This window comes from Xyrauchen texanus, chromosome 37 (assembly GCF_025860055.1).
Source record: "Xyrauchen texanus isolate HMW12.3.18 chromosome 37, RBS_HiC_50CHRs, whole genome shotgun sequence".
Lineage (NCBI taxonomy): Eukaryota > Metazoa > Chordata > Actinopteri > Cypriniformes > Catostomidae > Xyrauchen > Xyrauchen texanus.
The window spans coordinates 23,686,582-23,974,939 of record NC_068312.1 but is presented as its reverse complement, the minus strand read 5'-3'; the positions used below and the strand labels follow the sequence as shown (position 1 = coordinate 23,974,939).

General features: G+C 39.3%; 8 protein-coding genes, 1 long non-coding RNA gene and 1 pseudogene across 20 annotated transcripts; 4 read left to right on the top strand and 6 right to left on the bottom strand.

Annotated features, from left to right (window-relative positions):
* Positions 1-25,828: 25,828 nt before the first annotated feature.
* LOC127631086 (sodium-dependent neutral amino acid transporter SLC6A17-like) lies at positions 25,829-60,704 on the top strand. The gene is made up of 12 exons (XM_052109061.1): positions 25,829-25,981; positions 30,139-30,556; positions 37,700-37,857; positions 44,447-44,573; positions 45,579-45,760; positions 48,034-48,144; positions 48,568-48,809; positions 49,402-49,594; positions 49,780-49,972; positions 50,205-50,364; positions 50,524-50,686; positions 53,815-60,704. The coding sequence occupies exons 2-12, from the start codon at positions 30,262-30,264 to the stop codon at positions 54,181-54,183; spliced, it is 2,193 nt and encodes a 730-aa protein (XP_051965021.1). The 5' UTR covers positions 25,829-25,981; positions 30,139-30,261; the 3' UTR covers positions 54,184-60,704.
* Positions 60,705-101,236: 40,532 nt separating this feature from the next.
* Positions 101,237-143,188, bottom strand: LOC127630567 (potassium voltage-gated channel subfamily C member 1-like). Its single transcript, XM_052108195.1, has 5 exons — positions 142,001-143,188; positions 110,193-111,129; positions 109,375-109,416; positions 109,052-109,249; positions 101,237-101,448 (listed from the first exon to the last, which is right to left on the bottom strand). The coding sequence occupies exons 1-5, from the start codon at positions 142,595-142,597 to the stop codon at positions 101,237-101,239; spliced, it is 1,986 nt and encodes a 661-aa protein (XP_051964155.1). The 5' UTR covers positions 142,598-143,188.
* A 1,693-nt stretch (positions 143,189-144,881) lies between these two features.
* Positions 144,882-146,287, bottom strand: LOC127630566 (heat shock 70 kDa protein-like; annotated as a pseudogene).
* Positions 146,288-148,686: 2,399 nt separating this feature from the next.
* Positions 148,687-184,674, bottom strand: LOC127630519 (S-adenosylhomocysteine hydrolase-like protein 1). 5 transcript variants are annotated; one of them, XM_052108104.1, is made up of 17 exons: positions 184,598-184,674; positions 161,231-161,345; positions 159,471-159,614; positions 158,543-158,643; positions 156,998-157,100; positions 156,783-156,877; positions 156,568-156,674; positions 156,267-156,383; positions 156,077-156,140; positions 155,814-155,902; positions 155,077-155,147; positions 152,991-153,085; positions 150,709-150,807; positions 150,519-150,587; positions 150,287-150,365; positions 150,069-150,189; positions 148,687-149,779 (listed from the first exon to the last, which is right to left on the bottom strand). In XM_052108104.1, exons 1-17 carry the CDS (start codon positions 184,601-184,603, stop codon positions 149,773-149,775), a joined length of 1,482 nt encoding a protein of 493 aa, XP_051964064.1. In that variant the 5' UTR covers positions 184,604-184,674; the 3' UTR covers positions 148,687-149,772. The 5 variants fall into 5 exon arrangements, with proteins under 5 accessions (XP_051964064.1, XP_051964060.1, XP_051964059.1 ...); XM_052108100.1 differs by lacking the exon at positions 184,598-184,674 and adding an exon at positions 183,961-184,448; XM_052108099.1 differs by lacking the exon at positions 184,598-184,674 and adding an exon at positions 183,961-184,447 and having other exon boundaries at positions 161,231-161,348.
* A 1,338-nt stretch (positions 184,675-186,012) lies between these two features.
* LOC127631098 (uncharacterized) lies at positions 186,013-193,956 on the bottom strand. The gene is made up of 4 exons (XR_007968913.1): positions 193,701-193,956; positions 189,024-189,167; positions 187,051-187,215; positions 186,013-186,967 (listed from the first exon to the last, which is right to left on the bottom strand). It is a non-coding gene; the product is annotated as an uncharacterized LOC127631098 (long non-coding RNA).
* Positions 193,957-196,960: 3,004 nt separating this feature from the next.
* Positions 196,961-200,826, top strand: LOC127630846 (neugrin-like). 4 transcript variants are annotated; one of them, XM_052108667.1, is made up of 4 exons: positions 196,961-197,022; positions 197,201-197,407; positions 197,480-197,590; positions 200,219-200,826. In XM_052108667.1, the coding sequence occupies exons 2-4, from the start codon at positions 197,202-197,204 to the stop codon at positions 200,811-200,813; spliced, it is 912 nt and encodes a 303-aa protein (XP_051964627.1). In that variant the 5' UTR covers positions 196,961-197,022; position 197,201; the 3' UTR covers positions 200,814-200,826. The 4 variants fall into 4 exon arrangements, with proteins under 4 accessions (XP_051964627.1, XP_051964628.1, XP_051964626.1 ...); XM_052108668.1 differs by having other exon boundaries at positions 196,970-197,052; XM_052108669.1 differs by having other exon boundaries at positions 197,000-197,018.
* Positions 200,827-202,953: 2,127 nt separating this feature from the next.
* LOC127630845 (sortilin-like) lies at positions 202,954-227,879 on the bottom strand. The gene is made up of 20 exons (XM_052108665.1): positions 227,300-227,879; positions 225,168-225,227; positions 224,471-224,544; positions 224,247-224,349; positions 223,404-223,565; positions 222,818-222,891; positions 220,328-220,374; positions 219,233-219,381; positions 218,750-218,894; positions 216,841-216,996; positions 216,588-216,694; positions 216,349-216,451; positions 214,400-214,571; positions 210,846-211,033; positions 210,542-210,731; positions 209,919-210,035; positions 206,865-206,973; positions 205,490-205,602; positions 205,281-205,401; positions 202,954-203,101 (listed from the first exon to the last, which is right to left on the bottom strand). The coding sequence occupies exons 1-20, from the start codon at positions 227,555-227,557 to the stop codon at positions 203,087-203,089; spliced, it is 2,463 nt and encodes an 820-aa protein (XP_051964625.1). The 5' UTR covers positions 227,558-227,879; the 3' UTR covers positions 202,954-203,086.
* Positions 227,880-231,892: 4,013 nt separating this feature from the next.
* Positions 231,893-237,837, top strand: LOC127630892 (synaptophysin-like protein 2). Its single transcript, XM_052108741.1, is given in 7 exon segments — positions 231,893-232,002; positions 232,289-232,363; positions 233,186-233,304; positions 233,475-233,679; positions 234,329-234,523; positions 237,024-237,098; positions 237,101-237,837. Coding segments are annotated over 6 exon segments (753 nt in total). The 5' UTR covers positions 231,893-232,002; positions 232,289-232,291; the 3' UTR covers positions 237,188-237,837.
* A 501-nt stretch (positions 237,838-238,338) lies between these two features.
* LOC127630844 (ataxin-7-like protein 2) lies at positions 238,339-246,583 on the top strand. 4 transcript variants are annotated; one of them, XM_052108661.1, is made up of 10 exons: positions 238,339-238,473; positions 240,622-240,690; positions 241,121-241,430; positions 241,709-241,851; positions 242,166-242,248; positions 242,350-242,558; positions 243,596-243,779; positions 244,206-244,327; positions 244,945-245,692; positions 246,301-246,583. In XM_052108661.1, exons 1-10 carry the CDS (start codon positions 238,347-238,349, stop codon positions 246,316-246,318), a joined length of 2,013 nt encoding a protein of 670 aa, XP_051964621.1. In that variant the 5' UTR covers positions 238,339-238,346; the 3' UTR covers positions 246,319-246,583. The 4 variants fall into 4 exon arrangements, with proteins under 4 accessions (XP_051964621.1, XP_051964620.1, XP_051964624.1 ...); XM_052108660.1 differs by having other exon boundaries at positions 241,643-241,851; XM_052108664.1 differs by lacking the exon at positions 246,301-246,583 and having other exon boundaries at positions 241,643-241,851; positions 244,945-245,374; positions 245,457-245,628.
* A 4,494-nt stretch (positions 246,584-251,077) lies between these two features.
* On the bottom strand, positions 251,078-254,951 carry LOC127631101 (amphoterin-induced protein 1-like). Of its 2 annotated transcripts, none has more exons than XM_052109076.1 (2): positions 254,762-254,951; positions 251,078-254,049 (listed from the first exon to the last, which is right to left on the bottom strand). In XM_052109076.1, the coding sequence occupies exon 2, from the start codon at positions 253,934-253,936 to the stop codon at positions 252,446-252,448; it is 1,491 nt and encodes a 496-aa protein (XP_051965036.1). In that variant the 5' UTR covers positions 253,937-254,049; positions 254,762-254,951; the 3' UTR covers positions 251,078-252,445. The 2 variants fall into 2 exon arrangements, with proteins under 2 accessions (XP_051965036.1, XP_051965038.1); XM_052109078.1 differs by lacking the exon at positions 254,762-254,951 and adding an exon at positions 254,471-254,601.
* Between the last annotated feature and the right edge of the window lie 33,407 nt (positions 254,952-288,358).

Genomic DNA, 288,358 nt, shown 5'->3' with positions numbered 1-288,358 from the left:
GTAGAATTAAAACACTTTATACACAAATGTCAAAAAAAATGACTTGAATCAATGACCAGTACTAATAAAGCCCCATGCTTACAGATCATTAACTAAAAAAAGTTGGTTTAGGGTTTAGTTACCCTTTAAGGACAAAAACAAATGTGAATTCTTACCCACTGACTTCTTTCTGAAAAATCCCCAAAGCCTCATTTGCTTCATTTTTGCTGTCTTTCCTGCTAACTGCTGTTAACTCGCCACTAAGTAACGTTAGATGATGTGAACTCCTCCCCTACCTGCTGCATATTCAACAGAGAGGAAGAAACGGAGTCGCCCATAGGCTACCGACAGCAAAGAAACTTATTCTATAGGCTAGATTATGCCTATGTATATTTTTACAGGCTGTATGCAGTATGTGCAAAGCCAAAACACAATGAAATAAGGCAACTTATGATTTCGGGGGTTTACATAGGCTATTGTCCGGTTTCATATTTTTCAGTCAATTTTTCAAAATACATTCGGGGCTACACTCAAAACATTCGGGGCTGAAGCCCCGGCCTCTGGTTAAAAACAACTCATTTGACAACCTAAAAACTCAAAGATTTGCACACAACTATATTAGCCATATGGCTTTGTTTTTCTGGTATTTTTTAGGGTGGCATATTTTTTTATATATTTTTATAAATGGAAACACAAATTTAGTGCAGTGAATTTTTATTGAAATAAACTTTTTTTTTAACTGCTTTCACTTCCACAATAAACTCCAAATTGTCTTTTTTAAAAAGTTTAGGTCTGTACTACCAAGCATTCATGAATTATAATCATTTAAATTTTACTATATATAATTTTTTGGCCTATGCTTAAAAAGGAGAGGGACAGTTAACAGGTTAAACTGAGTCCATGCCATCATGATGAGCTGTATGTAGTTTATCTTTATTTACTTATAAAATACCCTGTGTTTGTTTGCACAATTATCTGTACTGTCAATAATAAGCATTTTGTTGCCCAGTGAACACTGTGCAAACTGTTCAAATGACAGATAAACAAATTTGACTTCACTTGACTTGAAGTGTTCGCCCCTGGCTGACCAGTTTCAGTTGTAATGGAGTGCAGATGGCCATTGCTTCCTTGACTTATTTACTCACTGCCTTATTCTGTTTATACCTGGATGCTTTTTAGGATAGCTTTTAACATTTCTGTGAATGTCATTCTTAGAGGTTACAAATTTTGCACAAAAACAAGCTCATTCAAAACATTGAAACACACTAAAATGTTCACTAGCAGGTCTCAGAAACCTTTACAACCAGGTTTCATTTTGGCAAACCTGATATATAACTTGTCTTCCAGCACGATTTCTTAAGAGCCAGGAAAATCTCACAAAACACACTGCCAGGCAAATTTATGATATATGGCTGGACTGCCATTCTGTAATCATGCGTTTATTTTTTTTTTATCCGCTGGCCAAAGCTCAGAACTCACCTTAATATGCAACTTCAAACAGCCTGACAAGAGCACTGGACCTGAGAAATACAGCCGTAATCATTCCCTGTAATGACCATACTGCTTGATGTTTGTGACCTGACCGAGAGTTTAAGAAGCACAAAACTGTATATCAACCGCATAGACCATGGAGTTCTTTACAGCCCCTTCCAGCCCATTTTCACTGAAGCAAGGGTTGTTTATGAGAATAATAGTGTGATATTGCTTTATTTTCAGAAATACAGCAGCTGGCAAGGTCTGATGTAAAAAAGATGACCACAATCTCCATTTATCCCATGCTTTTTAAATTCCTCAATCAAAACATTCACTTAATTAAATTCCACTTTTTAGAGGTTCATTTTGCAACTAAATGCACTGATAAGCACAGTTTATAGGTCCTTGAAACATTTAGAGGCCTAACTGTGTTGTAAATTAATCTGTAGCTTGAAGGACTGAGCCTATATTAACATAGATCATTAGGGGTCGCATGAAATGTTAAGTTCTTTTGTTTCATCTTATAATGAAAAAGATCTTGGCCGAGTAGGTGGTAGCTTGTTCATGTGGACAGTAGTCATGCTTTTATCAGATAGCGAGGAGCAGAGAATCAATAAAGCAATGGAGCATGAAGACAGGCTGGCAGAGAAAGAAGACATATTACTGCCCACACCGCTATGGCTGAGGAATACTCATTTGTCACTCATTTGTGTGAGTGTGTGTGGAAACAGAAACAAATGACACAGTAGGGACAATAAGGTTGCAAAAGAGTACAATAACTCCTGTTAAACTGTTGTCTTTACATTTACAGACAAGTGGGTGAAACATCTCAATAAATCATATTTTATTGTGGCAGGTTTGACAAAAACTGAGGGATGGTGTGTTTCATTATTCTGCGGTGTGTGTTCTCCTGTGTGTTCTCCTCAATGGTTGTGCAGTCTTCCTGTGCACAATCACACAGGTCTCAACAGCACACAAACTGTATGTGTGATGCCTAGGGTAAAAAAATATTACTTTTTGAACACAGTACTCAGTTAAAATCACTTATTTATGCACAGAATAATATACAAGCACATTATCATATACAATCAAATACAAGTACAGATGCATCATACATGTGGCAAGAAAAAAAAATCATACAAGAAAAAGAAAATAAGGCTGATTTTGACTAAATTCTAGCCACAAGGAATGAGCTCTGTTGCAAGATGGGCAGATTCATCCAAGAGTCAAAACTACAAGCTTATGAATCCAGTCTTTCCTGTTCAGACTGGGGGCACAGTCTGTTTTCCTGGGAATGCTAACTTTTGAAGGCTGAAAAGTGTGTCTAAATAATGGCTAGATTCAGTTGGTGTGTTGGGTGTGCTTCATCACATCAGCATTGTTTTAATATTGTAATAATAATCCTCAGTAATGATAGTGGATGTTTAAATTGCTGAGGAATATTAGTTCTGCTTACTAGCATAACACATCATTGCAAGTCACTTGCAATTGCATCACTCTAGTGTTGGACTCAAACTGATCAGGTTGAATGGGCACAGTAGCGTTACAATATAGTTAACGTTTAAGTTCGTAAGGAGGATTTGAGACAGCAATTTCACTACAGCTTGTGAAATAACAAAAAATTGTACTGTGTTGGTACCAGTTCAATATTTGTAAACATACAAATCCATAAAACTAAAAAAATACAATCAGGCCTGTCAAGTATGATTAATGAAATAAATGGTTCCCGAAACACAGTTCAGAAAGTATTTTCCATTGTGTTGTCACTTTTTTTTTTTTTTTACTTCCAGGAAAGAAATATTGAAGAAAAAAAAAAATAGAAGCAGAGGTAGTCACGTGACAGAAGAAAGATTTACTACCCGTGTAGTTTTAAACTCAATTTCACTCAAAGTATCCGAAGTATATGGTGTGTGATATTCTCTTATCTGTTTGATGACAGATTAAGGATACTGAGCTCGCTCCAGAAGAAGACGTGTTGTGACATCAACTAGACACTGTTGGCTCGCCGTACACTCGTCCATGATCAACTCAAGGAGTACACATCAACAGGAAACAAAAACCTGCATAATGCAGCTACTTGTCTCTCATTCACATTTACTTCATCTGAATTGACAACAGATATAAATCGCATGAAATTTCAGATCTTTCTCTTTTCTTTCTTCAACTGCATATTAACTCATTAACTTGTTTAACAAAGAAAATCCTGGGAGAATATACTAAACAGTCTGACATATTATTATTGTATGACTCAAACACTAAATGAAACTACTGAATGTCATACATACATATTCATCAAATGACTCCGTTTACACGAACCAATGCACATTAATTCGTATGTGACGCAGATTTTAACATCACATTGGATTTAAACTCCGATTGGTTTAATAACAAAACTATCCTTTATCTCTTCGTTACAACATACATATTTAAATATTTACCCAGTTAGTTATCAATCATATGTCTTAGCGTAAAACATTAATTGAAGACTGATTACAAAGCATCAACGGAGCTTCCCCCGGATTTCACTAGAAAATAATTTAAAACTTTTTTCCCTCACACTCTATTACTCTCTTTTAAAATATTTACACTGAATCGTCTTTCTCCGCTCTTTCTCTCGGTCTTCCCCCCCATTACTTCACTCGTCACGGTGAAAAACACCCCCTAGTGGAGAATAGTAGTTACTACTTTTTTCCTTCAAAGGGGTCACACAAGCAATCCTACACCAAGCCATTTGCAATCTTTATGCAAATGAGATGCCTGGAGTCTCATATGGAGCATATGTCTTGTCTAAAATAACACCAGTTATTCTGTAGGAAAGTCTTTTGGAACTCTATGACAAAGTTTGTTAGTCCAGTAGATCAAATGTGGTCAAGCTTTTTCAGACCAAGGACCCAGTGGATAAAAAATGGAGCAGGAATCTCCAGTTACATATTGTATAAAATGTATTGTTTTATTTGAAGCATGGCATATAATAACATGAGCACTGTGTCATATTAATGTATTTAGATATTTTGCCATGAAGCCATTAAAGGGATAGTTCACCCTGAAAATTCTCCCGTAATTTCCTCACCATCATGCCATCCCAGATTTGTATGACTTACTTTTTTTTGCTAAATTTTGCTATGTAGCTCCATACACTAGAGTGGTTAAATCCATATCTTCTGAAGTGACATGATGGGTGTGGTTGAGAAACAGATCAATATTTTAGTCCTTTTTTACAATAAATTTCCACATTTGACCTTCCCCAACCAGTAGATGGCTGAATGTGAAAGTGAGAGTCACTTCTTTTTTCACTAGAAGTGAAAGTATATAGATTTACAGTCACAAATTTTTACTTAAATAATGATCTCTTTCTCACCCACACCTATCATATCACTTCATGGCCTGGAGTTTGCAGGTCGAAAAAGGAACATTCACTTGCATTGTGGCCCAACAAAGCCTAATTAATATTTTTAAAATCTTCATTTCTGTTCTGCAGAAGAAAGTCATAAACATCTGGGATAGCATGTGAGAGAATTTTCATTTTTGGGCTAACTATCCCTTTAAGGATCAATATTTATGCACAGAATTATATACAAGTACATTGATCTTTATTGCAAGAGGATCAGTGAAATATTTAGCTGAACTTTAGTTAACTTTAGGTTTGGTATAAGTTAACTACTATGCATATTTTTTCAACATATATTTTATTTTCATTTTTCACCAAAATTAGTTTGAGATCAAACAATAATTGGCGGACCTCCTGTAGCACCATTGCAGACCCCCTATGGTTTGAGGACTCCCTGTGAAGACCCCAGCTGTCGCTCATTATAGCCTACTGTAACTGATCAAAACCATTCAATATTCTTTACTTGGCAATTTCAGATGCATCATACATGTGGCTGACTGCTGCTGTATTTCTGTTTTGTCCTGATGTTCATGTTCAGCTCAACAAATAGAGGTGCTTGTAGGTTTAACAAGTCTTGATGCTTGTTATCTTCATGCAGAATTATTCCAGAGATCTATTTTCAAAACAATGCGTCACTAATTTGCTGAATATCAAACAGAAGCCAAACAAAAACACAATGGCTTCATTTTTTTTCCATACAACTTTCTTTCCTCTGTGTTCCACAGGTGATGTTAGGCAGAATGTTAGCCTAAGACACCATTTACTTTCATAGTATGGAAAAAAAAGATGCAATGAACGTGAATGGTGACTGAAACTATCATTCTGCCACATGTTTCCTTTGTGTTCCACAGAAGAATTAAGTCATACAAGTTTGGAACAACATGAGGATGAATCATTGATGACAGCATTGATACTTTAAAGGGATAGTTCACAGAAAAATGAAATTCTCTCATCATTTACTTAACCACATGCCATCCCAGATGTGTTTGAATTTCTTCTGTAGAACAAAGTCCTTTTTTACTATAAATTCTCCAACTTGCCAAGTAGGTGGCGATATGCACAAAAAATTGTGAGGACCTACAGAGCTGAGATATTCTTCGCAAAATATCCGTCTGTGTTCAGTTGAAGAAAGAAAGTCATACACATCTGGGGTGGCATGAGTGTGAGTAAATTACATTTGTTTGTTTGCTGTTTCAAATGTGAAGTCAAAATAGTTTACATGTGTGACATGGTCTCTGTCTGAGCAGAAAGACTAGTATAACACCCAAGAGGTTGCAGCTTCCTGACAAATTTTGTGTTCTTCCATCAAACATGCTCTCCATGTTTAAAGACCTCCTAGTCATTAAGCTGATGGATGACCATGTTGGGCTGTAGGTTGCAGATTATGAGTGAACCGTGTTGAAGTGTATTGCCACTAATGGAAATTGCAGTCATGATCTGCACTTATATGGACAGAGTTTAAATAGATACACTCTTGCTCTGGGTCTTGTTTAGGTTTTAGTGGCATCAAGATAACTTATGTGGACAAAGCAAAAATGTTATAGCAATTTGACATGCTAAACTCTATTTAAAACTTATTTGAATGCAGCTTTAATAACCTAATATTATTTGACTAATATATAGGACTAAATAGAATATTTGTACTTATACAGTTTTTCTCTATCGCTTTGGCTCAATTCTTGAATGAGAATATTATTATTATATTTTTTTACAAGCTTCAAAACAATAAGTTCAAATCTCTAAACAATAAGATTCTTGTTCACACCAAATTGGAATTTCTTATTCATTTAAGCAAATTACATGTGTTTTGGTATATGTGTGCAAAAGAGTATGTACAATTGCCTACAATTTGCACAATAACTAAATGCACATGGCTTGCTGATGAAAACTGAGTTGATTCTCAGTGAAATTGGCATACTCTTCACAACTTCTAAACATTCTTTCATCGTGTGAGTCATCACATACAAAATGATCCATTCAATTATAAAACATACATGTACATTCCATAAATATCTATGACATGGAATGTTTGTGATGTTTGCTAAATCTCTGGCCAGACCAGCAAGAGCAACAGGATGTCCACCAAGAAGATGAGAACTTGTAGTGTTACGTACTGAAGAGGCACAATTTGTATTTCATTTTTTTACAGAACTACCACAGGTAGTTTTTGCATGGATGTCATTTTGAGGCAATTTTCTGTTCACTATCTATGACTTTACATGTAAGAACTGTGTAAAAATGGAAATTATTTTCCAGCACTGCTTTAACCCTCTTGGGTATGGAGTTCACCAGAGCTTCACAGGTTGCCACTGGAGTCCTCTTCCACTCCTCCATGACGACATCAAGTAGCTGGTGGATGTTAGAGACCTTGTGCTCCTCCACCTTCCATTTGAGGATGCCTCACAGGTGCTCAATAGGGTCTAGGTCTCGAGACATGCTTGGTCCGAAGTCCTTCACCTTCACCATCAGCTTCTTTAGCAAGGCAGTGGTCGTCTTGAAGGTGTGTTTGGGGTCGTTATCATGCTGGAATACTGCCCTGCGGCCCAGTCTCTGAAGGGAGGGGATCATGCTCTGCTTCAGTATGTCACAGTACATGTTGGCATTCATGGTTCCCTCAATGAACTGTAGCTCCCCAGTGCTGGAAGCCCCAGACCATGAAACTCTCACGACCATGCTTGACTTGTAGGCAAGACACACTTGTCTTTGTACTCCTCACCTGGTTTCCACCACACACGCTTGACACCATCTGAACCAAATAAGTTTATCTTGGTCTCATCAGACTACAGGACATGGTTCCAGTAATCCATGTCCTTAGTCTGCTTGTCTTCAGCAAACAGTTTGCGGGCTTTCTTGTGCAACATTTTTAGAAGAGGCTTCCTTCTGGGCCGACAGCCATGCAGACCAATTTGATACAGTATGCGGCGTATGGTCTGAGCACTGACAGGCTGACCCCCACCCCTTTAACCTCTGCAGCAATGCCGGCTACACTCATATGTTTATTTCCCAAAGACAACCTCTGGATATGATGCTGAACTTCTTTGGTAGACCATGGCGATGCATGTTCTGAGTGGAACATGTCCTGTTAAACCGCTGTATGGTCTTGCTGCAGCTCAGTGTCAGGGTCTTGGTAATCTTCTTATAGCCTAGGCCATCTTTATGTAGAGCAACAATTATTTTCTTCAGATCCTCAGAGAGTTCTTTGCCATGAGGTGCCATGTTGAACTTCCAGTGACCAGTATGAGGGAGTGTGAGAGCGATGACACCAAATTTAACACACCTGAGACCTTGTAACACTAATGAGTCACATGACACAGGGGAGGGAAAATGGCAAATTGGGCCCAATTTCGACATTTTCACTTAGGGTGTACTCACTTTTGTTGCCAGTGGCAGACATTAATGGCTTTGTGTTTAGTTATTTTGAGGGGACAGCAAATTTACACTGTTATACAAGCTGTACACTCACTACTTTACATGTAGCAAAGTGTTATTTCTTCAGTGTTGTCACATGAAAATATATAATCAAATATTTACAAAAATGTGAGGGGTGTACAAAATTTTGTGAGATACTGTACATGCAAATGTGCATATCATCTGTGTAAACATTATAACTTATACAGTGTTGACTTTTCCCAGTAAACGTTTACCTACTGTTGAAATCGGTATCTAAAAAGCTCAGTGTGATACATTATAGCATTCAGCTATCAAAACTGACATTCTTGTATAGTACAGTAAGCAGTCAGTGTCAACAAAAAGTAGAACAAAAATTACAATTTTATATAACAAACATTTCCAGGGTTGACTGCCATGGTGAAAAAACATCTAAACATTTTGCATTACATTTTGGTGGCATTGGGAAATTTACTGATGCAATAACTAGGTTTTCAAGCATAAATTAAATGTTTTGGGTGAGTTACTACATTTTGCAGACATGCAATAGAGTTGTAATGTCCCATTAAACAGTTGTGACAATTGCACTTACAATTTAAAGAATGCTAAGACTGTTTCAAAAAATGAGACAAAGTGATTGAGAAAAACAGTAAAATGGCATTTGTCACACATGCCATTGGAATTTTAATTTAAAATGAAATAAACAGTGCAAAAAGGTGATTAAAAAATGGGAAAAACCTAATGGGTAACCATTAAAAGCACTTAAGATATACTTTCTCTGCCTATTTCAGCTAAAATCTTGATGCTGAAGAAAAAAAAAGTTATATTATGCGGCAATTAACCAAATGCAAAGATAGAAATGGGATGTTTTAATGTGCATCTAGAATGTGCATCTGATTAATTGTTGTAGGTTGAAACAGAGCTTCAGTGTGTGTTGCAGGTTGGATGAGTCAGCTAACACAATTGTTATAAAATCTGAGCTTCTGACTCATCGAGATGTTCTGCTCCAAAACACATTCAAAGCATCATGAATTATTCCCTAATAAACACAAAGTGTTTGTCAGATTCAAACAAACAGTTGTCAAACTATCTCTATATCACACGCTTCATTTTGTTGAATTTTTTTTAAATAAAAGGGATCTAATTGAACAAATCAGCATAAAGACAGTATTGCATCTATTAGATTGGAGATTTACAAAAGCATGTCACACTCGTGACACAGAGAGGCATATCCCAGACTCTAGAGGGCCATCTGTTGAGTCCTCACACCTCTTTCTATCTCTGTAATAATGAGGGCTTAGCAGAAGCTTAACCCTCTCCAATCACTGGCCATAGTGCCTTACATAACAGGGAGACATATTAAAAATGACTAAAGCAGTAATGTCTGGGTGAACATTAATGTGTGTTAGGATTATTATGGGTGCTTATACTGCACACTTTACACTGCAAGGACACAAGTGGGTTCGGGACAGGATTTGATACACAAAAGCATTAATCAAATCAGCGGTTTCACAACAGCCTAGTACTATTATTATCACAGTATTACTGTAAGAATAACTTTGGACATTCCACAATCATGTGAACACAATAAAATGTTGCCATTAGGTTAGTTGCTATTTAACCAGATGCCTTTCATCAAACTATCAAAAATAGCATATTTTTAAAGGTGTCTTACCGGAATTGAGTTAGAGCCATAGCACACGAAGCCATTCTGTTAAAAATCTAAATGTCATGTTTTTCTGGAATCTGTGTTCATGGATAAAGCAGTGCTGACGATTGGCAACAGTAAGCTCAGAGTGTTTCTTTTAACAGTGTGGAAGAAATGTCTATATCCTGCAGCCTTCTAGAGTGAAAACGAAAGATTTATTTAGAGTTTTAACTTTATCTCTTTTTATCTTGCTTAATTTCATGATAATTTCATGTTATATCTCAGATTCAATATGCACACACTGTTAGATTAATAAAGGAGTGTGTGGGATTTGCACTGAAAAGGATTGCATTGAAATTAAATCATCAGGCAAATCCACCATCAGTCTATCATCTTCAATGTCAACATTTGATATATTTTAACTCAGCAAAACTATTTATAGTATTTATAATACAAATGCACAAAGCATTAGATAAGATGAATGTATAGACAAACTCCAGCAAATATAATACAATTGAAATAGTATTTAATGGAGTATTTTTTTTCTTTATTGACAGACAGACAGACAGACAGACAGACAGACAGACAGACAGACAGACAGACAGACAGACAGACAGACAGACAGATAGATAGATAGATAGATAGATAGATAGATAGATAGATAGATAGATAGATAGATAGATAGATAGATAGATAGATAGATAGATAGATAGATAGATAGATAGATAGATAGATAGATTGATTGATTAAATATGTTAGCCTGGATAAATTCAAGCCTAAATAAAAAGTGTCCCTATAAATTCACCTTTGCCACAAACAAAATCTGTGTCCTCATCCTGTTTATGATACGTAATGCTGCAGCAGGAGATTATGACGTAAACTGCCCCTTAACAGCAGGCTGCATAGTGCTCAAATCAGATTCAGCATGAAATATTTCCTGTACTTTATTTCCTGTCAGTGCACATACACCCGATTCATGACATCTGAGTTACAGCTGTAACTCACTCATGTTCCTTATTCTCATTTCAGCTGTGATTAAGGTCATTAGCTGTCAGTTTTGCAGATTGGTCTGTTTTATCTCCTGAAGGGAATGTGCCTATTAATCAGTCAATCCCATGAGTTTGACTTTACTACAGGAGAAGGATGGGGTGCGAATACACGATAAGGCAATTACCTTTCCAAGCCTCTGACTCTCTGACAACCCCGCATCAGAGGTGCTGGTTCCTTCTGTCTGGTACAAGGCTGAGAAAATACAGTCTATGTCAAAGGCAGTTAAGAGGAACTAGACACAATGGGCCAATAAATCTGAGTCCAATAGGAGTATTCAATTCAATTCAGAATACCAAAGTGTTTTTAATGTTTTTTATTATTTTTTATAAATAACAGATAAAGCATGCTGGATTATGTGCTGTATCTTGCCTATAATAGCACAGTAACCAGGATTATATTAAACCATAAACTGTTTTTTTTTCCATTCTCTTTTCATTCTTCAACTTGTAATGTTTACAGCTGATGCACGTGAGCACAGGCACAGTGACAAAAGAGACACAGCACTTCTTTGGCTCACAATAGTACAGCAGATTGGAAGTGTTGCAAAATCTCACAGAGCTTGGCTGGTGTTGTTGGAAGATTCTATTTGCCATTGTGGGGGTTAGTTTACGAGCGAAGCTTGTAGCTCCTTTCAGAAAAATTGGATGTAGTTTTATGGATCGAGTACATCAATGTGCCCAAAACACATTATGGTTTAATGGTTTAAATCGTTATGGTTCTGTCAGCGATTGTAGCTCTTCTGCTAACTTAGGCCATTTTGCTTTCTTCAACCATACACCCCGACTCAAAAACCCCACCCTAAAAATACATTTCAGCAATCTTTAATGTGTCAAATAAGTGTTTCTGATATTTGATATTATTATTATTGGCAAAAAAGCACTTACCGTTACCTTACTATTTTTGTAGTAGGCTGTCACAGAGACATATGTTATTTCTCAGGAAACTTATTTCAGTGGTAACTGGTAGTAGGGATATTGTATGTGTGCTACTAAAAACAAAACAAAAAAGTTCAATTTTACAATGTTGCCTAATTTTTTCCAACTGTATGCATTTTCCATTTCCTTTTTTGATTTGTAACTATTAACACCTAATATTCATGCAAAAAATGTTTATTACTTTACATACTTTTTGAAGAGCAAATAGTTTTCCTAAAAATGTATGTTCTGATGTGGGAACAGTGGGACTGTGTTGTGAAATTTTAAATAACACAAAGCTATAGACATTTTTAAACTGTTTATTATGTTTCCAGGAGTGTTGGTTATTCCTGTTTTTGAGACGTTACATACATTACACCTGATTTTCTGTAAAGCTGCTTTGGAACAATGTGTTTTGGGAAAAGCACAAATAAAAACCTATACAAATAAAAATTATTTGACTTGATTTTAATTTTATGTTTCAATGTTTATTTTTTCTACTCTGGCAACAAAATCTCAATGTTCTCTCTTTGCACAGTCAAACAAACAAGTGATAGCCACTGCTGAAGCATTTTACCAAGCATAAATGAGCATAATTGATTCTTATTCAAAGTAATGGTCAGCATCATCCAATCACTGCCAACCATGTTAAAATAAAATGTAGCATTATAAATTCTGAATCTAAGTAGAGACGGATTACCGACCGGGCCAATGGGGCCAGTGCCCAGGGCCTTTGACTACCAAGGGGCCCTTGACTGCTGAGGGGTACCCTGGGCTTTAAGGCTGTGCGATTTAGTAATCTTAATGAAGACTCATGCACATTTATGTAAACTACACTTACAATGTGTGTTTAAAAGAAGGGTTGTCCTTTGTTTATCTTCAGCAGAGCATTTCACGTTATACTGCCAATAAAGAATGATATGCCGATAAATAACTCAAGTCTGTTCCTTATCTCTAGATTATTAATTTAGATCAACATCAGTGCCGATAAATAACATGGATGAATGAGCATTGTTGAAAGCAACTTTGTAGAAATGAACGAAGCCACATTGATTAAACTGTCTGACTGACGGTCTATTACGTAAGGGTTGTTTCGGCTCATGAAACTCACCTGTGACTGGCTGGATGGTCTCTCAGTCAGCCCAAATTATAAAAATTCTAAGAATACTGTGTACAAATCCACCATTTGGACTCAGTATGGGTTTAGCTTGGAAAAGTGTGGGGGACAAAAACCTCCTTTTTAAAGTGCGTGGGATGTGTCGCCCTTGAGCACAGACATACATTAGTCTATAGAGGAGTAATGAAGATGGGTTAGTTCAGGCAAAGAAATTGACCATTTAGTTCAAGCTCAGCTTATAATGGTGCTTAGGATGTGGGGTTGTACATGTGTGTGTGGCTGCAAATAAATATAAAACAATAATAATGTTATGTGCAAGGTAAATAAAGCATTAATAAAGCTGAACATAATGCCTGGCTCAATATGACAATGTAAACAAATATTATATGTGCAATAAAACAGCATTCAACTCAACACAACATCAACATTTATTGACCAAATGACTGCATATTTACCAGTAATTTTACAATGGATAGCATTTAAATAGAACAGGTTTGCATTAAATAATGTCCTTAATCACTTCAGAATGCTACATTAATATTAACAAGGAGCGATACAGCCTCTGTAGGAGCTTCTTTACCTGGCCCTGCTAGAGCCTCAGGCCACATGTCAGGGGGTCCTAAAAGGAAAGATTGGACATTATTTGGTCACACCAATTCCACCAATGTCTTGCTTCTGGTCAGATCATCTGCTGGGTGAGTTCACATACCCCCAAGCCTGGAGATCGGTGAGTTCTTGGATTTTGTCTATCCTGGTTCCTACAAAGACCTTGAAGTGACATGAATCTGACTTGAGCCAGATGAGGACTGTGGGAGAGACTGACCACAAGATGGTATGCCTGATAGGTAGAGTGAGCTTGCTGACTATCAACTTCGTGAGCTGAGCTCCTGCAACTGCAGCACAGAGTCTCTTCGGTGGATTGCTGTCTCTTCGGTGTGACTCGAGATCTGGCTAATAGAAAAGCCAGTTGAATGTTGGCACAACAAGGACAACATGTAGTCCCAAAAGGCAGAACCTGCCACTTGTAGACTATGGGGTCTCATCACTGCAGAGGTCTTGCCACACAAACCGAAGAAGGGGCTTGTCCTCAGGTAGACAGCATACATGGTGGAACATTGCCTTTATATTTCCGCTGATCTCAATGGCATGCGAAGCAGAACACCCTGCAGTGATGGACCAAGAGTAGGCCCAGAAAAGAGAGATTCATTGAGGTTATGCCCCTTGAACTGGTATGAGCAATTGAAGCCCAAGTGGTTCTTTCCATTGTGCCACACCAGGTGATGGGGAATGAACCATTCCCACTCATTCTTAACTAAAAGTTATTAATTATCATACTTTTATTAATATACACAACAAAGGCACAGCTGCATCAGGAACACTCTTCATTTGCCGTTATTGTTTCTGGCATGTGTATAGCTCATGCAAAATTCTTTAGAGTGCATCCAGCAGTTACCCCTAGATGACACATTTGCGCTGCTTTTGTTTGCCAGTTGGGTTGCCTTTACTGGTAAATGTTTCACATGTGCTGTTCACACATATCATCAGGATGGAAATTTATAGGCAAGGATACAACTTCTAACTAAGGGAAATTGCCAGAGCAAAATTGACCCATATTTAAAAAAATACGATCATCTGATTCAGCACCGGCTGTGTACACTTATGGCCCACACTCCTCTCCTGCCCGATTCAGGCCAGTGTGTCACCGGTCTGACTTACTCTCAACCCCATCTCTGGAGGGGAGACTCTGCCCTTCCGACCATTCTGTCAGCCGGTGGTCAACTGGGGACCTGAGGGAGAGATGAGGGGAGGCGTGAGGAGAGGAAATATGTGAGCGGGAGACACACAGAGAGAGAAAGGAGAGAGAAAGAGAAAAACTTGCTTGCCGTTTCCCAGACACGAGGTCGCCCGTTCCTCATCCACTCCTCCGCCCTCTGGTGGATGACAGTGGACGTCAGTGAGCCCTCCGACCCCTAGCGGACAGAACCAATCCTCCCCTTCTCTGCGGATGGCAGCATTTCCTCCAAATCTCTGCGGCTGGCAGCGACCCCTCCATCTCCAGGCAGACAGCGTGGCTGGTCTCCTGGCAGATGGCAGTGGCGAGGACTCCGCGACAGCCAATCCCTCCTCCCTCCTGGGTTTTGGCACCACTGTTGCAGTTAAAGGATGGGCAAGGATAAAGTCTGAATCTGAACTTTTGGTCAGATGTTAGGAGTGAATGCACTTAGCTGGATAAGAAAGCTATATGAAGCTCCCTTGTTCTCTTTCTCCCTATTTAGTGAATTAATTAACCTCCAATGTGCTGTCTGCCTGCACTTTTCTCAGAACAGTTCGAAATGCACCTTATTTTCATCGAAACTCCATATAAAACCTCTGAAAGAAAATTTGTTAAGATTTTGGATTAACCTATTGATTCTCAATGTAATAATGCACAGTAATTAATGTATTTCTAATGGAAAAATAGCCTTATAGTCCACCTCTGTGGTCTATGTTTAACAAGGTGCCATTTTGCAATAAATCACTCAAATTTAAAAAATGGCATATTGGATGAAACTAGAGAATGCAATCTTTATCCTCAAACAGCTTTCAATGTAAAAACTTAATTAGGTTTCTTCCCAGATTTAGTTTTGTTGTCTCAGAGCTCAAGCCCAATCCCGTGGTCAATCCACTAAATTATGGACTGCACGCCTGCAATCTGTTTTTCTCAATGCGCTTCAGGACTACAGTATATGAACCAATAAGCTCCTGAAACCATTTTAAATAACAAACTAGAACAACTACAAGTGTCTGGCATGCTTATTCCTGCAGCCCCAGGCTGACAATTGAAGTCTTTAATTGATACACCAGACATGTTTAAGATTTTACTTTTTACTTACAAGGCTCTTCCTAATTTAGCCCCTTCATATCTATGTGATCTTCTTCATGATTACTCACCAAACCGATCCCTTAGATCTTCTACTTCCCTTACTCTTACTGTACCATCTAAACATTTGACTACTTTGGGGTTTAGAGCTTTTAGTTATACTGCTCCTTGTCTTTGGAATTCTCTACCACAAGATGTACGAAATAGCCCCACTCTGCTAACTTTTAAATCACGTCTCAAAACCCATTATTTTAGATTATCTTATTTCTGATTTTTAAGGATGCCATTTGTTGTTCTTAGTATATTTGTTTCTTTTATCATGTTAGATAATGTAATGCAATTATTGTTTGTGTATTTTAATGTACATGTAAGGTGTCCTTGAGTGTCCTGAAAGGTGCCCACAAATAAAATGTATTATTATTACATATTATGAGGTACCCACATCCTTAACTTTGGATTTATTTCATAACTGCATTTCCCCTCTTTCTCTCTCTCTCTCTCTCTCTCTCTCTCTCTCTCTCTCTCTCTCTCTCTCTCTCTCAATCTATGCTGTGTCATAATTTCCCCAGATAAAATGCCCCATGTGGCCATGTTGTAAATTCAGGCCTTGTGGCATGCCCCATTAGGCCTGTGATAAATATCCACCTCCGCCAGTTTTACTGAAGCCTGTGCATGCAAATGAGCCTGTGAACACAGTGTGCTGTCTTATCAACTCAGATTCAGGACATGGAGTTCATAAACATTCAAGTGACAGTTTGTAGAAGACTTAAAAAACAAAAAGACTAATAACGTAATTACTAGCGTATTGTTTCTATAAGAATTGTCCGGTCTCAGTTTGTTTAAAGAATCGAATGTCACAGTATGGTTTCTTCTGCACTGCCATTAGAGGGCCTCTCTATGGGACAACTTTTGCAGCCTCACGGTATGCTAAGAACAGCATAAGAGTGGTATATTTAAAAATGTGTAGATTCAAAGATTTAGGATGCAGAAATACAGAGGTAAGACATTTAAAGATGAAGTATATAACTGAATTAATTGCATGTTATTATTTGGATGACAACAACCACATTTAAAAATAGCATGCTTATATATTTCTGTAATGCCGCTTATATGCTCATACACTATAAGCTCTGAGTTCACATGCTGTAGGGGAATGAAATTAGGGATAGTAGCTTGTACGTTGTGGTTATGTATACTGGGCTAGCAGGGATTCAATGTTTAAGGGTTAGTTGAACACTGGTGCTGTAGTTAATGATTCAAAAAGTGTTTGTCTAAACTGTTTATGTTAGATAATGCATTGAACAAACCTGTGTGCATTGTGTGATTTCAGATGCCACTATTTCACCATAATCTGTAGTGTGATCCATGCAGCATGTGTGTGCCACCATGGCCCATTTATGCCACCAGAACATAATCTGAAACACACACACACACACACACACACACACACACATGCACACACACACACACACACACACACACACACACACACACACACACACACGCACACACACACACACACACACAGTATGAGTCAGAATCATGTGATCTGCTGTTGCCATAGCAACAGATCCCAGTAGTGGGCTCTGGTGAGGTGAGTCACATGAGAAGGGAGAGGAGCTCTCAGAGTGCTTCATCAGAGAGAGCCAGGGCCTTGCAATTCACACACACACACACACACACACACACATATATATATATATATATATATATATATATATATATATATATATATATATATATACACAAACACACACACAAAGAAGCTGCAGGGCTGAGGATGCTCCAGCGTGCCCAGGGCTACAGGCTTCAAAAAAGGGCAGAAATTGCGGGATACTTTAGACCTCTTTTTGGCAGTGTCTTGGAAATCCGTGGGTAGGGAGATGTTCAAAATCTCATTGTGCCTTAGCAGTGTTTAACTTTAGAGCAGATATATATGTCTGAAGTTAGCAGTTTAGGCCATAACCTTTACATTTTTTATATATGTTGTGCTCTCTGACATGGCAGTTATCTTGGACTTAAATTGACAATAACAGAGTGGATGCAGCATTATGCAAAAGCTAAAGATTTAAGTTACTGTAGCGATTGTAGAAATACCCCATTCTCCATCAGCCATGGTTAATTTATTCTTTACAAGTATTTATTATAAGTACATTTATGAAAATGTTTTAATGCTGAAAAAATACTGTACATTTCACACAATGAAAGCAGAGAAGTGAGGTGGCAGATGCAAACCAATCCCTAAAAATGGCTGTCTTCTAGTGTTTAACATCCACATCTCTGGGCCACATCTGCTGAAGTGAGCCAAGCACACACACACATACAAACACACACACACAAACAAGCAAACACATATCCGGCTTATACGTAACTACCTGTTTGTTGTTCTAGGCTCAGAACAGTAGCCACAGATTAACAGTTTTGTGTGGGCACTGGTCTCTCATCCAGGGGACAAAACATTCAGAGTTTACTCTCTGCAAACACACACTCCTACAAAAACACATCACCAGAATATACCTAAATGACAGACAACATGCTGACTGAGCAGGCCCAGACAGATTCTGCAAACCTTTATTGCATTTTCTGTGCTGGGGAAAATGTGTTGTGTTCTGAAAGATTTAAACATGGTAAAAATCTATTAAACAGAGCTGAGAGTCCTAAACTGTTATTGATAGCCAATAATGTTTCATAAATGAACATACAAGGGGCAGAAAATATGTAGTATTTCTTGAATGATGATATCGAAATTCTGCAAAAATATGTGTGTGTGCAGATTCCCTTTAGGAATCTCTCGTGATTGATTTGTGATCAGCTGATCGAACCTTCCATTATGCTGCTAAATGTCAGTCATTGTATTATGCCACTGTGGATCACTAGCATATATTGCATTTGACACTAAAGGAATATCCATTTAAGCTCAATTTACAGGATTTGTGGCATTATGTTGATTATTACAAAAATAAATTTCAACGTGTCCTTCCTTTTCTTTAAAAAAAGCAAAAATCTGGGTTACCGTGAGGCGCTGTCAATGGAAGTGAATGGGGCCAATCTATAAACGTAAAAACTCTGTTCCCTATCGAGAGGTCTCTCCTATTGCGTAAGTAGCTTACGCTATGGGAAAACTCCGTTTCTCGAGAAATATTGAAGTCTTTATGTAAAACGCATTGCAGCTGCACAGCAGACAGTGATGAGCGAGGCAGCTCGGTCATTGGCTGTGCTGCGGCAACTGCTCGAACCAGTGACGGGGCGACTTAGAACGCGCGACCAATGGGGGCGCGTCCCACATTCGCGCGCTCAGAGCCTGCTGAAATTAGCATATGAGGGCTATATAATGAACGTCCCGTCATGCCAGTTCTTTTAGATTTAATCTCCTTCAGCGAAGACCTTCTCTTCGCTGGATCCTCTGGATTTTTGGAGTCTTTCGCCGCCGTGGACAAGCTTACAGCGGGACTGCTGAGAGGACGCCGGCATCTTCAGCCGCCTTCGAAGCCTTCTGCTACGCCATCCGGCACGCATCGCATATCCTTTACTGAACAAGCGTTCGCCCCCGCGCCATCGGCATCAGCGGACATGAGCGCGGGCACCAGCATGGACTCGGAGATCGTCCGTATCCTGTCTAAGGCCGTGGAAGACCTCGGGCTCGACTGGTCTTCTCCGGAAGAACCCGCCCGCAGCCGGCTAGATGAGTGGTTCCTTCAGGGGCGCCGGCAGGCCCCCCCGACAGAGACCCTCTCCTTTATTCCCTGAGGTGCACGACGAGCTCACAAAGTCGTGGAAAGCCCCGCACTCGGCTCGCCTAAAGCCTTCTTTCTCTTCTTCGCTCTCCTCAGTGGACGGCGCGAGAGAAAGAGGCTACGAGGCAACTCCGCCCCTAGAGGAGACTGTGGCCAACCATCTATGCCCACCCTCCACCGCTGGATGGAAGGCCAGAGCTTCTCACCCATCGAAGCCGTGCAGAACCACATCAGCTCTCACCGGTCGCGCATACGCCGCCGCCGGTCAAGCTGCGTCAGCGCTGCATTCGATGGCGGTTCTACAAGTGTTTCAGGCCAAACTTCTCCGCTCTATGGACGAGTCTGGACCTGAACCCGACGCTTTTAAGGACCTGCGCAGTGCTACGGATGTAGCTCTGCGAGCCACAAAGGCCACCGCCCAATCCATTGGCCGGGCCATGGCTAATTTGATCGTCCTTGAGCGCCATCTTTGGCTAATGCTAACGGAGATGAAGGACGCGGATAAGGCACCCTTCCTTGACGCACCTGTCACTCCGAGTGGCCTGTTCGGACCTACGGTGAGAGATTTCACGGAGCGCTTCACTGAGGCACGGAAGGATTCGCAAGCTATGCATCACTTCCTGCCTAAGCGCTCCAGCTCATCTCAAAAACCGCCCCAGCAGCAGCAGCGAGCCAGGGCAGAGCCGCCCGTCTCCCAGCCAAAGAGCAGACCTGAAAAGGACGCTCGACGCCGCTCGCGTTCCGCTGGCCAAAGAAAGCCGCAGGAGCAACGAGGCCCTTGACCCAGAATCACCCTGAACACAGAGCCTCGTAAGTCTTCCTAGCAGTAGGAAGAAAGAGAGGGAGTACGCGTCTCGGAAATGCCGGACCGCTCCCTCGCAAACATTTAAAACATTACCCAGTCCCCTTACAGGCGGCTGGAAATGTCTATACAGCAGTCAATGGGCCAGTCATAAAACTCGCTCACCTGCAATCAAACGCTGTTTTCACGGCGACACACAGAAATCACCAAAAGAGTCATTTTCTGCCTGTGTCACTAAGGGTTCACATGTCCACACTAAAGTGCGCATTCCCACATATCAATACTGTCCAAACAGTGCCAAACACCTCTCCAGCTCAGGCTGGATGTCTCAAAAATGTAGTTCGTGTGCCTATTGTCATGTATGCACCACTACACACAAGCACTGTTCCCACAGGTATAAACACTTCCCCAGTAAAAACGGGAAGTGCTATAAGTGTAGCACGTGTGCCCATAATGATGAATGCACCCCACTTCAAAACACTGTTCATACAGTTTCAAGCACCTCTCCGACTCATGCTGTGAGCATTTCGGAAATAGCGCATGTGCCTGTACTCTCACACGCACCTCTGCACTCGGCACTCAATACGGCTGCTCAGCGCGCACCTGCGCCTCTGAGAGCCGTAGATTCTGTGTTAGCACAAAGCGATTTGCCGGCGGGGCCCAGTCACTGCGACACGCCCCCAGCCGGCATTCAGCCCATATCTGTGCGAGCAGAAGCCTGGGAAAAAATCCCTGACATGCCGAAATGGGTTTTGAACATAATAAAACACAGATACTCACTTCAATTCGCTCGCAGACCACCCCGCTTTTCAGTGGTGGTCGAGACGAAAGTGAGGAAAGATGTGTCACATGTTCTACGCACCGAGGTGCTCAAACTGATAGAGAAGGGCGCTATAGAAACTGTTCCTCCCTCTTTGAGCAAGGCGGGTTTTTACAGCCGCTATTTTCTTGTCCCGAAAAAGGACGGTGGCCTTTGCCCCATCCTGGATCTCAGACATCTGAACAAAGCATTAATGATTCGCTCGTTCAGAATGTTAACAACCAAACATATCCTCACGCAAGTTCGCCCCGGGGATTGGTTTCTATCAGTGGATTTGAAAGACGCTTACTTTCACATCCCGATAGCGCCTCACCACAGGCCCTTTCTGAGATTCGCTTTCGAGGGACAGTCATACCAGTACACAGTACTACCATTCGGCCTATCATTGGCCCCCGTACATTCACGAAATGTATGGACGTGGCACTTTCCCCTGAGACAGCGGGAGTGCGGATACTGAATTACCTCGACGATTGGCTAATCATAGCACAATCAGAGGTTCAGTTAATGACACACAGATCTTGGACTATCAGCCATTTACAATGCCTGGGTCTGAGAATAAATTTTGCAAAGAGCGTGCTATCCCCCAGCCAGAATATTTCTTTTCTGGGAATAGTGCTAGACTCAGTGCAGATGACAGCGCGCCTCTCATCAGAGCGCGTGCTCTCTATTCGACGCCTTGCAACATCGTTCAGAACGGGCGCGCACGCCCCCGTCAAACGATTTCAGAGAATGCTTGGTCTCATGGCCTCGGCATCAGCTGTACTCCAGCTAGGATTGTTGCACATGCGTCCTCTCCAGCGCTGGCTCAAGAGCCGTGTCCCCACTCACGCGTGGCGCTCGGGCCACTTTTTGATCAGAGTGAATCACGGCTGTATAAAAGCCCTGACGCCCTGGAAAGCCATAAACTGGTATCAACCCGGCGTGAGTCTGGGCGTGAATACGCGGAGGAAAATGATCACGACAGATGCCTCCAAAATAAGATGGGGTCCCTTTACGAGGGCAGGCCTGTTTCCGGCTTTTGGTCAAACCCGGAAAAGCGCCTACACATAAACTGTCTGGAAATGAAAGCGGTCGCCTTGGCACTCAGAGCCCTGCTTCCGTACCTGCAAAACGAACACGTCCTGGTCCGAACGGACAACACGACGGTAGTTTCGTATATAAATCACCAAGGTGGACTCATGTCGAGCTCCCTGCACTCTATGGCCAGGGAGCTCATCCTATGGTCACAACACCACCTGCGCTCGCTAAGGGCAGCGACGCGTGCCAGGCGCCCTGAACCAAGGAGCGGACATGCTATCCAGAGACAAAGTTCTCCCAGGAGAATGGTCTCTCCACCCTCTGACGGTTCAGTGGTTATGGCAAACCTTTGGCGAGGCAGAGGTCGACCTCTTCGCCTCCAAGGAAAACGCCAGACTGCCCTCTCTTCTTCTCAAAAGCACGGACGCTGCCGCCCAAGTTTGGCCGAGCCGCCTCTTGTATGCTTTTCCCCGATCGCGATGCTGCCTCAGGTCATCAGTCGGATCAGGGAGGTGAAATGTGCAGTGCTCCTGGTAGCCCCACTCTGGAAAAACCAGACGTGGTTTCCAGAGCTGGTACAGATGATGCAATCTGCCCCATGGCCGATTCCGCTGAGGCAAGACCTCCTCGGACAGGCCAGCGGGATGATTCTTCATCCCCGCCCCGATCTGTGGGCCCTCCATGCATGGCCCCTCAACGGGTTCCCGAGAACCTCCCCAGTGGAGTTCTGAAAACCATTACTGAGGCGCGAGCCCCCTCTACAAGGCGCTTGTATGCCCAAAAGTGGAAAGTGTTCAGTGACTGGTGTGATACCAAGAGCTTGAACCCCAAAACGTGCGAGATACCAAGTGTACTCGCCTTTTTGCAGGAGCTGCTGGAGGCGGGCCGCACACCCTCCACGCTCAAAGTCTATGTGGCTGCCATAGCGGCGTCACACAATTCATTACATTCATTAGGACATTCATTAGGAAAAAATGATCTGATCGTTCGTTTCCTAAGAGGCGCTAGGAGGATGAACCCTCCTCGCCCACCTTCGGTGCCGATCTGGGACCTGGCCACGGTCCTGGACGCACTCAAATGTGCCCCGTTCGAACCTCTCCGAACCGTGCACCTCAAGCAGCTCTCGCTCAAAACCACGCTCTTGCTGGCACTCGCTTCAGTTAAAAGAGTGGGCGGACCTGCACGCGCTGTCATCAAGCCTGCTTGCCTGGAATTTGGACCTAACCACTGCAGAGTTGTCCTTAGGCCAAAGCACGGGTATATTCCTAAGGTGCTCTCTACACCGCTTCAGAGCACAGGTGATATCTCTGGCAGCTTATCGCCCTCAGCAGACGAAGGTGATGCAAATTTACTCTGCCCGGTCAGGGCGCTCAGAGTATATTTGGAACGTTCTGCCCTGTTCAGACAGACGGAACAATTATTTGTATGCTTTGGCGGCCGAACTAAGGGTCTCGCTGTCTCAAAGCAACGAATATCGTGCTGGATAGTGGATGCTATAGCGCTAGCTTATGGAGCCAAGGGCCTTCAATGCCCCTTAGGTGTCAGAGCTCACTCTACGAGGAGCATGGCCTCCTCGTGGGCATGGTCGAGTGGGATACCCATTGAAGATATTTGTGCGGCGGCAGGCTGGGCCTCGCCTTCGACATTTATCAGGTTTTATAACCTACAGGTCCCCTCACTGCATTCCAACATTCTATCAGTCTGACTGTGGAATGAACTGGAGTATGTATATGCTGGGCATCATCTCCTCCCTTATAAGGTCCGTCTCTGACCGACTTAGAGGGTTTATTATGCGTACCAGTACACAAAAGCTCAGTACATGAGATATGTGCTTGTGTTTGTACAAGGAGCGCCCCACCTTGAAGGCAAGGGCGCCCTGTCATACCCCACTATATAGCTCGCTGCTGGCCGGCTCATGGAATATCACTTTGCTTTAAGGCTCAGGCACCTGCCTCTGGCTTTATAGAGCGAAGTCAGCACGCACGGCGTTTTACATGGTGTTCCCATTGCGTAAGCTATTACATGGTGGTCCCATTGCGTAAGCTATTACGCAATAGGAGAGACCTCTCGATAGGGAACGACTCGGTTACTAACGTAACCTCGGTTCCCTGAGAGGAGGGAACGACTATTGCGTAAGCTGCCGTATCTGTGCTTGGTCAGTTCGCTTCAGTCGATTGAACCTAAAAGAACTTGCATGACGGGACGTTCATTATATAGCCCTCATATGCTAATTTCAGCAGGCTCTGAGCGCGCCCATTGGTGCTAATTTCAGCAGGCTCTGAGCGCCCCCATTGGTCGCGCGTTCTAAGTCGCCCCGTCACTGGTTCGAGCAGTTGCCGCAGCACAGCCAATGACCGAGCTGCCTCGTTCATCACTGTCTGCTGTGCAGCTGCAATGCGTTTTACATAAAGACTTCAATATTTCTCGAGAAACGGAGTTTTCCCATAGCGTAAGCTACTTACGCAATAGTCGTTCCCTCCTCTCAGGGAACCGAGGTTACGTTAGTAACCGAGTCGTTTTTACATTATAGCCACAAGACATAAACAGCTATTAATGTGTGATTAAATTTTAGTGTGAGTAAATTGTGTACTAACATTTCTGTGTAAAGATATATCTAATTTTACAACTTCGTTCCCATGATGACATGATGCCATAAACCCTAAAATAACTGTACAAAATATGGTTACAACTATTTTACAGCTCAAATAATACATTAGTTTTAACAGAAGAATTCATTTCAAAATTGGTCCCCATTCACTCCCACTGTAAATCTCACTGTAACATAATATGTTACCCATTATAAATGACTCTTTACTGTATCTTTACTGGAGTGCAGACATGTGAGTAATGGGATGGCTTCAAAAAACATCTGCTAAGAGACATTAATCAGCTATCTGTGATATCCATCTCAATTCACACAGCAAAATTGAAAAGAAACTCAATTGAGCCAGACCAGCTAGAACCAAGCACAGTATAAATCCCCTTATGTCAGGAAGAAGAATGAGCTAGACACAATCAGACCCTCTGCAGGTGAAGAAATAGCCCTCCTGATGCAGACACAGTCTATTCTTGGATTTAAAAAAACATCAATAGACTCATATAGAGCTCAAGATTTTAGGCAGTCATCTCTCACTGCTTGACGGCTTGATGATAGAATTTATTGATTTAGATTGCGGAAAACAGTCTTATAAAGTGGAAAGCAACATTATAAATAAGACACAGCTGTATACCCACTGAGAGATCTTGACAGTAAATGGTACATTTCAGAGGTATAAGCACATGAATCGGAATTGTACAATCCCAAAATGGTATTTCATCAGAAATTGGATGGGACGGGTTGTGTTGCGTACATTACGCGTATCTGCTGACGTATGAGCGTGTTCGTGACTCACACGTACACCTTTAGTAGGCTAATTTGCTCTCTACCAATCGTGTCGAGAGACATAAGTTGTTCTTTGAATTTTAACCGCTGGAGGACAAATCAAGGAGTAGGTTGGTTAGAAGTCTCGTAGCGGACAACGCCCACAGATGTGTCACTGTGACCCCAAAGTTACTATTTTGGGCCGATAAAGAATACACATTGCGCACGGTGGGCTTTGCGTCAGGCAGCGCGCTCTCTCACTCTGCGCATTTCTGGACAGGTTCAGTCGTGCTCGCGGAAACGGCACATCAAGTGCCTCAACGAGAAAACACATAGGAGCCTTTAGATTCATGCTCCAAGGTTCATATCACTCCTTGAGATCTATATGAGCCACATTTGCATCTTATCCTATCTCTTCGACATCCAATAAGGTAGGTGGTCTGCGCCTTATTACCTGCTGTTGTAAAACGATTGATTTCACACTGAGAGCGTTTTGGTTGTAGATTTGAATATTGATTGGTTTTATCTAAAGATCCTTGATCTTTAAAGGAATTATGTATGCTGTGTTTATACTGTTTCCTTTTCCTTTACCAGTCACTCACGATTAAAGGTGCACGATATTATGATAACTTATTTTGTATTCTAATAATCATGCATAGGGAATTTTATCACTCTAAATACAGCTCGTGTTGGTAATTCGCAACAGTTATAAAAGGTGAATTGCCGATTATTTGCGGGTTGTCTCGTTTAATCTGATGCGCGTCAGTTTTAGGGCACCAGTGACACACATGTTTGACCTTGAGGAAGCTGCACGACGCGTGGTACCCTTAACATGCGTGACGATTAAGATCCGTTGTGTCCACGTGCTTGTGTTTTTAAACTAACGTGAACATACTGCTCATATTGATTAGTGTTTTTGAAAGTAAGTAAATGTGAGAGGGTGAATTGTATCATTATCCATGATTGCAGTCATACGCATCTTCAGATGAAACTGACGCCTGAACTGCCGATTGGTTACTAGCCTAAACGTGACAAAGATGCATATGATTTAATTACATTACATTTAATTACAGCCTATAAAATGAATTAACTATGTTGAAGTAACATGAAAAATAAACAAAAAACTGGAATTTTTCATCAAGAAATGCTATAAACCTTAATATTTTCATTACTGGAAGAATCAAGGTGTCTTCGTTAAACATAGCTTGAAATGTCAAGGCTTAGGCTCACAACCCCTTGTAAAATCCCTTGTATTTGAATTATTTAACTATGTGTCCTTTGTAAAATGGAACTATTGAGGGCATTTAAATCGTTTTTTTTTTTTTTTAATTCCTTGCGGTTTTAGCTCTTTTGCAGTATTATTTATGTTGGTTGGTAGCAAATTTCGTGTTATGTCACCATTAGGATGATCTGTGTCCCCTTTGGTCATGTTGGACCCTGTTTACTAAAATTTTATTTTGCCATGTGTATGTGAAAACCTTTATTTAATGATTGACCTAGAATTGGTTAGAATCTTCTTTATTTGAGCTGTTATTGTATGATCTTAATTTGAGTAAATTCAACAAACATTATTAAGAAGAAACAACAATATTTAAATAGCAAATCTGAGTTAAATCTACTTGCATCTAGTTACCATAACTTAAATGGTTATGTTCATTCTATATAAACACCAAGTTAAGTTGACTTAATTACACAAGTTTTGGAGACACCATTACTCAATTCAATTGAGTAAATTCAACTTATCAGGGTTTTCAGTGGCTGACATGACATGCCTTGTGGTGTACTATTGTATGGTGGACTGTAGTCCATCTAAAATGAATGGAATTTTCATTTTAAGTTTTAAGTTTTTTAGGAAAAAAATTCTCAACATTTGTTCACATTTATTTTAATCTATGCAGCATTTATGGCCTCATATTAATCGATAGATGGTATGCAACATTTTTACTTTACAAATTAATTTGTCACACCACATGATCGTTTTAAGGCAGAAATTTGATTTAAAAAAATGCTAAGAAAAAAGTAGGCCACAAAGAAATGGTTACCCATTAAAGGACTATAAGAAACACATTCCATTATACTTTCATGTAAATATCACCTAAAATAAAATCTAAAATCATGATGTTGATAAACACAAAGTCCAATGCGTCAACTCCCCAAATACAGGTCTTTATAACCTCTGCCTTCAATTTTCTTCCTGAGCAAAAACAGGTAATTACAATTGCTTTATGAGATTCTTGGATAGACATTGGAGATAGAAATATGAATTTCCTCAGAATTCCCATCTGCAGTCACAACAAGCTGATACACCATGTATCAAAGCAGTCTGGGATTTTTCCCCCTTTTTTAACATGATATATTGCTTGCTTAATATTAAATCAACTTCTTGTATATATTTCAAGAATTTTACAAAATTTGATTCACTGATGGATGTGTCTCTTCTTAAATTGGCTTTTGCTTCAGGAGATATGGGCTGTCACTCACTGTGCTCATATAGAGAGCATCCAGGTTTACAGAAGCAGAGATGTGAGAATTTCATCCAGCTCCATTGCCTAGCAACCGGTTCAGATTAAATACATGCATTTCCCATTATAATTTGTTGTTGAATCAACAGGATATTTAGCTTTCGAGACAGTTATTGCTAGGAGAAGCCATAAGTAGGCTCTGATCAGCACCACATTTTGTTTTCTTGGGGAAAATGGTGAAGCATGTAATCATTAGCTGGGAGTCTTAGATTTGTGGGTGTTTGTAGTTCTGGTTGCTCACAATTCCTCACCATCAGCTGACTAAGCCTGTTAATTTTGATTGATTAGCATCCATTTTTTTCAATACATAGCAAAATGAGACCGACTAAGAACCCAGAGCAGCACTCTTTAGATCAGTTTGCTCCCCACTGAAATATAATCCCTTCCAATAATGACGACATAGATGTGACTGGCCTGCTGCCTGCACAGGCTGTTTTGCACATGAACACTCTGCAAAATTTCAGAGTGGGTGCAAAAGTTCAAAGCCAGTGTGTGATTGTTCTTTGATGGTCTGTCATCATGAAATCCTTGACCATGTAACAAAAGCAATGCACATGTTAGCAATTTCATATAGACCATTTCAAGGATGCAAACAACAACAAAGGAATTAGAATGCTACTGGCAATGGAGCACTTCCGGGATCATTACTGGATCCTTTGAATGAGGCTCTGAGTTAACATATTTAAAAAAAAAAACATCAATAGTTCACCTGAAGCGACTTATCCAGACATGTTGTTGATACTGAGCGTCTACACGATAGAGGCAAAGAAACTGTGTCGTAATTTAGATGCTCACAATTATTTTCTAAGCGGAGTGTTCAGAAATATTTAATCGCTCCTATAATCAATGAAACTGTGGACATGGTAAGGATTTCTTTTTTGAGTTTGAGTTGAGAAAAAAGTATTTGCTAAATGTAATAGTAAATGATGTGCGCAAATTCATTCAATATAGTGAGAGTGATCTATAGTCACTTTTAGAGCTCTAACTCTCAAACGTACAATTATTTGGAATACATTTTGTTCACCTACCAGAGATAAGATGTGTGCTACAGTTGTTATTACTGCATGCATCCAGCTGGCTCGCTTCATTGGAGCATTTAATTTGTCCGTATATGGTTGTTTTTCTAAGATCTAATCATTTTAATTTCCGGTAGTTCAAGGCATCCAGGGAGCATTCAGCCACCAAACATCATGGTCCACATTTTAATAATAATATTTTATGACAATCGTGTTAACATTAGTAGCGTTAATCATGCTAAAATCTCTGTTGTTTTGATTATGACAACTAGTAGGAAATGTTCATGGAACGAAGACGTCACTTCTTTACACACACGAATAGTCTTTGAAATGTTCAATAGTGAAAAAGTCTGGTTTTAAAAGTTCTTCCCATATGGTCTTCCATGCTGATTTAAGGCATTCTGGTATGCGGTGTGTAGGTTGTCTTGGTCGGTGGGTGGACTCACCTAGCAACACAGCAACATCCTATTGTATTTGAGATAAGCTGTATAGATTTTTTTTCAGTACCTAAGGCTGCTTTTTATTATCAAAGATAAACAGGTGGGAAGAGCAAAGATGATGCCATTGTCTTTACATTCTCTAGTCTTTCAGGTGATAAAAATCTCATCTTATTCATCACCTCTTCCAGATTTATTATAAAAAGTGTTTTAATAGTTTGTAGGGCACTAAAGTGGCTTCCTTTTTTTTTTGCAGGTAGTATTTTGCACATATAGAGCTGTTTAGGTTGTAGTTCAAGAAATTTCCTTTGGGTTTCTTATAACTGCAGTTGTAGATTTATGTGTAAAATAAGGCCTGTGGTTAAAATGACTTAAAGAGATTTTTATGTTTTGTTCTAGAACATGAATAGCGCATGTTAATTTTGAAGCAGCTCTGTTTTTTTTTAAATGCATGTTGCTATCACGTGCATTTTTAAAAGACACATAAGCTTAAAAATCCACAACTGAGGTGGGAAATTATTATTTTGTCACATGTAACAGAAATAGTCATGAATTGGGATGTATATTATGGCCTCCATGGTGATAATTTCATCTCTGTGCTTTTTTTTACCAGAGTACAAACCTATATTCTCCACACCTGTCTCCCTCAAGCCAAAGGGGCAACTATTGTCCTCTATTCTGCCCTGTTCTTCTATCACACCTTTAATTGTCGGGATCACCACGACACGGCAGAACCATGCCCAAGAGCAGTAAAGTGACTCAGCGCGAGCACAGTAATGAGCATGTCACAGAGTCTGTGGCCGACCTCCTGGCACTGGAGGCTCCCATGGACTACAAGAGCAGCCAGATGAGCATGAACATGGCAGGAGGCGGCGCACCACCCATAGGCAAGCCAGACATCTCCCCCGACCTCGAAGACGGTCGCCCTGCCTGGAACAGTAAGCTGCAGTACATTCTGGCCCAGGTGGGCTTCTCGGTGGGCCTGGGCAACGTGTGGCGTTTCCCTTACCTTTGCCAGAAGAACGGAGGAGGTGAGTAACTGGCTGGACATCTGGTGTCTAGAGTTGTTTAAAGAAATAGTTTACCCAAGAATGAAAATTCTGTCATAATTTACTCTCTGTCCCTGAATATGTTAGTAATTAGAAGTTATATTATGACACCCAAGCCACATTTCATCTTTTTAAAGATTTAAAGTGAGGCACTATCCTCTGCCTTTGTATTGAAAAGAAAGTCTGTTGTGTTCATTAAAACATCTGCTTTTGTGTTCCACAAAGGAAGTCATACAGGTTTGGAATAACATGGGTGAGTAAGTTATGACGGAATTTTTACTATTGCAATATAATTGTCTTGCAAAGTTAATCACTGCTTGTGTTCATTAGTAGCATTTGTAACCATTTGAGAGTCAACTTATTCCATTTTCACTGTTATTTATTACTCTATTTATAGAGATGCTGTAAAAAATGTTGGGGTCAGTTGAGTGCCTTGAGCTCTGTGGTCCCTCTATATTTATTGAGCTGATGGTATCAGTGTTATATAGGGCAGCAGATGTTATGAGCTGTTTATAAAAAGGAAAGTCAAGGCCTGGCCTTGATTTATGATTTCACATTGTCTGATAATTTAAGTTACGCTTCTTGGCTGTTTGGACTATTCTTCATGTGCCCTTAATCTGAAATGTACTGTGCTGTATCACTGTCTCTGGTCAGGGTGTTTTGTCAGTATTGTAACATACTGTTAATATCTTTTAGAATTATTTTAGGTTAAAAATAAAAAATTGTCCCAGATTGTTTTTGTTAGAACAATGTCTCACTAGCACATGGCTCAAGTACATCTCATTTTAATTTTCAATTGTTTTAGTGGACATTAACACTGATTAGTTTGTGTCTTTGCAAATTCATACTTTTAATTTACTTAATTTCATTTTATATTTTTTACTCAAATATTAAACAAGCCTAGGTTTTTTTTATCATGGAAAAAAAATCTATGCATTATTGAAGCAAGCTTCTAAAAATGATATGTGGACATTAATGTTTTCTGAAAGTAAACCTAACACATTAATTAGATTGTCATATCTTGTCCCCGCTTGTCTAGCAACAATGCACGTATCCCAGAGGGCCTTGTTTCCGTTATGCACCCTCACTTTCTCCATCTTCTCTCTTCCATCTGTCTGTACTTTCTCTTTCCTCATGTCTCCTCTCCTCTGTGCAAGACCTGCTATTTCCTTTTCATTAGTCACATGCATTAATAAACCTCAGATAAAAAGCCTTTACAAAGCAACATCAAACACAAAAGAAATTTTGCAATCAATCCGATAACAAGCAGTCCTTCGTCACAACCCGTATCTATGCAAAGGCCGAGGGAGGGCTGTGCTGTGATCCTGCCTGGCTCTAATTATACTTATAAACTCTCAAGAGGATGGATTTGTGGTCATTCGTCAGTACTTTGAGCTCCTTGTCTATAGAAGCAGTTATTTCCGTATTGTTCTCTGACTGGCAAATAGGAAGATGAGTGTGTAGCTGCTCTGCTCAGACCAAACTCTTCATCACCATGGAGCTTGCTTGACGTAAAGGGTCAGCAGCACCATGGCTTTTATTGTGTTGTTCAAGGCTTCTGTTCGTTCATTCATGCCAACTAAATCTCATGCTGTCATTGGACTGTTGCTGAAAATATCTGCCGCTGACATTTAGTGTTAAAAATTTAGGAGAAACTAGACATGACTCTCACACAATATATGAAAATAATGTAGTTTTCTTTCACATACTCTATATATGATAATTGTTTTTTAATCCAATTTGTTTCACATAGGTTAGAAGCATTACAATTCAACACTGTGACCAAAACTATCCCTAATTACAACCTGTAATGAAGATGCTTTTGATTGATGGGTACATCATTTTTTAACCTAGCCCTTTTTTTACTGTTAAACATATATTTAACAAATTATTTTGAATGCCATACTATCTGATTTTACATAACAACATGGGATATTAATAACTGAGTGAAACAAATCTATTATAAATGTTAGAATTTATTATAAAATTATTACAAAAAAAAAAATATACCCAAATTATTTTAAGCTGTTATCAAAAAAAGAAACAAAAAAGAAAGCAGTGATCAAGAAACATTTCAGTTGCAAATATAAATTATAAGTCCATTCAGCTGCAGTACTCTTGCAATATTTTCACCTGAATTAATATATTTTTTTTACATTCCCTTTGTCACGATGCAGGAGGAGACAGACAATGGGTTGGATCCAAATGCAGTGTACTTTATTGTAAATCAAAGTGAGACAAAACAAACAGGAACAAAGGAAATGACCACGATGGGTAAAACGACACTAAAACCTGGAAACACGGAAAACATGAAAGGTAGAACAGGCAGGATAAACATCAGGGGGAGCACGGAGACAGGCATCCACAAACATCAAAGACCGACAGGGGAATGGTGAAACAAACCGGGTTAAATACACAAACACAATGACGACTAAACGAGACACAGGTGAGACCAATGAAGAGTGCAGGCAGTGAGAGAGGCTAGGAATTGTGGGAATTGTAGTTTTATACACAGACAGTGAAACACGGGGCGGACAACAAGGAAAACGTGACATGGAATTTGACGTGCTGAGTGAAACAGAAAACACGGACAGGACCACAAGGAATGTGACAGGTGAAACGGAGAACATAGGCCACAACACAGGAATGTGACATAGCCCCCCGTCAAAAGGACCGGATTCCAGACGGTCCTAAGAAACAACAGAATAGGAAAAATAAACAGAGGTTAAAGGAGAGGGGGGCTGGACAAGGGTGAAAACAGACAGACCAGAGGGGCACAAGGGACACAAAGACAGACTAAGGAGGCACAAAGGAACACAGAGACAGACTAAGGAGGCACAAAGGAACACAGAGACAGACCAAGGAGGCACAAGGGACACAGAGATAGACCAAGGAGGCACAAGGGACACGGAGACAGACCAAGGGGGCACAAGGGGCAATTAGGCAGTCCACGGTGGCACAAGGGCAAGAGGGCAGTCCAAGGGGCAGGGACAGATCCAGGAGGCCTGGGAGGTGGCCACAGGACAGGGACAGGTCTAGGAGGCCTGGGAGGCCTCGACAGGACAGGTCAGGCCCAGGAGCCACAGGACAGGGACAGGTCTAGAGGCCGGGAGGGCCTGGGAGGCAGGCCTCGAAGGCAGCTAGACGGGACAGGTCCAGGAGGCGGCCTCAAGACAGGGGCAGGTCTAGGAGGCCTGGGAGGCTCTGGAGTCCCTGGGGGCAGAGCTGTAGGAGGCTCGGGAGGCGGTGCCGTAGGAGGCTCAGGAGGCAGAGCCCTAGAAGGCTCTGGAGTCTCTGGGAGTAGAGCTGTAGGAGGCGGAGCCGAGGAAGGCCTAGGAGGCGGAGCCGAGGGAGGCTCGGGAGGCTCTGGAGTCTTGGGGTGCAGAGCTGTAGGAGGCTCGGAGGCGGAGCCGTAGGAGGCTTGGGAGGCGGAGCTCTAGAAGGTTCTGGAGTCTCTGGGAGAAGAGCCATAGGAGGCTCTGGAGACGGAGCCATAGGAGGCTCGGGGAGTAGAGCCCTAGGAGGCTCGGGAGGCGGAGCCGTGGAAGGCTCAGGAGGCTCTGGAGGCAGAGCCGTAGGAGGCGGAGCCGAGGAAGGCCTAGGAGGCGGAGCCGAGGGAGGCTCGGGAGGCTCTGGAGTCTCAGGGTGCAGAGCTGTAGGAGGCTCGGGAGGCGGAGCCGTAGGAGGCTCGGGAGGCGGAGCTCTAGAAGGTTCTGGAGTCTCTGGGAGCAGAGCCATAGGAGGCTCTGGAGACGGAGCCATAGGAGGCTCGGGGAGTAGAGCCATAGGAGGCGGAGCCGAGGAAGGCCTAGAGGGCAGAGCCGAGGGAGGCTCTGGAGTCTCTTGGGGCAGAGCTGTAGGAGGCTTGGGAGGCGGAGCTCTAGAAGGTTCTGGAGTCTCTGGGAGCAGAGCCATAGGAGGCTCTGGAGACGGAGCCATAGGAGGCTCGGGGAGTAGAGCCGTAGGAGGCAGAGCCGAGGAAGGCCTAGGAGGCGGAGCCGAGGGAGGCTCTGGAGTCTCTTGGGGCAGAGCTGTAGGAGGCTCGGGAGGCGGAGCTCTAGAAGGTTCTGGAGTCTCTGGGAGCAGAGCCATAGGAGGCTCTGGAGGCGGAGCCGTAGGGCTCTTCTCCCCGAGCCTCCTAGGAGGCTCGGGAGGCGGAGCCGTGGAAGGCTCAGGAGGCTCTTGAGGCAGAGCCGTAGGAGGCTCGAGGGGCGGAGCCCTGGAAGACTTGAGAGACTTGAGGGGTGGAGCCTGGGGAGGCTCGAGAGACTTGAGGGGCGGAGCCCTAGAAAGCTCGAGAGGCTTGAGAGGCGGAGCCCTGGAAGGCTGGAGAGGCTTGAGGGGCGGAGCCTTGGGAGGCTCGAGAGGAGCCCTGGGAGGCTCGAGAGACTTGAGAGGCGGAGCTCTGGGAGGTTCGGGAGGAGGAGCCCTGGAAGATTCGAGAGGCTGGAGAGGTGGAGCCCTGGGAGGCTCGGGAAGCTCGAGAGGCGGAGCCCTGGACGGCTCGAGAGACTTGGGAGACGGAGACCTGGGAGGCTCGAGAGACTTGGGAGACGGAGCCCTGGGAGGCTCGGGGGAAGGAGCCCTGGAAGACTCGAGAGACTGAGCTCTGGAAAGCTCGGGAGGCGGAGCTCTGGAAAGCCCGGAGGGCGGAGCTCTGGAAAGCCCGGAGGGCGGAGCTCTGGAAAGCCCGGAGGGCGGAGCTCTGGAAAGCTCGGGAGGCTCGGAAGGCGGAGCTCTGGAAAGCTCGGGTACTGGCACTGGCTCTTGGACAGACACGGCTACTGGCGCTGGCTCTTGGACGGTCACGGCTACTGGCGCTGGCTCTTGGACGGTCACGGCTACTGGCGCTGGCTCTTGGACGGTCACGGCTACTGGCGCTGGCTCTTGGACGGTCACGGCTACTGGCGCTGGCTCTTGGACGGTCGAGGCTACAGGCGCTGGCTCTTGGACGGTCGAGGCTACAGGCGCTGGCTCAGGGACGGTCGAGGCTACAGGCGCTGGCTCAGGGACGGTCGAGGCTACAGGCGCTGGCTCAGGGACGGTCGAGGCTACAGGCGCTGGCTCGCTGACGTCGGAGGCTACAGGCACTGGCTCGCTGACGTCGGAGGCTACAGGTGCTGGCTCGCTGACGTCGGGGGCTACTGGCGCTGGCTCGCTGACATCGGGGGCTAACGGTTCGCTGGCCGGGGCAGGCGTGGGCTCTGGCTCGCTGGCCGGGGCAGGCGTGGGCTCTGGCTCGCTGGCCGGGCAGGCGTGGGCTCTGGCTCGCTGGCCGGGCAGGCGGGCTCTGGCTCGAAAACCGGATCTTGAGGGGTGGTTCGCCGGGCGCGAAGTTTCTTTAGGACGAGACTCACGCACTTCCTCCACGCGTGGTCTCCGGTTCTGGCGCTTCCCACCACTGGGCTGATGGTAACCCGATCCAGTAGATGGTCTTCAGGGAAGCGCCGTCGAACCCGAGTAGATGGCGACCGTGGAGAAGAGACGTGAGTACCGCAAACGGTCAGATCAGCCTGGGCCAGTTCGGTGAAAACCGCTGCTGGATCCATTATTGGGTCGGTCTTTTGTCACGATGCAGGAGGAGGCAGACAATGGGTTGGATCCAAATGCAGTGTACTTTATTGTAAATCAAAGTAAGACAAAACAAACAGGAACAAAGGAAATGACCACGATGGGTAAAACGACACTAAAACCTGGAAACACGGAAAACATGAAAGGTAGAACAGGCAGGATAAACATCAGGGGAAGCACGGAGACAGGCATCCACAAACATCAAAGACCAACAGGGGAATGGTGAAACAAACCGGGATAAATACACAAACACAATGACGACTAAACGAGACACAGGTGAGACCAATGAAGAGTGCAGGCAGTGAGAGAGGCCAGGAATTGTGGGAATTGTAGTTTTATACACAGACAGTGAAACACGGGGCGGACAACAAGGAAAACGTGACATGGAATTTGACGTGCTGAGTGAAACAGAAAACACGGACCGGACCACAAGGAATGTGACATGGAATGTGACAGGTGAAACGGAGAACATAGGCCAGACAACACAGGAACGTGACACCCTTTGGTTGACATTGTTTCTATCCCTGTATTTAACATCTTTAAAATATTTGTCTTCTACTGAAAAGATGTTGAATAGAAAATTTCTTTAAAATCCTGAGAGATGTTGGGAATACTCTGTAATTGAGGGAATGTTAGTGTTAATTGTGTGGGTAGCTGGAGTTCTTGAACTAATGCAGATATTATTTAAATATATTTCTTAAAGACATACATATTAATTGTGACTTATTTATCATGCTGTGCTATCTGCAAAACAATGTCTCACCATATGATATAATATCACACCATATTATGTTTCAAACAATTAGGTCAAACTGTGACCCATTTGAAATAATATAGCATCCTTGTAGCATATCTTCCTGCATATTGGAACAATTATTGTAATGTCACAATTACAGAAAAACAGTAGTTATGCAAATGGAAATGTTTGAATTTAAAAACTGTCACCAAAATATTGACCAAGATTGGCAAAAAATTGCCATGGCACAAAATCCATACAAGGCAAATCTGGGCTGTTGACCTTCCAAGATGTCCTTTAGAGCTGTTATCTATTTTTTCTGATAGATCAAGGTTGTTCAAGTACTTTCCTGTTCAAAATGTATACAATACAGAATGTCATACCACCACAGATTATTCATCTCTTGGACAAAATGTGTGCAACTACAGTTTATAAGCCATGAACATTTTAATTGGATTTTCTTTTTTGCTATATTGTACTTAAAATATCACGTTTTTGAATTTGTGAAATATGAGAATAGCATATCCCAGTCACTGCATGTGAATTAAATTCTAAATAGAAATCTTTTTGCGTTGATTGAAATTCCTATATACTTCACTAATGTATCATTTGAATAACAATATTAAGATATTTTAAGATAATTTTCCACATTTGATCTATATACACTGTACAGCTTGGAGGCAATAATCTAAATGAAAAACAAGTGAGGTCTCTTTGTGCAGTAACGTGGTTGATCTTGGGCTATTGATTGGTCATTAAAAAACTACTGTAAGGAGGATAATACTCTGTGTTTACAAGTGTTGCTGTCCCTTCTACAGGTGCCTACCTTGTTCCATACTTCATCCTGCTTATCCTTATTGGCATTCCACTCTTCTTCTTGGAACTGGCAGTTGGCCAGAGGATCCGTCGAGGAAGCATTGGAGTGTGGAATTATGTTTGTCCACGACTCGGTGGGATTGGAGTGTCCAGCCTGATGGTGAGTGAATAACATTCTGGTTGGAGTCGTGGACTGAAACCTTGGTAAAAACAGAGGAACAACTGTGGAATCACTCAAAGGCTGTTTTCTTCTTGATTGATCTAAAGTTACTCATTGTGTGGGCCCATCTGTATAAAATAATACAATTACAGTGTTTACAGGCTCAGTTGGCATGAGTAGCCACCAGTTGTTTGTTTAAAAATAATTTGTCAGACAATTTGATAGTTATGGCCCAAACTAATGCCATTGGTTGAACCAATGTTGCGGTGTCAGGCTGGCCGAAGATGTTCAAACAGAGCCACAGTGTTTACATTCTTCACTGTAAAGTGGGTAAGGAGGAAGTATTTTAACATCAAAATGATACAATTCAGCTTTAAGTTTTAGAAATGATGGTGGAACCGAATGAGCTGTATGGCCAAGGCTAAATTGAATCATTATTCATGGCTTGCAAACTCTAGACATCAAAATTGTCAATGTCTGGTGCATGTCAGCTCAGACTGGATGATTGATGGAGTTTTGATACTTTGAACTACTCCTATAGTTCAGATGCTGATACATTATTGAGAAAAGGGTCACAACACAATGAGGAGCCAGTCATTATTATTAGTTGTGATGCCCCTTACCATTTTCTCACTTTCTATATAAAGGGACGAATAAAACCATTCAGTTTTGATGAGTCATTGGCCTTAAAGTGTTATTCACCAGATATTCTGTGCCGAGTCATCAATTACCCGAAGCTGTTCTTATATCAGCTTAAAATGTGCACAGTCATACAGCCCATTACATGGGTTTCGATCTGAGAATACCAGCCTAGCTGAGTATTATAGATATATTTATTTTCAATTCCAGCTGCACCTGAACTTTTACGTTTAATTTCCCTGGTATAAGCAGCTGGAAATCAGACATACTTAAGCAAGTCAACAAGAATATAAGGGCTTTTAAGAGATGATGGTTGAATACCAGCGGCAGGCCGTGCGTTTAATATCTAGGCCTTCAGTTTGATTCATGCCATTATGAAAAATGTTTCACAGTGAATAAGACACCCTATGACTATGGGCATCATACATTATTTCGCAGCTAACTAGTCAATGGAAAGGAGGAGGCGAGAACCGGCTTGGCAATATAAATAATATTTTAATGAATAACTTAAACCAAAAGACAAACACACACATCACGGACATGTCCGTAAACTATCTCTCTCTCGTTGCACCACCTTCTGCCATCGGCCTTTATCCCTCTCGGAGGCTTAATTAGCCTGATAAGGGACCAGGTGTGTATAATCACGACCCGGCCCTGCCCTCCGCCCTGCCACACTAGTAATAACAATTTACATTTTAAAAACATGTCCACGCACGAAAGCCAGAACTTGAAACAACACTTAATGCTCAAGCAAGCATAATTTTGATTGCAGTATGATTGTTTCGTGAAATTAATACATTTCGTTTCATCAGGGTACACGGTTATGCTGCATTCCATTCAAGATGGATGTGGGATATTCCTACTTGATATCTCCGGCCATAAATGCATTCCATTCCCCGATATTCTGAACTGGAACGCTCCCGTTAGCTTAGCAGGGGATTGACTCTCAAAAGAGATGTCTCCTAGCAACCCAACTGATTACAATGCTGCAGCACTAGCATTTGTGCTTCAGGTGTTCAATTATCAAAAGAGATTAACAAATGTCTGCAGAAACTGGTGTATAAAACATTATAAACAAGCTTTAATATCATGTAATGTGGAAACAAACTCATTTATTGATATTACATAATAAAGTGAATGTTTATCACTTACTTTGTATCTCTCCCTGAGTGTCGACATGTTTGTGTGACATCATGCCCCTGCATCTCGGCAAAATCGGAGTTGAGAATTTCTGCATGAGGCTACAAGTTGTAATTCTGACTTGGATGCATTCCATTGCACTTTTCCTAGTAGGAAGTTGTAAAATCCGACTTTCCGAGTTGAATGGAACGCAGCACTACTTTTCATAACTTGATCCAACACTGAATGCTCCAGCAGCCTAATTTACACTTAGAAAACTCCTGATGTTGCTATAACAATGCAAAAACACTTACCAGTTTACTTGAGGTGAAAATCAGTCCTCCTTTCCCATTGAATAAATAAAGCAATCAAACGGTCATGCAGAACATCTAGTGTTTTTAAATCCATAAGGATCTCTTTCTCAATGGTGATGACAGCCGACTCATCAGACAGCTTGATCTTTCGCTCTTGAATTACGTACATCACTTAAAGCATGATGGCGTCACTCAAGGCCAGCTAGAAGGCCTCGACTGGGACATATCCTAAAGATCACACCCACCAAGAATGAATAAATCAATCTGATTGGCTGATAAATATGACAATCTGACTTTAGATGCCTATTCACTTGCACTGTTGAGAGATTCTGAAGAAATTCTGAAGGCCTGAGGGAGTGGAGCTCAGACTCACACGCTGCTTCAGTTAACGAGCTCGGCTTTGGGAAAAAGCGATTTGTGAAACAGTTGGGGGGTATTTGAACTCTGGTCAAGCATCAAGCCCTTCACCCAGGACAGCAAGCCACACACGTTTACACTATCCTCTAAGCAGGATTACATTAACTTGCGAACTACTGAACTGGCATGGACACATGGTCTCCCAGCATGAGTTGAGAATGTTCCAAAGAGCTTCTTGTGTGCTTCAGTAGAAGCAAGAATATCTGACCTTTTGTAACATGGTCAATGTCACTTCATTTTGTCATAACTTGTACTTGCATCCCAATAGTCTGATGTAACTGGAAATTTATGACTAAGTGCAGCACAAAGTGTTTATGCTCTTTTTGTGCAAGTTATCAGTGTTCTAATCCGCTATCCTGTTTCTGGTCTCCATCCTTAACATTTCTTTAATACTACTTTATTATCTAAATAAAAATAAAGGTTGGTTTCCTTGCAGTGATTTCACAGTTAAGGTCGGGGAGTTCAGATAAGGATCCAGGTGTGTTGATCACACACGTCCCCTTCCTGGTAAAGGGGGTGATGTTTTTTTCTTGTGTTTCAGCATTAGTTGCCACTAGATACTATCTCTCCTTTTGCTAAAGTCTTGGCAGACTAACCTTTACGAAAACTAACCATGGTTTTATTATAGCAATCTTGTAGTTTAGAATGTTCATGTCGACGCAGCGTATACTACCTCAAGCTGTTGCATCAAGCCATGTCAGCACCCGGTGTAGACAGGATGTTAGACTTTTGTACCACACTGTATATATTACAAATAGTCTGCATGAGACTCATAAATTCAAAGGCAGCAATTCTGGTTAGTGATGGGAAGTCCGATTAATTTCTGCGAACCTGTTCTTTCGGATGATAATTTCAGTGAACCAGTTAAAAAAAACAATTCAGCAGTGCTTTTACATCATTGTGGAATGACTTCACTAGTACATAATTCTATCATCCCGGTGTCATGATATTCACGCTGAAACATTCAAATAAAGACATATATGAATGCATATTTTTGATTAATACCTTTTTGTAATGACGTATCCCAAGAACTTGGGTTTTGATCTATGTGTGGTTTATTAGGAAAGGTGCAAAACGTAAACAGACAGGCAGGGTAAATCTCCAGCAATAGAACAGACAGATGAGAGACCTGATCATAAACGGGCAAGGTTCAGGGCAGGTAGCAAACAATCAAAGGATAATCCAGGTGAACATGACGTAATCAAAAGGCGGGCAGCAGAGAATGAAACGGTGGGTAAACAGGCCGAAGTCAAAAACAGGCAGGAATATCAATTGTATAACCACTCAGAAATGTTAGCAATGTCAAAACAAGACTTCACATTGACTCTAGTTCGAGCTGTGCTTATATAGTCCTTGAAATTGGGAATAAGTGTGAGTGTAATCAGTCCAGGTAGGCATGCTGTGAATTGTAGTTCACAAGCTCTTAGAATTCGGGTGAGGGAGACCGCTGGTGGTGAGCAGGAGAAGTTATTGAGTTTGTGACACTTGTATTCAATTTAGTTAAAATAATGCATATTTATTGTCATCATTGTTTCATTCTCTGACCCTGCATGTCAAATAGCCTATGACAGACAAATATTGATTTCATCTTGGATATGAGTTTTGCACCTAAATCACCCAATAAAGACATTGGTGCACAAACGCACCAATGTGTTCAACATGTCTAAAGGATATAAAGAGAATAAATTAGTATTGATCAACACACCAGAAACCATAATTCATCTTATAGCAAATTAAAATAGAATCTGCATGCACAATAAATAAAAGGTTTTTGCATGTTTTAATAAAAAATGTATTTCATAAAACTAGTCATAAGCATATTTCCAGAACATTTGTTTGTTATTAAAGTAACATACATTTTACCCCACGCTCGTTCAAGTCCTCATTACACACATGGTCCTCAGCTCGATGGGGCCGTATTGTGTATATATAAAAAAAATAAAAACTAATGAAATATGGGAATTAAATAAGATGAAACTCTGAAATACAATAAATGTAATATAGTAGAGGCTAATGTCAAAACAAAATACAAACAGGGCATTAGATTAACCATATATTTCAGCTCAGTGTTGTTGCTAATACATTTCTTCATGAGATTTTCAATAACCAAGCGATTTATGTTAAACAAACAAACATCAAAATACTTTTTTTGTCAGCTGAGGTTTTAGCGCCTTACGCAGGGTGACGAATCACGAGAACACTAAATCTCTAACCTGTACTTTTTTTGTGTGTGTGTAAATTATAATAATTTCAAATGGGATGCCATTTTTATTAACATAAATGATATACTGTAAGCGAAAAATGCAATATATAAATATATATATTGCATAAATACAACAAAATATATAAAATTTAGTTATACAGTTTTCCAGTCTTGCTCACTAGGGGATGCGTCAGCACTCTCAGCACCCCCCTTCCCACGCCATTGCACAGTCATCACATGTGTGCCAAAATGTGGTCAAACTCCACACATGCAATCCATATGCATCCTTCAAAAATTATCCATAACAAACACTCAATTTTAACATATGCCTCTTTGTGAACACATATTTAATGCAATTTATAATCATTTTGTGTGAAATTTTATATATACCTAAATAATTCTCAACCAATGCACAAAACCAGGAGCTCTCTTGCACAATGAATGTTCTTATGCTACTAACTGGAGAGAGTGCTGGAAAGCAGGTGCTGCAAAACTCGGGTTCTTAAAGGGGCCACGTCCAATTTATGACTAGAATTAAATTACACAAAACTTCTCCACTTATCTACATAAACTATATATTATTAATAATTTGTATTATTATTATGTAAAAATGCCTACATAAATCTCCAAACCTTAATTTGCAAATATTTATTTTTAATAATTCCATTGCGTAGCCAGTACAAGTCTTGTGTCATCAACTCGAAACTAAAGTTAGATTCGTTGCAATTTTGGGAACCGGGACAACCAGTTGTTGAGAATAGACTCAAAAGAACGATTCATTCAAGAATCAAACATCACTACATCTGGTTCCTTTATTTTAGAATGTGAACACACTGTGATTATTTGTGGCTGTTCTGCTGCAGCTGTTAATACCCATGATGCTAGAGCAGCCTAGGTCGCAGAAAGAACGTGTTTCAATTATTCACTAACTTAATGTGTTGTGGACCTGTGACATAGCCAAGAACCATTACTGCCCTGTTACACAGACTGCAGGGATAAATCGAAGGATAGATTTGCTGTTAACATGCACAAGTTGCTAAAACCTGTGCATGCAAAGGTATTTCTGCTGATTGCACACAACACTCATTAATTGCTGTTCTATTTATGGAGAGTATAAATCTAGTGAAGCTATTGGATTTTAAGTGTTTAAGTCTTGAGATCATAGCCACTAAGACAGTGATTACGCCAACCATATATTAGATGATACTTAGTCATTCAGCCAGACTTTTGACCATCAGCATAATGTGTAATGCACATTGTAGCTTATTCTAAAATTACCTTCTTAGCCAGGAAGGGTCAGTCTGGCTATTTTTTCCATGACATGGACCCTAATTCTGAAATTGATGATACCACATTAATAGAGTGGCACGCAACAACATAGTAGCTCATTCAGACAATCCATAAATAGTGGAACATTTGTGTAGACTTTGTGTATAGAATCGCAGTTCATCCTAAAAATACCAACTAATTCAACAGCAAAACTCTGAAAACAAAGCAGAACACACAGTAGTGCGTAAAGAAATCATGTTTACTTGCTATAAACTGCTAAACTCTTGAACATCTCTCAAATATTTAATGCCATGAACCTCAAAAATTTCAAGAAATCCATTGACTAGTTCCTATATAGAAGTGCTCATTGTAGAAGCCTGATAACTTACAAGTTTTTAACCCAGCGGACTGATAAAAATGCCCATATATTGCATAGCTGCCAGGAAATCGGATTGCAACGGGCAGATTTTGGCACCTCTTGCCATGTTAGTGCACAATATGCATCAGATTGTCAGTCAACATGTTTTTTGTCAGTATTCTCCCCTTAACAACTTCATAGTTTTTAATCAACACCATTTGTTCTTTATCCTTCATTTTTCCTTATATTTTCTCTTTTTTTTCCATGCAGGTGTGTGGCTTTGTGGGTCTGTACTACAATGTGATCATCGGCTGGAGCATCTTCTACTTTTTTCAGTCTTTTCAGTATCCTCTGCCCTGGAGCGACTGTCCCATCCGAAGGAACGGCAGCCAAGCCAGTGAGTATTCTGCAATTTCTCACTTAATTGGCATAAAGATTGGAATCATGTCATCATTCACGAGACATTTCATTTGGTCAAGTTTTTTTCCTAAACAAATAAAATCCAGTTTGATACTGCAAGAAGTTTCCTTAGACCCTAGAGATTTCTATTAATCATCCATCAAATGCATGAAACCCTCAAAGAGTTCTGTTTTTATGCCCATTCAGATTATTCCTATTGCTCTTGACCTCAACAAAAGTCGACCTCAATAAGGTGATAGTCTATTGGAAACACCATTTGTGCCTGTTGATAACTTGCAACACTGCAGTCTTTCTGAAATAATATCCAACCTTAGTCACTTTAGCCACCTTGTCACATTTCCTATAATGCTATTCATGAGCTTTGTTGTCAAGGGCATGTTGTGTGTTTGAGGCTTCCCTGATTGCATCACGGCAGTGTCCTCTGGTGAATGACCAGAGCCTGAATGTAGGTTATGTGAGCCTACCCAGTCACAAGATATAAAAAAATGTGACTGCAAATCAGTTGACACGGACGATAAATAAAACTTTGCTTAAATTGTATAGCAGTTCACAACAATTACTTATTTTCCTATATGGAAAACTTTTATGCTTTTAGATTTAGTTCAAACTTAAAAGAATTGCTATATTTATTGCTATGCAGTTGGCAGACAATTTTTATACAAAGCAATTTACATCCATTCTTCCCCTGGGAATTGAACCCGCAGCCTTGGCATTGCTAGTGCCATTCTCTACCAGTTAAATTCAGGATCACCCTGTAAATATGCATATACAGGACTAACAGTATTTAATAAAACCCTGTATACAGTACAGAAGTATAGATGCAATGATCCAGTTTTACTTGCTCTTACCCCAGATACACTACTTTGCTGTCAGAAGCAACACTCTGGCAGTGGAATCAAAATATAGACAATGGTATAAAGGAATATACACTAAATATAGACATGGACCTGATTTTGTCTTTTCTTTTCTTCTGTTTGGGTAGTTGTGGAACCAGAGTGTGAGAAGAGCTCCGCAACCACGTACTTCTGGTACCGCGAGACCCTGAACATCACCAGCACAATTGCTGACAGCGGGGGTCTGAACTGGAAGATGACTCTGTCCCTGCTGGCTGCCTGGATAATTGTCTGTCTGGCTGTAATAAGGGGCATTCAGTCTTCTGGGAAGGTGAGGCAGACTTGCTACTTCATGAGATAATGTAATGAGAATCAATTGAGCTGAGAAATACATACATTTTTAGAATAGCTTGAAGGCACAATTTTAAGAGGCTGCAATGCTAACTGCTTTTGAACTTGAATTACACAATTACTATGCTAATTATAATAATTTTTTTCCCCTCAGAATAGATAGTTTTTTTTCTCCATGAAGCTACTGTTCTGATGTAGATAACATGGATTTTACTCAGAAATAACCATTTACTATTTCTCAGATTATCATAATGTCTGAACAGCAGGGACACAAATGCTCTGTTTCTAAACCTAATGAGCTGTCTTCAGAAGTTTTGTAATGCATCATAGGTGTACTCCCAATTTTAAGTTTGTTCAATAAGGCGGTCATCTTTTTAAACCTTATTTTGGCCAAATTCAAATGCAGCATCGAATGTATCTCAGAATACATTGCAAGTGAAAGCATAAATCCAATATGGCGGACAAGGCATGAAAAATATTTGTTATAAGTAAATGTATATTTAATTAAATATAGAAAAGTATGGATTAAAAAGGTCTATTTGTAATTGTCTAATTACAATTCATTATATTACACAATATTTGTGTGTGTTATGTATTTTGCTAATTGGAGTATTGTACTGTTAGCTTCGCTACATGCTAACATCAAACTCAATAGAGTGCAACAGTCTGGTTGCACTCTCCATATTTGAGTTGATTTAACTATAATTTACAAAGCTTTAAAGACAGAACCACTATGATCTTTGAGATTGTTAATCGATGGCATATGCTTCTGTTTAAGCCATCAGAAATAATGTTAATTAGCCGAATTCCTGGTGAAGTACTACACTACCCATGATTCTAAAGAGAAAAGTTCCACCAATCAGAGAATCATGGCCAACCGCCTACTGGCATGACACAGTGTGAATTGCACAATCGGGTCAGCCTCCCTACACTCTCAAACGAATTATATATTTGCATACATTTGAATATTTAGCTATAAAATTTCAATATATTGTTTCTGTATGTGTAATTAGCAACTTGAAATTAATTAGCTTTGTATTTTTTATTTTTTTAGAGCTGTAAGAATAAACGCGTTAACGCATGCGATTAATTAGAAAAAGTTGAATGCGTTAATTTTTCTTAATCGCAATTAACGCATTTACCGTTAATACAGGATAAACACTGGTGTGATTGGCAGAACATTTGTAATGTGTCCGCCCGGAGTCATTACACTGACGGATGGGACTTGTGATAGAAATCAAGTGTTTTTCAGCCTATGTAAGGCTGTTTTATTTACCACAGAAGCATGTCAAGTCTTAAATGGTCTGCACTTAACTATCACCAAAACGCAGAATAAGACGTTTTTGTTTGCAAGCGCTTTTCAAGATTAAAGTGGCAGTCGAAGCTGGCGTTGACACCCTGATGTGAATCATGAACCCAGCTTCATCATGGCTTTAACAAAGTGGGTAGCCACTAGTGAGGGGTCGTTCACGAACGAGTCGGCTCTTGTAGGTGATCGTTGGGAGCCGGCTTACATATCAGAAGAGCCGAATCTATTTCTAAAAATATGTACAAAATTTATTTCATTTATTAATTAATTAGCTTCAAATCATGGTTTGTCACGAAATCCACCTCGAAGCTGGTTGGTTTGGTTCATCGCTTAAAACTCTTTTGGAAGTATTTTATTAAATCTCTATGGAAGAAATGAATGGGAAAAATACTTCGGATCCAACACAGCTGAAAAAGTGGGTGGGAAATGATGTGCTCTATTGCAATCAATTACATGACGAGTCTCCTGTGTGAAGTGCTATTTGTGAGTCATATTTTTCTGTGCTGATTTTGGGGGAATCTGCAGAATTCTGTGAAAGGGATTTAAATATAGTAGAATATTTTTAAGGGAGCTGAAAGGACTACACTCTTATAGATAGCTGAAAGTATCATAAAATTATCCAAAGTATTTAAGAAACAAACATGCAAGGGATTTGGGATGTGCAGAACTTTTGTGAATGACTGATGTTGCAATTCTTCAGAAATCTGCAGATTTTTGAGGTTCCATGACAGTTAAGCGATGTAGGCAGTAAGTAGCGAGGCAGTTCACAAGGTTTTTTGGAACAGAACTATGCAGTTTTCAGTAAAGCAAAACATTTTGTTGAATCTTTTTGTTATCATGCCAGTAAACACTTCACCACCTGTTCAGGTTGTGTAACTTGAAAACAAAATAACCTCTTTTAAACATGAGGCAAGCTCTATAAAGCCTGTTCTGTGTTTCTGTAGGTGATGTACTTCAGCTCTCTTTTTCCCTATGTGGTGCTCTTCTGCTTCCTGGTGAGGGGGCTGTTTCTTAAAGGAGCAGTAGATGGTATCGCTCACATGTTCACACCCAAGGTAAGGTGAATGTACTCTCTTAAACAAGCACAAACTTTATAACTTTAAAAAAAATACATTATATTTTTGCTATTCAAATTACTTTAGATGTATTTTATAAGAGTCTAGGGGACCCATTTCTTGCAGTGCAAGCAAAGCTTTTACATAGAGTCAGCACTGTTTAAAAAAAGAAATAATTTCAATCTAAATGCAGCTCGCCTTTATCTTTGTCACATGGTTTGAAGACTCTCTCTGGTGGTGTGGTTGAGATGTTTATTTAGATTTCATACAAAAATGATTATATTAATCACACATTATTATAAATGATGAAAAGCCACAAGTTGACATTTATGACATTAGCATTGAAGTAATTTTCGTAAAAGTTGAAAAATATATGTTTTTTAATCAAATAAATATATAAAATTTTTGATAATGTAATTTTAGCTGGAGATCATGCTGGAGCCACAAGTGTGGCGTGAGGCTGCCACTCAGGTCTTCTTTGCTCTGGGTCTGGGTTTCGGAGGAGTCATTGCATTTTCCAGCTACAACAAGAGAGATAACAACTGCCATTTTGATGCCGTGCTGGTCTCCTTCATCAACTTCCTGACCTCTATACTGGCCACACTAGTGGTGTTTGCTGTGCTGGGCTTTAAAGCCAATATCATGAATGAGAAATGTGTGGTGGAGTACGTATGACCTCTCCCATTGTATTTTATTTCTGTAATGAAAGGAAATATATTAGCTATGAATGGCCTAATCCAAATGTGATTAGATTAAAGGAATAGTTTACCCAAAAATGAAAACTCAGTCATCATTTACTCACCCTCCCCTGCTGAAAATATGTTCTGTCTTGAATGCTGGTCCACAACATGGGTTTCTGATGTGGCTGACCATGGGAACGGCATGCTGGTTAAGTTGGTCTTTTTAGCAGGGTCCTGTTATTTTCAGTCCCTATGACTTTCTTTCTTCCGTGGAACACAAGAGGAGAAATCTTTAACATTGTTAGCCCTGTTTATTCCATACAATGAAATTCGATGTTGACAGTGGCTTACATGCCCAGTATCTCCTTTTGTGTTCCATAGAAGAAAGTCAGTCATAGGCTACATGATTTAAGTGACATATGAGTGTGTAAATTATAACTTTGTTATACATTATAATACACTCTTAATTGTTTTGTTGTTTTGTTTTTGTTGCTGTTGTCTAAAATAATTGGGTCCTGTATAACGCTGCCTTTAGAAAGTCATCAAACAGCTTCATGTCTCTGTTTTTTCTCTTTAGGAATGCTGAAAAGATTCTGGGCTATTTGAACTCAAATGTGCTAAGTCAGGATCTTATTCCCCCTCATGTCAACTTCTCCCACCTTACCTCGTCTGACTATGCTGAGTTGTACGGTGTGATAAAAATTGTGAAAGAAGACAGCTTTGAACAGCTGGGGCTGGAGCAGTGTTTGCTGGAGGATGAACTCAATAAGGCAGGTGTTCAGAACTTACTTATGAGATCTACTTTAGAGCCATTAATATATTGTATTCCCTTTTTCAGATCCCAAACTTTGAAACCCAGCATCTCAATTTAAACATCAACTGATGGTTTGTGAAATAAAGAAATGAAAATGTATTCCAATCTATTGTTCACATTCTCTCCTCTCTCACACATCAGTCTGTTCAAGGCACTGGTTTGGCTTTTATTGCCTTCACAGAGGCCATGACCCATTTTCCAGCTTCTCCATTCTGGTCTGTCATGTTTTTCTTCATGTTAATTAACCTGGGACTGGGCAGCATGATTGGCACCATGACTGGCATCACCACACCAATTCTGGATACCTTCAAAATCCGCAAGGAGGTTCTCACAGGTGAGAGCTAGTTTTGAGGCTCTGCAGAAATGTCTTATAAATTCCTCACTTGCGTTCTGTCTTATGGGGTCATCTCTTTGTCTGTAAATGAAGTTTACGCTTATGCATTTTTCCAAACCAGTTCTGTTGTGATTATTCACCAGATATATCTCTTGACAATCTGAGAAAGTGATACTGCTTAACTCACTTTTAGGAGGCACTTAATATTCTGTTTGATCTTGTGTTTTTCCAGTGGGCTGCTGCATCATTGCCTTTTTTTGCGGCCTGTTGTTCGTCCAGCGTTCAGGGAACTACTTTGTCACCATGTTTGATGACTACTCTGCTGGTCTGCCACTTACCATTGTGGTGATTCTAGAGAATGTATCTGTAGCCTGGATTTATGGCACCAAGAGGTGGGCAGGAAGACTTTTAGCACTTGTGAAGTTCTCTGGAATTTGTTCAGAGAATTAGTAAAATAGGATGGCATGTCTGAAATCATACTTCTTCCTTGTCTGTGCTTAATAACCCCCTATAAATTCCCTAAAAAGCTTCTTTTTTTTTTGGTTGAGCAGGTTCATGCAGGATCTGGAGGACATGCTGGGTTTCAGGCCTTACACTGTATACTTCTACCTGTGGAAGTACGTGTCTCCAGTGTGCCTGATCGTACTGATTTCTGCATCTGTTGTAGATATGGCCATCAGCCCTCCAGGGTACAATGCATGGGTGCAGGAACTGGTCAGTTGAACACACACTACTTTTCTCTCTCTTCTCCTCTCTCCCTTTTCTCACTATACCCTGCTCAAATCAAGCTTTGCCAAAAATGTTTAATCAAAAAGGGTTTACATATAAGAGTGTTAATGGAATATGAAATAGAAAGGGAATATAAAATGCAAAAACATATTGAACTGAAAAAGGAAAGGGAATTTTGGGTATGTTGGCTTGACAAAGACCTGTCTTAAAGTTGAAGTCTGAAGACTGTAATTTAGGCCTGATGTAATTTGTGTAGTTAGCTTCAGCAGTTTGTGCAGTGTAAAGAGAGATTTGAAGCTTAAAGTTTTTGTCTATGTAGTTTAAAAAAAGCATTTGAAGTTTGAAGAGAGAATTGAAGGTTGTAAAAATGTGGTAACTAAGGTACTCAGGGTGGTTGCAAAGGTGTATATAAAAACATTTGTATGTACAGTATATGTACAGTATATATGATGTATATAAAAACAACCCTAGGGGCCGTTCAGACAGAATGTATTCTTGTTGACATTCTTTTGAAACTGTCACTATGCAGCGCTCCTGCACAAGATGTAGAAAATACAGCGAAATGCAGCACAATGATTAAAGACATAAATTTAGTGCATATTTACATAGAAAAACAATGGAAAAAAGGCGCAGACCGACACAATAGTGTTCAGTGTGAATGACAACCCAAGTTTGTACAGTATGTTGGCTTTGTCAAGTTTTAAGGATATGCTAATTTAAATGATATTCTTTGTTCAGTAAAAGTTAAGCTCAATTGACAGCATGTGTGTTGGTTACCAAAAAACAAAAATGTTGTCTATTATTTTTGGAGGGGTTAAAGTCAGAAATGTGTAGCTTATAATTTTATAAAAGCACTTACATTAATTCTTCTGTTAAAACTTATTACTTGAGCCTTTAAGTTGTTTAGATCGTCGTTTTAGGGTTTATGCTGCCACTTTGGCAACAAAAATTGTATATTAATTTAAACAGAAAAGGTGAGTGTGTAATTTTTTCACACTAAAATTATGTTAACACGCATATTGTTTACGTCTTTTGGCGATACTTTTGAAACAGTGAGTATTTTAACATTTATGTATTGGCCCCATTCACTTCCATTGTAAGGCGGTGGCTGAATTGGAAGCCGTGACCGCAACGCTGCCGTGGTCATGTTCTCGCAGTGAGTACATGAACGATCCACAAACGCTGCCTCAGTGTGATCGCTACCCAGGCACATGAGGCATCGCCTATGACCATCAGTTTTGGAGAGATATCGACCGCATCCAGGAACTACACAGAGGCGGAAAGGCATCTTTAAAAAGACGCGTCCTGAAATGGACGTTCAACGCCTGCGGTGTATTGCTCTTTTGTGAGTGAAAATGAACCTCTTTTAGCGAAAACAAACTCTTTTAGGATGAAACACTCTTTTTGACAGAAGCGCTGTCGAAGCGCCCTGGGGCGTGGACTGCACAGCATGCAGAGGAGGAGAAAGCCGCTGGTAATGCGCTGTAGATCCAACAGCAGTGCTTCGCCTGCTGAGTGAACAGGTGAGTGGAACAGTAGTGAATTTCAGCTTGCTGCTGCACAACCATTCGTCTCCGAAGAAAAATCTGACAGACGCACGCCACTTCCCTTTATACCCGAATGTCCAGGGGTGGGACAAGTCAAGTTTTTGTTGAGTACCACATTCTGAAATCTTATTGAGTGCAAAAGATAAGGTAATGTTGTTATTTATTCATAATATTTTCTTACAATCATAATATTTTATTGTTATTGATAAATTTCATTAAATTTCATATTTAAGTTACTGAAATAATTTGTGAAAATTCTTTACAATTATTGTAATAATTGACATGTGTGTCTAACAAAGCAATGCTATATGATAATAACACTGAATTGACATATGTCTCTAACAAAGAAACGCTGTGTGATATTTTGCATCACATAGGATTTTTCACATCATGGTGAAACATATGAGCAGCTAAATGTGAATTAAAACAATGTCTGCCTTCATTGCTGTAATATTATGTTGTTATACTATTATCAATAAAACTGCAATTCTACCGTAACTTTAGCTGAAAAATATATCCTATTAAAAAATACTAAAACACAATAACTTTTCATCAAAGAGTTGAGGGAAGAGAGAGACAAGAGTTGAAAATTAGCATTAGCTATAAACTCTATATGCTGCGCATCAGTTACAGGCTTTGTATTGTAACTATGTTTGACTGTATGGTCCCTGTTAAATAAATAAATAAATAAATAAATAAAGTGAGCATGAGTGAACGCATCAAAATATTCAGTTAATAAATGCTGCTATGTGCTGAGCAGAGCATTGCCAAATAGATGAAGGCAGTGAAAGAGCATGATGGCATTGTACAGTATGAGGTTTGGAGGTTTTGAAGTGGAAATGAAGCTTAATGTTTACTCTGCAATGTTTAGCTCTCCCATGTGCGTCGGCTGTAAAACTCCATGAACCAGCAAAATGTAAGGCTCAAGGAAAGTGAAAATAATGGTAACATAAACTGTTGGTTAATATATTTGTTATAGCTTATAGGTATTTTACATTTTTAGAGGTTTTGAAATGAAAATCATGCTAAATGTGTCCTACTTTACTCACCAACACTGTCCTCCTGGCGCGCCAGCTGGAAGTGTCACGTGACTACAAAATGCCTTGTTGTGATTGGCTTGTTGCATCAGAATGGAACTTAGATGGTTACATATTGTTACTTTCTTAACAACAGTGAATTGGTGCATTCTTTCACACTTTCAGAAATCAGAATTTATGAATTTTTTAAAGCTTTTTAATAAATATAAATTTGAAGTCAAAGAATGATCTCTAATATTCTGGGTGGCCTGGGTCTAATTTGGGTGGTCCTAGGCCGACACCAGCCCACCCTTAGCTATGACACTGAGAGGGACAATTCAGAATAATTTTTGTGGTAATAAACATGTGGTTAGGCCACAAATGCTGTCAATTGAGTTTAACTTGTATTGAACTTGCATTCCTTGAAACATTTTTTTTATCTATCTGGCTTCCCTTTTTCTCTCTCTCAAATGTGACTTTTTCCTTCTGTCTCTCTCTCTCTCTCTCTCTCTCTCTCTCTCTCTCTCTCTCTCTCTCTCTCTCGACTTAGGCCATGGAGAGGTTTCAGAGTTATCCTCCTTGGGCTCTAGTGATGTGTTTCGCTCTCATTATTGTAGCCATGCTTCCTCTTCCACTGGTCTTCCTTGCTCGTCACTTTAACTGGCTCCCTGATGGCTCCAACAAGCTATCCGTCTCTTATCGCAAGAGTCTGGCAAAGGAGGCTTCCACACTGGAAGACGAGACAAGGTTTATACTTGGGAAGAACCCCAGCGAAGCTCCATCTCCAATGCCCAGTCACCGTGCTTATCTGGGCCCAGGCAGCAGCTCTCCTGTTGAACTCATCACCAACTCTACCTCTATCAGTGGATATGGCAGCAGTTATCAGACCAACCCTGCTCCCCCCAAATCTGAGTCATGATCCTTCAACCCAACAACCAGAGACTGAGGAAGAGAAGAGAAGAGAAGATGGAAACATGCTGAACAGATAAGAAGGTCCTAGTGTTAGTTACACCTTAACCCAAGCCATGCAGAGGAGCAGGATAACAAGAAAATGGAAAGAAATCAGCGATCCTTCACTATATCACACGTACAGTTCAACCTACAGTAAGCAAGGAACATGCCATTATACAGACAACCTCCTCTGTGCCCTTTTATTCATTCAGTCTAGAGATCCTGTTCTTAAGGTGAGAGACCCCAGGGCTTCCAGATCAGTCACATAACTGAATGCAAGGTTGCTTGGTGAGTTATTTGACTGTAAATCTGATATTCATACACAGATCAATTAAATCAACCCTTAGAAGGTTATAAGGATAGTTCACCCGAAAATGAAAACAAATTGTTTATTCACCCTCATTTTGTTCCAACCCGATCTGACTTACTTATATTGAATGCAAAATGAGGTGTTAGGCAGTGTTAGTAACCATTCAATTTTATTGTATGAAATGAAGATTCAGTGAAAGTGAATGATGATTAAGGAAAAAAACCTATTTTTGTATTCCATAGAAGAAAGAAAGTCTACGGGGAACAACTTGAGGATGAGTAATGATTAAGTGAACTATCCCTTAATATATTAATGACTAAATTGAAGAAAACATAATCAACAGATTAACACCAAGAGAAAAGCTATTTTTTTTTCCTAACCAGTCATGGCCGCGACATGTCATTGTGAGAAGTTTGGTCTCTGTGACTGATCTGGGGCCCAGTAAATGCCATAGGGGTGGTCACACCCCTTTCTGTGTGTGTTTTGTGATCGTTCTCGCTCAGGTTAAGGTGTTCCCAATGCTGCTGAACTCTAGACATCTTACAGTATGCAGAAGATGCCATACAAGAGCCTCATTATCCTACAGGATTTTTATTTAAACCCAGAGCTCTATAAAATTGAGACAACACAGAGGGTCTTCAGAGAAACCTAAACTTTCACTTAATGATAATGAACCCTCTAATAGATATTTAAGTATCACTGTTAAGTACAGGCCACCTGACAGTAGAGCAAATTGATAGCTGTTAAAAAAAGAAAGCACATGTTCCTTTTTTCCAAGTGTTCTTGGTTATGGAGTTTACAGATTTGCACAACGACAGTTTGTCATATTCACATTGTACCACTGGATGGCAACATACAGTATACTATGTATTCGTAAACAACACATAGTCTCAGTGCAGTATATCAAATATATATAGTGTCAATGTCAAGTGCAGGCTGTTTTTGCCACTGGATTAAGCTTCTTTTCTAAGTTTCATTTTTGGAAAGTTTTATCTAGAGGTTTTTTTTTAATTTTTTTTTATAAAGAAATCAAGAAATGTGACTGCCTGATGATAGGTGATATTTACAGTGCACAGCACAAGAAATGAAGTGTAGTTTCAGAATGCAATAAGAGGTACAGTTTTAGCCAAGTTAGCTACACCAATTACAATAGCTCTAACACTAATAACGCATTAATTTAACAGCAACATTTGCATATCTGCAATGGCAATAAAGGGGATTTTGTTGAATGGCATTTACTGGCATTCATTCTCTCAGCTTTACTTTGCAACCCAGTTCTGTACCAGTTTTTGTTTTCTATTGACAGTTGCCATTTCTTGGCAGGTTTTTGGTCTCAATCCAGTGATTCCCAAGTTGCTTATTTGTCTTTAGTTCTTTTTTCGCTTAGTGGAGACTAGTCTATATCGCAGAATATATGTAATAATACTGTAATTCCAAATGACTCCTAATAGGGGATGGTACTTAAAACTACTCGTTACTTAGTAACTTATATTTATGCCACAAAACATTTAAATGGTTAAGAAGTGCTGTTTGCTTATTATTATTTCCACACATGACCTCATTAATGTGCACATTCAAGAGATTGAAAAAAATATGTATATTTGTCTGCAATTTCTCAATTTGTTTTTAGAAATTGTCTCACACATTCTATGAAAAATATTAATGGAAAAATGTGATCAATCAACCTGAAGTGAAAAAGCAGTTGCTTGTCTCTATAAGGTAAAGTCAAGGAAAATAATTGAGCTGGAAGAATAGGACCAGTTTCCTTAAGGAACCAAAGGTTAGTCCATCTTGATTTTGTGTCATGTATAGTTGATTTATGTGTAGCTTAGAATGCAAACAGTTAAGACTGCCTAATGTGAACGAGAATTGTTGCCCTTTAATGCTCACTGCCTAATAATCTGTAAATTTAAGCATCCTCTTCATTTTAGTTTGGCTTTTGTGCTCTTAAAGGGAAAGTTCTGACAAAAATTCTAATTCTGTCATTTACTCACCCATGTGTTGTTCCAAATCTGTCTGACTTTCTTTTGTGGTAAACGAAGAGAGATATTTGGCAGAAAAGGTTCATAGGTGTTTGGAACAACAGGAGGGAGAGTAATTGTTCAAATTGTAATTTTTGGGTGAACTTTCCCTTATAAAGATGATCTGCTCACAATGATCTAGTAAGACTATATTCAGGGAGCAGCAGAGGGGTGAAATAGGAGAGAAAACTGTAAAGAATAGAGGTGGAGAGTGGGAGACAAGTTGTCGGCTATTTTGATGTGTAAAACAGCAAACCGTTTGATCATCCAGCTGCATGTAGCTTTCGTGCCTGTCACAAAGACTGTTGAGGTAAAAATAGACTAGGCTATTTACCCAGAGGAACCTGTGTCAGAGACGGCATGGCTACATGTTAATGAGTCCTCCTTGAGTGTGTGTGTGGGGTGGGAGGGTTAGATGTTCTTATAGCAACATAGCAACAACTGCATATTCACAACAACAAGGGTGAAATAATTAAACAGCTACAGCCCCTTTGGCATGCTCTTGCTCCAAGATTGATAGTCATTGCCATTCGCTAAAGAGATTTAGTATGTTAGAAATATTTGAAACCATCCCACTAGATAAGAAATTATTTAGAAGGACAGACTACACAAAAATGAAAAATCTGTCTTCAATTAATCACCATAATGTTGTTCCAAAACCTTAAGACATTCTTTCAGAGGAAAGTCATATAGGTTTTTAACAACACAAGGGGGAGTAAATGATGACAGAATTTTCATTTTTGTGTGATTTATTTATTTTACTTAAAATGCTTGATCACATTTGTCACAAAATGCCAATTGCATTTTCTGATGTGGAATTCAGTATGCCTTCATCAAGCAGTCAGATGAGATTATGGAAAAGAGCACAATGATTTAGAACTCAGCGCAGAATAATTTCATCAAGGTCAGGATTTTAAATGCACAATTTGCTGTAGTGTGTCGTTGTTCAGTAAGCAGTAAAGTCAAAACATATTATTGTCACTCCTTCAATAGCACAGGATTGTCCACAGGATGTCACTGTTTACTTTTGATAAGTAGGTTGAAGGAGCCTCTCAGTATGCCTGGCCTCTGCACTACCGCTTTCTAAGATTAACATTCCCTTAAGCACAGCTGGTGCCTCTCATTATCACTTAGACTATTCTAAAGATGAGTGTGAAAGATGTATTGTTTGTTTTGCTGTTTACAAGTGGCAATTTTGGATTGTGCACTTTACCTTTTCTTGTCAAGAGGCCCCAGAATTTCACCTCATGAGCACAGTACAACACTGGTATTGTTTCAAACATAGGCGATTCTAGACCCTATATACCCCCTAAAAGTCTGTAATTTTGTGATCTCTCTCTCTCTCTCTCTTCTCAGCTTACTCCTTAAAGTTGACAATATTAAGCTTTTTGCAGGTATACACATTTATGTTTTACAGTTCTCTCCCAGGGAAAAAGACAAAGGAGTATTAATGACTCACCTTGCACAGCTCATTTTGTCCACTTAAATGCTCTATAGAATGTGTATGTCCCTCCCCATTTTAAACTTACTTCTGACTTTCAAAAGAAAGTAGCAAATCATGTTCATGGCTGTGACAGAAACTAAAAGCTATTCTGCCCAGTGAAATCATAATTTAATGTACAACAAAATTTGAATTGGTTTATTTTTTTTAAATGTCAGTTGGTCAGAATTTGAACTCTTAACCTTTTGCACTGAAACCATGAAATGTTACTCTGACCCACAACATCTCATATAAGGCTGAAACCCTAGAATTGCCTCTGGTTTCAACAGCAACCAAGAAGAAATGGGTAGAGAAGAGGATAGTACAGCAGCTCACACATTCAATTCTACATCAACAGATATTGGGAAAGACTGTGACAAAGAAAAGGAGTTTAAACAGCACTAATAACTGATAGGCACACACACACCCACAAAACATCAGCAGGAGCAAACACAAGCTTAAAGGTGCACCCTGTAATTTTTTGTTTATGTTGCACTGGACAGTGCAAAAGTAGTCTTGGACTTTATACTGACACCAATCGGTGTGGGTGCACCATGACGCAAAAGTAAATGTTTTTGATTGCATATGTCATCTTAGTATCTTATTCACAGCCATACAGTATTGTATGTCACCAATGCTGGTTATGTGATCTCAACATGGCGGTTCACATGTGGCGACTCATCCTATGTAGAATAAAACAGTGTTTTTAGAGCACTAATAAGACTATAAATTCAACATCTCAAGTCAGATAATCATTATAATCATATTAGTCAAAAGTACTCTTCACTTCTTTGTGTGTAGATCTAACTTTTTAATGAGAAAGAAATTACTGAGTGCACCGTTAATGGACTGCATTAGCTCAAAACCAAGCACAACTTTCAACAGCAGATTTTACATTGCATATTATGAACATGCATTAGGGAGCATATAGAGGCAGTTTAAAATGCTTACTATGACATTTTGTTTGGAAGCAATAATCAGATCACTCACTTGACATTCCAATGCGATCATAAGCACATGCCTCTTTTTATAATGGTCACAGGTAGTGATAGTGGACTAAAGCATTTACAATCATACATATCCTGCTGTGATGTTAGGCAGTGGTAACTCATTAATACATAATTGCAAATGTTCACTGGTAGAATTACATGTAGTCACCACAACCTTTACAGATATTGATCAGACTTACTCACTCTGAGGCTAATTCACTAAGCGTTGTAGACAATCTGGAATCATTTGGCACAATGCGGCTCATTTTCATCTTTCTATGGGCCTTTTTGTTAACAACGTAGGAAGCACAGACCTGATTGTGAGAGAGCACCATGATTCCTGAGCTAAAGCACTTTTAATTTGCCCTGAAAACATGAGTATAACATGATTTTGAGTTCATTCTAGTGTAAACGCTGAGCCATATTTTAGTTGAATGCAAATTATGAAATGTATAACAAGCATCTCTTCCTTTTCAAGAATGTTGAATAATGTTTGTGAGCAAAGTGTTATACTGTATAATTCTGTACATTGTTATTCTAAATATTATCTGTAAATATCAGTGTACATTTTGTTAAATGAATGGAAAGAAATCTATGAAAGGCAAACTGAAATCTTGTAACACTGATGTGTATGATATTGTTGTACAGTTAAGACGTTAAATATTTTGTACATTGTGTATTAGTGTGTACATGTTGTGTATGGGGATAGTGTCTGTTGTATCTATTGTGTGAGTGTGTGTGTGTGTGCGTGTTTGTGAAACAAAAGCAGTTTTATTTTTGCTATTTATGTTGTGAGTCCCTTACTTTCCTCTGATTAACCCCCAGCCGTGAGTTGCTGTTCCTTGGTGAAATTCACGCACACATTTGTCTTGTTGATCAACTGTGTACACACCACAAAGATTGTTTGTTAATGCACTTGAACTGAATTTTTAATTTAAATTATTTTAATGTATATGTTGGTTTAAATTTGATTAGACATCATCATTAGTATCACAAATATTATTGTTTGCTGCTTATTGGTTTCGTCAAAAGTCAAAAATGCTCACTCTCTTTTAAGTTTAGTGTGACTATATTCAGCGCATTCATTGTTAGTAGTGTTAGGTCACTGTAACACACACTTAGCTGGGGCATTCAACTCTTTGTACCTTGAATGTATACAAGTGCAAAGGAGGAAAGGTAAAAATAGAGTACTTTTGCACTCTGGAAGTGGTATTTTAATCATTAGAAATATACTTGATGTGAATGTAAACTTATTTTTAATTCCCCAAAGTACTGTACCAATAATTTGCAAGTAATTTAGTAAAAAGGACACTGAGGAAATGTGTACTATTACTCTTCATCAATGTGAAGTCTACACTTGTGTGCTGTACTAGTCTTAGATTTATAAGCAATATTTCTGCAGGCTTTTACTTTGGTTGGATGTTGGTTTCACAGTCTATGAGGCTAAAGGCCGCATCAGAGCGTTTCACTGCAGAAGAAGAGCAATGCTCTTAAATCTTTTGTCAGACCCTATTCTGTTGGGTGACAGCACATTCAGATTACTAGTCACAGTATACTATACAAGGACTGTTTTACTGTCTCTTAGTTAATGTCGTTAATACGGTACAGTATTTCTGATTCACTTGGGGAAAAGCTGAGTTATAAATATTGAATATGGACCATCACAAAAACAAACAATAAAAAGTTGAAATGGGTGTCTGAATTGTTTTTTGCAGTTGGGTTGAGATCAACTTACATGACAATGATAGTCCTATAGAAAAGATAGGAGCCAGCGATTAAGTTCTTCTCTCTCTCTCTCTCTCTGTGTCTCCGCTCACCCTTTCCCTCTCTGCCCAGTCCTGATATTTCGGCTCCCCCGCTCTCACTACCCTCGATGGCAGAGCAGCCAGGGGTTACTCGGCGATGCCCACAGTGGATAAGGTGCTCACGGTGAACCTATGCCCTCAGAGTGCGCCACCTGGTGTCCGAAGCTACAGTCCATGGCCTGTAGGCTTGTGTCATCCCTGACGGCCATGGCCTACGGTGCAGCTGGGCAAGCCGCCTCCTTCCCTGCCTGCCATGGCTCTCCTGCAGGTGCACCAAGCCAAGGCTCTGAAAGAGATACACGAGGGTAGTTACGTCCCAGGATTGATGGACTGGCTCTGGACTCGAGTCCAGATATAGGCATGGCACCGCGGGACACATCTGTCGCCGCCTTTTCAGCCCTTGAAATGACCTCGCATTTTTACGGGCAGGTGTTCCCCTAGAACAGGTCTTCAGGCACGTTGTAGTTACGACCGACGCCTCCAACATGGGCTGGGGTGTTGTAGGCAACGGGGACAAAGTCGCCAGCTCCTAGATAGGCCCACGGGTGCATTGGCACATCAACTGCCTGGAGTTGTTGGCAATACTGCTCGCCCTGCGGAGGTGCGAGCCACTCACATCCCGGGCGACTTCAACACCACAGCGGACGTGCTGTCATGGCAGGTCACCTGCAAAGGAGAGTGGAGAATCCATCCTCTGGCGGTCCAGCTGATCTGGAGTCGATACAGGCATGCACAGGTAGACCTGTTCGCCTCCCCAGACACCTCCCATTGCCTGCTCTGCTACGCCCTGACCAAGGTACCCCTCGATATACACTCACTTAAAGGATTATTAGGAACACCATACTAATACTGTGTTTGACCCCCGTTCGCCTTCAGAACTGCCTTAATTCTACGTGACATTGATTCAACAAGGTGCTGAAAGCATTCTTTAGAAATGTTGGCCCATATTGATAGGATAGCATCTTGCAGTTGATGGAGATTTGTGGGATGCACATCCAGGTCAGGAAGCTCCCGTTCCACCACATCCCAAAGATGCTCTATTGGGTTGAGATCTGGTGACTGTGGGGGCCATTTTAGTACAGTGAACTCATTGTCATGTTCAAGAAACCAATTTGAAATGATTCGAGCTTTGTGACATGGTGCATTATCCTGCTGGAAGTAGCCATCAGAGGATGGGTACATGGTGGCCATAAAGGGATGGACATGGTCAGAAACAATGCTCAGGTAGGCTGTGGCATTTAAACGATGCCCAATTGGCACTAAGGGGCCTAATGTGTGCCAAGAAAACATCCCCCACACCATTACACCACCACCACCACCACCAGCCTGCACAGTGGTAACAAGGCATGATGGATTCATGTTCTCATTCTGTTTACGCCAAATTCTGACTCTACCATCTGAATGTCTCAACAGAAATCGAGACTCATCAGACCAGGCAACATTTTTCCAGTCTTCAACTGTCCAATTTTGGTGAGCTCTTGCAAATTGTAGCCTCTTTTTCCTATTTGTAGTGGAGATGAGTGGTACCGGTGGGGTCTTCTGCTGTTGTAGCCCATCCGCCTCAAGGTTGTGCGTGTTGTGGCTTCACAAATGCTTTGCTGCATACCTCGGTTGTAACGAGTGGTTATTTCAGGCAAAGTTGCTCTTCTATCAGCTTGAATCAGTCGGCCCATTCTCCTCTGACCTCTAGCATCAACAAGGCATTTTCGCCCACAGGACTGCCGCATACTGGATGTTTTTCCCTTTTCACACCATTCTATGTAAACCCTAGAAATGGTTGTGCATGAAAATCCCAGTAACTGAGCAGATTGTGAAATACTCAGACCGGCCCGTCTGCCACCAACAACCATGCCATGCTCAAAATTGCTTAAATCACCTTTCTTTCCCATTCTGACATTCAGTTTGGAGTTCAGGAGATTGTCTTGACCAGGACCACACCCCTAAATGCATTGAAGCAACTGCCATGTGATTGGTTGATTAGATAATTGCATTAATGAGAAATTGAACAGGTGTTCCTAATAATCCTATACGTGAGTGTAGATGCGCTGGCACACAGCTGGCCGCCTGAACTATGCAAGTATGCATTCCCCCAGTGAGCCTGCTTGCACAGACCCAAGCAGGTCATCCTAGTAGCACCATGCTGGCCGACCCAGACTTGGTTCTCGGACCTCACGCTCCTTGCGTCAGCCTTTCCCTGGCAAATTCCCCCGAGGAAGGACCTTCTTTCTCAGGGATGAGATTTCATTGTACCTTTTCTTTGCATACAATTAAAGTGAATGTGACAGAGACCAACAAACTGCCTAACTTTTGCTTTTATGTTTCATGGTGGTTAAAAATTAACATAATGATAATGTGATAATTAATGATCACAATTAGTTTTTTTTTATTATTTTTTTTTTTTTATGAACTATACTTTAAGATTTTTACAAGAAATGGGCAAACCGCTTCAGTCCTGTTTACCTTCTACTTGCGATTATTTTGATTATTTACTAAGAATTGTCGGGGTCAGGGTCAGTTGTAACATTTCACTTGACTTTATTTCAAATATTTTCAAATATAAACATGGTAGAAATTGTTGGTTGGTTTAAGCACTAAACATATAAATGTACCTAAATGTGTCAAAAATTGGTGGTGTACAGTAGCTTATTTGATTCCTGAGATTTAGGCTACCCAAAAACTAACTCTGGTCTCCCCTAGAAAATCTGTGTAAAAATACATAAAACATCTTAATTATATAATTGTAAAATATTCAAAAATAGAATAAATAAAAAAGTGATACTGCTTTCAGGAGCAATGTTAATATATATTAGTTCACCCCAAAATACAAATTCTGTAATTTATAATCAAGTTGATCCAAGCCTGTAATTTTCATCCATTGAACACAAGGATGCGGGATGAGAGAATCATTGTGACTCTCGGGCTTCAAAAGCACATAAACCCACATAAGTTCATTGGTTCTTGTGTGTATTGTCACTGCAGCGAGAAAGTGTGAAAGTGAGCAAGATTTAGAGGGTCACGGCCCACACTTTGAGAACCACTGATGTAAACATTTTGGAGCTCTAATTTTGATTTTACTGTTTGAACGAGTTACATATTTTTTGCACCTGGTGACCAACATCACTGTGTATCAAAGGACACATATTCGAGAACGCAGCGTGATCTTCCGCTATGTGAAGAAGACACTCAGGATGTAGAATACGAGTACGTGTTTCTGTTTTAGGGTGGAGAGGGAACTCTCACGCTCTCCACTTTGCGATATCTATCTCTCTCTCTCTCTCTCTCTCTCTCTCTCTCTCTCTTTTGATATCCTGTAAACAGACTTTACCGTGTGACAGGCCTGACACTCAATGTCTGTGGATTAAAAGCCGAAGTCTGTACATGTTTTCCATCACATTGCACCTGAATAGTATCAAACCCTCTATTGCACAAGTAAAATAAATATAAATGTATATAAGCTATGAAATTCAATTCCACAAATCTTCTTTCACTTTCTCTGGTTCCAACTTCCAGAGCAGTAATTGGGTGTAAAGCTAAAATACTTTCTCCCATGTCCTTTCCCAGCTTTATATGCAGCGACATCTATTGGTAAGTATTAGTTGAATTCCCCTAAATGTAAAACACTTTGTCTGTGTAAAGTTATCTAACCCGTGTTCTATTTGTTTTAGCACCCCAACCAGCCCAACTTAGCAACCAAAGGTGTGAGTTTGAGTTTGTCCAACCATGGCAGACTCAGGGAAAGTTTGGGAAATTTTTGCAATTCGTTTTGGCTCAGAAATAAAACAAACAAATCTGTAAATAAACACGTCAGCATCGATTAAACATTTTTTCAAACAGGAAAACAATTGCCCATCTTTCATGCTTTAAAAGCGTACTGTCTATAAAACCATTCTCAGCCTTATCTGAAAGAATAAACCAAAATGAATTAAGAGGGGCAACAGGTACAGCTGAAAGAATGGAAATGCTTTTTCCTTTTTGTCTATTTTGGAGAATGCTGCGTGACTTTTCCCATGTAAGAGAGCTGGAAGAGAAGTGAGGTGACTGCCAGGCCATTGTTTTCTACAGCCCTGGGGAGTGAAGGTCTTGGGTTGTGTTGATGTAGGAAAAGAAACCTGAGCCAAGAATGTGTGCTAATTAAATGTTCCAACACCTGCACACTTATAGTACACCTCACACTCCTCCATAACTCTTCACACTCTCACAGAGAGAGAAAGAGACAGAGACACAGAGAGAGACTACCTGGTGGTAGCAGTGATAAATTAACAAAAAAGTACAAAATAAGAACACCATTTGTCATACTGTATGCCCTCTGGGTCACTGTCAATGTTACAAGTGATCTCCTGTGATAAGTAAAGCCTTAGCTCATCTTTTGGTATAGCAATACTGTGGAATACTATTTTATAGAGCTCTGTTTGAAGTTTCTCAGAGCATTCACATAGTCAGCTCACTAAACCAAGACAACTTTAAAATTAGATGGTAATACAACAATAAGGGTACTTGAATAATCATGAATACCTGAATTAATACTTACTTAATCATGAATTAATGATGAGTTAATGCATGGACTAATCAAGAACTAATGAAGAGCTAACCTTAAGTATGACTGAAGTCATATGGATTCATGCATGAATAACGGCCACCTTAATTACATGTTAGTACATGTTTGTGTACATAGTTAATGCATTAATTAACACTTGGTAGTAAACTCCAAAAATTTCACATCAAATGTTTTTTACATTACATGTTATATCAATCAGGCTTTATTAGAAAGAATACAAAGTACTTCAGCATTGAATTTAACATGCATAATTTAATAATGTCATAATTTTATACTAACTTTTGCTGTCTGCAGTTTCACCACAAACACCATTAAATGACACAGGATTATTCTGCCATTATTGCGAAGGATCATCCTTATCAAACTTTGAAAACGTATTAATTGCCACCAATAATTTAATTTCAACCCATTTTGTGTGATTCTCCGTCCCTTTCTCTTAATACTCAGCCTACCACTGTGGGTCCTACAACTCAGTTTACTCATCATACAAACACATGCCATGACCACATCTCACTCTTTCACTTCATGATAACCCACCAAATGATGATAAATGATACGCAATTTAACTGATATGAATACTAAATGTAGTACATGTGTAGTTAATAATGAGTTAATAATGATTTGCCCCTCTAAGTAAAGTCATGACATGATGCTAAATTAACAAATCATAGGTTCGTTACAATTTTAGTAGTTAACAATTAGTTAATAAAGATGTGCCCCTCTAAGCAGTCATGATGTTATGCTACATTAACAAATAATTTAATACACATGCATTAAGAATCTAATCATTGTCCTTTTACACCAGGTAAATCACAAAAGACAAAGAATATTTGAATTTGTGCTGATTTGAAAATACAAATCTATAAGACATATAAGTGAGGATAAAACTCCTTTAATAATGAAAGACAAGAGTTCATCTTTCATCAAGATGAGTTTAAAAATGCTTTACAAGTTATTATTTTTGTCATACCATTCAAAACATGAATTCATACTTTCTTGCTTCTGTGGAACACAAAAGGAGATATTTACTGAAAAATGTACCTGTCATTGTTTCCATGTAAATTATGGTGCCAGGAAGTGTAGTAGTTATAAACTCCAGTTGTTTTTGACAGAACGTTAATGATGAATGTATGAAAGATACCAGGAATTGATATATATTCTTTAATATTCCCAGGAAAAATTATGTGAAGACATATGAGGAAATATAAGGCAAGTTGAATGACACTATGTGCATTAGCCATGATTTTCTATAATAAAAAAAATTTTCATCTTTCCCCATCTCACTGGATGTCAGTGCTAATATGCTAATGTTAGTACACACATTCAAATAACAAAATACATTTAAATATTGCACATTGATGTGTGTGACCTTGAATTTAATCAATAATCCAGTCTAAAAAAGAACAACCAATATCTTTGGATTAAGAATGTCAGCATTACACAGAAGTGTGGCAAAAAAACCTACATTATAAGTGCCCTGCTAGAAACAATATTTCCACATATAGTTTTAGGCACTCTGTTTGCACTCACATTTGAAAAGGTTCAACACGATTTGCATTCATAAATGTCCTCCTCATCATCATCATAAACAACATAATTTAAAATTTTGATGAAACTTAACATAATAACGAAAACAAAATTACACATAATTGTGGCAGCGGGGGCGTGGTCAAGCGCCCGTCCGGGAGAGAAAAGCGCTAAGGGCGCTCACACCTGAGCTAAATGATAACTAACACCTGTGTCTAATTTCAGTAACGTGAGGAGAGTGGCATAAAAGGGCAGGAGCGACGGAGCATGGGGGAGAACCAAGGAAGACTGTCTCTGTTGTGTTATAAAAAACTTAAGAATTAAAAACTTACCCCTTAAGTTGACGTTTGTTTCCGTCCCGTCCTTGAGCTATTTCACAGTGGTGCTGAAACCCGGGACTATTTTTTTTTTTTGGTTACGTAATGGAACCAAGTCGCCCCATAGAGTCCTCCCAGCTGGCGGAAATCCTCCAGTCCCTCGCTAATCTCCATCAGGGCCACCAACAAACCCTGCTTGAGCTCCGGCAGGATCAAGATCGGCGGTTCTTCGAGGTCATGCGGGCTCAGGCAGAGGACCGACTCGCTATCCGGAGCCTCCTCAGCCAGGAGGCTGCGTCAGCCCCAGCCGCGACCCCGGACACCACGCTACGCTGCCCCGCCCATGTTACAGAAGATGGGGGTGGCAGATGATCCTGAGGCCTTCCTCGACCTCTTTGAGAGGACGGCTGAAATCTGGGGCTGGCCGCCTGAACAATGGGCAGCCCGGCTAATTCCTCTCCTGTCCGGGAAGCACAGCTCGCGGCACAACAACTGCCAGCGACGAGCCTCCTGGCTTATTCTGACCTGAAGAGGGCCATTCTGCAGCGGGTTGGTCGGAGCCCGAAGAGAATCGCCAGCTCTTCCGAGCATGAAGCTGGAAAAATCCGACCGCCCGTTTGCGTTTGTTCAACGGCTCGGGACGCTTGTCGGTGGTGGCTGCTCGCTGGGGACCGCGACGTCAAGGGAGTTATCGATCAGGTGGTACTGGAGCAATTTACGCAAAGACTGCCCAGGAGAACGGCGGAATGGGTCCAGTGCCACTGCCCGGCGTCGCTGGAGGCAGCTGTGCAGCTCATGGAGGACCACCTGGCGGCGATCCCGAGGGCAGATGAGCCCTCCCCCTCTCTCTCTCCCCTTCCCTGTGTCTTCCCCTGTTTCCCCCGTTCCCTCTCGCTCTGCTCTCTCCCCAGGACCCGTTCCTGCCCCCATGAGGCGTGGAGGATACAGTCGACCAGCTTCCCGGTCGTGGGAGAACCCGCCCAACCCTTCCCCGTCTTTCAGTCGCTCTCCTCCTCAGGTGGTGGCGCCCGCCAGCACGGGTGCGGCCGTGGCGCCTGGGCCGGTCTGCTGGAGGTGCGGGGACCCGGACCACTTCCGGGATCAGTGTCCGCTGATGGAGGTGGGGACGGTGGTGCGGGTCTCCGATGTCCCGCAGGCTGCCCCGGTCGGGCTGGAGCGTACGGATCCCGGTAAGGATCCAGGGGGTACATACCAAGCTTTGATGGATACCGGCTGTAATCAGACCACCATCCACCAACGCTTGGTTCAACCCGGGCTTTGGGCACAGCTAAACGGGTGAGGGTGAGGTGTGTGCATGGGGATATTCACAAGTATCCCATGGTGACTCTGGCAATTAAATTCGGGGAGAAAAGCATTGTGTGGAGGCAGCGGTTAGTTCCGCCTCACCCATCCGCTAATCTTGGGTACTGATTGGCCAAATTTTAGAAATGTATTAGAGGGAGTCTGTGCGGATGGGTCCTGCATGAAAGTAAAGAGATGTGTGATGTGCGATGCTTTGGCGGGAGGCGGAGCCGGGGCCGTCCTCGGCTGCTCCAGGTGACGAGGGAAGGGGCTGAGGGGACACCCCTCCTCTCAGGGAGTTCCTTGAGGGGATTTTCCCTTGGAGCAGTCGCGGGATGAAACCCTTAAGCACGCCTTTGACCAAGTGAGAGTAATCGATGGTCAACAACTCCGGCCGGTGTCGCCGTTTCATATCCGTATTTTTCAGTTATTAAAGATCGGTTGTATAGAGTGACGCAGGACGCTCAAACAAAGGAGGAGGTGACACAATTGTTGATTCCACGGAGCCGCCGGAAATGGTTTTCCAGGCGGCTCACTATAATCCTATGGCCGGTCACCTGGGGAACGGAAAACACTTTTCCGTCTAATAGCCCGCTTCTATTGGCGGGCATTGGCGGCGACGTCCGCAGGTGGTGTGCGGCGTGCGCGAATGTCAGCTGGTAAACCCACCGGCCACCCCAAAAGCGCTTTGCGCCCTTCCATTGATCGAGGTTCCTTCGAGAGAATTGGAATGGACCTCGTCGGGCCATTAGAACGGACGCCACGCGGACATCGCTTTGTGTTAGTCCTGGTGGATTACGCAACGCGGTATCCGGAAGCAGTGCCTCTGAGCAACATCTCAGCACGCAGTGTTGCAGGGGCACTCTTCAAGATAATCTCCGGGTGGGGGTTCGAAGAAAATCCTCACCGACCAAGGCACTACTTTTATGTCACGAACACTTCGCGAACTTTACGAATTATTGGGCATTAAATCGATTCAAGCACTAGCGTGTACCACCCTCAGACGGATGGACTGGTGGAACGATTTAATAAAACACTCAAAAATATGATTCAGTAAATTCGTGCACGAAGACGCTAGGAATTGGGATAAGTGGCTGGACCCCTGTTGTTCGCGAGTACGAGAGGTTCCGCAAGCCTCCATAGGGTTTTCCCCATTTGAGCTACTGTACGGACGACGCCCACGCTGGGTCCTCGACGTCATCCGTGAAACTTGGGAGGAGGGACCTTCTAGTGCCAAAATGAAATTCAATACGTTCTTGATCTTCGAGCAAAACTCCACACGCTGGGGCAATTAACACAGGAGAATTTGCTCCAGGCTCAAGAACGCCAACGCCGGCTGTATGACAGGGGTGCTCAGCTACGGAATTTGCACCGGAGATAAAGTGCTTGTATTACTCCCAACATCAAGCTCAAAATTACTCGCCAAGTGGCAAGGACCGTTTGAGGTCACACGACGCAGTAGGGGACCTCGATTATGAAGTCAAACGTACCGATAGAGGGGCGCCGTCAAATATATCACCTCAACCTCCTGAAATTGTGGAGGGAAGAGGCGGCCTCTGTGACGTTGGCAACGGTAGTTCCGAGAAGGCGGAGCTCGGACCGGAGGTAAACAAAGCCTGCGATCCTAACACCCGGTTCTGTGTGGAGACCACCTCTCACCACGCCAACTCGCAGAGGTTTCCGAACTGCAAAAGGAGTTTGCGGACGTGTTCTCTCCTCTACCGGGCCGTACAGACCTCATACAACACCACATCGAGACCGAACCGGGCGTAGTGGTACGCTGTCGCCCTTATCGCTTGCCCGAACATAAAAAAAAATAGTTCGGAAGAATTGGACGCGATGCTGGACATGGGAGTAATAGAAGAATCTCACAGCGATTGGTCCAGTCCGGTCGTCCTTGTTCCCAAGAGCGACGGGTCTGTCCGCTTCTGTGTGGATTATAGAAAAGTCAATCGCGGTGTCTAAATTTGACGCGTACCCAATGCCCCGTGTTGATGAACTGCTCGATCGGTTAGGTTCTGCTCGGTTTTATTCGACCTTGGATCTAACGAAGGGTTATTGGCAGATCCCTTGACACCAATATCCCGTGAAAAACGGCCTTCACCACGTCGTTCGGATTACACCAATTCGTGACGCTTCCTTTCGGTTTGTTCGGGGCACCAGCCACGTTTCAGCGCCTCATGGATAGGATCCTCAGACCGCATACTGCTTACGCCGCTGCGTATCTAGATGATATCATCATTTATAGCAATGATTGGCAGCGGCACTTACAACATCTGAGGGCCGTCCTGAGATCGCTGAGACGGGCGGGCTCACGGCAAACCCGAAAAAGTCGCGCGGTTGGGCGTGTGGAGGTACGGTATCTGGGGTTCCACTTGGGTCATGGCCAGGTGCGACCCCAAATTGACAAGACCACGGCGATTGCGACTTGCCCTAGACCCAAGACCAAAAAGGGGTGAGGCAGTTCCTGGGGCTGGCTGGCTATTATAGACGGTTTGTTCCTAATTATTCGGATGTCACCAGCCCGCTGACTGACCTTACTAAAAGGGAGCTCCGGATCCGGTCCAGTGGTCGGAGCAGTGCCAACAGGCGTTTACAGACATTAAAGCTGCACTTTGTGGGGGCCGCTTTTGCATGCACCTGACTTCTCTCTCCCTTTTGTTTTGCAGACGGACGCTTCAGACAGAGGGCTGGGGGCGTACTCTCGCAGGTGGTGGAGGGAGAGGAGCCCGGTGCTGTACATTAGCCGGAAGCTCTCCTTGAGGGAGACTAAGTACAGCACCGTGGAGAAGGAGTGTCTGGCCATCAAGTGGGCGGTTCTCACCCTCCGATACTATCTGCTGGGGCGGGCCTTCACCCTCTGCTCGGATCATGCCCCACTGCAGTGGCTCCACCGCATGAAAGACACTAACGCCCGGATCACCCGTTGGTATCTGGCCCTCCAGCCTTTTAAGTTCAAGGTGGTCCACAGACCGGGGGTGCAGATGGCTGCCGCTGACTTCCTCTCCAGGAATGGGGGGGGAGTGGTAGGCAGGCCGGATGACGCCCCGGCCTGAGTCGGGAGAAATGCGGTAAGGGCGCTCACACCTGAGCTAAATGATAACTAACACCTGTGTCTAATTTCAGTAACGTGAGGAGAGCGGCATAAAAGGGCAGGAGCAACGGAGCATGGGGGAGAACCAAGGAAGACTGTCTCTGTTGTGTTATAAAAAACTTAAGAATTAAAAACTTACCCCTTAAGTTGACGTTTGTTTCCGTCCCGTCCTTGAGCTATTTCACAATAATAAAACAAAATATTGATCCAGCAACACAAGGGCATTCTCTCCAATATGGTCTGGATGAGTGAACTAAGTAGAAAATATGGTAATATGAAATAAGGGAAATATGAAGGAAAAGGGTGAATGAGGGAGAATCATGCAAAACAGGTTGAGATCAAATTATCGGCAATTATAAAAGTTTGTTCTATGTTTGATAAGGACAATGTATGCAAATAATGGATCAATAAAATAATAATCATTTGTCATCAGGGCTCCAGACTAAAAAAATTACTTGGGAGACATTGGCTGCTAAACAGAAACATTAAATCACAGAACTGCTCGATTTAGATTGCTGTTCGGAAACAAGAATAGCAGCTGATAACCCATTCATTGAAGGTTTAATAAACAGTATAGTGAGAAGATAAATTTGCATTCCCTTTTGTCTCATAAATGTTCACACCGCTTTCATAATTTATATGAATATTAAAGATAAAAAAAAATAAATATATATATCATGAAACATGAAAAATCACATCAATATATATTATTCCAAGGTTGTCCTGTTGCCAGATCTTGTATGAAACGCATCCTTCTCACATAATCGACTCATCACACAAATTTCAACCCATTTGTGAACTCAACCTGGCAACCTAGTTGCCCTGTTGCGCAGGTAGACACGGAAAGTTGAATCAGGCGTCAGTGGTAGATGGGCAGATCATGAAGACTCAGGTGGTGTGTTGTCTTGAGCATCAATGAATGTTTGCACCTTGTGCAATAGTTGTGTATGAGTCCCTCAATAGACCTTTTTCACACTCCGGGTTTTGGAACGCGGAAGTTATCGTTTGCAGGGTAAACTTTCACCTCAGTGAAGTTGGCACCCCATAGGCCTATAATTAAATAATCACCAAAACTATTTCATTCGTTTATGCTGTGTTTGTGCTGATTTGTGCCTCAAAATTAACGTTTGTGCTGGTTTGGTGTTTGGATAAAGACAGATCAGATTTTTACTGAGAAAATGTACTCTCTCAGCAGCTGTCACAGAAACCCCCTTGCATCTTTGGTAATTCATTTTTTAAAACGAATTCCAGGGTAATATAACTGTAAACATTATATTATAAACTTACACTCAATATTAAAACATTATCATATAAAAAAGTTTGCTAGATTACGCTGCTAAAGGTGGAAACGGATCATCGTAATCTTTTATTTTATTTAAATACTGCCTTAGTCTTCCTTTACTGTTACTGGATGGCCAAGACACAGAGACTAAGTGCTACTTTATAGTTTATAGTGCTACTCCAATACCAATCAATAATTACTACTAGAAGAAAAAAAGTATATACAATACAGGACTTTTAATTATAAAGAAGAACAAAATACACTTGGGACTCTTATTTTGAAATGTCTGCACTCCTAGTGTTCAAACCCTCATTTCTTTTCGGATGATTCATGAAAAATACTCGGTTCAAAAGAGTCTTTTGTTCATGACTCTCGCCCGCTGTGTTTGTTCAGAAACAGAACGGGTGAAATCGGTGTGAAAAACACTGTTTGTGTGCGCTCTAAAAATGTAGGCTATTCTATAACTCACAAGATGATATCTGACGAGACCGTATATGAATGCACACAACCCAACTGTCGCCAGTGGCGACTAGATTTAAAATTATTGTCACAATCAATTATTTTTGGTTGCAATTGCGACCATTTCAGTTGCAGTCTGGAGCCCTGCATCTAATGATGTTTGTGGCGAAATTGCAGACAGCAAAAGTTAGTATAAAATTATGACATGTTTATTTCAAGGTTGAAGTATTTCAGTTTATTTCTAATAAAGCCTGTTTGATTTAACATGTAATGTAACAAATATTTTATGTATAATTTTGGGAGTTTACAAAAAGATGTCAATTAATGCATCATATGAAACATGTACTAACATGTAGTTAAAGCCATTATTCATACATGAATCCACATGACATCAGTCGAAGTAAATGTTAGCTCTTGATTAGTCCATGCCTTAACTCATCATTAATTCATGCTTAAGTAAGTATTAATTCAGGTATTAATTCATGATTATTCATGTACCCTTGTAAGGCGGGTGCCAGTGAGTCTGGGCTACTCCTCGAGAAAACAAAAGGCTTTCATGAGAATTAACATCTGAACTCTCTCTCGCAGATGTAACAGCAACATCCGAGATGCAACATACTGTGCAGCTAACACCTCCCTTCTAAAGTATCTTCATCTTACTCCTCCTCCTCACTTAAAGCTCACTAAAAACCTATGCAATGTGAAGTGTGTACAAAAAGTAACTATAACATGTTTGGTATCATTTAAAGTCTCTCAGTGCGCCTGGTAAACTGGTCTCATCCTCCCAGCCATAATGAAAAGCTAAAAGAAGTTATAAAATATGTGAAATGTGGTGTGCCCCTTAAAGGTGTGCCCTCCCCAGATCCTCCATACCTCCTGTATGTTAATCTACAGGAACCCCCTCAACAGGGGACCAAAATCTAATTATAATGACAGACACCACCATTTGGTAAGCATGTTGAATTATCTGGGTATTTAAGGAGAGGCGACACATTGCTCAGGGCTCTCTGTAATCAGACGATCCCAAACAGTTTACTGTTTGTAGTTTATTTCAGGTGATTGCAATTCGTATTTCTTATGTTTTCATAAAATGTCTAACTTTGACTTATCAATGTCTAATTGGAATTGATGAATTGATTATGTTACCTGGTCAATAAATTGTCAACATTTGATTTTATTCTGACTGACTCTGACATTGTGTTTCCCAAACAGATTAAACGATTCGTATGTTACCGCAAGTCTGCGTCAGATTAGTGACGACTAATAATTGGCATCGATTCAAGTGTACTTGGTTTGCAAAGACAAAAGGGAATTTCCGTTTAGAACAGCAAACGCTGCTTGACCAATCTAAATCTGGGTGTCTTACCTCTGTTTTAATTTGATGTTTCTCCAGATAAGTGTACGTGGGAAACCACGCATGGCCAATCCAAAGCTATTATAAGAGAAGTTATGTTGGTCAACTTACATCTGTAATAGTGGCCGTGACCTCTACTGAAGAAAACGTTAAGTTACATTCAAGTGTATGCAATTCCATGGGGCTATACTGAAGTATCTTGGATTGTGTATACGTGAACGTGACCGATCTCAGGTATATAGCAATTACCTCTGTTTGATGATCCAATACTGGCCGCTTGTGATCGTGAGACCCGCGGTGTAGAGAAAACACGCGAGGACCTCAAAGCGACATAGTTTCTTAATCGAAACGGGTAAGTACAATTAAAGCGTTAAAGGAATAATCAAACATTCGCTCACTTTTAATGATACTCAGATATCATTAAAAACCTTTTTCATTTATGGAGTCAGATGAAATAACGAGATAATACATAAGAGAAAATGTATTTCATTTAATATTGTTGTGTTGCGTACAAGAAAGACTGTAACGCGCAGAGACCTTCACCCGTATTATTGGAGACCGGCATTGGACCGATAAACGGGCTTACACCCTTATAGTAAAGTGTTACAAATTAGCCTTTATTCATGTGGAGCAATACTCAACCAAGAAGCATCAAAACTGACTCTACTACACTCCTTTATTAACACAGGACACACTGTCTTCCAGTCAAAAGTTTGGCCACACTCAACTGCATTTCAAAATCTTGTGCTCTATAGGCTTATGCCTAACTGCTTGAAATTAATTTAGCAGACAGATATGAATTATCTACATATGAATGATGTGATGTCTACTTTTAAATGAATAATTTACATTGGCGTGTGCAAGAAAAGCTGCTAACAAGTTCCCAGCATCCCAGGAGGATACACGTTAAAGTTATCAGAGTTGTAATGCAGGATAAGGGTGGTTATTTAGAAAAAGAAAAGTTGATTAAAGCTCAAATATATACAGTATATAATTATATAATGATATAACTGTGCATCATTAAGCAGTCTTTGCAAACAACAGTTTCAAAAGTTATTTCTAGTTTTAACAGATGTGTTATTTTAAGAGATTCAACTATTCTAGCTCTAACAGTTTAACCACATATCCTATATTTGCAATGCGTTTTGCAGAAGAGTATATCATGTTGTTGTCAGTTAAAGGGATAGTTCACCCAAAACTGAAAATTCTTTCATCATTTACTCACCCTCATGCCAACCCAGATGTGTATGACTTTCTTTCTTCAGCAGAACACAAACAAAGGTTTTTAGAAGAATATCTCAGCTCTGTAGGTCCTCACAATGCAAGTGAATGGTGACCAGACCTTTGCTCCAAAAAAGGAAGCATAAGTGATCCATAAGGCTCCAGTGGTTAAATCCAGATCTTCAGAGGCGATATAATAGGTGTAGGCGAGAAACAGATTAAAATGTAACTCCATTTTTACTTGAACTAAACTAAACACATGAGAACATTGGCCAGTATATGTATACTTTAAGAAATAAGGAACACAAATTCCAAAATCGGCTTCATGTGATCTATTGAAGCCATTGAAATACACGGTGAACGCTGACAGTAAAACCTGAAACACAATTGGAGTGCCTCAAGGGTGCTACTTTGGTAACAGACTCTTTATTGTTTGGCTTCACACATTTGCTCATGTAACTGCATCTAGGCATTTAATTAACAGTGGTGAGACTGTGGGCCACCTCATTCCAGCTCCCTGAACTGATGAATGAGCTTGGCTGAATGCTTATAGTAGAAAGATTTACCCCTGGTGGAGTGGTCTACTGTATGTATCCAATAAACTCTGTTTTAAAGTCACAAATCAAAAGTAATAATGGGAGGGTGATTTCCAGCAAATAATCATGGTCTCTGAACTCACTGTAAAAGGGGAATATGCACCTACATTTTAAGTGAGTTGAGCATAACAGGTGACCTAGTGAAAACAATGCATACAGGGATTTTTATCAGAGGGAGGGTTCAGCCATTTTCGAGGGAAGCATATTTTCATGTTCTTCTCAATCCATTTTGTTTTGTAGATTTCCAGAGCTGGATCTGGTCCCAGTGTATGGATACTGATCCACAATAGTAAGGAGAAAATATAAAGTTACAAATTACAAAAATTGCATTTTTGGCAAACTACATTAATGCAGAACATTAACTTCATTAATTCACTGAGTGAATTTTTGATTCTGATAAAATCTAATTAAAATAAATAAACTTGCAGTTGTGAGATATAAACAGAGAAACGTTTTCCAATTGTGGGATAGGCCTAAAGTCAAAATTACTTTTTTTTGTTTTGTAATTCCAAGATGGGATCAAGGCACCATAACACAACCTTCTTCTAGTCAAGAACCATTTTTGATTTAGATATATGATCCATTGGATATTAAAATAAGTACTTATATTAAGTAAATGGTTCTTCAAATCAGCAAATTGATTGGTTAGTTCTTTGAAGAACCAGTACATATGTTTTTTTATATATATAACCATAGATTAAAAGTTATTTGTTGAATTTAAAAAGTTTCTCCTATATGGACCCTTTTTGGTTCTAAATGTACATTTTTAAGAGTGTATACAGTATGCTTCATGTGTCTAGCCTATATACACAAGACAGACATCTGACAAACAGCAAACTATTAAGTTAATAAAAAAGCAAACAGAAACTTCTGGATCATTAATACTGTCTGCTACTGTGATAGTAAAGAAAATGCCTGCAGGAGGTCATGTGGTCTCCTTTGATACCAGTTCCAACATGTAAATGAAAAAAAAAAACCCTCTATCTGCTATGATCTCACTTAGCAAAGATTCAATATGACCTTTTATTTTCCTAAATGTTTCTAAATGGCCACTGCAAACAACATGTATGCTTGTAACACAAACAATTACAAACACAATCAGAGTTTCCAGCATCTCTTTCAGTGTCCACACAAACAAAAGACAAGAATCAATAAGGGATGGGCAGAGAAGAGGAATGGGACATTTGAGAAAATAGCAGGAGCTTTCCATAGACAGCATATCTCTTAAGGATAATGACTCGAAACCTGTCTCACCATTTCCAGAGTTGAGAAGATGATGAACGGGGAGGGAGAAAAAAAGACACACAAGAGCGCTGTAACCATGACAACCAGTTCATGGCACCTCTTTTATCAACAGAGCTGGAGGTAAAGGCTGAACATCTAGGTGAATGTTTATTGGTAATATCAAGAAAATAATGGAATAAGATGAAACAGGCATATTTAAAAAAAAAAAAAAAAATAGATATGCAACCATTTCCATTTTCTCTTCAATGACAAATGTTATTGATTGTATTCACTGGTATTAAGAGTTTGCCTCTTCCTTAAATGAATCATTCCCAAAATGAACATAATTTATTTTTGTCATAATTTACTCATGACATTCCAGCCCACTATTCTTTTATGATATACTTTCATGAAACACGAAAGGGATGCAAAATGTCTGAGTATCCCTGCAGCTCTTTTTTTCATACAATGAAAATGGATGGTCATTTTCCAAGCTCCAAAAGAGTTTTATAAGAGTAGTGTTTATGACTGGTGCACTATATTCAAACTCTTCTGAAGCCACACAGTAGTTCAGTGTGAGGAACCAATTGAAACTTAAGTCATTATGATAAGTTTCCCCCTTTCTTTATCGTTGCTCTAAAATGTGATTTGTGTTTGTGTTCCGTTAAAAAATGGTGCCTTTGGCGCTTCACCATTGGCCATTGGTTTTCGCGTGTGTCATATGACCAACCACGACGGGAATAATAAACATGCCAGCAGTGTCGTTGGTAAAACTGTAGACATGTCATCAAAGAAAATGGCACACACATTTATGTGAACTCATTTTAAAGGAAGGAGGTGAAGAAATATGTGTACGTATTTTCAGAATGTGCCCATTATAGCTGTCTCAGATGGAAGAGCACATGGGAAAAGTTGAAGATATTTTTGTATGTCAGTTTTGTAATGTTCATGGCAGATAAAATTGTTTATGCCAAAGCAAATTAACCTGAAGCTAAAAGTTTATCGTATATGTTGGTATCATGCCAACAAAACAAAAAAAAATCATGTAAATTATCTTAAAAGTAACCATGTAACGTAGTTCAAGGGAAAGGAAGAGGCGAGAACCGGCTTGACAATGTAAATAATATTTTAATTAACAATTTAAACATAAGACAAACACATACATACGACGGACATGTCCGTAAACAATCTCTCTCTCCCGCACGATCCTCTGCAGTCGACCTTTATCCCTCTCGGAGGCTTGATTAGCCTAATACGGGACCGGGTGTGTAGGATCACGACCCGGCCCCGCCCTCTGCCCTGCCACATTCCTCCCTTGTTCTCTCAGGCTAGGGAGCCCCCAGCATGACGTACACCCCCCTTTCCCTGGGGGAGGGCGTGCCCTAAGCCCAGACTGCCGGCAGGTCATCCCCGTCTACCTGGACGAGGGAGGGGACAAGGGGAGGGAAACAGAAATAATTAAACTGGGGGGGCGGAACACCCCGCCGCGTTCTCGGGGAACAGAAGGGGTCTCCCCCGCCCCTGGCAGCGGTTCTCCCGCTCCAGGCAGTCGACAGCGAACCCCTACCCGGTCGCGGTCGGCGGTCTCAAACCCCGCCACGTTTCGGAGGCTGGTAGGTGACTCCTCCGCCCCTGGCAGCGGTCCTGACCGCTCTAGGCGGTTGGTTAGGAGCCCCTTCTCCCCTCGCGGTCAGCGGCCGTCGTCCTCTTCCAGGTGGACAGGCTCCTCGTCCCCCGGCAGATGGCCGCGGCTGCTCCGTTGGGGTGGACGGTAGTGGTAAGAACTCTACTACGGCGCATCCCTCCTCCTTCCCGGGTTTTCACCACCAGTGTAACGTAGTTCAAGAGAAAGGAGCAGGCGAGAACCGGCTTGACAATGTAAATAATATTTTAATTAACAACTTAAACAAAAGACACAAACACATATGACGGACATGTCCGTAAACAATCTCTCTCTCCCGCACGGTCCTCTGCAGTCGACCTTTATCCTTCTCGGAGGCTTCATTAGCCTAATATGGGACCGGGTGTGCTTTTGGGGCAAGTTCTTTTAATCCTCTGTCATATCCAATTGCATTTTAATATAGGTTAATTTCATTTTTTCATGATCCCAAAACAGAAGATAGATCAACCTCACAAAGGGGGACTTAATATTTCCCTAGGTTCCAGGGTGAAATATAGGTTGCTCAAGGGAAAGTAAATATACATTTTTATCAATAAATATGAAGTTTTTATTTCATAAAATCTAAAAACATTGCTTCCATAGTTGGGTCACAAGCCCTCAGAACAGAAAGTTTATGACAGCTGCTAGCCTCAACAACAAACATCTGTTACCAGGGAACCCAAAAGCTCAATCAGGCCTAGTCAAAAGACTTGGTTTTCCAAAGTCAAAAACCAACTGGCCACTTCTGCATTTTCCCTTTCTTTATTTTTCCAACTGGCCACTTCTTTGACCTGGCTGAAGACGTGGATGAGAAGCTCTCCATGGTAACTCCGCTCAACATTGCCATGACAACCCATTTTATGGGGTAAAAAAAGATAACAAAGGAAAAGTAAATGCAATAGAATTAATTGAAGTGAGAATGGATGACAGAAAGCGTGAAATGTGTTACTACCACCCATTCTTTTGACTGTTTATGAATGTTATTCACTCAAAACCTCAGAGACAGTGAGTTAATTTTGTGCATGGTAGACTATTAAATCCATCAGTCACCGCAGGACATCTCCTTTCAGCTGATGGATTCTGCAAAAGAAGGGGAAATATCGCAGTATTCTGAAAATGTGAATTTGAGAGCTGGGTCTGAATAAAGATTTTCAGATTTAGGTTATATTTAGGTATAAATCAATAACAAGTTCTAATAACAAGAAATCACAGTGATGAGAGAGTATACTCACTTCTTGTACTTAAAGTTTATGAGGCAATTGTGTAAGAGATCTTTATGGCCTTGGAGTGAAGAATTTTAATACAGAGTACATGTCTTAAAGTAATAACATGTCACATGTAGTTATTGTAACATTTTACTATGAAACCATGGTTACTAGATAGTGTCTAAATTACACTGACTTTCAGGGGCATTAAAAATCTATTCTATAGGCAATTATTTAGACGTAATCACTTGAGGGTTGTAATTTGGTGGCAATACTATAGGCTAAACGTCAATTCTTCAAAAAAATAAATAAATACATGTAAACAAATCACTCATGTGTTGGTGATTTATTTGTGATATTTACCATAATTGTTTTTTAGACTTTCTAAATCTATTAAACATACAAGCCTTCCACCTCACCACTATTTGCACCCTGAAAAATGTTGTTGAATGTTGCATGGTACCCATAACATATAAATTATTTGTCATGCAATCTTTGCTTTAAATGTTATGTATTTTGCCAAATAAATGTTATTTATTTAGCTTATTAGTTAGATTTAGACCAGATATCATTGCTCCAAAAATGCCCCAAAGCAAAGTCATTACAAGTTAAAATCATGACTGGTTTATATGTTAGGAGCGTAGTATGTTTGTGTTATAGTATGAAGAAATATTTTGAGAATATAGCAGAAGAAAAAGAGTAAGTGAGAGAGAGAGAGAGAGAGAGAGAGAGAGAGAGAGAGAGAGAGAGAGAGAGACTTGACTTTCAAAATCATGTTATTATAAACAGTAAAACCAGTTAGCAAAAACAAAGAAAATGACAAGAAAAAAAAATTGCCAGTCAAAAACCAATTCTACAAACTCCTTCACCAACACAAGAGCCCCTTTGCACCTCACCTCATTTAAAAAATACAAATATTATTAGTTAACTTAATATTTATATTCTTCTAAAACGTGAGATTCCACAGAGCCAGGGGTTCTCAACAGCGGTGTTCAAAGGATACCAGGGGCACTGAGAGGGGTTGTTAGGTTACAAATGGGGAAGTTTAACACTCACAATAATAAGATATATCGTCAAGTTCCTCTTTGCTTTCAAATATTTATCTAGACTTGGAGTATGTCAGTTGGTTGGAGTATGTGTATCGCAGTTCATCCGATTTTGAAGGCTTGATGCACATCTGAAGTATCTGGTTTAGCAGCATCAAACCATTTGAATTCGGCACAGAATTCCACATCACCACCCTTGAATTTAAATTAGTAACACTAACTGTACTTTTGGCAGAAATAGATTGAAAATAAATATCATCATATCACTACTTCAGCTTTATTAAATTTGTCATAGGATACATTAGGGAAGTGAGGGAACACTGACATGCACAGAAGGGGTGCAGCAGGGGCGCAAGCCCTTGCCCCTCTCATCACAAATCTAAAGGGTACCTTTTGGTCGTCCAGAAAAAGGGGAGACATATTAAGAATACAATTAAAATAGTTAAATCAAACAAAATTTAAATCTTGTCATAATAATTATGTGTCATTATGATATTTATTTATTAATTGTGGCCATATTAAAATAAAAATTAAGCAGAGCGCTGTAGGAAATTTGGTAGTATAACTGTACACAGTATGAATTAAATTGGCCAAGTACTTCCATCATTATGTAGGGAACAGTATGTTGGGAATTAAATAAAACTGTCCGCATGTCTATGTCATTATGTAAGGAATTTCATAATGGAATTAGTCGCATTCGACAACCATTATAAGTGTGTAAACACTTCCTTGAAGTGTCCTTCAAGGAAGCAAAACATTCAGTTTTTAATTTGCCACGGAACATCAAAGTGCTGTTAACTCAAACGAGCAACAGGTCAGATACATGTAGACCATTACATGTATTGCTTAGTAAGTTCATCAAATGAATAATACTCGATTGCTTCCGCATTTCCAACATTGCGCATCTGCAGTGTAGACAGATTATAATGGGATTATAAATGCTTTGATTTCAGTTATATAAATTCAATTAATATTTTATAGAATATTGACATAAACTGAAGGAGATGTCTGGTTAAGCCAGAGCCAGTTTGGTTTTGTTGAAACTAATAAGCCATTAGACTAATCACTTTCAGAAAAATACCATTAAGTTTCCACAGTAGCGCCACTCCCTATACACATATTAGGCAGTATGTGTAGGGCACCAACTCCCTAGGGGGGCACCATCATAGGGGGGCACCAGAAACTCCACCGGCTTGCTACTCACAAGTTATACGTTTTTCAAGGACCCTGTAGCATTCGTGGAACACAGTCGATCGCCTCGCGCTCGCAGTTTCTCATCGCGCCTTTGCATCATGCACCACGTTACCAGGGTAATGCCATAGTACTGAATGATTGATCATGTTCATATTTCCTGATACTGTCATGGTACTCCAAGGTACTTTAAAAAATACCATGGTTTTACTCTGACACATGTCAAAAACATTGGGTTATCACAGACTATGTCTGAAAATAACAGAACAGGCTATTAAAGTATTTGTGATAAAGAAAAAAAAGAAAAAAGTAAAATATACAAGAAAATGGTTGGTATTTACTCATTCAAACTCATAAAAAAACACACAAAAAAAAACAATCAGTACCCTTTTTATCTTACCACGTCACTGTGAGGGAATATAATACATTTTTGTTACAACTTGTAAATATTTATATTTTGTATTTGTTGTTTTTACATGTGTTTAGAGTATCTACTGTATATAGTAAAAAAAAAAAATGCTACAGTTTGTTTTATAGAAATCATGTTACACATAACCATGGTAGTTGTCACGATCCCCGGTTGTCTGCCCTGTGTTTCTCTTGTCACGTCACAAACTACAATTCCCATGATTCCCGGCCCTCATCACTGCCAGCACTTTGTTATTGTTCTCACCTGCTTGTCGTTTTGTCATCATCATGTCTCTGTACTTAAACCCTGGTTGTTTGTTCAGTCTCGGTCGTTCGTTGTTTGTGGATATTGATGTTTTGCCTTGTCTACCCAGTTCATGTACCCTTGATGTTTTCATGTTTTGGTTTCATTTTTCCATCGTGGACGTTTCCTTTGTTCCAGTTTTGTTTGTTTTCACTTTGATTAATAAAGAACCCGCGTTTAGATCCTCACTCCTCGTCTGCCTCCTCCTGCTAAACGTAACAGTAGTGAAGAAGATCCATGCTTCCATGTGCTTGCTTACTATGGTCTTGTTACTATAACTATAGTCCTTTGTTAAATCTATATAAAATAATAATAATAATTAATTAATTAATGTTTTCAAAAGGCCAAATGCAAAATACCTTTTTTAAAAGATGAAATAGAAATGTGTAAATCCTAAAAAATAGGCAAAAATATTTTTGCTTGAGTTTAAGAAAAAAAAACTGGTTTACTTTTCATAGAATTAATAGATAACCTTACTGTTGTTGATATGAGTATTTGCATCTGCATCCAACACACAACCAATGCTGTAATGTAGAATGAGCATTTCAGTGGGACAAAATATGCAATATTATTGTTATAATATTCTAATACTTATTTTTATGAAATATATGAACTAATACACTTTTTGTATTAGTTTCTGTTTTCACATTTTCATTTTATAGACCCCATATATAGCCCTACATCTGCTTGAATTCAAGAAACGCAATGTTTGGTCTGACATCTATGTCATGTAAGCCTGTTTAGTTTTATGTTATTGGTACAAAAAAAGTCTCCACTTTCAAATTATGTCACATGATTTGAGGGGTTGGGGGTTAATCAAATAAAGATTGAAAACCACTGCATTAAGAACTTAAACAATCCAACCATATTAATATCTATTTTTAAAATTGCTAACTTGCCCCAACAAGAAATTTGCAAATGTTCTCTCCATTCCCGCTTAAGCTTACAATCTAAAATAAACAACGTTTTTGGAAACAAAACCAAGTTTAGTAAATATAATATAAAGGGAGAAATCAGATTAAACTATTCCATTAAATTTGGACACTAAACTATTTGTTGCCACAATACTATGAATTATTCCCCACTGAAGATCTCTAGATCTCTTTGGAATAGGTAGCTTATAAAAATCTCCATGATGGTGTTATTTCTGCAGGAATAGAGAGATGCGCTCTCCATTTAGTGTCAACTCATCTTCTTAGTTACATATGATATTCAGACTTTACACAAATATTACAAAATAACTTTTCCCAATTATATGACATAAAAGCAAGGTCATTTCCACATTATTATTAGTTTCTAAATACTTTGGTACAACCTCAAGACAAGGAAACTCCAAATGTCTTAATGTCTATAAAGGACATTAAAGTTTAGGAAAAGATGTATAAAGATGTCCAATTAAGCCATCAACATGTCTTAATGATCTAACTTCAAGTTGATCAACAATTGACTTAACAAAAGGTGAATTGCGGACAACTACGTATGTCAGTCAAATCCAATATTTTATATACAGTTGAAGTCAGAAGTTTACATACACTTCGCTTGAAGTCATTAAAAAAATTGTTTTACCACCTGTGTATGTATTTTAAGGCCTACCTTCAAACTCAGTGCCACTTTTATTGATATCATGGGCAAATCATAAGAAATCAGCCAAGACCTCCACAAGTCTGGTTCATTCTTGGGAGCAATTTCCAAATGCCTGAAGGTACCATGTTCATCTGTACAAACAATAGTATGCAAGTATAAAGACCATGGGACCAGGCAGCCATCATACTGCTCAGGAAGGAGACACATTCTGTCTCCTAGAGATGAACATATTTGGTGCAAAAAGTGTGAATCAATCCCAGAACAATAGCAAAGGACCTTGTGAAGGTGCTGGAGGAAACAGATATACAAGTATCTATATCACAGTAAAACGAGTCCTATATCGACATAACCTGAAAAGCTGCCCAGCAAGGAAGATGCCAATGCTCCATAATCAACATAAAAAAGCCAGACTACAGTTTGCAAGTGCACATGGGGACAAAGATCTTAATTTTTGGAGAAATTTCCTCTGGTCTGATTAAACAAATATGGAACTTAATATATTTGTTTTAGCAATAAATGTGTAATCCACTGAATAAACTTCAGTGCATTCATGTCTGTATCTGTAATGAGAAAGCATTGAGGCTGCCAAATTATTGCCAACAAGGCATTTCACCTATAAGAATCCTGTGGGAGAATCAATCACCACCTCTCAAATTTTATCAGCTTAACCATCTCAGTTATTTCTCATAAACTCATTACCCATATAAATCCCAAGAACCTTAATACCATTCACTGTAAAAAATAAATAAATAAATAAAAGTTTTTTAATTGTTGTACTGTTGTACTGACTGGAGTCCCCCTACAGCAGGTGTCCAGATGTGTCGTAGTCACCACAGACGCCTCTCAACTGGGTTGGGGCACCATGTGCAATGGGCACACAGCCGCTGGCTCCTGGACAGGGACCCAACTGCGTTGGCACATCAACTGCCTAGAGTTGCTGGCTGTATTCTTTGCCCTGCAGAGGTTTCACCCGCTGATTCGGGCAAGCACGTCTTAATCAGTTCAGACCACACCGCGTGTGTTAAGCGTACATAAATCGCCAAGGCAGCATGCGCTCTCGTCATATGTCACATCTTGCCCGCCATCTCCTTTGGAGTCAGCAGCAACTCAGGTCGCTGCACGACATTCATATCCTGGGCGTGGCTGTCCCAAGAGGAGCTCCTGTCAGGGAGTACCAGATCGGGCAGTGGGAGTTGTCTTGGGAGGCAAAGAGATCTATCTGTGCCTTGCCGAATTGGTCCCAAATCAGCTGGACCACCTGGGGGTGGAGCCTCCACTCTCCACTGGGCGAAACAGGGAACACCTTCTTTCCCAGGGATGGGGCACCCTCTGGCATCCGCGCCCAGACCTCTGGAACCTCCATGTCTGGCCCCTGGATGGGACGTGGAAGATCTGAGTGACCTACCACCTGCGGTCGTAGACACGATCAACCAAGCCAGAGCTCCCTCTACCAGGCAGCTTTACACCCTAAAGTGGCGCTTGTTCGCAAATCGGTGTTCTTCCTGGTCTGAAGACACGCAGAGATGTGCAGTTCCATCAGTGCTTTCATTCCTGCAAGAGAGGTTGGAGGGAAGTCTCTCCCCCTCCACCTTGAAGGTGTATGTAGCCATTATCGCGGCTCACCATGACACAGTGACGCAGTGGGTAAGCACGACTTGATTATCAGGTTCCTTAGAGCTGCCCGGAGGCTGAATCCTCCCAGGCCAAGCCTGTTCCCCACCTGGGATCTCTCAGTGGTCCTCTCCTCTCTGGCCTTTAGAGACCCCCTACAAGCCACTTGACTCAGTTGAGTTCATGGCCCTCTCCTTGAAGAAGGCCCTCCCGATAGCGCTAGCTTCCATCAAGAGGGTTGGGGACCTGCAAGCAATCTCTGTCAGCGACACGTACCTGTAGTTCGGTACGGCAGATACTCACGTCATCCTACGGCCGTGACCAGGCTACATGCCTGTGACAGGACTGAGGGCGGGCCGGGTTGTGATTATACACACCCGGTCCCTTTATCCCTCTCAGATACTTAATTAGCCTGATAAGGGACCGGGTGTGTAAAATCATGGTCCGGCCCACCCTCCGACCTGTCACAGTGCCCAGGTTCCTACCACCCCCTTCAGGGACCAGGTCATGAACCTGCAAGTGCTGCCCTGGGAGGAGGCAGACCCAGCCTTTTTGTTGCTGTGTCCGGTACGTGCTTTGCGTATCTATTTGGACCGTATGCAGAGCTCTAGAGGTTCTGAGTGGCTCTTGTCTGCTTTGGTGGACAGCGGAAAGGCAACGGCATCTCCAAACTGAGGTTAGCTCACTGGGTCGTTGACGCCATTTCCTTGGCCTTCCAAACCCAGGCCGTGCCCGCCCCCTTGACAAGAATTGTGGCATCCTCGTGGGCACTGGTCAACAGCACCTCCCTAGCAGACATCTGCAGAGCAGCGGGCTGGGCAACACCCAATACCCTTGCGAGATTCTACAATCTCAGGGTTGAGTCGGTCTTGTCCCGTGTTTTGTCAGGTCCGAGCCAGTAGAACTCGGTAATACGGAACAGCTGACCAGGTGTTCCGCTTGCACCTAGTGCCCTTCACCAAAGTGATCCAGTGCGCTCTCTCTCTCCCAGGTTAGCCACTAAGCTCTCACTTCCTGGATGTTCTTCCTCCCTACCCTTCTGGCCTGCGAATTCAGCAGATGAATTTGAGGCCAGACCCACTACGAGCCTCAAGTGCTCTGTACTGGGGTAGGGCTCCACAGGCCTAATTCCCTCTTCAAGCAAATCCCTGTGATGTATTTTCCAAGGTACGGTCCCCCTGTCGGCAGACCCACGTCTCCCTGTGGCAGTCCCTCTGCCCCCGGTCAGTGTTTTTGTAGAGCTCCTCCCTTACCAGGTAGGACCTACCACCGCGGCACTTCCACGTGTGGCTTGATAACCCATGTGACGTACTGGCCACATGTTATCTCCCCCCAGTCTGGGCAGGATGTGGTCTCCGCAGGGTCTTTTCCCCCTGAAAGAATAGGAAAGGAAAAGATCACCTTCCCCGATGCATTTCATAGCGATAAGATAGCCCCAGACGCTTTATGCTCTATGACGAGAAATATTGAGAGAAAAGGCCGCAGATGGCCGGCTTGCTCCCAAGATAGTCATGTCGCCTGTTCCCCCCTTAGGGGTGCTGGGAACCTAAGGTCTGTATATGACACCTTTTTCTGGGGGCGTTGGGGAGGGTTACATGCGGCCGATACAGTTGCTTCTAGCACGCAGTAGCTTGCTTGCACCTGTGTCAGCAGTTCACGTAACACAGTCTAGTGCATGGCTTTTTTGAATGGGACACCTTGTGTCACTACATTCGACACAATGTCGAGTGAGTGACAGAAGGGGAACGTCATGGCTACTGTTGTAACCTCCGTTCCCTAATGGAGGCAATGTTGTGTCCCCATTGCCACGACACTAGACCTCCCACTGTAAACGGCCATACCTTATTCTCGGCTCCTCAGTGCAAAAACCTGACTGACAGACGCACGCCCGCTTCCCTTTATACCTGTATGTCCGGGGGCCAATTTCTCATTGGCCTTTTCTCAAGTTCAGAGATACGCAAGGATCTCAAGAAAGACCCCTTGTTTCACTACATTCGACACAATGTCTCATTCCCTCCATCAGTGAACTGAGGTTACAACAGTAACCATGATGTTACTACACTTTGGCAATTTAAAGCTTTTCTTTTACCAAGTCAATAAAGCTATTTGTATCTGAGAGAGAGAGAGAGAGAGAGAGAGAGAGAGAGAGAGAGAGAGAGAGAGAGAGAGAGAGAGAGAGAGAGAGAGAGAGAGAGAGAGAGAAAGAGAGAGAGAGATGCATATAGACAATGACATATAGAGCTAAACAGTAATGAATGGGGCTTATCTCTCACTGTCGCCATGGAGATGGATCTGTTTAAATTTGTACAAGTGGAGGCAAGCTCAAAGCTCAAGTCTGCAATCAGACTGAAGGCTTTGCTGTCATTTAAAAAAACATTTTTTTAACAAATACAAAAACACAACTGTGTTCCAAAATATACAGCTGAACCCTTCTTTGCTGATGGGGCACCACTTGAAATGAGGCACTGAGATAAAGCAGTGTAAACCTCTGTTGAATTTTTAGATTTTATTTGTATTCCTGCAGAAATATATAGACACAGATGCCTACATAATACAAGATACTATGAGCTGCTTTTTCTTTAGACATTTAACATTACATATTATCATCCAAAAGAGTTACAGTGCTGTACCATATAATATAGTATAAAGAGCCTCTCCATGTTACATCATCCTCAAATCACACAAATATACTCACGGTTACTGGCTAAAGGCAGATACTGTAGAACCATTATGAAAACAATCTGCATAACTATACATTGAATGCATAATTTTGCAAGATATTCTGCTACATGCAGTAGTTCTTTACGGTAATTTACATGATGATGTTGTCCGTGCTAAATAAGATGTTGCACTTGAACTTTGTTGTTATGAAACATAAGGCAACTATGGCAGACAAACTAAAGAAAACAGACAATATTGTTTTGTCCATGTTTGCAAACATGATTGACATTTCAACAATATGGGCCTCCCTATAAAAAACAAAGTATTCCACTGTTTTTATTTATAAATAGAATTAGTATATTATTAGTATTACAGGACATTAGGCAAAACTTGGACAGATTATACAGCGTGTACACACACACAAAAGGTTAGTACAGTGAACTAACATTGCAGAACATAAAGATTTCTTAGTTTGGTCCCATCTCAACCAGCTAAGTAATAATTATTGATGACTGATGATTTCAATTGCAATAGGACTTCATGTAAATTGGATTACAGAAAATGATAGTTCAAGGAGCATGCAGCTGCCACTGTGTTCTTTAATAAAGTAGATTTTTGAAATATTTGATTCCTACACAATGATGACTCTAAGACATTATAGATATTACAGTTTAATTTTCTGTTAATGCATGATCTTCTGTGAAACTATGTGTGTTGTGAAAGGCACTATACAAATAAAAACGACGACTTGACTTCTAAGAAAAATCTCTTTAGCCTGTTTCTTTGACATATCAAATTAAAATGCTTTTGGGAAAGTGTTCCTGGCTCAGGGGCTCTTTCTGAAACGACAAATAGGCTTTCTTACAGTTTTTGGTCTGTGATGGCTGAAGTGATACTGCACAGACACAGCACACATGTTTCTGTTTTTGTCCAAATAAGGCCAAGCTCCCAATTTGTATCGTGAAGATAGAAATATTTTATAAATCTTCACCTACATAGCACAAGAACTGAATTACACTAAAAGCCAATAGCCTTTAGTTTACATCATAGAAATGAAACATAATTTGCTACTTGCTATTGCTAGTCAGTGGCAGGTGGTAGTAGGTGAAAGGGCCATTTTCATTCTAGAGGGTATTTTATTAGATAAATAAATTGGATATGCATTGGTATGCAAGTTTATCAGTATTTTTGGTCTATTTATCTAGAAAAGAATGACTGAAAATGTTTAACCAATATATGTGCTAAAGGGTAATTTTGTTCACTTTTAAGAGTACATAATGGCCACAAAGTAAACAGACATGGACTAAAAGTCACAAAACTCCCATTTTAATTTCTGGGTCTTTAAAGGGATAGTTCACTCAAAAATTTAAATTCTCAGATCATTTACCCACCCTCATGCCATCCCAGATGTGTATGACTTTCTTTCTTCTACAAAACATAGACAAAGATTTTTAGAAAAATATCTCAGCTCTGTAGGTCCTTACAATGCAGTTGAATGGTGATAAAGCTCCAAAAATCAAATAAAGTAAGCATAAAAGTAATTTATATGACTCCAGTGGTAAAATATATCCTGAAACGATATAATAGGAGTGGGTGAGAAGCAGAACATTAAGTAATAGTTAGCTCTAAATCTCAAGTTTAGCTTTAACTTTCAGATGTGAAAGTGAAACTAAACAGGCACCATATGTAACTTTCATGTGAAAGTGAAAGCAGAGATTTTGAGTAAAAAGAAAAAATATTTTTAACCTGTTTCTCATCCACACCTATTATATCGCTTCTGAAGATATGGATTTAACCACTGGAGTCGTATGGATTACTTATATGTTTCCTTTATGTGATTTTTGGAGCTACAAATGTCTGATCAACATTCACTTGCATTGTATGGACCTATAAAGCGGAGATATTTTTCTAAAAATCTTTGTTTGTGTTCTGCTGAAGAACATCTAGGTTACTGTCATAACCCTCCGTTCCCTGATGGAGGGAATGAGACGTTGTGTTGACGTAGTGACACCAGGGGTCTCTCTTGAGAGCCTCAATTTCCTCTGAACTTTTGCACTGAGGAACGGAGAATAAGGTTTGGCCGATACAGCGGTTGGTACAGTGTTGTGGCAAGAGGGACATAACGTTTCGTTCCCTCCATCAGGGAACGGGGATTACGACAGTAACCTAGAAATTCCCCTTCTGTCACTCACTCGACATGTGTAGATGTAGTAACACTAGGGGTCCCTATCCAATAATGACACGACACTGAACCATGTTATGTGAACTGCTGATGCAGGTGCAAGTAAGCTGTTATGTGCCAAAGGAGCAGACCACATCAGGCTACTCATAACCTTCCCCAACGCCCCATAAGACGTTGTGTATATTTTAGGTTCCCGACATCCCTGAACGGGGGAACAAGTGACGGGACAAGCATGGGAGCAGGCCTTTTCTCTCTTTATGTTTTTTCTCCTTAGCGTGTTAGATGCGGCTGGAGCCATCTAACGCTATAACACGCATTGGGGAAGGTGTTCTTTTCCAATCCTTTTCTTTCAGGGGGAAAAGACCCCGCAGAGACCACATCCTGCCCAGGCTGGGGAGGACAACATGTGTCAAATACATCACACATGGAAGTGGCATGGTGGTAGATCCTGCCCGACCAGGGAGGAGCTCTACAAACACAGCGACTGGGGGTAGAGGAAGCTGCCCAAGGGAGACGCGGGTCTGCCAAAAGACCATAATGTACAGGGGGTTACCGTGATAAACGACACCTGTGGATCACCTATTCCAGTAAAGAGTAATTAGTACCCGTAGTGGGTCTGGTCGGGAATTCCTCCGCCGAATTCGTGAGCCAAAGGGCTTGGGAGGAAAGACATCCAGGGAGCGTGAGTTTGTGGGCTTGCCTGAGAGTAGGAGCACACGTGTTCGCCCAGTGGAGGGTACAGGCGCTATGCATAAGTGATACACTGTATTACCAAATTCTACGTGCTCAGAACTGACAAAACAGGGGATTAGACCAACTCAACCCAGAGATTATAGAATCTCGCAAAGGTATTGGTGTTGCCCAGCCCACCGCTCTGCAGATGTCTGCTAGAGAGGTGCCATTGGCCAGTACCCACGAGGATGCCACAATCCTCGTAGAATGTGCTAGAACCCGCAAGGGGGTGGGCACGGACTGGGTCTGATCCAATGCAATGACGTCGACAACCCAGTGGGCAAGCCTCTGTTTGGAGACAGTGTTCCCTTTCTGCTTTCCACCAAAGCAAACAAAGAGCTGCTCTGAACGTCTAAAGCTCCATGTGCAATGTGAAACCCTTCTTTATCTCAGCTGGAGGGACAGGCTCTATCGTGTCCTTGTGAAAAAGGGTTGCGATTTCCGCCCGCAGGGTGTTGGCGTTCTCGCCGTGCACTGAAGTGAAGCGGATGCCACTGAAACGGGGCGGGTGCCTGTGAACATAATCGCCGAGTCAGATGGTCCTGACCAGCCAGCGCGAAAGGTTGGAGAGCGAAAGCCATACATCCAAGCTCCGCACAAGCGGCACTAAGGGGACGCCACATTTGACGTACCTGTTGGGGCTTCGCAGCGGGGGGAGGCAGATAGTATTGCGTCGGGAGGCAAGGTTGCGTACTGAGGCATTTATGCTGAGGAAAGACTCAAAGCACTTACCTCGCTCCGTGTACATGGCAGGGGTGTGTTGGTGCCTGAGGAGGAGGTCCTGTGGAGGCGTCCTCTGGACTCGTCAGAACCCAGAGAAAGCGGGCTTTGTCGATGTCCAGTATATCGACAAGGTTCAGCCACAGATGTCATTCAAGGACCACGAGGGTGGCCATCGCCTGTCCAAGTGCCTTCGTGGCCCAGAGGGCGAGGTCAGTTGCAGAGCGCAGTTCCTGCAGCACATCAGGATCAGGACTACCCAAGTGCAGATCTTTTAGTGCCTTGGCCTGGTGGACTTGCAGGAGGGCCATAGCATGCAGGGCAGATACGGCCTGTCTGGTGACACCATAGGGTTTTGCCATCAGGGACGATGTTGTCCTAAAGGCCTTGGAGGGGAGTGAGAGGTGATCCAGCCAGTTGGCTGCGTTTTGTGGGCATAGGTGCCCCGCAACCACTTTGTCTACCTGGGGGACCTCCGTGTGAGTGGAAAAGTAGTGGAAACATCAGACACACAACCGCTCGGATCCAAAGAAAAAATCTGACTAAACAGATGCACGATTCTCTCCTTTTATACCCATATGTCTGGGGGAGGGACATACTAATTTTGTTCGCCAATTTCTCATTGGCCTTTTCTCAAAGTTCAGAGGCAAATGAGGCTCTCAAGAGAGACCCCTAGTGTCACTACATCGATACAACGTCGAGTGAGTGACAGAAGGGGAAAGAAAGTTAACCACATCTGGGATGTCATGATGGTGAGTAAATGATTAAAGAATAAAATATTTGGGTGAACTAACCCTTTAACAAAGAAAATTATATTTTTGTTGCTTCAAGTTAGATTTTATATACTTTATGTGCCATAGATATAAAATACATTACACTTCCATTTTGAATAATGGACAGCTGTATGTGATGATGAGACTAGAAGCATTTCAAATTCAACTTGTCAACAGGTGTGTCACCCCCTTGACTGAGATGTAGGATGCATGATTGATGAATGAGACAAGATGAGCGATTAGTTGATGACCACCTCAGGACCACACCCACCCTCAGGTCAAAGTGGTGACTTCTGTTTGAGTGTAGTTTGCCGGAGACTTGATTGTGTCTTTACAGCTCTCTGAAACAAAGACACAGAGCAAGAAAACAGTTGAACCAAAACATACATAGAGTATCCGTTTACACATGCCAGAATCAGAAAAAAAAAAAAAAAAAAAAATACCAACATTTAATTTAAACAGGGGCAAACAATGAAAAATTAATTGTAATATTATTAATTGACATGATTGAACAGAAATCTAAGCAAAAATTCCCATGAAAATCTTTAAATAAAATGCTTTAAATAAAAACAGGGCAGATATATTTAAGATAGTCCATTAAAAACCTGCCTGGTTAAAAACAGAAGCCCTCTGGTCTTCAGAGGGGCTGCAATGAACACGGGAAACTGTGTGGGTCTGCCCATGTTGCTAATGGAAACCTATTAGAAGCAATTAGGTTGAGTTGTCATTCGGGTATAGAGGCAGATCCATAATTCACATCAGGGCCACTTTTGCCGATGCATTTCAGTCGTGAATGAATGGTTTGTCAAATAATTACACGGAAATCAAGAAGCTGTAGAAGGGAAGACAGTAGAAACCAGGCACTAAACCAGTCAAAGGAAAGAAAATGTAAAAAAATTTTTGCAGAACATAAACGAAAATGGGAACAAAGTGATTTTCAATTGTTCCGGAATCAAAACATAATGGAATTCATTAACAGAGGTTCGGGAGGAGCATGTTAATTTTAATCTCACAAATCACGGCCCACGAGTAGGAGTATAAGCCGCTGCGTACCTGCTTACCATGCTGACAATTCTACTAACATGACAGTCTTTCCGGAATTGGCCCCCGTCCATCCACAACAGAACCATATGTTGTCTTATTACTCCACTTGAAGCATTTGACATCCTCATCAAACCATAAACCATTTTTTATCACAATCATTACGTTATTCAATGAAAGCTGCCGCAGCAGCTCACTATTTTCAGGCATCATAATATGGCGGCTGCCACTTCAATGCAGAAGGTGTTTTTTCTACTCTGCCTTTCTTCCTTTCCAACCATTACTCACCGATCCAATTGCGTCGCAGCTGCTTCCGCAAGTCCGGCCAGTGCCTCACTGTATACCAGTGCTACCGCTTCATAAGTCCTTTCATCTTAACTGTTCCATATTCATTTCAACAAGCCTGTTTTATTCCTGTTCTAACGCACAGGTGGCTCCTCTTAACTAAATTGCAGCACTTCAGCTGTTTCTCCTCTGACTCTCTTGCAACTCCTGAGAAAACTCCTCACGCACTGGAGCCCAGCGTGAAAGCTGGAGGAGCTGAAGATGCAGTGCCAGCTAAATCCTGGACTCTGATTCACAGGGATCGAGCGCAGTACTTCCTCCTAACAAAACTATCACCATGCAATGCATAACCTATGCAAAAAGTATATTGTACGGCAGGTGGAAGTCATACTCCTAAGGAGTGAATCCTTTAATAACATTTGCAAGTAAATTTCTCCTGCATTTCAGTATGCAGCGCAGAGCCAAAGCTCTTTATTTCTCAGATCGTTTTATGCTGTTTTTTCACATTGCTTATTAAGATGTATTTCCCAGCATATTTCTCCTACATTTCTGTATACACTGCACAGCTGCAACTCTTTATTACTAGATAATTCATGCTGTTGGTCACATTATTGTTTCTAAATGTTACTAATATTTATTTTATTTTCTCTCTAGACTCATGTCCCTGAAACGTCGACTGCATGCTTTCCCCTCTAATAAGCATTAGCAGTCCACATGTTTTCCCCTCAAATAAGCATTAGAAGTCTGAGGTTACCCCTCTACTGGTGCAAGTGCAGCCCACACTCCAGTGGCCATGGATCTAACTTTCACAGATTTCTTAGGGTTGTGAAATGTGTGTTTCACCTAAATATTAATATTTAGTTGTTTCTATACAAACACCTGCAATTTCGCCATCCGCAAGGGTTTCACCAATATTACTTCCAGCAGGTCTCTATGAGAGCCCATCTAAAATTCCTTCCATGGGATTGTTAACAGGTTTTCCTCCTGCTTTTCCTATCTAGGTATCATTCCAAGACGTCACCGTTATGGTGAAACATTCAATTTGCTTGAAAGCACAACTGTGGTGCTCCTAGCATTGGCTCAAAACATCCCTAAGCAGCACAAACATGCTGTACAGGTGCCACAACTGTGCTGCTATTCCTGCAAATGACACAAATACACTGTCCAAGCACCACAGTCATGGGCTTGTTTTCCTCTTATCGAAGTATAGGGGTGTAGTTCATAAATATATATATATACACACACACACACACTTCGCAAACCACAACTCTGCAAAGTTCTCTACAAGTCGCTACTTGCCATTCAAATGCTGTGTGAGCTCTCCGTACAAACGCAGTTGTGGTGCAGTAATCTTAAGAGCCTTTTAGCTTTACCGTTAACCGTCGCATTGACAGTTCCTTTGCTCATGGTTGAAATGAGCCCAACACACAATAAGGTGTGCTTAAACTAAATAATGTAATAATACATGTGTCCTACTTGATATTGCAGCTGTAGCGCCCGCCCACGCTCGATACTGCCGCAGCATCACCCGCATACTCTCGATAATGCCACAGCAGCACACCTTTCGCATTTTTATACCGCCGCAGTAGTACCATGACAAACGTAATAAAGTTGTATTCTTAACTAACTTTTGCTTTCCTTAAAGCTGCATATAAACGCAATTGACATGTTTTCCATAACTAAACTTTTGCTTCCCTTACTGACGTGCATAAAGATAATACATTTATGTATTCCTAACTAACCATTTGCTTCCCCTACAGGCAAGTACAAACTAACCTTTGCTTTCCTTACAGGTGTTGATAAATATAAAAAAGTAATTTGTAAGCTACTTTATACCACAGCAACAGTGCCCCAACTGACACTGCCGCAGCAGTGCCCCACCCATGTCAAATGTAATTAAGTTATGTATATCTAACCACTTCACCTACAGGCATGTACAAATGTAGTTGTCATGTTTATCTTAACTAACCTTTGGCTTCCCTTGCACATGTATATAAATATAATGGTTAGGTTTTCCTAAAAACCTTTTTGCTTCCCTTACAAGTGTGTACACATGACAAGAGTTATTTCACAGGCACTTTCAATTCCTAAATTCCATCAATTTATAGATGTGCATCTACAGCCATTGAAACACAGCAGCGCTCTCACAGTTGCCCCATGCTCCCAAACAGTCCATACACCACGGTGATATTCATTTAAACTCCACTCCCGCAAGAGGCCCACTTACCCTACAGCTGCAGCAGTGTTTTACCATGCTTCCACTGAAGCCTTTTGTCTTTGCTTCTCAGCAGTTGCAATGAGCATAACAGCAGATAGTGGTCTCCATCTCCTCCTGTTCTTTTTAAAGCACCATATTCCCCGTCTCTGTGTAGACTACTGAGTGAGGCTACCTCCGCAAGCCAGCCGATCTGACAGTATACAAATGGTACAACTCCACAGTGGTACACTGGTCCTTTATTCTAAACCTTCCACCTGGATAGGGCCCTTAGGTGAGGCTGCCCACGTAAGATGACTTATTAGATTCTAAATATCAATGGAACAGCCCCCTATAGCCACTTAAAGGTCCTTCGTCCAAACATTCCACCCAGAGCAGGCCCTTGCGCCAGGCTTTCCTTAACCCATTTGTAGGATTATATGTATATATTGCACTAAATAATGGTTCAACTACAGCATATTATCAATTTCACCAACCATTCTATTCCTAAACCAATTCAAAGACATTTAACCAGATACCAACAAAGGCTATCTGAGAAGTGTCTTTTTTCCATAAATCAATATTTTGCAAGTCCGCATCAGCATTCAATAACCCTCAAATTTCTCTGCTCGTTAAATGCTCAGACACCAGAATGCCTCTAACCATCGATATCTTAACAAATGCCTAACAGCCCTCTGCCTTGGTTACATTCAGTAAACACAGCTTGCACGCTCTAAGCTATGTTTATCCTAGCCTTCTCCGCTTTCTGTGTTGCTTAGAAATCACTGTCAATACACTGTTTGATCCCAACATTCATCCCACCTTCTCATACCTGCAAATTATAGACAAACAAAACAATCAGACTGTTCATTAAACAAAGCAAACAAATCAAGTTTAAAGGGGTATTCGATTTACGTTTTCAACTTGTCCACCCCATCCAACCTTACCAATTTAAGTCCCCTGTTGATCCGCTATTCACCGATGAAAATAACCATGCAGCTTCAAGATTCTGGTTCCAAAAGCACCTTAAATCATTCCTCCTCCAGTCTTGCATCCCAACAAAATGTCATTCTTATCATTCATTTTGTATCAGCACACCAACCACAGCTGCTCAAAAAAGGTTTATCAGAACAACAAAACAAAAAACAAAAAGACATTGGTCCTCAGAGGCATATCACATCTACATCAGATCTAATCGTTCCACATCAGGAAAGCTCATCGATCACTACTCAGCTAATCCTCTTATCAGTACCACCTGTCTCTATCACTCACACCACCTGCCACCCTCTCGCTACATCCTACGTGCACACGTGCATATGTGTACGCATACATACGTGTATGTATTTCTTTGTGCGGGTATGCGTGCAGATATGTTCATGCGTTTATGCATATGTGAGCATGCCTGTACATATATATATATATATATATATATATATATATATATATATACAGTATATATACAGTATATATACAGTATATATATTTAAACCAGGGTCCTCCAGTTCAAATCACAGTAAGAGCCCTCCCGTCCCAATGCAGAGTTGAGCCCACCCAAGTTCACACTTATAGTGGGCTCCCCCTTTCGAAGTGCTGAGTAGGGTTTTCCATTCGGATGCAGAGTAGACCCGCATTAGGATGCATGCTTACCAATTCGAATGCAGCAAGCTAAGCCACTCTCTCTTTAGAGCAGTCTCCCATTCTAATCGCAGTGTAAGTACCTCCCTTCCAGTATACGAACAGCAAGTCAAATAAATAAGTAAATAAATAAATATGTTTACCTCTTCTATCCAAGATTACATTAACATACTACTGACATTTTTAAATGCTGGTAACCGGTTATAAACAGTTAATTAAGTTCCGATAATTTTTCTTGAAACCACAGGGCAAAGGGCTTATCACAGTACATTTTTGGAACAACACCACTTCATTTTGCCTAAAAAAAATGAAACATGTGCTTTGATCCTGAAGGAAACTGCTGCATCACACATTAATTTGCCTAATTGCCCATTGTGGTTGTCACATTCTGTGAATGAAGACTTTTTAACAACTACAATGTCGGTCAAAAGTTTGGATTAATGTACAGATTTTGCCGTTTTGGAAGGAAAAGTCTTGGTTACAGATGTAAACTCCGCTCCCTGATGGAGGGAATGAGAAGTTGTGTCAATGTAGTGGCACTAGGGATTCGCTCTTGAGAGCCCCAATCAATTTAGCTTTATTCAGAAAAGGTCAATGAAAATTGGCTAGTGGAATTTGCATGCCGCTCTCTGCCCCAAACATACGGGTATAAAAGGAGATGGCGTGCACCACTCATTCAGAATTGTGTTGAGGAGACACAGGCAAGCTGCTACGTGCCTCGCAGCGAGCGCTCGACCATGTCGTAACCTTCCAGCAAGTTAGGTAAGGCATCTGGTCCCGTTAAGGGTGGGAGGAGGCTACAGGCGGTTGCCTTTCCTGATTTTTGTATTAAGCAATTTCCTGCAGAGCACTTGCTAGAATAGTGCTGGGGAAGTGCTATTCCCTCTCCAGGAGGCAGAGCACTATGGAGACCACATCGAAATTGAGGCATCTGCTATGACCGTGACATGCCTCGAGACCTGCTCTAAGGGAACCCCTGCCCATAGAAATGCCAGATCTGACCAAGGGCTGAAAGTATGGCTGCATCGTGGTGTGATAGTCACAGGCTGGGTGCCGAGGCACCATGTCCATCTCGGGACTTGAGTCTGTAGCCAGTGCTGAGGGGGAGAACCACCACCGAGGATGGCATATACCCTGAAATTCTGATATTGTTTCAATGGCACCGCTACCCTTCATCTGAAGGTTTTCAGGCAGGACAGCACTGCCTGTGCATGCTCGTTCGTAAGGCGTGACATCATGGTGATGGAGTCCAACTCCATACTGAGAAAAGAGAAGCAGGGGAGTGCTTGCTCTTTTCCCAGATCTGACCTGAAGCCCCAGTCGGTCGAGGTGATGAAGCACATCGCCCCTGTGCACATACAATAGATCTCGCGAGTGAGCTAGTATCAGCCAGTCATCCAAATAATTGAGGATGTGAATGCCCTTCTCCCTTAGCGGGGCTAGGGCAACCTCTGCTACTTTGGTAAAGATGCGAGGAAACAGGGACAGACCGAAAGGGAGGACCTTGTACTGGTATGCTCATCCATCGAAGGCAAACCAGAAAAAAGGTCTGTGTCAAGGAAGGATCGATACGTGAAAGTAAGTGTCCTTCAGGTCGATTGCCACGAACCAATCCTGATGTCGTACTCGCATCCCGCTTGTTGACCAGAAAGACTTTCAGTGCCTGACCATCGCAACCATGAGGGTCGGAAGGGCTGAGCATAGGGGAATAACCCAAACTGCTCTTTTATTGACAAATTGGCTGCCAGGGCCCAGACGGCACCCAGCGATGTTGCGAGGGTACTCACCTCTTGCTTGCCCAGGGGCAGGAGTGGGGCCCGTACACTTACCTGGGTCAGAAGCCAGAAGCCAGTCAGAAGCCTCATCCCTGAATCGCCTGTCTCAGGGCCGCTTCGAAGCCCGTCCGGGGTTCTCGTTGGCTGGCTGACGGGCAGGTGGTGCTGCATTCTTGCGGGAGGATCTTGTTCTCAGAGGCCGGCGGGCGGGCTCCGATGATGGGGAAGCCGAGGCCGACACCGCAGGATGATGGCCCTGGCGAGAGGCAGAGTGGGCTTGGGATTTTGGAGGCCTGTAGGCGGCCGAGTCATGCCATGGCAGGATGTGTTTGATAGCCTCCGTCTGCTTCCTCACCGTTGAGAACAGATGGGCGAAGTCCACGACAGTGTCGCCAAAGAGCCCCCCTTGGGAGATGGGTGCATTGAGAAAGCGGACCTTCTTGGCCTCACGCATCTCTGCGTGGTTAAGCCACATGTGTCACTCTTGGTCCACCATGGTGGACAACGTCCAGCCCAGGGTGCTCTCCGTGACTTTCGTCACCCGTAGAGCGAGGTCAATCGCGGTTTGCAGTTGCTGCATGAGCCCTGGTTCAGTCCTACCCTCGTGCAGGTCTTTAAACACCTTGGCCTGGTGGACCTTCAGGATAGCTATGGCGTGCAGGATGAAGGCGGCATTACAAGCCTTCGCCACTAATGATGAAGTAAACTTACACGCCTTGGAAATGAAAAGAAGATATTTTGAAGAATCTTTACACAGATCTTTTCCATACAAACAACTGTTCGTAATGACCACATTACTATAAAATCACTATAAAAGTAGTCCATTCGACTTGTGCACTATATTTGAAGTCTTACAAAGTCATACCCTTTCTTGTGTGTTTGGCAGGTACAACATCATATGCTTCACACAGCAAATAAATAAACTACAGCTAATAAATAGACACTCTGGCCTATGGATCTTTATTTTTAACATCAGCGATGACATTTCCAAGGATGGAGCATCTTTGCACTGTCTGGTGAGGGACTTATGTCCATAATCACTGTTCATTTTGTGACAGGACCGCAGCTGTTGCATCACTGTCGCTCTGTACCTCATTGATTTCCAGAGTGCACCTGTCCCCACATCAGCAAGGAAAATTGCACAGCTTTCCACACAAATGCAAAATCAGCCATCACAGAATGTCTAAAGGGATTAGACAACCTCTGTTTGAATCCTCCAACAATGGAGGATAATCAAAACAAACATGCACACTGAATATTTTGTGTCATTAAAATTAATTATTCCTTTGATAGCCCTTTTTCATGTAAACAAAGCAGTTTTTGCAACATCAACTGATCAATGATGATATCACTGGACTTTCATTTAGTAATGCAATTATTATTTCTAGTAAATATTAATGAATTTACAGATAAGTGAACATAAATTAACTCAGACTTAAAAGACTATGTAAAGTAATGAGGCATAATAGAACCAGATTTGCTTGAGGAAATTCAATGTAGTACTGCCAGTTGTAGCTTAACATGGGTTTGATTCCCATGACCGTGGGACACAACAACACACAAACTGATAAATGTATAACTTGAATGTGTTTTTTCAGTGTTATGTTTAGTCAAGGATTTCAGGTGATGATTCCCACCTATCAGCTGTCTCGCTTCACCAGCAGGTGCTACTAAGCTCCTGTTTTACAGCAGTGTTCAAATCTGCCGGATTGATCAAGAGGCACCTATTGCCTTCTGTATCTGCAGATGGGTGCATCAAGAATGTTAATGTTTCATCAAGCAGCTCTTGATCAAGCGATTATCTCCAGAAATAGATTGTCTGCAACCTGTCAGAGCTTTGGGGACTTTGGGGGTTGAGGCGCAAGTCAGTCAGGCTGGGAGGAAGTCTGACTTGACAGCAGCCAGTAATGAAGGATGTCGAGTTTGTTGAATGCTTTGTCTAATGTGATGCTCTGCTTGACTTGTGTGATGTTATCATCCTATTTTTCCCAGTTTTGAAATGTCAGCTACATAAAAATGTGTTATTGACAAAAACATCTTATTTCAAAGGATGTAGAAAACATTAGTCTGATTGGTCAATAGACCTTTTCACAGACTGTTTCAATTTCAGTGTAAATGTATGACGTTTATTGTTTACACTGCTGTGATGGGTTTCTAATACAGCTGCTGCACCATGCACCTATTAATTAATTAATTTTTTCCCCACTGAAAATATGGAACCTGCAGATACTGCCTTTCATTCCTTAAAGTTTTTTATAATGATTGAAAAGGAAAGGATTCACAGTGAAATGAATAATAAACAATTGCTTTCTTTAAACATGTAGAAAAGAGAGTGTAAAGACAACACAAAACTTGTCAAAAGCGTTTCAGCACCAAAGTAAATGAACAGTGACTGATCAAACAAAAACAGAAATAAACTGTATGTAAGGAATAATTGATGATGGACCATTGAATTATTGAAAAATAATGCACACCCGAGGTGGTATTGTGGAAACGACACCTCGGGCGTGCATTATATTTCAATAATTCAATGGGCCGGAGTCAATTATTCCGCTTATACAATGCATGGTTACCACACATAATTCAGGGTTTTATCTCAAGACATTTTCAGTTTTTTTGTATAACGCTCTTGTGAGTGACAGGTAATCAGGTGTGGGATTACCTTTATTTGTTGCAGCTCTGGCCAGAAATAACATCACTTCAAAATCACCAAGATGTAAGTATAAGCACTTCTCAGCAGCAGTGAGTGTCACCATTTCTGTGTATAGCTTTTTTTGTTGTCTTGTTTTTCCAGACCAGAATGATTGCTTCTCACTCTTGACATCCTGTTGCTGCCAGCATGCTGCATGAGTGTTTGTAGCTTGCTAGCCTGCTTAGCATTGTGTATTCTTATTATTATATGTTCATCATTTTAGCCTTAGCCATTTTACCATGTGTTTCGGTTTTTTCCTCTTTTCTACTGTTTCAACTGTGTGTATTTTACTACGCACCCATTTTCTCATGTAGACTTGAGATGTCTACATCTCAAGTCTTGACTATGTGCATTAATTTCTCCACTGTGTTTTACACAGATTATTGCATCAATCTCTGTGGTTCACTGCAAGTTCACCAAGCCAAGGCACTCAAAGGTCTGCACCTGGGTAGTTCCGACCGAGACGTGCTGCAGGAACTGCGTTCTGCCACTGACCTCGCTCTCAGAGCCACGAAGGTCACAGTGCAGGTACTCGGGCGGGCGATGGCCACCCTCGTGGTCCAGGAGCAACACCTCTGGCTGAATATCATCGAGATGCACGACGTTGACAAGGTACGCTTTCTCAACGCCCCCTTCTCCTAGCTTGGCCTCTTCGGCGACACCATTGAAAACTTCGCCCAGCAGTTATCGGTGGTGAAGAAGCACATTCTCACATTATCCTGAGGCCGCGATCGGGCTACATGCCAAATGTTCCTACGACCCCGTTCAGGGACCAGGTCGTGAGCCTGCAAGCAAGCTGCCCCGGGAGGAGGCAGACCCAGCCTTCTCATTGCTGTGTCCGGTACGTGCTTTGCGTATCTATTTGGACCACACGCAGAGCTCTAGATGTTCTGAGCAGCTCTTTGTCTGCTTCGGCGGATGGCGGAAAGGGAACGCTGTCTCCAAACAGAGGTTAGCTCACTGTTGTTGATGCTATTTCCTTAGCTTATCACACCCAGGCCGTGCCCGCCCCCCTTGCGGGTTTGAGCACACTCTACGAGAAGTGTGGCATCCTCGTGGGCAATGGCCCATGGCACCTCTTTAGCAGACATCTGCAGAGAAGCGGGCTGGGCAACACCCAATACCTTTGCCAGATTTTACAATCTCAGGGTTGAGTCGGTCTCGTCCCGTGTTTTGTCAGGTCCGAGCCGGTTGAACTCGGAAACACAGCACAACCGACCAGGTGTTCCGCTTGCACACAACGCCCTTCACCAAGTTGATCAGGTGCGCCTTCTATCCCAGGTTAGCCACTAAGCATCGCTCCCTGGATGTCTCTCTTACCTAGCCTTCTGGCCGGTGAATTCAGCGGAGTAATCGTGGCCAGACCCACTACGAATCACAGGTGCTCTGTACTGGGGTCGGACTCCACGGGCTTAGTTCCCTTTTCAGGCAAACTCCCTGTGATGTATTTCCTGCGGTATGGTCCCCCTGTCGGCAGACCAGCGTTTCTCTTGGGCAGCCCCGCTGCCCCGGTCGCCGTGCTTGTAGAGTCCCCCCTCATTAGGCTGGACCTATCACTGTGCCATTTCCCATGTACAGCTTCACAAACCTCGGGGTGTATTTGCCACATGATACCTCCCCCTAGACTGGGCAGGATGTGGCCTCCGCAGGGTCTATCCCCTGAAAGAATAGGACCGGGAAAGACCGCCTTCCCCGACGCATTTTATAGCGTTAAGCCCCAGCCGCTTCACGTCCTATGCGAGAGACATAGTGAGAGAAAACGTGCGGCTGCCGGGCTTGCTCTCATTCTAGTCATATAGCGCCTGTTCCCCCCCTCAGGGGTGCGGGGAACCTAAGGTCTGTATGTGATACCTCTTTGGGTGCGTTGGGGAGGGCTACGTGCAGCTGACACAGTTGCCTCTAGCACGCAGTAGCCTGCTTGCACCTGTCTCGGCAGTTCACGTAACATGGTCAGTGCATGGCGTTTTTATATGTGACCCCTTGTGTCACTACATTCAACACAACGTCGAGTGAGTGATAGAAGGGAAACGTCATGGTTACTGTTGTAACCTCCGTTCCCCGAGGGAAGGAAGGAGACGTTGTGTCCCTCCTGTAACAGCACTAGACCTACCACTGTAAACGGCCGTACCTTATTTTCGGCTCCTCAGTGCAAAATCCTGACTGGCACTCACTTCCCCGCTTCCCTTTATACCCGCATGCAAATTCTGTCTGCCAACTTGACATTGGCCTTTTCTCAGGTTCAGAGGTACGTTTGGCATCCCAGGAAGACCCCTTGTGTCACTTCATTCGACACAACGCTTCGTTCCTTCCCTCGGGGAACGGAGGTTACAACAGTAACCATGACATTACATTTTTTATTAATTCATGATTTTCTGTAAACCTGCTTTAAAATGATGTGTTGTGAAAAGCGCAATACAAATAAAAATGATTTCACTTGACTTGTTGTAAACCTTAACAACTGTTTTGAACCCCACTGAGATGCACATGTGCACTGTAATGACAGCTCTGTTTTCTCTCAGGAATAAGTGTGTGCGTAATGCGTCTATGTACTGTATGTTTGTCCAAGTGTGTGGGAGTGTGTGTGAGAGCGAAAGAGAGGATTTTTCCTTTAGCTGATTGCGCAAACAGGTAAACAAAAATTATATTTGCTGTGGTCTCCCATTAACCGCTTTAGAAGTTTAGATTGCAATCATTTACTTCTGCATTTTAAAACCTAGAAGAATGAAAAAGGTTCTATCGTGGCATTCTGTGGTAAAAAAAATTATTGGGTAATGATGCTTGGCCCAGACAACTGATTTCCTACATGGTTTTGCATGATTCATGACCCTCTCATCACTTCACTTATCTTTCTTGTCAAATAGTAAAATTATTTATTTCAAATTACTAGGGGTGTAAAGTAACGAATTCCAAATATTCACGTTACTGTAATTAAGTAGTTTTTCCCAGGAATTGTACTTTTTTAAGTAGTTTAAAAATTGTATACTTTTACTGTTCGCTACTTTGCTTTCCTGATTTTATTGTTATCCATCAATGTGATTGGTTAGAGAGAGTCTCATGACTCCCGTCAAATCAAATCACACACTTGAACAGCAGCTGTAGATTTGGTGCCTCAACCACAGTTCAACACCTGAAAAGTCTTTTTGCAGTGAAAAAGGCCAATTGCATGATTGTGTCATGTGAGTTTAACTTGCTCAAGCCAGATATCAGCATTAATCCTGCCTCTAATTTGAAGAAACATATCGAGGTCAATTTTATATTTCTACTAGATTATGTGTCTATAACATAGCATGTAAATTAGCTTTCTGTCACTGAGATTATTGGGTTGATGTGAGAGATTAAAGCAATGTTATCAATAGGGCTGGGCAGTAAAAAAATCTTAATGTTTATCTGAAAAGGACAAAGAGAGTTTATATATATATATATAGAGAGAGAGAGAGAGAGAGAGAGAGAGAGAGAGAGAGAGAGAGAGATGTCCTCAATATTCTGAGTAATTTTCTACACTTAGCCTATGTTCTACATCTAGACCAGGGGTGTTCATTACATCAATCATGATAACAAGACAACCACTGGTTGGTTGATTTAGATAAAATATAAAATATTGACTTTTTATTTCCTGAAGTCTGTATCTGCGTGCTGTTTGATTGACATTAATCGTATTTGCATCAAAATGTTGGACTTGAAGTGTACATGTAACCGAATTGAGCACTGTCTAATAGACTGTCATGTAAAGGCAAATCAAACCAGAAGGAAACGAGAAAATCGCTCACTGCTTTTGGCTGAATAACTTGAGTAGCTTAAAAATAATTTATGTAATAGAATAAAACAGTGATATTTTTTAATAATATTGTTAGTTTTTTTTAATAATACCGACCCCTGGTGTAGAGATTGTGTTAATTTGTACAATAAATTGCCAGGAAACTAGAGATGATAAAATAATTTATAATTATGCTTAGCCTTTATCATGTTTTTTCTAATGCCTGATAGAAAAGTGTCAACCTTTGTAGAGCATTATTTCAGGCAGAACATTCCACCAGTCACAAACTTCAGAAAATTGTACATCATGCATTAGAATGAGAACACAACTATTGCTGGGCTTAAAAGATACAAGAAATAAATCAATGTTGAACATTGTATCTTAAAAGGAATACAATGCTACTTAAAGAAATAGTTAATTCAAAAATTAAAACTGTCTTATCATTTACTCACCCTCATGCCATCCCAGATGTGTATGACTTTCTTCTGCAGAACACAAATGAAGATTTTTAGAAGAATATTTCAGCTCTGTAGGTCCATACAATACAAGTGAATGGATGCCAAAACTTGGATGCTCCAAAAAGCACATAAATGCAGCATAAAAGTAATCCATAAGACTCCAGTGGTTACATTTATGTCTTCAGAAGTGATATGATAGGTGTGGGTGAGAGAGGGATCAATATTTAAGTAAATTTTTGCTAGAAATTCTTCACCCTGCCCAGTAGATGATGATATGCATGAAAAAATGTGAATAACCAAAAACAAAAAAAAGAAGAAAGTGAAAGTTAAAGTGGAGATTGACTGAGCAGGGTGGAGAATTATAGTAAAATTTACTTAAATATTGATCTGATTTCTCACCCAACCTATTATATCTCTATGGCTATTTGCACTAAATAGTTTTGGTGGAAACACTGAAATTGAAGACAAACTGCACCTCCAAGTGTTTCTTTAATGGTGTGCTGTGTGTAAAGACACTGTCGAAGTGCTTTACCCACACAGACAACCCAGGTTTATTTGCCCCTTTTGCCACTGTTTTCCCCATCCTGTTTCTGGTCTCCACTGTTAAAACTTCCTTTAATACTTTTTATAATAATAAAATGTATAATATCCATCCATCCATCCATCGTCAACCGCTTATCCTGTGTACAGGGTCGCGGGGGGCTGGAGCCTATCCCAGCTAACATTGGGCGAAAGGCGGGGGACACCCTGGACAGGTCGCCAGTCCATCGCAGGGAAAATGTATAATGTAAATATTATAAATAAATATTCCTCACAGTGAGTCAGTCACTGTGAAGGTCGGGGAGTTTAGAGTAATGTTTGATCCAGGTAAAATTAACCATGGTTTTACTATGGCAATATTCAAGTAACCATGTTTTGTGGCAGAACTCAATAGTTTTAATGCAATTAACTATGGTTTTACTACAATAATATAGTGGTAATATAGTAACCATGTTTAATTTTGTGGTTACTATGATTTTACTACAAAATACAATGGTGATACAAAGGTATCTAGAAAAAACATGGTTAATTTTTGTAAGGAAAGGTTAGGTTTAGGGGTAGGGGTTGGAGTAGGGTGTCTGTGGGACTATAAATAAACACAATAAACACACTGCGGTGATGCCCATATACTGTATGTTAGAATTTAATTAGAGGAGCAAATAGCATCTAAAACTTTTAGCACTTAGTGCAAAGAATATGCTTTTGGTTGTTACTTACACCTAGTGTAAATAGCATCTATCGCTATTTGCAATTAGTTCAAATAGCTTCTGCCTTTAGCCAAATCTTTTACATTTATAAGTGTTGCCTAAAAGGACATGACAACTTCTATAGCCATCAGTTCATATTTACCTGTGTGGATGGTGGATTCTGGTCTGCAAGAAAAGTCCCCTGAAGTCAACAGAAAGCAAGTTGCTTCTGTCAAGTTGGTCTTATTTCTTTTGAGTGAGCAACGCAATGTCCACCTCTCGTTCTGAGAAAGCGGCTGAGTCAGACTGCAGGCCTCCTCTTCTAAAAGGATGACATTAGCATCGCCATTCTGCTTTGAATCTGACAATAAGTTGAAAAAGACAAAGACATGGGTGTCAGTGGACATGACAATGCTACAAAATAGCCCTGCCCCAATTGCCACAATGTTTACCCTTTTTAGGGGAATCAAGCTATAAATGGCTTACTTATAGTTGACTCTGCACATAAAGCTGGGATAGTAGAAGTATCTAAAAAAAAAAAAAAAGATATTTTTAAATTAAACACTTCACCTTTAATTATTACACTACTTGCAGTGAAAACATTTAGGTTGGTACAGCTTTGTCTAGTCCCATAATTTCCTTCATCCCATTACTGGCAAACAATAGTGTCAGAAAACACTTTCTTAAAGGAAATCCATTATTACCACAAAACTGAAGTGCAAAAAACAAAAACAAAAACAAAAACAAAAACAAAAAACAAAACACATTTATCTTTTCAAAAACCTTTCAGAATACGCCCCTGTCTGCTGTTGATTAAGAAACAGACAGTCCTACCAACTCACGGCATTGGTTGAGTTAATGCTGTTGCATACGGGTTGCTTAAAGCAAACACAGGAATTTTTATAGAGCCACATATAGAGACAGTTTTATTTTTTTAGAAAATTGAATGGCTTACGTACAGTTGTCTCTGCATATTAAGCTGGGACAGGTATAAGTATTTTAACACTGAAAAAGTGACACTTTAGCTTTGATGCACAATGAACAGTATCTTTTTACAACATGTATTAATCTGGGTTAATATGAGTTTATACATTTACAATTATTCATTGTTAGTTTACAATGCATCAACTAAAGTTAATGTAAACAACTATTATTGTTAAAATATTATTATATGTAAAAATTAAACATAACATAAATAACATTAACCTAGAGTAATATGTGAGGTAAAATTATTGTTCATGTTAACTAATGTTAACAAATACAACCTTTATTTTAAATTGTTACTGCAAATTCTGATGTCTTACCGGAGCGGTTTCTTCCGGTGTTTTCTTCGGCAGCAAGAGGGCGTGTATCACTTTGTGTGCTGTTCCTTGGCGAGTTGCTTTCAGACTTTACAAATGAGGCTGAGTCCATCACCATGTCTGGGTTTGGATTGTGCTTATTTTTCTTCTTGGGCAGCTTCTGCTTGGCCATAGCCAGCGAGTAGTACATCCCAAAATTGTTAACAATAACGGGAACTGGCATGGCAATGGTGAGCACGCCTGCTAACGCACATAAAGCACCAACCATCATGCCTAGCCATGTCTTAGGGTACATGTCACCATAACCCAGTGTTGTCATTGTGACCACTGCCCACCAGAAGCTGATGGGAATGTTCTTGAAATGTGTGTGTCTGCTGCCACTAGGGTCGTTAGGATCTGCGCTGATACGTTCGGCGTAGTAGATCATAGTGGCAAAGATGAGAACCCCGAGGGCAAGAAAGATAATGAGAAGGCAAAACTCATTGATGCTTGCCCGCAAGGTGTGGCCAAGAACCCTGAGACCCACAAAATGTCGGGTTAGCTTAAAGATCCGTAGAATGCGCACAAAACGGACAACACGCAGAAAGCCCAGGACGTCCTTGGCAGCTTTAGACGTGAGGCCACTTAAACTCATCTCTATATAGAAGGGCAGAATTGCAACAAAGTCAATGATGTTTAGCGTGTTCTTGACAAATAGATGCTTGTCTGGGCAACATATGATGCGGACTAGAAACTCAAAGGTAAACCACACCACGCAGATTCCCTCCACTAATGTGAGGACTGGTTTGGTCTCCACCTCCGGGTTGCTTATGATCACAGTGGAGTTTCCATCCAAAACTGATTCATTACGATAATGAATCTCATTAAAGGCCTCATGGGTCTCCAGGCAAAAGTTAGTGATGGACACCAAGATGAAAAAGAGGGAGACAAAGGCAATTATCTGAAAGAGACAAATGTAAAAGTAAGAAGATGAGACCAGACACTAAACATTTAATCTTAGTTACTGTCGTAACCTCCGTTCCCTGATGGAGGGAACGAGGCGTTGTGTCGATGTAGTGACACTAGGGGTCGCTCTTGAGAGCCCTGATACACCTCAATCTTTGAGAAAAGGCCAATGGGAATTGGCGAGTGGAATTTGCATACCACTCCCACTGACAATTGGGTATAAAAGGAGAAGGAATGCCCACTCTCATTCAGGTTTTGTGCAGAGTAGCCGAGACAAGGTCCCGGTCATTTCAGCAGCTAGAACAGCATTGTGGCATGAGGGACACAACGTCTCATTCCCTCTATCAGGGAACGGAGGTTACGACAGTAACCAAGATGTTCCCCTTCTGTCACTCACTCGATGTTGTGTTGCTGTAGTGACACTAGCAGTCCCTATTGAAAAATGCCACAACAGCTGAACCGTGTTACATGAACTGCCGATGCAGGTGCAAGTAAGCTGCTGCGTGCAAGTGCATCAGACTGCAAGTAACCTCCCCCAACACCCCAAAAGACGTCATGTAGTTCCCCACATCCCTGAGTGGGGGGAGCAACGTAACAAGCATGGGAGCAGGCCGCGCCAGTATTAGATTCGGCTGGGGCCATCTAACGCTATTATACACATCGGGGAAGGTATTCTTTTCCTTTCCTATTCTTTCAGGGGGAAAAGACCCCGCGGATACCACATCCTGCCCAAAACGGGAGGTCAACATGTGGCAATACGACACATGGGCTCACCAGCCACAAATGGAAGAGGCGTGGTGGTGGGTCCTACCACGAAGGGGAGGAGCTCTACAAACACAGTGACTGGGGGCAGAGAGAGCTCTGCCCAAGGGAGATGGGGGTCTGCCATCAGGGAGACCGCACCATGGAAAACACATCACAGGGGGTTACCGGAGTAATCTGCACCTTTGGAACACCTATCCCAGTACAGGGCATATTAGTACCCATAGTGGGTCTGGCTGTGAACTCCACCGAATTCGCGAGCCACAGAGGTAGGACATCAAGGGTCCACGACTTTGTGAACTCGACTGGAAGTAAAAGTGCACATTTTCGCCTCAGGGAAGGGGAAAAGCAATCCATGGACGCTATCTCAATGTGATCGTGGCCAAGACACGTGAGGCAGCGCCCATGGCTGTCGGAGGTGGAGAGATAACGACCGCATCCTGGCCAGCCACCACAATGGGTTGGAAAGCTCAATGGTGTCGCCATATTGGCCGATCTGGGAGATGGGCGCGTTGAGAAAGCGAACTTTGTTGGCATTCCTCATCTCAACCAGATTCAGCCAGAGGTGGTGGTCCTGGACCACCAAGGTGGACATCGCCTGCCCGAGTGCTCACACCATAACCTTTGTTGCCCAGAGGGCGAGGGCGGTCGCCGAGTGCAGCTCCTATAGCACATTGGGATCAGGACTACCCACATGCAGCTCTTTCAGTGCCTAGGCCTGGTGTAATTGCAGGAGGGCTATGGCATGCAGGGTGGGGGCAGCCTGGCCAGCAGCACTGTAGGCTTTGGTCGCCAGAGACAACATAGTCCTACAGGCCCTGGAGGGGAGCGCCGGACGATCCCACCAGGTGGCGCCGTTTTGTGGGTATAGGTGCACCGCGACCGTCGAGGGGAGTGAGAGCGGACAAACCTGGAAGTCTGTTTCGGTTGGCAAAATGTGCTCTCCACGACTTCGTCAGTTTGTCGTGCACTTCAGGGAAGACAGGGACCAGGGGAGCATGGACATGAGCGGCGCCCTGAACCCAGGAATCTAGAGGTGAAGGCTCAGGGGAGGATGGAGTGTTCCATTCCAACCCGATACTCGCGACGGCCCGGGCAAGCATAGAGGTCAGCTCTGCGTCAGACTCAGACTGGGCAGGCAGACCTGACGGTGGCAGCCCAGTCGAGCCCTCCCCATCCGACATCGCCAGTGCGCTCTCCGATCCAGCGATCGAGAACTCATCCTGCTCGCGAGCCCTGAAAGAGACGTTAAGCTGGCCATATGGTGAGCTGGTCTCATCTCGGAACTCAAAGGGGGCAATCGAGCGTGCTGGGGAACAGGAGGTCCGCGGGGATTTACCAGGTAAAACCTCACCCATTGAACTCCCCAAATCACCTACAGCGCTAGCCAGGCCACCCTCGAACCCATGGGTAGAAGGCGCAGCGTGGGGGTCGGCTGAAGTGTCTTTCCCTTGGAAGAAGGAAAGACGTGCAACATTGGCATGGTCATGTCCTCGTAATGAGAACACAAACGATCCATGAACGCTGTCTCAATGTGATCGTGGCCAAGACACGTGAGGCAGCGCCCATGGCTATCGGAGGTGGAGAGATAACGACCGCATCAAGGAATCACAGATGGAATCACAAAGACGGAAAGGCATCTTTAAAAAGATGTTCACGTCAATGTGTTGCTCTAATAGAGGAAAATATACTCTTTTCAGAAATATATACTCTTTTTGTAGAGCTGTCGAATCACCCAGGGGCGTAATCTGCACTAATCATGCAGATGGAGAGAAAGCCGCTGGAATGCACCGTATATCCAACTTCTTTCAGAGGTGAATGGAACAGCAGTGGGATTCAGCTCGCTGACACACAACCGCTTGACTCCGAAGAAAAAATCTGAATGAGAGTGGGCATTCCTTTTATACTCGTATGTCTGGGGGAGTGGCATTCAAATTCCACTCGCCAATTCCCATTGGCCTTTTCTCAAAGACTGAGGTGTTTCGGGGCTCTCAAGAGCGACTCCTTGTGTCACTACATCGACACAACATCGAGTGAGTGACAGAAGGGGAACTCTTTAAACTGTGTTATTATAAAAGCAATCCCGTAACAAGTTATAATATTATTTTTAATTAATATTTGCAAAGCAAGTTTTTCTTGCATTTTATGTTGACAGTCAGAAAGATGATATGCTTCACAAAGCATACAATATCTCAATCCTGGGCCCTTTGTTTCTATTATGTAAATGTAATTTAATTTAAGTCCCCCCACATTTCTAAAATATGTGTTGCAATTTACTAAAATTGTAATTAGCCCTCTTTCATTACCTTGCATGTGACAGTCATACTGTCTAAAATAATTACAGAACATGCAGTTTGATTGTAAAGCATTTATATTCAAATATATTTAGCAATTACAATCAACTATAAAACTGCTTTGGAATCAGAGAAATTTGTATTGTAAAAAGTGTTATACAAATAAAATTTTATTTAATTGCAAATATTGTCCAAAAAAGAGGGGGACTTGAGGTACAAGACTTGACTCAAGTCTGACTCGAGTCGCAAATTAAAGACTTGTGACTTGCTTGAATAAATTAAGAAAATGACATGACCTGACTTTGACTTGAGAACCAGTGACTCGAGACTTAAATTGACTTGAATTGCATGACTCGACAATGACTTGAATGTTTTTTATTATTATTATTTTCAATAACTTAAAATAAACAGTAATGAAATGTGTTTATAAAAGTTTGCAACATCAATTAAATCATATGCAAAATGTAAACCCGCCAGCACCACCGATCTGCATCTGCGTAGTAAACATTGCACTCACAATGCGGCAAAATGACAGATGATTGTTGAGTCCCTAATCTCCTTTTGATATAAAGTTTCAGACCATGTGAATAAAAAAATATTTGCCAGATGCAAAATATGCAACACAAAAATATCTGATACAACTGCCACAACCTCGAAATTCATCAGCCATTTAAAAAATCACAAGGAAAGGTAAGTAAATCATTTTGTTATCATTTCATTATCCCGACAGATTCATATGTAAAATTACTATTAAAATGTTTGAGGGTTGCAATTTTTTAAATGATGTTTTGTAGCACGACAAGTTTGAAATGACTATTACCATTATCATTTTCATTCAGCCCATCTGCCATTTTTGTTTGATCAATGTGAAAATCTGACTGCATTTTTACACAGAATACATGCAGTGTTATACATTTATACTTATACATACATATACTGGTTAATTCTAAAAATCTAAACAATTCAGATAATAAGGTATCTACAAATATTCACAATATATTTAAGTGCCCACGATAAAAGATACTGTGCATGTTCATTAACGTAATTTACTATATATATATATATATATATATATATATATATATATATATATATATATATATATATACACATATTATAACACATTACTATTATACAATTCATATAAAAAATTAAAGATATGTATATAAGTTCATCTTTTCAGAGCAAAAATAAATATTTATTTAAAAAATAAACCTCTATTTATTTTAATACTGTGGCTTGACTCGACTTGAAACTTATCAGAACTTGACTTGACTTGCTTGAGGCGAGTCACTGACTTGACTTGACTTGCTTGATTTGTCTACACTGCACTTGAGACTTGCTTGTGACTTGAACATGTGTGACTTGCTCTAGAACTTCTAGCAATCCACTGATCTATTACTACAGGCTAAATCAAGCTTGCAAAGGCTCCATGAAATTGCTTAACAAAAATATATTTTTTTCTGCTTGCCATATTTACTATTAAAATAGGAAGTTGGGGCGAGATAAATAGAAAGCTAATTCTTTAATTAGTCGATTGGAGGTGGTATTAGGGGAGGTGACAATCATGAGAGTGTTTGAATTGATAGATATCTGTGTAGTGCAAGATGAATCATCCATATTTTCCACCACCATTTCTGCTAAGGAAAGACTATGCTTTTTAAATGTGTACATCTGATAAAGGTTAATGTAGTCAATGTTTAGTAGTAGAATACCGATGGCATAAAAGCTAATAGGACTAAAAGGAACTAAATTGACTTAATGTGGTCTTTCAGGTCACAATAAATCATGTCATTGATTAGACCTCACATAAAACAGATAGTCTGTCTTTGCTTTTAAAAAACATTCTTCCTCTGTTGATGAGCTGAACATATTGACCCTATACATTCTCCCTCAATGGCTGTTTAAATATTAAATCATTTTTCAACCTTTATCCATCATGTACAGTGCACTGGCAGGTTAATGTCGTGGTGGGCAGGTGTGTTTGTGTGAAGAGCGACAGTTGTCTTGTGACAAGGATGGACCCAGCTCAGATCCAATATGTAGTACTTCCCGTCCCATTACCATTGTGTTCAGGATCAAAACAATCTAAATGATATACTCAATAGGATATCTACCCATAGACTGTTCCCATGTAACAGTAGGGCTATGCAAAGACAACAATTCCTTCAAAACACACCTGTGTAAATTGAGAACAAAATTATATTTTTTTTTTTTTTTTACGTATAAGACTTTTAAAAAAACTTGTAAAACTATTAACATATAAAAAGGTAATTGTACTATAAAGACACACTGTAAGTTTTAGAACTCAAAATGTCCTCCTTAAAGAGATAGTAATCCAAAAACAAAAATTATCATCATTAACTCCACCAAAGATGTGTATGAATTTTATGAAAGTGTATGAAAGCAGATTACAAATTAAGATTTTTAGAAGAATATTTCAGCTCTGTAGGTCCATACAATGTGAATGAGTGCCAAAAAATGTATGGTCCAAAAATTACATAAAGTAGGAGTGCGACGTTTCGCTCTGACAACGATTCGATTAAGATTCTCTACCTAACAATTACGATGCATTGTGATGCATCATGAAATCTGAAACCAGTAATTACAGATGAAATGTCATGTGCAGGCAGATACAATCCAGGTTTCAATTGAGCAGGGTCATAAAATGAAAAACTGTCTATTAGTCCTTATATGGTTATCTATTGATCACCATCAATGGAGCACCGGTTGAGAGAGTCAGCAGCTTCAAATTCCTCGGTGTCCACATCACTGGACATCCTTCTCTTAATAACACATTGGCAACTGACTATCAACCGACAGCTGAATGTCAAAACAACACTTCATATTTATTTTCACTGATTACATGGGGGGAGGGAGGGCAGTGTATTTTTATTGTATACAGTCTTCTTATTAAATGTATACTGTATACTGTATATTATTAGGTGTATATTGTATATTGTGTTGTGCAACAAGATGTGTAAACTGTGTTATGTGTAATTCAGATATGTCATGTAATTGTCATACTGCTATGTTACTTGGAACTGCACCCAAATCTTTTCCCCACTGTTGCACTTGTGTATATGGTTGAGTGACAATAAAGGGATTTGATTTGATTTTGAAATAGCTTGGATCTATAACTGCAGCCTCTACTTCATTCCTCCCTTGATTAAGGTACTGTATTAAGTCCTTAAATCAACTTCAATCAATGGCAACGTGGTCACAGCCTTTTACAGTGAAGTACTCTGATTCAATACAGTAACCATTTTGTTTTTATTCTGGACAAGAATGTATTTAATATGGTAATATGTTGACCAGTTTTGCATTTCCTGAAGGTTTATAAGCACAATAAAATACAATTCAGTTAAGCTTAGGTTTTATGCATTGATTCTGCATAGATAAAAAGTGAGAGACAATTTGCTGTTGTCATACCAATCAAAATGCATCTTGTTTTCTGCCGGCTACTCACAAGAATCAACTCATAACTACTCTACAGTGTGAAAGCGACTATAAACAGTTCAATATATGCAAGAAAGACAAGACCAATCGCCATTCACTATGCAAATGTATGTTAGAAAGATTACCAATTGCAATTCAGTACACAAATATAACTGTTGTCACATTCCCTGTTGTCTTTTTTTTTTTTGTGCTTTTATGTTGAAGTTCTTGTTTAGTTCCTTTTTCCTGTTAGGTTTTTGTAGTTCCTTGTAGTTTCATTTTATGATTGGTTTTCCCCTGATTATTTCTCATTCCCTGATTGTTTCCCCAGGTGTTCCTCGTTCCCTTTTTTAAGCCCTTGTTTTCCCCAGATATTTTGTCAGTTCTTGCATGTTTTGTTATGCTCTGTGCTAGGTTTCCTGTGTTTTTCTTTACACTGAGTTTTCTTGTTTATTCTAATAAAGCTGAACTTAGATCCTCATTCTTTGCCTGCCTCGTCACAATTGTATCATTACTGTCAGTTACATACACACTGCGAGTCAAACTTTCATGCTTTACACTGAAGTTCTTTTAAAAGTATGATGTACACAAATATACAGAACAAAATCTGATGTACTTTAAGTGGAATATGTCCGTAAACCAGAATGCTAATTTCAGTTTGTGTTGAAAGCCTCAGGTTCTCTTTCTTTCAATAACAAGCCTGTACCAAATTATTTTAAGTTTAACAGCACTCATTATTAATTGATGTTGACCATAACATTACTTAAATGCTTCTATGATTTAATATCCAGGAACAATATTAGGCCTATATTACAGAAAATGCCTATTGAATTATGAATATTTTCCTTCCATGATATTGAAGCCAAAATTTATATTTGTTTTGAATAATCCAAGGGCCAGAATTTCAATTTCGAATTTTGTTTTGTAATGATATCTAAAACAAAAAAAAAACTTCACACCTCTGAACTTTAATTTTTCTGTCCTTTCCTTTTCTGTTATATCTTTTTAATATAATTTTACTTCAGGGAATGTTTTTCTTCTGTTAATTAAATGTTTTTGTAGGATTTTATTAAAACAATAATATGCAAAAATAAATGTAAATAAGAGCACTTATATTTTATTGAAAAAGCTCTGATGGAGAGACTCTGATTGAAAGAAATGTATAATAATTATTTTGAGGGTGTAGAAAGAGATGAGTTAGTTTGAAATCAAGTGGGAATACAGGCTAACTGGATGTCTAACAACACAACATGACCTGACTTTTTGTTGTTGTTGTTGTTTTTTTATAAGTGGTAATTTTAAAATACTTTAGTATTTAACAGTTTTCTTGTGTGTGTGTGTGTGTGTGTGTGTGTATATATATATATATATATATATATATATATATATATATATATATATTTACACATACATACATAATGTTTCCCATTTTTCCTTTATCACAAATAATAGCCTATATACTTTTATATTTCTCACAAAAAGCACCATGATATTACACTTGTTTATTTGTTTATTTCCAAACATGGTCTGTAATAACCCAATGTTTTTGACATGTGTCATAGTAGTGCCATGGTATTTTTTAAAGTAACTTGGAGTACTTTGAAATTATCATTAAATATTAACATGATCAATCATTCAGAATCTTGGCATTACCCTGGTTGCATGGTGCAAAGGCACGATGAGAAAGTGCGAGCACGAGGCGATCGACTATGTTCCACGAATGCTACAGGATCCTTGAATAACGTGAAACATGCAAGGAAGGGCAGCCGGTGGAGTTTCTAGTGCCCCCCTAGGGAGTTGGTGCCCTACGCAGACTGTGTAAAATGTGTATAGGGAGTGGCGGTACTGTGGAAGCCAAATTTTTTCTGAAAGTGATTAGTCTAATGCCTTATAGTTTCAACAAAACCAAACTGGCTTTGAATGAACATGACAGCTGCTTCAATTTATGGCAATATTCTATAAAACACGAATTTAATGTATATCACTAAAAGAGATGCAACCATTTATAATCCCATTATAATTAATAAATCAGGTGCACGATGTCAGAAATGCTGTAGCAATCGAGTATTATTCTTTAGGTGAACTTACAACACAATACATGGATTAGACTTTTTATCTGACCTATTAATTGTCTGAAGTAACGGCACTTCGATGGCAAATTCAAAACTGCATTTTTTGCTTCCTTGAAGGACACTGCTGCGGGAGGGGATGCCACTCGAAAGCTCACTCAAAATGAAAGTGAGAAAATGCACCTTTTCTTGGAGGGCCCTTCCACAAGACTGCTAGCGAAGTGTACATTAATTCAGAAATGTCATGTTTCTTTCAGAGTTCCCACTTCAAGGGCTCTGCATTTCAGAGTGAGTATAGTGCTCAATCGGTGCTTAGTGCTTAAAGGCACATCCGCATATTTTTCTTTAATACGCCTGCGATTTACAAAGAAATCTCATAATAACACATAATTACTGTTATTGTGAGATTATTAGGAGATTTTAATTTAGTTTTATGTAAATATTAATTATTAACTTTATTATAAAATGTCTCCCATTTTTCTGTATGACCAAAAGGGCAAGTTAGATTAGCTTGGGGATATAATTGAGTCAAGCTGCTCTTGCACCTCATAGAGTGACATTGTTACAACATTACCAAAAAACCTACCATAAATGCAGTTGTAAATTCTTGGACAGATGGGTGAGGGTCATTATGAACATTTATTTATCTGTGACAGTGGCAAGAGTTAATTAAAAACAAAGGCTGTTCATATGATTCCAGTCCAGCTGTTCAGCATTGTTTTGACATTTAGATTTTGTATTCTTTATGTAGAATAATATAATTTTGTCAATACAAATTAGTCATAAAAAGCAACTATAATTACTCTACAACCTAATAGCTTGTGTTTGAGCAGTAACCGTAGAAAGAATAGGCAGGTTCTTGTTTGTTTTGTGCAGCTACACTGTGCTAAAATTAATAAAAATGGAGGCCAGATGGCTCTTAGCATAGTAATAATTACCAAAATAAACACTGATTGTTATGTAGGATGTACTCACTTTTTTGAGTGACTCATCTAAATAGATCTGACAGCGTAACACTTGATTTTCTTTTCTTACTATAATTGCCTTGCTCTTATACCACATAAAATAAGTTGAAAGTTTACATGAATTCTAATGCCTACAGGCATATATATTTTACAAAGGAACCCATTCTCTCTCTATCTCTCTCACTCACTCACTCTCTGACACACACACACACACACACACACACACACACACATGTTGGTGCAGTTATCATTATGAGGACTCTCCATAGACATAATGATTTTTATACTGTACAAACTACAGATTCTATCCCCTAAACCCAACCCATATTCATATATATATATATATATATATATATATATATATATATATATATATATATATATATATATATATATATACAGTATATATATGAATTGCATATATAGGCCTATGTGTGTCAGAAAGAAAAGGATGTGAACAGTGGGTAAGTACGAAAGAGAGATGCTTATACTGTCTCTTATACCAGCTGTTGACTGCAACAGCCTCTAGCTCATTTAGCATTTAGTCATTCCTCACAAAGATGTTTACCCATAGTGCAGCTGTTGCATTCCAGTCCACCTGTATGAACAAACCCTATTGTTTCAAAAATAGGTTTCCATGGAACATTCATGCCTTTTCTAACCGTCACGCAACACATGTAATGTATAGCAGAGAGACACAATATATGGGGGGGAAAAAATCTAATTTTTCTGACATTTCCATCCACTGGAAAATGTCAAACTGAACTGTTGTTAGCTTAAGGAGCTATTCAGTCATATCAAATAAAATGATTGATGTAACTACCAGTTAATTCTGATGTTATCACATGAAAATTTTTTAGGTTACCTTCAAAAATAATTTTTACAGTGCACATCACAGAAAGTGAGCTAATGCTAATTCCTTAACCACACAGACAATAGATTATCGTCATGTTTAGGAGTTGAGGAATATTCTGGGTTCAATTTAAAATAAATTAATTGACAGCCTTTGAACCTTTGAGCACAATGTGGATTACCAGAAAACGTAATTAAACCTTGATTATTGAAAAAAATACAAATGTAAAAATCGTGGTTACAGTAAGGCACTTACAATGGAAGTAAATAGGGTCAGTACATTAACATTAAAATGCACACCATTTCAAAAGTATATCCACAGGATGAAGGATGTTATTATTTAAACATTATACATGCAAATTATGATACTCAAAATCACAACATTATGTCACAAATGATGTTGATTGGACTTAAACTTGCAACATCCCTTTAACTTTGCCCAAGACTGGGCAATAAAGTGAAAAGATATAGTGTTCTGTTAAATCCTTGTGGAAATTTTTGGTGAAACTGCCACAAATTTATATAGAGCTATTTAGATAGCATTTTAACTGTTAGTTTGTTGCAAGGCTAGAACAAAAGTATTGTAGGAATAGTTTATGCAAAAAAAAAATAAAAAATCTGTCAAAAAGGACAAAGATTTGCTATCTGCAAAGGGACATATTTAAAAGGATAGTTCACCCAAAAATGAAAATTCTCTCATTATTTACTCACCCTCATTATATCCCAGGTGAATATGACTTCACCAAAACACATTTGAAGAAAAATAGAAAAATATCTTAGCTCAGTAGGTCCTTAAAATGCAAGTGAATGGAGTTTTCTCTTTTGAAGCTCCAAACATCACAGACAGTCAGCATAAACATCATTGATACGACTCCATCGGTAAAAATAAATGTCTCCTAATGCGACACAATTCCTTTTGGCGAGAAAAAATTATAATCCAACGCTTCACATGAGTGTGGAGTCCAAGCGGTCTCTCATGTGATGTATTTGTGTTGCCATGGATACAGAAGTAATCTGATGTTCTTCACTCAGTTGAGACATCCAGGATGAGCTCACAAATGTACATTGTGAGTAATGAAACAGATCAATATATATCTAAACCAAAACCAACCAACTGACTGTACAGCATTCCTCCTTATCACTAGTAAACAGCACTACTCTTCTGGCTGTAATGCACATGCCTTACATTTTAAGGACCTAGTGAGCTAAGATATTTTTCTATTTTTCTTTAAATGTGTTCTGGTGAATAAATAAAGTCATACACACCTGGGATATCATGAGGGTGAGTAAATAATGAGAGAATTTTCATTTTTGAGTGAACTGTCCCTTTAAAATTTGAGCTGTTCCTCATACAAAGCTATTTCATGGCTTCAGATGACTTTGAATATAGTGAATATTCACTTTCACTGTATGGAAGAACTGGGGCATTGCTAGGATCTTGATACATTGGGGGCTTAGCCCAGTCAACCCCCCCCCCCCGCCCGCTTGCTTTTGGTAACTACTTCTTCTACTCATAGGCACATAATAATAAGCAATAATAATATAAATGGGGGGTCTGGGGGACATCCCCCAGGAAATGTTGGCCATTAAACACTTCATTTCCTGCATTCAGGTGCATTTTTTTAGCATTTTAAATGATAGGTAAAAAGATAGAATGCTTTATTTGTAGATTCACAGAAACTGTTTATTTGTATTCACAGAAACACAAATAAATAATACATGAATATTAAATAATTAATAATGTATCCTGAATTTTACTTGTAACATTGGATAATGGGAAAAGGTAGAGGTGACTTGTTGAGTCAGTGACATGAATCTAATTATCTATTAATCTAACCAAATTAACCTCAAAAACATGAAGTTTAGTACTGTTTTCCGAGCTCACTCACTTTGGGATTGTAGCCGAGGCCATTTGCTGGCCTCAGGAGGTGGAGGACTGCCGTCTTGACGGCGCTTAAAAAATTGCCAGACGTTTGGGCTACTGAGTGACGGATGAATCTTGATGCAGTCTGCTGCTTCCTGCTGATTGGTCAACAAGACAGAACGTTGTATATAGCTGGTAGTAGTCAATATCGATGCACGCGCATGGAGTGCATTATGAAAGACTTCGTCTTAGGTTTAAACAACCTATGAAACTATTAATGAACAATATGAAACTAAAACGACATAAGCTTAATTTAAAATGGCTTAGGAACTATCTATTTAGAGGTGGATAAACGCAATTTAGAGGTGGATAAACCCACTTTGGAGGTGGGTAAACGCTATTTCCGAATTTTGGGAGGTGTGTAAACGGCGTTTATGTGCGTTTAGCCTCCACTACATCCCTGAATAACGTTAATTTACACATCGTGTTTCAATCGCCAAATGAGATGTATAGGCTACTTCATCTACATTCCTCACGAGAAACGGATTATGGCTCACAAAATGGAATAGCTATAGGCGAAATAGTAAGGTCCCACGTACTTTATATATACAGTACATGTTCTGCATTAATACCACAGTGAGTAACTTACAGGGCTAGTAAGTTAGACCAGGGTTTGCTTAAGAGCCTTCACCGACCTGAGCTTAATGATGAGGAACGCGCCAGTAGATAACTCTTCTTGCCTCCCTCGTATCGTTCATGACTCCTTATTTTACTTTTTAAAAGTGTCTAATGTCCATAATAGCTACCACCAGAAGCCACAAACAACAATGACAGTCAAGCCCTAAACTAAAGCTGTAAGTTAACCGATGACTCTTTCAGGCTCTCTCCTCTGAGTGCGCACTCTAAATACAAGCATTCTGTAACCATAGTAACTTTGATCTGCTTGAACACATTTTAATCGTCTTTAATACATGATTCCGAAGGATAGATTAAAAGACCCGGTACATTTTTTAAAATAAATACAAAATTATTAAAAAATAATAATAATTATCAATAAATTCAATTTTTTGAGATCCGGGGCTATAAAAAAAACATCCGGGGCTGAAGCCCCGGATGCCCATGTCTAACAACGCGCCTGTGGAAGAACATAAACATTCTTCCAAATTTCTCCTTTTGTGTTCCATAGAAGATAGTAAGCCATACAGGCAGGGGTCGAGTTGAGGGGTATGAGAGGGGATGCCGTCTCCCTTTTTGCAAGAAATACCAAAAAGCATCCCCTTAGTAAAACCACCATCCCCTCTTACTATCCCCTTTCAAATTAATTGTGTAATGTATTACTTAGAGCTAATCATGCACGTCAAATATTTAATTCTCTACATTTGATAAATAACAGACTTTAAATAACTGCGATTTACCGGTCAAAATTTGATTTCGACCTGTGTGAGGTTGCCAGATTTCTATAGGTGAAATCCTCTAACCAAATCTTGACACTTGTACAGTTTGTATACGTTCTGTCAAGGTGACACTTTAGTTACACAATCTGGCAACATTGAGCACGCAAGCTTTCTCTCCATGGTGAGAAGACGGCGGTTTTCTGAAAACACTGGCAAAAAGGTATGTCAGAGTTTAGCGAACAAAAGAAGAGTGAGTTCATCTGCACGTACTGTATTAGGTAAGTAGATGTAACTGTACATGGAATGGGGCCCTCCATTCATTTAAAAAATGTTGTATTGTATTGCCTACACTGTAACTGGTGCTGTGTTATTTGTTCCATTAGTTTGTTGTATTGACAAGTGTTGAGTTGGTGATCGGAAATATTACAACACAACAGTAGTTATTTTAAGATATCAGGGAGAGGGACTTCATCTGTGTACGGGTATTACCAGCAAAAACAAAACAAAACAACATATTATAAAACATAATATTTAGACCCACTGCAATCTTTCATTGGTTTGATCTTTCAATACTGATTAATATATTTGCCTCCCTGGAAAATTCCTACACAGCCAGTCACTGGTAACCATAGTTTTACTATAGTAATATTGTAGTAACCATGACTGTAATAACCATGTTTCATTTTGTGGTAACTGTGGTTTTACAACAAATACCATGGTTAAACTATGGTTACTGTAGAACTTTCATTGAAACATAATAACCCGCACTGCCTCTAAAAGGACTTTCCTATTTCTCTGACATCACCCAACCTTCTTTTTTCCATCCCTCCCCTCTAACAACCTTATGTGACTAGTATTCAAATTTCAATAAATTACAGATAGCAACTCCATCACATTTAGAAGCAAAATGGGTCGTGAATGCCGTTTCATGTTGCCTTAAACATTTTGACTTTTCTCTTGAAAATTAAATAAAAATGTATGATATTTAAAGTCATGGGAGTCATCGCAGTGTACTGTAGGTCTGTGAGTTGAGCCAGTGCACTATATCCATAGTTTGGCCTAATTTGTTTATGCCTCTTCTAAACAGATTGGGGCAGCCTGTTCAAACTCTGTTCCACAGAACTATGGAAAGGACATGGGTCTGTTATTTAGGAACCGTAACTGCTCTCATTAAAGGTTCAGACTGGAGACTTACAATTTCACAATACATACCTGGCCCAGTACCCAGGTGTAAATTTTGTATGCGTTTTATTAGAAAGAGATGAACAGTCATGGATGTGTGCTTTAGACTTCTGTTTAGCTTTTCATATGCATACCCTCATGACTTGATTTATTATATCAAACAGAAAGTTTACATAGTTACTATTAAGTAGCAGGCTTTGCCAAAGCATTAACTTTCCATTGTGTATTTAAATGAGAAATCACAATGAAAGTCTAATCTCTTTTATTGTACACACACATTGCAAAGCAACTGTAAAACGCTTCTAATTCCCTTTGTCTATCTAGTCTTGGTGTTGACTCTCTACATCCATCGTCCAATGGATGATTGTTCTGTGTTTTGTGTACCAATTAAATAAATTATTTCCACACAGTTCCTTATCTTGACAAATGTCATTAAAAAAAATCTCAATGAGTTCTATCAAAATGCAATATTAATAACCTTGGGAGAAACCAGGCTCACTGTGGGGGCCAGCTCCCCTCTGGCTAAACAACATGAATATAATGCCAATATTAGTGTAATGCTGTGCTGGCACTGGCAATGACAAAGATGTGAAGAAGAAGAACTCAAGTGCAGTTTATTTACATACATGAAATCTAAAACCCTAACTACAGACATGAATTAAACTAAACATGAATGATTAACATGAACATAAACAAGGTTACATTAACAATACATGACAAGAGACAAAGGCAAACATGAGGGCTTAAATACACAGACATTGGGTAAAAAATAACAAAACCAATACACAGACAGAACTATAAACAAGATAACAAGACTAATAACCTTAAACCAATGACAAACTAGAACTGATAAGACAATAAACCAATGAAAACAAGACACATGAACATGGAGGGAAACATGAAATCACATGACAAGGGAACCACATGACATGAAACAGGAACTAGAATTTCAAAATAAAAAACATGAAAACAAAACATGAACAAAAACAAATCTAGACATGACAATTATTTATTTGTGTGCAGTGCAAGTCATGCTTTTATACTTTAAGATTAATGACCAATGTCTTTGAAGTCCATCCTGGATTAACTGCAGAAATGTACATATATGCATTGTCCTGTTGGCTGATGAAGGCTTTTAATCAAGTTTGACGTAATCAGATTTTTTCTAAATTATTTAGTGAGAGTTTTGTGTTTGGTAGTTCGAGGAACAGACACAGTCTCAATATGATATCTACGTGATACAGTATCTATGTGTTATAGTCTATGTGACCTATGTGATGTCTCAAGACAGCTAACAGATGTTTGGATTAACCAGTTTCCCTGCTTCCTGACCTGGGTCCCAGTTAGTCAAATACTATCATTATTAAGACTATGAGCCAAATTACTAGAGAGGAGAGTGGCACCTTCTCTGGAGGGATGAAGTCCATATCTCTTTAGCAGGTCAGGTCTATCCCAAAAACTCTTCCAATTGTCTATTAATCCTAAACTTTTCTCCAGACACCACTCAGACAGCCAGCCGTTCAGTGACACTAATCTACTTTAAACCTCGTCACCATGATGAGTAGGGAGGGGGCCCGAGCAAATTATAGTGTCTGAAATCATTTTTGCAAGTTCACACAACTCTTTAACATTATCTCTAGTGATCTCTGACTGGCGAAGCCAGACATCATTAGTGCCAACATGAATCACAATTTTAGAAAATCTACATTAAGTATTAGCCATCACTTGTAAATTTGATCTGATATCAGACATCCAAGCCCCCGAAATGCATTTAACAATGTTGGCTGGAGTCTCTATTTCCAGTTCCTTAAAATATAATCACTAATTATTAGGGCTCTTTCAACATGATTCTGGGAGAAACGGAAGAATGGTGTCACTTTGCTGAGTGAGAATGCTGCTGAGACGTCACCCAATCGCCCTGCTGCGGGGGCTCTAGTGCCAGAACCAAAGTGTGTGTGTCGTTTGCTGTTTTACCCGCATCCGAAACAGTATCTGTGGGCTTCTCTTTCTTACTGACCTCCACTAGTGTTCAGATGCATGTCTCTAGCTCATTAACCTTCTCCGTCAGCCTGACTATTTCCTTACATTTACACATGTGAATCCCTCACTGCTGACAGAAGAAGCTAGAGTAAACATGTGGCATGTAATGCAGGAAGAAATAACATTAGCATATGTCATGACTTACCACAATTTTTTATTGTTGTTGTTATGGTTGTTCTTGAGCAGTGAGGGTTTGAGGTCGATGTGGTTCCTAATATGCAGTTGTTTGAGATTGATGCAATAATCCATGTATAACACATTGGAGAAAACAAATGCATGCAGTCAAGACCTGAGAGGTAGACAAGCTTAAAAAAGATAAAAAAGAGAGAAAAGGGTGTGTGCGGTATAATATACACAGATGAAACAGTAGAAAAGTGTAAAAACCCAAAGCACATGGTAAAATGGCAAAGGATAAAATGTGCAAGAACAAGCAATGCTAAGCAAGTTAGCAAGCTACAAACACTCATGCAGCATGCCATCAGCTACAGGAACAGGAACAAGAAATGGACATTAGTCCATCCAGCTCCGTGAAAGAGCATCTGCAATTACATTCTCAGAGCCCTTCTTATGTTTGATCTCTAAGTCATAGTTTTGTACAATAAGAGACCACCACATTAACTGTTGGTTATGATTACACATCTGAGTCAAAAAGGTTTACGGATTGTGGTCAGTGTAAACAGTAATGGGAAAATTACTAGACCCAAGGTAAACTTCAAGATGTTGGAGAGAGAGTACCATTTTCTTTCTCTATTTTCAAATAGTTTAACTGGTGTTTGTTACACTTTCGGGAAAAGTAGCAGATAGGACGGTCAACCCCATCTTCACCTTCCTGAAAAAAGACAGTCCCTGCACCAACTGCACTAGCGTCCACTTCCAACTTAAAAGGCAAGTTCAAAATGGGAGCACTAAGTACAGAAGAACTACACAACAAAGATTTGATACTCTCAAAAGCATGTTGACAAGAAGCAGACCACACAAACGGTTTCGAAAGACTAAGCAAACTGGTCAGGTAATGGACCCCAGTGGAAAAATTATTACAAAAGTTTCTGTAGTATCAAGCCATCCCTAAAAAATGACGTAATTCCCATCTTGTGGTAGGGACTGGGAACTCATCAATAGCTGACACTTAGCCTCCAAAGGTTTTACTTGTCCCTGGCCCACATGCTTACCCAGATAGATAATTGTAGCCTACCCGAAATCACATTTTATTAGGTTGAGCATAAGTGAGGCATTCTTGAGTTGTGTAAAAACAATTATAAGCAGATGTTCAGACCAATCTGATGAATACACCACCATGTCATCTAAATACGCACTACAGTTAGGTACATCAGCCAGCACTACATTTATCAACTGTTGAAAGGTGTCAGGTGCATTACGAAGCCCAAAATCCATGACAGTATTCTGTGCAAACCTGTCAGGAATTACAAAAGCAGAAACATCTGATGCTTCTGGAGTTAACGGAACATGCTAGTAAACTTTTAGCAAGTCAAGTTTATGGATAAATCGAGCTGTACCAACATTATCTATGCAGACCTCCATTTGAGGTAATGGGTAACAATCTGGGACAGTGACTGCATTCACTTTCCTATAATCAGTACAGAATCTGAATGTTCCTTCCAGCTTTGGAACATGAAAACATTGAGTACTCCAGGAGCTATCCTGTGTTTCACAAGACCATTATTAAACAAATACCAAACATCTTCTTGCATTATTTTCTCTACACAAGGTTGTTGCGGTATGCATTCTGTCTAAATGGTTTAAGAACTGTGTTTTAGAGAAGGAAAACCATGAATCAAGTCAGTAATGTCCTGTTCTTGTTCAACAGTTAAATGATTTAAACAAGGTAACAAATCTTTCAACATTTCAGAGTTTAACAACTTAGCACACTGTTGTGGAGTATTACGAGAAACTACTTACAACCACCATGGATGGAACAATGGCCCTGTAGATTCAACCATTCAGTGGCAGCAATCTCCATCATTTGTCAAGAATTTTTAATGGTCCTCGAACAGAGGGTCCAAAAAACAGTTCAGCAGGACTGAATCCAAGGGACTCAATAACATTAATGGAAAACCCTCATCCCATTCTTTACTTGTCTCAAAGCAATACTTACAAAGCATTGATTTTAAGGTTTGGTTAAACCTTTCCAATGCTCCCTGACTTTCAGGATGATAAGCAGAGGAAACGCAGTGGGATATAGCTAAGGGCTGCAGAACCTGTTTAAAAAGTTTGGACATGAAGTTACTACCTCGATCTGTCTGTATGACGTTCAGATATCCAAAAGTAGAAAACAACTTTTTCAGTGCTTTAACAATGACAGGAGCGTTCACCTTCCTTAATGGAACTGCTTCTGGGAAGCGTGTTGCCACACACTGTGGGCAACACATAATTGTGAGCAAAAATTGGTTTCCTGCTTTTGACTTAGGCAAATGTCCCACACAATCTACAATTACATGCTCCTGTCAGGTCACAACCAGACTAGGTGAGCTTGGTCTGGAGGTGCCTGTTATGGTGCCCCATCTTACTCTGCGGAGGAAGACTCAGCGAAACATAGAGGCGTAACTGTTGGGGTTGGGTGTCGCTGATGGTGGGGGGTCTATGTCGGGGAGGTCTGTTGGTTGTGCTCACCGGCAGCGGTAGAATGGCTCCCAGGCCTAGAGAATAGTGTATATTCACAATAATTTTATTTACTGATCTATATGTATTATTATAATTACTATTATTATTATAATAAATACAGTGCTACCACTACTCCTACTACTCCTATTATTATCATGAATGCTGTTTGTTGCCACTGCTACCGTTACTATCGCTACTATTTTTATCTTTGTTATAATTATTATTATTAGTATGAATACTGCCTCTACTTCTACTACAATTCTATTACAATTACTATGAATATCTCAATATTGCTAATCTAAATCTCTAAAATATCCCATTGCTTAAACTTACCAATGTACCTGCATACATCACTAGATCAATCTATTTATATTTAGCTCTTTTTTTTTTGTTGTGTTTTTTGTTTTTGTTTTGTTTTGTTTTTTTTTGCTGGTTTTTGTTTTGTTTACTTTGTGTGTGCTCCATGTATGTCTTTCTTTCTTTTGTATGTGTATATAATTCACTGATTTCTTATCTTGTATAAACTACAATGTTTTGTTAACTTGCAATAAAAAAATTTAAAAAAATAAAAAATAAATAAAAAAAAATACAATTACATGCTCAAACGAGAGTGGAACAGGGGGAATTTTCTGGTTTGGCATACTGGCAAATATGACACATATGACAATACTGAGACACGTCTTTCCATAAGCCAGACTAGAAGAAGGGATGAAGAATGAGATTATACGTTTTTGTAATGCCTAAATGTCCCAAACACATGGTTATGAGCTAAAAACAAGACATGTTGTCTGTACTTACAAGGGACTACAATCTGAAATACCTCAGCCCAGTCTAAGTCAGCATCTGTAGATGAACGCCATCTTCGCATCAGCAACCGCTTATCAAAGAAAAATGCTACATGGCTTGTGTGTTTACATCAACACGGAATGGTGCAAGAACTCTATGCTTGTCTCTAGCTACTGCTCATCACTGATGGAGCTTGTGACTGTTAGATACAGACCTTTTTATTTACCACAGGAATTCACCACTGTCATAATAACCAGAGTTTTCATTCCCTCCAGCGCTAATGCAAAAGAAGCCCTCGGTGAACTATATGGGGCTATTAGCGAATTGCCGAATGCTCACCCTGATGGACTATTTATTGTCGCTGGAGATTTCAACCATGCGAATCTCAAGACAGTGCTCCCTAAATTCAATCAGTATGTGGACTTTGCAATGAGAGGGGCGAACACACTTGATCTTGTTTACACAAACATCCCATGCGTGTACCAGACGGAGCCCCGCCCTCACCCCGGCTACTCAGACCACATCTCTGTTTTGCTAATTCCAGCAGACAGACTGCTCGTCAGGCGCACAAAACCGCTTCAGAAGCAGGTGAAAACCTGGCCAGCAGGAGCCATCTCTGCTCTTCAGGACTTTTTTGAGTATAATGACTGGCACATGTTCAGGGATGCTGCAACATACGGCGACTCTACCAACTTGAAAGAATACACAGCATCAGTGATCAGCTACATCAACAAGTGCACTGATGAAGTCACTTTCTCCAAGATCATCACCACACGCTCCAACCAGAAGCCGTGGATGACTGTGGAGGTGCGTGCGCTGCTGAGGACCAGAGACTCCGCCTTCAGAGCAGGTGACAAGGCAGCCCTAAGAACATCGAGGGCCAAACTCTCCCGGGCCGTCAGAGAGGCAAAGCGCACACACGCACAGAGAATCCACAGTCATTTCCAGTACAGCAGCGAAAAGCAGTGCATGTGGCAGGGCAACCAGGCCATCACCAACTACAAGACAACATCAGTTGCCTGTGACAAAGATGTCTCCCTTCCAGATGCGCCAAACGAATTCTACGCTCAGTTTGAGGTGCAGAACGACGTGGTGGCGAGGAAGACCACCCCTCCTCCCAACGGCCGTTGTGAGGAAATCTCTACGTAGAGTCAACCCACGGAAGGCTGCTGGACTAGACAACATTCCTGGCAGAGTACTCAGAGGATGTGCAGACCAGCTGGCAGATGTTCTTACTGACATCTTCAACATCTCTCTGAGCAGCGCCACTGTTCCATCGTCCTTCAAGGCCACCACCATCGTCCCCATGCCAAAGACGTCTTCAGTGTCCTGCCTCAACGACTACCGTCCCGTCGCACTCACACCCATCATCATGAAGTGCTTCGAGAGACTCGTCATGAGGCACATTAAGACCCAGCTGCCCCCCTCACTAGACCCACTGCAGTTTGTGTATCGTCCCAACCGTTCAACAGATGACGCCATCGCCGCCACCCTCCATCTGGCCCTCACCTACCTAGATAAAAGGACTCATACGTTCGAATGCTGTTCATAGACTTCAGCTCAGTATTTAACACAATCATTCCTCAGCACCTGATTGGAAAGCTGAACCTGCTGGACCTGGACACCTCCCTCTGCAACTGGATCCTGGACTTCCTGACTGGGAGAGCTCAGTCAGTCCGGATCGGGAACAGCTTCTCCACCACCACCACATTGAGCACTGGGGCCCCGCAGGGCTGTGTGCTCAGTCGACTGCTGTTCACTCTGCTGATCTTCTGTTATGTGAGGCAAGGAGTAAAGGAATGCTTTCTTGGAAGAACCACAACATTTTCTTTTTCCCAGACTTTTCAAATTCGACAAGAACGAAATGTGATCGATTCAAGGAATACAAGAAACTCTTACATCAATGGAAAGTTGCTTTTGCACTGATGTTCAAGGCCAAACTGAGAATAGATACTAAACATGGCCGCAAAATATTTGCATGCCCACAGCAAGCGATGTCCTTCATAAAGTCAATGGAATGAGTAAGTCATTGTGTTATTCTCTCGATGCATCCGAGTGGACCTGAATCACTGAACATTCACTTGACCATCCGAGGAAACTGGGCACCTACTTTGCTTCTTTTTTTGTTGGGTTCGCCTAGCGGCTGGAGTTTGTTCTGTGGAGGAACACACCTTCGGGACAGTTATGTGGATGAATCTACATGCTCTTGGTGCTTATGCCTCATATTGGCTGGAGTTTGTTTTATAGATTATTTTCTGTTGTGTAATTCTGTCTAACAAAATTTGTATAGAAACACCGACTTGAGCAGTCCAAAGGCTGCACGAGCTAAATCTCCGCGGTAACATGCACAACATGCCACATGTTAAGATGCGGATTGAAGGTCTCAGACATTGAGGCAACTGAGATTTGTCCTCCGTCACCCGGATTGAGGTGAGTCACTACGCCACCATGAGGACTTAGAGCGCATTGGGAATGGGCATTCCGAAAAGGGGAGAAAAGAAAAAAGAATGGCTTGTAACTGTCATCAGGATTTGATCCGAGAGTTCTCAACTAACAGCTTTGACAAAACCCAACACCTTTCATTGACTGTTGCTGTTGGGATTTACACTTCAGAACTAAACATTCAGCAATGATATGGTCAGGTTTATGGCTGTAAAAACACTCTCTTGACAGCCTGCCTGGAGTTTGCCAAAAGGCACCTGAAGGACTCTCAGATCATGACAAACAAAATTTTCTGGTCTGATGAAACAAAGATTGAACTCTCTGGCCTGAATGGCAAGCGTCATGTCTGGAGGAAACCAGGCACTGCTCATCACCTGGCCAATACCATCCTTACAGTGAAGCATGTGGGGATGTTTTTCAGAGGCAGGGGCTGGGAGACTAGTCAGGATCAGGGGAAAGATGAATGCAGCAATGTACAGAGACATCCTTGATGAAAACCTGCTCCAGAGCACTCTGGACCTCAGACTGCGGCGAAGGTTCATCTTCCAACAGGACAACAACCCTAAGCACACAGCCAAGATAACAAAGGAGTGGCTACAGGACAACTCTGTGAATGTCCTTGAATGGCCCAGCCAGAGCCCAGACTTGAACCCAATTGAACATCTCTGGAGAGATCTGAAAATGTCTGTGCACTGACGCTCCCCATCTAACCTGATGGAGCTTGAGAGGTCCAGCAAAGAAGAATGGGAGAAACTGCCCAAAAATAGGTGTGCCAACTTGTAGCATCATATTCCAAAAGACTTGAGGCTGTAATTGTTGCCAAATTGGTGCTTCAACAAAGTATTGCCCAAAGGCTGTGAATACTTATGTACATGTGTTTTATTACATTTTTTCATTTTTAATAAATTTGCAAAGATTTCAAACAAACTTCTTTCACGTTGTCATTATGGGATATTGTTTGTAGAATGTTGAGGAAAATAATGCATTTCATCCATTTTGGAATAAGGCTGTAACATAACAAAATGTGGAAAAAGTGAAGCGCTGTGAATACTTTCCGGATGCACTGTATTGACTTACATCAAAGGTAAGAGATGAATCATCAACTAGTGAATCGTTAGTAGAGGTGACTGGATGTCTCAACAGCACAGCTGAACTAGCCGTTGATTTCTTAGCCTCCAACTCAATCTGTCACAGTTTCACTTGTTTATCAGCCTCTATTTCTAATTTACATTACTGTGAAAACGTTTTAGGCACTTTAGGCAAAATGTTGCATAGTGAGGATGTCTTCAAAATTAATTACATTAATAGTTTTCATTTATAACTTAATGTCATACAAAGTCCAGTAAACTTGGTGTGACCACCTTTGCCTTTAAAACATCACCAATTCTCCTAGGTACACCATGACACTGTTTTTCTTGGTTGTTGGCAGAGAGGATGTTATAAGCTTCTTGGACAATTCACCATAGTTCTTCTATCTATTTAGTCTGTCTCAATTGCTTCTGTCTCTTTATGTAATCTCAGATTGACACGAAGTTCAGTGGGGGGCGTTTTGGTGGCCATGACATCTGTTGCAGGGCTCCCTGTTCTTCTATTTTAATCTTTTCTATTTGCAAAAGTAATGTTTGGGAGTCTAACATTTATATTTCCTATTGACACACTAAAGCTGAAGATATAAATAACCATCTTAAGATAAATGCTTTTGTGATACATCTTATGTGCCTAAGACTTTTGCACAGTAATGTCCGCACTGCAATTTTCAAATCATACTCAGCCTGACGTGCCGCTGCTCTTTTCTGTGCTTCCATGTCTACACATGCCAAATGGACCTGCCATTAGCCTCGTCTCTGGACAGAGAAGATAACGGAGAAAGAGGATCAAAGTGAGGTAAAGTAGCCTTAGCTTCGGACTCCCTTTCAGCTTCTGTCACTTCCAACACTACTCTGTGTTCCCCAAAGCCTTGTGGCTGAGCGTCAGCACCAGAGTAATCAACCTCTTCCATATCTGACTCAAGCAGAACTAAAACTTGCAAAGTCACTAGTCTTTCCATCAATACACTCATTATCTGTCTCTTCAATGATTGCTTGAACACCTGAACATTAAAATGTTCCGCAATCTGTAACAAATCATCCTTTCGACATTTATTAAATTGCTCAAATGTCGGACAATGAATAAAAGCTTGTAAGTCGAACATGCTTAACACTATGACCACTACCAGAGCAAAAACAACAAACAACTTACCTACTCCTAGTCTTGCAATTAGCTGCAATTATCCAACAACACACCTGGCATAAGCAAAAATGTAATCAAAAGAACAAAAAATTATTATCTCCCCAAAAATACGGTAGTATCCCAGATGTGCCCCCATAAAATGTTACGACCCAGGGAGTGGGTTAGTAACACTTTGATAAAGTGATTATTTTTATTCCTTTTGAGTGAAATCTATTACTGTACGGCAGGTAAGAAACCTCAAATGCCACTATTCCGAACACCACCAACAGCTTTAATTATAAAACCTACAACAAGAAAAGTGACATGCTTTATGTTTAACAAACTCTGCCACCACATGCCCAGTCATGGAAAGCATATTTTCCCATCTATGATCTCCTGATTGTGTGTATGTAAACACGTTCTGCGGGAGAAGTTGATGTAAACACAGAGAGTGTGTGCATCGTCCATGTAGCGCATGATCAGAGTGAAAACATTCCGCTCTATCTAAATGAAATTAACATGCAGTCTCATAATAGAAATATATGATATATGTTCACTAGCCCAGCCAGTGACCTCAATCCCAATCTCTCTGTAAACTCTCGCTTTGGCTTTGTAAAGAAATGCAGTTTATATGTCTACAAAATATTTTCAAGCATTTAATTCATATGCTTTCAGATCAAAAGGATTTTGCAATCAAGAGGCACATAAATTCAGTCAAGTCTGTCCAAACTTTTAAATAGTACAGTGTAAATACATCAAAATAATGAACAGCAACCGAAGTAAAATTACATTAATATGATAAATTGAACAACTGTTTATTATACATCAGAATTTTTTTTCTGTCATTCAGAGCGATTATGAAAAACAGATACTTTCCCGCTCTGCGTTTCTCTCTCTCAACCATTACTCTATACCATTTGGATCCTGGGATTAATAAAAGCTCAAGATGGATTCTCCTCCTTTCTAACTATGTTAGCTGTCCTTAGTAGCCGTCAGTAAGGTAACATGAGCCCTGCGGTCCATAATGCTCTCAGGAGTTAAAAGGCAGAGGTAACTGAGAGAGCTGAAGAGAGTAATGCAGTCCCAGAAATCAAACCATTTTCTTCTTGTAATTTCTGAATGATGGGGATATAATGGTGTTTTGTTTGCTTGTTCTGTTCCCACTCTCCCTCTGATCACTTGTTTTCTAAGGGTCTTGACCCCAGTCTAGTCCGTCAGGCCTGCTTGCTGCATGTTATCTAAATTAACTAGGGAAAGACAAACAGCTATAGCTTTAAGGTGGCATGATTGACCTCAAGGCAATACCTTAGCTGTGATGATACATGCACATCAACAAAACATGATGTCTGTTTTGTAGCCTGAAGTTGTTTGGAACAACATCAGGTAAGTAAATTTATGTTTTAAGGTGAACTGTCCCTTTAAACATTTGCTACAGTAAATATTACTTTGTATTTTACTTACAGACCTTCATCACATTCTAATAATTATAATGCATTATCATAATCATTTAATTTGTGGTAAAGCAAATATAGCAGAAAAGATGAAGTACTGACTGCATTGAAAGTGTGAGCTTGAAAATATTAAGTAAATTCTACATTTGTCTATAATTCAAACATGTAAAAATGAGCGCTATATATAAAACGCTAAAAAAAATTGGCATTGAAATGCAAGGATACTTTGAAATTTTTCACAATCCCTGTTCACACACAGTGGACTAATTTCATATAAATTGTCTAATTTTACAGATTTCCCCCTATATTTTAAGAAATTATTGCAATATTTAATAAATAACATTGTATATGTTTACAATTTTATGATAAACATATATTTTTTAAAGCTACACTATGTAACTTTTGGCCCTCTAGCGATTAAAAAATAAAACTGCATGTGTCTTGCGGAAGAACATTGTTTTGGAAATGATGCAAGTTGTGCTTTGGCTCTGCTCCTCAGCATGGATGAATGTGGTTTGAGGCACCGATACAGAACATTCTGGATACAGAACATCTTATTAGAGCACATGGACAAATAAATAACGAAAGAAAGGTAAAGACGGACATCCGAAAACATGTCTTCCGAGCAGGTAATTGCCATATCTTATGCTGACATTTTGACTTATTGGAAACCTTGATGTTTTTAAATAAATTACGTTAGATCATAGAGGGCAGTGGTGGCTCAGCGGTTAAGGCTCTGGGTTACTGACCAGAAGGTCAGGGATTCAAGCCCCAACACCACCAAGAAACCACTGTTGGGCCCTTGAGCAAGGCCCTTGAACCTATCTGCTCCAGGGGCGCCATATCATGGCTGACCCTGCACTCTGACCCCAGCTGGGATATGTGAAAAAGAAATAATTTTACCATGTATATGCAGAAATGTATGTATAATGTGTGACAATTGATCAATTTATTTATAATAAGTAGGCAACGTTTGTTAACATTAGACACAATGATTGCTAGTCTGATAAGGTAAAACGTTGTAACGTTTTTATAACTGCAGGATATTCTAGCCAAATAAGCCACAGAAGTAAATAATTTATAGATTGTCATAGTTACTAACCAGTGGTCAAGACTCACATGTGCTTGGCAAGCCTAGGACTAAAGGATATATTTATATAAATGATTGCTGTTTTAAAGAAAAATACACACGTGTGCTAGCAAGTGAAATTTCTGCACCGATTACAGTATAATTATTGTATTTCACTTCACACACACACAGACGTGTGTGCAGAGGTGGGTAGAGTAGCCAAAAACTGTACTCAAGTAAAAGTGCAATTACTTCAAAACAAAAATTCTGATTTTTGAAATAATATTTTATCTCTGTAGGCCAAAATGTTGATGCTCCAAAAAGCACATAAAAGCAGTATAAAAGTAATCCATATGACTCCAGTGGTTTAATCAATGTCTTCAGAAGTGATATGATAGGTATGGGTGAGAAACAGATCAATATTTGTAATTTTTTGCAAGATAGCAGGGGGCGATATGCAGAGAAGAATGTGAATCACCAAAAACACAAGAAGAAGAATGTGAAAGTGATCTGTTTCTCTGTTTGTCATCCACACCTATCACATCACTTCTGAAGATACTGATTTAACCACTAGTCTTATGGATTATGTTTATAATGACTTATGTTTGTTTGTTTAGCTTTAAAATGTTGCCACCCATTCACTTGCATTGTATGGACCAAAAGAGCTGAGAAATTCATCTAAAAATCTTGGGCAGAAGAAAGTCATACACATCTGGGGTTGCATGAGTGTGAGTAAATAATGAGAATTGTAATTTTTGGGTGAACTAACCCTTTAAGGGCTCTTGTCAGATCTGGATGTATTTGTCAATAAGAGAGGTTTGGAAACATTTCTAGTAATTATTACAGTGAAAACATGAAAATGTCCCACAAGGACATTATATATAATGTTGAAATATTAACCAAAGCAAGATCATGCTTTATTAATGCCTTCTTTCGCTATTTCATAGCTTTTAAAATCCTGTCTGGATACTTATTTCAGTGTAGTTACAGTTTTCAGTGTCGTAAGTATTTAGATCATTAGTTCTGTACAACAGTACCGCCTCTCTCTAAATGCAGAGTACACAACCTGCGTAGGGCACCAAACCTGATCGTGGAACACTTGCAGTGTCTGAAACCGCCCCCTGTCCACTATATAGTGCCCTGTTTCCACTATTTTGTAGGAGTGTCTGAATTCTGAGTGAGCCACTCATTCCCTACTTTTGTTCACTCATTCTTACCCACAATGTAATCTAATTTCAAGTGTAGGCCTACATTTCAAGTACACTCGATGACGGTTAATTTCCCACAATCCACCACAGGGAAGACGTATGAGCAAGGAGTTTACTGCTTCCTTCACTCCTGCAATATTTTATTTCATGCTGAAAGTAGAAAATTACTTTTTGACAAATCATTCCTTGATTAAAATATAATAACATATAGAGAGACAAAACATTCAGATACATTTTAAAATGTACTCTTTATTTGATCAAATGTGTTTTCTCTATATTAACACACAGTATATATAATAAATGACAAAAAATGGCAAACAGAATGAAGATTTATTGTATTAATATATTATTTAATAAGAATAACAAATAAGGAACAAGTATTTTATATTTTCATAAGTGACGTTGTTTCTGCACCAGCCCCAGAGCTCTGACACTCTCATCCGAATTCACTCATTTCGTTCAGTTACTGCTGAGATATAGTGCACTAACTGCCATTCACTATATAGGAAATAGTGACTGAGTGAACGATTGCGGACACAGCTACTCTCTTCACCATACGATCGACTCGTGCCCACACATCTCACGTGCATGTGCCACACACCTCGTAATTCACGCGCAGAAATGCTGTCTCCAGTTGTTGATCACGCGTGTCATTGATTTACACTTAACTTGGATGTTTACATGGATTTATACAGTTAATCCCCCTGAAGTAGCTGCAAGAATTTCCAGTACCCCTACATGGGTGCGGAGTAAATGCATAAATACTGCTCATGATATGCGGGACACGGGACAAAGCGCACAGATATATTGCTGCACTGATTTAAAAATGTACACAAATGTACACAACCCAGTTACATTATCACCCTGAAAATGACCATCTCATTACACAGACAAGCCTGCATTAGAATAAGAGCCAAAATTTACCTCAGCGTGCTGCCTGAAGTTGGAGCTGTGACTTTAATCTTGAAATATCATCTTGTCTTGGTGTTAAATGAAGGCATTGCATGATGAAATTAAAATTTTTTCACTGTGTGGAGCGCAGAAAGTCTTTCACTTTGAAGAGTTTGATGCTACTCCACTGATGAATTGAGTGACAGTCTCATCACTCAAGTGGGAGCGTCTCATCGCACTCAGCTGTGAACTTCCGCTCTCGGAAATGTCCCATTCAATAATATCTCAATAAATTACACATTCATTCAAATTAAACCCAGTAATTTAACGACAGTAATGCCACACATTGTAAAGAAGTCAAAGTAAAATAAATTAATTAGAAATTTACTTGAGTGAGAGTATAAAGTACCCACTTTTAGACCTACTCTAAAAGTACATTTTCCCCCAAAAAGTTACTCAAGTAAATGTAATGGAGTAAATGTAACGTGTTACTACCCACCTCTGCGAGCGTGTGTGTGTGTGTGTGTGTGTGTGTGTGTTTGTGATTACACAACTACATGTAAACCATATCAATGAAATATCTTACCTTTTGAGTAAGAAATATTTCAGCTTCAGCTACTCCAACATGCGCGCTACAGTAGCCGGAGAGTATTTTCTCTGTGTACAGATATGAAGTGACACAAACCGGCGAATGACATGTATGCAATTTCCTGAGGAAACCATCCCAACAGCTCTAAAATATGAATCATTATTAAAGGTTTATCAAAGTGTATTTGGGTAAAGACGTGGTTTGGAAGATGGCACTCTCTCATTAATACAATTATTTAGTTTTTTAAGAAAAAAGTTACATAGTGTAGCTATAAATAAATATGTATTATGTCTTAAGTTTAAAATCATGCAATTTCAGTTCTGTGTCCTCTATTTTCAAGCAAAAAGTCTTATTTTATTTTATTTAAGAGGTCAAAAGCATGGCTTAATTCAGTGCTCCATGGCTTGAGTAAAATATCCAAAAATAGAGCTGGTAAAATTTACTTGAAACAAAGTATTGCAAAATAAATTTTACTTGAGAATTTCAAATTAAAGCTACCAAGAATTGTGTAGCCTTTACTTGAAAATACGGTCCGTAAAATGTATTATCAATTTCTGCGTGTAAATTGTTTCCAAAGGTTTTTTAAAGTAAACCCCATTCCAAATGTTTCAGTGTAATTTATCAGTACACTGCATTAACTGTTGGCATGTATCACTTAGAGGTGTGTGACAGAGAATTGCAAAGAATTGTATAAATACTTTCTAATTTACAGTTTTATGCACATTGTCTTAGTAGTGTCTTACCCGGGCGGCACGGGAAGAATATGGATCTTCAAAGAGTGCCCATATCTTTGGTTGCCAAACTTCACAGCATCCCCTGGAGCGGTCAGGGCTGTCCTCGCGTCTGGGTAGCTCCTGGTCGTCCTCAGCATCCTCCGGATCGGGTGGTTCGAATATATCAAGCGCCTCTTCTGCGTCTCTATGCTGGCGATAGGTCATCCAGCAACAGGGCTCCACGTCCGTCTCATCGATGCCCCAAAATGCCAACTCCTCCTCAAACAGAGGGCCGCAGACATCAGCCGGGCAGTGGAGCTTGCCAGTCCTGTAGTAATTCAGCACATAGGCGAATATTCCAGGATGTCGGTCAAAAAATAACTCGTTGGTGGATGTCTTTCCCGTGTCTGCGTCCGGATTGTCCGTGTCGGCGAGCCAGGCGAGTCGTGTGCCCGGTAAGGTCATGAGGGTGCTCCTGTAGGTTTCGTGGCGCGTGCCACCTACGTTGATAATGATCTTGTCCAAGTATTTGCCTCTGGCCATCTCTTCCTTCAGACATGATTTGGAAGGAGTTTTGTTGCCTGACTTGCGCCCGCGATAAGTCGAAACACACACCGAGCTGATCATAGGTTTGGATGGAGAGGCTTTAAGCTATGACACTCTTGGCTTTCTGACCCTGCGCTTCCACAAGTCCAGCCGTCACCTGTTAAATATATCAAACGAGTGTATAGAGTTTCTGTTGTCGACATATTTCCAAGAGCGGCATCCTTGGAGATATGAGGAACCACCTGTGGGTGGAACTTACGTCTTTCCTCCGCGGCGTTTATTTCGCAAACACTTTGTCTCGATCAACACGAAAAGATGTGCAAAATGGGTTCGTATCACGAGAATGTGTAAGCGACCTCAAAGACCCATGTCAAAAGTGCGAAAGTTCACGCATTTCATTTTTAAAAAATATCTTAGTGAGCCGCAATTTGAAAAAAAAAAAAAAAAAAATTACCTTTTGAGTTTGTAAATTCCATGTAGCTCTGCGCGCGCACTACTCCTCAATAACAATGAGCATGATAGGTTAAAATACAACAGGAACCTTGTCGAAATAACGTCCTCGATATTGAACTTGTTAGTATCCATCAGTATTAGGCCTGGGTTGGTGGTCTAATTCGTGTGTTGTCGAACGATGAGATGGTATATGTTTGTTGGAAAATATCTGTTGCTTCTTGGTAAGTTCCCTCCCTCTCCAGAGTCAGGCAACACAACTCAGAGGATGATAATGATTATGCTTCAGCGTTTTAGTAACCACAGCGCAGTATACGTGTGAATGCGGCGGGCTTAATTTGATTAGAGTGTAGGGAAAAGCTTCATCAGTTTCTTAGTTAATTTATTGCAACCGAATTGGGGAAAGTCAATTTAGGCAGTAAATGACTGAGGATGGAAAAGAAAGAAAGAAAGAAAGAAAGAAAGAAAGAAAGAAAGAAAGAAAGAAAGAAAGAAATTAGGCTAACTGAAACATTAAACATAAATTTAACCACATACAGGTAGAGTTGAAAATCCAAAACCCACAAATTTGACATAAAGGATTTGGGATATATTAGGTCCAAGTTTGAACATGTTTAATTGCTACTATGGATGCTTACAGTAATGTTTAGCGTTGGACGATGTCCAATTTATCATACAACGACATCTAGTGTACAAAGCATGGGAGAGGGAGAGCAGCTTTAAAAATATTTTATTTCGGAAACACAACATTTAATCTATATTTAACCCTATTTTCTCTTCTTCTTCTTCTTTTTTTTAGACAAAAATATTAATTAAAGGAATATCCCGTGTTCAACCAACAGCTTTTGTGGCATAACGTTAATTATCACAAAACTAATGCCTTCATTTGTTTAAAAAAAGAAAATGAAAAAAATTCACAAAACCAACAACATTACTAACTTTCTCCAAACTTTTGTATTTGTAATCTTTCTCTATGTCTCAAGGGGCTGGGTGCTCTAACATCACAAATCGCCTTCTCCCATGCATGAACATTGCATGACTGTGGCAATGCTTTTGAAAAATGATCTGGTTCATTACATGTCTCAGGGCAGTTGCAAAGTGAATTGTCCACTGTGTGGCTCTTAAAGCGAGTGAAATGTGCTCCTGAAGATTTAATTCAACAAAACCTACCTTAAACCTAAACCTAAACGATAGTGTCATAAAAAGCAAATGAGTGATCAAAAACAAAATAAAAAAAAAAAAACACATCATTGTGTAGTGCTTCTATGACACTTTTGGCTCACATGTCGACTCTTACCCCGGTCCTTTGTATTGCATATGCAACACTCTATAAATTGAACCACCACACAATTAGATCACACTTAAACAAGCTTGTAAATGTAGTTGATTATGAAATACAAATGTTAAAATTATTAATGCACTACAGTAAAATGTATATGTCATAAGATTGCATTATGCGAAGAACAGAGCGAAAAGTGTTTATGAACTGATAATCTGCCGTTTTACACGTGATTTGAGTGAAAGGGGGTAAAAATCTTTGTTTTTGTGCCTCTAGTGTTCATTCCACCAGGAAATTGCTCTGTTACATACAACATACTACATAAAAAATAATTTAGCAAAATGTATTTATTGTAACACGATTCATTGGCCAGGTGTCCAATGCCACTGGGGGATAAATATGACAGTCTTAGGAGACAGTAAAAAGGCGACTTTCAAACCAATCGAATTTAACAACATCCTCTCTCCTCTCTTGATTTATTTCTAGCTAGGAAAAAAATACTTTTTACTTTTTTAACACTTAAGTACAATACAATGTGAATTCTTTTTTAATTTTACTCAAGTATATTTTTGGCAAGATACTTGGACTTTTAATTGAGTAAAAATTTCACTCAATATCCATAATTTCACTGAAGGATCATTTCTGAGTACTTTTACACCCCTGCTCGTACTCTTCCTTTTCTGCTAGCTGATTATTCTGCAACCAATTGATAACCTCCATACACTTATCAAAAACCCTCTTCTTCTCAGCTTCACAAATCTTTTTTTCAGGTGCATTCTGGACCATCAGCTTAATCTCCTCTTGGCTCAGTCTCTCTTTGTCGTTTGTGATGATGATTTTGTTCTCTTTTCCTGTGCTCTTGTCACAGCGGATACATTTATTATCATTGTCAAAGGTCACCTCCATTTGGGGTATCCCTCATGGTGCTGGGGGATACCCTTAAGCTCAAAGTTGCCAAGCATATTGTCTTTGGTTATGGCCCTCTCACCTTCAAACACATGGATCAGAACACCTGGCTACTTGTCAGAATATGTGGAGAAGATCTGTGTCTGCTTGGTGGGGATTGTGGTGTTGCATTTGATAAGAGCGGTCATGACTCCACCTGCGATCTCATTACCCAGTGACAAAGGAGCATGTCCTGAACATTTTTGGATTCATTGCCCATCAGGATAGTCGCTTTCACTGCTGCTCCATATGCCACTGCCTCGTCTGGGTTGATGCTGTTGTTGAGTTCCCTGCCACTGAAGAAGTCTTGCAAAAGCTTCTGGATCTTGGGGATCTTCGTGGAGCCACCAACCAGAAAAATATTGTGGATTTGGGACATGTCAATTTTATCATCTCTCAAAGCCTTCTTGACTGGATCCAGCATGCCTCTAAAGAGCTCGGACTTAAGCTCTTCATAGCGAGCCCTTGTGATCGAAGTATAGAAATTGATGCTGTCAAACAGGGAATCGATCTCAATGCTAGCCTGAGTGCTAGATGAGAGGGTTCTTTTAGGTCTTTCACAGGCTGTGCGAATCCTCCTATCTGCTCTCTTATTCTGAATGATGTACTTCTTGTGCTTCCTCTTAAACTCCTCAACAAAGTGGTTTACCAGTCAGTTGTCCAAGTCCTCCCCACAAAGGTGAGTGTCCCGTTGTGGCCTTCAGTTCAAAGATTCCATCCTTAATCGTAAGAACATACACACCAAAGGTACCCCCCCCCAGGTTGAATATCAGAATGGTGGGCTCATTGATAATTCGGAGCACATTCAAACCAGCAATTTCCTCAGCGTCTTTGGTAGCTTGCCTCTGTGAATCATTGGAATATTCTGGCACTGTGATGACAGCGTTGTTAACTCTCTGACCTATGTAGGCTTCGACACGGACCCCTCGCCTCCGCACCCAAGTCCAGAAGACACCTACCTACACGGACCTCCTCCTCAGTCACTAACCTGCCCCCTGCTGGGTGTGTGGAGTAAGGTAAGTGCTTCGAGTCTTTCCTCATCACCAAAACCTCGGGACACGCTTTTGCCTCCTGATGCCACACTACCTGCTCCGCATCGCTGTGAATCCTCTCCTGGTATGTCAAAAACGTTCGTCCCCTTAGTGCCCCTCACATGGAGCTTGGACGCATGGCTCTCACTTCCCAACCTGTCGCGCTGGTTGGCCAGGACCATCCGACTTGGCTACGCGATTCAGTTTGCCAGGCCCCCGGTATGTCGGGGCCTGGCAAAGTCCTCCCCTTCGGTATGTCGAAGGGGGCATATGGCACCCTCTGCGGCAGTCGCACCACTGGGGTTGATGCATATGAGACCACTTCAGACTCCAGTCCCGAGATGGGCATGGCATGCAAACATGTATTTACCAAACAGTTTTATTAAGGATTCGCAGTTTGGTACCCCCTTCAACAGAATAATTCCAGTAGTTCCATTTACAACATTTAATATTTAAAAGTCTGGTTTTCCACCATTGAAAGTTTCCCCTGAACTTGTATAGCTGAATGTGGTGTGACACCTCTGCCGCTTATCTCTTGACTCAGCAGGTGTAAATGCTTCTTGTTTTACAACATGCCCCTAATTGACTGGCAGTATTAAAATAGTCATCATTTGACTGATACTAAACAGTACTATTGATATTTATTTAGCTATTTATTTTATTTGTATTTATTCTTTATTTAAATGGTAACTGACTGATACTGAACATACAGTACAGATTTTTATTTAGCTATCATTTTAATTTATTCTTTATTTAAATGGTCAGGAACTGACTGATACTGAACATACAGTACTGATTATTATTTAGCTATAATTTTTATTAATTCTTTATTTAAATGGTCAGCCATTGACTGATACTAAACATACAATACTGTTGTTTTTTTAGCTATCATTTTAATGTATTCTTTATTTAAATGGTCAGCAACTGACTGATACTGAACATACAGTACTAATGTATTTATAGTATTTTTATTTATTCTTTATTTTCTCAGTGTTCATTTCTAGAATTTGTTGACAATGTATAATAATAATGTAAAATATTCTTTGATAAATATATTTGTTTAAGAAATCAGCCTTCTGAGTACCTTTGCATAGTCATATCAGTGCACAATCCACAAAGAAAAGGTCTGTTTTCATTCCAGCTCAGAAATTAGCTATATCGGCCTCCATATTGGTAATCTGTGAATTTCCCCCCTCTAAAATCATCATCGATCTCAAATATCCTATAACGGTCGGGCTCTATTATTAGGATAACATCATCAGCACACATTTTCCATGAAATTTTAAAGACATCTCACACCATTTAAAAAGCAAGAATATAACTGCATGACACGCAAGCAAACAGTGACCGGCTACACACAAAATGCCAACCAGTCGCACTTCTGCTAGTCAAATAGTCTGAAATTCTGGCCACCTTCCAAAATACAGAGGACTAGCTTAGAAGATAATGGATACTTCCTCGTACCACTCACTTTGGCAATTCTGCTTTTTGAGCCCTCAAGAGTTAGTTAATGTCTTAACTGTTTTATTTTCTCCAACTCTATGCCAGGGGTTAAACGTTTTGATGTCAAGGATATGATATATATATATATATATATGATGATTGCCTTGCGAGGGACTTTCTTCCTAAAATATAATAAGTATAAAGACTACTTTAAACTGTGATACAATTATTTCAATTATTGGCTTTTATGTTGTTATTGTAGGGCACAATGGGGTTAAAGGCCCCCCTGGGTAAAAGGCAACTTTGATTTTATTTTCTCCCAAAACATTAAATAGCGTCATAAACTACCACAGGACTTTCCTTAACACCTGTTTGTCACTATGATCTGCAAAAATGTTCCTGTTCCATGAGATCATTTGTGTGTAATGTCTAAAGTTTGATTTTGATGTAATTTGATCTCATATTTAATATTTTTTTAAATGTTGCACATTTATGTAGATTATGAATACCCTGTAAATGATCACCTTTATTTTGAGACAAAATACTTATTTGTCATTTTCAATTCTTTAAAAAAAAAAAAAGGTTCAATAAGTGAAGGATAGTATTTGGGGCAAAAGGACCCTGTTAAATGTTTTTTCTTAAGTGGGGGGAATAGACTTACTATGAAGAATGTTCTAAGTAGGAAAACCCTTTTTTCTAATGAAAAACCTGAAATGAAACATTTTGATTAAACTGAAATGAAAATTGTTAAATTTGGTAAATAGAATTACCCTTTTCACATTTATGAACACTTTTACATTTATGAACACTTTTACATCGACCCCCTAGCACCCCCTTGGGGGTCCTGGATCCCTTCTATATAGGCTACTGTAAACTTTTTATTGTTATTTTCCCCCCAGTTTCCCTTTACTTCAGACAACCTCTTGTCTTACACCCAACCTCCTATCGCAGACAGAAACCAAATGTAAATTTGTTTAAATGATGTTATTGTTACAGATTAATAAACTTCACAATAATGCAAGTGGTTGTGATATAATTTAATAGCATAATTATTTTTCAAAGTGCAGACTTTGTGACAGCAAGATCTTTAATGCAGCTTGTACAGGGATTGTATGACATCAAAGCAGAGGGAACACACTTGACAAAGGATGCAAGGTATATCACAAACAAAGTGCAGATGAGGCAAATACTGAAATGTCAGTATTCACAGTGATATTTTCTTAAGACATTTGAAGTCTTTTAGAGATGGTAATCAAGATATGAGTATTCATTTTGAGTCAAGCTGTCTATGTGTGGGTTTGTTTGGTTCCAGGGGATCATCATTTTAAATAAATATCTCACAAAATCTGACTTCAATCATATAACTATCGTTGCATTTATATTCATCTAAGATTGGCCTATAAAGCATTTATTACTAAATGTGTTATTTAATTTGTTAAAAGGCCACAGAGAGATGTTCAAAGTATGTGAGAGTGTAACAGAGAAAATAATCCCTGTTGGTTACACGATTCATAAAATCCCCCAAGTGGGATATATTTTGCAGCACACAGTGGTGTGTATCATATTGCTAAAAACTCTAGCTTTTAGCAGTAATAGATAGTACATTCATTCAAAAAGCTGTTTGATTTTCTAATGCAAGAGCAATTAATCAGGAAAATTATACCAAGACTAACGTTTTTATATTAAAAAGCCACAAAGACAACTTTTCTGTATCTAATAAATGAGTTTAGTGTTACCTTGAGTGAATCGAATAACCATGTAAAAACAAAACATTAACAATTATCAACTGTCCTATATGATCAGTAACTACAGTATAACCAATATTTGGCACACTTTAAGAGCAATAAACAGCGGTCCTTTTGTATGTAGGTTAAAAGATGATTTACAACAAATGTAATAATATATAAATTCTTACAATATCCATAATACTAAAAGTGACATGAGCATACTTTGTCACTGTACGTTAGTAACACTATTAAATAAGAATAACATTCAATAAAATCAAGTTTTGCTTTAAGAAATGTAGATTAATAGAAAATAAATCTCTAGCTTCACTTGTTGATACAGGTTTCTCCATCTTTGATGAAGGCTGAATTGATCCCATCACACTAATATCTGTATATAAGAAAAATAGAAGAAATAAATTGCTTTATATCATAAATGCTTAGTATTTAATGTTCAATATCTTAATTTCTCACAATTATTATTTTATGATTATTTTGTAATTACTTGAATAACACTTTTTTTTGTCAAAAAATACCGATGGCAATTTTAATGTTGCTGTACATGAGAATTTCATTTGGTCCAGCAGAGTGCAGGAAATGACCAAACATTTTATTGTTCATGAGTGAATGTGAAATCAAATTAATTCATAATATATGTTGTTTTCAGAGCTCGCTTGTACCTGTAGTAATTTGGTTTAAAGGGTCCGTTCTTGTTGAGGCCCATATATTTGGCCTGTTCGTCTGACAGTTCTGTAAGGTGAGCGTCAAAGTTGGGCAAATGCAAGCTGGCCACATATTCATCTGGAACACATACACATGTACACAAACACATTTGTGATTAATCACAAATGCTCTCCATCACTGCTTTGAGTTGGTGACTGGTTGAGATATTGCTTACCCATTTTCTTTGGCAGCAGGTACACATCTTGTTTGTAGCGACCTTCTGGTGCATTATACAATTCTATTAGGGCTAAAGCCTAACATTAAATCAAACAACAAAACAGCCTGTGATTAGAGATGTTCAGTCAGGCATAACAATCATACAGCTTTTCAGAGTCACTCAGAACATGAACACGAATATGGTACAAGCCCACTAAAACTAAAATCCAACTTGTGGCAGATTAAATTACCTGAGTTGTGGCAGTGATTGATAGCACAAATGATGGTACTGTTGAGCAGCTCAGGTTCAAGAGCCGGCCCTAGAAATTTGCATATGAAAGGGCAAAGATGTACTGAGGTGCATAAAAGCACATAAAGGACAGAGATTTATCATAGAGAGATGCAGGGTTTCATTAAAGAAGAAAGAGAGTAAGGAAAGACCTCAGCCAGTAAAATCACTCGTTTCCCGTCAGGCCAGATGATGTGGTCGACCTGTGAGCGCACCCTCTCCCAGGTAAGCTCTGGAGTTCGCAGACTCGCCTGCAACAGAGAAACAACAGTTTATTGGCAGAGTACACAAAAACACTTTCACTTCAGCAAAGGCCAATGAAGTTCATATGCTATAAGGAATACTCTTAGGGCATTTACTGAACACACAGGAAGGGTATTTCTCTTTATTGTCAGAAAAATGCAGCTAAGAGGTTTTCAGGTTGATAAAGTAACTGTGTTGCTCCTACATTCTCCTTTCTAGATCATTTACAGCTGTTTATGTAGAAATATCTTCCCTAGACTATGGACAATCACCAATAAAATAAAGTACAGTAAACTACAACGTAGTCTTGAACTTTAAATGAGAGTGTTGAGCTTTGTTTTATACAACCCCTTGCAAAAATGATGGAATCACCACACTTAGAGGATGTTCACCCAAATTTTTAACTTCGTAGCAAATAAACAAATCACAGATATGACACAAAAACATTTTTGTTAATAGCTGAACATCCCTAAAACATAAAAATTATTTTAATTAATGGCATTTATTTTTTTCAGATCAAGAAGAGGAAAAGATTATGGAATCACTCAATGTTGAAGAAATAATTATGGAATCATCAACAAAAAAAAAAATCAACAATTAGCTCTTCCTCTGGCTTTTATGATGGCCTGAATTCTTTGAGGCATGGACTTCACTAATAAAAAAAACAATATTCTCCATCAAGCAGGTTCCAACTTTCTCGAATAGTGGTTGACAGATCAGCTTTGTGGGATGGAGCCTTGTCAAGGACCAATTTTTTCAATATCCACAATACATTTTCAATCGAATTGCTGTTTGCTGGACATGTCATCGAGTTGATATGCCTTTGCTGAAGAAAAGCTTTAACACTTTGCTCTTTTGCCAGATGCATTATCATCCTGAAAAATTACTTCATCACCAAACCTATTTTCTATCGATGGATTGAGAAAAATGTCAATGTACACCTGTGCTTTGACTGTTGAGGTAATGACTGCCATCTCCCCTGGTCCTTTAACTGGCATGCAACCCAATATCATAAATGACTGGGGAAATTTGATTGTTTTATTCAGGCAATCATCTTTATGTTTCATTAGAATGGCAGCAGACAAAAGTTCCAGCATCATTGCCTTGGCCAGTGCATATTCGTGATTATCACAGAATATCACTTTCATCCAATCATTCACACTCCATGATTGCTTCTCTTTACCCCCCTGTAGCCTTGTTTTCTTCTGTTTAGGTGTTTGCTCTGGTTGTCGTTTGGCAAGTCCCATTTCATTCAGCTAATTTCTTACAGTTCTTTCACAAACATTGACTCCTGTTTCCACCCGTTTGTTTTTCATTTGCTTTGTGGTGAATTTTCTATTTTCAAGGCATATTGCTTTGAGATTTCTATCCTGATGCTTTGACGTCTTCCTTGGTCTACCCGTATTTTTTCCTTTTATAACCTTCCCGTTTTGTTTATACTTGCACCAAATTTTAGACACAGCTGACTTGGAACAACCAACTTCTTTTGCCACACTCTGTGTTGGATTTTATTGGAGTTTTATAATCCTTTCCATTGTTTCAATGGACAAATCTCAAGTTGGGGCCATGTTTCCTTTCAATTAGCCAAGTCCAACAGCTCCATTATTTTCTCCTCTACTTGATCTGGAAATAATGAAATTTAATTTGTTTGAGGGATGTTTCCCAGAATTTTCAGATATTAAACAAAAATAGTTTTGTGTCATATCTGTGATTTGTTTGGGCGGCTGTGGCTCAGTTGGTAGAGTGGGTCGGCCACAAATCGCAGGGTTGGTGGTTTGAATCCCAACCCACATGACTCCACATGCCGAAGTGTCCTTGGGCAAGACACTCAACCCCAAGTTGTTCCCAATGGCAGGCTAGCACCTTACATAGCAGCTCTGCCGCCATTGGTGTATGAATGTGTGAGTGAATGGGTGAATGAGTCACAGTGTAAAGTGCTTTGAATACTGTTAAGGCTTAAAAATGCGCTATATAAGTGCAGACCATTTACCATTTTGTTAATTTTCTACGAAGTAAAAAAGCTGGGTGAACATCCTCTAAGTGTGGTGTATAACGGTTTAATATAAATATATCCAGTATATATACATTTTGATGTACAACAATTAAAGGTCACCTTTGGAGGGGGATTAAAACAAGAGAGGTTTTTACAGCTGAAAAAAAAAGTCTGATAAAATGGCTGCTAATAACTCACCACATCAATCTCAGTGTTGGAATGGCCCATGTTACAGACAATACAGCCATTCTTCATTCGATCCAAGTGCTCTCTGGTCACAACATTTTTGTTCCCTGTAAAAACAGGAATTGCTTTAGATTTCTTGCTTCTAGAAACTTTTTTTTACTTTATTTTATTATTATATATTTTTTTATTTTAATTTTATTTTTGTCTACTAACAATGTCCAACAGTACATGTGTATATACATGCATCACAGGTTATTTGTGTAATTTTTTGTATTTTTTAATTCCCACCATAATGTCATTTCCAGCACATCTCAAATTCTGAATTGTTTTTAATACACTTCCATAGTGGAAATGACAGTGATGGAAATGTAAAATATTTTGAAATAAAATGCCCGACACCTTTGTCTTGCAAAGTAAAATTTTATAGCTAACGTTTTATGGATCCGAAATTCACACAATTTAATAATATTTTCACATTTTTTAAATAAAAGCATTCTGCTCATTTACCAGGACTTTTCTTTTGTATTCTTCAAACATAACTTTTCATTTCATGCATGCTCTTCACTGACTTGGTTAACAAATACACCAATATATATTGGTGTATATATATATTTTTTTTTAATCTTAGAAAGCCTTTTATATAATTTTTTTTTTAAATGATTTATGTTTATTTCACTCTTTGCTTAGATTAAACATGTAATAATTGTATTTTTTATCATGAATTTTCATAGTTACATTTAAAGTCTGGGATAGGGCTAAAACAATAAAAGTCTATACATAAAAGGAATTTATAAAGTATTAAAAATAATTGATGAGGGCATGGCAAAAAGTTTCTAACTTTAATGTGACCAGTCAAATGTTTTGAAACACTTACTCATTCTTTATTTACATTTTTTTCTTCTTCACATTTTAGAATAATATTAAATTCATCAAAACTATGGAATAACATAAATGGAACTATGGGAATTATGTTGTGACTTAACAAAATCCAAAATAATTAAAAACTGTGTTTTATTTTAGCACCTTCAAGGTTAGCATTCTCCTTTGCCTAGAATTTGAAGAAACATAATAAAGACAATTTCTCAACCAGCTTCTTCAGGTATCACCCTGGGATGCTTTTTTTTTATGTTGGGCAATTATCGGCTGCTTTTCTTTATTATTTGGTCCAAATCATCCATTTCTAAATCTTTTTTTTTATTATTACATTTTAGTTTTAGAATGAAATAAATTAATATGGTGGCACAATTATATTTTTGTCTACAAAACTAATTTAAATAATTTAAGCATACACCTTCAGATCGTGAGAAAGATCATGAGAAACATTTCCCTCAAGTGTCAAGTGTTTCAAAACTTTTGACCAGTAGTGTATACAAAATAAAGAAAAAAGAATCTGATTAAATCTGTTAGTTTTAATAAACATCAACCACTGGGACATGCAATGCCCTGAAGTTGAGGAAACACCCATATAAGCTAAACATTTAGGAGATATATAAGCTTTAACATGTACAGTCTTTCTCCTACAGACCAAATATATTAATAACACATTTTGCACTACACAGATTTTTGTCCATTCAAAAATCTAGAAGGAAATTGTCCCTCCACACAATAGCACCTGCAAAGTAGCAAAAAAGTGGTTCATGACTGTCACGTAATCTAAAGGCTGCTGGCTATTAAAAAAAGGGAATAGCACTTCGGTACGTCCTGCCCAAACTAGGAAATACATTAAAACAGGAATGGGAAAAAATGCACTTGAAATGTGATTTCATAGGGTCTTTAAAATTACAAATCTATCCTTATTGAAACAGATTTAATACAGGCGTGCCTTTGACTAGCAGAAAATACACAGAGCTCTTCTCAGTATGAACAATTAACCCCAAAAACTCTATGTTTTACAGATATTTGATCACATGCTGAGCAAATATTGGTTTTTCCAAACTACTTTAGAGTTCCCCAGCACTCAGCAGCAGCTGTCAAGTGGCAAACCAAGAGGTTTCACAGTGGCTAAATGTAAGGGCATCTGAGAGGATGTATTTGTGCTGATAAGAGCTACATGCAACAGAAGAAATAGATTTTTAAAGTGGAAGCCAGCTAGACCTACCTGTGCAGGTGATAACCATGTCTATTTGGCGTACCACCTCATTAAGCTTCACCACTTTGAAGCCGTCCATACTATGAGGAAACAGAAATTACAAGATATTAACCTCAAGCTTACATTCAGCTTGTGTCTGAGGTCTTTATACAGGCAGTGGGATAATATGTGTCTAAATGAAAACATACATGTGCACTTTGTCTTGTGCACAGACTTCCTGTGGCCATATGTTCGGCAAAATATGGAGAGCTCTAATATTATTTGTGGATGTCTCTGAGAGTCTAGTTTACTCAAGCTGTTTGGTGCAAATCTGCTCTATGAATATTATGTACTAAGGCAGTATAAATGTTCTGTTGTTGATATTTGAAGTTACACATTTTTCTTGAGTACTAGAGTCAAAAGAAAAAATCTAAAATGCCACCATGTACATTTCTAATGCATGTTCCTCTTCTTGTGCACAATATTCCAAATAAAAACAGTTTTCTTAATATTTCATCAAAAAAAACTTTTTTCAACCCCCCCTTGCTCCTTTCTGTTATGTAACGCCCAGTTTTAACATTCCAATCAATTCCAGATGGATAAAAGATCCACTCTACATTTTGTCTCATTGAATATTCTGCTTCACTCTGAAATACGTCACATTACAAAATGTAAAATGGGTTGTGAATGCTATTTTACACTGACTTTAAGGTTTTGGATGAACACAGAATGTTTTTGTGAACACAGAGTGTGTTTGTTTGTTTTACCAAGCCTGAAGGGCACAAATAGGGTCAATCTCTGTCACACACACGATGGCTCCAAGGGCTTTTAGAGCTGAGCAACAACCCTTTCCAACCTACAACACGAAAATAAAACATAGAGAAATATTCTCAATTTTGATTTAACAAATCATTGTACATGCAGCATATGTCCTCAGCCTTTAAGGTCAGACAGTTAAGAGAAATTAAGAGATTATTTTTACATGATGCAGATTATCTAGATTATATTTATAGAGTGCATTTTGACTGACCTCTCCAGAACCACAAACCACCACCTGCTTCCCTCCAAACATCACATCTGTTGTTCTCTTCAGACTATGAAGAAAGAGGGAGTCAACTGTGATTATACTCTTCCTCAGTATAATGATAAAGGCATCAGAGCAAGGTGTGATTTGCTAAACTAATCATAAAAACACATCTCGGCACTGAAGGTGGTCTTACCCATCCAGGATGGACTCCCTGCAGCAGTACAGATTATCAAACTTCTGTTTGGTGACGGAGTCATTGACATTCATAGCAGGGACGCAAAGCTTCCCAGCTTTGGAGAGTTGGTACAGCCTAACAGCATGAAACAAAAGAGAGAGTTTCAGATTAAGTATCAGGGAGGGTCACGTCTTTTGTATTTTGTTATGTAGTATATAGTTGATGCTGTTCATGATAAATAAGTCTCTTTAAACACATAAAAATGTAACTGTTTTTTAAAAGGTTACTATAGTGCACATTTTCCACAGTTCATCCTTACCTGTGTACACCTGTAACGCTCTCCTCCACAATCCCTCGCACTTTCTTGAAGACGCTGGGGTATTTCTTATACACCCAGTGGGTCAGATCACCCCCATCATCCAGGATCTGTGAGAAACAAAGTAAACACAAAGGGATCCTGACAATTGTTTTAAAGATTAAATACAGTTTCAGTTCTTATAATATCATTTGGACAGTAAGACCAGGGCTCAATACCATGTTTGCCTGGCAGCCTTCCATGTTGACACAGCGATCAATGCACCACCAGAAGTCGTCTTCTGATTCTCCTTTCCAGGCAAAAACGGATACGCCTTTAAAAGAAAACACATGATAAACGAGGAGTGAGTTTAGACTGTCAGGCCAAATGAAATAGTTGAGCCAGGTTGGAATTGGGAGTCAAGTCAACAGTGGATGTTTAAAGGAATGTTTACCACTCTCTGCCAAAGCTGCTGCCACTTCATTCTGAGTGGAGTAAATGTTACAGGCAGTCCAGCGACACTGAGCACCCAGAGCCACAAGTGTCTCAATCAAGACCTGAAAAAACCAGCACAGCATATCAAAACCCAAAGCATGCTTTAGCCTTAAGGGTAACTTAAGGTGTTTAATAAGCATGTTATTTCAGTTTATTCAGCATTCAACTGCTTGACAAAAAATATCTAAATTAGCAGTCAATATGGGTAGCAGGGTAGTAAATTATATATATATATATATACAGTATTATACAACTTCAAAAATTAATTGGTTAAAAAAAAGGTCAACTTATTTGGCGTGCTGTCTATAATGGAGGAGCTCGAGCACAGGACAGGGCCTGAGCTTTTAGCACCTACCCGAACTTAATTTAATGATAGCAAATACGATGTACACAACATTATTGGAATTAAATAACCACTTACTGTACACAATTTGTACACACACACAAAAAAAGAACTTATTTTTACTAAAAAGTTTTTTAATCACTAATTTCAATATACCAAATTCAGGCCCTAAAAATTATGTTCGTACACTCAAATAATTGCACTTTCACTATTGTCAGTTTTACGTAATCCTCCCATGTTAATAGTACTCAACAAATTCATGTATCAAGGGAACTTAATTAACACTGTAAGTTGATTCAACTAAAAAAAGTGTCTTGTCAGTTTTACTTAATCCATTTGCATTAGGACAACATTAATATTTTTTGTATAGTTAACTAAAACTGAGCAGAGGGTTTCTATTTCCAAAGCTTTGCATGGGACTTGACAGAGAGAGTAAATTTGTAAATTAAAAGTGCTGTAAGCTATTTTGATTCAAAGGCTCAGTCACATGAAAGCTTCAGAACGATAAAATCGCTTACAGCACATTTAAGTGCTATTTTACATGTCTTTGTGCAAGATGAATATATAGGGGATACTTGTTAGTGTTTAATGATTTGTTATAATGAGATTTAGAAGAATTTTGGTTTTGTTGTAGCTTGGGGGTTACCATCATGAGTGGAGTTTGAGCCAAGGTTAAGGACCAATTAACTTTTAGTAACCTGTATGTTGCTTTATCCATTGAGCAATTACTGTGCTAACCATAGCATAGTGACAAAGTTACACTCAGTAGTGCTTCCCACCACTATGTATTTAGTATGATAGCATTTACTGTCACTAACTAGCATTTCACTAAAAGTGTATCATTTAAGTGATTTTGACATGTCACATTTTTGTTGGGTTTACTTGATTCAGTTTGGTTCCCTCTACTTCAGGTATTTAAATGGATTAAAGTTATAGTAATTTTAATTAAAGACAACTTATTTCAAACACTTGGAACCACTGTTCATGACTGAATCATATTCAACCAAAGAGTTGTTTTTTTGAGTCCGGCAACAGCACCCTATTTACTTTTTATCTAAAAATAAATAAACATAATAGGTTTAAAATCAAACACTATTGTTTTAGGTTGAGAGAAGGTTGAATATACGTGTGGCCCTGCAGAGCTAGTAGAAATGAACCTACTGCAGTCTGTGCAGTGATGTGGGTGCAGCCAACCACTTTAGCCCCAGCGAGGGGTTTCTCGCCCTGGGCTCGCTTCCGCAGGGAAATTAGTGCAGACATATCTGTGGATTGAGAGGGTACATTGTTATTAAAGGTATGAGGGCAAAAATGTCATTATTATCATTATCATTATCATATATATCATTATTAGGTTTAAACACTTTCAAAAGGACAGTGGGAAAGACTTTAAATGTGAATTGATTGTGGTGGATACATTGAGCTCGTGACCCAAAAAAGACAAAACCAGGCCACTGAATGGAGACCATTGATTGTTCCTGACAGCAGCAGCTGTTACCGAACCATGTCAGCTTGACAGCACTTATTCAACACCTGTGTTTGTGCACAACAGGTACAACAGATGTCTTGAGACAACAATACTTGAATAAACTGTTAACATTAATTTACAGAACTTGACTATGACACAAAAGATGACAGAATATCAGCCGAGCTCTGGTTTTGCCAATGTGTTTACATTAAAGGGATAGTTCACCCAAAAATTAAACTTATGTCATAATTTACTCACCCTCATGTTGTTCCAACCCTGTATTATTTTCTGTCTTCCATGGAACACAAAAGGAGTCTAGGAAGAATGACATCCTCAGTCACCATTCACTTTCATTGTTTGGAAAAACGATGCAATGATAGAGAATGGTGACTGATGCTAACATACTGCCCGACATCTCCTTTTGTGTTTCACAGGAAAAAGAAAGTCATGAGTTTGGAACAACATGAGCGTGAGTAAATGATGACTATCCCTGTCAAATAGATCTGCATACAGTAATGGTTATACAAGTGCAGCATCTTATTGCAATCACATGAAACCAACATGTTCCTACAAAGGACAGGTCAGAAATCCTAACACTTAATATAAAGGAGTGAATCTCCTTACCTTGTTCTGCAATCTCAATCTCCCGCCGACCAAACTCAGATTGTTTGATGTTCTTGACGCAGAAGTCACTGCTGCCCTTTGAGTTGACCTGGCTTTTCTCACGAGGAGACGTCTCGTCATCTGAACTGTCAGTGTACGAGGCCGCTACAATAATTTACATTGGAGAAAAACAACAATGCATTCAACTATGATTATGGCATATCAACTTCACACTAATCATATCAAATCAAGCAATTACATTTTTTAATTTTATATGAAAACAATTTCACAAAATGAATTTTTACTTTTGGAAAGTTGACAGGTCCTGTGGTGTGACATGCTATACTCCCATCTATTTTAAAAAGCAATTAGCAATTCTTTTGTAATTATTATACATGCCGTTTTTATGACAACATTTTTACAGAGAGACTAAATAGAATATTAGTGAAGGCAAAATGTGAAAAACTTTAAGCAAAATCTTTTAAAGTTATGGTGCCAAGGACCTAAAATATAAATTTTCCCATTTACATTTAAATGCATTGTAATAACAGTTTTTGAAGTTGATAAAAATACAATCCATGGACATTTTCTTCTGATCTTGCAAACTAATTTTGTAATGTCTGTTTGTGAGCAGTCTGCTGTTTTTGAAGCAGGGGGTCCATCTGTCACAAACATAGGAATGTTTATCCCTCACTTTTTGTATTTCTTTGGAACTATTTAGGAATGTGAATTTGTCTTATCCAGGGCCAATGCTACAAAAGGTCTGTAGTGCTCTATTTATACTGGCCTGGGATTATTTCACACAATAAACAACGAGCATGGACAAGAAATAAACAGTTTTAGTCACAATTATTTTTTAGCTGATGAAAAGTTTTTGCTATAAACTTAATACAAATCACTTTACATACTAAATATGTTTTTTGACCTACAATGTACAGTATACATTAAACTGGTAACACTTTACAATGAGGTTCCATTTGTTAACATTAGTAAATGCATAAGGTATCATGAACAAACAATTATCAATATACAACTATAATAATAATAATACAACTTTTGATTTAAAAAAAATATTAGTATATGTTAAAATTAACATTAAACAAAATGAATAAATGCTGTAAAATAATTGTCCATTTTTAGTTTATGTAAACTAATTGTGTTAACTAATTTTAACAAATGTGACCTGATTTTAAAGTGTCACCATTTATTATAGATTTATTTAACAACTTACACCACATTAATTGACTTTTGCAGTTTATGTCACTTTTCCAATGAACTGCATATGATCATGCTTCTTTTTTTTTTTGGACACTTAAGCCACATAAAATATGTGAATTAAAATGTATGAATGTCATTGCATTAGATAAAATATCAAACCAAGGGCCATCTGCAAAAAAATACAAATCTTTTCTCATAATTAACTTGACTTTAATTTTTTTTAATTATCTAACTAACTATGAGGTAATTTTGGGGGGATGTAGAAGCCAGTTCCCTGGTATCAGACTAGCCACAGGTGTAGTTCATCACAGAGTGTCCAAATCTTTGACTTTTTCACTTTTATTTAAATATTTAGTTTGAAAAGGGTACTTGTGCTATCCTTTAAAATAAATGCCAATTAGTTTGACATTTTGTTTTATAATGTAAATACTTTCCGTGCCACTGTACATTGATATGTGCATGTGGGTGTGCATGTGTGTGTGTGTGTGTGTGTGTGTGTGTGTGTGTGTGTGTGTGTATCAGCTCTATGCCTGGCCTGTGGTGAGGGTCGCTGTGGCACAGACCTGAGCTGTAGCTGTCCGTGGAGGACTGAGAGATGGAGCGAGACAAGGAGCGACGCCCGGTCTTTGTAGGGAACTTGCTGAACTCCTGTTTGTCCTCTTGGTTAGCAAACTGAATCTGCTGCAGTAAGATGTAGGTATGGAAAAGGAGAGGATGGGGGAAGAGATCAAAACATGAACATGTGTTTTTGTTGTACATAACTTTAAAGCAGTGCAGAATAAAAACATTTGCAAAATTCAGCATCCAAAGAATTAAACCGCCTTTTTACACACCAAAGTAGCTGATAATTAAAGCAAGACTGCAGTTACTTTATGGTAATACGATATAAAGTATTACACCATAATGGAGTACATTTACATTGTTAAGCAAGAATTTAATCTAACCAGTGTTCATTGCCTTTTTTATTTTAGCCCATAATTTTAAAAATCCCTTTGTTTGTTGGTATAAATTTGAAATAAAACTACAGAAAATTAAATACATTACAATACTCTAGAGAACAGCATGGCTTGTACATGGTCTAAATAAAGCCAAAAGGCAGCTATAAAACAGTATCCGCTCACTGCTGTATTAAAATACTTGACAATTACATAACAGATGTGGGGAACAGATATCTCATCAGGGGATTTCAGTGTCATTTCAGATATTTTAATAATGCAAAACTTTAAATATTCATGGGATGTGTGGTTATTTACTGATTTAAAGCTGGTGGATTTGTGTGCATTCTTGTTTTGTGAAGGATGCAGGTAAAACTGACTGATGGTAGAGCAACGACTTTCAAATAAGCTGCTATATTTGCTGTACCTCAAAAAATCATCAGAATTTGTTCTAGTAGTGTAAGTCATACAAAGTCATATGTGCTGAAATCACAGCCCATATAACACCATAAGACAGATTAATAATTGTTTTACATAACATGGTAAAAACCTGATGTATGAACGATCTATCTGTCTGAAATGGAAGAGAGGATAGTGAGGGCTGGTGTAACTGGGTCTGGGTTTGAAGGCAGACTATTCGATATTACCACTAATGTGCAGCTAAACCACTGAAGCAGAGCTCTATTTTTGACTGCACTCCTTCTGTAGACCAGATTTATCATTCCTTCATACACAGAAGTCTATTCCACTGACATGGATCGTCAGACACTCTGCATCAAAGCATATGAAGACCCATATTTACAGTGAAAAAATGTACAGCAAATCATCCTAAATCATTTGGATTTATATGTAACCAAACATAGACTGTCACTGTTGCTTCACTTTCCTGGCAGCCAGAGTGGCTGAAAAAAAAAAAACAGATGAAAAAACAGCTGTGTTCTGTTCACCAACATTAACTGAGGTATCCTCCATCCTGTGACCTTAACATCTGAACATCATTTGAGTGTGTATGAATTCCAGACAGGAAAAAATGCATTTATGTGTGTGCTTGTTGGTTATAAGCTGTCAAAAATCAGAGCATCTATTACACTGTTTATGGTTCAAGTGCAGACATGAGAAAAATACAGAGCTCTTCTGTCTGTGTGGTATATGATAACATGAGATTTCATCCAGGGGATAATGTCTCAAGGATCTGATCAAAGACTACCACGTCCCTGCAAAAATTGCTGGACAATTCAGCAGTACCCATGAATTTGAAACTTTTCCAAAGCAAAACAGCAGCTGCCATCACAATTCATACTGTGAAATCTAAGCAATATGGAGACCCAATGGGAAATTGTTTTGCTCAGAGCTTGCTCTTTCTTAGCTCAGGAGACATCATGAAGTTCTAAGTTATGTTTGATTTAAATAAATGTTCTGGGTCACATATGAGTTAAGCTCAATTGACAGCATCATGTTGAATACCACGAAAAATAATTTAGACTCATTACTTGTTTATTAAAAAAGCAAAAATTGTTGAAAACTGTTTTTCATGTCTCTTATTTTAGAAAGTTCAGTTTTAGTTTATTGTCTTGTTATCTTGTTTAGAGTTCTGTTTGTTCATTGGCTTATGTTTCCCCATGTCCATGTATTTAAGCCCTCATGTTTGCCATTGTCTCTTGTCTAGTATTGATGTATGTATATGTAGCCATGTTTAAGTCTAGTCATGTTTATGTTTAGTTTAGTTCATGTGTTGAGTTAGGGTTTTCACGATTGTACTTGGGTTCTTCAATTCACGTCATCGTCTTCGTCTTCGTCATTGCCAATGCGACTGCCAGCTACAAGGTTACAGAATACTAGACCGCCCATTATGGACCCAGCAGTTCGACTCTTGCATCTTCGTCAGGGGAATCAACCCCTGGAGGATTACGTGGAGTATTTTTGTGCTCTGGCATGCCAGGTGAACTTCAATGAGGTTACCCTCAAAGCCAATTTTTGTTTTGGAAAAATTGAGCCAACCTCTCCCTTAATGCCTAGCAGTCGCAGTCCAATTAACCTGGCTCAATATATCGACCTCACCCTACAGATCACTGGTTCCACGTTCACTGTGGGGGAGGCGGACGGCGAGCCAGAGTTCCACGTCATGGCCGCCACCGAGCCAGAGTTTTACGTCATGGCTGCCAAGCCAGCATCCCGTCATTACCAATGAGCCCATGCGTGCCATGGCCAACAAGTCAACGGCATGTCTGCGGTGGCCAACGAGCCAACGTTGCCAGCCTCGTCTGTCCCAGAGCCTTGCACTGCCAACTTCGTCCTCACGGAGGAGGAGGAGGAGGAGAAGGGATTTCATCTCTGAGTCTCAGTCCATGCCCACTCTACCCACGACCACAGGGACCATCTCCGAGTATCTGCCCATGTACACGACCACGGAGGTCATTTCCCAGTTATCCACGTCTCCACCTTCCACGACCTTGCCCCACGTCATGGTAGCCAAGACAGAGTCAGCTCTAGGCCATGTCACAGCCGAGCCAGAGTCAGCTCCAGGCCATGTCGCAGCCGAGCCAGAGTCAGCCTGCCCCATGCCACGTCACAGCCATGCCTCAGCCTGCTCCATGCCACGTCACAGCCACGCCTCAGCCTGCTCCATGCCACGTCACAGCCGAGCCTCAGCCTGCTCCATGCCACGTCTCAGCCGAACCTCAGCCTGCTTCAGGCCACATCGCAGCCGAGCCAGAGTCAGCTCCAGGCCACATCGCAGCCGAGCCAGAGTCAGCTCCAGGCTACGTCGCAGTCGAGCCAGAGTCAGCTCCAGGCCACGTCACAGTCGAGCCAGAGTCAGCTCCAGGCCACATCGCAGCCGAGCCAGAGTCAGCTCCAGGTCACGTCACAGCCGAGCCAGAGTCAGCTCCAGGCCACGTCGCAGCCGAGCCAGAGTCAGCTCCGTGCCACGTCGCAGCTGAGCCAGAGTCAGCTCCGTGCCACATTGCAGCCACGCCTCAGTCTGCTCCGTGCCACGTCAAATCCAAGCCTCAGCCTGCTCCGTGCCACGTTGCAGCCGAGCCTCAACCAGTTCCGTGCCACGTCACAGCCGAACCTCAGCCTGCTCGTACCATGTCACAGTCAAACCTCAGTCTGCTCCGCGGTCCAGGCCCACCTCTGCTCCACGGTCCATGCCTGCCTCTGCTCCACGGTCCAATTCGTCATTGCCAATGCCATTGCCAGCTACAAGCGTTACAACAGTAAGGCACTTACTATGGAAGTGAATGGGCGAGTCCATAAAAATTAAAAGACACACTGTTTCCAAGGTATAGCAACAAGATGTAAACATTATACGTGTTTACGTGATTTTAGAGTGATTAAATCAGGGATTTTCTGACATTACAGCGTTTACCAGATTACACGTTTTCCGGTGTTACATCATGACACTGAAGTTGTAATATTTGACATTTAAATTTTTATGCATTTACCAGATGCTTTTATCCAAAGAGACATACAGTGCATTCAAGGTATACAATTATCAGTTTGTGTGTTCCTGGGAATCACATAAATGTGTAACATTTGATCTCCATGGCCGTTAGTGCTGACAGTGACTGGGGAACGACCTCCTTGGCCGTGAGCGCTGGCAGCGACTGGGGAGCAGGAGCCCTTCTCCTCCTCTTCCGGATGGCCATGAGCACTGCTGTGGGAATGGCGTCTGTGGTCAAGGACACTGGCACTGGGACAGACAAAGCTTCAGGCGTTGGCTCTGGGATGGACACGGCTTCAGGCGCTGGCTCGGGGACGGACAAGGCACTGGCTTGTTGGCCATGGCAGGCGTGGGCGCTGGCTCATTGACCGTGGCAGGTGTGGGCACTGGCTTGTTGACCGTGGCAGGCGTGGCCTCTGGCTCGTTCACCCACACCTATCAAATCACTTCTGAAGATATTGATTTAACCAATGGAGTCTTGTGGATTACCTTTATGCTGATTTATGCATTGCATTATGTGAACCAAAAGAGCTGAGAAATTCTTCTAAAACAATTCATTTGAGTTCAGCAGATGAAAGAAAGTCACACACAGGATGATATGAGGGTGGGAAAATGATGAGAAAATGTTCATTTTTGGGTGAACAATTCCTTTAAAATCCTTAGAAAATATAAAAATAGACACAACTGAGACCAGTATTGACATAAACAAGTACAGAGCTATAAAATTAATGGAAGGCATAGAGAAATATTTGAGTTCATATTGAAATCTCTGACATTTGACAGCAGATTTTGGTATCTTGGTAAATCTGATCACAGTGTGTGACAGTTAAGATCTGAAACTCTAGAAATACATGTGAGATTCTCAGGGAAAAAATATGAGAAACAGGAGATAATATTTAGATAATATTTTAATCTCATCTCACTCTAGGAGAAGCATTTCTGATATTGACAAGATCTCATTTGTGATTTTCCTTTCCAATGGGGAGATTTTCCTGAAACTGTTCCACACACTGCACATGACTTCAGATACCAGTCTGATTTAATGTGACCCACAGCTGTGCCTAACTCAAAACAGTCAACAATCTAAGATTCAATATAAGATTATCAGTTCCATTATTTATTAATTGATTTATCTGTTATCTAACATATGATTTGCCAGACAGCACACAAGTCCTAAGTTTATGCATGTTTGGACACAAAACTGCAGGGACATGCTGGTGAAGTTGACATAACACACAGCTGATGTTTCAAGGAAATTGAAGAGATAAAAAAAATGCCTTTGTGAGGCGGGAGTGTGACCCTGAGGCAGAGCTTTGAACTGAAATAATTGGACAGTGATGAGAGAATAGTGGAATAAAATTCTGCAGGTGAAAGACTCAGACAGAAAGGTCTCTTGGGTCTCTGGACCATGATGAAAGTTTCAGCTCATTTCATTGCACTGTCCATTTAATGATTGAATTGTACATTACTGAATTAATTTTTAACAGGCTGACAATGCAGTCATAATCCGGAGAGGCTGTGGATTATGTTAAATCTTTGACAATAAAGTGAATCTTCATGCACCAAAAGTTGACTTCATGAAGGACGGTGTCAAAAGACAGTTTACTAATAACTCATGACTGTGGCTGGTTGTGATTCTGACATTTAGGTTTAGTAAACAGTCACTATTCCCTGAATATCTCTGTTCTGACACATATCAGCCAGACTCTATTCCCCACCATACTCTGAGCAGTGATTGCTCATTGCAGATCTATTTTAGTCTAGGCTTAGAAACTAGGCTTAATCAGTCTTTGAGAAACCAGCACGATGCCTCAAACCTTCCACGCAAGGAAAGAGGAACTGAGAACTTATACATTCGAAATTAATACAATATTTCCTTTTGACTATGTGACAATGATTTAGCTTAATATCATCCAAAAAAGGGTATTTAGGTAGATGTAAGTGCTAAATTTAATCTCAATACATTACAGGGGCTAGTTTGAGGCTGCTGATTTTAATGTGTGATTTTTAATAAATCAATAATCAATTGACAAATTCAAAGGATATTTTAAAGGTCAATTTAACTGGATTGCATCTTAAGTATAAAAAACATTAGACATAGACTGAATTAGTGTTCTAGTGAAATGAAAAATTGATTGAATAGTGTGTCTACTATTTTATTTCTAACTCTTAAAATTGATCATGTTCTTCACAAAGTATAAAGAACACAAAACAAAGTGAAACTTTTTTTTTTATTCCCAAATCACTGACTGTCAAATTTAATTCCCAAAATATCTAGTAATATAAGTAATATAAGCTTTTATTGTTATGTCCTGCTGTAGAGGGTGGAAGAAAGGATAATGAGGCACTTACCCTGGGAAAGTCATAGCCATAGTTCATGGTCCCTGTCTGTGGCGGCTGCCTCTGGCCTGTGTCTGCCTGTGTGTATTGTTAAAACTGGTGTTTCACCGATGCACTTCTACACAAAAGAGGGTGGAGGAGGGAGGATTCTGCAGAGTTCTTACAGCGGACATGAGAGTATGGGAGGTGACAAGGGAACCAATAAATCAACCACTCACAAACCTGACCAGCCTCTGTTTACTTTCACTCCCTATCTTTCTGTTGTCCACCATTCCCTCTAACCACTAGGTATAACCACTATTATGATTATAAACTTTGAAACCTTTACAACCTGACTTCATTAAATATGAAAATACCACTAGATAGTGATAATTCTAGATGGCCCTGAGAAATTAGAAGTTAACAATATTTACAGTTTTTCTCAATCGCTTTGTCTAATATTTTTGAAACAGTCTTAGCATTCTCTAAACTGTAAGTGCAATTGTAACAACTGTTTTATGGAATATCACAACTCTATTGCATATCTGCAAAATGTAGTAAATCACCCAAACATTTACAGTTTTTCTGAATTGCTAAAACACAAAACCCCATTCACTGAACCAAATGCTAAGTGGCCTAAACCCATTTGTCGAATCAATCACTCTTTTTGCAAAACTCTAAACACATTCTCACTCACTAAAACACATTTCACACTGTGATGCACTTGTGTTGCAAAATGGTAAATAAGGCCTGCAAAAGTTAAACCCAACTACAACAGTTGTCATCGTTTACACACAACGACTCAAAATTGTTCTCACTTGTTTCTAATGATGCGAAAATGTGATGCTGAGGCAGAATTAAATGTGTTTTTCATTTAGTGTTCTTTGGAGTTTTGCAGTTGGACTACTGATTTTTACGGTATGCAAGTACTGAAAATACAGACATTCAATACTGTATTACTTGTAGTACTTACAGTATACAGTCTATTCACTGTACTACTGTAAGTTGTGATTTTTTTTAAAGTAACTGCAAAATGTGCTTACTATATACAATAAAAATTCTGAAACTACATGCCCTAGATGCTGTGTTCTCCATTTTCTGATGAAGTGTCTAATGGATCCTCTGTAGTGTTTATATATTGACTTGTTTGATTTTGATCACAGATTAAATGGTTTTGAGGTGATTGTTTGATTTTGCCAGAAGAGTCAGAGGTTTTGTGAATGTAGTTTACCGTTTTTCTCAAATGCTAAAACACAAAAGCCAATCCTCTAAACCAAATGACCAGTTGTCTAAACACATTTACTAAATCTAGCCATCATTTTCCAATATCATAAACACATTTCACATGAAGACACAATTCACAAAACACAATCCTCCGTTCTCATAAATCTTAACACATTTTTCCTTGCTAAAACACAAGTTGCAAAAGAACTCTGCTCATATTCTCAAATGAAAGCTCATGTGATGCAAAATGCTTGCCACAGTCAGCAATATTTGAACACAATGAACACACCTGGCATCATTCATTACACACAATGACTCAAAATTGAAGACACTTGTTGCTAATGCTGTGACCACATGTATAAAAGCAAGTTCAGAGTGCACAGTTTGCTGAAGATTCCAAACAAACACAATGGATGATGGCAGCGTCAGGGGAAGAGGAATTCGAGTCAGAGGAGGGAGAAGAGCTGGCCATGGAAGAAGAGGAGCAGGCCAACGAGGAAGAGGAGGAGCAGGCCAACGAGGAAGAGGAGGAGGCCAACAAGGGAGAGGAGGAGGCCAACAAGGGAGAGGAGAAGGTCCAGGAAGGAGAGCAAGACAACCTCGCACCATCATTACGGACGAGATGCGAGCAACAGTCATTGACCATGTCATTGTCCATGGCATGACAATGGCTGAAGCAGGACTAAGAGTCCGTCCAAACCGGAGTAGGTTCACCGTGGCCACCATTATCAGGGCATTCAGACAACACAACAGGTATTAACATAGCATAACAGCTATGTCTGTTTGTGGGGTTACTTTGTGGAATAATCTGGGGCTTGAATTAAAGCAGTGTCAAGGCATTCACAATTTCAAACGTCTTTACAAACGAAAGGTCTGGTTCCATTACAATGACATTGTGGTTTGATTGTATTCATGTTGTGTGGATTGTTGGATTAGTTATTATTTAGTTACCCTTGTGGTATTCCGTCTACCATTGTTGGTAGTTGTTCGATCATTATGTACTCTTGTGGTATTCCATCTACCATTGTTGGTATTTGATTATCATTGTTACCTGTGGAAATATCTGTATATTATTAATATGTATGGTATGAATGTGTGGTTTTGACTTGTGCAACCACTGTTTCTAAATGAGGTATTATTATTACTATTATTATTATTCTTTTTTTTATTTTTTTTATTATTATTATTTTCTCTTTGAGATTATTGATGAAGGAAGCAGCTATTTTTTGTTTGTATAAATTCTTTGATAGACTGGGGTGGGGTTTAATAAGTTTTACTTCTTCCCACTCCATTTTCAAGCATAAGTGTATAAGTTATTATTATTGTGTATCTTTTCTGTTGTCACACTATTTTTGCTTGAAAATAAATAAATAAATAAATTGTACTCTATTGCTTTCTTTGTCACAATACAATTTTACAAGCCTGTGAAAGTAGTCTATTGGTTTCAAATCAGTTGTTACTGTATTGTAAAACATGTCAATTGACAACACATGTTTCTTTCTTTAGAGTTGAAAGAATGCCACATAGAGGTGGGAGGGTTGCCATATTTACAGCGGCACAAGAAACCCTCATTGTGGATATGGTTCGTGAGAACAACCTCATCAGACTCCGGAGATCAGAGACAAAGTCATTGCCGATAATGTCAACTTTGAGAGCATTGATGATTTCAGCTTGGCCACAATAGACCGAGTTCTCCGGCCAAAAGATGCGGATGAAACAGGTCTATAGGGTTCCCTTTGAGCGCTAACTCTGCGCGACACAAAGACCTACGTTACGAGTATGTGCAAGTAAGTATACATCCATGTTCACAGTACAGTTAGTGGACATACTGTGTTGCTCAGTGGCCTACATTACTTCTGGACAATACTGTGCTACCTGATTGACTGTTGTTCTGAACACCTGTGCACTTTCACATTTTCACAGAAGATATTACAGTTGGGCCGATGGCCAGACCTCATGAGTACCTCTTCCTGGATGAGGCTGGCTTCAACCTGCAGAAACGTAGGCAAAGAGGCCGTAACATCATTGGCCAAAGAGCCATCACTGAGGTTCCTGGCCAACGGGGGGGTAATATTACTCTTTGTGCGGCCATGTGTTTGGAGGGGCTTGTCCACCGGCATGCTGTCCTTGGGTCTTACAACACCCAACGTCTCCTCACCTTCCTAGAGGAACTAAAAGACATCCTCCAGGACCGCCAACAACACCATCCTGGGCCCGCACATAACATTTATGTGATCATTTGGGACAATGTACGCTTCCACAGAACAAACCAAATCAGAGAGTGGTTCACCACTGTAACATATTCAATGGAAAGTATGGGCAAGGAGGAGGCAAGAACCGGCTTGACAATATAAATCATAGTTTAATGGTAAACTTAAAGACAACAAAAACACACATGACGGACATGTCCGCTAACGATCTCTCTCTCCCGCACGGCCCTCTGCAGTCAGCCTTTAAACCTCACGGAGGCATAATTAGCCTAATACAAGACCGGGTGTGTAGTATCACGACCTGGCCCCGCCCTCTGCCCTGCCACAACCACCAACAGTAACCACTTTTTAAACGTCTGTCTGCCACCCTACTCCCCTTTCCTGAACCCTATAGAGGAGTTCTTCTCATCGTGGAGATGGAAGGTTTATGACAGACAACCATACACTAGAGAGAACCTCCTAAGGACAATGGAGCTGGCCTGTGTTGACATCCCAGTGGAGGCCTTCCAAGGATGGATTAAGCCATTCCAGGGCGTTTTCCCGCGGTGCCTGGCAAGAGACAATATAGCCTGCGATGTGGATGAGGTGATGTGGCCCGATGCAGCTCAGCGACATGATGCCGCACAGTGATTGTGGTGTGTGTGTGGTGTGAATAAAGTAAATAAAAAAACTTCACACCCTGATCATGTTTTCAAGAGTACTGTTGTGTGCAATAGATTCTGTTTTTGCATTGAGTTGTGTTACAGTAGTGTACATGCAGAATTTACTATAGATTTATACTCTTCATATGAAACTCACAAATCTAAATGCCTAATCCTCTGCAGAGATCTAAGAAGATCCATTACTCTAAAGTTTCTAAAAATATGCATTGGCAGTTATGAAACAAAGAACCTTCTCACAAATTGAGCATTGTGTTTTCAATTGTTTTGCTGTAGTGTGTAATGATGTGTATAGTGTTTACATTTTTGAAAGCTTCGAGCTGCTCTTTTGGTGTGAAAGTTTGAGTTTTGAAGTGAGAAGGTGTGGTTGTGTTTATGTAGCTTTAGAAAATGGTGTTGTGTTTAGACATTGGGGAACATGGAGGAAACATTTGTGAAATGTGTTTTAGCATTTGAGAAAAACTGTAAAGATTTGTTTTGTGTTTAAAGCTGTGAGAAAATGGGTGAAGATTTTAAGAAATGTGTTTTAGCAATTCAGAAAAACAGTAATTCATGCTTCAAAACCTAGTTATTGCATCAGTAAATTGGCCAAAGTTTTTTGTCATTGTGTGAGCCGTACTGATCAAAATGTTTAGATGTTTTTTCACCATGGCAGTCAACCCTGGAAAAGTTTGTTATATACATATTTCATTTTTGTTCTAATTTTTTTGTTGACACTGACTGCTTACTCTATACAAGAATGTCAGTTTTGTCTAGCTGAATGCTATTGTGTATCACACTGAGCTTTTTAGATACCGATTTCAACAGTAGGTAAAAGTTTACTGGGAAAAGTCAATACTGAATTCAGTAATAATGTAGTACACTAAAAAATGATCTGTACATTTGCATGTATACAATAAATGTATTTTTGTAGCAATGTGTTACATGTAAACAGGAAATTCACATTCACATGTCCATTTTTACACATTTCTTACATGTAAAGTCATATATAGTGAACAGAAAATTGCCATAAAATGTCATCCGTGCAAACATAATATTATAAAAAACAAACACCTTCAAGTCAACACGCCCAGTCTGAGGATGACGCCCAGATGGCCGACGTGTTTGCCCGGGCCTCTGTCAGCATGGGTTGGACTGGAACCCTCTGTCCTCCCCAGAGCCTTCACGGCTAGATGATGGGTTCCTCGGGTCCAGGCGCCGCTCACAGCCACCCCGGTTCCTTTCTTACCGGAGGTGCATGATGAGCTGAAGAGGTCATGGAGGGCACCATTCACTGCCCGGAACCGACCTCCTCGCTCATCCGATCTCACTACCCTCGCCAGTGGGGTGGCCCACGGGTACTTGGAGGTCCCCCAGGACAGTGTGGTTGCAATCCACCTGTGTCCCGAGAACGCCGCCACCTGACGGGATCGCCCGGTGCTCCCCTCCAAGGATGAAGGATGATGTCATCATTGACTACCAAAGCATACAGCGCCACTGGACAGGCCGCCTCCACTCTGCATGCCATGGCCCTCCTGCAAGTTCACCAGGCCAAGGCACTCAAAGATCTGCACTTGGGTAGTCCTGAATCTGGTCGAGATGTGGGAGGTAGACAAAGCTCGCTTTCTCAACACACCCATCTCCCAGCTCGGTCTATTCAGCGACACTGTTGACGACTTCACCCAGCAGTTCTCAGCGGTGAAGAAACAGGGCAAGCTCACCCCGGTTCAGAGCATCTCTTTTCTTGGCATGGAGTTAGACTCAGTCTCAATGACAGCACGCCTCACCAACAAGCGTGTGCAGTCGGTGCTTAAATGCCTCACCTTATTCAAGCCAGGCACAGTGGTTCCTCTAAAATAATTCCAGAGGCTCCTGGGGCATATGGCATCTTCCGCAGCGGTTGCGCCACTGGGGTTGATGCATATAAGACCGCTTCAGCACTGGCTTCAGACTCGAGTCCCAAGATGGGCATGGCACTGCGGCACGCCTCTGTTTTCTGAGGACATGAGTCCCCCTAGAGCAGGTGTTCTGATGCATTCTGGTCATCACAGACACCTCCACACAGGGTTGGGGTGCCGTGAGCAACGGGCACGCATCCGCCGGCTCCTGGACGGGGCCCGGCTGGGTTGGCATATCAACTGCCTAGAGTTGCTGTAATCCTTGCCCTGCGGATGTTTCTTCCGTTAATACGGGGCAAGCACGTCTTGATTCACTCAGACAGCACCGATACGATAGCGTACATAAATCGACATGGTGCCGTGCGCTATCGTTATATGTCAACTCGCCCGCCATCTCCTCCTTTGGATCCAGCAGTGACTCAGGTCGTTGTGTGCCACTCACATCCCGGGCAACCTCAACACGGCGGCGGACGCGCAATCTAAGTGGCCTACCACCTGCTGTCATAGACACGATCAATCAAGCCAGAGCTCCCTCTACCAGGCAACTTTACACCCTAAAGTGGCACTTGTTTGCAAATTGGTGTTCTTCCCGATCTGAAGAACCACAGAGATGCACAGTCGGGTCAGTTCTCTCGTTTCTGCAAGACAGGCTGGAGGGGAGGCTGTCCCCCTCCACCTTGAATGTTTATATAGCTGCCATATTGGCTCACCACGACGCAGTGGACGGTAAGTCCCTAGGGAAGCACTATCTGATTATCAGGTACCTTAGAGGCGCCCGTAGGCTGAACCCTACCAGGCTATGCCTGTTCCCCTGATGGGATATCTCTGTGGTCCTTTCAGGCCTTCAGCGACCCCCCTTCGAGCCACTAGAATCAGTTGAGCTCAAAGCCCTCTCCTTGAAGACGGCCCTCCTGATTGCGCTCGCTTCCATCAAGAGGGTTGGGGACCTGCAAGTGTTCTCTGTCAGCGACTCTTGCCTGGAGTTCGGTCCGGCAGACACCCATGTTGTCCTAAGACCGTGACCGGGCTACATCCCCAAGGTTCCTACGACCCCCTTCAGGGACCAGGTAGTGAATCTGCAAGCCCTGCCCCGGGAGAAGGCAGACCCAGCCTTTTCGTTGCTGTGTCCGGTGCATGCTTTGCGTACCTATTAGTGTTGTCAAAAATATCGATATTTCGATAAATATCGATACTGAAATATCTGAACGGTACCAATACTAATTTCCCTAAGTATCGATACTAGCCGAGCTGTCACTTTCACTTCTCTCCAAAGGCGCGTTGACAAACACCACACACACTCGCACTCCTCTCATTCGCTCTGGTTAAATAGCAAAAGTGAAGTGAATGTAAAGATGGCGAGTGCATCGCGGCTCCCGTGACCAGTTTTGTTTGATAAAGAACACAGCAGGAGTGCTATCTGGAAATATTTTTAATATGAAGCCAGACATCCCAAGTCTCCCGGAAGTCCCCCTTGACGTTTAAGTATCTTTTGTTGACATTGAGATTGGATTTGATTTGACTTGGAAATACAAAAGATTGCACTTTTTATTTACTTGCACTTTATTGGTTTTTGAATGTATGGCAATCTGAGAGGCTTTTGAACAAGTGCAATACCTCAGGACATTTTGTTCATGTAAAATATACCTCATTGTCATGTTCTAGACAGTTCTACCCTCTTAATATTGTGGCAGTTTTTTTCTCTGTGGTATCGAAAATGGTATCGAATATCGATATTTTTCAAGGTATCGTATCGAAGTTAGAAATTCTAGTATCGTGACAACACTAGTACCTATATGGACCTTTGTTTGCTTTGGTGGATAGCGGAAAGGGAATGCTGTCTCCAAACAGAGGCTTTCCCACTGGGTTGTTGACGCCATCGCTTTGGCCTATCACACCCAGGCAGTGCCCGCCCCCTTGCGGGTTTAAGCACACTCATCGAGAAGTGTGGCTTCCTCATGGGCACTGGACAATGGTACTTCCCTAGCAGAGCAGCGGGCTTTGCACCAATACCTTTACGAGATTTTACAATCTCAGGGTTGAGTCGGTCTCGTTCTGTGTTCTCTCAGGTCCGAGCACGTAGAACTCGGGAATGCGGAACTTCTGACTGGCAGTTCCGCTTGCACATAGGGTACTAAAATTACCCTGTACTGGAATAGGTGCTCCACAGGATAGGCCCTTGTGGGCTTAGGCAGTCCCCGCTGCCCCCAGTCGCCATGTTTGTAGCAACTCCTCCATCTCAGCAGGTAGGATCTACCACCGTGCCATTTCCACATGTGGCCTGAAAACCCATGTGACATATTTCGCCACTCTTTACCTCCCCCCAGACTGGGCAGGTGGTGCTCACCGCAGGGTCTTTTCCAACCTGAAAAAATAGGAGTTGGAATAGAACGCCTTCCCTTATGTGTGTGATAGCGTTAAGATGGCCCCAGCCACTTTAATTCTATGCGAGAAACATAGAGAGATAAAAGGGTACGTGCAGTCTGACGCAGCCTGTTGCTTTGGCACGTAACTGCCTGACCGCACCTGCATTAGCATAAATACAAGATTCAGCGCATGGCCTGACTGAATAGGGACCCCCTAGTGTCACTTCACTCGACACATCGTCGAAGTAAGTGACAGACGGGGAACGTCTAGGTTACTATTGTAGCCATCAGGGAACGAGACATTGTGCCCACCTGGCCACGACGCTGAACCGAGCCACTACAATGGCCGAACCTTATTCTCGGCTCCTCAGTGCAAAACCTGAATGAGCAGAGGCATGATTCCCTCCCTTTATACCAATATGTCCACGGGAGGGACAAATTCTCTCTGCCAAATTCCCATTAGCCTTTTCTCAAGTTCAGAGGTAACCGAGGCCTTCAAGAAAGTCCCCTAGTGTCGCTTCACTCAACAAAACATCTCATTCCCTCCATCAGGGAATGGAGGTTACAACAGTAACCTAGACGGTATGTTTGAGAATTGAATAGATAATTTTGCATGTGATGGCTCACACGATGAAAGAATGTTTGTAGAGTATGCCAATTTCACTGAGAATCAACACAGTTTTGATCAGCAAGCCATGCGCATTTTGTTATTGTGCAAATTGTAGACAATCGTACTTACTCTTTTGCACACATGTACCAAAACATGTGTAATTTGCTTAAATGAATATGAAATTAAAATCTGGTGTGAGCAAGAAACTACTTGTTCAGAGATTTGAAATTGTTGTTTTGAAAAAAATATTTCTGAGAATTGAGCCTAAGTGATTGAGAAAAACTGTAAAATTATTTTACTAATGCAATAACTTTGGCAGTCCCAAAATACTAAAACTAAATATACTGTAACTACAACCAATGATGCACTGATGATAAATTTGTGTACCAGTCTTGAATACCAATATCCAATTATTTAGAACATCTGCCTTTACCGATAGTGACAGTTTGGTGTTTCACATTTTTTTGGTTAATTTCCTCCAAAACAATAAACGTGGTCATTTTGCTGAAAAACGTATAGTTACACAGTAAATACATAGTCTTGTATGTATTAAATGTTAGTACATAATAGTTAATGCCACCAAATATAAAGTGTGACCAAATCATTTAATTCCCTATGTTTTTCTATGTGTCTTCTAATTCACATTACCAATATTCTTAACTCATCTGAGCTGAATTCCCCCTGTTAAATTCAAATTAAGTTTTTTTAACACATGAACTTTTCAGAATAATCTGAAGCAGTCTCTGCTTTAGCAAACTTGTTATATTTCTTCCTGTGTCAAGCTTTAAGGTCTGTAATCAAATCGGTCTTACAAATTACAACTCAGCTCTCAATTTCACCCAACTCAAAGCATTTCCACACAAGGGACATTTTCTTGAATTATATGCTAATAGTCAGATTCTTTGACTTTCAATTTTGATCGTTTTTAAACGATTAGCCGATTTACGATAGCACAGCTAATTGCTTTAATCTGCCAATCATTGATTGCATCACTAGTGATTGGTTGATAAAACCAAAATTGAATGGACAAATTGAAAATAAAATAGAAATAAAGAACTAACTGAAAAATTCAAAACTTCAGACATGACAGTTTGTGGTGACTGAATGCCATATGAAACCTAAAGGAAGAGTGTATTTGTTGCCCCAGAGTGTTTTAATCCAACTGGTTCCCTCAGAGCCATCAGTCTTTGCAGAGTTGATTCAGGAAACCGGGATCTGCAATGAATTAAACCTTGTTTCTATAAACCCCTAAAGCATCCACTAGGTCATGTCAGTCAGCTCTATTACAAGACAAGTCTAATAATATTCCACAACAAACAGCCACACCAAAGAAACCCACCCAGATGCAGCTCTGCTTTTGAACCTCACACTGACCCTACCAGGAAAGAAAAATCTGCCAGGACTAGGCCAGTCGACGCTCTGGCATTAAAAAGACACCATTGAGCCATTTACCTTGACTCTGCCAATGCCTGCTGTAGTCCTAATATTACCATCCTGGCCTATAGCCACAGTCTCTAATCCCAGGCTGGGGTCACAGAGTGTACACTACACTCAATATGATTGTCAACAAAAACAAAGATCTCGACAACATTTGTCATATCATTCCGTTTTTGACCAATGTTGGCATGTCTTTTTTTCCTCAGAATATAGACATTCAATAGGTCATTTTTGTCTTGTGCCAACCAAATGTCAATTATCTTGAATACTTTTTAAACAAAACATACCCTTTTAAAACAGGGATATACAGTATTTGTGAAATTTGAATCTGTGATATTAACTTAACTAAATGTTTTGTTGGTGTACCACCAGATACTGATCATAATGCAAAGCTCATGTTTTATCATACCTCCTTAAAGGAAATAGTTCACCCAGAAATGAATATTCTCTCATCATTCACTCACCCTCATGTCATCCCAGATGTGTATGACTTAGAAAAACATCTCAGCTCTGTAGGTCCTTACAATGCAAGTGAATGGTGGCCAGAACTCCGAAGGTCCAAAAGGCACATAAAGGCCACAAAAAAGTAATCCACATGACTTCAGTGGTTAAGTTCATGTCTTCAGAATCGATGTGATAGGTGTGGGGGGGCAGACAAATATTTAAGTCTATAAATCTTTCACTTACACATTCTTCTTCTATTGTTTTTTGGTGATTTGCATTCTTTGTGCATATCACCACCTACTGGTCAGAGCTGGTCAAAGATAGAGATTTATAGTACAAAATTACTTAAATATTGCTTTTTCTCACCCATACCTATCATATTTCTTCTGAAGACATGGATTAAACCACTGGAGTCATGTGGATTACTTTTATGCTGCCTTTATGTGCATTTCAGACCTTCTGAGATCTGGCCACCATTTACTTGCATTGAATGGGCCAACAGAGCCTAAATATTCTTATAGAACTCTTTGTTTGTGCTCTGCAGAAGAATTTGGCTGAATTTGGGTCCCTTGAAGGCTAAGGTATACTTTGTTTTTCTGCATCCTGTTCAATCTTGTCATAACTCAGCTTTTCAAAGTACACTCTTTTGACCAAGAGCCTATAAAGACATGTTCAACTACTTTGTGATGTACTTTTAGCACATTTAACGTGTGCTAAAAGACAACAGTGCATGTGCATGTGCACAACTCGTATCTTTCTATCAAGTTGCTGTGTCCAAAATAATTTTACAAAGCCTCAAAGCCTAGTGTGACTGCCCCTTAAAGGCCAAATTATACTTCTTTGTCTGTGTGGACTGTCCCTGTCCACGCAGAAAAAGTAGAATACTTTGGCATTTGAAGGCCGGTCACACTAAGCTTTGAGCATGTAAAATTATTTCAGACACAGCAATAGAAAGTATATGATGTCACGCTCAAGGGTTTCTGGTTTTCATCAATAATTATATCTAAAATAACAAAAAATATTGTATTCAAAATATTAAAGTATATAATATGCAAATTTTCCTGCAAGGATAAAAAATATGGCGCTTCATTGTTCATTCTTTGTGTTGAGCCCAGCGTTCAGTGTGTAATGTTTAGATCTTCTATTGGTCGCATTTATTATCATCATCTAGATTATGTGTGTAGCGGAATGCAAAATTTATTTGCATGAGTTTGAGCTTCCTGTCACAAGCATTCTGATGCATTTGAATGAAAGTGAATAGAGTGTGAAGTATCGTGTGACCACAGCTTTAGCTGAACACAATTTCTGTTTGCAAGCGTTTATTTAGCTTCAGGAGAAAATATGCACTCTGACAAACTTGAAATCAAAGTTTGTGGTTACTGAAAGGTTTCAAAGCATTGTTGAAACATTCGTAATTCAGTGCCTGCTTTGACCCAAACTATGCCTGAGGATCAAACCATGTGATTTCAATAAGATTTGGAAGCTACGTGACAGCATGTAGGACATTTTTTATTCTATTTGACCCAACCGAAAAAGCCATTTATTAAGTCCTAATTACAAAGGGTTCTCAAGGGTCACTTTATAATGATGAGCAGACTGTGACAGAGTTTGAGCATTAACAAAGTTTAGTATAAACCAGACTTCTCACCATTGTGCTGACTGAGCGGTTTAGTTTTCTATCCAAGTGGTGTTTTTTTAGAGAGAGTCGTGTTGACGTACTTAAATCAAATGATCTTAACAGGATTTGGTTGGGAACATAAAACTTATGAAACTCTGTATAAGGACACACCAGCATTTGCAAAAAAAAAAGCAATACTCTCTGCAGAAACCACTTTATGAATTATTAATATGATATTAATTATTATTTAAGGGTTATTAATTAATTAATTGGGCTCTGAAGTGCAGATGCACTAGCATGAATAACTTAAATGAGATGAGATCTAAGCTCTCTCAGATGACTACTCTGTGCAAAAAGACCCTAATGGCAGAGAAAAGATCAGGCAATGAAGCAGCAACATCAGTCTAAACCCTAATCCATTCAGCAGAACTGGACGTTCAACCAGTGGATTTCAGAAACTTTCCTGTAATTTGATCTAATCTTCAAAACTATGTGCATTATACCATTAAGTGTAATAAGCAAGGAGAAAGAAAGGAAACAAAAAGTGCCACCAAAAGTTTTAATTTCATTTGAAAGAATTTACCAAAAAAAAGCTTTGAGAGTCAAAGGCAAGGCAAAACACTGAGAACAATAACTATGAGGAGAGCCCAAGCTCAGTGGAAGGCTCTCAGCAGGTAGGGCCGGACCGCTGCCCCATGCCAAAATTCCATCCACGAAACACAGGATAGAATGTTCCTGGGCAACCGAGTAGACGTGTCTCATATTTCTCAGCTCAATGCAACTTTCTTCCGCAATGTTATCAGAGCCTCGCGCTCACAGGGAGACAAAGCAGAGGTACTGAGAAAGAAACAGAGAGAGCAACTTTCTCACACCCTCAAACTGTGTAGCGAAAAGGATACAATTGCACAAAAAAACTGTGATTACTTAGGGAAGGCCTGCCAGAATATACAAAAGAGGGAATAAACAGGATCAAAGGGGAAAATACTACAATATGCTTCAAACAACAGAATGAGTTTTGATCATTTTTCAATGAATTACAAAAGAGACTTTAGATGGTGAAAGTGAAAAAACTGAGTACACAATCTTAAGGTCATTTATCAAGCAAATAATAAAAAATAAATGTAAAAACATTTGCTGCTGTCCGAACTGGACAAAGAAGGGAAATCTGTCATTGATTTGCTCTGCTGGTGTAGAAAGGGTTTTAAAATCTATAAAAGTCCAAAAGTGTATGTGCAAAATATTTTTGTTGAAAGATATACACTGATTAGCCACAACATTAAACCCACCAGCCTAATATTGTGTAGGTCCCCCTCGTGCCACCAAAACAGCGCCAACCCGCATCTCAGAATAGCGTTCTGGGATGATATTCTTCTCACCACAACTGTAAAGAGCGTTGTTAGTTGACTGTTGTGTGTGAAAATCTCAGGAGATCAGCAGTTACAGAAATACTCAAACCAGCCCATCTGACACCAACAATAATCCATGCAATCATCTAATCAGCCAATTGTGTGGCAGGAATGCAGTGCATAAAATCATGCAGAAATAGGTCAGGAGCTTCAGTTAATGTTCACATCAACCAGCAGAATGGGGGAAAAATGTATCTCAATGATTTGGACCGTGACATGATTGTTGGTGCCAGACGGGCATGTTTGAGTATTTCTGTAACTGCTGATCTCCTGGGATTTCACGCATAACAGTCTCTAGATTTTACTCAGAATTTACACAGAAAAAACATCCAGTGAGGGGCAGTGCTGTGCACGGAAACGCCTTGTTGATGAGAGAGGTCAACAGTTAATGGCCAGACTGGTTTGAACTGACAAAGTCTATGGTAACTCAGATAACCGCTCTGTACAATTGTGGTGAGAAGAATATCATCTCAGAATGATATTCTGAGATGCAGGTTGGCGCTGATTTGGCAGCACGATGAGAAGCTACACAATATTAGGCAGGTGGTTTTAATGTTGTGACTGATCGGTGTAGATGTGCTATCTTCCGAATACTCATATATAATAAATACACTGTAATGTAAAAAAGTTACTTATAAATGTAAATTAATTAATTTAGCACTGACAAATGTATAATCGTCAACCGCACTGCAACAGAGATTATATACTGGGTTGTCAATTCATTTCCATGATTTAGCTGTCGTTTGTGATTAGCGCACAACAGGGCTAAAGGCCCCCATGTGCAAAAGGCACTTTTGATTGAATTTCTTCCCAAAACACAAGATAGCAACAAAAACTACCACAGCACATTCCTAAATGTATCACTATGCACTGCAAAATGTTCCTGATCTATGAGGTCATCGTGTGCAATGTCTAAAAGTTGATTCTGAGTTCAATTTTAATCTAACATTAAATAATTTTTAAAATGTTGTAAATTCAGGTAGCTATGAAAATCCTCGAAATGATCACATTTATTCTGAGACTTAATACTTATTTGTCATTTGTCATTCAGTATTGTTCCAGGTGATTAAATAAAAAGTTGTTTTTATTTTTACAATATCTGTGCAAGAAGTGAAAGGAATGTGCTTTTGCAGGGGCTAAAGGCCACCATAAAACACATAGTTTTTCCTAAGTAGATACAAAAGATCTGTTATGAAGAAGGTTCAAAGTGGCTCACATTGACAGATCAATCATAAGATTCATTTGTTTATAAAATAGAGTTGAGATGTTATGAAATGGCATGAAATTAAAGTAACAGGCAATGGTGCATGTTTTTTAAAGTGGTTATTTTGAATAAGCATTATCTTCATTTATTACTCAAAAAACATCTTGCTGTCTCAAATGTATTTGCATAAGTTTACATACTTTTGCTTCTAACTATATCACTATATCTACATTATATCACTATAAGCCCCCTCGCAACCTTTTAATTTAAATACATTTTATTTAAAACAACCTACCGTTATTATTTCTTTTACACACAAATTATGTTGCTCCACCAATATTCAATAAAAAGATGTGTATTTTTCTAAACATTCCTTAAGGGGTGCAACTATCCTCATTGTACCCTACTGAGGATTTTTCAAACAAATACCCTTCACACACCTGACTGGCCGTGGGCAGCTGCGCTAGATACACTTGATGTAACAGAAAAATAAAACAGAAAACATCCTGCACAATGTCAGCCAGCTTGCAAATCTTTATTAAATCACACAACATTTTGGTCAGAGACCTTTGTCACTCATTCAATTCTGTTCTTCCGATGATAAGGATTTTAAAAAATAATTTCAAAGAGAAAAATTTATATTTACAATAAGACTTTACGTAACTTTTCCATGACCTTTCCAGCCTTGGAAATCACCATTATACAGTTCCCTGATATTTTCATGTTTTTCATGACTATGTGAACCACAAACATCAGCGGTATACATATATATATATATAAAGACAAAATTTCAACTTCGGCACTGAATTTTATTTAGCACTGGGTATAATGTAGAAGAGAAGCCGCAGAACAGCCCTTGGCTCTGTTGTATAACCAGCTGACAACTCATTAAGAGAGAGGGCAGAGTAGTGTAGCTCCTTCACCACCCACTCACCCACATACAAGCACAATACATCCATCCATCCATTCAACTATCCATCTATATATATATCTATCTAATATACCTATCTATCTAGCTATCTATCTATCTATCTATCTATCTGTCTATCTATCTTGCACCTTCACACTTTGATATTGTTCTGATTTCAGCTTCATGTACACCCTGCAACATAATTTAAATGTAAAGCTTTCTAGATATTAGTAGAATAATCTATGGGAATCTATTTGTGTACATGAAAATTATATTTTCTCCCCATTTCATTTAGCTTGGATGTTTAAAAAAACGGAGAATCTGGCCTTTTTACTATGTGAAAGCTGCAGTATAGGTCAGTGGCTCAAACAGATATGTGACAGTCTAACCAGAGCAGGGAAATTACTTGTTGCAGATGAAATACTATAAGAAATATAAGTCACCTGTTTCTAACAACGGGCTACAGTACACCTCTAGTTCAACTCTTGCCAGGTATAATCTTTCCTAATTATCCCAGTAGAATGAGCGACATGTCCCAAACTCAAGTGCGGCACTATGCGATGTTTTGTATACACACACGATGCGTGTTCATTCCATAACAGCTAACCCAAGAAAAGCCACGTCCCTCTTACCTTCTTAATAGATTTGTGGGTCGGGACCGCAGTGAATGCGGCGGAAAGCTCTCCGACGTTCATGTTCACGTCGCTGTTCTTGGTGCTTGTCATCGCGGAGTATTTCTCGGCAACGTTTTCACTCTCTTTAAACTCTTTGCTGGCCTGTTTCACCTCCAGCTTTGCATCCCCGCCAGATTCTGACATGGCAATCTAAATCGACGTTATTTGTGATCCGTTGCCGACGGTTTTGCGCGATAGACCTTCAGCTCCGTAACCTTTCGATTCGTTCGTATGTTGCTGGATCGTTTCTAAAGCTCCGAGTGTCTCAAAAGCGGAAGGATTGAGAGTGATTGCGCAAAATGCCTGTTAGATAGCAACAAACTGTCTAGTGCGGATGTAAAACGGATGCGATTGGCTAGAATGTATAACAATGTAATTTCACTCCAAGCCGCAGCGGATCACAGATTATTACATTTAACTGTCCGGCTGACGGCCAGCAGCAGCGTCATCAGCGGTGGGCGGGGCGTAGTGTAGAGAACATGTTTTAACGGTGCATCATGTGCCGTAATGTATGTTTACTGTAGAGCACTCTTGATGACCTTATATTAAAGAAATAGTTCACCCAAAACTGACTATTCTATCGTTATTTACTCACCCTCATGCCATCCCTGATGTTTACGACTTTCTTCTGTTGAACACAAACAAAGATTTTTGTAAAATAGTTCAGCACTAGGCTATACAAGCGAATGGTGGCCAAAATTTTGAAGCTGTGTGCATAAAAAAAAAATTATAATTTTTTTTTTTCAAATTAAAATCAGAGAAATTAAATGAATTACTACTAGTAATATATACTTTCCAATTTAAGTAATATATATTTTTCCATGTTGCAAGAAGGATAATATGCTGTCCAGCTTATTTTTATTTTATTTATTTTTTTATTATAATGAGAATTAGGAGTAAAATGTGCACAACCGTCCTGTAAACAATCTCACAGTGTAAAAGATCTTAATGGGCCCCAAAAATAGGATTACATTTTTATATGCAAAATTAATTTCTTATTTGGTTTTGGAGTAAAACAGGAAAGGGGCATTTTCTTGACAGGGTTCGTGAGAAACACCCAATAGGGGGCTTAAAATATCTGTTTTCATTCGGCAGCTAAGTAGATTAAAGGACACAACTCCACTTTCTTGAATTAGGATCTATAGAGCAACACAAAGAAAGTAAGAAAAATGCCTGCATGAGGGAGAGTAAGACGAGCACCAGGACAAGGAAGAGGAGTGGGACAAGGGCAAGAGAGAGGGAGAGGAGTTACAATGCATAATGGCGCTCAAAGAAGGGCCAGAGCTAGGGTAACTGATGAAATATGATCTGCTATCATAGTCTATGTCATAAACCATGGGCTATCATACAGACAGGCTGGTCCAAAAAATGTCCAAAATGACTTGCCAAAACTATCATTGCTCATATTAAATCTGTTAATGAGTTTTAATGACTTCAACCTAAGTGTATGTAAACTTCTGACTTCAACTGTAAAGTTAACATAAGAGAAATCCATATCTTCAAGCGATATGATAGGTGTGGGTAAAAACCGATCCTTTTTTAAAAAGTCATTTTTTTACTATAAATCTCCACCTTTGACCAGCCCCAAACAGTAGGTGGCAGAATGTGAAAATGAAAGTCACTTCAGAATTTTGGAAGTAAAAGTGTAGGTTTTCAATAATTTCAATTTCTCACACACCTATCATATCACTTCTGAAGACATTGATTTAACCATTGGTGTCTTTTGGATTACTGTCATACTGCCTGAAAGTCCTTTTTGAGCCTTCAAAGTTCTGGTCACCATTCACTTGTAATGTGAGGATCAACAGCGCTGAAATATTATTTTAAAAATCTTTGTTGGTGTTTTGCAGAAGGAACAAATACATTTGGGATGGGATTCATTTTTGGGTAAACTATCCCTTTAACAGACATTATAGCATTATAATCTTGAAGTAATTTTAAACAAAAAAAGCTGTTAGACCTCACAACCAGAACCAAGTTAAAATACACAGTAAAAAAAATCTTTGGTTGTAAATTTTGTTTTAATACAGTCTTGTTTGAGTCAGAATATTTATTCAGCATAAAAATTACAGCATGTGACAAGAATAAACAAAAGACAATGATGCCACTGCATAGGTATGAAAGCCAGGCAAAAGTATTACAAATAAAAAAAGCAACAGCCTTTCTCACAAGAAATTAAATTAGAAGTGAAAATAAAGGGAAACATAAGCATAAACAACGAACATATTTCTCTTAAGTTTGTCAAAAAATATTTTTCATATTTACATGGTGATTTCACAATTGACATGTTAATGAGAGGGTGTTCATGCATTCTTTAATGTGCTTTGTTTATTCTGTTAATTTTAACTGTGCTTCGATTGTAACAGACAAATCAGACATGGAGAACATCAGGCAAGCCATGAGAAGAACAGATGTTAAAGTATAACTGACAGTACTAACATTTCTGACCATTTAAATGATGTGAGGTCATGATCTTTTTCTTCTTAATTATTGAAGAATTGGAGATAAAAGTTCAGATAATAGACAGGTTATAAAAATAATACAGCACATTAGACTTTTGCATGCACTCTGATAAGGTAACTGCTTTGATATGAATAATGGCTTAGCAATTAGACAACGGACAGTCTCAGGCAGCCAACAAGCACAGAGAAAAGCAGCTAAGCAGGAGGTGATGCATGCAAGAGCATCAAATGACAGCATGTCAGGAAGGAGTGAGAAGGGATCTGCTAAAGAGTTCAAGGAGAGCAGAGATGAACATCTATGCAAGGGACATGGTGTATTCGAGCAGCCAGTGGGAGTTCATGAGTTCGGTGGTATTGTGAAGGTCTTCCTGCTTGATGCGGCCCTGTGCTCTCACCTGCATGGACTAGGCCATTTCTTCTTTCTCTTCAGGCAAGAAGAACCATCCCCCATCACCGCGTTTCCTCTGCATAGCATGTCAGTGACCTGACTCATGAAGGTATTTCTGAAGGATAGAGCTAGGAATCAGTGTGGACATGGACCATGATTGAGAGCAAGAAGTCTATTATGATATTCAAAAAGACACACCATTCTCTCTTTAGGGATCTTGCCCTCAGCCTCCAGCTTGGCACGGGCTGGTCGTCGCTTTAAGGTACGATGATTGCTTGGCATCAACATACAGTGGCTCCTCTTCAAGCATCTCAGCCCCTGGCAAATGGATTCACTGTATAGCTGGAACAGCACCACCACCACCTGCCACCATCGTCCAGAGTTTGTAAGAGGGGGGCAAATAGAATTAATTCAGTCTGCTATCTCAAAAGGAGCAAACGTAATGTGCTTGCAAATGTAATGAATTCTATCAATCATCGGCAGGCGCTGCCTGTATTTGTTTTACTCAATCAGGCATGAGCTAATGTATTATGGCCAAAAATCTTGATGACAAACTAGCGTGAGTAAAGGACACAGAACTGCTGAGTTGATCATTTGCGATGAGACAGCTGGCAGATATCAACCATACACTTTAATCAGTGCTAAAGATTAACACACAAAGTAAAGGGAGGTTGCACATTTCCACATGCTTCTGAGTAAATCATCAAATTCTAGGAAGATTTCTGAAAGTAGAAATTTTCCAAATTTGATGAAACCAAATTCTTTTACATCAGGAAAAAATATTGATACAGATCTTAATACTTTCAGCAGGTTGGATCTGTATGTGAAAAGGCAGTCCTGAAAGAAAGATTCGTTTTTAAGGGTAGTTCATCCAGAATTTAAATGTATTTACCTGCATGGATATCTTTTCTTCTGTGAAACACAAAGGAGACATTAAGGCCCTAGCACACTTATGGAGAAGTGAGTCTTCGTTCTTCGTTCAAAGCCCAAAATATGTTTGAAACAGCTGAGCAACAACATACTGTTTGTGAACCATCAGACACAGGCTACACTGCTGTAGGAGCCATTTAGAGACCATACGACTTAAGACTACATGTACAACATAAATAATATGACATATTATCCATGACTTTGTGCCCCTTTCAATTCACATGAGATCAGTAAAAGAAGCTTTTTAAGCTACTGGATGATGATTTAAAGTAATATATATGCAGTAGATAATGTGTAAATTTGTTTTGAGTTGATTTGATTCCTTTTGTAGACTAATTAACCAAACAAACAAAAAATCGTATGACAAATGTCTCTACGTGAACGATCATAAAGATGTAGGTAAATTTGCACCAGCTTGCTAATAACCATGCACACTGACGTGTTTACGTTGACTAGTGATGGATCATTCACGAACGAGTCGGCTCTAAGAGTCGGCTCTTGTAGGTGATCGTTGGGAGCCGGCTCACATATCAGAAGATACAAATCTATTTATAAAAATATTTCATCAAAAGATTGAAATGAATATAATTAACTAATTTAAATAACGAAAAAATAAATAAAATAACATAGGCCTAAATGCTCAAGCGCACACACATGCGTTGGGACTGTCTGCTCAGACTAACAGACTCACCTGTTGTTTCTGTCAATCAGACACGCAGTGTCAACCAATGAACCAAAGATGAGTGATGGAGGGCGGAGCTAACTTATTATGTTGTTCAGATTGTATTCGTTTTGAATTGTTACATTTAAATGCACTTTGTTTATATACATTAAAAAAGTTATACTATAAATGCACATGTGTTATAGCATGCTTTGGGTTTATATTTATTTCAATGTGTGGGATGCTGCAGTTTTGCAAATTGTCATTTATTTTTCTTTGATATGGTGCAATATTCTATTATCAGTACGGCCGCTCGCTACACGCATACTATGCAGTCTGCGTAGGGCACCAACTCCCTAGAGGGGCACCATCTTACCCTAAGAGGGCACCAGAAAAGCCACCGGCTGCCCTTACTCGCACGTTATACATTATTCAATGACTCGAAAGCAGTTGCGGAACACAGACGATTGCTTCACGCTCATATCACACATTTTTATCACAGCATGCACACTGCCACACCTGTGATGATTAATGAAAGGGACGATATTAGCTTGTTAGGTACCTCATCAGGAGTTCTTACCATGACCGGTTCACCATGTTGCCAGATATTGGCAGAATAACAGTGTCTGTGTACTGTCCGCTGTTCGTTGTTGAAGTGTTAGTGGGCCTGCTGCCTGGATGTTCTGAATTCCTGCCAGAGTGCCTGCTGGGATGGTGATCATGCCTATGGAAGAGGGAGAACAACAAGTTCCAACCTGAATAACCTTGAATGCAGGTCATCTTGTTTGTGCAGGGTTTTGTGTATTTATGTTTCAAAGGGAATGTAGTTACTGTATGTTAAATGTCATTTTAAAAACATACTGCTACTTGTTCTAAAAGGTTATAGCTAATGGGATAGTTCGCCCCAAAATGAAAGTCTGTCATAAGTTACACACCCTTTTGTTCCAAGTCTGCATATTTTTTCTTCTTCAGTGGAACACAAAAGGAGATTTTAGGCAGTATGTTAGCCTCAGTCACCTTTTATTTTCATTCCATCTATTTTTCCATACAATGAAAGTGAATGGTGACAGAAGCACCAGTCATTCGGCCTAACATCTCTGTTTGAGTTCAACACAAAGTCATACAGGTTTTAAAAACATCAAGAGGGTAATTAAAGGTTTTATGGATGAACTATTTAAAAATGATAACTCTGTCTGATAACTCTGAACATGTCTGATAGATAATCCAGGTGTAATTAGGCTGTGGATGCACCGATACCACTTTTTCTCTGCTGATCTGATTCTGATACCTAAACTCTAAGTATTGGCTGATCCAATGCAAGTTTAGTTTTTGTTCTTAATTAGTTTATAATATCTATACCTCACTGTGTGGAACTAGTTGTGGGTACTTTTTCATATGTAAAGAAACACAAACCTCTAACTGCATATTATTCAATATAAATCTAAAGTCTATTAAGAAAAACTTTATTGTTGACTTGTCTACTGGATAATGTAGCAGCACATTTAACAATAAGTACAGTGAAACAATAATTTGTAAACAAATAATAATAATAAAAATAATTATTAATAACTTTAAGAATTTTGTAATTCAATAGTATACTTGTAGTATATATGTAATATACATGTAGTAAAGTCTATAATGTACTTTAAAACCCTCAGGGTTTTATTTTGACCATCAGATTATTCCAGGAAGACCTGTAAGTTACTGTATGTTGGCTAGTTCACAGTAGTTTAATTCCCTTATTATTTAAAAAATGCTGAAATGCTCCTCATGTGCCATTGTAAAATGCATGTTAAAAGATAACCGAACTATTGAGCATCTACGGTTGAAGTCAGAAGTTTACATACACTTAGGTTGAGTCATTAAAACTAATTAAACCACTCCACAGATTTCATATGAGCAAACTGTAGTTTTGGCAAGTTGGTGAGGACATCTACCTTGTGCATAACATGAGTAATTTTTCCAACAATTGTTTACAGACAGATTGTTTCACTTTTAATTGACTATATCACAATTCCAGTGGGTAAAGTTAACTGTGCCTTTAAGCACCTTGGAAAATTTGAGAAGCCTTTAGGCAATTAGCTTCTAATAGGCTAATTGGAGTCAACTGGAGGTGTTTTAAGGCCTACCTTCAAACTCAGTGCCTCTTTGCTTGACATCATGTAAAAATCAAAAGAAATCAGCCAAGACTTCAGAAAAGAAATTGTGGACCTCCACAAGTCTGGTTCATCACTGGGAGCAATTTCCATGAATTACATTCATCTGTACAAAAAATTGTACACAAGTATATACACCATCGGACCACGAAGCCATCATACCACTCAGGAAGGCGATGCATTCGGTCTCATAGACATTAACGTAGTTTGGTGCGATAAATGCAAATCAGAAGATGCTGTGAAGATGCTGGAGAAAGATCTTAATTTTTGGTGAAATGTTCTCTGGTCTGATGAAACAAAAATGTAACTGTTTAGCCATAGTGACCATCGTTAAGTTTGGAAGAAAAAAGTTGAAGCTTGCAAGCCGAAGAACACCATGCCAACTGTGAAGCATGGGGATGGCAGCATCATGTTATGAGGTGCTTTGCTGCAGAAGGGACTGGTGCATTTCATAAAATAGATGGCATCACGAGGAAGGAAAATGATGTGGATATATTTAAGTAAAATCTCAAGACATCAGCCAGAGAGCTAAAGCTTGGTCGCAAATGTGTCTTACAAATGGACAAATACACAAAGCATACCTCCAAAGTTGTGGAAAATGGCTTAAGGACAACAAAGTCAAGGTATTGGAGTGGCCATCACAAAGCCCTGACCTCAATCTGATTTGTGGGCAGAACTGAAAAAGCATGTGAAAGCAAGTAGGCCTAGAAACCTGACTCAGTTACACCAGTTCTGTCTGGAGGAATCGGCAAAAATTCCCACAACTTATTGTGAGAAGCTTGTGAAAGGCTACCCAAAACGTTTGACCCAAGTTAAACAATTTAAAGTCAATGCTACCAAATACTAAGAAAATATATGTAAACTTCTGACCCACTGGGAATGTGATGAAAGAAATAAAAGCTGAAAGAAATAATTTTCTATACTATTATTCTGACATTTCACATTCTTAAAATAAAGTAGTGATCCTAACTGACCTAATACAGGGAATGTTTTCTACAATCAAATGTCAGGAATTGTGAAAAACTTGGTTTAAATGTCTTTGGCTGAGGTGTATGTAAACTTCTGACTTCAACTTTACATCTGATATCTTGTGGAGCACACATATATAGTGCACTTCTCTTAGGGCTAAAAATAGCAGTGCATCACGACCTTCACGTGCTATGTTTGTGTCAAAAAAGAAGAGCCATTCACTAAAACGCGCTGCACATGCACTCTATACGTTTACTTATTAAATGCAGCCTTTTGCAATTCACAAAGCTTTTGCATGTCTTTAAGAGACTTTAAATTAAATGCCTGAGTCATATGTACTAGGAGCACAAGTCTCTACCATCCACCAGCTCCGTGATGTCGTCATGGAGTGGAAGAGGACTCCAGTGGCAACCTGTGAAGCTCTGGTGAACTCCACGCCCAGGGTTAAAGAAGTGCTGGAAAATAATGGTTGCCACACAAAATATTGACACTTTGGGCCCAATTTGGACATTTTCACTTAGGGGTGTACTCACTTTTGTTGCCAGCGGTTTAGACATGAATGGCTGTGTGTGGAGTTATTTTGAGGGGACAGCAAATTTACACTGTTATACAAGCTGTACACTCACTACTTTACATTGTAGCAAAGGGTCATTTCTTCAGTGTTGTCACATGAAAAGGTATAATCAAATATTTACAAAAATGTGAGCGGTGTACTCACTTATGTGAGATACTGTAAATATATGTCCTATTTATATTTGCACATGTATTTTGCTATGAGTATTCCCAAAGCCAGCTACAATTTTTATAATGTTTGGATTCATGCCTGGATAATATAACACAAGGTACTGTGATACAAATACACGTGGAATAGTCCACATTGCAAATAACACGTTTAGTGCAGTATACAATATGATGCATACAATTTTAAAAAATATATAAGAAAACACTGGCTCACTGTCTTTTCTTTATTGAAATTATTGCAATATTGTGTTATATTATCCTTAAGAACAATAACACTAGGCTATTAATGCTAATAGGTCTAATAATTGAATCTGCAATTGAGGAAAAGTGTAGGGAAATATGGTACAAGTTTTTTTGATTTCACAGCACAACATGGCAGAAAAAGTCATACATGCAGTGTATTCATTCCCTGTCTTTTACTATTTTTTTATTTTTCTTTGCCATCTAAAAAGGTAAATTCACTTACTGTAGAGAGAGAGAGCCTTAAGAAATGTTTCAGTGTTTACTGGTAAGTTGTATTTTAGATTCCATCAGCTATTGCCTTCCGAGCAGATCTTTCGAACTCACGTTTGTCAAATGCTCCGTTGGAATGAAGGCTATACAATGCTTGAAATAGCCAATCAACTGAAGATTTCATAAAAAGGTGTAAACTACAGTCTTCAAAACAAAGGACAACTGGCTCTAACGAGGACAGAAAGAGATGTGGAAGGCCCAGATGTACAACAGAGACTCGTTTGAAAAATGGACACCTCACATGTCCTCAGCTGACTGTCTGCAGCTGTACTGTTGTCATGGTGCCCTGAGCCTGTGGATTGTCCCTCACCATACCTTGTACTGCATTATCTGTTACAGCTGTTAGATATGTACTGTATTTTTACACTTCTAAGTACAGATAAGCACCTACTAATATTATACTTTCTAGTTTATAATCCAGACTGTCTATCTCAGAGAGCTATTCTGTGAAATTCTAGTGTGCCCATAAATGCAATCAAAGACGAATGAAAAGATGCAAGGCAAAATAGACTTCATATGCATTTGCCACATAAACTATAGGATGTTTTTATCTTAGCTGAGAAAAAGGCATGTCATTTCACCAGGAGAGCATGCTGGAGTTGGAAACCACTTCCTGAATTAATTTACTCTAATGCTATTTTAAAACAGAAGTGCACCTGATACAGATCTGCATAGAGTTACATTTCTGGTTTCGATAATTATTAAAAAATTCAGGGGAAAATTTAAATCACACACACTTGTGATGGTTTTTTTTTTTCAAGAAATTCACTAAAGGGAAACCTGTTAGTTGGCATGTTATTAGTTCTTATTTTGCAAGTCGCTTGGATAGAAATATCTGCTAAAGCTAAATGATTAATATAAATGTAGTTGGATTTTACCTGCTGCTGGATCTGTCCATTGGCAGACTGAACCACTATTTGGTCTCCACTGGTTGACGTAGCTGTATACTGCTCCATCTTTCCTTCCTCACTTCATCTGTCATTTAACAAAAAATAAATAATACTAGATTCTTCAATGAGATGCAAGGCATTTTCAAAACCATCCAGCTACTTATCATTAAGTGTATACACAGCTGGTGGACTTCTATGAAATCAAATGATGTTTTGAAGGGCAGGTTGAGGGCCAGTTCACACACAAAAGCCCTTGACTGCAGGTTTGGGCATGAGTCCAGGTGTATTTTTAGACTTAATGTTTCCTTGTTGAGGGCTGATAGCAAGACTTACTATAAACTGCATGAAACATGTTCCCTGCATTTTATATTACCCAATGTATATTATAAAGGTGCTTCTGATGTTTTAGTTACATACACATAGTCTGCGATACACATATAACAACACTGGCTAAGTTAATTAATAATTGAGCAGATATATCTTATTAGGCTCGTTTGAGATTAGCAAATTCTGCACAGAACCAATCACAGGTAATCAGCGGCAGGTGCATGCCGGTTAGAAATCTGTCCCGTCTTGCGGTGATGTCATGGTGACATATGCCAAACAAAAGGTCTCGTGAGAGCGTGACGCGCGCAGTTGTAGTCAAGCGGCGCAGTTAGATTTTTCCAGCTGCGCAAACTGCAAGCATGATGGGAAACGACTTGGTGACGACGCATCTTAATGCTTATTGGATTAAACAACTGTGATATTTCGTTCTCTTCCAAATAGGCTTGTGTGAGATGCCTAACTCCTCGGCTGCAGTCAGAGGAGTGAAATACGAGCTGTCAAGTCTGACAGGTCTCACGTCTCGTAATGCAGTGGTCGGCAACCTTTTATTATTTAAACTTAATTTTCCAGGTAAATGGCTGAGCCGACAAACCCCCGCAAATGTATGCGATTTTCACCTAGTGGAAATGTTTCACTTTTTTTTTCTAATTTAATCGTTTATTTTTCATTACAAATGGTAGCTATTAAACAGTTTGAGCGAATTTTTTTTACAAAACCCATGATCCTATATAATCATGATCCTGCATGTTAATTTTCAGAGCATCTAAAATGCTTTAATGAAAGAAACCTTGTCCTTTTGTGTTATGAGTTAACATAATGCCACAAACATACTTATTTGATGACTGATCACGAAATTGAGTGGAATCTTAAATATTTCATATATTATGTAATTGTAATTATGTAATCACTAGCAAGCTAGCAAGCAACAGCGTGAGAGAAGCTGGCTATTTTATTTATATGACGTTTTTCCACACCTGCATTCCAATCTACACCTTGATGTAATCCTCCCTCATGATCAAGCAGCGTGTTTTCATGAGCTGAATGGGAGGATAAACACTAAAAGCGTGACGAGACTCGCGCTGCGCGTGCAAGCCATTCGCATCACAAGCGAAAACAAAAACGATTATTTCCAGGTTTATTTAATATTTTAATAATTCTTTTTAACCCCACGATGTTTTCTCTTTTAATCGTTTAATTCGGATTAGGTTGTCATCCGCGCAGTCTGACCGAAGCATTGCGGGCGCGTTTACTCGTGCGAAACTGAAGCCCAACCTGCTCGTGATGCGTGAATGTCTTGCACGTGCTGCACGAATCCGTTGGGTAAACTGAAGTCTCGTGACATTTTAACTTTTTGAATAGCCTCACATTCAGCTAATGAAAACACGCTGCGTGATCATGAGGAAGGATTACGTCAAATGTTGATTGGAACACAGGTGCAAATTTATATGATTAAAATAGTCTACTGCTCTCACCCCAGTTGCTGGCGTGCCAGTGATTACCCATCCACGTGCCATTGCTGGCACGCGTGCCATAAGTTGCCGAACCCTGTTGTAGTGGATCAGACGCCTTCGAGATTAAAGGCAGATATCGTTCATGCCCTTGCTGATAAAGTGAATATAATTTAAATGATGTTGCTTTAAATTGAAATAAATATGATGAAAAAAGACACTCAATATACCTGTCCTTTAATTTAGCCAAGACGTGTCTTTCAATCCATTTTAAGTTTAATGAAGACACATATTTAAGATATTTCATAAATATAAAAAAAATCCCATATCCCATTCAAATATCGCACTGTCAGAGTGTTGGGAATATTCACAGATAATATACACATAAAACATAAAATTAACATGATACATTTTTGGCATTTCAAACGAGCATAGTGTTGCGGACAAAATGAAATGAGCCACACAGAAAAGAAAGGGGGCTGGCTCGGCGCATGTGATCGGCGAACGGAACCGAGTGCATCCGGGAAAAAAAAAAACTTTTTTTAATTAAGCAAAAATCTAAAATATAAAAAAAATGGCATTCAAATTACAATCAATCAATAGCCGTGAAGGGACGAAAGGCTTAATGGGGGGTTCATGGAAATTAAGCTGCTGATGAGTTAGCGAAGAAGGCTTTAAAAATAAATGAAGAGGATATTGTACCACTAGGTAAGAGGGAAATAAAATCTATTATTAAGAAAAATATTAAGAAAGAGTGGCAAGAAATATGGGATAATGACAAGAAGGGAAGACTTTTATATAAGCAAAAATAAACTGGTAGAAATGAATAAATGTATATGTGACAGAAACATGAGGTAACTAGGCTAGATTAAGACTTGGTCATTGGCTTTAACAGGAATCCAAGGAAATGATTTATGCGGAAAAAAAAAACTGTAGAGAATGTCATATTTGATTGTAGAAGGAATATACAGGAGAGAAGGGAATTAATACATTATATATATAAAAAAAAAATAATAATGGACATAAAGATAGGGATTAGGAGTATCTATTAGGAATAGAGGTTAATAGAGATAGGTTAGGATATAGGGTTTTAATACAATACATGTATAGGACAGGTTTGAGTGAAAGAATTTAAATATGTCAAAGAACAGATTTGTGTTGTAATGCGTCAGTCTGTATCCAGAGGGACTCATTGTGGAAGCTGGAGCAGCTGAACAAGCAGCGCCAGCTGACACCTGGGTCATGATGGATGTAGCCTTGGTGTAAACGAATATATTATATATATATATATATATATATATATATATATATATATATATATATATATATATATATATATATATATATATATATATATATATATATATATATATATAAAAAGCGAAAAGCATGGAATACGATCCATTAAACTGAACAGTAGGTGGCGGCATGAGCTCATGATACCAGTCCGGCAATAAAAGAAGAAGTCTTATGGGGCGTGGTTAAACCCAATGCTTTCGGAGGCGAAATGTCACAGTGAAGAGCACGAGGTGTACGTGAGTCTGTTCGCACTGTTCACAAAATGTGTAAATAACATATTTCACATTATTATTATTTTTAATATACTTAAAGTTGTTGGGTTACGACAAGCTGCGATCAGGTTTTTGTGGCTGTGACATTTAAGTGATTTATGTTTTGTAATAAGGCAGTTAGACTTTATTTTTCTAACAACAGAATGGTCACACCTTGGAGAATGGCCCATATGCTGGCCACTCTCCTATCACCTGCTACTTGCCAGGTTTGTCGCCATGTTAGCCGAAATACGCTTGGGCGGGTGTCTCAGAGGTATTCTGATTCCCATCCAAAACAGAGACAACAGGATGATATGTTTGAACAAGATGATACGGATGCAGTGGAAGCCAAATTGAAGTCTGTTGTGAAGTGAGTCCCTCAGTACACAAGCACAAAGGCAAACAATTCTGTCCTCGTGCATTAATGTTGTTTTCAATGCAGTGAAGAGAAGAGAAGGCAAAAAGCAGCCAAGTTCCACAAGATCAAGAGGCAAATGAACAAACCTGGAGCGGCAGAGAGAATACTCAGCTGGAAAGCCATTGAGCAGATAAGGTATCCGTGTAATTCAGTTCATTAATATGCCTGAATTCATAGATTTTCAATGTTGCCCATTTATGCATACATTTGTGGTGTACCGTTGTTGACTTAAACAGTACAAATAATTGAAATCCATAAACAAAACTATGCAAGATATAAAACAAAATGTGACACAGGCTAGATAATAAGGTATGGGTAGCCTAAAAATTATTTGCTCACCCTCATGCCACCCCATATGTGTATGACTGACTTCAGCAGAACACAAACACAGATTTTTAGAAGATCTCAGCTCTGAAGGTCCAAAAAGCACATAAAGGCAGCATAAAAGTATCAGTTTGACTCCAGTGGTTAAATCCATATCTTCAGAAGCATTTTGATAAGTGTGGGTGAGAAACAGATAAATATTTAAGTCCCATTTTACTATAAATCTCCATCTGTGACCAGCCGCAACCAGTAGGTGGTGATATGCACAAATAATGTGAATTCCCACAGCTGTGCCACCTACCCTGTACTATTTTTGGGAGTAGCATACACCCCCACTAAAGCAGCAGACACTCTGGGAATGATGATCCTGCTATTGGAAAAGGTAATGAGGCATCAGCGAATACATTGTTAATTCAGAGTCAGGGGGACAGAGCTTCAACATCTCTAAGTGATTGTGAGATTTCAACTTGGTATTGGAGGGGGGAGTGTGGGCTAGGATTCTAAAAAATGTCAAGTCTATATCTAGAGATGCAAGGGTGCGTCTGATACCATTTAAGATTTTGCATCAATTCTTTTGGACCCCCTCTAGATTGTATAGGCTTGGTCTTAAAGACACACCCACCTGCTGGTGATGCCAATCAGAAGATGGGGACACAACCCATGTTTTTTGGTAGTGTGTTAAGATCCAATAATTTTGGTTAAGGTTCAGAGTTTTGTGTGATGTATTGGGCACTCAAATCAAAATTTTCCCCAGACTCTGTATTCTAGGCGATGGGACGTTTATTAATATAGGGCGTGGGTACATAAAGAATTGGGTCCTGGCTGGCGTTATGATCTGAAGACATGTCATCCTTAGGGGATGGAAGTCATCTGGAGCGCCCTCGTTTCGGGAGTGGTGCACAGAGTTTGGCAGTGTTCCAACAGGAGAGCTGCGTTTTGTTCGTTGTATCTTTTCTCCACTTTCACTCTCCCTGCTGTCACAACCAGGTCTTGCGATTGGTCGATTATCACTTCAATCATCATCAGTCAACTTTACGTCAGATCACGTCTATCGTATAAAGACCGGGAAATGGCGAAAGTAGAGCGAGCTGTTGTTTATTCCGCTTGTGCTCAATCTTTGATTATTTTTGCTAATAACTTGAGATTTACCACGTTTGTGTCCTTTTAATGAATGTTAGAACTTCTCGATTGTTCTCTCGCTACGTTTAGTCGGGAGGGAAGGGTATCAAGTTCATATAATTTGATTCCATGTTTATTTAATCTGTGACTGGAATCAGTACAATTTGTTAATAACAAAAGATTGTGAATTTACAAAAAAGAAAATGTGAAAGTGGAGATTTTTAGTAAAAAAAGACTTTAATATTGATCTGTTTCTCACCCGCTCATATCGCTTCTGAAGATATGGATTAAACCACCTGAGTTTTGGATTACTTTTATGCTGCCTTTGTGTTTTTGGACCTTCAGAGTTCTGGCCGCCAATCACTTGCATTGTTTGGACCTGCAGAGCTACATGTTCTTCTAACAGTCTTTGTGTTCTGCTGAGGAAAGACATACACATCTGGGAAGACATGAGGTTAAGTTAATGGTAGTTAATTTTCCTTTTTGTGTGAACTATCCCTTTAAATACAGGTTAGGTTATTTTACTGTGTTGGGTAGCAACTTTGTGCCCAATGTAAAATATGGGTCCCGAAGCATAACAAGTTGAGACCCACTGTGGTATTCGGTAGTTTTGATAGTTGTTGTGTATGTTCTGTTAAATAGGTGATCTAATTGTATTTATGATTAATAAAAATGGTGCTAGTAATATTCTGCGTTTAGGCATTTTAATTATTTGACAGTTAAAACTACAGCTATCTGGGATTCTGCAGTCCTCCAAGTGTCAAAAGCTCCCAGGTAAATAAACGCACACATGACAAGGCAAACATGAATAACCCATCTATAATGATACTAAGATCGTTTTAAGCTTTACCTCCACCAATTCACGTTAATACGGGCCTGGTGTTGCGTGCTCATGGACGTGCGCACAACAGCACCACTGCTAAAAAAAAAAATCCTAGGGGAAACACTGGATTTAAATAATTGTTATTATTAGTGCCCAAATGTCTCCAATCAGACAAAATAACATCCAGAGATTTTAATACAGGGTTCAAAAGGGGAATTGCACAATGATGAATTTCTCATCAATGAAATATTTAATAGCATAGCTTAACTAGAAAAAAATATATTCAAGACCGATATTTCAACAACTTTTAAGATTTGTATTAATTTCCATATCTTTCCAGACCTTAAATTCATAATTGTTTTGATTTCCACAAATGTTGAAACCATGTAAGTGTCTCTGAAATTTTTCTGTGTGCACGTTTTCTGATATATTTCTTGTGCCATTTAAAATTATCTGCTGCCATTCCAAACACTGACATTGTATGTCTCTTTACACAGATATTTAAAGCAGGAGTCCCCAGACGAATGGACTATACAGAAGTTAGCGGAGGGTTTCTCTGTAAGTCCTGACATCATCTCCAGAGTCCTCCGCAGCAAATTCGCCCCAACAACGGAGCGAAAGCTCCAGCAAGACTCTAAATTATTGCCCAGTATTGGGCAGCTGTCTTTCAGAGATGACAAAGCTGGACACTCCAGGCTACCACTGCCAAAAAATGCTACACCAGCCATACTTGCATCGGGAAACACAGGTGCACTAACAACACTGAGCAATGGAGTTCTTTCAGTGAAGGAGGGTGAGACAGGACTGATGCCCTCTGGTGGTAATGTCCCATCAGTGTCAAGAGTAACATCTCAACTATCGGCCACGCAGAAAGTGACACCTATTTTACAAGAGAAGCCTGACTATGTGCAAAAGACTACTGAAATGTACGTGGGAGATGCTATTGAGTTGGAAGATGAATGGGATGGAGTGATTCTGACAGAAGAAGAACTGGAGCAGATCGTGCAAACACTGCAGGAAAAGCCCAGTCCAGTGGAACAGAAGGGACAAGAGTTTTTTGACAGTGATGGAAACTTCCTATACAGAATATGAGTGATTAAAAGTCACGTTTATCAACTGCTGTCACTCTGGTCTAGAATGTTCTTTTGAATATTGATTACGAACATGAAAAATCAGCAGCTCATTTATTAAGAATGATAAAAAGGCAAACTCAGTGGGACAAATCAATGTATTTCTCAAATAGTTCTGTTACAAATATACAAAGCAAAAAATAACAGATACAATGTTGGGAATAGCTGACTGTATATATGTACAGAGCTTCACAATTAGCAAGGACACTGATTTTGCACAGCAAGAAAAATGTTACACCTCTCATAAATAAAAATGCTGTCACAAGTGAAATTGTTTTGCTCTATGCTTCAGTTGCATTGTGAACATTATTTCTATTACTACCCAAAGCATGGAGGGCAAACCAAACAAAATGAAACTTAATTTATCTGATATTAGTCTGTGCGTTAAGTAAAGGCAATATTGCCTAAATCTCAATTACAGGCATGCTTTGTTACTTCTGATTTATTGCCAACTGATAGATGAACTGTTTGTCTAAGCTCATGTCACCAACACTGGTCATTCTTTCAGAAATTAGATCTTGACCTTGAATTATTGAAGATGAGCTTGACATTTCATTAGAAGGCACAAACTGCCTCCATGCATGAATCAAAACGTACACTAGTCTTACATTTTTTTACAACTTAAGAAACTATTAAAAAAAAAAAAAAAAACTTTATAATGCTTTATAATAAACTTTTAAATGAGTCTTTGTAAATGAGATTTCTTTCTCTGAGAAAATAAGAGATTTTTTAATTAGGCATGTGTAACTAAACAATTAAACTACCAGAGAATTGGAAAAATGGCTTTTCACTGTGGAGCTGATATTTAAATACACACTTCCTAGAAAACACGCATTGCATCAGACTTGAAACAATTATCCATACAGAAATTACCAATTGAAAGTTGCTAAATCCTTCTATTGCATATGAATATTCAAAATGAAATTATATGATCAAAGAGTTCAGGCCACTGCATCTGTTCTCAGCTGTCGCTTGCTGCACACAAATGAAAATGATTGCAACTAATTGTGTGGCTACTCGGTCTCCATACAAATGCTGATACAAGAAATCAGAAACACGAAAATGTTGCAAGCTAAGTGAACCATTTTGTGAACTACAGAACTTGGGAAAATGTGAAAGATTTTACACAAATTATAACTATTTATTTTACATGCATCTGCGTCATCGCTTTCATGATGTTATGTTAATAAAAATTAGATTTTTTATCAAATTTAATTCACCTCATGTATTAAATCACTTCAAATTGTACAGTAGCTTATTTACAAAACTGTCAAAATTATCTCCACATTCTAGTTATTTCTCTAAATAAGTCAACAGCCTAAAATACAATATTTCTGCAGTTTCAGGTAAATTATGTTTAAAAATCTTAAATTATAATATTCTCCCTTTGTTGTGAAGTCAAATCTTAAAAAATATGCATGCAATTAGCTGTTTCTCTCCATTTTATTGCTATATTCATTAAAGCACCTGATGGCTTACAGGAAAGTGAGCATTGTCCTAATGTTTGGACAGCAGACCTTACTATTATGATAGTAATGAACACAGCTAGTAATAAGTAGCACAGTATTTAAAATCATACATCTCTGATACTCAGGAGTTTATTTGCTTGAATGACATGTAAATGTGATATGATTCATTTGCATTGACTCCTGATGCTATTGATAGAACAACCTCTTCTGCAGAACTAAACCATTTCAAAATCTGACATCGCTGTGGGAATGACCTGTATGTATAGCTCATCTGATGTAAGAGAATTTGTACATAAAAAGTAAACAAATAACAAGTACCCAATTGAGTCACATCAAACATAAATTTGAACATCAATCCCAAAAGCCCATATTGCCAAAGAAAATAGAGACTTTGATGTGCATGCCCCCCCTTTATACAGATGTGGTACTACTACCACTTTGTAGTAAATGTGAACTCATTTAAGCAAAGTAAAGTCAGGCCCATGGGTGGGGTCAATGAGCATCAACACTGCTTCAGATAATTTACCAGTATAATAAGAGGAACATTGATAAGACACTTATTTCATAAGAATAGCATCCTTACAATCCCCACCTTTTGGAGGAAAAGCAATAAGGTTCCCTCCCATTGGTCGAGAAGCAGGAAGTGCGTGACGTTAGCTGGTAGATTTGGAAGTTTGAAAAAGGAGACAGCTGGTTGGTGCATTAGTAGAAGGACGAGACAGCAGCAGTAATGCCTGAAGGACAGGAAGAGTAGCTCCTCTCCACTTTACTCCAGAATGTCCTACAAAAAATCATTTAACAAGATCATTAAAATCTCATAAAATTCTTGCCAAAAAAATAATAATAATTCAATAAAGTGGTAACCTGCAACTGTTACCACAAAGATCTGTTCTACTTGATCAACTGTAAGCCATAAAAATGACTTTTTGGTGTAACCTAATTTGTCAGGGTGATTTAGTCAGAAAAAATAAATTTCACCAGTTGATTTATAAGTTGCCACATGAAGCACAATTTTTTTGTGTTACCTGGCAATTTGTTTTTAACAGTATACAGTGGGTTCAAACAGTCTGAGATCACTGGTGAAAATGTTAATGTTTTGCAATCTTTTCTAATAAAATTTTCTTCATTACAAATTGTATTATCAGTTTAAGTCAAGTAAAAAAACTGAAATATTTAAAAACTTATTTTTAGAATTTTGCAAAGTTCCCTTTTTGCTGTAATGTCAGTATGTCAGCTCTTTGTACTAGCAAGGCCAATATCACAAATTTGCTTACATTTGATAAGTAACCTTAAAATAGTGCAAAATCTTTGTCAAACTCGGTTGTTGACATGGTGACAGTGTGCAACCGTAAAAGGTGTCCGCGTAGTGCTTGTTCAATGCACAGCATTTCCAAGTCTCTTTTATAGGTCTGTAGACATACAAATTTTAAAGGATTAAATCCTTTTGATCGTTGTTGATTCAGTGTCTAATTTCACACAAGACACTCATTTGTCACCACCTTCTGGCATCACCAGAAATGGTCACTGAATCATAAAATGAATCTGAACAAATTTAGTGAACGTAGTCAAAACACTTGAGATTTGGATACGTTTAAATCCCACAATGCACAAGCACAGAGTAAAAATACATTTGTGCACATGCACAATTGTCATTATTGCAGTTGATTCAATAATGTAATGAGGACCAGCTTGTGCCCAGTCTTTTATTGTCAAATTTTACAATAATTTTGCAATACTTAAATATTTAAAACACTACAAAAATTAAAAGTAAATAATATGTATACATTAATATAATACTTATACTTATATATTAATATATACTGTAAAATGTCAATACTGCACTGTAAGTTTTGGGTCTGTGCGAGCCACCTACTGACATCTGTGTCCTCCTCACTTTTAAAATACCTGCTACGCCCCTGGTATAGCTAATGCACATGTGCGTTCTCGAGTTGCTTGAAAGATGACATCTGTATCTAAAAGGTGATTGGCTCCTGTAAGGCGGGATTTGCTTTCTACACCCATTGATCGCTGGGCATTCCAATTTCACAATTGATTTTTATAGAAGTGACCCGTCTCTGCTAAATAAGCCTGTAGCAGGGCGGAGGGCAGGGCCGGGTTGTGATTATACACACCCGGTCCCTTATCAGGCTAATTAAGCCTCCGAGAGGGATAAAGGCCGATGGCAGACGGTGGTGCGAGGAGAGAGAGATAGTTTACAGACATATCCGTCATGTGTGTGTTTGTCTTTTAAGTTTCTCATTAAAACTATTATTTATATTGCCAAGCCAGTTCTCGCCTCCTCCTTTCCATTGAACACCTTTACAAAGCCGTTCAATAAAGCTGTGTCAGTCTGCGTGACCCGCGGACAAGGTAAGGATTCATTTTTTTAATGATTAAAATACTTTTATTTGTACTGGACAAAAAGCATCTGCTAAATGACTAAATGTCAAAGTAAATGACTTGTGGAGCTTAGCAATCGTGTTAAAGTCACTATGAAGCAATCTTATAGCATGACTATTATGATTGTTCCTCCTTCAAATTGCCCTTTGGAGGGTGATTAATGCTGTTTGGAGCTCACAACTAGCAGGAACTTTTCAAGGAACAAAAAAACATCACTTCCTTTAACCATCTTCAAATGGTCTTGTGGCAAGGCGGGGCTGGGTCCTGATTATACACAGGCTAATTAAGCCTCCGAGAGGAATAAAGGCAGACTGCGGAGGATTATGCGGGAGAGAGAGATAGTTTCCTTCATGTGTGTTTGTGTCTTCTGTTTAAGTTTTATATTAAACTATTATTTATATTGAAAAGCCGGTTCTCGCCTCCTCCTTTCCATTGACTTCTTTACAGGTCTATATCCATTTCAATTTGATTAAAGCATATTATATCTAAAGAGTATAATAAGCCAGAAGTTTAGGTGTAGTTTTTAGTGTGAGATGTTAGTTTGCTAACATAATCTGTACCTCATCTGAATCGTCATGGAAATCATTCTTAGGTGCTCCAGTCACATCTGTTTCCAGTGGCTCATCTACACCATTGGCTTCCACATTATGCTGTAAAACTGAGTATCTGTGTACCAGGACCCTGCAAAATAAAGGACACAGAACATAGAATATTTACTTTAGCACAGAACACATGCGTACCACTTAAAAGGTTTGTAGAACAAACTTACCTTCCACCACAAACATATTTCCTTACAAAGAGAACTCCAAACACTACACTGATAAGCAGGACGGCTGTGACGATTGCAATGACAGGGGCAATATGTGAGGTAGGTTTATCTGTCTGGATTACAGGGGAAAACAGAGGTGCATGAGTGTTAGAAGAGAAGGTTTAATGCTTCCATACAAATACATGCATATTATTAACCAAAGTTAAACATATATAAACCCGTCTTATCTTGAATTCAATATATTATTAATCCAACTGATTGTAAAATGTGCTGTAGGTTAGTTAGTCCCAACCAGGGGTGTGCATACACTAGAGAGTACTTGAAAGATTTTGCTTTGTTAAATATATTAAACAGATATTATTATAACTTAATAGTCTTTCTAGAGAATTAAGGTTACTGATTGTGTGATTGTCTGCTTTTTTTAGTTTTTTGCTGTATACACAACCTAGGGCTGTCACAGAGACAGGTGTTATTTCTCAGGTCACCAGTTTCAGTGAGATTTGTCATTTGAGTATAAGGGCTGATTCACATATACTCTTGTTAGCAGGGTGTTAGTGGACCATGAGCAGCTCAATTTAGTTTCGGCAGCAATATTAACAAATAACAGCCTTCACATTGCGAGCACAAGCCGCGACGTGAAGCATCCCAGAAGCGTCCCAGACGCAGCAGTGAGCGGAGATTTTCGCCGTTGAGCCTATTTTTACCACGCCTCTAACGCTGAACTCAACGGCTCTTGGTGCAGAAAAAACACACACACAAAACAGGAGATTATAGTAAAGACAAAAAAGCTAATAAAAAAGATTTAAACAGAACCAACAATACACTACAATATAGGTCTGCATAGAATCAAACACAAAACAACTAAATAAAGGAAAGAATAAATAAACTGCAGTACTTTTGCCCGTGTTATGTATATATAAAGTGGGTGCACAGATTAGGCTTTACAACATTAACCAATCACGATCAAGTATGCTGATAAACAAGTGGACATTACTGCCCACTGATTTCTTTGAAGCAACAATTTACCTCATTTGGCTTTGCAAGGCCACAACAAAGGATGATACCCGACTGATTGTGGAGGTATAGATTACCTCCTTCCCCGTTTCAAAAATTATAACTTATGGCCTTATGAAAGAAAATATTTGCCATAGGAACCTAGAGATAACGTTTTTCTGCACACAGCTGCAGCTCTGTCTTGCAGAAGACACAGACACCAAAGCGACTGCACTGCTCACGCCCCTTTTCACAGAGTATGTATGAATCAGGCATTATTCCACACAAAGAACACTTACAGTAACTTTAAATAAATCATTCACACATTCAGTAGGGCAGTAAATCATTCAAGTTAAACAGCACAGGTTTAGTGTGGCCTCACCATCTGTTGAGTGTCCAGCAGATTGCTGACGCATTTCTTCCTCAGGTCAATCACTTTTCTTTCTGGTTGTTGCCCTCCTTCACATTTATCACCCGGAATCTTTCGGTACCTGTTAACAGACAGACACAGATTTACTGTGATAATCTTAACTACAAACATCAAGGAAACAACTGCCACATTGTATCCTCATGCATTGCTGGCCGTCTGCATCCAAATAAAGTCATGTGATGTTTTCTGTATCCACACAGAGCGCTATATCGCGAAAGAAGTTTACACTTAAAACGTCCCCGTATACATAGGTCAGGCATATGAGCAGTGGCGATTTCTCAGAGCCAGCAAAGCCTTCTCTGCTGGCCCAACATGCCAAATAAATAAATATTTTTCATCCTTTCATTCTCAATACACCTTTTTGCCTATGTGTTTATAATCACATACCACTCTTAATTAATCTACAAACAAATAGAGAAAAAAGTTTATGCAATCAGAATTGATTCCTTAATGCTTACAACAAAGTGTGACAACTGTTTCACAAATCGCATGCCCGAGGCCGAAGCAGATAGTGAGACTGAGCGCCACCCTCTCAGGCCTTCAGAATTTCCACAGAATCCCTCAATAGTGCAAATGAATGAGCAACTAAAGTCAGATTGTCAGATTTATCAGCCAATCAGATTGATTTATTTGTTCTCGGTGGGTGTGATCTTTAGGATATGTCCCAGTCGAGGTCTTCTAGCTGGCCTTTAATGACACAATCACGCTTTAAATGATGTACGTAATTCAAGAGTGAAAAGTGTAAGATCAAGCTGTCTGACGAGTCGGCTGTCATCACTGCTGGTATTGCTGTTGAGAAAGAGATCCTTATGGATTTAAAGATGTTCTGCATGATTGTGCAATTGATTTATTAAACAGGAAAGGAGGACTGATTTTCACCTCAAGTAAATTGGTAAGTGTTTTTGCATTGTTAAAGCAACATCAGGAGTTTTCTAAGTGTAAATTAGGCTGCTGGAGCATTCAGTGTCGGATCAAGTTATGAAAAGTAGTGCTGCGTTCCATTCAACTCAAAGTCGGATTTTACAACTTCCTACTACGAAAAGTGCAATGGAATGCATCTTTAAGTCAGAATTCCAACTTGTAGCCTCGTGCAGAAATTCTCAACTCTGATTTTGCCGAGATGCAGGGGCATGATGTCACACAAACATGTCGACACTCAGGGAGAGATACAAAGTAAGTGATAAACATTCACTTTAATATGTAATATCAATAAATGAGTTTGTTTCCACATTACATGATATTAAAGCTTGTTTTACAAATGCCTGCAGAAACCGGTGTATAAAACATTATAATCTCTTTTGATAATAGAACACCTGAAACACAAATGCTAGTGCTGCAGCATTGTTTATCAGTCTCTAATGAGAGTCAAACCCCTGCTAAGCTAACGGGAGCGTTGCAGTTCTGAATATCGGGGAATGGAATGCATTTATGGTTAGAGATATCAATTAGGAATATCCCACATCCAACTTGACTGGAACAGAGCATGACCGTGTACACTGACGAAACTTCATTTATTGCAAGCAACATTTAAATCACAAATATTATTAGATAGATTTTCCCAGGTATTATAGACCTCATTGGTAGATTCGTATGAAAATTATGATTATTGAATGTCTGTTTGGGAGACGAGCATTAAGTGTTATTTCAAGTTCTGGCTTTAGTGCATGGACATGTTTTTAAAATGTCAATTGGTATTATTACTGTGAGCTGCAACATAATGTATGATGCCCAAAGGCATAGTGTGTCTTATTCACTGTGAAACTGTGTTTTCTTAATGGCATGAATCACATTGAAGGCCTAGACTTTAAATGCACTGCATATGAGGTATCGTTTGAAAGCTTAGAATCTGAACTTTTCAGAGATTACCATAACTTTTGCATTTATGTTACACAAAATAACAAAATAAAGCCTGCATTTGCGACGCAAATTAGTGCCCCCTAGAGGTAATGGGGTAGCAATATTAACATGAATACAAAAGTCTTTCACATGGCACTTAAATTGACAAGTCATATATCAAATGAAAGCTCTCATTCTTAGTAATATGACTGTGACAGTTTATTTTGTTGACCTAATACCACAGTTGGAAAGATTTTCAAAAGAATCACAAAATTAAATATGATTTCAAGTCATCAAATACACACGTCTCTTGTATGCATATAAAGTATATAGATCATCGCTGCTATAGGCCCCAAATAGCTAAAAACTTCACATCTGCTTTTACCTTAGGCAGTTGTCTAAAAAATATGCCATTTTTTCTTTTCTGTGAGCTTGCTTGGCTGAATAATGTTTTAACTTAATGTCCAGAACAAAAAAAGCCATCCAACTGGAAAAGCATGCTAAACAAATTTTCATAAAAATATGTTTTCTTTTGTATATGTATGTATATGTAAATGTATATATCTTCAAAGATGAGGATCTCAGGTTTCTAATGACTTGAGCTTCTAGTCCACTCAGAGGCCGAGATATTTGATGAAACAATGAGGGTGGTGCATAAACTGAAAATTAGACTGAATGTCTATGGATGAGCATATATGTGAGGGCTAAAATGTGTCATAGTGTCAATTACATTAAAGATCAGTATATTGTTGTGGAATGTGATAGAGAAAAAAAAGTGTTTGCTGCCATCTCGTAGAACTAAATAAGACTTCAGAGTGAGATAGCATGAACAGAAGCAAAATTACATGGTTGCAAATTTGGGGGGAAATTCAATTTAAAATTGATTCATAAGATTATAAACCCATACATTACAATTTTATTTATGAATAATTGGGGTCTTTTTTTGTATTATTTGGGGGGAGAAAATTAGACCAGTTAGTTGCAATTAGTCCACAGTGGGTGAATGGTATACATATACATTTGAGTGTGAAAAATAGCAGGTGGCAGCGCAAAATCAGAGTTTAAATCTTTTTTATATATTCAACACTAACAAAATATTCTGATTGGCAGTCATTTTGTCACTTTGCCCAGCACTCAACAATAGTAACAATAGTTAAAATAGGGCATTACCCGCTGGTCTGTAGCTGTTCCTTTTCGCCATTGATGCAGATATCCAAATCATGGCCTTTGAGATCAGCCTGTTCAATACATTTTGAGCTGTTCTCTGTACGGTAGTATCCAAAGTCACTACAAGTAATAGCAAACAAGAGAAACAACATGAAGTGTGCAAAACCTTTTTGACATCAAACTCAAAAAGCTGTCTTTCTATACTTTGAAAATCCTGAGGCCACATTGAAAATCTAATAATTTTTCTAATTTTATTAACTTGTATAGTCCGTCTCAGCTCAAGTGCAAGCTGTCATCAAAGCAGAAGAAGGATATTCCAAATACTAATAAATTCTGATATTCATGTAAAATTTTCACTCAAATTGCAATGCTTTTAATACAATTTGTGATGCAAAATTGTGTAGTGTTAAACTAGAAATTATATATATATATTTAAAAATAAAAATTAAAATTTTCACTAGTTTTCACAGAATTTTGGACTGACTGTAAGTTTATATTCATTGTATTTAACAAAATGTAAACAAAAGTTAGTGTGTCCATAAAATAAATACTAACAGTCCAAAACTAAATTAAACTCAAATTAAATATAGTATAAAAAAAAAGGAATAACTTTGGTTCACACTCACCACAGGAAGTCATCCAGCGTGCAGCGGCATGGCGTGTGCTGCTTGGTGACTACATAATCCCTGCCAATCCAGCAAACTGAGTCCTTTCTCACACGAAGGAAGCGCTCCTTATAACCCAGCATGCAGCCATCTTCCGGGTCGCTGATATCATCAGAGTGAGCCAGCCACTGGACATAATCATTTGCGGTGCCTGGAAAACAACCAGAAAAAGGCAGTGAGGGAAGATTATGTTTAAGGTAACTGAATTATGTAAAGTGTAACATGCCTTTAATTTTGTGTGGTCCAAACAAAACTGGTCACTCACAGTTATGAGTCAGCAGGTCTCTAAAGTCAATGGTGTAAGTTACCCAGTGGCTGATCAAAGCATCTTCATAACCCCAGAGACTGACGTTCACTGAGCGGGCGCCAGGCTCTGAGGCCAACCCTGTGAAGTACATCGGCGTCTGGGTGAACTTATAAACATGCCAACATTGCCCCTCATCGGTAGAAAACCTGAAGAGACACAAAAACATATTCAAACATTTTTAAACTGGTAATCTTTAATGGATGAAGTCGGTTTCACTGAAGTTCCCACAAGTGTCCATGAGTAACCACATTAAATATGGCCATGTTCCAGTTTAACAAAAAGAGAGAATACAAATACATTGTCTTAATTTTGAACAATATACACCAATCAGCCACAACATTAAAACCACCTGCCTAATATTGTGTAGGTCCCCCTCGTGCCACCAAAACAGTGCCAAATCTCAGAATAGTATTCTATTCCCAGAATAGTATTCTGAGATTTTATTCTTCTGAGCACAATTGTACAGAGCGTTTATCTGAGTTACCGTAGACTTTGAAGGTTTGAACCAGTCTGACCATTCTCTGTTGACCTCTTTACAGAACTGCCCCTCACTTGATGTTTTTTGTTTTAGGCACCATTCTGAGTAAATTCTAGAGCAGGGGTCAGCAACCTATGGTACGCGTGCCAGCATTGGCATGTGGAGGGGTAATCACTGGCACACCAGCAACGACAAGAGGAGTTGACTATTTTATTCATATGAAATTCCGCACCTGCATTCCAATATACATCTTGATGTAATCATTCCTCATGATCACACAGCATGTTTTCATAAGCTGAATGGGAGGCTAAACAAAAAGTTTAAATGTGACAAGACTTCAGTTTACCCAACAGACTCGTACAGCATGTGCAAACAATTCACGCATCACGAACTGGCAGCGCTTCATGTTCTGTTAATCGTGTCAGTAAACGCGCCCGCGTTGCTTTATTCAGGCTGCGCGGATGACACTGGGTGATACTTATCTCTGTGTTAGTAACAGATTGTAACAGTAATTTTTAAGATTTCATAGTTAAGTCTCAAGTGATCTAAAGATACCTTGATTATGTGTGTAGTCAGAGGGACTCATAAGCAGTAAACCTTTTATTTTGGGTATGCTATTTACCACATTCCTCACCAAAAGTGGGGGTGCAAGGTAACAACCATGGTCACACTCAAAATTACATTAAATGATTGAAAGAGAAACAAACCCACATCATGGGGTTCAAAACTCTTTTCAAGTCTATTCAAAATATTAATTAAACCTGGAAATAAAATTTTAGATTTTGCAGGTGCGATTAACCAAAAAGGGCTAAATAGTTTATTGGCTTGTGATGCGCAAATGGCTAGCAAGCGCAACGTGAGTCTCGTCACACTTTAATAGTGTTTACCCTCCCATTCAGCTCATGAAAATACACTGCGTGATCATGAGGAAGAATTACATCAAGATGTATATTCGAATGCAGTTCAGGTGCAAAAAAACGTCATAAAAATTAAATAGACTGCTCCTCTCTGCTTGCGTGCTATAGTGATTACCACTCTGCAACACTGTAACCATGTCTTGATCAATGGCAGGGGAAAAAACATTTTGGGGGTGGGGGGTCGTGGGTATTGTGGTCACAAATATAATTGTCCTCTTTGGTCCTTTAAAATAGTAAAGACTCTGAATGCAATCATTTTCTGAATAAAGGATTTAAATGCGATAAAGGCCCAACATTTTTATAATTTTTGGTTTTAAAATATTATTTGTTTTGGACACAGAAGTTCACACAATACAAGGGCTACCACTGTGTCTACATTGCTAGTAATTTGCCTGTTTTAGTAATCTTTTCTTTCTTTTTTCTGCTGTATCAAAGAAAAGATGACTATAATTTGCATTTCTTTTCAGCACTGATGTATCACTAAAATGGCATGACTATGTCAGCTGGCTAGCAAAAAAAAATATAAAAAATTATTTACTGCCATCAAGTTGTCCCTCATTGTGTTTTTTTCCCCAGAAGGATCTTAACACAATATTTTTTTCAAGAATCCCAATGATGCTCTTTTACATACAAACACATTTAATTTTGAGCACTACAGTCAAGGTCCAAAGGAAAAAAATAAATATATTAATATACCATAAAAGTAGTCCATACAACACTAAGCTGTTTTGTGGCCCCAGAAAATCTTGGAATATAGTGCAGGAGTCATATGGATTTTATGATGTCTTTATACTAAACATTTAATAGTGCTTTATAGTGTTTGTCCTTTTTGAAACTTGACAGCTCCCGGTCACTATAAACTGTTATTCTATGGAATTAAGCTGCTTTAAATATCTATTTTTATGTTCCAAGAAAAGGTAACAGCATGTGGGTTTTGAACAACATAAGGGTCAGTAAATGAGTGAGTAAAAGTCAATTTAAAATTTTTAGGTGAACTACTTAAACTGGTGGCTCATCAAAATAAAATGGTTTCTTTTAAAAGAAGACTCCTAGGAGATGCTGTACAAAATTATGAATAACAAAGAAAAAAAGAAATTAGAAATTTAGAAAACCTTAAACTGATTTTAATTTGAGAGTCACATGATGCCATGCGAGGAGCGAGTGTTTTCGGTGCATCTGTTTCATAATTATTTCAAACGTTTTATTTTTTGCTTGAAATCTGTGCTATGCTGAAAATAAGCATAAAGGTGTGAAAATCATTTAATCACCCTAATGCCATTCCAGATGTGTATGACTTTCTTTCTTCTGTTGAACACTAACTAAGATTTTTAGGAGAATATCTCAACTCTGTAGATCCATACAATGCAAGTGAATGGTGGCCTAAAGCTCAAAAAGCACATAAAGGCAGCATAAAAGTAATCCGTACAACTGCAGAGGTTAAATCAATGTCTTCAGAAGTGATATGATAGGTGTTGGTGAGAAATAGATCAATATTTAAAGTCCTTTTTTACTGTAAATCTTCAGTTTCACTTCCACATTCTTCATTATTTTTCTGCGATTCACATTCTTTCTGCATATTGCCACATAGTGGTCGGGGCTTGTCAAAGGTGGAGGTTTATTGTAAAAACTGATTTGAATTTTGATTTATTTCTCACCCACACCTAATACATCACTTCTGAAGACATTGATTTAACCACTGTAGTCTTATGGATTACTTTGCAGGCTTAATGTGCTTTTTGGAGCTTCAAAGTTCTGTACAACATTCACTTTCATTGTATGGGCAAACAGAGCTGAGATATTCTTCTAAAAATCTTAATTTTTTTCTGCAGAAGAAAAAAGTCATACACATCTGGGATGACATGAGGGTGAGTAAATGATGAGAGAATTTTTATTTTTGGTTGAACTTAAGTTTCCAAATACTTTCTGCGGTCACTTTATTTTCTCAGGAAACACAAATCCAAAACATGTATGCATGCACTCTGTGAAGTAGAAACTGAAGAGCTTCAAATCTCAGTCTTTCATAAGAACCTTAATGTCACTATGGAATTCTGTCTGTCCCAGGACTGTGTGTAATCATCACACTGTCCACAGGCCCTACAGAAAGTGAGGATACTCACTTGATCTCAGAGATGGGTATGGCTATATTGTGTTCCACGGCCACCAACAGGCCTCCTGAGTCCAGAATAGCATAGTGGTGCGGACCCTTCAGAGCTTGCAGCCAGGTGTAGCCACCATCATCAGATACAAACACATCAGGAGTCATTAATGAAATTGCATCACCAACACTGCCTAAAAAAAGAAAGCAAGATTAGAAAGTGTATGAAAGTTTTTAATGTTAATGTTTAAAAGGGTGTATTGTGTCATACCATGGAGCAGTAAGTACATTGTCTTCAGATTTATTTAAGGTGGCCCTGTTGCCTATCTTAAAGCATCTCATTACACTTACAGTATATCATCACTGTACTTACCATGTAAGAATCTGATTTATCTATGTGCAATATCTGTGACTACATGCATATATGAAACACTCACATATACAAAACTGACAATTATCATTGAAATCATTCGTTAGTCTAATTTCAAAACCTATTTTTACAATTACTCATAACTATAATATTTGAATAGTTGAGATATTGTCTATTTTCTTATATTTCTATCATGACAGAAACAATCTTATTTATCTATTTCTTAACCCTTGTGCATCAATTAAAAAAAGTTACACATAGGTTCATTATGGACAAAAACGGCCATGTCCAAAAACTGTCATAAAGATATTATAGATTTATATTTTTTCCCACTTTCACTGACATAATTTTTTTAACCAGCATCAGCTCTAATCATAATGCCCAAACATTCTTTCATTTTTAGAATTTTAACCCTTTAAACGCTGGTTTGTTTACATAATGCCACTGTTGTTTTTTTAGGAAAAAATGAAAAATAGTAATTATTTTCAATTTAATAGATGCTAAGCAGAATTTTTTTTCTTTGATTATTAGAGCCTCGGATATGTCAATGATTAACAACAACATTCATTTTGATGCTTTCATATTTTTTATGCAGTATCTGATTTAAAAAAAGCTACCACTTAGGTCCATAATGGACAAAAATGGCCATGTCAAAAAGTGGCATAAAAATATTATAGAATAATATTTTTTCTACTTTCACTGACTTATATTTTAACCAGCATCAGTTCTAATCATAATTACCAAACATTCATTTATTTTCTGAATTTTAACACTTTAAACGCCGGTTTGTTTACATAATGCCACTGTTGTTTTTTATAAAAAATATAATAATTATAATTATTTTCAATTTAATAAATGCTAAACAGAATTTTTTTATTTTTATTATTAGAGCCTCAGACACATACAAACCACACTCTGAAATCCATACCAACACACTCACACAATTATATATTCATAATGTATCTAATTGGCTCTATAATATGCATAAGCCAAAAACAGCAGAAAACAACAACAAAAGCGATGATATGCCAAACCTGAAAAAATGGCACGATCTGGTAAAAAATATTTAAAATGTAAATTTTGAAGCCTTGCCAACATAATGAAAGCATGTTAAACAAGATTGCATAATTTTATAGTTAAATGGCACTGGGATTAAAAATCGCAGTTTTAATGGGTTTCAATGTGCCATTTTTGTCCAAAACGACGCTAAGAGGGAGTATTTTGTGTAACTAGTGCAAAAAATATTTTTTTAAAGAAAATAGGGTGAAATATTAAAATTCCAATAAAAATTCACACCTGTGGAAATTTTATGCAGTTAGCATTAACACAGACAAAGTTATCAAAAAAACAAAACTGAAAAAGCCAAAAATGTCCACAAGGATGCACAAGGGTTAAATTACCATTGTATGTGTTCTTGTTTATATTCATGTGAAGCACTCTGTGCTATACTACTATAAAGGTGTATTATTATTATTAATAATATATATATATTTTATTTTAAGAGTTGTTTTCAGCTGCTAAAAACGTTTCAGATCACAAACGCAACAATGCTTATTTCCATCTATGTCCATAGACCACAAGAGGTAGTGTGTGTGCATTACCATGTGCCAAGATGAGTCCAATAGCATTGGGTTCACTCAAAGGCAGCATGGGAACATTTAGCTTCTTGGAGGTGCTGTATGAGGCATGAATATGCAGACTACACTGCACAGGAGAATCACAACAACAGGTAAGAGCACTCAAAAACACAAACACTTTACAACACAGACATGCCAAAGCCATATCCCCAGTTCCACTGTCCCAAATTAATGTTGGGGAGTAGAATTGATAAAAGCCATACCCTCTCTTTATCTTTGCTTGCAGAATCACACTGGCTGTTCTCCGGTTTCTTCAAAGGAACCCACTCTCCACCCTGATCAAATGTTATTACAGTCTGCACAGAGCCATCTTCAGCAGGAAGAAAGAGAAGACTGATAATTAAGAGCTCAGTCTATCTAATGACATAGGCCCAGCACACAAATGATCATTCAAGGCCTAAACTGTTGATTTGAAAAAGTGTGTTTAAGTTTTTCTTATATGTACAGTAATCGTACCCTCAGCCAGGACACTAGTAGTGAAAACTCCTCTGAGTGAAGTGACGTTCGTGAAATCTGTGTCGCCTCCTATGGTCGTATACAAATGGCGCTCGAGAGACTTAGAATATATAGTGCCCCTGTCATCTGACACATAGATGGTGCCAAACCCAGTGTCTGGAAAAAACACAAACACAAACACACACACACACACACACGATACAGTTTAAAAAAACAGATAATTTGATGTCCATCATATAAATGGGAAGTTGACATGAAATACTTTAGGGAAGTTAATGTGTCCTGCAGTGTGACATGCTATAATAATAAAAACAAAACAAAAAAAAATTAAATAGCATTTTTTACGTGGAAGGAACACTTTTTAAAAATGTATTTGTCATATGTTAAAATTAACAACTGAAGGCAAAAGGTAATAAAAAAAATGGTGAAAATATACACTTTCCCTTATACATTCATATATAAATATGGGAAAGTATAAGGGAAAATTCAAATTTCAAATCAGTGTTTGGGTAGGTTTTTCTCAATCGACATGATTAATATATACAGTATATATATATATATATATATATATATATATATATATATATATATATATATATATATATATATATATATATATACATTAACCATATTGATAAAAAAAATCTCTTGCTCATATTATTCATCTACTACCCAAATATTGATTTAAATATATTTATTTATTATATTTAATATTTATAATATATTGTACATAATATACACATATAAGCCAAAAGATTATGACCACCTTTCTAAAATGCTATTGGTCCTCCGCGTGCTGCCAAAACAGCGCCAACCCACAGAGGCAAGACCCCTGAAGGTGTGCTCTGGTATCTGGCACAAAGATGTTAGCAGTAAATCCTTCAAGTCCTGTAAGTTGCGAGGTGGAGCTGCCGTGTATCGGACTTGTTGGTCCAGCACATCTCGTAGATGCTCAATCGGATTGAGATCTGGGGAATTTGGAGGACTGGGCAACACATGAAACTCTTCATCATGTTACTCAAACCATTCCTGATCAATGTGTGCAGTGTGGCAGGGCGCATATTCTGCTGAAAGAGGCCACTGACATCAGGGAATACCATTACCATGAAGGGGTGTTCCTGGTCTGCAACAAAGTAAGTGGCAAGTGGCAAATTGAACATTGCCCAGAGCATCATACTCCCACAGTGCATCCTGGTGCCATCACTTTCCCAGGTAAACAGCGCACACGTACACGGGATGTAAAAGAGGACTCATCGGACCAGACGACCTTCTTCCACTTCTCCAATGTCCAGTTCCGACATGCCCACTGTAGGCACTTTAGACGGTACACAGGGGTCATCATGGGCACTCTGACAGATCTGCGGCTATGCAGCCCCATACGCAGCAGGGTGCGATGCACTGTGTGTTGTGACACATTCCTCCCGTAACCATCATTAAACTTTTCTGTGACTTGTGCCACAGTAGACCTTCTGTCGGCTCAGACCAGATGGGATGTCCTTTGCTGCCCACGCGCATCGATGAGCCATGGGCGTCCAACACCCTGTCGCGGGTTTGTGGTTTGTCCCTCCTCAGACCACTGTTGGTAGGTACTCACCAATGCCTTGACATTTCAGAGGTGCTCTGACCCAGTTGTCTGGCCATAATAATTTGGCCCTTGTCAAAGTTACTCATGTCTTTACTCCTGCCTATTTGTCCTGTATTCAATATGTTGACTATGAGAACTGATTGTTCGCTTACCAGCTAATCTACCTAGACCTTGACATGTGGCCTTGTTAGGAGATGATCGATGTTATTCACTTCGTCTGTGGGTCATCATAATGTTTTGGCTCATCAGTGCATACATATATATCATTATAATATAATATTATTGTAATAATTTGTAAATTCTTAAACAAAAGGAACCACTGACCTCCTGGTTCATCCACATGCATGAAGACCATTTCATCACTGGCTGCCAGTATCGAGTAGAACTGCTCATGACTGACTGGAGGAAGTTGGGCCATGTTCCACGAATCACCTTTATCTACTGATACGTGTATTGAACGCATTATCTCCTAAAGGACACATGCATACAGTACAAACAAGTTTTTTTTATATCGTTGGTGAGAACATTCCATTAACTATTGTTTTTGCACTGATCTATTTCCTATCACCTAAACCTTCAAAGGAACCCTTTTACATTTTCATTTAAGGAATAGTTCACATTAAAAAGACAGTGCTGTCATTTACTCACTCTCATGTTGTCAACAATCATGCATGTTTGTGTGTTTATAACACTTATTCATGTGTTTATTTATTCACACACACACACACACACACACACACACACACACACACACACACACACACACACACACCCACACAAACACACTAAGGGTGCACTCTCACACACCTCTGCTGCTGACTCCATCATGCTTCCAGTCATAACTGAAATGAACAGGAAGCGTCCACCAATCCCAAAGGAGTAGATCCTTTCAGCGACTGTCTTTATGTTGACGCCAAGGTCAACTGACCTCCTCAGGACCAGCATCCCTCTATCATCTGAAAACACAAAAGCAACAATACAGTAACATTAAACCACAAAAACGCACCTGGCCTACTTTTATGATTTGCTGATATACTGTACAGTATCCAGATCTGTAGAGGTGTTGTGCTTTTCTATAGCAATAATGCAAGCTTTGCTGACTCAAATCCACTGTGGAATGTTAAATTCCAATTCTAAAAGCTTCTGTTTAATATCCCTACATATTAAATGAACACTATTCACGTGCCCTTGAGTAACACCACCCAAGGTATTGCTGCTGCATCATCTACTTTGACACTGGTGCAATCGCCTTGCAAAAAAGCAGACATTGCTAAATACTGTATCATGATGAGGAAGTTTAAAAGTGGACCAGGTTGTGAGAGTTTTGGGACAGTTGGTGGAACTGTCACTTATCCTATTGGTCAAGTGCAGCATTGTCACTATATTTTAATTTCTTGATTATGTGCATGCATTTTTATATATTGCAAACCTAACCATTTGTATTTTTGTGATGTATTGCATTTTGTTATTGTGATTTCTGCTGTTGAAATATGTCATCAAAAGGTAAAGTTATCTAGCTAGGTTCCATAGATGAGGTTTTGTTGAAATTGCAAGAATGATCTGTGAATAGTCTTGAAGTATATATATATATATATTTTTTTATTTTTTATTTTATTTATTTATTTATTTTTTTATTAATTTTATTTTTTTGCCAGTGAAAATGTTGGCAGGGCAACCACAAGTACAAATCTGACCAGGCCAGCAGAAAAATCCTTCTTGTTGAGCAAGATCTTTCAGAGTAAATCAACAGAACAGTAATAATGCACAAAGACTCGCAAACAGAAATACTCATAAAACTGGAACATTCACACACTCAAAGACAAGTGACGGTATAGTACGCATTCCTGTACTATACTGTCTTATCGTATTCCTTAGATCAACACTGCAAGAAATAATACTCACAACAGGATCCGTTAAGATTGGCAGAGAAGAACAGAGCATCTATTCCCCTGTGGTAAAGAGAGGAGGAGAGACACCAGAATTGATCCGTGAGATTAAACTCTTGAGATCACATAAAACAACAGCACTCAGTTCAATTCACCACAGTTTAGTCATTTTCTAACATAAAAAGAACATGCTGTGCTGAAATGTCAAGAAGGAGACATAGTTTATCACCTCACAAACCATAATTTGAAAAGGGGACACACACAAAAAAAAAGGGGAACAATGCACCAAGAAGTTGGTTGAATAGAGATTGATGCTGCATTAAAGTTAATGTCATTGATGTAACAGTTTATCTGGGATTGTAAAAGATCAAATTACTTATTTTTAAGCTTCGAGGGAGTGACTCATACTTTTTAAATGAAAACTACTTCCTCTTATATAATTTTCTCTTTATTTGGAATTTGACAAACATACTCAAAATTAAATATATATATAAAAACAGGAACAAATATGGTTAAATCAACCTAACCATATGTGTTTCCTGATTAGTTTTTTTGTATGGTATGCTAATAGAAATATTAGCATTTCTGTTGTTAAATTAAGGCTAAATTTCACATTATGCCATTTTTCAGTCTGATATGTTGTAATAATATTATTGACCAATATTATTATTATTATAACATTTCCTCAAGAAACTGAAGATCTTCTCAAACAATGCAACAAAGAAATTAATACATTAATAAAAAACATCCAATGAAAATAAACAAGAAAATAAATATTAAATAAATACAATGCATCTTCTTGGGTAAAATAAATATCTATTTATTGCTTTATATTGAAGTGGTAAACAGATTGCATCATTATGTGGGTTTTAACTTATGATTAAAGTCTTGTTTGGTAGTCGCTTTATTGTTGAGTGCTGGTAAATACAGATTTTCCATGTTTCTTCACTTTCTCAGTCTCACTTAATGCCCAGCCCATTTGATACAGCCACATATTGCGATATACACAATATAGCAAAATCTCTATCATTTGACACTTTATATCGTTGTCACAATATTGTATTTCGTCATATAGCCCAGCCCTAGCAGAACGAACAAGCTGCTCTGTTCCTGGTCAACATTAACTTTCATTAGCATTCTGATTTATACAGTGAAAGTTATTGTTGACCAGGAACGAAGCAGCTTGAACATTCTGCAAGATAACTCCTTTTGTGTTCCATGCAAGAACAATATATGGGTTATACGGGTTTGAAACGACATGAAAGTGGGTAAATGATGACAGAATTTTCTTTTTTGGGTGAAACTATCCCTTAAGGCATCATGGCAACATCAAAACACCTTAACCTGAGTCACTTCCTCTAGGCTTGTCTTAAATGAATGCAACTTGATCTGTGACAATCCTAGATATCCAGTTACAACAATGGCATTAATGTTAATCAATCTCAATAATCTATATATATATATATATATATATATATATATGTGTGTGTGTAAGTGGGTATGACCTTGCCCTTGTCAAATAAATGTTTAATGCCAGAGACTCTGTACCTCTCAAAAGGAAGTCTGACTGATTTCACCCATTTTCCCATTGCTATTTTCATACTGTCAGTCGAAAAATATGGGAGACGGTCTATTTTATTTATTTTATTTTAACTAGGTTACCCTTAGGGCAGTAGGGAGCAGTGAGCATGCAACTAATCTAACAACTACAGTTAGGCATGTTCACAGGAATGAAGAAAACAAATATACACAGGACACAAACCAGAGCACCCAAGCAGATCTGGCTTCCTTGGTCAAACAATTGTGCCAGTTAAAGATAAGCCACAAGCTTACATGTCAAGATAACTCAATAGTTCCCTGCTGAAGCACATAAACTAACCAGAGCGATTAAAGGAATCGTTCACCCAATAATGAAAATTCTGTTATCATTTACTCATACTTATGTTGTTCTAAACTTATATGACTTTCTTTCTTTGGCAGAACACAGAAGGATATGTTAGGCAGAATGACTCATTGACAGCCTCAGTCACCATTCACTTTCATGTATGTAAAAAAGACGCTTGGGTTTGCAAATGGGTTTGCAAACACATGAGGGTGAGTAAATGATGACAACATTTTCTTTTTTGGGCTAAACTATCCCTTTAAGAGTGTGTGAGTGTATCACTCAAGCTGAGAAAATAAGAGAATTCAACTAATGTTTGATGTAGCAATTTATTTGGAGCAGCCGAGCTCCCTCGGACACTTGACAGCTGATCCATGTGGAAAAACAGGGTGACTCAGCAGAGAATGTCTCGCCTTGCTTCCATGGTGGCCATATTTGCATGCTTGTTTTTTTAAGAGTGTGCGCTGGATGTGCAGCCTCACATGAGCTGTAAAAAGAACAATCCAGAACTCCCCAAACTGGCTGGTCAAAATGAACAGCAAAACAGGCCCTCCTACTATATAAATGCACTCCACCCCTATTTTATACAATTATTAATAGTGCCATAACTTAAAAGGCTCTTACCATTTCACAACACACACCATCTCATGAATTTTCGTCCATTTTGCACCAAAGTCTTTAGAGATCCAAAGATCATTCTGAAACAGCAGAAATAGGACAATGTTTTGATAATGTTAAATGGGGCACTTGGAAAGCATCAGAATAAAAAAAATAAAATCATAAAAAACATTATCAACCAAAGCATGTCTTTTTTCCTCTTGTTTTTACAATTATGCTTTACAAAAAAATATATACTTGGAAAATGTTTCTAAATCATAAGTATAAGATATTTAACCTTTTATCATATCATTTAGATAAGCACATTATAAAAATTGCATTTATAAATATCAGTTCAGGAAACCTAATGCTTCACTTTGAGATAAAATAAGAATGTTCTGAATATTTCCAAAATGAAAACAAAATGCAATTTGTAGTCATTTCTGAATGAATGTTTACAAATGCAAACTCCATAAATGAATCTTCAAAAACTGAATAAAAGTGCTCAAAGGGCTCACGACAACTTTTCATTTACCTAAAAGTATGGTTCCCTAATGTTTCAATCTATAAGGAAACAATAACAAAAAAATAACTGATAAGAGCTCTCTCTCACCTTGTTGCTGATGGCCACAAGCACATCTGAGATTTTAGGATTGTACATTATCTGCATTAGTGGGTGGAAGGGCAAGTCCTTGTTGATAAAAGTCTTCCCGAAGTCTTTTGAAATAAAAATTCTGGCACCACTCCCTCTGGATGAATCTCCTGTAAGGATTACCTGAAGGAATGAAAAGTAGGACTTTTACTAATTCAGTGCTGTCACAAATTACACTTCAGTGTAAGGGAGCACATTGGATTGTACCATATAAATAATAACTGACACTTTTCACAGACTGTGATGAAGCATTTCTGCCTGTAGGATTTTTAGCACTGTCAAATTTACCAGGATAAATTTAGCAAATGTTTTAATTTTAATTAGGAAAGGAATTTTAATTTATAACATTATTTTTGTGTTACATTACCCTGACTTAAAAAAAACAGTCAACACTTCTGAGATATGGGGTTTCAAATATAACTGCTTAGGGATTGACAGTAAATTTGGTGTCTTTCTTGCTTCTAACTACTATCTATCTCCACTTTTGGAAACACATAATACTTTTTTTTTTACAATGGTTTCCCATTTATCTCTATAAAATTTACCCAACTATAGTTTACTTCTGTGTTTCAAGCCAGAATATGTGAAAAAAATCCATAATGTGTGGTATTATTTTTACTTGGATATGCTGCATTCAGGTGTATTCAGGCAAATTCAGCAACTTGAAAAAGATATTTAACACAACAAACTGATTCAGCTACAGGGCTTAGCAGAAGCCCTAAAAGAACTTGGGGGTGTTGTGTAAGAGAATAGCTGGAACACTAGATTTTGTTTGTACAAAATAGTATGATATGGCTTGCCCACCTTGCCAGAGCTTTCAGGACCGATAGCAATCCCAAAATCAGTGTTGATAAAGGTGTTGTTGATGAGCTCTGTAACATCCTGAAATGACTTCCCATAGTTTTCACTGTCACAGAGGGAGAGAGAGAGAGAGAGAGAGAGAGAGAGAGAGAGAGAGAGAGAGTTACAATCTCAAAGGCACCATTAATATGTAGATCCTTCAAAACTTTCTGAGATGCAACACTCACCTTCTATAGAGGTTAGACTGACCGACTCTCAGGAAGTAAAGTGGCACCTGAAATGTCGTCAGGGCTAGCACAACCTGAGATTCCAACACAACACAAGTTATTTCTCAAGTATAGGCAAAAACCTTCAGAACTCCCCTTTTCTCCCCAATTTGGAATGCCCAATTCCCAATGCACTCTAAGTCCTCGTGTTGGTGTAGTGACTCGCCTCAATCTGGGTGGGAAATTGGCGGAGGACGAATCTTAGTAGCCTCCATTTCTGAGACAGTCAATCCACACATCTTATTACGTAGCTTGTTGAGCGTGTTACCGCTGAGAGCTAGCGCGTTTGGAGGCCCACGCTATTCTCTGCGGCATCCACACACAATTCACCACGCTCCCACCGAGAGCGAGAACCACATTATAGTGACCACGAGGACGTTAACCCAACGTGACTCTAACCACCCTAGCAACCAGGCCAACTGGTTGCTTAGGAAGCCTGAGATACCATCAATCTAAATATTTCCAGGCCAAGATTAGACGGAAGCTCTTCTAACCAAAGATGCATTGCTAACCACAGTCTGTAAAGGGCCTCTAGAGACAGGACTAGGCTGCTATATTGAAAGATTTTATCTTCACATTCTCAATTTAAATGTCTAAATTTCTCCTCTAGTCCACAAATATAATACAAAACAAAGAGCATATCAAAACTGAAACTCACCCCAGTTCCATCTCCTACCCAAGCCAAAGACACCGTTCCACTTATATCAGGGAAAGTCCACTGAAAAGAGATTGTTTTTTAATACTAAAGAAAAGCCAGGGAGTCACACAAATCCCACAAAGTATAATAGCTATTACACAGACAACAAAGGCATTTTTGCATGTCCTAGAAAGACACTATCAGACAATGCAAAACACAATGTAACCTTAACTAAAATACTGAATTGGAAACCTAGCAAAAATAAAACAAGAATCACCTGTGAAAATGAAGATGAGGGATCAAAAACTGATGGTACAAATATCAGAGTACAAAACAGGAATAAATTGCCAAACTGAAGATGATATTTCTAAGTGTGTTACATTTCCAACTCCTGTTTGGAATAGATGTTTAGTTTGGAAGACTCAAGTATATTTGTTAAGAAACAAGATAGTTGTTACACATTAATAGACTCATCATGATGCAAGTAAACATATATTGAGAAGTGCAAATGGTACTTTTCACATTGTCTAAAAACATTTTACAATTAGTTATAAAATGGCATCACAGAAGAAAGCATTGATCTGCATGAAGACAAAGCAAAATGACTGTTTTTGAACTAAAACGGTTTCATACACTGTTAAACACAGTGTGAGTGTCATGTATACTTTCCTATCCTAAATCTCGTTTGACAAGATGGGAGTGTGTGAAAATATTTTGACTATAGAAACTGGTTTTGTGGTCATCTGGTGTTAAAAAAATTTTTAATTTTTTTTTTTTTTTAAAAAGTTTTACATTTTTGTGGAATTTAGAAAAGCTGTGAGCAATTATTACAGCACACTACAAATACAATTTCATGAAGATCCTCAACATATCTTGACATCTTGATTTATCTCACTAATTGTGTCAAACATTTCTGAGTTTCAGAATCAGCCAAACTTAACTCTGAAGAACTCCTACGTTAAGCACCTCCCTTTCTGTGCAACATGAAACACGGTTTACAGACATCCGCACTGCATCTGAATAAAGAGAATGACTAAAATACTTTCACTTCTTTGTCTTAGCTGCATCCAAAACCCTTAAAATAACAGATAAATCTTCTAATCCCATCAAGTGTTTCTTGAAAAAAACCTTTTCTGATGTTTGACAGAGCTGAGGTTGCTCTTGCAAACTCTTGCCACTTCTTAAATTGGTGATAACTAGGTAACATTTTCTGTGGGAAAAGTCTTTGACACTTCTATGATGACGGACAGAGGAAGTAGTTGAGGTGGAAATGACACTGGTGGAACAGTGCTGATGTGTCAAGCAGGTGAAGATTCACCCTCAAACACATATTTGAATGTTTCATCTCATCTGACAAGAAACAACCACAACTATTTCCAAGAAAGAAAGTCCTTGTACTGCAATAACTTATGTCAGCATTATTATTATTATTTCCATTCTGTAATGTTATATATAAAGGCTTGTAAAATAAACATATTGTTTAATCATAAATTAGCATAGAGTTAAAAGGCAACTTTTTTTGTCTGGTTGTCATAAAACATGTTGAAATACCAGTTTAACTGGTCCTGCACTGCTGCAAGTCAAACTACTATCTAGAAGTACACACTTTAAACACTAACTAATCAACATTTTAATAGTTATAAAAACAGAAATGAAAGAAAAACTATTTTGTGTGCTATGACAGGAGCTACAGAAAAGCACGAGCGATTCTCACTTAACTCATAAAGTTATTTCAGTTTTACAAAATATTCCATTAAGAATTTAAACTTGCATTTTGAATGCGACATTTTACAACGGCTACCTCACAATAAACGAATTTGTACTGTACGACATGACATCCATACATTTGAGCTAAACAAAAGCCAGCGTGATAGATGGGTTCTGTCTCAAATTCTAGTGAGCTGCCTTCCTAAACTAACAGGAATTTCCTTGCTAACAATTGTGGGGTCCAGGAACGGAACGTCTTTAAATATAAAAGATAAACTAGAACGTTTCCTAAAATGTTAGGAACAAACGGGCTAAAGTTAAGAGAAAATGTTCTGCGTTTGCGCAGATAAATTGATTCCGTCTAGGTAGGCAGATCACTAGGTTTTGGTTTTGAGTCAGAGGTTGCATCGCTGCCTGCTGTAAATGGAGCTGCCAAGTGAACTTACGTTGTGCGTATTGCTTTTTAATGTGGTATCATATCCCCGCAAACCATTACAGGAATCTGACCCAAGATCAACGCTTCTTTTCTGAATGTGATGATGAGGAAGAGCAAAATCTGCATCAGACTTCGTCCCGATAAGACTTTTCGCGGAATCAGGAGTCCTCACATACACCCGGTGCGCGGATCCTGAATCCATTTGGAAATCCACACCAAATGCAATGTGAAAGAATAAAACTATAAATAAGTGTCCTAGTCTTCCCATTTTTAATGTAGAGCGTATTTCCAACACGTCTGTATTGTCGTTACAGTTTAAATAAGCATAAATTCATTAAACACCGTCTTCCTCGTGAGCGGCTGCTTGACGCTATCAACAAAAACACTGGCTGTGACAGCGCGAGCTCTATGCTGCTCATAGTGGACGAATACCAATCTGAAGCGATCTTCCCTGTGCCCTACTCACTAAAAAAGACAGGGTTCTTGATGTGGGCATTCTTAAGGGAGTATGGCATCACAGTTTAAATGTAGCCTTCACTAAACGTCTTGTGAAAATGCCCTCTGTGAAATAATTAACGTTCTTATTTTTGTTTGGAACAACCTTTTGAGTGCCGTCCCCTTACCGAAGTGCCCTTCAAGGGCGCATAAATGCCGTTTGGGGCGTCCATTATTTGTGCCGCCTCCTCACAGAGGCTCCGATATGAACGCCCTTTCAAATTGATCTAGACCATTTCCAATATGGACAAAAAAGCAGACCAACCCCATTTATCTAATACATTGTATTCCTGGACAGCTCCCCCACTATTTCGCGCAAAACTCTTTAAAAACAAGCAATCCAGATAATTAACAGTGAAACTAAAACAAATGCACCTTGCCAGAGCTGCGCAGTGATTGGCTGCGGCGACTTGAGCATTTTTCTGATTGGCCTGTGTTTGCACAGTAGGGTTTCTTCGAGCCCGTGTGCAGTCAAGTTAGATTGGAACGTCACACTTTATAGGACAGTAACATTTTTAAGCGTGAACATGTGAAATTCTTCAGATGTCTTTGATGTACTGTTAGGTTAATTTTAAACGATATTATTAACTTATCTGGCATAAACTTTAAATAGAGAATGGCAGTGACCCTATTGTTAAATTGGGGTGTATATGAGAAGACTGCACTTTGGTGGCATGACAGGACATTCTTTGTCAGTATTTATTTTCATCTTTTACTTATTGCCATAACATGAATGCAATTCTCAGATAGCATGTAGTCACAGTCATACCCTTCTATTTATTAATGTTTTCACAAGTGATCTCTTTTGCTATTACTAATAACACACTGCATACATCAGCTGGGCACACACTACTTATTTATATCAAAACAAAATCATATCAAGAGTTTAAATGACAGAATTTGTGGCATAATGTTGATTACCACAAACATTTATTTAGAATCGTCCCTACTTTTCTTTAAAGATAAAACAAAAATTAGGGGTCTGTGTAGCTCAGTGAGTATAGACGCTGACTATCAAGGTTGGAGTCACAAGTTCCAATCCAGAGGTGCTGAGTGACTCCAGCCAGGTCTCCTAAGCAACCAAATTGGCCCTTTTGCTAGGGAGGGTAGAGTCATGTTGGGTTAACCTCCTCACGGTCGCTATAATGTGGTTCTCGCTCTCAGTGGGGCGCGTGGTGATTTGTGTGTGGATGCCGTGGAGAATAGCGTGGGCCTCCACATGCACTACGTCTCCGTGGTAATGCGCACAACAAGCCACGTGATAAGATGCGTGGATTGACGGTCTCAGATGCGGAGGCAACTGAGATTCGTCCTCCGCCATACGGATTGAGGCACTACACCACCATGAGGACTTGGATTGTATTAGGAATTGGGCATTCCAAATTGAGGAGAAAAGGGGGGAGAGAGAAAAAAACATGAAAATCAAGGTTTGAGAGTCACAATGAAAGTGAAGGGGCCCATTTTTGGAGGGTATAAAGGCAGAAATGTGAAACTTATAATTTTATGAAAGTGCTTACATTATTTATTCTGTTTCATATTCAAGACTTCTTTCATATTTGAGCTGTAATGTTGTTTAAATTGTTTTAACAGTAATTTTAAGGTTTATAACATTATGTCTTCATGGCAATAAAGTTGTAAAATTGGATATAACGTTGCAGAGAAAAGGTTAGTATGTGATTTTATCACACTAAAATCATGTTAACATGCTTATTATTAATGTCTTGTGGCTACACTTTTTAGAATGTTTGAGAATTTTAACGTTTGCGAATTGGCCCCATTCACTCCCATAAGGGCCTCACTGTTACCCAGAGTTTTGCCTTTCTTTTTTAAGAAAATGAGGTACAAGTCAAAATCATTTTTTGTGGTAATCAACATTATGCCACAAATGCTGTTGATTGAGATTAACTTGAACACTGATTATTCCTTTATGTGAGATGGTGAAAGGTCATTTGCTAGTCATTTGTTCTTAACCGTGATCTCTCAGTTGATATGATAACAGTTCATGTTTACTTTTTCAAATTCTAAGAAATTATTTTCTTACAAGCTTCCCTACACTGAAATGTGTTGACATTACTCAACTGATTGAGGATAGACTGGTCCCCTAAATTGAATTGAGTATTGGCATTTCCAAAACTTGTGTACTGTAAGTTTACTTAACTTGGTCTTCATATAGAATGAACATAACTATGTTGTTCTGTTGTAGAGAACCGAGGTAGAGTTAGCAGGGCCCAATCAAAGGGGGCAGAGATCATATTGTAACAAAACAACATAAATAATACTACAAAAGAGATAAACCTCTATAAATTCTTAAGAACAACTAGCTAAAACCTCTATTAATTCATATCAACAACTATTCAAATGCCCCCATATGTTCCCTTTGACCACGGAAACATAATTAAATAATTCAAGTCACTGTAGGTATTCCCCATAGCCTCAATTTTGTACTCAATAGTTTGAGATAATACATTTAAAATCTTATTAATTTGTAAGAAAAATAAGTTCAAAGAACTTAGATATTTGATTCATGAGCCTAAAATTTTATATTTCAAGAAATGTTTAAATAAGACTTAAAAACTTGTTTTTTCCAATAATGACAACATTAGGGGATGCAGTGTAGCTTTATTTTTCTTTCATTACAACTGACTCTAAATAATGTAACTTTAATTGGACTAAAAATACATTACATTTAATTTGCACATTTCAACATAAGATTTATTTATGTAGCAAAGCATACATTTTCCATTTATTTTGTGCATGCAAAAGATTATATTTATAATAGGTTTTATGATTTAATGGTAGACCTTGGCAAATTGGACATCCCATGACCACAAACCATGTGATACAGAAAAAGGGTCTATTGTGACTCTCATGGTCATGCTTATTCTAGATCTGCACCGTTGGCTGAGAGCCACATGCTTTCCATTGATGCTCATCGTATTTATTATATCAGCAGATACTGTAGCATTTTAAAATATGCAAAGTATGGAAGTCTTTCTATATGAAAGATTTTCTATAGTCATTCATTCTAAATGTGAACCCAATGTGCCTGTGATCATATTTTTGAAGTGCTTTGATGAAAATTCTTTATGGCTGGAAAAACCTGTCAAACAAGTCATTGTGACCTGAATTCCTCAGCAAAGACTTTATAATGTCTGGGCAGCTACTATCCACTGAAAGCAAGGCAACTTTTCAAAGCCAGGGTGAAAACACAAACCTGTTTTACCCTAAATGGATCTGATAAGAAACACCCAATTACAGACAATTTTTTCACCATCAGGTGCTTTTCTTTCAACATCTTGTTACTTTCGCAACTTTGCTACTTCTTGTTACTCTGGATGTTTATGTGTATGCTGATTAAATGTAAGAAACTAAATTATGTCTAAATATCTAAATAAAGAAATAGTCCTATGTGTGAATCATCATAGACAATATAATGGCTTCAGTGTCTCTCTGAGTGTGTTTCACTCTCGCAATATGATAAAGTAATTTTAAAGTCAAAGGAGAAATAGACCTACATCGTGATGATGGCGTCCTCTTGTGGTTATAGTGCATAAATACTGAGAATATTCGATGACTTATAAGACACATTTAGATATTTTTTGCATTAAAATATTAGATAGATAGATAGATAGATAGATAGATAGATAGATAGATAGATAGATAGATAGATAGATAGATAGATAGATAGATAGATAGATAGATAGATAGATAGATAGATAGATAGAGATAACTTTGTGTAGAAGTTTATTTAATCCATAATACAGCATGCAGCAGTGGTTTCTGGCAGTTACATTTAATGTATTTTAGCGCCAAGATGATAGGAATAGAAATGTATCAAAATATTGCAATATACCATCTAAACTACAAGCGAAAAAAAAAACAAAAACATTGTGCTGGTAAAGTCTCGCGAGAGTTTGTTTTGCTACCCTAAGGATAGGGTAAAGTTTAGTTTTGGGGGTAGCGTTAACATTAGAGTTGGGTTTAGGGGTAGGTGTAGGATTTCAATGGGGCATTGAAAATAAATAAACACCAGTGTGTGTTTGCCGCATGCAACTCTCGCGAGACATTTCCCAGCGCGAGGGTCTCAACCCCCCCCAGTCTGTCAGGATAAGGGTACCACGTCATGAATCACATGGCCAAAACCAAGTCTAAAGCAGAAAAAATCACAAGGAAAAGAACTTTGACTAGTTTTTGACATTTCTCTGGCGACTAGACAAGGTAATTGCAATTGAGAATATTGTACTATTATTTTCTGCTCAATAATATCCGTTCTCCGCTGTAAAGACTTTTATTCGCATTTGGCAACTTGAGAATATTGTTTAGATGCGATGAAATTGTAGAGAGAAAGTTACTTTTTAAATAACACTCGTACCCGGATTTAAACTGTTACCACAGAACGTGTCGCGTTTCAATATACTTCCGGCTGTCTGTCTGATTATTGCATTCTTTTTCCTGTAAGTTGTAACGGTTGAATGATTGGCCTTGGCTGATGCTTTATTTGCAGATCATGATGAGCACGTTCGAGCTAGATCTCGGCCTTTTAAAAGAACCACTGGGATTTATACGTGTACTGGAATGGGTGAGTGCTTTTCAACGAACATATGTTTGATTTGTGCCCTTCAATGAAGGTACATCATCACGGTACCCTTGCCTCTTTTACTTTTTAAAGAGGATGAAAGTGCTTTAAAAACAGGGTTACAAGATGCATTTGACTGCAAAACTCAATATCCAATAATCAGAGCATTCTTTCCATGACTACATCGAGAGAATGCCGTTCTTAAAAAAACTTTAAGCTTTAAATACATTTTTTTAGATCTATACGGCTGTACACATCCTCTTTTTAGGCTACTATTTGATGCAACACTTGTATGAAGTGACTAAGTGACAAGCTAAAGTATCTATAAACTATCTCTGCCCTGTTTATGTTAATTCCATTCTGAGGTATGTTCAGTGTGACTTGCCATGCGTGATGTTATGCAGAGGGCATTTCCCACCCTTTCCTAATTCATTGATCTGATTAATACATATGTGTTTGAACCTGTGGCCTCTGTTGTGATCTTTATTTTAAGAAGAAAAGCCTCAGACATGACCTTCTCACAGTATTTGAGGTGTATAAAAACTACTTTTTTTTTTTTTTTTTAAGAATGCCATTATAAAGGAGCAAAATGTCATTACAAGAGAGTGAGGATGTGTGTGTGACACTTTTGATGATGAAGTGCCTTAAGATGGCATAGTCTTTGTTGGGAAGTGAACCGTGGTTGACATTGTGCCACACATTTTTCACTGTTGTACAATTATTTACAGTTACTTCCTTTGGTCATTTATATACTATATTCATTCCACCTCTTTCTGTTCAGTAACCACTGTCTTCTGTCTTCTATTTTCTCTTTCATGGCCACAGATATTTGCCATATTTGCTTTTGCAACAACCGCAGGTTATTCTGGTTCATCAAGTTTCAACATCCAATGCCAAGGCAGAAGTAGCCAGGAAATATCTGTATCCTTTGGCTACCCTTTTAGGTGAACACCACTGAATGTGTTTACGTCATGCTATATACAATATAACGAATTGAGTAACATTTCACAATAAAAGGGCCATTGCACACATTTTACAAATTCAAAGTATTTTCAAGTATTTTAGCATTTTAATATGTCAGTGCTTTATTAGTATGATTCTTTATGTTAAACAGGCTTAATACCCAGAGTTACAAAGTCCCAACCTGCAAGGGCAATGACACATCGGTCGACACCAGACAACTGACTGGGGATTATTCCTCTTCAGCCGAGTTTTATGTTGCTATTGGAGTTCTGGCGTTCCTCTACTGCACTGCTACTCTTGTGTTGTACCTTGGTTATCAACGCCTCTATCGGGAGTCTCCTCGTGGCCCCATTGCTGTGAGTGTGTATAGGTTCAAGTCCACACAGAAGCACTTTTAAGAATTCTCTGTGCATTTGTACCTTCACTATGTCTTTCAGTTGCACATGTGATCCTTTTCATATAAATGGCCCATTCAGATGTTATCACATTTGTAAGGGAAATGAAAGCCAGCCTCTGCATGTCTGACAAATTCGTTTTTAAAATCCCTGGCCTTTTTAATATTTTCCTGCTTGGTGTTGTGCTAGATTTCAGAACTAATTTGGAGTATTAACTGTTTTGAGCTTCTATTGTGTGCTGTTGCAAACTGCTGTGTGGGGGTGTGAACAGTTTCTTTCACACTGGTGTGTAAATGAAGAAACAGAGGAATGTTTTTCTGACAACAGCTGCAACTGTTAGCCCAAATAGGCTAGCGGCTATAGTAAAGGCATTTGAATGTTCCTTTTGCAAGTGGAAAAACTGATCTTTCACTTAAAAAAAAAAAAGAGTTCAGTGAATAATTGACACTACACTGAAAAATAAGTAAGCTATAAGAAATTGAGGAGTTCCAGGGACTGCAAATACCAGGACTAGTTTTTTAAGGTTTTACACCTAAAAATATACCTTAAAAACAAAGATTTTGGTTTTCAAAAAAGTATTTATAAAGGTTTCCATGTAACTTTTCCATAGGATCTGCTGTTATCTGGGATATTTACATTTCTTTGGCTGGTGTCTTCATCTGCCTGGGGAAGAGGCCTCACTGATGTGAAATGGGCAACCAGTCCAAATACGCTTGTGTCCATAACTGAAGTTTGTAAATTATCACAAACCAACAAGTGTGCTGCTGGGCACCTCCCTCTAATGGGCCGCCTCAATTCCTCAGTGGTAAGAGAATTGTAACATGATGCAAGATAAACGTATGATATCATACATTGATGTCTGAATGGATGGATTTATTTAGATCTTTGTAAATATTTAATGTACTGTATGCTTGCATTTAAGTGGAGTTAAAGGAATGTTCTGAGCTGATTATCAAAAACCTTTTCCAACTATATAAAAAAAAAAAAGAGGCAAAAACTGTGGTTATAATAAGGCATTTTCAATGGAAGAGAATGTACTTTTGAAACCCCAATCAAAGAATGTAAACATATGTTTTAACATGATTTTAGTGTGATAATAATGCTTACAAACCATATCTGTGTAGTTTTATCCAATATTACAATTTCCCTGTCATGATGGCGTTACGCCAGCAGAGACTATTTGGTGTGACTGGTCAAGTCCCGCCTTACGGGTAAAAGAGCGATTATTAAAGTATCGATACTTCCGATTGTGATGTGGTATCAAGAATATCGATCCTCACATAAAAATATCGATTCAGAATTTATCTTATCTTATTATTTAGAATATTTTTTTAAACTACGGATCTTATAATTTAGAATATTAATGCATCTCATAAGCTTCAAAGTGGGAAAAAAATTATTATACGAGCGAATTGTTGCATGGCACCGGAACAATTTTTTCTTCCTCTCATCTTGATGCACAGGAATGCTAAAATACACCAGCAGACAGCGCTCACCCTTTTCAGTCATAGCGCTCGTTCAAAGAGAGAGCAATGCTTTCATGAGGTAATGACAGAAAGGTATTTACACCAAGTAATGACAAACCTAGGCATGTTGTATTATAATGGGCCTGTGTGACCAATTTTACAGGCTTATTTAAATTCAGAGGTGTTAAAACATTGATAATGATCTTTAATCCTCGTTCATATATGATACCCTTATGAAAACTACCCATGGATTTAAGTAGTAATATTGTAGTAACCATGTTTTTTTAATATTAATATTTAATATTTTTTGACAGTAACCAAGGTTTTGATACAATTAACCATGGTTTTACTGCAGCATTACTGTTGTATCCCTATTGTAACTTGGTTTTAGTAATAGAAGCCATATAATAATATCTACTAGTGATGCACCAAAATGAAAATTCTGGGCCGAAACTGAATATTCAGGTTGCATTTGGCCGAAAACCGAAAATTGTAAAATAGTTTTTTTTTATAATTGTATTAATATTATACTTTTTAATAAATTTCATGAATTTAATTAATCTGAATTGAAAAACTACAAACCAATAAAATGATCACACTTTTATTGAAAGCAACGCACCAAAGTTGGACAGAAAATATATTAAAACATTATTAAATATATTATTCTTTATTCAGTTCTTTAACATTCAAATTTAACAGATTTCTTTTATACCAATTATCCAAATAATGTAACATTCTAGAAAACTATAATGATATGCAAAACAGCAGTCAAGTAATGAACTTAGCAGCTCTAGGCTAGCATCTTACAAATACAAAAAGTTTAAATATGCTACACAGTCATTTTAATGAAAACAACAGGCAGAACACAGAACAGCTGAGGGCCTCTATTCTGTTTATGTAAACGTATTTCCACTTTAATATAAAATTATTGTGCAAAACAACAGTGCAAAACAGCAGTAATTGAACTAAAACCACCTCAATCTGTAAACGACAGATGTAGCCTCAAGTGAAGAACAAAGTTTTGCAGGGCTAAACAAATTTTTATGTAATTTTTTCTCTTTCAGACAAAACAAAAAATTTATTTTCGTACATTTTTGGTGGCCGAACTTGCGGTGCATCCCTAATATCTACGGTTAATTTTATGGGTTTATATGTTGATTATACTTACTCATTTTTAAAAGGTAAACAAAGCAGCCAAATAATTTTCTTGGGCCCAAAATATATAAAAAATTTAAGTAATAATTTAAGTTTCTAATTTTATCCAAAGAATTAGTTAAAATGTAATTTATTAAAGGTATCAGCGTTGGTATCGATATCTGCGATACTTACCAAAAAGTACTTGGTATTGGATCGAAAAGAAAATCAGTGGTATCACCCATCCCTAACATACAGACATTGCCTGTTAATCAGCTCAGGAACGAGCATGCGCATTAGCTACACAAGCTGGGGGAAATGTAATTTTTTTTGCATTTTTATGATACTGGTGTATTCCGATTTTACTGCTGATTTGAAATATGTTCTTTGAACATAATCTTGACCAACAGTTTTGGAGATTTCAGTCTTTGCCATTCAAGTAGATAGGAGCTGCACTGGCATGCCACTTGTTTACATAGCTCGGGAGCATTCCAAAGATGGCTGCAGAGTGAACTGACTTGCTAAATATAGTAGTACAGTCTCAGAAAACAAAATCAAATTAATTTAAAACAAATCAGGTGTGGTTAACAATGCAAGTGATGTTAAGTAAATATATAGTATATATGTGTATATATTTTGTGCCAACCACTTATTTATTCAATCTTGTCACTTCTTGTTCATGTTGTTTTGTCCAACTTATTATAGATCTTTGGATTCCTCAACCTTATCCTGTGGGCAGGAAACTGCTGGTTCATTTACAAGGAGACACCATTCCACAAGTTGGCCATTCAGCCAGAGGGTGCCGGACAGCCTTAATTAAACAGCAGGTCCCATACACATTCATCGAGCAGGTGTTGCTACAGTATTAAGGTGGTGCTACATAAGACCCCAGCCAATTGATTTTAGGTGTCTACCTGATGTGACCTGTGTCACAAATCCGCCAAAGGTTTTTTCTAGTATATCTCCATACCATTCAAATAAGGTCAAATTTAAATGAGCATATTACACACCTATAGCAAAGCTGTATATTTAGTGAAAAAGCATTGTTACATTTTGAAGGTACAAGGGCACCTTAGCACAAACGTGTGTACAAAATTGTTCCTTGTGAAATGTTTTCACAGCTGTTATTAAAATGTAACATTTCATCTCTTTACTGTCACTGTTAATTTTCTGATATCATTTGAGCCTGTCACAGAAACAAAATGTGAAACCGTTTAGTTGGCTCCTATTTACTAAATGATATTGTGATTTGGATATATACTGGTTTTGTAATCGTTGTGATGTTCTTTGTTTATGGAAATTGAAGTTGCACTGTATATGCTCATGCTGTTCTGTTTTCACATTTAGAGTGATTAAATGTCATTTTTTTTTCCAACTGTGTGCCTTATAACTTACACTGCAAAAATGTTTACATGTTAAACCAGGCAAGCATGACTGTTGGTTAAAAAAAATAATAATAATTGCTGATTTGTGTGTGTGTGTGTTTAACAAAGACTAGAGCCTTTTTAATAAAATGATTAAGAATATCTTATTGTATTGTTGTTATTGTACATCCTCTGCATGGAGAGAAGATGGCCCCACACATGTGGGCCCCTAGACAGGTGGCCTGAAGTAAAATGCCTAATTTACACCTAAAGGAAAGGGTCCCTATATTCGTACTTTTTTTTTTTTTTTTTTTTTTTAAACTTTCTTTGTTTCCTCTCCTAGACAAAAGGTTGACTCTTCTTTGTTTAAAGAATACTGCAGTATATCAACCTTAGTTGTGCAGGCATTTGGGACTTGACATTTACTCAGTTTAATCTGTTGTTGGTTTTTGTGTGTCTTTATTTTAACGACATAAATTATAATATTATTATTAACCAATATTTATTTTTCGGATTGTTTACTTTAGTTACAGACTGATGATGCAACATCTGTATTTCCTCAATGGCAATTTCTAATGTTTCAAGTTTACGGACACGTGCCCGAGCTCGAACGTATAATCCGAAGTGAGCGCGCAACGTGACGTAGTAATGTGCTCCCGTCGTGATGGTGGCAGATCGTGCACGCGCTAAATCCGTAATGGCTGCCCTAGATCGGCGGATTTCGATCCTTGATTTTGTAGGGCAAAGCTGGACAGCATTGCTCGACAGAGCGGGCGTATTCAACCCGGAGGGTGAGTAAAACAACGTCGAGATTTTGACCGTTTTTCTGTAATCGCGTTGCGCGATAACAGGAAATTGATTTGTTTCATAAGAGCAAACCTCTCAACGCCAAGCGCCAGGACCCAAACAAAAGAGCCACCGGGTCCTAACGCCGTAAAGATTTCAACACAAACCACACTGCTTTTGGAAAATCTATACTCCTAGGTCCTAGCGCTCCACTTTGCCAATAGATACCCCCTTCCTAAAATGGCCATTCTCTTCGTAATATGACGGATGGGAAGTATTTGTTATGTATGTCATGTCGATTTGATGTTGTAAGGGGTTTAAAGCCAAGGGGATGCGGTTCCTTGTTCGGGCTTATGTTGATCTGACAGAGTAGCCATCGCGTGACGGGAAGTAAAGCTGGAGATTAATCTCGAACCGGTAAACTATCAAGATAAATAAAACATTAAACCCGTATACACATTCCTGATTTAATATTGTTCCGCGGGTCAGCTGGTTGGGGTGTGGATATCTCATAATTGTCCTTAAGTGACAGTGTTACGAAATAGTGGACTGATTCCCTTTTGCATTAGCCAGGAATAATGCCTGTGCCATTTCATATCAAACGGCTCTTGACCCATTACAACACAAGTTGACAGCAATTTAAAGGGATAGTTCACCCAAAAATGAAAATTCTCTAATCATTTACTCACCCTCTTGCCATCCCAGATGTGTGACTTTCTTTATTCTGCAGAACACAAATGAAGATCTTTAGAATAATATTTCAGCTCTGTTGGTCCATACAATGCAAGTGAATGGGCTCCAAATAGCACATTAAGTCATCATAAAAGTAATCCTTAAGACTCCAGTGTTCTTCTTCCTGTGCAGTAGGGGGCGATTTGCATGAAGAATGTGAATCACCAAAAACACAAGAAGAAGAATGTGAAGGTGATCTGATTCTCACCCACACCTATCATATCACTTCTGAAGATATTGATTTAGCCACTGGAGTCTTATGGATTACTTTAATGCTGATTATGTGATTTTTGGAGCTTCAAAATGTTGGCACCCATTCACTTGCATTGTATGGACCAAAAAAGGTGAGAAATTCTTCTAAAAATCTTCATTTTAGTTCAGCAGATGAAAGAAACAGAGATGCAAACTACTTACTTTTCAGCTAAAGTCACCTTTTGTGGAGCTAATTTGTCCAAATGTTTTGGTAAAATTGTCTTTATTAAAATAACTATGCTTTTATGCTTATGCTTTAACACTTAAAAAAAAGCTTTAAATCCAAAAAACAAATAAACTGAAAATATACATGTGAAACACCTGCTATGACTTTCTCATCTTTTTCAACTTTCATGAGTTTGTATCTATGAAGAAAGTCATACACACCTGGGGTGGCATAAGGGTGAGTAAATGATGAGAGAATTTTCATTTTTGGGTGAACTATTCCTTTAATATTATTCCTGATAAAACAAATTACATTACCACTTCATAATCAGAGGTGGCTAGTAAAGCACTACATTTACTTTTTTGGGTGAAAATTGACTTTTAACAGTAGGTTTAATAGTGGGTACTTTTTACTCTTTCTCAAGTAAAATTTTGATGGAAAAAAGTACCTTTACTTTGTTACCATTAAACGTTGAAATACTGTTTAAAATGATTGCCATAAGACAAACAATATGCATGTTAACATGATTTTAGTGTGATAGAACTGTTTACTAGCCTTGTGTTAAGTTATAGCCAATTTTACAACTTTGTTACCATGACTACATATAATACTGTAAACCCTAAAACATCTGTAAAAATGACAATTTAAACAACTTACCATTTCAAATATTACACAAGTTTGAACAGAAAAACTGTGCTTTTATACATTCTTTGATAAAAATTTCTGCCTTTTAAACCCTCTAAAAATTGTAACCTCGATTTAGAAATTTTGTTTAAAGAAAAGGAGGGAAGAGTCAAATAAAATTTTTGTGGTAGTCAACTTTATGCCACAGATGCTGTGCTTTAAATGAATGCAGAATGCATCATGAAGAATTGGGCAAAATTTGCACATTGGCACTATTGCTTTGAATTCTGATTTATAAATATGTCCAAAGATAAACATTAATCTTGAAAGTACTTGCATTGACTTTGCTCTTTCATTTCCTTTTTCACTGTAACTTTAGGGTCCTCTCTTGAAGAGTGCAGCAAAAATGTGAAGAAAAGGATGGAAACCATAACTCTCAGGAAAGAGGGTGAGAAGAAAGTGGCAAAGAACATTTGGTTTGGTTTGGTCTGTTATCGTCAGGTACCCCAGTTACGCTCTTTTACAGCCATTTGAATGATCTGATTAGGCAGTGTTCCTGTAGCTCAACTGATGCCAACAATGCTAAAGTCAAGGTTTGATTCTGAAGGAATGCATGAACTGAGAAAATTCATTTCTCATATGTCACTTTGGCTAAAAGCACCGGCCAAATGTATAAATGTAAATGTACATGGACAAATCCTCTGGCACCATACTCAGAGGCACAATGGTGATAACTTATAACTGTTTCTTGAGGGGCTCAAACCATCTACCTTCCAAATACCAGTTGTATTATCCTGAAGGGTTGACAAATGGCATCTTGCAATTCAAAAAAGGTCTAGCATCTAAAAAAATTAAAAGCCACTTTCTTTTCCTCACAGACATGTGTATATATGGCCACTGCCCAGCACATGATGACTTCTTTCTGGTGGTGTGCAGCCACTGTGGGCAGGTAGTAAAACCACAGGCTTTTGAGAAGCACTGTGAGCGGCGACATGGGCCCTTGAGCAAACTATGCAGCACTCCGTCCAACTGCTCTTCTGACCGGCCCCAACAGGGGAGACCCCCCTCGCAGCACGGCAGCCTATGTGGGGGTCAAGACAGCAGGAGCCAGGATCCTGGACCCCCAAAAGTCCCACCACCCCACTCTCCCCACCAGGGATGCTCCAAACCACTTAATGAAGCACCAAGGTAATAAAGAGTGAGACTTTAGTTAATCTTAGAATTATTTAGGTCCTAAAATGTAATGCATTTAGATTGATTAGCTGAATTATATAGATTATAGCTGAATATAGATTCACTAACCACAGTGTAATTCTTGGGGGGGCATCTGTAGATCAGGATGGACTTCTGTTACACATCCACTGTTCACTCCAATTACACACAACAAGTTTATGTTCCAGTCTTCAGCAGGTGGATAAAGTTTTCCATGGAACCCCTCCATCACCTCCACATTTTTCCACTCCCAGTCGCAGAAACCTGCCCTGGCATCAGGGGCCAAGCCCACCAAAAGCACCCTCACCAGCTGAGAAACCACTCCAGAAGAGTTTGGACTCCCACACTCCCCCGCATGGACCAAGAACTTACAGCAGAATTTACAAGAAAGTCCTTCGTAAGTCCCTGACTCAACCCAAAATAGTTTAGATTTAACTGGTTCTTGTATCAATTCGTTTTTTTAGTATCTCAGTTTATACGCAGCTCTCTGGAATACTTGATTCTGATTGGCCAATTGCAAAATGTTGTTTAGTTATTTTTGTTTAATGACCACTTACCTGTTAAATTGACCATTGTCTCAGGCAACCAATTCCCTAGTTTCTTGTGTCTTGTATCACTGTGCATTATTCCTTACTTTTACATCATTGGGGCGAAATTTATGTATTTGCTATTTACAGTAGTCCCTAATAACTGTGTCTGTATTTATTTCAGAGAAAGAATGTGACTTGGACAAGCACTGTGGGGTGATGGATTCTGAAAGAAAGAAAGTGTGCACCAGACTGCTTACGTGTAATGTAAGTATTGTATCAATGTACAAAAATAAGTTCCGGTACACCATTAACTTTAACCTCCATTGATTCAAACCGATGTCCCTGTGTTCTCTCCTTTGCCGCAGATTCATTCCATCCATCAGCGTCGGCAGGTGGTAGGGAGGAGTAAAGCCTTTGACCAGCTTGTAATGGAGCTGAAGATGAGCTCAAAGTCTCGAGAGCGCCCCCCTCTGCCCAGAGAGGTTCCCGAAGGAGACCTTGCCCACCCTGAGCCCTTTGGGTCTCAGATTGGGCCTCTGCACTACGCACACCAAACAACTAACTCTATTCTCAGGTAGAGCTTTTATTTATTTTGTACTTCTTACTTTCTGTGATCCAGTGTACCTGCCAAAATCGGCAAGCAAAATGAAGGCATGATTATCCTGGAAATTGGATGGCAACACTTAATCTACTTTGTATTTTTTCTGTTAAATGTTATGTTGAACTAGGGTAGCCAATGACAATTGAGAGCAGAAGATCTGGAGCTTGGCTGAATGCTTCATACAAATGTTTATTTTTAATTTTAATTCAGGACTAGTCTTAAAAGAATAATCCAGGTTTAGTATAAATTAAGATCAATTGACAGTATTTGTGGCATAATGTTGTTTACTACAAACTAATATTGACTCGTCCCTCATTTTCTATAAACACATTTTTTTTAATTTTTTTTATCTGGATTACAGTGAGGCGCTTACAATGGAAGTGAATGGGGCCAATCTGTAAACATTAAAATACTCACTATTTTAAATGTATATCCACACGATGTAAGCAATGTACATGTTAACATGTTTTTAGTGTGATAAAATTACTTACAAACCATTTCTGTGTAAAGTTGTACCCAATTTTACAACTTTGTTGCAATGACTATGAAACACTATAAAAACGAAAACCCTAAAACAACTGTAAAAACAGCAGAATTAATGTTAGTGCTTTTATTAAATAATAAGCTTCATATTTCTGCTTTTAAATACTCCATTCACGTCCATTGTAAGTGCATCACTGTAACCTCGATTTTTGCTCTTTTTAAAAGGAGTTGAATAATTTCTTATGGTAATCAATATTATGCCACAAATGCGGTCGATAAAGCTTTAACGTGTATTGCAACTGGAATATTCCTTTAAGGGTTATTGGATTAGGGCTGTTGAATGATCCTTCAGGAAATGTGAATTTATCAAGGAAGAGCAGATGCAGATTACTATTGGAAAAATGTGACTGATATTTGAACATTAGTTCCAGAGTTGATCGGAGAATCACCTCTTAAAACAGTGACATTATATATGGATAGTGCATCATCGTATTAGACCGGACTTTTATCTGTATGTGTGTTTACAGGTCCATGAGTCCATTAGACAGTAATATAGATATAGAGAAGCAGAAGATGCACTCTGAAGAGGTGCTTTTTGGAGCCCAGGTGGAGTCTGTTTCAGCTAGTCTCTCCAGTGAGGAGAGTGATGGGGAGAACCATGAGGAATTTGCTCATCTACCTGCTAGCACCTGGCACCCTAAACCCCTGGGGGTGAGTACATATTCAAATTGGTTTCCTTCATATAAACATCTTAAACGTTTCTTGTGGAAAGTTTAAAAATCCCGAAATTAAGTCCATATTGGATGGTTGTATAATTTACACCAGACTGTAACTCTGCAGACATCATGTACTTAATCTGTCCTGGATATACAGGATGATAGGTGTTCAAAACAGAAGTTACAAAACATCACTGGATGTTTCATTCGATTAAATCTGAAGAATTCTTATGCTCTTGTAAACCTTTTGGTTTATTACGTGTGGGTTTTTCCCCCTGTAAAATAAATTTCATCATGAATTTTATATTTTGTTTGTATAATCAGTTTAATCTGTTTTACTTACTTGGATGTTCTTCATCCCATAATTTTGCTTTCTGATCAAATTAATCCATGTTTGTCCTCTCTTCCATGTTCTTCCCAGCTTTGCACCTTTGGGGCACGTGTACTGGGACACAGTGTGTTAGTGTTTGACCGACGGCTGCTCCACCTGCGGTCAGCATTCACTGTAATGATGGAGCAGCACCTTAGCACTTATTTGTGGAAGTAAGATGCTTTACGACATCAGGCTGATGTTAAAGTGATTAAAAATACAAATTCTGTAATTATTTACTAATCCTCATGTTGTTCCAAACCCGTCTGACTTTATTTTAATAGGAAACTAAAGAATGTTAATGCTGCTTTCTTTAATACAATGCGAGTACACAGGGACCAGGGGGTTGTCATGTTCCAAAAAGGACAAAAAAAAAACATCTTAAAAGTAGTCGGTATGACGTGTGGGCTATATTTCAAGGAAATATGACAGCTGTTTGTGAGGAACAGCATGAAAGTTGTTATTCGCTGAAATTCTTGCCTGCCAGCCATACTCGCCATTTGTTTTCATTGTATGGAAAAGAGCAGCTTGGACATTCTGCTGTAAATTATAAATGTGCCTTTTTACAGAAGGAAGAAAGTCAGGTGGGTTTCAAAAGACAAGCGAGTGAGTAAATGTTGACAGATTTTTCTATTTTAGGTGTACTTTTCCTTTAAACTTAATACAACTTGCTTCAGAGTTAGAGTGGGTTACATTCCAAGCTATTGGTTGCTATAAATACTTTAACCTGTTCTTTTGCCTGTGAATTGTCCAAAATTTGTTTGTTTTAAGTACAAGTGTTCATCTACAGGAAAATCCCTCAGGTGTCAGAGCTATGTTCTGATCAACCGTCATTCATTACAAAATCCTACAATTCCCATGATGCCATGCGCCGCGCAGTACCTGCTTGCAGTGCCTCTTCTCTCAGGATTAGCACCTCAGGACAAACAGAGTTGCCAACAAAACCCCAGTCAGCCTCAGGTCCTGGCCAGCCCTGTAACCCAATGGGCCGGCCCAGCAAACAGGCCTTGCAGACCAGATTCAGGGAGCTTCAGGAGAGTCCTGTGGCCAGAAAGCGGCGGAAATCTCCCCAAGAGGTTGAGGACTCGCCTGGACAGGGCAAGATCTCATACACCCCTCACCACGGGGACTACCAGACCTCCTTAGCCAGAGCTACAATTTGCTCTCCACATGGACCATTCAATGGTGCGCTCACACCTGGCAGCAAACCCCGGCAATCGGTAAATGCCACTGAAACAAAGGGGCTGATCAAGCAAAGTCACATCCATAAGTCAACCCATATCTCCCCCTCTCCTTCCCCAGAGTCAGATAAGGGAGGATCCTCAGGGCTGAATCAAAGGGCTGTTGGGTATGAACTCAAAGGCCTTGGCAGGAAACGTAAGACCAGTGGTGCCTCTCCTCCCAAAAACATTTCATGTGTCCCAAAACCAAACATCCTCTCCTCTTTCTCCCAAACCCACTCCAGTCGGGTGTCCTGGGGTGGGGATGGTAGACCAGGATCAACCCAAATTCTGCAAAAGAAACTGGGTGCACAGAAGGTACTTTTCTTCACATGCCATATTTATCTTTATTTTCTTTCTTTTTTTTAAGACTAAAGCTTCATTTGTTTTAATGGTTGTAGCATTAGGTTTAAAGGGTAGTTCATCCAAAATTGAAAATACTGTCATCATTTACTCATGCTCATGTCATTCCAAAAAACATTCTGCTAAACTTTTCCTTTTTTGTTTCATGAAAGAAAGAAAACCATACAGGTTTGGAATGACATGAGAAGCAATTAATTAAATCACAGAATTTTTGGGTGAGCTATTCCTATAAATGTTATTGTGAGGTTTAGGCTGAATTGTGGCCCAATTTGGCCTAATACTACCAATGTGTAGCGGTCAGAAATCTCAGGTAGCTCCTGGTAAACATACACACTCCTCTTGATAGGGAAAAGAAATTCAGTGAAGTTGTCAAAGAAACTTGGCAATCTTTCCTTTTAAACTCGTCAAGGATAAAAATACAGTGTTAGAGAGAATGTCAAGTATTGGAAGTCACAGATTGATAGTCTGTTAAGATGAATCATCAAGGTTGTGTCTCAGCTCTCTGTGCTTTTCTACATTTAGATGCTTATCCTGACCATCTGCTCTTCTTTTCTCCAAAACAGCCAAAGCTTCTTCACTGAGGGACTGCCTTAAACTCTTTCAGAAGCACAGACTGACTGCCATGTAATTTGCCGCTGAATTTATGCACAGGATGCTGGAAGTGTTTGCAGTTCACTGTAGCAGGATGTATCTGTACGCTTGTGTGTATGTGTTTTGTATCCTGAATTTATATGTGAGTGAATGTATATTGTGGATTACCTGCAATTGAGTATGAAATATACCTCAAGATTTTCCTTATGCTGCTAAACTGACTGTCAGATAATTAACTTTGAAATAAATATGCCAACACCTTTCTGTTGTTTTGCTGTTAATGAATGGGGCTGCTTTACCTCAACACTTGATGGCACTAAACAACTAGATACCTCAATCTTCCACAATCTTACAAGGCCAAAGAAGGTAACGCTTGTAATTATTCAGGGTAATCAGAATATTACCATAGAAAGTAATTTAGTCTCACCTCTCACTTCGTAAAGTCCAAGGAATATTGCATGTATATTTTATTGCACTTATCATAAAAGCCAATGGGGCAACTTGGGCAAGTGTATTACTTTAATTAAAGGGATAGTTCACCCCATCCTCATCATGATGTTTTAAACCTATATGACTGACTGACTTTTGTGAAACACAAAATTAGATCTTGGCAGAATGACATCCTCAGTCACCATTCACTTTTATTTGATGGAAAAAAAGAGTGAATGGTGACTGAGGCTAACATATTTTCTCCCTTTGTTTTCCATGGAAGAAAGTACATAATGCAGATGTGGAAAAACACAATGGTGTGTAAGCTATCCCTTTAAATATATAGTTCACCCAAAAATGTAAATTCTCTCATCGTTTACTCACCCTCATGCCATCCCAGATGTGTATAATTTTCTTTCATCTGCTGAACACAAATTAAGATTTTTAAAAGAATTTCTCAGCTCTTTTGGTCCATACAATGCAAGTGACTGGGTGCCAAAATTGTGAAGCTTAAAAAAAAATCACATTAGCATAAAAGTATAAGACTCCAATGGTTAAATCAATAACTTTATAAGTGATATGATAGGTGTGGGTGAGAAACAGATAACTTTCACATTCTTCTTGTGTTTTTGGTGTCTTCGTGCATACTGCCCCCTACTGGGCAGGGAGAATTTCAAGAAAAAAGGACAAACCGTTTCTCACCCATACCTATCATATTGCTTCTGAAGATATGCATTAAAAAACTGGAGTCATATGGATTCATTTTATGATGCCTTTATGTGCTTTTTGGAGCGTCAACATTTTGGCACACATACACTTGCATTGAATACAGAGTTGAGATATTCTAAACAGAATTTGTGTTCTGCAGAAGAAAGAAGTTCTTACACATATGAACGAACAGCTTTTGTAATATGTGTGCTTTGAAGGGAGGAAAAAACTAAGGCAAAAACAGTGCATTACACTTTTTTTATTCACTTATTGATGAACTGATAAATACTTCTCTACAGGTAAACTTCCATGGGGGAGGACTACTCACCCAGAATCTGTTTCTGGGTTATTCTAGAGTAGCCCTTGATACTAAAAGGCCCAGGAATATACACCACCAAACGCTCATTCTTTCTGATATTAAACATTCTGATCAAATAATAATTTACAGTAAGGCCTGTACCTCTAATACTAGCCCTGATAAACATAATTTCTATGATGCACTTCACTCTCAGAAACACAAGTTTAAGATATTAACACTCCGAGATCTTTACTCTCAAACCATTTACGGTTCAAACAGTTTATTGGCAATTTATAGCAAGTATATCAGGACACTTGCTTAGTATTTTGTGCAGATGTCTACATTATTGTGATTCTGGTAGATTTATGTTAGTTTAGTTCTGTTTTGTGTAAGGGATATATATATAAGACTATATAATCCTGTATTTTAAGTACTCAAATCAAGATCGTTGTCACTGTCACAAAACTAACATGACAATCACATTTTGAATTCTGCTGACAAACTATCATTCTAAGTGTCCATACAGTATAAGCAAATGACTTTATCTAGTCTCTGGTATCAACTGATTTTAAACACAATTAACAAATATGCTAATGTAGGACTGTTTCGAGAGTGTATCAGCACAAGAACTTCTAATGATCTCCATCTGTCAAATATGAAAATCTGAGATGCGTAAATTTGCTATTCCAATCAATGTAACAGAGTTTTGGTATGTCAGTAGACTCGGTCTATGATGGCTTTGTAAGATTTTCATTGACTGACTTTATGTGCTTAAGTAACAACATAAAATAGACAAATAGTGACCAAAATACTACAATAGAGAAAAGACCTTTACAGTCAGTGTCATTAAAATAGGTTTTAGTATACCAATATTATAGTCACAACTGGAATCAAGACAACTGTACAGGAACAGCAATACAAAGAAGAACAAGAAATTCAGCCTCTTTGGAACCTCAAGGGGGAAAAAAGCTACCTCAAGTCAAGGGACACAATCTCATAACAATATGTACATACAAAAGCACAGATGTACTGTCAAATGCTCAGTAATGAACAGTGGTCTTTCACAAGAACTCTGCAAACTTTGAGCGAACTAGCCAAGGACACACATTTCAGACCAACACAGAAGGGGCGAAAAGCTGCTGGATGTGGTTTAAGGAGAGCACTTGGCTGTTCTATCTCTTGGTAGAAGGTTTTTTGTGATCACTGGCCTCCTCCCACAGAACCCACCCTCCACTAATTTTGAATTGCATCTGGAGAGACTTGTAAGAGATTGCAACTGCCCAGTGCAGGACTGCAGTCTGCCATAGCTGCTATTATATGTCATTCCTTCTCCCTGAGATAATACTGTTTGTGAGTTCATCTACTTAACAAACATTTAAAAGCTTCACCCACTCTTGTTCACAAAACAGGATGTAATTACAATGTAACTAAGGAAAAAGGTCAGATGAGAATAAGATTGTTTCCACTGAACCAAACCAGACCCTGTGATAAATATATGGTTAACACATGATTGCACAAGATATATGTGATTTGTTTCCAAGAACAAAAGATATGGAAAGAGCATTCTAAGATTCTAAGGCCATGTTTCCTCACATCATTATTTATGATCCAGAAAATCCACTGGCTGCCCTTACTCGCACGTCATATGTTATCCAAGGACCCGAAAGCAGTTGCGGAACACAGACGATCGCTTCACGCTCATATCACGCGAACGCGACAATCCTCTTGACTACTGGTACATGAACAAAGATCGCAGACTGCACGCAGGTATTTATCTGCCCCAAGCACCAGCACAGAGAGAGAGAGAAAGAGACTATTCAGTGCAGCATCTCATGTTCTTGACGAGAAGAGGAACCGTCTCCTGCCAGAAAGCTGATCAACTTTTCTTGTTGAAGAGAAACCTGGCACTTTTACTTAAATAGAAAGCAGTCCAATTTGCTATGTATATAGCTATTACATTAAAATGTGTTTAGCCCTGCAAAACTTTGTTCTTCACTTGAGGCTACATCTGTCGTTTACAGATTGAGGTTGGTTTTAGTTCAATTACTGCTGTTTTGCACTGTTGTTTTGCACAATAATTTTATATTAAAGTATTATTTTTATTTATTTTTTTTTTTTTTGTATTTGTAAGATGCTAGCCTAGAGCTGCTAAGTTCATTACTTGACTGCTGTTTTGCATATCATTATAGTTTTCTAGAATGTTACATTATTTGGATAATTGGTATAAAAGAAATCTGTTAAATTTGAATGTTAAAGAACTGAATAAAGAATAATATATTTAATAATGTTTTAATATATTTTCTGTCCAACTTTGGTGCGTTGCTTTCAATAAAAGTGTGATCATTTTATTGGTTTGTAGTTTTTCAATTCAGATTAATTAAATTCATGAAATTTATTAAAATGTATAATATTAATACAATTATAAAAAAAATCGGTTTTCGGCCAAATGCATCCTGAATTTTCAGTTTCGGCCCAGAATTTTCATTTTGGTGCATCACTAGTAATCAGTTTTCAGTTTCCTAACGTCATAGTTTTCCACAGTATGCGGTTTTAGAAAGCATTTAGAAAGTCTCTAGAATTCCAGTGTGAAGAGCCATAATGTTAACTATTGGCGCCAACATTTCAAACATCCTGAAGTTGCTAGTTGGATTTATAATGTTGGGAAATATAATTTCACATTCCTACAACAAACACCAACAGGGTTAACACACTGATCTAACAAAACCCAACAACAGTATTTGCTGGCGGTTGTTGGGCGTGTGAAAAAGCCTTATGACATCACTGTCCATATTTGCCTACATCCTTGTCTTTTGGTTCTAAAATAACAAATTCCTAGCTTCCATCTGAGAAATCCACTGGGATAGAAAGTTTGGAATTATAATGGGCCTGGCTGAAATATATCTATGAACTGTATGTTGTTTTTTTTTAAGAATGACAACACTGAAAGTGCGGCGGGTCTACTGACTAGGTGTCACATCTCCCTTGAGCACAGCCAGCAAGCTTTACGCAGTTACATTTTGATTCACAACATTGTCATTTAGATTCCTATGGTACCATCGATGCAAATAAAATACTGGTCTTTGTGAAATCACTGCAATTTGCCTGGAGTAAAAATTAAGAATACATCAAAATAAAATACAGATCAACTCATGAACACATTTGAATTTTTTTTAAATAGTCCAGTAGACATAATTTGATCTGAGGTCAACCTTGTTTTTAATTCATTCAGGATATGTATCTAAATAATCAAGAATGGTGCAAAAAAAAAAAAAATAATAATAATAATAATTCCCTCAGCCTTTGGCTTTTCATCTGATAAAGATTACATTGTCGCTCCAGGGGCTCAAGAAATATTATATCCATTCTGACAATGGATGAGTCAGCACTGACTCCAACCAGCACAAGTGCAAATGAACGCAAATTAAGAAGAATTCTGAGCAGTCCGAAACGGTTTTGCCTTTTATATCCGGGTATAAATCATCTCAGCTATAGAGAAGAGAACACAGGCAGTTGGACACCTCATTCTATTTAAAGATTTTATTAGCATTTTGGTAATATGTCACTCTCTGGTTGTCATGACAGATGAGCTCAAAGAGCTGTAAATGTATATTTCTTTATGCAAGGAGTTGCCATTGCAACAAAACAACAAATTGTTGGTTGAACTTACAGTATGTATTCACTTAGTCTCATATAGATCGAAAGAACTCCATATTAGTTCTTATGAAATTATGATTACTACTCAACATTTAAGTTAAAAGGTTATTAGTGCTGACTTCAAAAAATTCGAATGAAGAGAGCCTAGATTCAAAGAGCCGGAAACTAATATTATTTCTTTAATCATGGTTCAGTTATGGCAAAAAACAGTCATACTGCCTTTCTGTCAGAGTGGAAAGAATAAAAAATATTTTTTTTTATAATTCTATCATACTTTTATAAGAATTAGGTAAATATTTGTTTTAACTTAATGAATGAAAGTGTCATCATCAAATGGTCATGTGCATTACCTGTTATATATGAATAGTATATTTAATATAAGCAGACTGAAAATGAATAGGTTTTAAAGTGACACTTACAGTTTGACATTCTCCTTCAACACACCATGATCTGTCATGGAAACATATTTCACATAATTTCAGTGCAATAGTGCATTGCTCTCCTACCACAATGACCAATTCTGGCTGTACATAAAGTGATAATGTTGGTCAGTTAGCATTAAAGGTGGTAAATGTGATCTATTAGCAACAAGGGATTCATTCTGAGCTATATTCTTCGTAACATAAGCAGTCTGCAAACTCATGCTTATGACTTGATTATATACTGGATGCATTAATGTTCAAAAGTTTCTTAAAGAGAAAGCTAGCTCCCTAGTTCTTCACCTTGATCATTGAGAAAAAACATTTGATGTTTACTCAGATTACCTCTAGTCACACTTAGTGGGCTTAAAATCACAGGTACATCTAAACACTCCAAGTTTAGAGTCCACTAATATGGCAAGACCTTTTCACAGTATATACTTAAGTGCTACACATTAAAATGCTGGATAGGTTTCGCAGATATAGCCAAATACTGAGGATGGTAAACGTCTGTCTCTTTGTCCAAGAAAGCCACAAAAATGAATTGTCTCCAGCCAAACCTCTCAAAATACACATCCATCAATGATGGTGATGGCTAACAGCGTTCCCTCAGACCACAATAGGAGTATCAGAAAAGACTGAACTTATCGAGTCTGCCACAGATTTCTTCCTCTTTCCTTTTCCCTGCATGGCTTCCTCATCAAGATCCTCGTCTCCGTTTGGATTCACCTTGCCATTCTGCCCCAGCAGGTCCTTGGGGTCTATGAAGGCCACATGCCTGTTGAGCTCTGCTTTTGTTGCCATATCCTCATGTGTTGGGGTGACACTGAGCATGGAAGAATGAATGCTGTCTTCATGATGATTCTTTGACTTGCCCTGTTCGGGACAGCAGAAGCAACGGCAAGGCGTCAGGTACAGATAGATAAGGACCAGGACCACGCTAGCTAAGCAGCCTACCAAAGTGGTGTAAGCTGTGTTGAGGGTCTCGCTGTTGCCACTCATGGTAAAGTTGTGGACTTTCACAACCACATAGATTGTTTCATTGAGGTATTCACTCACAGCGAAGCAAGTATACACACCTGAGTTCTCAGGTCTTATCGATTTTATCTCAAGCCTGCCATCTGGGAGGACCAGAGCACTCTGGTTATTGCCAGGGGAGACCACTACGTTGCCAGGTAGCATCCAAGTCTTGGACATGTTCCGATGTCGGGTGTCACAGCCGAGGGTGAGCGTCTGCTCCAAATAAGCCTCCTCATCTGTTTCTGTAAAAGTGCTGCAGTTCATATGAGTGTTCAGCTCATACACACGGAGCACTCGCTTTTCTGGGCCAGGATACATACAGGTGTGGTCATTTTTAAAGTCCAGAGCCGAATTTAGCCGTCGGATATACCAGTGAGCCATCAAACTGTACAGCTCGCAGTCACAGATGATGGTGTTGTTATGAAAGTACAGCCCATTCTTAATCCAGGCCGGTAAGACTTTCAGATCTTTGATGGGGAGAACTTTGATCCGATTGGAAGATAAGTCCAACAGACTCAGCTTCTCTAGTCGGGACTTGTCCTTAACCAGCTCTAGAGGGAAGCGAGACACCTGGTTCTGGCTCAGGTAGAGCTTCTGCAGGCTGGTGAGGCCCAAGAAGGCAGTGCGGTCGATCTGTGAGATGTGGTTGTTATAGAGCAGCAGAACCTCCAGATGTATCAGGGGCTCAAAGATGAACTCGTCCAGCTGTCGCAGGTTATTAGACGATAGATCCAAGTAGCGCAGCTGCTTTACGAAAATGAAAGCCTCGGAAGAGAGGAAATTCAAACCATTGTGGCTAAGTAAGAGGTTGTGGAGATTGGGTAGTTTGTGCTTGGTCCATTGTGCATGCAGTCCGGTTATCTCATTAAAGCTAATATCGAGCACAGCTGTGTAGTTAGGAAGATCGGATGGAACTGATGTCAAGTTCATCTTGGAACAGCTAACAATGTTACTGGCGCATATGCACATTTTGTGACAGTTCAGTGAAGATCCTTTGGTCCTGGGGATCAGTGTCAGAACAAAGGACAAGCAAACAGCCCACCTAATGCACCATTTAACAGAAGGGGGCATTTCTGACATGTAGGTAAAATGTGGAAATACCGTAAGTCATAAAAATCCTCTTCAGTATTATGGCTGTTTAAATCCTTTCCACACTATCAGAAGGAACAGCTTGTGGTGTTGCAAATTTAGAGCTACAAGACAGAGAGAAACAAAGGGTTTTATTTAATTTTCATTCACAGAGCTGCCTCTTAGTATTTGCATGAATGAATGTGAACTGTACTGAGGATAAGCAAGCGCTCAGCACGCGCAAACAAATACATGCGCATGGGTTTACAAACAATTGTATTTATTCAGATATGAGTAACTAGCGCACAGTAAGAGAAAAAATATATACATAATAAGTGTAACTGCAATGTTAATTTTATCAGTTTGTCAAATTTAAATAGTCGTTTCAGTAAAAATAAATAAATAAAATTGAGTGATAATTTGTCCATCATTTACCCAGGACTCAACATGGTGTAGCATTGCACCAAATCTTGCCGTAACCCGTGATTTTAACGAGACACGAAAAAAACAAAATCACATATTGGAAAAACTGTCTAAATACATTACCCGCATAATAGTATTCCTAGACATATGTAATTTCAAGACCTCGAAAATAAAATCCAACACTTGTCTCTTTAATCCACGGCACATCAAAACAGTGTGATATGTCTTTCTCATTTAAAGCAAAAGCAAAACGGAAACGACGAGGAAGAGGTGTTGTCTTCAGACAGGCTGAAAAATAAAAATGTTTCCAGTGCAGAGAATCAAATTATTGCAGACTTCGACTGAGCATAAAATGCGCAAGTATAAGATTACGTAAAGAACCAGACTCACTCTACGCCAGATCTCACCACTAACCTTGAGATGTATCATTGCAGAGCAACATTAATCCCTTTAGAAAGTCCATTTCCTAACCAGCGGCAGCAGTTCACAGATCTTTTCTATGATGCAGTGTGAGGTGAATGAATGTAAATAAGAGCGAGCGCCAGCCGCAACGCGCGCTCACACCTTTGATCAGCAGCAGCAGCAGCTCTTCACGAGCTGCGCGCATGAGCAGACCTGCACAGAGAGACTTCTGAAACACTTGAGGATATGTCCGCATAGGGAAAGTGGAGGATATTTCAGATAGAAAAGGGGCAATGACGTGATGCTTTTTTTGTGTGTGCATTAAAGTTATTAAAAAATTAATTGAAAATGCAATTCGCACAAAACAATTATGCCTACTTGAATGCACCTCTGCTAAGATGTTTTTAATGTCTGAGTTCAAAGTCAAAAGCATAAACCCATAAACCCCATACCGAGTCCAAATGGTGGATTTGTATTCAGTATTCTTTGCGTTTTGTTACATCGGGCTGATTGAGCATCCATTCAGCCAATCACATGTGAGTTTTATGAGCACAACCATTACATAATAGGCCATCAGTCAGACAGTTTAATCAACGTGGCTCCATTAATTTCTACAAAGTTGCTTTTAATAATTCTTATCCATGTTTTCGGCATTGATGTTGATCAAAATAATAATCTAGAGATAAGGAACAGACAAAACAGAGTTATTTATCGACATATCATTCTTTGGCAACATTATGTGAAATGCACTGCAGAAAAATCTAAACAAAGGACAATCCTTCTTTTAAGCACACATTGTGAGTTTATATCAGCGCTTCTTTTGCTTTTTACATCATGTTTGTGAGGTAAAAGTTTGTTCGGTTCTTTTTGACAATTTAACCACATTACTAGATTTGTGTTAAATATGTAAAGCTAAAATCAGCTCCTGCTTTTTACATCTATGTTGGTGTGCAGTCGACAAACTGTAGGAAAAAAGATAGATCTGCTGTAATATTAGAACACTTTTTATGTTGTTGAACATGGTCAAAACACTCAAGCCACTTGGATACATTTAAATCCCACAATGCACAGGCACAGAGTAGCTACAAATACAATTATGCACAAGCACAGTTGTCATTATTGCAATTGATTATATTATTTATTCAGGACCAGCTTGTGCTCAGTCTTTTATTGTCATGTGTGAAACAGAAGCAAGTGCTCTCTATAAGATGCCCTTTATTTTTGCAGCTAATTTTGCAAATATTTTGCAATACTTGAATCTTTAAAATACTACGAATATTAAAATTAAATAATACATATATATTAATATAATACTCACATCATACTTATATATAATATATTAATATATTACTTATACCGTAATATATTAATACTGCACTGTAAGTGTTCGGTCTGTGCAAGCCACCAACTGAGAGCTGTGTCCCCCCCACTTTTAAAAGGACCTTTATGCTGCTGTTCAAAGTAATTTTTATAATTTGATTTATTTATTTAGAATTATTGTATTTTTTTTATCCCCTTATCTCCCAAATTTGGAATGCCCAATTCCCACTACTTAGTTGGTCCTCGTTGTGGCATGGTTACTGACTCTCCTGCAGGTTTGTAATTGCACACTGGCATACTTAATTACATTAGTCCGGTCTTTAATTAACTGCCTTTCCATTTTTTCCTCATTAAGACTGCACCTTTGTCTCTCAAATAATTTGTCTCTCACATGAATCTCTGCACGATATGCAGACTAAATAAATACCAGTAAATAAATAATTCTAAAGTATATCATAATTTCCTGGTATAGGACTGCAGTGACTAATGTGTTTTACCTCATACTGATATGTGATAGGCCTTCTGATATTTTAGCTCTACACTGACACTGAGCTCCATCCTCTCATCTTCTCTGATGACATGTTCTGCTGTACTTAAGCATTAATAGCATGATTATTATGAATAGTCGATTTGATATGTTATTGTGTTCATTTGGATGAGAGCTTAAGTCATATTTCAGGTTGCACCCTAAAAAATGGTCACCTACCGTAAATTGGTCATCTAAAATTTTAGCTCTCTTTTTCTGGTGCTCTCTTTCTGTGGCTCAGTGGATGTGAAGCCTTTGAACTGTTCCATAAATCTCAGAGCCAGAGACCAAAGGTGTTCACAGTGGGTAGGCTGGAGATGTTGCAGCACTCTAGGACGAATCCATTTCATCCTCAACAAGTTAATCTCCCATGATCTGAAGCATCTTAAATGCACAGAGATTTATTAATATCTAGATTACGCTCATATGAAAGTTTCCCATAGGTGCATCAGAACAAACAGTTTTATTGATTATAACTTTAAAGAGAAATGAGAGTAAGCACAATTGCACATTCATCTGCTACCGCACACCTGCACAGGCTATTTAATAACCTATAATAAATAGAACAGAATAATTTTATTGAGATACCAAGCTCCAGAGGTAAAAAAACATATTAATCAACCACTAATCTGAATATTGTGAATATACTGGTTATGGTTTTAACCAAAGTCTAGGACACCAGCTTCACATGATCATTATCAAGTAACATTAAAACTCTTACTTTACTTGGGACTTGAGGACTTAGATTGAGTTCAAGGAAATACTGCAAGACACATTATTTACACAGATGAAGCCTGAACAATCAATAGGTTGAATAATGATGTCAAACACAAACCATACATAAGCCACAATGAAATATTAATGTAAACCTGCTGGTAGAAGATGTATACACCATATTTGTGGTGCTGGAACACATACTGAAAGAGCCAATCACAGTCATCCTCATATGCTGAGATTGAGTTTATGTTAACCTCCACATTAATCCATATAAACTGAAGAATTGTGTGTGTTTTTGCAGTCACTTTCTTGCATAATTAACCATAGTAAAATGCCTGGCAGATGCCACAGTCCAGTGCATTTGTGCTCAGAATCATTAATGTTCTATTTGCCTCTTGCTCCTGCTGTGGAGGGAACAATGTTCCCTCCTGCTGTGGAGGGAACTTTGTTGCCTGGCAACTGTTGTGGTTTTACATGATCTGCGGCGATTGGGTTGCCCACCCTCTGATTGTTGTTGGGATGTCTGTTTAGCTGGAGTTTAAGTACATTTAAAGTACATTTAAAAAAAAATAATAAAAATAAATTTATATATATATATATATATATATATATATATATATATATATATATATATATATATATATATATGTACAATATATAGCCAAAAGTTTGAAATAATGATCAGATTTTGCTGCCGAAATTGGTACTTTAATTCACCAAAGTGGCATTCAAATATAGTTAGGAGTCAGGACATTACTGATGTAAAAAACAGCACCATCACTATTTGAAAAAAGTCATTTTTGATCAAATCAAGACAGGCCCCATTTCCAGCAGCCATCACTCCAACACCTTATCCTTGAGTAATCATGCTAATTTGTTACTAGAAAATTACTTGCCATTATATCAAACACAGCTGAAAAATATTTGGTACGTTCAATGAAGCTTAACATTGTCTTTGTGTTTGTTTTTGAGTTGCCACAGTATGCAATAGACTGGCATGTCTTAAGGTCAATATTAGGTCAAAATGGCAAAAAAAGAAACAACTTTCGCTAGAAACTCATCAGTCAATCATTGTTTTGAGGAATGAAGGCTATACAATGCTTGAAATTGCCAAACAACTGAAGATTTCATACAAAGGTGTACACTATAGTCTTCAAAGACAAAAGACAACTGGCTCTAACAAGGACAGCAAGAGATGTGGAAAGCCAGATGTACAACTAAACAAGAGGATAAGTACATCAGAGTCTCTAGTTTGAGAAATATACTCCTCACATGTTTTCAGCTGTCAGCTTCATTGAATTCTACCCGCTCAACACCAGTTTCATGTACAACAGTAAAGAGAAGACTCAGGGGTCTTGGCCTTATGGGAAGAATTGCAAAGAATAAGCCACATTTGAAACAGAAAAACAAAAAGAAAACATTAGAGTGGGCAAAGAAACACAGACATTGGACAACAGATAATTGTAAAAGAGTGTTATGGATATTAACCCCATTGACCTTTTTGTGGGAACTCTTTGAAGTATTTTAAGAAGTTCAGAAAATGTCTTTGAATTGTAATCATAATTTTTCACATTATTAATATCCTGAATATACATTGTGATCAGTTGAATGCCACGTTGGAGAATAACAGTACCAATTTCTTTCCATAAGAGTACATTATTCCAAAATTGTGTCCAACAGTGTGTGTGTGTGTGTGTGTGTGTGTGTGTGTGTGTGTGTGTGTGTGTGTGTGTGTATGTTTATATGTACTAAAACATCCAAAATGTGCAGTGTTTGGGATACTCCAGTACCAGGGATGTGAACCATGTGAAGTCCTTCCAGCTTTAGAAAAAAAGAGGGGAGAGAGAGCTCTGTCAATAATTATTTGGATTTGCCAGATTTTCTGAAAGGTCTTCAGATATGAGCAGACTTGCACAAGATCTATGAAAGCTGTAGATTCATGGTGGTTCAAAGTCCACTTAAGAACCAAAGGAGCTGCTAATGCTGAGTGGATCATTTCAGGGGTAGCCAACCATGCTCCTAGAAAGCTCCCTTCCTGCAGAGTTTAGATTCAACCTTAATCAAACACACCTGAACCACCTAATCAAGGCCTTGCAGGATTACTTGAAAATTACAGGCAGATATTGTGTTGGGGCTGAATGTGTCCCACACAAACTTTCTGTTTCAAAAGGAAATACATTGACATGGGAAAGAAAAATTCACTTGTGAAAATTTAATGGGTCTTTCAAGTAATTACACCACAATCCCACATCCTTTGCAAATGGAACTGTAATTAGAGTACACTTCTAATTGTCTGATGATATTTCTGATATTCTGTTGTGAATTTCTGGATGAACAGCTCTGAGGACCCATTAGCGTGCACACACACAGGAAGTCAGCAGTCATGTACCCTAAGCTGCCTGGCAGAGTCGCCCACCCTCAGCTAATAACTGTGATTTTGTTAAAGAAGCTGGAGAGAGCATTGCACCTGCTCTTTGGACCTACTGTAGCTGTTATCACTGGTAAGAGACGATCCCATTGTCTGAGTATGCTGCTTCTAAGACATACTGCCAGAAGATATTTAGTGAGAGATGCACACTGTAAAACGTTGTTCACTCTCCCACTCATCTCTGGTCCAGTCAGTGAAAATTAATTTCCCTTAATGAGTTTCAGGCTACCACTCTCTAGGTCAGCACAGAGAGGATATTTCCGACCCAACACCATTGCTTTTAGCTTTTATGGTATATTACAACACTGAAAATTGGCAGACAATGCACCAATGGGTATAGTAGCAATCTAAAAATTCACGAATGCATAACGTAATTATGAGAGTAAAGCTTAGCTGTACCCACACACCAGTACCCACACACCTTATTCAGGGTTGTTCAAACATGACTTATCCTTGCTTTAAGCATTTTCAGGTCATTTTTGACCCATTAAAAAAATGTTTTTTTCTTTATCACCTTTTCTCAATGTGGAATGCCCAGTTCCCACTACTCGGAAGGTCCTCGTGGTGATGGTTACTCCCCTCAATCCGGGTGGTGGAGGACAAGTCTCAGTTGCCTCCGCTTCTGAGACAATCCGCACATCTTATCACGTGGCTTGCTGTGCAGGACACCGCGCAGACTCCGCATGTGGAGGCTCATGCTATCAACCCCCCATTTTGTTTCTTTAATAAAAATGGTATCCTTCATCTCAGTGGGTCAAGGCTGTGTTACTTTTCCTACATTTTCCATCTGAACACACAACAACAATTTTGGACTGGATTAGAGGAGTTTAGGCTGTGTGACCAAAAAAAAAAGAACACTGGGAAAGACTTAATAACAGAGCAACATTTTTTTTTTTATTATTGTCAAATAAAATGCATAAAAAATACATTCAGGTTTCTGGGCTCTACCATCTCATAGGACCTGATGTGGGAGACACATATTGACTCCATTGTGAAAAAGGCCCAGCAGAGGTTGTACTTCCATCGCCAGCTGAGGAAGTTCAACCTGCCACACGCGCTGCTGATTCAGTTCTACTCCGCAGTCATTGAGTCTGTCCTCTGTATTTCAATAACTGGATGGTTTGGTGCAGCTATGAAATCGGATATCAGAAGACTACAAAAGGAGAGTTCGGACTACTGAGAGGATTATTGGTTACATTATATGTGCTAAACTCTCACAATATTTGCATTTGCTAACACCGTGACTTTGGTATTGAGGTAGAGTTGTTGTGGATACAGTATTCATGAAGGAAGACTGCTGAGCTATATAGAAGTGTATGAAGGGACCAATGACTACAGGTTCACAAGGTGGAATTCTTCTCTGATGACAAACAGACCTTATTCACGCTAGACCCATCTGTTAATGGGAATGAAAACGAGGCTGTGAGGGATAGACTTACATTACACAAAACATTGATAAAATATCTGTCGAAGAACATCCAGTATACAAAGAACTCCAGACAACATGAGTTGTGGAAAATCAGATGTGATCGAGGAGCTTTAAACCATTCATGCCATTAAAGAGACTGTAAGTCTTTCCCTCACATCCTTGTTGTCATTCCCTTTAAAAAGCAAAGATAGCGTGAATAAGGTCTATGTGAGAGTTTCTACCATTCATGCCATTAGTGCTGGCAAAATATTTATGGGCCTTGTCTAATATTTCATGTTTTCAAATAATGAAATGAGTATTAAAGTGTAATCCACAAACTCCATTGCCTCCTACCTTGGGATAGTGAGATTTTACTGGAAATACATTTGCTCATGAGAGAAGATTTATGAACCATTTCAGGCCACAGAACCACATAATTCTTCTCTTGTATCCCATCAGACGAATGAAATAACCATGTCTCCTAAGATGCCATTTGCAGCTCTCATATGTCTTAACCAGACAACAAACTCAGAGAAATGAGGCAAAATATCCTATTATTGGGTCCATTCATATCCCTGGGGGCATACTTTTTTAATTTCAGATTTCATTTTTTCAAAATTCAAAATTTCTCTGAAACTTTTGCTTTCATCGTTTATTTTTGTAAAACATTTTATTGTTCTACCTTTGTCCCAGAGCCTGACTTCATAAAAATCCATCATAAAGATATAATTAAATTTTAAAAACTATATTTAAAATAGATATTTGATTTAAATGCATTTAGGCAACATAAAATGCTAGTCATGAAATTAGCTTCCTGGAAGACAAACGAGCCAGACATTTGATTCCATTTTCTTTTTTAAATGACCAAAAACAAGAAAATTGGCACAAGAAGATTTCACATAACATGTAAAAGTTGTTTTAAAATGTGCAATATATGTGTGTTTTAAACATTCACAGCATATGCAATGTATCTGCACATAGTCATACAGGCACACATGCATGACACCTGGAAGGTCTACATGACCCCTATGTTAGGGCAGCTGGTGGCTAATATAGCATTCGTACAAACAGATGAGCAGGGGCAGTGGTGGCTCAGTGGTTGAGGCTCAGGGTTACTGACCAGAAGGTCGGGGGTTCAAGCTCCAGCACCACCAAGATGCCACTGTTGGGCCCTTGAGCAAGGCACTTAATCCCGGGGGGATTGTCCCTGTAATAAGTGCACTGTAAGTCGCTTTGGATAAAAGCGTCTGCCAAATGCATAAATGTAATGTAAATGTAAAAGAGTGAGACAGAGTCTTGATGGTTTCAATCATTGCAGGTTTGAGTGTTTTGTTTTGTGCCTGCGTTTCTCCTGAACTGAGCTCTTGATTTATTTATTAATAGACTTAAATAATAAATGATGAGTGAGCAAATGCACACAAGCGAATCTGACACAGGAAGGAGTGTCTCAAAGTGCAGGACATCCCATCCCTTCACTCGGCACCACAGGTTTATGGTAACAAGAGAGGCAACCAACAACAAAGCTACGGTCAGTTAAGTTGGTTGTAGTTACAGGTCTTGGCGTTGGGTGTCATTTGATTCTTTGCCCATCTGGATCTGTGTGTCCTTAAGTTTGCCATGATGCTTTCCATTTTTGTTTTTCTACAGTCAGTGAGCTACATTGCAAATGTTGCCCTGATGATCTCGAGAGACTATTCTTAGGCCTTGTGCAGCCAGAACAGGAAATACAAAAAAACAGAAAACTGATTAAAATCAGATTTATGTTAATGCATCTAAGTCTGAATGAATTTCATTTTTTTTTTCATCATTCGTTGTGTAATGGGCTGTTACGTCAGGTGCAGTGGTGTGTGGTTGACTTTTGAAATGAGGAGGCAGGATTAGTTCACTGTAAATTCCTCTTTCAATTCCATTTGACATTTACATAGCTTTCAGGTTACACCCATACATACATGAAATCTGATTTATCACAACATATGATATAAAAAATAGGCCGACATAACAATATATGATATAAAACAGTCAAATACTTGTACATAAATGCAAAAACATATATTTTGAAATACTAAAAATGGCTGTTCTCATACAGTATATGTAACATATTTTCCTTAAATCATAGTTTATTGTCATCTCATTTGAATACCGGTAGGTATTATACTGTTTATATAATATTGTATATACTGTGTCGGGGAAATCAAGAGACAGACACAGTGGGTGTGCAGTCAAGCCTCTGAGAGGCATTTATAATAAACATAAAATGTTCATAAATGGGGGAAAGAGTGTCCAAAATAAAGGGGAATCTATCATCCTCCTGGTGAATGGGGGCATCTTGTAGGATGGTAGAGTCCAGAGCAGGATACAAGACGTGGGCGGGGTCCGGCAGCCGCATGTGCTCCTCATTGGTCCTTGTCACTTGGGGTGGTGCCATCCTAATTCGTCAGAACGCTCCCTGCTCTCCCCTGGTTCTGTGAGGAAGTCAGTGTGTGCACACAAGGAGAATAGAAGCTGGATTTCCAAGAATGGGCACGCTCTACGTTTTATTGGCAGCAATGATAAGGCTTAACACACAATCAGGTGCCTCATTCCACCTCGCCCAAACGAGGCTTATTAATTATGCACTTCTTCTCTCTCCTGCCCACTCCTGTCATGAGCCTGGCTGAAGGACGGCCCTCAGAGGTGGGGTGAGGATGACGAAAGGGAGGGGTGGGTCTTTCCACAACAATACCCAAACAAAATTAATTATAGCGTTGTATATAAATGCCATATATCATATTTCTGTACTGGAAGGCATATGGATACCTTTTAACTTACACTGTAAATAAGTATGAAATGTATATTCATATTAATATTATTTATTAAATTAAGTCCAATCAAGACTCATCAAGTTTATGCATTGTATTATAAGTATTATTTTTACATTGCTTCAAAAACAATAACTACAAGAATGCATCCATTCATTTTCTATAGCCACTTATCCTATAGGGTCACAGGGAGTGCTGAAACGAATCAGCGCGTGACTTTTTGCTGTATTCGTCATTTACCCCAACTCACATTCAAGCCACGCTTTAGAAGCTCAATGAAATTACAATGAGCTGAAGGGAGAGAGACGCTTCCTCCCTCTGAAACTTTATCCGCTAGTGTCACTGAGTGACTTTAGAAATATGACTGCTATAAACATTAATTGAACTCACATTTTGTAATATTTTATTTGTTTATAGATATTACAGTTTTATTTTCTGTTAAAGCATGATTTTCTGTAAAGTTGCTTTGAAATTATGTGTGTTGTGAAAAGCGCTACACAAATAAAAATGACTTGACTTATGTTGTTTATTTTTCTCACCCAAATTTTTGACAAGGCACTGCCTCCTTTACCTCCTCTGAGAAATCGGCACTGGTCAGATACCGTATCACAAGACAAAAAGACAAAAGTCATAAATATTTAAAAATTATATATATATATATTCAGATAATTAAAATGCATTACATTCTTGTGGCAGAAGTGTTAATCATTGATAAGATGGTTTTAGAATACAATGTATTGTTTACTACCATATTATTGATCATAAGTCAATCATTGGCATACAGTTCACATCAATCCATTTCACAAGTGAATTTGTCAGTCAGTTTGAGATTTATTATGAGGGCTTGTTTAAGGACCCGTCAATGTACAACTTCATCAGACATGCTTGTGTAGCGTCTTGGGTGCATTGCGTCATAAACATAATTGTTTAGGTCACTATGTCAAGTTAAATATAGTTTAATACTTAGAACACAGCTTGAATTTGCGCTGCATCAAGTGTTTTGAACGCAAGAGCGTAACACATGTTTGTGTTGTGCTGCTGCTGCTGGATGTTTGTTTTGTTCACTGTATAAACTAGGCATTACCACACAGCTGAAGTTTCACTTATTGCCCTCTGAAGTAAACAGGTGGTACTACAAGCTTGCATTTCTCAGGAATCTTCCTTATTTTTTTAACGTGTTATTTTTTATCAAATTAATTGCACTGAATTAACACATTCAATTGACAGCCCTAATTTGAATACTTCCCTCATGAAAATATGGTGAAGCATCCATTGATAAAGTCTGATGCACTGTAAAGTTCTTTAAAAAAGTATTGTTGCAGTCCATTTAACACGGGGAGTTTTTATTTTTTATTTTATTTTTGAATGGTAGCAGCATAAAATAACCAATGTGGACATGCTGGCAAATGGGACTGCAGTATGAAAACAAAACAAAAATCTGGCCACATAGAATATTTGAACAGTTGGTCTAAACAAATTGTATTACAAATATTGGATCCCCACGTAGTGTGAACAAAGCCATAGAAACAAAACAGAAGAAATTAGAAAACATTGCCAGCCAGAGAACACTCCCTCCCTATTATGTTTTCAAGTTTGCTGAAATGTCTTTGGTGGGAGGGGTTTTGGAGAAGGGGTGTGTAATCCAGTGGAAAAGTCTAGTGTAAGTCAGCAAAAAGACCTGAAATTGTTTACAGCACATTTAAGCTACTGCAATACAGCTAATAAAGGTGATTATAACCTCACAGCAACCATAGGAAGACTTTTACTCATGCAAGGGCTGGAACAGGATAGGAAGTCACTGGATTGTGTAAGTCAAGTCACGTGAATAGCATTATGTAGAATAACACAGACCAAACAGAAAAAGCATTTTGGTGGACTTATTCAGCTAGGACATTTTCAATCATTTTTACCCTCCCAATAACCCTTATCTCTGCCTGACTGCCTGCTGTTTTAATTTTCATTCTAATCCTGCTCTTGTTCCCTGACAATAGCAGATGGTCATCTGCCAGAGGTTAACCAACTTTAAGAACTGCCCAGATGATTTTCACCTGCTGTTTTTCATGACTGTAGACTCCTCCCTCTCACATAATGACTATTCATCTTGTTCAGTTATGCACTGACCATGTCCACTAATAGTAGAACTGTGTTACACAGCAAACGGGAATATGTCTGGGAATATACATGTGAGAGGAAGAGTGGGCCCCTGCATTTCTGTATTTCCCAGCATACTTTAATCTCAAGCATGACATTCAGCTGGCTGAAAATGTGAGACATTCAGCATGACTAAGGATCACAATAAACCTGTTATTGATTATTGCACAATAAACCACTGAGTGTACTAACTGATAACTTAGGTGCAGGGTTGGGAGGGTTACTTTTGAAATGTATTCCAATATAGAATACATGCTGTAAAATGTAATTTGTAACATATTCTATTAGATTACTCAAGGTCAGTAACGTATTCTAAATACTTTGGATTATTTCTTCAGCACTGGTAGATTTTTCCAATTGTTTTGACTATAAAAACTCTGCCAGTAAAGTAAGACAAAATACACATACACAATACAAAATACACAATCAAACTGATCTTGTTTTAAGGATTTTTCAATATTTTTACAGGAAGACAATAAAAAATTATTATCAAGAATATGATTTTTGCCCTAATATTAAAAGTCTTACAAAAAATGAAATTATGATCTAACGTGAATTTTCTTGGTTCAAAAATACCTGGTATAAAAAACGTGCCTGGTAACGTGCACGTAAAATGGCTAGAAATAACATTCTGCTCCAAACATACTTCAAACGTACTTCTCTGTCTGCTCGTATGAATGTAACACATCATTAGAAAGTGTTTCACCAATGTTCAAATGCACTTTGAATCACATCATATATATGTACAAATGTTTTCCATCTGAATGGACTAAATATTAAATTAAACAAATTACAACAAAAATGCAAAGTAATCACTACAGTAATCAAAATACTTTTTGAATGTAACTGTATTCTAATTAGCAATTATTTCAATTGTAACTTTAGTAGAATACAGTTACTTATATTTTGTATTTTAAATATGTAATCCTGTTACATGTATTCCGTTACTCCCCAACCCTGCTTAGGTGCCTGAGGATTTACAAAATGGTTATCCCACTAATTGCAGAATTAATGGAGCTCATCCTGCAGAGGCAGAACTATGTGAAATATGTTGCACCATTGAGAGAAAACAAACAATTAAATTTTCTGTTGATTTGGTTACGGATCCAAATTTGTATATCTAAAAACTCTTTTGCTGCTCTTTAATCCTCATTCAATAAGAACAATTAAATCAAATATACTTAAATAGCACCAAAGGACAGGTGTTTTGTATATTTTCGATGTTCAAATATTTTTCCTAACTTAATATGCAGAGACAACAATATGTAAACCAATTGAGAACACTTTGGCTGTTTGGTGCTATCAAAACATTGCTCTGTTTGCTTGAGGATCCTGACAAGTCTCACAGAGCAACAGTCACTTAACTAATGGTGTGATAATGGAAACCAGTGGAAAAATGGAAGATGAGGGCCTTTTTTACCCTATACATTGCTAATATAAACCATTACATTTAATTTTACATTAAAAAGGTTTTAAATTCAGTCAAATGAAGAGACTACCTTTTGGTGTTACATTAACCACAGACCAAAAGATTATCTCTCTAGTTTCACAAATAAAAATTGCATACACGTTGAAGTACTATAACATAGATACAAGATTGATCGATTGTGAATGATTCATATTGCTCCAATTAAAGTACTCTGCGTGTCTAATTAAGACAAAAGTTCATCTTTAAATAATTCTTTTGATTTATAAAGTGATGCTGTTCTACAAGGCTTTCTTTGGGCTCTCTAGAACGAGGAACGGATGACTGTTTCTTTCAGAGTGGGTTAAAAGCAGCAGGATCTTAACTCAAGGGATGTCCCTGGAATGTGTCCCTGAAGGCCCAGGCAACTGAGCTTATGTAATCAGAACAAAGGCTCTGTGGTACAATATTTTTTTATTTTACAGTACCTCCATATATTAATTCAGCAAAACCCAAACAGGCACAGCAGATTTAGGAAGCAATCTGTGTTTCATGTGCTTAAGCTCTGAACAGCACTATTATACACTCTTATAATATCAAAATAAATTCTTCCTATCATTGTCCCACTCAGTTCCCCTTACGACTCAGTACAGTTCCCCTTACGACTCAGTACAGTTCCCCTTACGACTCAGTACACTTGACATTGAGTTTATTAACACATATGGGGAGTGCCTTCTTGCACAAAAACGCCAATATTCTAATATTGGCTATGATGTTTGAACCCCGACTGTTTTGGCGCAAAGCTATCTGCTATAAAAGCAGGTACACAAACACCATTTCCTCAGAATTTCTTCCTTCAAGACAGCGATCATCTCTTGTCTAGAAGCCCTCTACCTTCACCATCAATATACATGAGTCAGTGGGCGTAATCTTCACAGCTACGAGAAGAATCTCCTCTCCCCTGCACCCTGATTCCCCGCAGTGCTTCGGCAGGTGTTGGGTATCCTTACAAAACAATTGCATATTGTATATTTTATATTGTGCGATATAAATGAAAATAAATGAAAAATGTTGTTCCGTAAGTGTTCCTTGGGCGAGAGACACATCAGCATGAGAGCTGCATTCACTGTCTGGGCCACTCCCACACAGAGTCAGCTCTCATGGAGACAGACTGTCCTCACTGCGAGGGCATGAGTCTCATGATGCTTCGCTCGCAAATTGCCCTCATTCTGAGGGAAGAGCAGGATGAATTTGAGGTGGACCTCATGCCAACACACACCCTGTGAGCCCCTCAATCTCCACGAAGCACATTTTTGCTGAAACGCTATGTGCAAGACGAGCTCCGGTCCTCTGATAGAGCGTGCAACCTTGTCTCATTCGATGGTTCTGACGCTGGAGATGATAATGACGATGTCATTTCTCTCGCTGCATCAGGCGAATTGTCAGTGGATGATGCTGCTGCCCCTCCCCCCAGCGAGGGCGAGGAATGTGCACACGCCACTGACAGGGAGATGCTCCGCATCCTTACAAGGGCGGTCAAAGAGCTCAACTTAGATTGGTTTCCCCCAGAGGAACCTGAACAGTCTCACCTCAATAAATTATTCTTGCAGCCCGGATGCTGTCAAGCGGTGCTACAGCTATTTCAAGCCAAGCTCCTCAAGCAAATAGATGAGCAAGGCTTCAATCCAAAGACTTTCAAAGAGCTCTGCACCGCTACAGACGTAACGCTGCCTGCCACGAAAGTCACTGCGCAGACTATCAGCAAGTCCATGGGCAACCTAGTTGTTCTGGATTGACATGTAAGGCTGAACCTCACAAAAATGAGTGATAGGGAAAAAGCCAAAACTCCAGTGTCTCCAGCCTGCCTCTTTGGCAGCTTGGTGAATATGTTTGCTGAGCATTATGTCGCGACTCAGCAGCAGTCACAGGCTATGAGACACTTCATGCCGAAACGGAGTACATTACAGCCTGTTTAACCCTTGCTCTGCTTCGTGCCACCTCAGTACCGCCACCTGCCACAGCAGAGCCACCCGCGAGGCCATGCAAGCCATGGCCATAATGGAAGCAGTCATATCAGCGCGACGGGAAAAACACTCCGGTGCAGCAAAAGCGCTCCTGACCAGCACAACCCTTTGAAGCGGAAAGCAGTGCCCACGGTTCCCTCCAGGTCTGCTCCGAAGTAAGCTCGATTGGAGACACAGAACATTGTTCCCCATCTCCCCACTGCTGTTTGTTGGGAAAGGAATACTGTTGTTCACGGTGTATTCAAAATGTTGTTTCTGTGTCTTGCACTCAAATAAATGCAATAAAAACAAAAAAGAATACAGCACGAGATGCTCACACATTCCCAATAAAGATCCCTTTTCCTCTTCAAAGCACACATATTATGCACAACCATTTCCCTATGGTGAACGATGCATTATATCATACAGTGAGCAAACCAAATTGCCCTCTGTCCTGTTATGTGGACGTATGGCGAGCCCTAATGGGTATTTCAGAATCTAACATGGCTATATGATCCAATTTGCACACCGGCCACCCCGTTTCAATACTATCTTCCAAAGTTTCATCCGAAGACGCGACAGTTTTACACATTACACAATCTCCTCGCATAGCGTATACGGCTGTTTTATGTGACACGTGACATAAGATTCAATCCAGAGGTGAACTGATCTTTCTGTTTCTCATAATTTGACTTTGGCTTCATTATAATTTTTTCCTTAATGGGACTATAATCAAAGTTTGCGTAAGTAGACGTGTTGGAGGGATTTGACTATTGAAAATGTAAAATTTTTATTAATTCTGCTCAAATGAATGAAATTATTGAATAAAGTTTAGTTCATTTAGCTGAAGGAGACTCAAATATCCAGTTAAGTCAGTAAAATTATCCGATCTTCCCATCACTAACAAACTGTTCTCTAGCTTCCCCACCTGCTTCACTGGTACTGCTTCTTTTCCACAAATTGCATTCTTTCCTCTAATATGGAGTTTGTGCATACTGTACACCCAAACACAGTTGTTTTTTATATTGGTTTTTTTTTAGTTGTTTTTATATTGTTGTTTTCTTGTTTTTGTTTTGAACAGGATATGTAGGCTAGTAAATGGTTAATAGAATTTTACCAGAATTTTATATAAAAGGGTACAATGGGGCTTAAGGCTGGCCGATGGTAAAATTCTGGTATTTTGAAAATGGTATTTTCTCTGAAACATTAGATGGCAGAAATAACTGTTACAGCACATTCCTAAACCCATGTAACACTACAACAAATTGTTTGACATTAGAAGAAAGGAATGGATTTGTTGCCATGGACGTGCAAATGGGCCCATTTTGACTGCTGAAAAAGGCAATACGATTAATTTGTAATATAGGCATGTATTAGAACTGTAACTCCTAAATTTACACTGCTGATTTTCTGCTAGCAGATTGAATCAGCAATTATTTTAAAACAGTTGGGATCATATAAAATGTGATCACAACTTTAAAAAAACAATATTTTGAAATTGCATTATCCCATTAATATTCAGAATGTAGCATTTTTTCCTCTATAATTATACACTTTGGGACCAAAACAAAACCTTAAGTGAGGTATTTCAAGAATGTATGCATTTTTAATGTTTTTAATATGCCAAAGAAGTGTGCAGTTTCTTAAGACGATAGGAAGTTTAAACTGATTTTTTTCAAGTTGTTAAGCAAAGCTCTTATTCAACTGTAGTAATCTTGTGCTCAGCCACACAGCCTTGTGGTAAGATTTAAGGGCTTTAGTGACATCCTCTCTTCCACATTAATCTTTGACATTCAATACTGTACAGCAGTCTAACAGAAGCAGATTCTGAGAGACATAGAGGGCTCCACTCATCTGTCTGTAAATCATCTTACTTTGATTTACAGACATCTTACTAAAATAAAGATCATGTATAAACTTTGACTTAGTGCTTTTGTACTAAATAACTAAATTTTTGAAGAAAATATGAGTTAGGCTTGCTTGTGCATAAGTCGTGTCCACAACGCTAGAGTGTTGTGAATGGTTGCCAGGCTATTTATGTGGGGTTGCTGAGGTGTTCTGATTGTTTTAAGCACATTTCTATGCAGTTGCTATGGTGTTCCGCATGGTTTCTAGGTGGTTGCGTACTGGTCCATGTTAAAAGAGCCCACCTCTTAAGTTTTTATTATATTCTGGTCTCTAGATTTGGTTCAGCATCCTCATTTAAAGTATGAGAAATTGTTATAAGCTGTGTCCCAAAAGATGCAAAATACACTCTCAAAGTATCATCTAGTTCCATGGCCAATGTAAGGGAATAAAACTTTCTTAGAACCAGCACTGTATATGTCGTGATTGGAAGTCTGTTCTGAATGGAAACAGCTGGTATCCTCCAACCTGTCACTGGCATGGTGTTTATATTAAGAAGCGAACATATGTCTGAAGTGAGAACTGCCATACTGCCTTAGACTAGCTGTCCCTCTCCTCACACAAACATACACACAGGATCATATGTATTCATTCATAATAATGAGATTAAGACTGTGATTAAGAGGTGTGTGTTTGTGTCTGTTTGGATTTGTGCAGAATGAGTGAGGTTCAAAAGATCAATTGTCATGCTCCCATGAATGTGAGATCGGCACTCTTTCTATGTAATTCTAAAGCTTCCTTACTCTGATTGTGCAGTTAAGCCCAAGGAAGCATGCAATCCATTTTGGTTGGTTGTGTCCTGTTCTACTCTTTCTAGAAAGTACAAAATTGTGTGTTGAAATCTAACATCATCTTAATAGATGACTATTTGATAGGTTACTTTGTTACATGCCAAGTAATATAAAATGATACATTATAAATAATCTGCACCTTAATAGATACCAGAATCATTTTCTATTTGTAATTGCTGAAAAATGCTCTCTGTAGCTCTGGGTCTGGTCTGTTATTTCAATATGAGAGACATTTGAACCTTTACAATATGTCCAGGGCATTACAAGATGACCTTTCTATGTAAAATAAAGGTTACAAACAGGGTTTGAAATTAACACCCACCAAATGCAGGTAAAAATTGCCCATGGCGGGTAACTCTGTCACTCTTTCTAGCCACTTTGGCGGGTGATGTTTTTTCTGGGTTTTTCCTGCATTGAAAATTCTGTTAATGTTGGGTGACTTGGAGCTGCTGCCAAAGGAAATGTAATGGTATTCATGCCTCTCATAACAAATTAAGCATGCTTTTGCATGAACTGCCGCAGCCCACACCAGCACACTCCAGAGATAATTTTGCCAGAGCTCTGGAACAGCGCAGATACAACTTATGTGATTCAGTCGTGCATCACTCGAGGTGGAAAACACAAAACTTATGTGACCCATCTGAATACTACAGAGATCATTCTAGTATAAAACGCATATGGAGGAAGTCAAACCTCTGAAACTGCTAGACAGCACATACTGTACATAATAAATGGCACTGACGAGGTCATTGGAGGAAACAAATACATCATCAGTTTTTAAAATACACACCATAATCCTTACTTAAATATATATTTTTTAATAAAGTAACACTAACTGGTAACTTGTATATATTCATATTAAATATAGTAGGGCAAATCTATTAGGCTTCAATGGTGACAGTTGTAGTAAAAGGTTTCTAAATGTGTTTAGGCTAGCTTTTTCATAACAAATTCTACAGTTTATTATGTATTTTTTTAGAAAAGATTATTAACATTGAGCTAACTACAGTAACGTGAAGCCACTCATGGGCTACGTTCACACAGTCATTGTTTGGGATTGACAACTGTATTTACTTAAAGGTGTGAGTCTTGAAATATCCTGTTCATACAACAACAGTTCATACAGTACACTTGCAGATCGATTACTATCTGTATGAACAAACAACCAAAGTCACAACCATATTCTAACAGCTGTCACTGTCACTAACAGTTACTAAAAGATGGTTCAACTGGTTTTCATGTTAACTATTGACCTTCTTCCATTTTACACCTGATGTGAACTAACAGGGGCAGATTCTTTGATTTCAAAAATCATGCTCCTGACAAAACTATTTTCTCTCCATTCAATATAAACATTTTAAATGTTGATGGCATCACTGTGCAGATTAGAGCACAACACTTAAGCACAATATCAACTTGAGCTACTTGATGACATTGAGACAGAACAGTCTTTTTGTGTTCAAATGAGTGTGTGTTCAGTGTGAGATTGTGCACATTATCCAGCAATGTGTCTGTTATGATCCAGCTGGGGATCAAACCCAGGTCTGTGGAGTGTGTGTCCGAGAGGCAGACCACTCCACCACTGGAGAAGGTGGAACCCAAATGCAGAGGAATAAGGAACAATGAGATTCCAAAAATCTTGAGTTCAATCCTTTGCTCTTTATTTCAGAGGAAAAAACAAAAACATCAACTACAGTCTTGGGCAGCACTTTAGGTTAACATGCCACAGGGTGACTCAAACATCTCTCCTTGAGAGGCAAAGCAAAGGATGAATCCAGACGTCCACAATCCACTAAAAGTAAGAGAAACTGATTATCCAAGAACAAAACAGAAGACTCACAAAATCAAAAACCTCAGAACATCCTTAGGAATGGCAAAGCTAAGGAAAACATCAGGACTGAACAAAAACTAAAGGGCAATGAGGCCTTAAATAGGGTCTATCATTAGGAGTGATTAAAAACAGGTGAGAGCATTGCAACTAATTAATAAGGTAGTAATCAGAGTTGAAATTAGGCCATCTAGTGGTGAAATCAAGGAGCTTCAGTCAAAAACATTACAGAACCCCCTCTTTTAGGAACGGCTCCTGACGTTCCCAATGGCTCGGGTTGAGTGGAGACGATGAAAGTCCTTGATCAAGCTCTTATCCAGGATATGGCGAGTCGGGATCCAAGACCATTCTTCCGGCCCATATCCTTCCCAGTCCACTAGAAACTGCCGTCTATCACGAACCAGACGAGTGTCCAATATCCGCCTGACCCTGTATGCTGGTTGGCCCTCAATGATCTGTGGTGCTGGGGGTGGCCTGGTGGCAGGATACAAAGGACTGTGTTTGACAGGTTTTAAGCGGGAAACATGAAAGGTGGGATGTATGCGCAAAGACTTGGGAAGTAGGAGACGGTAAGAAACAGGGTTTACTTTCCTTAAAACCTTGAAGGGACCTATGAATCTGGGAGCCAATTTGCATGCTTCAACTCGGAGGGGAAGGTCCTTACTGGACAGCCAGACCTTCTGCCCTGGACGTAGAGATGGTGCTGGTCTACGGCGAAGGTTGGCCCGTTGCTGTTGTAGCTGTGAAGTTTTCAGAAGTGCAGCTCAGGCCTTCCTCCATACCCTGCGGCACCGTTGAACCATATGTTGGGCTGCTGGATCTCCCACCTCAGACTCCTGCTCAGAGAACAAAGGTGGTTGATACCCAAATTGACACTCAAAAGGAGACATACCCGTTGAGGAATGGCAAAGAGTATTATGGGCAAATTATGCCCATATCAGGTGTTTGCTCCAGGACATTGGGTTGGACGAGGTTAGACATCTCAAGGTTGTCTCAATATCTTGGTTAGTTCTTTCAGTCGGTCCATTAGACTGGGGAAGAAAACCAGATGACAGGCTGGCTGAAGCCCCAATCAGCTTGCAGAAGGCCTTCCAGAACCTGGATGCAAACTGAGGACCACGGTCTGAAACCACATCTTGGGGAAAGCCATGCAATCTAAAGACATGCTGCAATACAATCTCAGCGGTCTGAGGGACTGAGGGGAGTTTTGGCAATGGTATAAGGTGGCATGCCTTTGAAAATCTATCCACAACTACCAAAATCACTTTGTTACCTTGGGAGAGTGGTAGGCCTGTTACAAAGTCCATAGAAATATGTGACCAAGGCCGGGCAGGGACAGGGAGGGGAAGGAGTTGACCTTGTGGACCAGACCTGGAGTCCTTATGCTGGGCACAAATGGGGCAGGCAGCAACAAAGGATTTGATGTCATCAGTGATCTTTGGCCACCAGAAGTGTCTGCAAATTAACTCTAGAGTCCTACTGACTCCTGGGTGGCATGTGATTGATGAGGAGTGTCCCCACTGTAAAACATTAGTGCGCACATTCTTGGGTACGAAGAGATGGTCAGGTGGCCCATTACCTGGATCGGCGTCCTGCTGCTGTGCTTTTCAAACCATGGTCTCGATTCCCCATCTAACTGGAGCCAGAATATTGGAAGGGGGGATGATCGTCACTGGGGCTGAAATTAAGTTGGGTGGGTCAAACTGCCTGGAGAGAGCATCAGGCTTTTGATTCTTAGAACCTGGTCTATAGGAGAGATAAAGTCAAAATGATTAAAGAATAGAGCCCATCGGGCCTGGCGAGAGTTCAGTCTCTTGGCTTCTTGGATGCAAGCTAGATTCTTGTGGTCAGTCCATACGATAAAGGGATGTTTGGCCCATTCCAACCAGTGCCTCCATTCTTCCAATGCTAGCTTGACTGCTAATAATTCCCTGTTCCCAGTATCATAATTTATTTCAGTAGAACAGAGCTTGTGTGAAAAGAAGGCACAAGGATGCAGTCTGTTGTCCTTTCTGGCCCGCTGGGAAAGAACAGCTCCGACCCCTACCTCAGAGGCATCCACCTCAACAATGAAGGGCAGCTCGGGATCTGGGATAGTGAGAATGGGTGCTGAAGTAAATCTGTCCTTTAATTTGCAGAATGCCCTTTCAGCCTCCTCGGGCCACTGGAATCCCTTAATGTTCTTCCTAGTGGGAGTCGTAAGTGGAGCAGCAATGGCACTGAAATTTCTTATGAACTTTCAATAGAAATTGGAAAAGCTGAGAAAACGTTGTACCTGCTTGATTGAGGTGGGTTGAGGCCAGTCTTTAACTGCTCTGGTCTTGGCAGGATCCATCTGGATATGACCAGTAGAGACAATGAAGCCCAAAAAGGAAACTTCTTGAACATGGAACTCACTTTTCTCAAGTTTGATGAACAAATGGTTTCTCAGGAGTTGATGGAGAACTAGGCGAACATGCTGCACATGCTCCTGGAGGTCCTTGGAAAAGATCAAAGCCTGAAATACTGCAGGGGCATTTACCAAACCAAAAGGCATTACTTTATATTCATAGTGACCTGTGGGTGTATTAAAGGCGGTCTTCCATTCATCACCAGCACGAATGCGGACTAGATGATAAGCATTACGAAGGTCAAGTTTAGTGAATATAGTAGCCCCCTGAAGCAGCTCGAAGGCAGTAGACATTAATGGAAGATGATAATGGTTCTTTATGGTAATCTTATTGAGACCTCTGTAACCAATACAGGGACGGAGCTCCCCCATCCTTCTTTGCAAAAAAAATCCAGCTCCTGCTGGTGAAGTCGAGTGGTGTATAAAACCAGATTTCAGGGCCTCCTGGATGTAATCCTCCATGGCCTTCCTCTCTGGTTGTGAAATGGAAAATAGTCTCCCCCTTGGAGGGCACGTCCCAGGTAACAGGTCAATTGCACAATAATACGGTCTTCTTCCTGCTGAACACTTCTAATAGGTCTGCATAGTCAGGGGGAACACAGGATAGTTCTGGGGGGGTCCCGGATAACTGCAGAGTGGTCTTTAACAGCACAGGGGTGACCCGACCAAACTTGGGGGAAACAAGAGGTTCAAGAGATGAAGCAGAGAGACACATGCTATCACAGTTAGGCCCCCATTTGACAATGTTACCAGAGGACCAGTCAATCTGGGGGTTATGAAGGGCTAGCCAAGGAAAACCAAGGATTAAGGGAAATTCTGGTCTTTGTGTCTTCCCGATAGAAATAACCTTCCTTCTTTTTATGGCGTGCCCCAACACATTCACATTCCATGCGGAGATAGACAGTCCACTCGTATTAACTCTTGACATATAAGAAAACATTTATTGTGAGTCAAAAACAAGATTATAAAGACCACATTCCCCATTAGTGCAACAATCAATTTAATCAGTTGAATATACAGACATTTTTAACATCTAATCAAACAAATCACTTTTATTGTTGACACAAGTGCAACAGTAGGTGAAAGTCTTGTGTGCAGTTCTGAGCAACATTAACCTCATGATGACAGTGATGAGACATATACCAATTTACAATAAACAACATATTTACACAACACAATTTACATATCAAATGTACACATAATTACACAACACAATATAATATACAATGTACAGTAAACAATACACAAAATATAGAATACACATACAATAAAAAAAAAAAAAAAATATATATATATATATATATATATATATATATATATATATATATATATATATATATATATATATATATATATGCTGTAGTTCTATTGTGGAGAATATAATTATGACAGTTTAAGTGTTATACAATGTGTCCTTGTGCAAGATGAATGTTCGATTATACTTCTTATAGTGCCATCTAGCGTTTTGTGCATGCGCGTATAAGAGCCCTTCAAAAACAATCCATCACCTGATGATGATGTGCTATAATGTAATGAAATAATTTATATTGAAATGTTTCTTTGAAAAATAAAAAATCGTCATAAATCACGTCTACTTTTGAATGGTGGTCTATGGAGAAACATGCTTTTTGCACTCGGGTGGTGTAGTTCCAGCATCTACCAGCAGGTGCTAACAGGACCAGCTAACCAGCCAATTCCTGACCCCCTAAACTCACCAATGAGAATGGATATAATGAAATGACACAACGTCATTTGCTTCCATCTAAACTGGCCGAAAAAGGCAAAACGGACATGTGCCCTCTTTCTCATTTGTAACCAATAATCATTAGAGTTAGAAATGTTAAAGGTGCACTCAGTAATTTATTTTGAAGAACAGTATGTTAAAGTGGCTTACATTGGCTTACACTGACACCTAGTGGCGTGGATGCTGCATAATTGAAATACAGTGGTTTTCAGGTACCAATGCCATTGTAGAAATTCACTATTAACTGTAAACCAGGATACATTAATTTGATCCATGAATGAAAGTGTCCAATAACATGGCAGATTAATCAGTAAGTGGCCATGTTATGCTAATATGGTTGCCCCATGAGGCGCCACTGCTCCATGTAGAATAAAAGAGCTTTTATAAGGTTACTGATATGACTGAACTCTTCATCTTAGTGATCATGATTTTATGCATATGTTTAAAAATTACTATTAATTTCTTTAGTAAAACTTTTTTAAGTGAGGTGAGGTTTTTTTTTTTTTATTTATTTATTTTTACAAATCCTACTGCAATCTTTTGATGGTTTTATCAATCAGTATTTATTTACCAGTACATATCAAGCCTACCCGGAATATTCCGTCACTGTGTTGTAGTATGTAGCAACATAATTATAAGATACAGGTGAAACTCGAAAAATTAGAATATCGTGCAAAAGTTCATTAATTTCAATAATTCAACTTAAAAGGTGAAACTAATATATTATATAGACTCATTACAAGCAAAATAAGATATTTCAAGCCTTTATTTGATATAATTTTGATGATTATGGCTTACAGCTTATGAAAACCCCAAATTCAGAATCTCAGAAAATTAGAATATTACATGAAATCAATAAAAAAAGGATTTTAAATACAGAAATGTCGGCCCTCTGAAAAGTATAATCATGCATATGTACTCAGTACTTGGTTTGGGCCCCTTTTGCATTAATTACTGCCTCAATGCTGCGTGGCATGGATGCTATCAGCCTGTGGCACTGCTGAGGTGTTATGGAAGACCAAGATGCTTCAATAGCGGCCTTCAGCTCTTCTGCATTGTTTGGTCTCATGTCTCTCATCTTTCTCTTGGCAATACCCCATAGATTCTCTATGGGGTTCAGGTCAGGCGAGTTTGCTGGCCAATCAAGCACAGTAATACCATGGTCATTGAACCAGATTTTGGTACTTTTGGCAGTGTGGGCAGGTGCCAAGTCCTGCTGGAAAATGAAGTCAGCATCTCCATAAAGCTTGTCTGCTGAAGGAAGCATGAAGTGCTCTAAAATGTCCCGGTAGACGGCTGCATTGACTCTGGACTTAATAAAGCACAGTGGACCAACACCAGCCGATGACATGGCTCCCCAAACCAACACAGACTGTGGAAACTTCCCACTGGACTTCAAGCATCTTGGATTGTGTGCCTCTCCATTCTTCCTCCAGACTCTGGGACCTTGGTTTCCAAATGAGATGCAAAATTTGCTCTCATCAGAAAAGAGGACTTTGGACCACTGAGCAACAGACCAGTTCTTTTTTCTTTAGCCCAGGTAAGACGTCTGACATTTGAAGCCCATGTCCAGAACCCGTCTGTGTGTGGTGGCTCTTGATGCAGTAACTCCAGCCTCAGTCCACTCCTTGTGAAGCTCCCCACACATTTGAATGGCCTTTTCCTGACAATCCTCTCCAGGCTACGGTCATCCCTGCTGCTTGTGCACCTTTTTCTTCCACACTTTTCCCTTCCACTTAACTTTCTATTAATGTGCTTTGATACAGCACTTTGAGAACATCCAACTTCTTTTGCAATTACCTTTTGAGGCTTTCCCTCCTTGTGGAGGGTGTCAATGATGGTTTTCTGCACAACTGTCAGGTCAGCAGTCTTCCCCATGATTGTGAATTCAACTGAACCAGACTGAGAGACCATTTAAAGGCTCAGGAACCCTTTGCAGGTGTTTAGCTGATTAGAGTGTGACACTTTGAGCCTACAATACTGAACCTTTTCACAATATTCTAATTTTCTGAGATTCTGAATTTGGGGTTTTCATAAGCTGTAAGCCATACTCATCAAAATTATATCAAATAAAGGCTTGAAATATCTTACTTTGCTTGTAATGAGTCTATATAATATATTAGTTTCCCCTTTTAAGTTGAATTACTGAAATTAATGAACTTTTGCACGATATTCTAATTTTTCGAGTTTCACCTGTACATATGAGGCTAAAGGCACCCCTCAAAAAAATAATTTTCAGGTCACAAAGTGAATCAAGGTAAAAAAATATATATTATTGAATATTGATGGAGGAACATAATTTGCATGAAAAAAAATAATAGCGGAAGATTGTTTTGATTAAAATTCAGTTTTTAAAAAAAGTGGCGAGGGAGCCTTATTACCCCACACTTGGGTTTAAAAGCCCCTAATGGATTTAAAAATATATCGTGTAGATACTGGGGCAATAGTTATAGTGCAAAGTTTGTCAACTAATGCTAATTATTTTGAGACACCAAGATGCTTTTTTGAGTTACAAATTAAGATGATGCTTACACAAAATAACTTCTTCAGAAAAAAGTCAACCATTTCCTGTTAATTTTAATTACATCTGGCATTTTATTACACCAAGTATTCTACAAACAAATTAATCTCTATTATGATTGGTTCAATGAGCCCACTTAGATTTTTCAAAACAAATCTATTCTCCCCTCTTTAAAAACAAAAACAATGGGTTTTATAGGGGCCTTTAGCCCCAGCAAGAGGGGGGACTTTTACCCCAAATAATATCCTTTCACTTATTGGACAGTTATGGAAGTTATTGTTGATTTAATGATCTCAAACAAAACTAAAAATGATAAATAAATATTTTGTCTCAAAGGAAATGTTAATTTCAGGGACTTTCATTAGCTAAATAAATTTGCAACATTTAAAATATATAACAAATTTGATTAAATTGCCTCAAAATCAACCTCTAGGCACCACACGCAAATGTCTCATGGATCAAGAAAAGTTTGGTGTGCAAAGTGACAAACAGGTGTTTAGGAAAGTGCTGTGGTAGTTTTTATTACTATTTATACTATTTAGTGTTTTCAGAGAAAATAATATCAATCTTTAGCCCTGTTGTGCACTGTAAATAACCCTCAGTTATTTAAATTAGTTTTGGGCATTATTATTATATTCTGATGTTATCATAATTCTATATTTCTTAATATTAGTTTAATATTGTGTTAGCTCTTATGGTGTTGTGATGGTGTTGTGATGGTGTTGTGATGGCATTGTGGAGGTATTAAAAACAATAAACTGACAGCATCAGTGAGAGAGCGAATTTCCTTTATTCAACCGGGCTGCCACAGTAAGAGCTTATTCCCATTGATTCCATTTGCTGATGTAAATGATGACAGACCAAGGATCGAAGTTGTGCACTCCTGTGAAAGAAATTGAAGCATTAAAAATCCTACCTTCTCAAAACAGAAATACAGACGATGAGATGGAAGATTATTCTTCTGGCGTAAAGACAGATGAAGTACGTCGCTCTGGTCGTGAACGAATTCCAACAGAAAGGATGTTCGCGTATCAAAGAGAGGAGTCACAAAAGGCAGAGGGAAAGCTCATGCACGTATATGAGCAATGGAATGCTGAGGCTCGAAAGGCTAGAGGGCAGCTAAAAACTGACATTCCTGAGTTTCAGCTAGCAACACTTATAGACACATTGGAAAATGAAAGAGACAATGTAATGAACGCATACATGAGAGTTCGAAGTTACGTTACTCCTCCCACTGATACAAGAAGACGGATTGATGCTTGTGACGCTGTGACGAAGGATATAGTAAAGATTGCTTATGAGATGATCTCAGATGTTGATGGAGACGGTGAAGGAGTAAGAGGGCGTCTTCGTGAATTGCTTGATCGAGATTATGCTCGCTCCATCTATGGTTCTACAGCTTCACGTATCAGCTCCAAGTCAAGTACACCCATAAGTCAACCTTCACTGAATTCCATACTGATGGCTAAACGAATAGAAGCAGAGCTTGCAGCAAAGGAAGCTGAATATGCAACAATAATGGAGGAAAGGGAACAAAAGGAAAGAATACAACTTCTAGAAGAAAAGCAAAAAAGAGAACTTGATGCTCAAAGGAGTGAGTTTGAAAGATTACAAGCGATAAAGGAGGTAAGAGCAGCTAGAGCCAGGCTAGAAGTGTATGACAAGGGAGAAAACATTTCCTCTGCTAATCAGAATGACAGGCTGCAGCAACCTGTAAGCATTCCCACACAAGACCCTGTGTATTCATCCTCAATTGAACCAACACTCAATGAAAAGGCATCATCGCCACCTCCCAATGCTGATGTGTCTTACCTTGCACAGGCTGTTCAAGACAGTATAATGCTGAACAGACTTGCTATGCCAGAGCCTACAGTCTTCAGTGGTGACCCCATACACTTTATTGAATGGAAGGCTTCATTTCAATCACTCATCGACAAAATACATATCTCCTCAGCAGACAAGTTATACTACTTGAAGAAGTATGTCACTGGTTCTGCTCGGAAAACTCTAGAAGGCATGTTTTACAGAAATGATGAGGAAGCTTACAAGGATGCATGGAAAAGACTTCAGGATCGCTATGGACAGCCGTTCATTGTACAAAGAGCATTTCGAGAGAAACTCTCATGCTGGCCCAGAATCCATCCCAAGGACGCTGAAGGACTCAGAAATTTCTCAGATTTCCTGAATGCATGTAAAGACGCCATACCTCATGTTAAGGGACTGGAAATATTGAACGATTGTGAGGAAAATAGAAAACTCGTCAGTAAACTTCCTGATTGGGCGGCTGCCCGCTGGAATCGCCAAGCTACGCAAACACTGAGTGAGACTCAAGATTTCCCACCTTTCCATGATTTCGCTAACTTCATGTCATTTGAGGCCGAGGTAGCCTGCAACCCAGGAAGAATTATGTGAAGTTCATGGAAGACGTAATAGAGAATGGTGACGCAGAAAGAGTCATTGATGAAGGAAAGAAAGGAGAAAAATGGTACATCCCTCATCACGGTGTCTATCACTCGAAGAAGTCAGGGAAATTACGCATTGTCTTCGACTGCTCTGCCAGATACAAGGGGTCTAGCTTGAACGATCATCTACTTACAGGCCCCGACTTAATGAACAGCCTAACTGGCATTCTTTTGCGGTTCAGACAGCATCCAGTGGCCTTGATGTGTAATATTGAGAGGATGTTCCACCAGTTCCATGTTGACAAAGCAGATCGAGATTACTTACGATTTCTATGGTGGAGAAATGGAGATTTCGACACACAGCCTCAAACGTTCCGCATGAGAGTACATCTATTCGGTGCCTCGTCGTCCCCTGGATGCGCTAACTACGGACTAAAGCATCTTGCAAGAGAAGGTGAACATCTGTACCCCCTAGGTTCACAATTCATTATGCGAGATTTCTACATGGATGATGGAGTCTCCAGTGTTGAATGTGTAGAGAAGGCCATCCAGTCGGAGCGAGAAGCTTGCCAGGTTTGCGCACTAGGAGGTTTAAGATTGCATAAGTTTGTGTCCAACAACAGGGCAGTTATGGAGATCATACCACCCTCTGAGTGTGCTGTGGACATTACAGCTGTCAATCTGTCCCTCACTGACCAGCCTTTGGAAAGAGCATCTACTGGCAACTGGAACATGATAACTTCAGATTTCGTTTCAACCTACGGGACCAGCCAGCAACCCGTAGAGGCATACTGTCTATAGTGGCCTCATTGTTCGACCCCTTAGGGTTTCTTGCACCATTCTTGCTCAAAGGAAAGGCTGTTCTGCAAGAAATGTGCAGAAATGGCATGGGCTGGGATGATCCTTTGCCTGATGGTTTGCGGCCAAAGTGGGAGCATTGGAAGGCCGATCTTGCAAACTTAGAGAAGATCAAGGTGCCTCGTTGTATTGTGCCTGCTGGATTTCAGAGATTCACAAAGAGAGAAATTCATCACTTCTCGGACGCCAGCACGAGAGGATACGGCCAGTGCTCATATCTTAGCCTCGAGAACGAACAAGGTAATGTCCATTGTTCTTTGCTCATGGCAAAATCTAGAGTAGCCCCACTTAAGGTCACAACAATCCCTCGGTTAGAGTTGACCGCTGCGGTTGTGTCAGTTGCAGTGAATGATATGTTAAAGGAAGAAATGAACCTTGCAGATGCAGAGGCATATTTCTGGACTGACTCTGGTGGTGTTAGGCTATATAAACAACGAAGCTCGCCACTTCCACATGTTCGTTGCAAATAGAGTTCGGAGAATTCATCACAGTACAACTCCTCAACAGTGGCGATACATTCCCTCAGAAGAAAATCCAGCCGACTATGCATCACGAGGTATGAGTGTTAATGATCTTGTCACTTCCAGCTGGTTCAGAGGACCGAACGTCTTGTGGGAAAGGCAAATAGCTCCCCCTGTGGATGTTAATAAACAACTTCCAATTGGAGACCCAGAGGTCAAGAAGGCTCAGTCACTGAACACGCAAACGATACAGTATTCCTGCTTATCCAACCGTCTCACAAAGTTTTCCTCATGGTCCAAAGTTATCCAAGCAGTTGCACGTTTACTTCGTCGAGTCAGGAAGGACAAGTCAAGTGACCACAGTACAGTGGCAGAACGTGAGGATGCTAAGTGCATCATCATCAAGGACTTACAGAGTCAGATGTATGCAGAAGAGATAGCCTTACTCTGTAAGGGCAAGCAACTCTCAAGCAACAACAGGCTATGCAATCTAGACGCCTTTGTCGACCACGACGGATTGCTGAAGGTGGGAGGAAGGCTTTGGAATTCTTCTGTCCCTAACTCCATTAAATATCCAGTAATAATTCCAAAGGAACACCATCTTACAAAACTTCTGATTGCTGATTGTCATGAAAAAACTGAACATCAAGGAAAAGGCTTCACTATAAATGAGATCAGATCAAGAGGATTTTGGATAACAGGAGTAAATAGGACTGTAGCCTCCTTTGTACGACGGTGTGTGAGATGTCGCAAGCTTCGCAGACCCACAGAAGAGCAAAAAATGGCCAACCTGCCCTCAGAGCGAATAGATCCATCCCCTCCATTCACGTACTGTGGAATGGATGTTTTTGGTCCGTTCATCACCAGACAAGGTCGTAAATCGTACCATAGGTACGGACTTCTCTTTACCTGTTTCTGTTGCAGAGCCATCCATATTGAGATGCTGGATGATATGTCTACGGACGCCTTTATCAACGGCCTGCATTGTTTCATCGCTATCAGAGGAGCAATTTGTCAAATAAGGTGCGACCAAGGGAGTAATTTCATTGGAGCTAAGAATGAGTTTGCTAAGGCCATGAAAGAGATTGACACCAATCGTCTGGTAACATTCTTAGCAGGAAAACAATGTGACTGTCTTCAATGCACCCCATTCAAGTCACACAGGAGGAGTTTGGGAGAGACAGATTAGAACTGTGAGAAGTGTTCTTCATTCCACTCTGCCCTTATCTTCTGGAAGGCTTGATGATTCTTCCCTTCGGACCTTCTTCTACGAGGCTATGGCAATTGTAAATAGCCGACCACTCACAGTAGACAATCTGAATGATCCTAAAAGTCCTGAGCCCCTTACCCCAAATCACCTGCTCACTTTGAAAACTACCCAAGCTCTGCCACCCCCTGGCAAGTTTGTTAGAGAAGATGTATATGCTCGCAAGAGATGGCGCCATGTCCAATACATAGCGGAGCAATTTTGGGGCCGTTGGCAGAAGGAGTATGTGTCTAACCTTGCAACAAGACAATGCTGGCTTACACCAAGAAGGAACATGCAAGTTGGAGATATAGTCTTGGAGAAGGCAGACGATCTACCCAGGAATGAGTGGCACTTGGCAGAAGTTATTGAGAGTGTGGTTGGCAAGGATGGCTTGGTGAGAAGAGTGAAGATACGTTTTGGAGACAGAAAACTGGGGAAGGATGGTAAACGTCTGAACAAACCTTCAATAGCTGATCGCCCAGTGCAGAAGCTGGTCCTGCTGCTAGAGGCAGCCTGAACTTCCTAACATATCCTTTGATATATGCAGTTCAAAGTAGAATGTTTCAGTTTTTCTTTTACATCTAGCCTTGAACATGGGTGATTTATTTTAGAAATCATTTGTGATTAAAGGCTGAGATTTGTAGTCACTCATGATTTGGTGGGAGTGTAAATAACCCTCAGTTATTTAAATTAGTTTTGGGCATTATTATTATTATATTCTGATGTTATCATAATTCTATATTTCTTAATATTAGTTTAATATTGTGTTTATTATATTTTGGAAGTTTACTTTGCACTCTTAGTTATTTAACCTATAGAGATCTTTATTTTGAAGCACCTGGTTGGAAGGGAGTACAAGGTAAACATGTATATTTATGCACTTGTATAATGTTACATAGCATATCTGGTCTTTTATAATTGTTTTTATATGTGCTTGTTTAATTTCTAAGTAATTTATGTTGTTTAAGGTTGTTTATGATAAATGTTAGTATTAATCTTGTAATTTTGTTGCTATCTAGTCTACTGTTTGTTTCATTTATTATTTTTCAAATTCCAATAATGTTAATTAATCTGTTCTAGCTCTTACGGTGTTGTGATGGAGTTGCGATGGCATTGTGGAGGTGTTGTGATGGCATTGTGGAGGTATTAAAGACAATAAACTGACAGCATCAGTGAGAGAGCGAATTTCCTTTATTCAACCGGGCTGCTACATGCACTACTCATAAATCGAAAGCAGCTATTCTGATAAGCCATTGGAAATGTCCAGCTCTCTATCTGTTGCGGAAATAAATCTTGTCCACTGTTCTAAAGCTTGGGAGCCTTTTGAGTTTTAAGCTTTCTAGGCCTTGTTACTTTAGTATGCTGTGTGGTGTTTACTGTACGTGCCTCAGCATGCTGTAAACATGGGCGCCAAAGTCATTCAAGGAGAGCAGTCTGTGCATAGCACTAGACCACGCTACTCAATCCCTGTACCCTCGAGTGCCACACTGTTTTTTCTTTTTTTTTAAGGGATGCACTGTTAATTTGTAATATTATATATATGCTGGTGGCCCAAAGATTTTACTCTTATGGAAAGAAATTGGTACTTTTATAATGATTATTAAAATTTGAAAAAAAAAATATATATATATATTTCTTAAACTACTTCAAATAGTTCTCATCAAAACATCCTCCATGTGCAGTAATGACAGCTTTGCAGATCCTTGACATTCTAGCTGTCAGTTTGTCCAGATACTCAGGTGACATTTCACCCCACACTTCCTGTAGTCTTGTCGGTCTCACGCACCTCACAGTCTAGCTGATCCCACAAAAACTGCTTTTTCTTTGCAATTCTTCCTATAAGACCTGAACCCCTGAGACTTCTCTTTACTGTTGTATGTGAAACTGGTGTTTGGCAGGTAGAATTCAAAGCTGTCAGTCGAGGACATTTGAGGTGTCTATTTCTCAAACTAGAGACTCTGATGTACTTATCCTCTTGTTAAGTTGTATTTGGCCTTCCACGTCTCTTTTTGTCCTTGTTAGAGCCAGTTGTCATTTGTCTTTGAAGACTGTGTACACCTTTGTATAAAATCTTCATTCTTCAATTCTTCATCTTCAGTTTTTTTTTTTTTTTGGGAAATTTCAAACAGTGTATAGCCTTCATTCCTCAAAACAATGATTGACAGATGAGTTTCTAGAGAAAGCTGTGTCTTTTTTGCAATTTTTGAACTAATATTGACCTTAAGACATGCCAGTCTATTACATACTGTGGCAACTCAAACACAAAGACAATGTTAAGCTTCATATAATGAACCAAATAGCTTTCAGCATTGATTTTCTAGTACCAAATTAGCAATTTAGCATGATAAGGTTTTGGAGTGATGGCTGCTGGAAATGTGGCCTGTCTAGATTTGATAAATAAAAAAATAAAAAATTCAGATAGTGATGGTGCTGTTTTTTTACATCAGTACTGTCCTGACTATACTTTGTGATCAGATGAATGCGACTGGTGAATTGAAGTACCAATTTCCTTTAAAATGAAATGAAAATTCTCTCATCATTTACTCACCTTCATGCCATCCCAGATGTGTATAAATTTCTTTCTTCTGCTGAAGACAAATCATGATTATTTCAAAAAATATCTCTGCTCTGTGTATGAGAGAAAATTTGAAATTGGATGAAAATTGATGTCATTGGGTTTTTTACTATAAATCTCCAGTTCCACT

Excerpts from the sequence above, each read along its gene's own strand:
- LOC127630567 (XM_052108195.1), bottom strand. The coding sequence starts at position 142,597 with ATGATCAGCTCGGTGTGTGTTTCGACTTATCGCGGGCGCAAGTCAGGC. Across the intron at positions 109,250-109,374 it reads ATGTGCAGAGTCAACTATAA|ATTCAAAGCAGAATGGCGAT; the intron begins GTAAGCCATTTA and ends ACTTATTGTCAG. Across the intron at positions 101,449-109,051 it reads AGAATCCACCATCCACACAG|TGGCGAAGGCTTGTAATGCC; the intron begins GTAAATATGAAC and ends CTTCATCATTAG.
- LOC127630846 (XM_052108666.1), top strand. The coding sequence starts at position 197,157 with ATGTTTTGTAATAAGGCAGTTAGACTTTATTTTTCTAACAACAGAATG. Across the intron at positions 197,408-197,479 it reads AAATTGAAGTCTGTTGTGAA|TGAAGAGAAGAGAAGGCAAA; the intron begins GTGAGTCCCTCA and ends TTTTCAATGCAG. Across the intron at positions 197,591-200,218 it reads AAAGCCATTGAGCAGATAAG|ATATTTAAAGCAGGAGTCCC; the intron begins GTATCCGTGTAA and ends CTCTTTACACAG.
- LOC127630845 (XM_052108665.1), bottom strand. The coding sequence starts at position 227,557 with ATGGGAAGACTAGGACACTTATTTATAGTTTTATTCTTTCACATTGCA. Across the intron at positions 219,382-220,327 it reads CAATCTTAACGGATCCTGTT|ATGATAGAGGGATGCTGGTC; the intron begins GTGAGTATTATT and ends TTGTGTTTTCAG. Across the intron at positions 218,895-219,232 it reads TGATGGAGTCAGCAGCAGAG|GAGATAATGCGTTCAATACA; the intron begins GTGTGTGAGAGT and ends TGTGTCCTTTAG.
- LOC127630519 (XM_052108099.1), bottom strand. The coding sequence starts at position 184,146 with ATGTCAGAATCTGGCGGGGATGCAAAGCTGGAGGTGAAACAGGCCAGC. Across the intron at positions 161,349-183,960 it reads CCCACAAATCTATTAAGAAG|CAGATTCAGTTTGCTAACCA; the intron begins GTAAGAGGGACG and ends ATCTTACTGCAG. Across the intron at positions 150,366-150,518 it reads CAATCACTGCCACAACTCAG|GCTTTAGCCCTAATAGAATT; the intron begins GTAATTTAATCT and ends ATTTAATGTTAG.
- LOC127631086 (XM_052109061.1), top strand. The coding sequence starts at position 30,262 with ATGCCCAAGAGCAGTAAAGTGACTCAGCGCGAGCACAGTAATGAGCAT. Across the intron at positions 45,761-48,033 it reads GCATTCAGTCTTCTGGGAAG|GTGATGTACTTCAGCTCTCT; the intron begins GTGAGGCAGACT and ends GTGTTTCTGTAG. Across the intron at positions 49,595-49,779 it reads TGGAGGATGAACTCAATAAG|TCTGTTCAAGGCACTGGTTT; the intron begins GCAGGTGTTCAG and ends CTCACACATCAG.
- LOC127631101 (XM_052109076.1), bottom strand. The coding sequence starts at position 253,936 with ATGTCAGAAATGCCCCCTTCTGTTAAATGGTGCATTAGGTGGGCTGTT.
- LOC127630844 (XM_052108660.1), top strand. The coding sequence starts at position 238,347 with ATGGTGGCAGATCGTGCACGCGCTAAATCCGTAATGGCTGCCCTAGAT. Across the intron at positions 241,431-241,642 it reads CCACTTAATGAAGCACCAAG|TCTTCAGCAGGTGGATAAAG; the intron begins GTAATAAAGAGT and ends TTTATGTTCCAG. Across the intron at positions 243,780-244,205 it reads GGCACCCTAAACCCCTGGGG|CTTTGCACCTTTGGGGCACG; the intron begins GTGAGTACATAT and ends TGTTCTTCCCAG.